Consider the following 288358-nt stretch of genomic DNA (forward strand, 5'->3'; position numbering starts at 1 on the left):
TATATATATATATATATATATATATATATTTCTTTCATGTAATTAGCAAGAGTCCATGAGCTAGTGACGTATGGGATATACATTCCTACCAGGAGGGGCAAAGTTTCCCAAACGTCAAAATGCCTACAAATACACCCCTCACCACACCCACAAATCAGTTTTACAAACTTTGCCTCCTATGGAGGTGGTGAAGTAAGTTTGTGCTAGATTCTACGTTGATATGCGCTCCGCAGCAGGTTGGAGCCCAGTTTTCCTCTCAGCGTGCAGTGAATGTCAGAGGGATGTGAGGAGAGTATTGCCTATTTTGAATGCAGTGATCTCCTTCTACGGGGTCTATTTCATAGGTTCTCTGTTATCGGTCGTAGAGATTCATCTCTTACCTCCCTTTTCAGATCGACGATATACTCTTATATATATACCATTACCTCTGCTGATTTTCGTTTCAGTACTGGTTTGGCTTTCTACAAACATGTAGATGAGTGTCCTGGGGTAAGTAAGTCTTATTTTCTGTGACACTCTAAGCTATGGTTGGGCACTTTTTTAATAAAGTTCTAAATATATGTATTCAAACATTTATTTGCCTTGACTCAGGATGTTCAACATTCCTTATTTTCAGACAGTCAGTTTCATATTTGGGATAATGCACTTGAATCAATTATTTTTCTTACCTTAAAAATTTGACTTTTTTCCCTGTGGGCTGTTAGGCTCGCGGGGGCTGAAAATGCTTCATTTTATTGCGTCATTCTTGGCGCGGACTTTTTTGGCGCAAAAAATCTTTTCTGTTTCCGGCGTCATACGTGTCGCCGGAAGTTGCGTCATTTTTGACGTTCTTTTGCGCCAAAAATGTTGGCGTTCCGGACGTGGCGTCATTTTTGGCGCCAAAAACATTTAGGCGCCAAATAATGTGGGCGTCTTATTTGGCGCTAAAAAAATATGGGCGTCGCTTTTGTCTCCACATTATTTAAGTCTCATTTTTCTTTGCTTCTGGTTGCTAGAAGCTTGTTCCTTGGCATTTTTTCCCATTCCTGAAACTGTCATTTAAGGAATTTGATCAATTTTGCTTTATATGTTGTTTTTTCTCTTACATATTGCAAGATGTCTCACGTTGCATCTGAGTCAGAAGATACTTCAGGAAAATCGCTGTCTGGTGCTGGAACTACCAAAGCTAAGTGTATCTGCTGTAAACTTTTGGTAGCTGTTCCTCCAGCTGTTGTTTGTATTAATTGTCATGACAAACTTGTTAATGCAGATAATATTTCCTTTAGTAATGTACCATTACCTGTTGCAGTTCCATCAACATCTAATGTTCAGAATGTTCCTGATAACATAAGAGATTTTGTTTCTGAATCCATCAAGAAGGCTATGTCTGTTATTCCTCCTTCTAGTAAACATAAAAAATCTTTTAAAACTTCTCTTTATACAGATGAATTTTTAAATGAACATCATCATTCTGATTCTAATGACTCTTCTGGTTCAGAGGATTCTGTCTCAGAGGTTGATGCTGATAAATCTTCATATTTATTTAAAATGGAATTTATTTGTTCTTTACTTAAAGAAGTACTAATTGCTTTAGAAATTGAGGATTCTGGTCCTCTTGATACTAAATCTAAACGTTTAGATAAGGTCTTTAAATCTCCTGTGGTTATTCCAGAAGTTTTTCCTGTTCCTGGTGCTATTTCTGAAGTAATTTCCAGAGAATGGAATAATTTGGGTAATTCATTTACTCCTTCTAAACGTTTTAAGCAATTATATCCTGTGCCGTCTGACAGATTAGAATTTTGGGACAAAATCCCTAAAGTTGATGGGGCTATTTCTACCCTTGCTAAACGTACTACTATTCCTACGTCAGATGGTACTTCCTTTAAGGATCCTTTAGATAGGAAAATTGAATCCTTTCTAAGAAAAGCTTATCTGTGTTCAGGTAATCTTCTTAGACTTGCTATATCATTGGCTGATGTTGCTGCAGCTTCAACTTTTTGGTTGGAAACTTTAGCGCAACAAGTAACAGATCATGATTCTCATAATATTATTATTCTTCTTCAACATGCTAATAATTTTATCTGTGATGCCATTTTTGATATTATCAGAGTTGATGTCAGGTTTATGTCTCTAGCTATTTTAGCTAGAAGAGCTTTATGGCTTAAAACTTGGAATGCTGATATGTCTTCTAAATCGACTATACTTTCCATTTCTTTCCAGGGTAACAAATTATTTGGTTCTCAGTTAGATTCTATTATCTCAACTGTTACTGGTGGGAAAGGAACTTTTTTACCACAGGATAAAAAATCTAAGGGTAAAAACAGGGCTAATAATCATTTTCATTCCTTTCGTTTCAACAAAGAACAAAAGCCTGATCCTTCATCCTCAGGAGCAGTTTCAGTTTGGAAACCATCTCCAGTCTGGAATAAATCCAAGCCTTCTAGAAAAGCAAAGCCAGCTTCTAAGTCCACATGAAGGTGCGGCCCTCATTCCAGCTCAGCTGGTAGGGGGCAGGTTACGTTTTTTCAAAGAAATTTGGATCAATTCTGTTCACAATCTTTGGATTCAGAACATTGTTTCAGAAGGGTACAGTATTGGTTTCAAGATAAGACCTCCTGCAAAGAGATTTTTTCTTTCCCGTGTCCCAGTAAATCCAGTGAAAGCTCAAGCATTTCTGAAATGTGTTTCAGATCTAGAGTTGGCTGGAGTAATTATGCCAGTTCCAGTTCTGGAACAGGGGCTGGGGTTTTATTCGAATCTCTTCATTGTACCAAAGAAGGAGAATTCCTTCAGACCAGTTCTGGATCTAAAAATATTGAATCGTTATGTAAGGATACCAACGTTCAAAATGGTAACTGTAAGGACTATCTTGCCTTTTGTTCAACAAGGGCATTATATGTCCACAATAGATTTACAGGATGCATATCTGCATATTCCGATTCATCCAGATCATTATCAGTTCCTGAGATTCTCTTTTCTGGACAAGCATTACCAGTTTGTGGCTCTGCCGTTTGGCCTAGCTACAGCTCCAAGAATTTTTACAAAGGTTCTCGGTGCCCTTCTGTCTGTAATCAGAGAACAGGGTATTGTGGTATTTCCTTATTTGGACGATATCTTGGTACTTGCTCAGTCTTTACATTTAGCAGAATCTCATACGAATCGACTTGTGTTGTTTCTTCAAGATCATGGTTGGAGGATCAATTCACTAAAAAGTTCATTGATTCCTCAGACAAGGGTAACCTTTCTGGGTTTCCAGATAGATTCAGTGTCCATGACTCTGTCTTTGACAGACAAGAGACGTCTAAAATTGATTTCAGCTTGTCGAAACCTTCAGTCACAATCATTCCCTTCGGTAGCCTTATGCATGGAAATTCTAGGTCTTATGACTGCTGCATCGGACGCGATTCCCTTTGCTCGTTTTCACATGCGACCTCTTCAGCTCTGTATGCTGAATCAATGGTGCAGGGATTACACAAAGATATCTCAATTAATATCTTTAAAACCGATTGTACGACACTCTCTAATGTGGTGGACAGATCACCATCGTTTAATTCAGGGGGCTTCTTTTGTTCTTCCGACCTGGACTGTAATTTCAACAGATGCAAGTCTTACAGGTTGGGGAGCTGTGTGGGGGTCTCTGACAGCACAAGGAGTTTGGGAATCTCAGGAGGTGAGATTACCGATCAATATTTTGGAACTCCGTGCAATTTTCAGAGCTCTTCAGTCTTGGCCTCTTCTGAAGAGAGAATCGTTCATTTGTTTTCAGACAGACAATGTCACAACTGTGGCATACATCAATCATCAAGGAGGGACTCACAGTCCTCTGGCTATGAAAGAAGTATCTCGAATTCTGGTTTGGGCGGAATCCAGCTCCTGTCTAATCTCTGCGGTTCATATCCCAGGTGTAGACAATTGGCAAGCGGATTATCTCAGTCGCCAAACGTTGCATCCGGGCGAATGGTCTCTTCACCCAGAGGTATTTCTTCAGATTGTTCAAATGTGGGAGCTTCCAGAAATAGATCTGATGGCGTCTCATCTAAACAAGAAACTTCCCAGGTATCTGTCCAGATCCCGGGATCCTCAGGCGGAAGCAGTGGATGCATTATCACTTCCTTGGAAGTATCATCCTGCCTATATCTTTCCGCCTCTAGTTCTTCTTCCAAGAGTAATCTCCAAGATTCTGAAGGAATGCTCGTTTGTTCTGCTGGTAGCTCCGGCATGGCCTCACAGGTTTTGGTATGCGGATCTTGTCCGGATGGCCTCTTGCCATCCGTGGACTCTTCCGCTAAGACCAGACCTTCTGTCGCAAGGTCCTTTTTTCCATCAGGATCTCAAATCCTTAAATTTAAAGGTATGGAGATTGAACGCTTGATTCTTGGTCAAAGAGGTTTCTCTGACTCTGTGATTAATACTATGTTACAGGCTCGTAAATCTGTATCTAGAGAGATATATTATAGAGTCTGGAAGACTTATATTTCTTGTTGTCTTTCTCATCATTTTTCTTGGCATTCTTTTAGAATTCCGATAATTTTACAGTTTCTTCAGGATGGTTTAGATAAAGGTTTATCCGCAAGTTCTTTGAAAGGACAAATCTCTGCTCTTTCTGTTCTTTTTCACAGAAAGATTGCTAATCTTCCTGATATTCATTGTTTTGTACAAGCTTTGGTTCGTATAAAACCTGTCATTAAGTCAATTTCTCCTCCTTGGAGTTTGAATTTGGTTCTGGGGGCTCTTCAAGCTCCTCCTTTTGAACCCATGCATTCATTGGACATTAAATTACTTTCTTGGAAAGTTTTGTTCCATTTGGCGATCTCTTCTGCCAGAAGAGTCTCTGAATTATCTGCTCTTTCTTGTGAGTCTCCTTTTCTGATTTTTCATCAGGATAAGGCAGTGTTGCGAACTTCTTTTGAATTTTTACCTAAGGTTGTGAATTCCAACAACATTAGTAGAGAAATTGTGGTTCCCTCATTATGTCCTAATCCTAAGAATTCTAAGGAGAAATCGTTGCATTCTTTGGATGTTGTTAGAGCTTTGAAATATTATGTTGAAGCTACTAAGTCTTTCCGAAAGTCTTCTAGTCTATTTGTTATCTTTTCCGGTTGTAGAAAAGGCCAGAAAGCTTCTGCCATTTCTTTGGCATCTTGGTTGAAATCTTTAATTCATCATGCCTATGTCGAGTCGGGTAAAACTCCGCCTCAAAGGATTACAGCTCATTCTACTAGGTCAGTTTCTACTTCCTGGGCGTTTAGGAATGAAGCTTCGGTTGATCAGATTTGCAAAGCAGCAACTTGGTCCTCTTTGCATACTTTTACTAAATTCTACCATTTTGATGTATTTTCTTCTTCTGAAGCAGTTTTTGGTAGAAAAGTACTTCAGGCAGCGGTTTCAGTTTGAATCTTCTGTTTATGTTTTTCATTAAACTTTATTTTGGGTGTGGATTATTTTCAGCAGGAATTGGCTGTCTTTATTTTATCCCTCCCTCTCTAGTGACTCTTGCGTCGAACGATCCACATCTTGGGTAGTCATTATCCCATACGTCACTAGCTCATGGACTCTTGCTAATTACATGAAAGAAAACATAATTTATGTAAGAACTTACCTGATAAATTAATTTCTTTCATATTAGCAAGAGTCCATGAGGCCCGCCCTTTTTTGTGGTGGTTATGATTTTTTTGTATAAAGCACAATTATTCCAATTCCTTATTTTATATGCTTTCGCACTTTTTTCTTATCACCCCACTTCTTGGCTATTCATTAAACTGATTTGTGGGTGTGGTGAGGGGTGTATTTGTAGGCATTTTGAGGTTTGGGAAACTTTGCCCCTCCTGGTAGGAATGTATATCCCATACGTCACTAGCTCATGGACTCTTGCTAATATGAAAGAAATGAATTTATCAGGTAAGTTCTTACATAAATTATGTTATATATATATATATATATATATATATTTATATATTTTTTTTAAAGGAATCATATATATTTTAAAAATAAAAATAACATTTTCTTCTATGTGAAGAACATTGGAATGTAAAATGGGTTAGCGGGTGAGCAAAAAGTGTTAGGTTTTCTTAAAATTCACTCCATTTAAGTCTATGGGTGAAAAGGTTTACGAAGTTGAAAAATCCAAAGTCCTGACATTAGCTCAAATAATTTAGTTTCAACATGTAATATGCATACATTAAAAGGTTACTTCCAGTGGTGTTGCGCAATAGCAAAATTGCTAAATGACGCACCACTTGTAAACTGGCCCCTAGCATGTGCCACGTGTCTTAACCATAGTGACTTGTCTTGGCTGCACAAATCTACACTTGGGGGCCGATTTATCAATCCCCGTATGGCCCTGTATTCACCTGATTCCACACAAGCCTTCAGACTTGCCGGAAACAGGAGTTAAGGAGCAGCGGTCTTAAAGGACCAGTCAACACTGTAGATTTGCATAATCAACAAATGCATGATAAGAAGACAATGCAATAGCACTTAGTCTGAACTTCAAATGAGTAGTAGATTTTTGTTAAATAAATTGCAAAGTTGTGTCTATTTCCACTCCCCCTGTATCATGTGACACTCATCAGCCAATCACAAATGCATATACGTATATGCTGTGAATTCTTGCACATGCTCAGTAGAAGTTAAGCATAAAAAGACTGTGCACTTTGTTAATGGAAGTAAATTGGAAAGTTGTTTAAAATTGCATGCTAAGTCTGAATCATGAAGTTTAATTTTGACTTGAGTGTCCCTTTAAGACTACTGCTCCTTAACTTATCCGCCACCTCTGAGACGGCGGATATGTGTTATGTCTCTTTAAGGTACATCTTCCTTTATTTGCATTTTATTTTGTACATACTCCCTGACTGAACAATTTAAAAATCTTAATTTATTGCAAGACTTTAGAAAGGTCTTGTAATTGCACAGTGTGTTATGTTTCTTTAAGGTAAATATTCATTTAGTTGCATTTTTGTTATTTGTTTCCTGATTTAACAAGTTAAAAAAAAATCCAAAAAAAAACCCATTGTGGTCCATTATTTGAAAAGCTTGGAAAACAATAATCTTGGTCAATATGCCAAATACCTTATTTGCATTTCAGCAGTTGCTATATGCTATTAAATTAAGAGAATTTATTTCACAGTCATAAATCTGCATGCTGCTGAGTTGATGTACTTTATTTGCCTATATCAGAAAAGATATATTGAAAAAAGAATAATAGATTCTTTATAAGTAATTATGCCAGAGCCATCACAAATCTTTATAAAGCAATTTACTTAATAGAGGATAGAAGTGGGAAGAATGAATTGTACTTGATAAAATGAGAGAGAATTCCATTTTTATTCTAATCCACAAAATGACATGAATAGAAAAATATTTTTAAACTAAGAAACAAATCTAGAGCCTAACTATTTGATTTATGACCTGCATTGTATATCCTGTAAAAGCAAGCTCTCCCTATTCACTAAAGTCTGGTAGGTCTCATCACGTGTTAAAAAGGTACATACAACCCACATTTTTTTCTTTGGTGATTTAGATAGAGTACAATTTTAAACAATGTTCCAATTCTATTATCTAAATTGCTTCATTCTCTTGGTATCCTTTTTTGAAGAAACAGCATCAGACATGGGTGAGCCAATAAAATGAGGCATATATGTGCAGCCGCCAGCTATCATGAACATCTTACATGTATACACATCTCGCCACTTTTTTATAAGTGAGATAAGAATTTGTAAAACATTAACCTTATTAAAATTGTGATGTCAAATATTTACAGTAAATATACACTATAACACTTTATGAAATATGAATATTGCATAAATATGTTTTTACATGTTCTCATCTACTTAACTGCAAAGGGCTCCAATGCACATATATATATATATATATATATATATATATATATATATATATATATATATATATGTATTTATATGTGTGTATATGTCTGTAAATACATATATACACATATTAATACATAAAAACATATATACAAACATACAGTATATACATATTTAGACATGTATATGCATGTATTTCTATAGTGAAGCCCTTTGCCTACCTTTTTTCCCCCAACACCTGATACCTCATATCTTTGAGCCCTTATACCTTTTTGCACAATATTTTTTTGAATAATTTTTATTAGATGGTGTTATGAGTGTAACTCGTCTTTGTAATGTAATTTAGATGTGTTTTTTGACACTTTTTTGTTTTGTGAAACAGTTAAAACCAGAGCTCTGAGGTCACACTATCAAACGAAAGTTAACTTCAGTTGTGCTCAAGCGATTGTGTTTACTTTTAACTTGTAATACGAGTGAAAAACCTGATGCATGCTAACACGTATTATAAACCCCTTTTTGCTCTGCAGAACTGATAGCGCTCGACAGCTGATCAGGCCCAAAATGTTTTATTTTCTAAAAGTAAAATATTTTTATATATATTCACACATATACTATTATTAGTGGTTTGAAATGTCATATTATGAGATAATATTTAGATTTAACCCTCAACATAACCCTATCTGTAACCTTAACACTATAAGGTCCATTTATGAAGCAGCATTTTGGGGCCGTCAGTGAGCAGGCGGCAGCATTGCAAAAGCATTACTTGTGAAATGCTTGTGCAATGATAATCATGTCCGCTCTACCCTTAATAAATGGAGCCCTATGTTTGAAACCCCATTCCTAGCCTGAACCCTTATCCTAACCTCAATTCCTAACTCTAATCCCAATCTCTAACATTAGCCCTATTCCTAGCCATAGCCCTAACTGTGTCTTTATCCCAACCCTAACCCCTTAATGCTAACCCAAACTCCAATCCCTATCACTAACTCTAACTCCAATTTCTATAGAATAGGAAAGGGACCTGGGAGCGCCAAAAAATATAGGCGGAGGAACTAAAATGGGCGGATAAATAGCGTATTGAGGCCCTCAATATGGTGGATAGTAGCAAATAATCCAATATCATTAAAATATGTGCAAAAATGGATACAAACCATTAAAGATATATAGGTACAATTTAATACAATTAAAACATATAAATATAATCATGGATCCATGGTACAATAAACATAAATGACATATAAAATTAGCGTATGATAAAAACAATATGTTAAAAACAATCTAATTAAATGATGCTGGTGTGGGCAAAAAAACTGTCAATGGGAACCGTGTTCCCTATATCAGGTGAGGATGTGCCTCTAAAAAATTAACCAAAAATTTGGGTAAAAAATATATATGTGTAAGGGGGTACCCCCTCAAAAAATGAACAGTACCAAAAAATGTGACTGTGATGGTCCAAAACAAAACCCCCCAAAAAAAAAAAATCAAAATATCAAAAGTTAAGAGTGGGAAAAAAGGTGTGTAGAAGGCTGTATAAAATTGTGTCCGTGTATAAAGTTCGTGAAAAAAACGGTGATAAACACTATCAGTGAAATAAAGTTCCAAACAGTATGTGTATTGTTAGGCAAAACTTCCTTCAGTCTCCTCAAAAGAAGGTTCCAAACAATATGATGATAGTAGGTGAGGGAGTGTCCGGTAAAACCTGGGTATAGTCCCTATATCCAACCTGTAAAAGAAACATACAATAGTGCAATAAAGCTAATGGATGTGTATGTATAATAGGAAAAAAGCTCACCAATTTGCCAACGCGTTTCGGCCCAAATCTGGGCCTTTTTCAAGACTATGGATGGTGTGTAGTGGTGGCTCTATTTAAGACTAGTGGTAGCCAATCAGTGTGTCAATGCTGATTATTTGGTGCCAAAAATTTTGCGCCAAGAATTTTTGCGCCAAAAATTTCACCCGGAAAAGGAAGTGCTTATGCTTATAAGCTTATGCTTATACATATTCTTATATATCGATGAGGTATACTTGAATGTATTACTACATGATGACTAAAAAATGCCCTTAGAGATTTTATGGATTAGAAATCGGTAATACCGAAAAATGTCCAGAGTGTATCCTGCGATAAAACCGGAAGTGGCTATGGCGTGCCTAATTCCATTTCCGGTTTCGCTCTTTGTTTTGTTTCCGGTAACATTGGTATCACTTCCGGTAGTACTATTAAGCGGTATTGGTCGCATGGCATTCATATATTGGGTGCCCTTACTAGAATTAAATATCCCAATGTTAATCACTTAGTTTACATATTGTGCTGGACATCTAGAGGTAAATGTGGTGGTCTAAAAAATTCATAGGATGGCTGGTAGTAGAAACTCTATGATACATTCACGGATTTAAATTTAAAATATAATAAATAGACATGGTAAAATATAATAGAGTATTAGGACATAATTTAAGACCACAGTGAATTATAGAACAAATAGAGTATCGAAAAAATGTTGAGAATGGTCAAGATGATCAAACATTCAAATTGACATCTTATCCAAGGAGATCGATTATATAAAAACAGATATACAAATCACATATATAAAACTTGTAAAACAAATATAGAACTTGTAAAACAAATATGTAAGACAAATAAAACTTGTAGAGCAAATATCGAGGGACATGTGAGGATAGTGTACTCCTGAGGTTTTATACCTAATATATTAAATAACGATGGCGATCAACTTATGTTGGCTTTAAAGCCTACTAGAAATAGAATGCATGGAATACATAAAAAACTTAAAATTTTAAAATTTTAAAATTTTTCATGGGATACATAAAAAACTTAAAATTCAAAACTTATAATTTTAAAAGTTATTAAAGGCATTATTAAAAACATTATGATTTAAGAATGGCTAGCAAATAAAATCCCGTCAAAAAATCCTGGGAGATTCGGAGTGTAGGGTAAAACAATAAAACAATAAAACAATAAATTGGAAGAGGGTTACAGCAGGGCCCTTTTGCCTAGGGGGTTTCTATTCATATTCCTATTAGAGTTATTGGAAGAATCAAAGATAACTTTAAATTTAGCTAGTATGAAAATACATGCAGGATGGTTAAGAGATCTCCCAAACAGACTGTCTCCCCAAAATTATTCATTTTAGGCTCAATAGGTGTGATAGGTCTTCTTTATTGTTTAGACCCCTAGGATATAGGCAGTCTATGTTAAAAATCCATCTTGATTCTGCTATTAGTAGCCTTTTCTCTTGGTCTCCACCCCTCCAATTTGGTGTAACTAGTTGGATACCAATATAGCTAAAGTCCTTTTGTCTGGCCTGATGTTTAGTTAGGAAATGCCTGTATAGTGCTGTTTCAGTGTTTTTGTGTTTAATCTTTAACAGGTGTTCCCTAATCCGATCCTTCAGGGTTCTGGATGTTTGTCCTATGTATTGGAACCCGCAACTGCACCATATCATATAAATCACTCCTTTGCTACTACATTTTATAAGGTCTTTAATTTTGTATTTGACCTTTGTATTGAATGAAGTAAACTCCTTTGTTTTCACTCCCCTTTGACAAGCCTTGCAGCTCACACATGGGTAGAAACCTTTGACTTCTCTACCATATACATCTCTTGTATTGGTCATCGTGTTTCTGGGTATGCTGGGAGAGAGTTTGTTTTTTAAGTTATTAGTTTTTCTGTATATAAATATTGGGCGGGGTGTTAGTTTGTCCCCGATGATATCATCATTTCTTAGTAGTGGCCAGTGTTTCTCTACGATCTTTTCAACAATGCGCCTGTTCTCGCTGTATTCCATGATAAAAGGTATATTCAATTGGTCTTCATCAGGATTATTGCAGACTTTTTTTGGTTTGTATGATAGAAGTTCCTTCCTGTCTTTCTGTCTTGCTTCTTCTATGTCTTTTTCAAGGGCTCCTTCTTCATATCCCCATTCCAAAAATCTGTTTTTCTGAATAATGGTTTGCTCTTCCCATTTTTTGGGGTCTGAGCAATTCTTTTTTAATCTCAACATTTGTCCCTTAGGTATGTTGGACTTCCATCTGTTGAGGTGGCAACTGTCTTTGTGAATGTAATTATTACAATCTACTTCTTTGAAGAATGTAGATGTTTCTAGTTTGCCATTCTTAATTTCGATCTTTAGATCTAGATACGTGATCTCATGCTTACTGAATTCATGGGTGAATCTAAGATTATGCGTATTGGTGTTCATTACTTTGATGGTATACTCTAAGTCATCTATAGAGCCTTTCCAGATCATTATTATGTCATCAATGTATCTGTTGTAGAGGACCAGGTCCGCGCTCGCTGGGCATGAATCCCAGAAGATACGTTCCCAGTGACCCATGTACAAGTTGGCGTAACTCGGCGCGAACCTGGTCCCCATAGCTGTCCCACATACTTGTCTATAGTATATCCCTCTGTTGTTGAAATAATTGTGGGTTAGGATATATTGTATCCCATCGATAATGAAGTCTCTTTGTAGTTCTGGTAGCTCCGGGTCTTGATTTAGAAAGAAATTGACAGCCTCTATACCACCTTCATGCGGTATGCAGGTATACAGGGAGGTAACATCGCATGTTACTAATATATAATTTTCTTCCCATTTTATACCTTCCAAGACATTTAATATTTGAGTGGAATCTCTCACATACGATGGTAACTGTACCACATATTTCTGTAATTGTTTATCCACGTATTCGGATAAGTTGCTAGACAAACCGCCAATGCCCGATATAATTGGTCGGCCTGGCGGTTTCGTTAGTGATTTGTGGACTTTAGGGAGATAGTAAAACACCGGTGTGATGGGGTGTTTGATGCTCATATATCGGAATTCTTTGTCATTCAAGATTCCTACCTCCCTAGCTCCTCTGAGAGTTTCATCCAATTCTTTCTTGTAGTCATCTATAGGGTTCCCTCTGAGTATTTCATATGTTTGTCTGTCTGACAGGATTCTGTCACACTCTTGGTCGTAGTCAGCCTTATTGAGGATAACGATACCCCCACCTTTGTCCGCAGGTTTGATGACAAGGTTGTGGTTGTTTTCAAGGGTTTTAATGGTGTTGAGTTGTTCCTTTGAAAGATTGTGCTTGTGTCTGTTCAATCAATTTTGTTTGAGATCTCTAATCTCATTACACACCACCGTGTCAAAGGTCTCAATGGCGTTACCTTTGCTTGTGACTGGAAAGAAAGAGGATTTGGGTTTCAGGTCAGTATGCCGGTAGATCTCTTCTTCACTCGTTGAGTTGATTGGATATGTCCTGCCTCGCATTTCTAATGGGGACTTCATAAAATGCCTCTTTAGTGCCAGTTTTCTGACAAATTCTTTAGCATTCACAAACGTGTTGAATTTGTTAAGGCCCTTAGATGGGGCAAAAGATAGCCCATAGTTCAATACTGAAGACTCTTTCTCTGTTAGTTCTTTCGAACTCAGATTGAATATTCCTTTGGTCGGGGGATTGGCAATATTAGTGGGAGGAGTCAAACTCTTATTTAATTTCCTTCCCCCTCTCTTGCCTCTGTGAATATTCTTTTTTCTATAGGAGTCTGTTCTTCTAGATAGGAGTTTTTCCTTTTTATAGATGTTCTCTCTAGTTCTTTGGTTGCTTGTTGCGTTTTCCCTAAAAAAGAATGCCCTGATGTGGATGCTCGGTGTTGTTCATTTCTATCATGAAGAGGAGTGTTCTGATTTGTGTGTCTTTCCCTTTGTTCGTTGGGAAGCTTTGTTCTTAGTGTTTCTTGATTCGTTTTAGGTTCTGATTGATTATAGTTGTTATTTGCATTGTGGTGTTGGGGGTGATCCCAATACCCTCTTCTATCATTCCGATCATAATATCTCTGTTGTCTATCTGGTCTCCAATTGTTATATTGCTCTTTCTCATAGTCATTGTAATACCATCTGTCTTGTCTCGGTTGATGGTTGTAATATGTGGGTTCATGTCTCCTATCTCTATAGTGCGGTGGAACTGTGTTATTGAACTCCCTATTGGCGAAATGTCCTTCTCTAGCCATCCTGTTATAGTGTTGTCTCCTATTGGATTGTGACCTATTTGGTGTGAATCCCCAATGTGGTTTACTGTCATTCTCTCACTGTCTGCCCTGTCTATATGGACGGTAGTTCTGATTTGGGGTCCCATAGTTATCTCTAAACTGAGGATTCTGGTTCCATCTATTGAATCTCGGTGTATGGTTGTAGTTCCAGTGTGGACGTTCTTCCCTAATATGGGTTCTGTGTTCTCTATTGTCTATTCTTGGTGTGAGTCCCAATTTTGGTCTCCTATTCTTGTTGTTAACTGTTGTCCATTCCCCCTCATGATTGGAATCTGAGTTATCATTTCCATCGTTCATAGTGTTGTCAATCTCTACTGATTGTTGGTTACTCTGAACTTCTTTGTTCTTAATGAGTTCGAGTTCCCTATTAAGTTTTTTAGATTTTTTATTGGTAATGTCCTCCCTTATTTTCATTACTTTTCTGGTAAGATTCTCTTTCCTCTCCAAAAAATCTTTGGATTCTATTATGAGTCCATCTGGGCCAAATGAGACTATCCTCAGTTTCCTTAATCTCTGTGTCAACTCTAAGTAGTAATTCTTCTCTATGATCTATAATGCTCTGCATTAGTTTCTTGGAGGATTCTATTAGTGCCTCGGACCATTTCCTTAGAAAATCTGGGTCCTCTGATTGAAATGCACAATCCTTCCTAATTACTAGTCCCTTGGGTATGATATTAAACTCTAGGCATTTCTTTAAGAAAAGAATCTCCGCTTTATACTTAACTTCTTGTATCAATAATTTTTCTAAGTTTTGACAATTTTTTTGCCCACACCAGCATCATTTAATTAGATTGTTTTTAACATATTGTTTTTATCATACGCTAATTTTATATGTCATTTATGTTTATTGTACCATGGATCCATGATTATATTTATATGTTTTAATTGTATTAAATTGTACCTATATATCTTTAATGGTTTGTATCCATTTTTGCACATATTTTTATGATATTGGATTATTTGCTACTATCCACCATATTGAGGGCCTCAATACGCTATTTATCCGCCCATTTTAGTTCCTCTGCCTATATTTTTTGGCGCTCCCAGGTCCCTTTCCTATTCTATAGAACTCAATCTTAAGGGTAGCTAGGTACCCTTTTAGTACCTAGGAGCTAGTAGGAACATTGTGTTAGCGCTGTTAGATACCTTAGCATCTAGATACCTTTCTTCCCTAGCTATCGAACAGCAGCTACACCTAGACATCTAGTACTTAAAGATCACTATCGAATTATCGTAGTAGATTTGCACTACAATATATATAACGAAGACCCACACCCACTTGGAAATGGATGTTACCAGATCCATTAGACAAGAAATTACTTTAGATATTAATTACTCTAACACAAATATAGAGGGTAACACCCAGGAACATTTGGACTATGCCAGTATTTTTAAAAACTTAGAAAAATTATTGATACAAGAAGTTAAGTTTAAAGCGGAGATTCTTTTCTTAAAGAAATGCCTAGAGTTTAATATCATACCCAAGGGACTAGTAATTAGGAAGGATTGTGTATTTCAGTCAGAGGACCCAGATTTTCTAAGGAAATGGTCCGAGGCACTAATAGAATCCTCCAAGAAACTAATGCAGATCATTATAGATCATAGGGAAGAATTACTACTTAGAGTTGACACAGAGATTAAGGAAACTGAGGATAGTCTCATTGGCCCAGATGGACTCATAATAGAATCCAAAGATTTTTTGGAGAGGAAAGAGAATCTTACCAGAAAAGTAATGAAAATAAGGGAGGACATTACCAATAAAAAATCTAAAAAACTTAATAGGGAACTCGAACTCATTAAGAACAAAGAAGTTCAGAGTAACCAACAATCAGTAGAGATTGACAACACTATGAACGATGGAAATGATAACTCAGATTCCAATCATGAGGGGGAATGGACAACAGTTAACAACAAGAATAGGAGACCAAAATTGGGACTCACACCAAGAATAGACAATAGAGAACACAGAACCCATATTAGGGAAGAACGTCCACACTGGAACTACAACCATACACCGACATTCAATAGATGGAACCAGAATCCTCAGTTTAGAGATAACTATGGGACCCCAAATCAGAACTACCGTCCATATAGACAGGGCAGACAGTGGGAGAATGACAGTAAACCACATTGGGGATTCACACCAAATAGGTCACAATCCAATAGGAGACAACACTATAACAGGATGGCTAGAGAAGGACATTTCGCCAATAGGGAGTTCAATAACACAGTTCCACCACACTATAGTGATAGGAGACATGAACCCACATATTACAACCATCAACCGAGACAAGACAGATGGTATTACAATGACTACGAGAAAGAGCAATATAACAATTGGAGACCAGATAGACAACAGAGATATTATGATCGGAATGATAGAAGAGGGTATTGGGATCACCCCCAACACCACAATGCAAATAACAACTATAATCAATCAGAACCTAAAACGAATCAAGAAACACTAAGAACAAAGCTTCCCAACGAACAAAGGGAAAGACACACAAATCAGAACACTCCTCTTCATGATAGAAATGAACAACACCGAGCATCCACATCAGGGCATTCTTTTTTAGGGAAACCGCAACAAGCAACCAAAGAACTAGAGAGAACATCTATAAAAAGGAAAAACTCCTATCTAGAAGAACAGACTCCTATAGAAAAAAGAATATTCACAGAGGCAAGAGAGGGGGAAGGAAATTAAATAAGAGTTCGACTCCTCCCACTATTATTGCCAATCCCCCGACCAAAGGAATATTCAATCTGAGTTCGAAAGAACTAACAGAGAAAGAGTCTTCAGTATTGAACTATGGGCTATATTTTGCCCCATCTAAGGGCCTTAACAAATTCAACACGTTTGTGAATGCTAAAGAATTTGTCAGAAAACTGACACTAAAGAGGCATTTTATGAAGTCCCCATTAGAAATGCAAGGCAGGACATATCCAATCAACTCAACGAGTGAAGAAGAGATCTACCGGCATACTGACCTGAAACCCAAATCCTCCTTCTTTCCAGTCACAAGCAAAGGTAACGCTATTGAGACCTTTGACACGGTGGTGTGTAATGAGATTAGAGATCTCAAACAAAATTGATTGAACAGACACAAGCACAATCTTTCAAAGGAACAACTCAACACCATTAAAACCCTTGAAAACAACCACAACCTTGTCATCAAACCTGCGGACAAAGGTAGGGGTATCGTTATCCTCAATAAGGCTGACTACGACCAAGAGTGTGACATAATCCTGTCAGACAGACAAACATATGAAATACTCAGAGGGAACCCTATAGATGACTACAAGAAAGAATTGGATGAAACTCTCAGAGGAGCTAGGGAGGTAGGAATCTTGAATGACAAAGAATTCCGATATATGAGCATCAAACACCCCATCACACCGGTGTTTTACTATCTCCCTAAAGTCCACAAATCACTAACGAAACCGCCAGGCCGACCAATTATATCGGGCATTGGCGGTTTGTCTAGCAACTTATCCGAATACGTGGATAAACAATTACAGAAATATGTGGTACAGTTACCATCGTATGTGAGAGATTCCACTCAAATATTAAATGTCTTGGAAGGTATAAAATGGGAAGAAAATTATATATTAGTAACATGCGATGTTACCTCCCTGTATACCTGCATACCGCATGAAGGTGGTATAGAGGCTGTCAATTTCTTTCTAAATCAAGACCCGGAGCTACCAGAACTACAAAGAGACTTCATTATCGATGGGATACAATATATCCTAACCCACAATTATTTCAACAACAGAGGGATATACTATAGACAAGTATGTGGGACAGCTATGGGGACCAGGTTTGCGCCGAGTTACGCCAACTTGTACATGGGTCACTGGGAACGTATCTTCTGGGATTCATGCCCAACGAGCGCAGACCTGGTCCTCTACAACAGATACATTGATGACATAATAATGATCTGGAAAGGCTCTATAGATGACTTAGAGTATACCATCAAAGTAATGAACACCAATACGCATAATCTTAGATTCACCCATGAATTCAGTAAGCATGAGATCACGTATCTAGATCTAAAGATCGAAATTAAGAATGGCAAACTAGAAACATCTACATTCTTCAAAGAAGTAGATTGTAATATTTACATTCACAAAGACAGTTGCTACCTCAACAGATGGAAGTCCAACATACCTAAGGGACAAATGTTGAGATTAAAAAAGAATTGCTCAGACCCCAAAAAATGGGAAGAGCAAACCATTATTCTGAAAAACAGATTTTTGGAACGGGGATATGAAGAAGGAGCCCTTGAAAAAGACATAGAAGAAGCAAGACAGAAAGACAGGAAGGAACTTCTATCATACAAACCAAAAAAAGTCTGCAATAATCCTGATGAAGACCAATTGAATATACCTTTTATCATGGAATACAGCGAGAACAGGCGCATTGTTGAAAAGATCGTAGAGAAACACTGGCCACTACTAAGAAATGATGATATCATCAGGGACAAACTAACACCCCGCCCAATATTTATATACAGAAAAACTAATAACTTAAAAAACAAACTCTCTCCCAGCATACCCAGAAACACGATGACCAATACAAGAGATGTATATGGTAGAGAAGTCAAAGGTTTCTACCCATGTGTGAGCTGCAAGGCTTGTCAAAGGGGAGTGAAAACAAAGGAGTTTACTTCATTCAATACAAAGGTCAAATACAAAATTAAAGACCTTATAAAATGTAGTAGCAAAGGAGTGATTTATATGATATGGTGCAGTTGCGGGTTCCAATACATAGGACAAACATCCAGAACCCTGAAGGATCGGATTAGGGAACACCTGTTAAAGATTAAACACAAAAACACTGAAACAGCACTATACAGGCATTTCCTAACTAAACATCAGGCCAGACAAAAGGACTTTAGCTATATTGGTATCCAACTAGTTACACCAAATTGGAGGGGTGGAGACCAAGAGAAAAGGCTACTAATAGCAGAATCAAGATGGATTTTTAACATAGACTGCCTATATCCTAGGGGTCTAAACAATAAAGAAGACCTATCACACCTATTGAGCCTAAAATGAATAATTTTGGGGAGACAGTCTGTTTGGGAGATCTCTTAACCATCCTGCATGTATTTTCATACTAGCTAAATTTAAAGTTATCTTTGATTCTTCCAATAACTCTAATAGGAATATGAATAGAAACCCCCTAGGCAAAAGGGCCCTGCTGTAACCCTCTTCCAATTTATTGTTTTATTGTTTTATTGTTTTACCCTACACTCTGAATCTCCCAGGATTTTTTGACGGGATTTTATTTGCTAGCCATTCTTAAATCATAATGTTTTTAATAATGCCTTTAATAACTTTTAAAATTATAAGTTTTGAATTTTAAGTTTTTTATGTATCCCATGAAAAATTTTAAAATTTTAAAATTTTAAGTTTTTTATGTATTCCATGCATTCTATTTCTAGTAGGCTTTAAAGCCAACATAAGTTGATCGCCATCGTTATTTAATATATTAGGTATAAAACCTCAGGAGTACACTATCCTCACATGTCCCTCGATATTTGCTCTACAAGTTTTATTTGTCTTACATATTTGTTTTACAAGTTCTATATTTGTTTTACAAGTTTTATATATGTGATTTGTATATCTGTTTTTATATAATCGATCTCCTTGGATAAGATGTCAATTTGAATGTTTGATCATCTTGACCATTCTCAACATTTTTTCGATACTCTATTTGTTCTATAATTCACTGTGGTCTTAAATTATGTCCCAATACTCTATTATATTTTACCATGTCTATTTATTATATTTTAAATTTAAATCCGTGAATGTATCATAGAGTTTCTACTACCAGCCATCCTATGAATTTTTTAGACCACCACATTTACCTCTAGATGTCCAGCACAATATGTAAACTAAGTGATTAACATTGGGATATTTAATTCTAGTAAGGGCACCCAATATATGAATGCCATGCGACCAATACCGCTTAATAGTACTACCGGAAGTGATACCAATGTTACCGGAAACAAAACAAAGAGCGAAACCGGAAATGGAATTAGGCACGCCATAGCCACTTCCGGTTTTATCGCAGGATACACTCTGGACATTTTTCGGTATTACCGATTTCTAATCCATAAAATCTCTAAGGGCATTTTTTAGTCATCATGTAGTAATACATTCAAGTATACCTCATCGATATATAAGAATATGTATAAGCATAAGCTTATAAGCATAAGCACTTCCTTTTCCGGGTGAAATTTTTGGCGCAAAAATTCTTGGCGCAAAATTTTTGGCGCCAAATAATCAGCATTGACACACTGATTGGCTACCACTAGTCTTAAATAGAGCCACCACTACACACCATCCATAGTCTTGAAAAAGGCCCAGATTTGGGCCGAAATGCGTTGGCAAATTGGTGAGCTTTTTTCCTATTATACATACACATCCATTAGCTTTATTGCACTATTGTATGTTTCTTTTACAGGTTGGATATAGGGACTATACCCAGGTTTTACCGGACACTCCCTCACCTACTATCATCATATTGTTTGGAACCTTCTTTTGAGGAGACTGAAGGAAGTTTTGCCTAACAATACACATACTGTTTTGGAACTTTATTTCACTGATAGTGTTTATCACCGTTTTTTTCACGAACTTTATACACGGACACAATTTTATACAACCTTCTACACACCTTTTTTCCCACTCTTAACACATTTTTTGGTACTGTTCATTTTTTGAGGGGGTACCCCCTTACACATATATATTTTTTACCCAAATTTTTGGTTAATTTTTTAGAGGCACATCCTCACCTGATATAGGGAACACGGTTCCCATTGACAGTTTTTTTGCCCACACCAGCATCATTTAATTAGATTGTTTTTAACATACGCTAATTTTATATGTCATTTATGTTTATTGTACCATGGATCCATGATTATATTTATATGTTTTAATTGTATTAAATTGTACCTATATATCTTTAATGGTTTGTATCCATTTTTGCACATATTTTAATGATATTGGATTATTTGCTACTATCCACCATATTGAGGGCCTCAATACGCTATTTATCCACCCATTTTAGTTCCTCCGCCTATATTTTTTGGCGCTCCCAGGTCCCTTTCCTATTCTATAGAACTCAATCTTAAGGGTAGCTAGGTACCCTTTTAGTACCTAGGAGCTAGTAGGAACATTGTGTTAGCGCTGTTAGATACCTTAGCATCTAACTCCAATTTCTAGTATTAAACCAAACCTAATTCCATATTCCTAGTGCTAATGAAGACCTTCTGAAAAAAAGAAGCTTTTTTTAAAAAAAAAAAAAGGTCCAACAAGCCCAAGACAACTTAAAAATGACAGTGGATGATTTCTTTTTCCTATCTTTAACATTGAGTGGACTAGTAAATATTTCCTTCTCGGCCAGTAGATTTTAACTCCTGACTAGCAAATCATAGAGATATTTTTCCACCACACACACTTCACTGTGATACTTTTTCTAAGTGCTAAGGGGTGAATAGTTATAAAATAGATGCAGCTCCATTGTTCAAATCTTTTTGAATTCTGCAATTTTCAAGTTAGGGTTTTTTTTTCCCACAAGATGTAAAATCTAATGAAGAGGTTTAATTAAGTACATACAGATAGAGAAGCACTCTCTCAGGAATGAAAAACAGCTCAAAAGCTTGTCCTTTGGCAATTTACCACCTGACAGCAGCCTCTTCTAGCCCAATTGTGCTTTTTATAGTGGAGACCTTTCCTAATGTATATCAGTCTGATCCCTCCTAACAAGGTCAGTTCTGCCACAAAATACCAATGAACCCCAGATGATCATTTCGAAATTCTTTGAGCTCATCGGTGAGGTGCAGCCATATTCCTGTAAGCACATTAAGCAAAACGTCTACGTCTGGTTTCCCCATAAACCTTAGGGAGACTTCCCTAGGGTCATATTACAAATACATATGGAAAAAGAAGCGCTTTCTCAGGTGATTTACCTCCCGAGAGCAGCCTATTTTAGCCGGTATTTTTAAGGTTCAGGTCACTTTAGAAAATAAGAAATAAATATAAATATGAAGGTCCTATAATGGTGAAACTTATTTTATGAGTGTTAAACTCTAATTATAAGCATCAGTCCTAGCAGCTTTAGTTTCTGAGTTATGCTGTATAAATATCCATGCAGATTTATTGAAATGAGCATGGCTGGTATTTTTTTCCAAGAAAGATGGCAACCATAGCCATCAATACATGAAGTCCACTGTTCCTAACCCACTGAAGAGAGAGAAGAGGCAAGTGCACCAAAACTCATGTAGCTGCTATTTTCTCAATGAGCTATGCGTTTTCTTCATAGGAATAGCTGAAGAGACAGTATTTAGGATTTTTTTTTATAAATAATTTTTTATTTAGAAGTTGGATTTGCATAAATAGTAGTACAACTACTAGAATGACAACTCATGAACACAAAACACAGGATCAAGTAAGTGTCAGTATCTAGTTCAGCATCCATTTTTAAGCAACAGAGTCCAATAAAAGCATCGTTGTGTTGGGAGGTCCTCTGGGATTGTAACTGATACTAATCCAAGTCCACATATTATATTTCTAAGTAAATGATAAATACCTGTAAGTGGAACATAATAGAATTCACTACAACACGTTTAGATATAATAGTCTGCTTAAACATTTTAGTGTAATAACATTTTTAAGTAAAACAAGTGATCTCTCACACAACTTAGAGAAACTTAGTACAACAGTTACAAGTATAAACATTTTGAGTGAGCTATACTCATCTCTACATAAAGGTTATTGAATTTAGATTTTTGTGTTCTGGCTTCCATAGAGGAAACTCTCTAGGTTTCTATGTAAACAGTTCCAGGCACGGTGAGTGGGCTTGGGGGGGGGAGGTAGAGGATGGGATGTAGGAAGGGGACCAGATAAGGGTGTATAAAGCTCACCAAAAATGTGAGGAAGAGGAGAACTTAGACTTTATTAACTTTGTCCAGTGTTTCGCTGTAGTGGAACCATGGTTCCCAAATATCCCAAAACAGATCCTCTTTGTTCAAAGTAAGATAACAACTTCTTTCCATCTTAGCAAAGTATTTTATTGTCTCATGTATCGCTGAAATCTTAGGAGGTGCAGACTGTTTCCAGGCTCTCGCTATGCAAAGTTTCATAGCCGCTAAAATTAAGATGACCAGTTTAGATTGAGATTTTGGAATTTTGGGAGGGAAAATGTGTAAAAGGGCTATTTCAGGTCTCTGTGGCAAAATAAGCCCCATGTCTTTAAATATTTGAAACACCTATCCCCAGCAAATGACAAGTGCTGAGCAGCTCCACCAAATGTGGAGGTCTGAGCCTCTCTCTCCACAGTTTCTCCAGCACAAGGGGGATTGGTTTGGGAACATTTGTGATAGTCTAGCCAGGGTGTAGTACCATCTTAGGAGAATTTTCACATAGGATTCGATAGAATTATCACAGTGCAGGGTTTTCTTTGTGAGTACAGTCGCTTGTTGAATGTCTTTATCTAAAATAGTAATGGTCATGTCATATTCCCATGCTCGAAGCTGCAAAATCCTGTCAGAATTACAGGATGTTTGAATCATAGCATAGTGCCATGAAAGGGCTTTGGGTAATTTAGTTTTGGATTGCCACATTTTTTCCCAGTTAGTATATGGGCGCCAATTTGATTTGGGAAATCCCCATGATAATAACCTTTTATCTAGTCTGGTACATTCAAATGGTAACCAAGGGGGGGGGGGATTCGGAACAGGAGGAGCAAAGTCTCCTGGTAGAGGTAAAGTGTCACATACATAGAGCTGGGAAACTGTCTGCACAATCCATGCATTCCAGTGGGTACCATGTGTATCCGGGAGGTTAGTAAGAAGACCCTGTATTAAATGCACTGGTGAAAGGTGGGGTGCTATGTCAGACAGGCTCCTAGATTTTACTAGCACTATTTTATTTTTGATCTTTGTTACTCCTAAGTGGTAGGTTGGAATCCAGGGAAGGTCTCTGAGGTCTAGCCCTATTGGTAAGTTTGCTTGTTCTATAGCCTTCCATCTTTGCGGTTCTCCTTTGTCTTACCATACAGAAATATGTGTCAAACTGGAGGCCTCATAATAGTGGGAGATGCTAGGCATACCAATCCCTACTTAAGATTAAGAGGTAGGCATCTGAAGTAGTACAAGATTTTGGGAAGAATTTTCATCTTCAACAAGGCTATACAGCCTAGCCATGAAATTTCATGGAATTTCCATTAATTTTAGAGGGAAGATATTTCTTGGTAGACATGATTGTAGTATTTGTCTTTTAATAATTTTAGGTCTGGGCCTAATTGTAGCCCTAAATGTCTGATTGTATCTGTAGACCACTGAAAATCATAGGTTGTTTGTAGAATATCTAATTCAAATTTAGGGATATGGATGGGCAAAGTTTCTGTTTTGGAGATATTTATTTTGTAATAGCTATACTTACTAAAGCTTTTTATAGTATCAAATACTGCTGGTAGAGAGCCTATCGGTTTAGCCAAGAATAGCGTTATATCGTCCACAAAGAGTGCAATCTTTTCACTCTCCTGACTTACTGAGACTCTGCAGATTTGTGGTGAATTACGAATGGCTTGCGCTAGGGGTTCAATAGCCAGGGTGAAGATTAAGGGCGATAGGGGACAGCCCTGTTGTGTACCATTTGTTATGGGGAACTCCATGGAGGTAAATCCTAGGCCTTTAACTATGGCCGATGGGTTGGAATATAATGCTTGAATAGCTCTGATAATTTCCTGTGGGAATCTAAATTGGTGTAGTACCAGCCATAAGTATTCCCATCTGACCCTGTCAAATGCTTTTTCCACATCTAAGGACAGGGCCAGTATGAAATGTTTTAGTCTAGAGGATTCTAAAAGAATATGAAGTACTCTCCAGGTGTTATCAGGGCCTTCCCTACCAAATGTAAACCCTACTTGGTCTGGGTGTATAAGACTGGGGAGGAGAAGGCGCAGGTGGTTAGCCCAGAGTTTGGCATATCATTTAGCATCCAGTGCTAAATTCAGTGAGATGAGTCTATAGCTACTACATTGGGCAGGGTCCATTCCTTGCTTCGGTATGGCAAGGATGGTGTCTTGTAAAAATTATTTTCTAAGCGATCCCTGATCTCGAGACTCTGCAAATAATTTTAAGATGGTCAAACTTAGATTCACTCGGAACATCTTGTAGAATTCTGCCGAGTAGCCATCTGGGTCTGGAGCTTTATTATTTTGCATATGTTTAATGGCTGTATTAAGTTCAGTTATTGTGGAGGGTGTTAATAACTCTTCTCTGGCTGAATTGGTAAGAGAGGGGAGTTTTAGTTTATCTAAGAATGAGATAATGCCTGGTGGCAGTGATTCGTCTGTGGCCAATTTAAGGTTGCACAGCTTAGAGTAATAAGTAGTGAACGCCTCACCAATATATCTAGGGGAAGTGACTATAGTGTCTCCTCTATCTTTTGCAAAAATTTTAGCGGCTGCTGTTCTACCCTGTAGTTTACGGGCCAGCAGGGTAGGAGCTTTGTTGCCCTGGTAATACATTAATTGTTTCAAATGTGTAAAATTATCTCTAACCCTTTCTAGTTTTTTTCGGCAATTTGATCTCTTAAAGCTTTAATTTCTGACGCCAATTGTGCTGTGGGAAAAGACTTATTGATGGATTCTTTTTCCCTTAATTAAGAGACCAAAAGGCCTAATAGGGCAATTTTTTGAGCTCTCATGGATGCTTGTTTCAGTATGCTTTTAGGGAGGCCCATAGGATCTGATATGAGATCTGAGGGTCTTCATTAATCGACAGGAATTCTGCAATAGACGTCTGAAGAGAGGCTTTAAATTCTTGGTTATGTAGCAGCTTTTTAGGCAGTTTCCAGGAAGGTCTATAGGATTTGGTCATGTCAGTAGTGAGAGTGAAAAGTAACACGTCATGGTCAGACCACAAACATACCCGTATGCGTGATGAACTAACTCTGTTGAGTGTCCATGAGTCAGTAAAAAAGTAGTACAATCTAGAGTATGTGTTGTGGGGCCTAGAAAAGAATGTGTAATCTTGTTCTCCTGGGTGTAGTGCTCACCATATATCGAATAAATTATAGTGCGCAATGTGGGATTAAAATTTAGTAGCTGTGTTTACTGTATATGAACCAATGTCTTTATTGAGCTGAATTCCTTTAATGGGTCCCAAACCATATTGAAATCACTGCCTAAGACCATTGTTCCAGTCTTGACCAGTTCAACTTTGGAGAGAAGAGTTTTCAAGAAGTGAGGCTGGGATTGGTTGCAGGCATATATGTTTACTAATGTAAACAGAGAGTCATTCAATTTACAGATTAGTATTAGCGATCTACCCTGGTTATCCTTCTCATCATAGACATGTTCAAAACGTATTAACCTATGAATTAAGACTGCTACACCCCTTGACTTCTCCACAAAAGAGGAATAATACTGTGTAGGGTATTCAGAGGATCTAAATGGGTCCGGGTGAGAATCTAGCCAATGAGTCTCTTGTAAAAAGATAATATGAGCTTTTAGGGATTTCATAAGATTGGTCAGCAGGCTACATTTAGTTGGCAAATTTAGGCCTTTTCTATTTAGGGTGGCAAATTTCAGGTTTTCACAGGTTTCACCCATAGTTGATAAAAGTACAAGGATAGAAGGAGAGATAGAAGTTAGGGTCTCCATGAAGATGGGAGGTGGGATAGGGATCGGGGAGGGAATTACTCACCACACCTGGAAGAACTGTGAATAATCAAAGCTGTTCACTTGACAGCCGCTGGAGGAAGGATATGATCTGGTTACCAGTTCTATAGGTATGACAATTAAAAAGACAGTTAGACAACTTAAATTGTACAATATTACTGGCATGTTGTACTAATTAGGTTAACAGCTGTTATTTCTAGATTTCTAAGTTCCTGTTTAACAGAAACAATTGACAGCTAGGCTATAACTAACCCTTAATACTATGGACCAAGAGTTATATGCATTAGAGGGTTTTCCAGGAAGGGTGGTATGCTATTCCACCCGTCGAAGAGGTACAACTGCAATGAAGAGTGACCTCCTCGGTCCCCATAAAAGGGGATAATACTATCAGTATTTCTGAGGGGGGGTTTATATTACTGTAAAAAGTAACAGAGGTGGTAAACTGGCACCTCAAGAGGGAGGGGGATAAGAACAAGTAAGGTCATTTATAACTTGTATAATAAATATAATTTATAACTTGTATAATAAGTATTTTTGTGTAAAATTGCATGGGTAGAAATATAAATGTGGGGAGGGAAAATGTGTACAACATGAACATCTTATGTGAAGTACATAGTCAACTCTTTATTTTTTTTTTTCTTTCCTTTACACCATCCTAGGTAAGGGTACAGGTTTATGTGTCTGTTTATTAAGGATAGCTCATCTGGACTATGTGACTGGTCTTAGCAATATGACCGGAATGTCTTAACTAGGCCAATGGAGCATTAGTAGTATGGAAGTTTAACAACATTAAACTAGTGAATAGGCTAAGTGGGGAGTGTCGTAGCCTGGGCAATAAAAGCTTGTTGGGCGATAGCATATCCAGGTCAATAGATATTTGTTGGTACTAAGGTTTAGCGTCACTAGACTAGTGAGTGAGCCAAATGGGGAGTGTTGTAACCTGCTCAATAAAACATTGTTGGCACTAAGATTAATAGAACTGGATTAAGAAATATATAACTTATCAGTGATATCAATATTATCTTAAATCATTAACCGATCATGGCCCGATAAATGTGTAACAGGAAATAAAATAATACAGTGGATATACCTAGGACATTAAGCAGTTAACTATGTAGTAGAATACAATTAAATACAATGAATATACTTAAGACATTATGTAGTCGATCGCTGCTGTAGAGGGCACCACTCGGGTGCTGTTGGGTGAAGTGCGGATGTAGGAGTTTCTCTTGATTATTGATCCAGAGAAAGTGACAAGTCCGAATTTTTAAGACGGTCCAGGCCTTCCTTTGGAGTCATTATGGTATGGGTGTAACCATCCTTAGAGACTATGAGTTTAGTGGGGTATCCCCAATGATATCGGATGTTTCCTTTCCGTAGGGTCTGGGTGATAGATCTAAATGTCCTTTTTTGGAGGATATATGTTGAGACATCTGAGAATATCAACACTTACTGAAATTTTGATGGTAGATTTGGATGGTTGGCCATTTAACAAAGAATTCTTTCTTTATGGGTGAAGAAATGTACTCTGGTCAGAACGTCTCTTGGTTTATCCTGGGAGACATTTTGTGGTCTGGGGACTCAATGAACTCCATCCAGGATGAGACCAGGAGGGTCCAGTGTAGGTAGAAGTTGCTGGCATAATTCCAGGATGAACTGCTCCAGATCAGCTGATCCAACTTCTTCTGGTAGTCCTCTGAATCTCAAATTATTGCATCTAGACTTGTCTTCCATATCAGCCAATTTTAATTCTAGGTCTGAAATCTGGACAGACAAGTTCTGAGAGTAGGATAGGAGATTAGCATGGTCAATGGCTATACACAGGTATATCAACATTTAAAATTTAATTTAACCTAAATCACTAACCCACACTCATGTCTGACCCTACACCTTACCGCCTAAAGTTCATTAAAACAAAACCGTCCCCAACCCATTAAAAAACCCTAACACTAACTCTACACCTCTGCTTCACTTATCCTAACACTAACCCTAAACTAACATTATTCTTACAGAAAACTGCCTTTGCATACTCACAATACAATGTACCACATCCTCAACCTTATTACATTCATCTCTAGGACATACTTCTGAATTCACCAATCCTCTACTACTTTGAAACTCTCTAATTGGTAAAAATTGCTGTACAGCCAGAGACGGAACTACCATTAGTGCTGCAGGTGCTAAAAGAGGACCCACTGCAGCCAGTTTATACATAGGTGTGTGCAGAATGTATATAACCCTAATGCAGGGGAGCCTTTTATTAGTGAAGTTTATCTATATCTATCTATCTATCTATCTATCTTTCCATCTAGCCTTCTATCCATCCTCAAAATCATTATACAGAGCAGTATTAATACTTTTACTAGCAAGCAAATAGAGGGGTGCCTCATGTGTGTATCAGTGTATCCCATGTCAAAACACACATATAACAAGTAATGGGTAGTCAATTTTTTCCCAAAGCACCCTGGGTAGAAGCAGACTGATTGATTAGGGCCTGTCAGCTCACCCTCTCCCGGTGTCAGAAACAGACAGCTATGTGTCCAAACTTTCACAGGTGTTGTACAAACTTGGTATTAGCAGATTCCCAAAAGCTTGTACCAGGAAGGTTTGCTAAACACTGTATACAAGAATGGAATGCCAAACTGCTTTAAGTTTAAAAAAGTATTTTAATTTAAAAACACATTAAAAACAATAGCAGCAGGCATGGGGGAATAATACAAGTTTCCCTTAGTTTATGCAACGCATTTCTCGTCTCTCATACTTAGCCATTTCAGTACTATTACTTTTGCTTACAAATGAATTACCTTTGGGAGGGCCCCCAAAAAACTCTATACCAGGGTCCTTTGTTGAGTAGGTCCGCTACTGTGTACAGCCATCCACGCAACATATTTCTGCCTATTAACCATCTCCCTACTACCTACACTCCTCCAAATTTCTACACTTTCAGTCATGCCGCCTTCCACAACCACCTTTTCTTTTTACTCAACAATCATCCTCATCTTCTTCCTGTCACACTACTCATCCCCAAATACAGACATCAAATTAGTCTTCCTAATACAAAAAACAACTCCTCTCATAAAACCAATGAACAAAAAAACTCACAAGCTTACTATTATCTAACAAATACAAACCATATCTCCTCAAAACATTTCCAGCTCCATACTTCACAAAACATCCAGCCAAACAACTCTTATACACACCCTCGTACAAAAACTCAATTATTTCACTAACAAATAAACTTCTAAATGTATCAAATTCCTTCCATCTTTCTTTCTCCATTACCCTCAAAACTTTATCATGCTTCAATTTCTCCATTTTAGAATTTCAGAAAAAAAACAAAAACAAGCGCAGAACTCCCCTCAATAACAACTCTGAAACAGGAAACACACAATTCACTTACAATAAAATAGGAACTCATACAGCTTTAATAACCAAAAACTTTGCATCCATATTCAAACTATGTAATGACCATAACTCAGTTTTCCTTTGAACTTTCTTACAAACTTACTTACACAACTTTCACATTATCCATATAGCATATCACTTTAAAACTCCTACCCCCACTCCCTGGCACATCCACACCTCTTAAAACCTTACCAGATCTTAACTTCAATAACAATGACTCAATCACACATATAAAAACAAAAGGAGACAGGGGAAAACCCTGCCTCACAACAGACTTAGGGGACGATTTATGTAGCTGCAAATGTAGCTGTTTCAGCACGAGCCATCAGGCTCACCGGAAACATAAGTTAAGAAGTAGCAGTCTTTAGACGGCTGCTCCTTAACTCATCTGCCACCTCTGAGGCGGATGACAGCAATCATCCTGATCAGATATGATCGGGATGATTGACACCCCCTGCTAGCTGCTGATTGGCCGCAAATATGTAGGGGGCAGCATTGCACAACATGTCACACAAAATGCTTGTACAATGATAAATGCTGACAGCGTATGCTGTCAGCATTTATCAATAAATCTCCATAAATCAGCCCCAAAATGTTAATTGCATCAGTCAAAAAAACATTCACAACAACCTTACACACAATTTCCTTATATATGCACTTAATCCACTCTAACATCTCACAGACATACCCATCCTACCTAATACTTCAAACATAAACTCACATGCCACACATGATCAGAAGCTTTTTCAAAATCTATGATAGCCACTGCCACGGACAACTCGTGATGGAGTCAGTAAATTAATCATCTGTAAATTGATGTGTGACCCATCAGGATTTTGCGCTGATATTGAACATTGTGGTTTGGTCTGATTACGACCCCTTTGATAAGTTCTACTATTGTCTCAATGTGTTTTATTTACAATACTAACACTGTTACATTTATGGGGATTTTATTCATCATTTTTTATATTAGACTATGTTGTAACATTTATTGTGAAAGTGTTATGTTACGCACTTTACTATGTATAGTAGTTTAATAAGTTGCCAGTATTAATTCCTATATTATATTATATTATATTATATCTGACTACTGTATATAAGTTGTTGATGTTAATGCTCTCGAGACATGGGTCCCATTATCATTAGTTTTTATGATATTTTCTACTATTTGATGTTATGTATCTATCCCAACCTAGGGGCCGTCCCTTCACACATCTCTATACCAGCTATTGGATGAGATATTTTGGGTTATTATAGCCCCGCCTGAGGGAGGTGTGAGTCGTTACTGCCCCTTGATTGGGTAGCGTAGGGTATTTAATGAGTAAAAGGTGTGAGATTATTACAGCCTGATGAAATTGCTTTTTATGAGCTGAGAAACGCGTTGCTGTGTGTTTTTAGACTTTTATTAAATTGTCTTGTATACCACATACTCTTACACTGTGACTTTTGTTACTACTCTACTGCTTGAGGCATCCTTGCTCTATCTCTTGGAGTTTGTGTACCCTTACTGATACTCTTAGCGGAACACTGCCAGCACAGGAATCGGATGATTGTGGATCCCTTGGACTGGCTGATCTTCCGTGATGACATCAATGACGTATCTCGGCTGTGTCTGGCACCCTGGTTGTGCCGCTTCTCTTGTGAGTTGATCTGCTTTAAAGGGGTGGGGGGGGACTCGGAATTAAGGTTGAAAAAATCCTATTGGCTGTTGCAATCAGTCAATAGGATTGAGCTTTCATCCTATTGGCTGATCCAATCAGCCAATAGAATGCAAGCTCAATCCTATTGGCTGATTGGATCAGCCACTAGGATGAAAGCTCAATCCTATTGGCAGATTGCAACAGCCAATAGGATTTTTTGTACCTTAATTCCGATTGGCTGATAGAATTCTATCAGCCAATCGCAATGTAAGGGACGCCATCTTGGATGACGTCATTTAGAAGGAACATTCATTGTTGAAGAAGACGTTGAAAGAAGAGGATGCTCCAAGCCGGATGTCTTGAAGATGGAGCCGCTCCGCGCTGGATGGATGAAGATAGAAGATGACGTCTGGATGAAGACTACTGCCCGGTTGGATGAAGACTTCTTCCACTTCGTTGAGGACTTCTGCCGGCTTCGCTGAGGTTGGATGTGGGGTCTTTAGAAACTTTAAGTGGATCTTAGGGCTTGTGCAAGGAAAAAGAGCTAAATTCCCTTTTAAGGGCAATGCCCATCCAAATGCCCTTTTCATGGCAATGGGGAGCTTAGGTTTTATAGATTAGGTTTTTATTTGGGGGGTTGGTTGTGTGGGTGGTAGGTTTTACTGTTGGGGGGTATTTGTATTTTTTTTACAGGTAAAAGAGCTGATTTCTTTGGGGCAATGCCCTGCAAAAGGCCCTTTTAAGGGCTATTGGTAGTTTATTGTAGGCTAGGGTTTTTATTTTATTTTGGGGGGCTTTTTATTTTCATAGGGCTCTTAGATTAGGTTTAATTAGTTTAAATATTTTATAATTTATTTTTTATTTTGTGTAACTTAGTGTTTATTTTTTTTGTAACTTAGTGTTTGTTATTTTGTGTAACTTAGTTTTTAGTTTTTTGTAACTTTGTAATTTTCTAATAGTAGATTTAAATTATTTGTGTAGGGTTAGGTTTTTAACTATATAATATAGTTAATTTAATTTGTAGTTTGATGTAATTTTAGTATAACAGTTAGGGTCGATTAATTATTAGTTTAATATAGTTTAATGTAGTTTTAGTATAATAGTTAGGGTAGGTTAATTAATAGTTTAATATAGTTTAATTCAAATCTAAAGGTAAGTTTAAAGGTATTATAAGATAGGAATGAGTTAATATTTAATATTAAGTTATAGCAGGTTGTTAGGTTTAGGGGTTAATAGGTTAGTTTAGTTTATGGCGATGTGGGGGGCTGGCGGTTTAGGGGTTGATAACTTTATTTAGTTACGGTGAGCTTAGGAGGGATAGGGGTTAATACATTTAGTTAGTTGCGGTGGTGTCGGGGAGTGGCGGAATAGGGGTTAATACGTTTATTAGAGTTGCGGTAGGGTCCGGGAGCAGCGGGATGGGGATTAATAACTTTATTTAGCTGCGGCGGGGTCCAGGAGCAGCGGGATAGGGGTTAAACAGTTTAGTATAGTGGCAGTATTTAGTGACAGTATATAAATAAAGTTGGGTATAAGCTGAATTGCCAAGAGATCGATGACTGTTTGTTAGCAACTGTCCGCTGCTCATCGCCCCGTACTTGGTGCGCGGCTTTTTGACAGCTTTTTATATAAATATGGAGAGCGTATTCAGTTCCGAGGCCGCAATGTTAGGCGATGTCAGGCGAGCGTATTGGTGCTGTTTAATGCAAGTAAGTTGACGGCTTGATAAGTAGGCCTCCAAGTCTTTACGTAACTTATTAAGCTCCACATTACCAACCCCCTCCCTTTACCCAACATTTATTACACAATTAAAGTCCTCAGCAACAATAATAGAACTCTTCCCACCCAAATATAAACATAACTTAGAAAATAAATCTACCCCCCGTTAGGTGAAGCATAAATACAATACAAATTAATTAATTCTAAAAGCAGCAATCAATGCTCTCCCCCCAAAAATATGTTCTACCTTTACTATCTGAAACCTATTCACCACAAATGACACACCCACCCCTCCATTTATATTTAAACAATTTTTCCACACAGAAGGACCTTTGTCTCATTTGGGCCTCTGAAAATGTTCAGACAAACTACATTCTTGTATAAAGAACATGTCCATATTAAGGGAAACCAGAGCATCTAGAATGTAAGCATGTCTCTCAGATCTTCTTATACTAGGTACAGTCAAAGATGCAAATCTTAGCAACATCTAGAAGAGAAAATAGAACAGAAGTTATTTCTTCTTCTTCCTCCTCCGCTTTTTGACTTCTCAAAAGACTTGGCAGAATTCTTACCCTTTATCTCAGGAGCGCTCTCCATGCGAGTCAAGTATAAAAACTTTTGTAAAACTGTCTTTTCCACAAACTCCTGATCTCCAACTGAAGATGCTGAATCAGAAATCAAAACATTATCTTCCTATTCTCCCTCCTCCAGAGAAGAATCTGAAGAATCAGAACTTGAAATGTCATCAGAAATATTAGAAGCTCCATCCTCATCATCTTCCTGTCCATTTCCTAGGATCATTACATTAATCCATTGGCTCTACCTCTGTAGATCCCACATCAGGAAACACCAAATATTCTGTCTTACACCCCAGACAGCCCAGATTCCGGAACAACTAACACTATACTGGAAGTATTTTCACTTTTCGAAACAGCTGGAACAACCCTAGCAACACCAGATGTAAGCTTCACATCCTCTAAAGACTGACAGAAATCCTCAGTATTTTAGACTCAGAGGGATTTCCCCTCCTACCAGCCAAGACATCTGCAAATGACATATTTTGAAGCTTGGGACACATCCTTGCTATATGATCCACAGCACAGCAAATGTCACATTTCCTTGCCTCTGTTCACTGAGCTTACTCATGACCCAAGACACTACAGTTCCCGCAGAACAGCAAATCAAAGCAAGCATCACAGGAAGGAACAGGAACCCTTTATTACTTCAAACAGTAAAGGTCTGGGGAGGATGATTGTGCAAACAAAAAAAATGGAAAAAATGGAGATGGAGCCTACGGTAGCCTGTTAGATATGTACAGCATTAAGATAAAATAAATAAAAATTATTTAATAATATCAATAAAATAAGCAAATTACTCCAAATAATTCCAAAATGTGAAACGATAAAAGGTCTTTAAATATATATTTTATTGCTAAAAACATGCTGACATAAAAAACAAGTTTTTATGTCAGCAAATTTTTAGGAATAAATTTGAAGAATTTGAAGAATCGAATCAGCCAAAAGTAATTCAAGGGACGCCATCTTTAATCACGTACCTTGAATTCACTATCCAGTGTACGGCGGCGATCGTACGAAGAGAATACTCCATGCTCCATGGCTCCGCGGTCTCCGGTCTTCAGTTCCAGGATCGCCGGTCTTCAGCTCCGCGGTCATCAGTCTTCAGCTCCGCTCCGTGCCGGATTGTTACTGGAAGAAGAAAGAAGAGGTTGCCGCTAGGAAGAAGACGTCACTGCATGGGACAGGACCTTCTCTGCCAGACTTCAGGAACGGTGAGTACCAACCTGGGGGTAAGACTTAGGTTTTTTTTATTTAGATTAGGGTGGGCATTTTGTAAAAGAGCTAAATGCCCTTTTAAGGGCAATGCCCAACAAATGCCCTTTTCAGGGCATAGGGTAGTTTAGGTTTTTTAAAGTTAGGTTTTTTATTTTGGGGGGTTTGGTGGGTTGGAGATTTTACTGTTAGGGGGACTTTGTGTATTTTTAATGTAAAAGAGCTGTTTATCTTGGGGCAATGCCCTGCAAAAAGCCATTTTAAGGGCTACTGGAAGTTTACTCTTAGAGTAGGGGGTGTTTTTATTTTGGGGGGCTTTTTTTATTTTCATAGGGATTAGGTATAATTTTAAAAAATTTTTCTGTAATTTTCTGTAGACACGGATAAACTCAACGTTACTCGCTGCGGGCGAAATTGTGTCCGCTGTCACTATGTACTAATAATCCACCCATAAATAGACACGTCTAGCCCACCGCGAGCAGTGGCGGATTATTGATAAATTTGACACCTCGCTCGCTGCAACTAAGATAATGTACTTAAATGTCAGTAGAATTGTATGACCAATTATTAACACGTGCCATGCAAGGTGTCAGAAACGTCATAGTAGTCATGGGAAAAGAATTTGGCTACTATAAAAGTGAAACTTTTCTAAACAACTGTATTATTGTTCCAAATTTTTTGAACAGTGACTACAGTGCGTTATTTTTGTAATATTTATTTACAAATTGGATATGGCTTCATCTGGATCTGATACCACTTCAAAATCCAAGAATCCTCACTTTTTGCATCAGCAAAACATAGTTTTGATTGATATGTTTATTGACTCATGATTATTTGTTTGGATGTCGTGTCAAACAGACTAATTTTTCAAGGAGGAAGATGATCTGGCAAAGGATAAACGATGCTGTTAGTGCCCAGGGTCCTGGAAAAAAGGATGTCAAACAGCTGAAGAAACGTTATAATGACATCAAACATTTCGCCAAAGCTAAATTGGCCAGAGAAATTTTTTTTGCACGTGCTACCGGGGGTGGACCAGCATATGTGGCCAACTTAAATGACTATGAGCAGAAGCTTTTTCAGCATCTAGGACCTGAGATCATCACCGGCATAACGGACGATTGTGACAGTGATTTGAGAGGTAAATGTATGACGTAATAATTGACGCAAAATGTTTGTTAAATAACAATAGTTCAGTGTCTCCAATATTATATGGATAACAAATAACCTTATCTGTATTTTTACTAAATAAATTATCTGCTTCCATACGTGAATCCGCACATAGGCCCCAAATATTTTTGAGTCTTATCAATTATTGCGCATTTAAAAAAAATAATGTATTTTTAGAATAATATATATATATTTATAACACATTCTTTTCATTCTCTTGGTATCTTTATTTGAAATGCAAGAATGTGAGTTTAGATGCCGCCCCATTTTTGGTGAACACACTGTGTTGTTCTTGCTGATTGGTTGGTAAATTCACCTACCAATAAACAAGTGCTTTCCATGGTTCTGAACCAAAAAAATAGCTTTGATGCCTTCTTTTTCAAATAAAGGAAGCAAGAGAATGAAGCAAAATTGATAATAGGAGTAATCTAGAACGTTGTTTAACCCCTTAATGACTACAGCACTTTTCCATTTTCTGTCCGTTTGGGACCAAGGCTGTTTTTACATTTCTGCAGTGTTTGTGTTTAGCTGTAATTTTCCTCTTACTCATTTACTGTACCCACACATATTATATACCGTTTTTCTCGCCATTAAATGGACTTTCTAAAGATACCATTATTTTCATAATATCTTATAATTTACTATAAAAAAATTATAAAATATGAGGAAAAAATGGAAAAAAAAAACTTTGACCCCCAAAATCTTTTACACATCTACAACCACCAAAAAACACCCATGCTAAATAGTTTCAAAATTTTGTCCTGAGTTTAGACATACCCAATGTTTACATGTTCTTTGCTTTTTTTGCAAGTTATAGGGCAATAAATACAAGTTGCACTTTGCTATTTACAAACCACTTTTTTTCAAAATTAGCGCTAGTTACATTGGAACACTGATATCTTTCAGGAATCCCTGAATATCCCTTGACATGTATATATTTTTTTTTTAGAAGACAACCCAAAGTATTGGTCTAGGCCCTTTTTGATATATTTCATGCCACCATTTCACCGCCAAATGCGATCAAATAAAAAACAAATTCACTTTTTCACAAACTTTAGGATTCTCTCTGCACTGGAGTTGTAAAAAAGGTTATTGCAGGATTCCTCGATATCGAGGCATCCTGCAATAACCGGAAAGCGGCTGGAAGTGATCAGGATCACTTCCAGCTGCTTTCCAGACTGACGATGTACAGGGTACGTCCTCGTCATTGAGGGTATTTTTTTAGAGGACGTACCCTGTACGTCGTCGGTCGTTAAGTGGTTAAAATTGCATGCTCTATCTGAATCACAAAAGAAAATATTTGGGTTCAGTGTCCCTTTAATTGCAAACTTAATTGATATTAAATGTATTTTTAGAAATACATTTAAAGGGAATGTTATTGCATTTGAATATATGTCAATAATTCCAATTTACTCAAATCTTATTGTCGTTTTTTTCTTTGTTTATAGCTGATTTGGAACGTCTGTTCCATAGTTTGACTGGACATTCATCTCCATTATTTGATGATATGTATCACTGATCTATATATATAATATAATTAAAATTTTTGTGTATGACTGTTTTATCTGCTCTCTCCTTCCATTCCATCTATGAAACCGTCTGTAAAACATGTTATAGTTATTTTCTAACAATTGTTAATGGTTTGATCTAGAAGAAGAAAACTCATCAAGGGAGATCACTATAAATCTCATGCCAATAAGAGAGGAAAATCCTAATTCAGATGAAAATACAGGACGTCATGATGGAAGTGAGACTCCAGATATTCAATGAATTTGGAGATACACAACCAGTTGAAATACATAGCCCTGAAAACCTGGAGGAACCAGTGGAAACACAGGCACCACCACCACTACCACAAGAAACAGGGGCTGTGAATATTGAAAATCCACCATCTGAAGGACCATTGGCCGATGTTGGCTTAACGGAAATGTTGTCCCTTGCCAAGCAATATAGAGAGGACAACAGGGACATGCAGAATGTTATTAACAATAATATTGAACGTTGGGCAATATTGAAATTGAAAAAGAAAAAACTGAAATTGAAAGGCAAAAATTAAATCTCCAAAGAGAAATGTTTCAGTGGCAGAGGAAGATGGACAAAGAAAAAACCCAGCAAATAAATAGAGCATTAAGCCTCACTGAAAGGACACTACAAACACTGTTGTCTATTTTAAGTGAAAGGGAGGGTACAACAGACCCCAAAAGACCAAGGCTACAATGAACATTTTATTTCTTATTTTTACCATCAATATCCACAAAGTTGTACTTTCTGTTTATTGTTTGCAGACATATATTATTTTTTTATTTTTTTTTAATAAATACAAAATAGTTTTTGCCAAAAAAATATCCTTTATTTACAGAAACTCTAAATTCTGATGTACTGTTGATTGTTCAAAAAAAATATTTGTCATTTTTTCTTTGTCATTCTTATGAAAATTATATTCCAAATTTTTAAAAAAAAACAAAAAAAATCACAGAATTAAATCAAATAAAATATTTTCGGTATAAAAAATCAACTTGCTCCAATAACATTCCCAAAGTTGCCCTAATTTTAGCGATTTTTAGTTTAACATTATCTTCAAGACAACTCTGAGTACTTTTGTCTTCAGTTTCAGTAGTTGATGTTGAAGATAAATCTGTAGAATAACTAAAGCAAAACAATTAGTATTTAAATTTACATATCCATAGTCAATGTAACATATGGTTATTACTTCACAATTATTACCTCCTGCTGTTGTATTATCAATTTCATTGACTATATTGGTTTCTACATTTATGTCCACTCCTTTAAAGCTTTCATCAGACCCTACTCCTAAAAATATGCAATACGTATTAGTTAAAAAAAACAATCTTGGTTTTAAGAGTAATGAGTATGAAACATACCTTTATCTACCATCATTGTTCTTAAAACATCTATTCTTGGTTGACTATCACTCAAGCCTTCAACTAATGGCACACTATCAGGATTTCGGAAATCATCGATTTCAACCCTATTTTCTAGGTCTTCCATGGTAATATCTTTGTGAAAGTAATAACAAAGATAAAGATAAAAAATTATTGAAGCCAAAAACTATTTAAAAAATATTAATTATATGTTAACTAACAATTTATTACCTGTCTGTGTGTTTTTATCAAAAACTTGATATGATTGGGAGATAATTCAATATCCAATAGTGTTAGTGGCATAGGTGGAGATAAAGCTTCACTCCTGGGTGTTTCCACCAACATTGACCGGAGGTAGCGTGGTGGCTGTTTACACTTTATTTTCTTACTTCTCATATCTGAAAACATATTAATATAAACAAAAATTGAAGTAAAAAATTAAAATATAAAAATATTTAAGAAATTTTTAACAAATTTGAAATTATGCATGCTACTACAATTTTATTAATAGTATTTTTTTATCAAGAAATTAAATTTCATTCTACTAACATACTTATGCATGTTTATTTTTCTTACAATTAAATTTAAAATCTACTAACATTGTTCGTGAAGTTCATTATTAAAGACTAATTACAATCAGCTAGATTACAAGTTGCTAACGAGCCTTTTTTTCCAGCGCACACTTTAAACAATGCTGGTATTACAAGTTTTCTGAATGGCTGCGTTAGACTCAGAAAAGTGAGCGTTGAGCAAATTTAGCGCCAATTCTCCCTGTAATACCAGCGTTGCTTACGGTAGCGGTAAGCTGGCTAAAACGTGCTCGTGCATGATTTCCCCATAGGAAACAATGGGGCTGAGCTGTCAAAAAAAAAAAAAAAACACCTGCAAAAACAGAATTTATGCTTACCTGATAAATTACTTTCTCCAACGGTGTGTCCGGTCCACGGCATCATCCTTACTTGTGGGATATTCTCTTCCCCAACAGGAAATGGCAAAGAGTCCCAGCAAAGCTGGTCACATGATCCCTCCTAGGCTCCGCCCACCCCAGTCATTCGACCGACGGACAGGAGGAAATATATATAGGAGAAACCATATGATACCGTGGTGACTGTAGTTAGAGAAAATAATTCATCAGACCTGATTAAAAAACCAGGGCGGGCCATGGACCGGACACACCGTTGGAGAAAGTAATTTATCAGGTAAGCATAAATTCTGTTTTCTCCAACATTGGTGTGTCCGGTCCACGGCGTCATCCTTACTTGTGGGAACCAATACCAAAGCTTTAGGACACGGATGAAGGGAGGGAGCAAATCAGGTCACCTAAATGGAAGGCACCACGGCTTGCAAAACCTTTCTCCCAAAAATAGCCTCCGAAGAAGCAAAAGTATCAAATTTGTAAAATTTGGCAAAAGTGTGCAGTGAAGACCAAGTCGCTGCCTTACATATCTGGTCAACAGAAGCCTCGTTCTTGAAGGCCCATGTGGAAGCCACAGCCCTAGTGGAGTGAGCTGTGATTCTTTCAGGAGGCTGCCGTCCGGCAGTCTCATAAGCCAATCGGATAATGCTTTTAAGCCAAAAGGAAAGAGAGGTAGAAGTCGCTTTTTGACCTCTCGTTTTACCAGAATAAACAACAAACAAGGAAGATGTTTGTCTGAAATCTTTAGTAGCCTCTAAATAGAATTTTAGAGCACGGACTACGTCCAAATTGTGTAACAAACGTTCCTTCTTTGAAACTGGATTCGGACACAAAGAAGGTACAACTATCTCCTGGTTAATATTTTTGTTGGAAACAACTTTCGGAAGAAAACCAGGCTTAGTACGCAAAACCACCTTATCTGCATGGAACACCAGATAGGGCGGAGAACACTGCAGAGCAGATAACTCTGAAACTCTTCTAGCAGAAGAAATTGCAACCAAAAACAAAACTTTCCAAGATAATAACTTAATATCTACGGAATGTAAGGGTTCAAATGGAACCCCTTGAAGAACTGAAAGAACTAGATTTAGACTCCAGGGAGGAGTCAAAGGTCTGTAAACAGGCTTGATCCTAACCAGAGCCTGAACAAATGCTTGAACATCTGGCACAGCTGCCAGTCTTTTGTGAAGTAAAACAGATAAAGCAGAGATCTGTCCCTTCAGAGAACTTGCAGATAATCCTTTCTCCAAAACTTCTTGTAGAAAGGATAGAATCTTAGGAATTTTTATCTTGTTCCATGGGAATCCTTCAGATTCACACCAACAGATATATTTTTTCCATATTTTATGGTAAATTTTTCTAGTTACAGGCTTTCTAGCCTGAATCAGAGTATCTATTACAGAATCTGAAAACCCACGCTTTGATAAAATCAAGCGTTCAATCTCCAAGCCGTCAGTTGGAGGGAAACCAGATTCGGATGTTCGAATGGACCCTGAACAAGAAGGTCCTGTCTCAAAGGTAGCTTCCATGGTGGAGCCGATGACATATTCACCAGGTCTGCATACCAAGTCCTGCGTGGCCACGCAGGAGCTATCAAGATCACCGAGGCCCTCTCTTGATTGATCCTGGCTACCAGCCTGGGGATGAGAGGAAACGGTGGGAATACATAAGCTAGGTTGAAGGTCCAAGGTGCTACTAGTGCATCTACTAGGGTCGCCTTGGGATCCCTGGATCTGGACCCGTAGCAAGGAACCTTGAAGTTCTGACGAGACGCCATCAGATCCATGTCTGGAATGCCCCATAATTGAGTTATTTGGGCAAAGATTTCCGGATGGAGTTCCCACTCCCCCGGATGGAATGTCTGACGACTCAGAAAATCCGCTTCCCAATTTTCCACTCCTGGGATGTGGATCGCAGACAAGTGGCAGGAGTGATCCTCCGCCCATTGAATTATCTTGGTCACTTCTTTCATCGCCAGGGAAGTCCTTGTTCCCCCCTGATGATTGATATATGCAACGGTCGTCATGTTGTCTGACTGAAACCTTATGAACTTGGCCTTTGCTAGTTGAGGCCAAGCTCTGAGAGCATTGAATATCGCTCTCAGTTCCAGAATGTTTATCGGGAGAAGAGACTCTTCCCGAGACCATAGACCCTGAGCTTTCAGGGATTCCCAGACCGCGCCCCAGCCCACTAGGCTGGCGTCGGTCGTGACAATGACCCACTCTGGTCTGCGGAAGCTCATTCCCTGTGACAGATTGTCCAGGGTCAGCCACCAACGGAGTGAATCTCTGGTCTTTTGATCTACTTGAATCGTTGGAGACAAGTCTGTATAATCCCCATTCCACTGTCTGAGCATGCACAGTTGTAATGGTCTTAGATGAATTCGTGCAAAAGGAACTATGTCCATTGTTGCAACCATCAATCCTATTACTTCCATGCACTGCGCTATGGAAGGATGAGGAACAGAATGAAGTACTTGACAAGAGCTTAGAAGTTTTGATTTTCTGACCTCTGTCAGAAAAATCCTCATTTCTAAGGAATCTATTATTGTTCCCAAGAAGGGAACTCTTGTTGACGGGGACAGAGAACTTTTTTCTTTGTTCACTTTCCATCCGTGAGATCTGAGAAAGGCTAGGACGATGTCCGTATGAGCCTTTGCTTTTGACAGGGACGACGCTTGAATCAGGATGTCGTCCAAGTAAGGTACTACTGCAATGCCCCTTGGTCTTAGAACCGCTAGAAGGGACCCTAGTACCTTTGTGAAAATCCTTGGAGCAGTGGCTAATCCAAATGGAAGTGCCATAAACTGGTAATGCTTGTCCAGAAAAGCGAACCTTAGGAACTGATGATGTTCCTTGTGGATAGGAATATGTAGGTACGCATCCTTTAAATCCACGGTAGTCATAAATTGATTTTCCTGGATAGTAGGTAGGATAGTTCGAATAGTTTCCATTTTGAACGATGGTACCCTGAGAAATTTGTTTAGGATCTTTAGATCCAAAATTGGTCTGAATGTTCCCTCTTTTTTGGGAACTATGAACAGATTGGAATAAAATCCCATTCCTTGTTCTCTTATTGGAACTGGATGTATCACTCCCATCTTTAACAGGTCTTCTACACAATGTAAGAATGCCTGTCTCTTTATTTGGTTTGAAGATAATTGAGACCTGTGGAACCTTCCCCTTGGGGGTAGTTCCTTGAATTCCAGGAGATAACCTTGAGAAACTATTTCTAGCGCCCAAGGATCCTGAACATCTCTTGCCCAAGCCTGAGCAAAGAGAGAAAGTCTGCCCCCCACTAGATACGGTCCCGGATCGGGGGCTATCCCTTCATGCTGTTTTGGTAGCAGTGGTAGGCTTCTTGGCCTGCTTACCCTTGTTCCAGCCTTGCATTGGTTTCCAGGCTGGTTTGGGTTGTGAAGTATTACCCTCTTGCTTAGAGGATACAGAATTAGAGACTGGTCCGTTTCTGCGAAAGGGACGAAAATTAGGCTTATTATTAGCCTTAAAAGACCTATCCTGTGGGAGGGCGTGGCCCTTTCCCCCAGTGATGTCTGAAATAATCTCTTTCAAATCAGGTCCAACTAATGTTTTACCTTTGAAAGGAATGTTAAGCAATTTTGTCTTGGAAGACACATCCGCTGACCAAGACTTTAGCCAAAGCACTCTGCGCGCCACGACAGCAAACCCTGAAATTTTCGCCGCTAATCTAGCTAATTGCAAAGCGGCATCTAAAACAAAAGAGTTAGCCAATTTAAGTGCTTGAACTCTGTCCATAACCTCCTCATACGAAGATTCTTTACTGAGCGATTTTTCTAGTTCCTCGAACCAGAAACACGCTGCCGTAGTGACAGGAACAATGCATGAAATTGGTTGTAGAAGGTAACCTTGCTGTACAAAAATCTTTTTAAGCAAACCCTCTAATTTCTTATCCATAGGATCTTAGAAAGCACAACGATCTTCGATAGGAATAGTAGTGCGTTTGTTTAGAGTAGAAACCGCCCCCTCGACCTTGGGGACTGTCTGCCATAAGTCCTTTCTGGGGTCAACTATAGGAAATAATTTCTTAAATATAGGGGGGGAACAAAAGGTATGCCGGGCCTTTCCCACTCTTTATTTACTATGTCCGCCACCCGCTTGGGTATAGGAAAAGCGTCGGGGGGCACCGGAACCTCTAGGAACTTGTCCATCTTACATAATTTCTCTGGAATGACCAAATTGTCACAATCATCCAGAGTAGATAACACCTCCTTAAGCAGTGCGCGGAGATGTTCTAATTTAAATTTAAATGTCACAACATCAGGTTCAGCTTGATGAGAAATTTTTCCTGAATCTGAAATTTCTCCATCAGACAAAACCTCCCTCATGGCCCCTTGAGATTGGTGTGAGGGTATGTCAGAACAGATATCATCAGCGTCCTCTTGCTCTTCAGTGTTTAAAACAGAGCAATCGCGCTTTCTCTCATAAGTAGGCATTTTGGATAAAAGATTTGCTATGGAGTTATCCATTACAGCCGTTAATTGTTGCATGGTAATAAGTATTGGCGCACTAGATGTACTAGGGGCCTCCTGTGTCGGCATAACTGGTGTAGACACAGTAGGGGATGATGTAGTATCATGTTTACTCCCCTCATTTGAGGAATCATCTTGGGCAATATCATTATCTGTTGCATTACTGTCCTTACTTTGTTTGGACACTATGGCACAATTATCACATAAATTTAAATGGGGAGACACATTGGCTTTCATACATATAGAACATAGCTTATCTGATGGTACAGACATGTTAAACAGGCTTAAACTTGTCAACAAAGCACAAAAAACGTTTTAAAATAAAACCGTTACTGTCACTTTAAATTTCAAACTGAAAACACTTTATTACTGAATATGTGAAAAAGTATGAAGGAATTGTTCAAAATTCACCAAAATTTTACCACAGTGTCTTAAAGCATTAAAAGTATTGCACACCAAATTTCAGAGCTTTAACCCTTAAATTAACGGAACCGTTACTGTCACTTTAAATTTCAAACTGAAAACACTTTATTACTGAATATGTGAAAAAGTATGAAGGAATTGTTCAAAATTCACCAAAATTGCACCACAGTGTCTTAAAGCATTAAAAGTATTGCACACCAAATTTCGGAGCTTTAACCCTTAAATTAACGGAACCGGAGCAGTTTTTACATTTAACCCCTATACAATCCCAGAATGAGGCTCTGTCTATAACTAGAAAGGCCCCCATCTGAAAAAGGTGTCCAACACAGTGCCTGCCGTTTTTCTAAACGTTCCCCAAGATTATAATACCAATAATTAGTTAGAATCTGCATAATATGCCTAGTAAAGCAATTGTTTTAGCCCAGAAAAATGTCTACCAGTTTTTAAGCCCTTTTTGAAGCCCTTTATTCTTTTATGTTTAACTAAGAAAATGGCTTACCGGTCCCCATGATATTAGATTAGATAAGTTACACATATAATGGTAGCATAAATCCTAGCTTAATATATAAGCGCCAGTGGAAATCCAAACTCCTAACTTTGTTCTCTACCCAAACTACTGAGGAGGAGTAGTTTCCCCCATCCACCAGGCATACAGGATTTTTAGTAAGCGCCAACCCTCTATCCACTCTATCACTTGTTAGAAATATGGCTAGTCATACCTTAAGCAGAAAAGACTGCTAACTGTTTCCCCCAACTGAAGTTACTTCATCTCAACAGTCCTGTGTGGAAACAGCAATCGATTTTAGTTACTGTCTGCTAAAAATCATCTTCCTCTTACAAACAGAAATCTTCATCCTTTTCTGTTTCAGAGTAAATAGTACATACCAGCACTATTTTAAAATAACAAACACTTGATAGAAGAATAAAACTACAAAAAACTCTTAACCATCTCCGTGGAGATGTTGCCTGTGCAACGGCAAAGAGAATGACTAGGGTGGGCGGAGCCTAGGAGGGATCATGTGACCAGCTTTGCTGGGACTCTTTGCCATTTCCTGTTGGGGAAGAGAATATCCCACAAGTAAGGATGACGCCGTGGACCGGACACACCAATGTTGGAGAAAAAGCAGCGTTCAGCTCCTAATGCAGCCCCATTGTTTCCTATGGGGAAATCATGCACGAGCACGTTTTAGCCAGCTTACCGCTACCGTAAGCAACGCTGGTATTACAGGGAGAATTGGCGCTAAATTTGCTCAAAAACACCCCTAACCATAGAATTCTATCAGCCAATCGGAATTAAGGTAGAAAAATCCTATTGGATCCAATCAGCCAATAGGATTGAACTGGCATTCTATTAGCTGTTCCAATCAGACAATAGAATGCCAGTTCAATCCTATTGGCTGATTGAATCTACCTTACCTACCTTAATTCTGATTGGCTGATAGAATTCTATCAGGGAATCGGAATTGAAGGGACACCATCTTGGATGACGTCATTTAAAGGAACCTTCATTCTGTGTTTAGCCATCAGAAGAAGAGGATGCTCCGCGTCAGATGTCTTGAAGATGGACCTGCTCCGCGCCGGATGGATGAAGATAGAAGATGCCAACTGGATGAAGACTTCTGCCCATCTGGAGGACCACTTCGCCCGGCTTGGATGAAGACTTCTCCCGGCTTCTGTGAGGACTTCGGCCCGGTTGGGTGAAGACGTCTCCCGGTAAGGTGATCTTCAGGGGGTTAGTGTTAGGTTTTTTTAAGGGGGGATTGGGTGGGTTTTAAAGTAGGGTTGGTTGTGTGGGTGGTGGGTTTTAATGTTGGGGGGGATTGTAACTTTTTTTCAAGTAAAAGAGCTGATTACTTTGGGGCAATGCCCTGCAAAAGGCCCTTTTAAGGACTATTTGTAATTTAGTGTTAGGTAGGGCTTTTTTATTTTGGGGGGGCTTTTTTATTTTGTTAGGGGTATTAGATTAGGAGTAATTAGTTTAAAAATCTTGTAATTTCTTTATTATTTTCTGTAATTTAGTGGGGGGGTTGTACTTTAGATAATTTTATTCAATTGTAATTAATTGTATTTAATTTAGGTAATTCATTTAATTGTAGTGTAGTGTTAGCTGTTATTGTAACTTAGGTTAGGTTTTATTTTACAGGTAAATTTGTCTTTATTTTAACTAGGTAGTTATTAAATAGTTAATAACTATTTAATAACTATTATACCTAGTTAAAATAAATACAACGTTGCCTGTAAAATAAAAATAAACCCTAAGCTAGATACAATGTAACAATTAAATATATTGTAGCTATCTTAGGGGTTATTTTATAGGTAAGTATTTAGTTTTAAATAGGAATAATTTAGTTAATTGTAGTAATTTTATTTACATTTATTTAAATTATATTTAAATTAGGGGGGGTTAGGGTTAGATTTAGGTTTAGGGGTTAATAACTTTATTATAGTGGTGGTGACGTTGGGGCGGCGGATTAGGGGTTAATAAATGTAGTTAGGTTATGGTGACATAGGGGGTGGCAGATTAGGGGTTAATAAATATAATGTAGGTGTCGACGATGTTGGGGGCAGCAGATTAGGGGTTCATACATATAATGTAGGTGGCGGCGGTGTCCGGAGCGGCAGATTAGGGGTTAATAATATAATGTAGGTGTCGGTGATGTCGGGGGCGGCAGATTAGGGGTTAATAAGTGTAAGATTAGGGGTGTTTAGACTCGGGGTTCATGTTAGGGTGTTAGGTGTAGACATAACTTTTATTTCCCCATAGGAATCAATGAATCAATGGGGCTGCGCTTGGAGCTAAACGCTACTTTTTTGCAGGTGTTTTTTTTCAGCCGGCTCTCCCCCATTGATTCCTATGGGGATATCATGCACGAGCATGTTTTACCAGCTCACCACTGACGTAAGCAGAACTGGTATTGAGGTGAGATGTGGAGCAAAATTTTGCTCTAAGCTCACTTTTTTGAGGTTAACGCCAGGTTTGTAAAAACCTGTAATACCAGCACTGTCTGTAAGTGAGTGGTGAGCATAAACTGCTCATTAGCACTGCACAGCCTCTAACGCAAAACTCGTAATCTAGGTGATTGTCTTTTTATGAGAAACATGATCATTTTTTTTCCTTTACATGTTCTTTTACATCATATTATATATATATTTTTTTTTTTAAAAGAGTCAAAGACAATTTAATAAAGGTAATGATTTATTTATTTATCAACTTAAGACATAAAATGTAATCATCAAAATTTTGATGAAACCATGTTCCTTGTTGCCATACCACGCCTATTAGTTTGTTCTATACATATTTCTTCGGCAAAATCATCAGCATCTATGGTATTTTCTTCCTCTAACGTGCAGCCTCTTTTAATTGCTATATTGTGCAGTATGCAGCAAACCAATATAATTCTTGCGACTTTCTCAGGTGCATACTCCATAGCGCTGCCAGAACGATCAAGACATCGAAACCGCATTTTCAAATGACTGAAAGTCCTCTCAATTATCCCCCTGGTAGATCGATGTGCTTCATTGAAACATACTTGATTTCTGGTGTGTGGGTTGTTATAGGGAGTCAACAGCCATTCTGTACATGAGTACCCTCCATCTCCTTATAGGACATAAAATAAATATAAATATTAATATAAAATTAATTATAAAGATTGAGAACTAATACAATACAAATTAAAAATATACAACACTTTACACTTTAATTACAGTTGACAAATTTGGCGCAATTTATGTACATTGAAATTAAAAACGACAAATTAGACACCAGTTATGCTTAGCTAGAAGCCATCCTTCAGGCATATCTCCATCCTCGAACTTCCGGTATAAGCCAGTCTGCCTTAAGATGTAAGAATCATGACATGAGCCTGGGTAGTTTGAATGGACACTGATTATCCTCATGTTGGGGTCACAGACCATCTGAACATTCAAGGAATGGAAATGCTTTCTATTCCTATAGATCTCATGAGCTTGAAGTGGTCTTACAGCACTTTGGGGGAGTAATCACAATGGCTGCAGTAAAAACTGCAGACAGGTGATTGGTTACAGCTGCACTATCCCAAAGATAGCTAAATGTGTGTAGTATCTATGTTAAATTATATTCCAGTTAATGTAAAAGATAAAATGGACTTTCAATAAAGTGATAAAAAGACAGAGGTTATAAAACAATCACCCAAAAATAGCATATAATTGATCATACAGAAATAAGAAAATTATATAGCATAACAATAAAAACACATTTCATAATAATAAAAGCACATAGCATACAAAAAACAAATAATCACCAATCTACTTTAGATCAGGACAGGAAACAAAAACAAAATAATATTCAATAACTTATTTCATGATATGTTAAAAATATAAAACATAGAGTCTCTGATGAAAGGAAAAAGGGAGCGTCTTTCCAAGTCTATAAATTTCCTGATAAGTCTTTGTTAATAGATTTGTACAGCTCCAAAGTTTGATAAAACTGCAAAATGTGGGCGAGAAAAAAAGGACAAAAAGAATCCTTTTAAACAGAGATAGCATTCAAACGGCAAGGTGCTTACTAGTACTTACACCGGTTGCCGATAATGGATCTCCCCAGGAAACCTGTACCGGACTGTCCTGGGGAGATCTATTATCGGCAACCGAATCGATTAAGCAAATGCCACCACAAGGTCAAGGGGATGGACCTAATCACCTATTGCCATACGCCTATGGAGCAGCCACTCCAGCATTAGCAGCAGGAGCCAAACAAAAAAGGAAGGATTCAAAACTGTGGTAGTGGGTCTCCAGACGGCAAGCTTCCAGCCCAAAACAAACTGACCTGTTTCTAGTCAAACACCCGAGAAGTCATCAAGTGCATGTTAAGGATTAGTGGGATCAATGCAGGTTAGTGTTAGGTTAGTTTTGAGGGACAGTCAGAAAAAAACCCTAGTTATATATTTTTTTCACACAGTCATTGTCTTGAAAATGTCCAAAACTGTAATCTGCAGAAGAGATTAGATAAGCGGAATTTAGCTTTCATTACGTTGTAGTAGCTAAATACCACTCACAGAACAAATTAAAAAGTGAGTGAGCACAAAAACAGTACTCATTTGCCTGACCAGTAGAAAAGCAAATGTGTTAAAATTTAACCATTAATAAAAAACAACAACAACAAAAGAAATCAGGAAAGACGTTGTAATCAAGGTGACTGGACAAAATTGTGTTTATTTGATGCAGTTGTATGTTTTATACCTGTGTCTCTCTATTTCAATATCTGATCTCAAGCATTTGTATATAGTTATAAAAACACCATTTTATTTTTTAGCAGATAAATATATTTGTACATATATTGTGCATATATTTTATTCTTAATTTTCATGCTAAATTGGAATATCTAAGAGATCTAACAGTTCATTTGTACTTCCCAGTGTTTTAAAAGGACAGTGCTTTGAGATTATAATATAAACTGCTTAGGTATGCTTAGTAAAACAACTTTGCAATATACTTTCATTGTTTATTTTGTCCTTTTTTCATGTTATTTATTTTTTGAAAATTTCCATTTTTATAATCCTCAGTATTATAAATGCACAATTCAGACCTTTAAGGCTAACTTTGCTACCTATGTGTCCCCATTTGCCTCAGTAGATAACAACTCAAAAACTATGCAATTTATACTAACATAATGACTATTGTCCGTATTGGCATCTCTGAATAAGGCAAGTGGTGGGTGGAGTTTGGCAATTAACCCCATTCCCGCTCTTAGGAAGGTTTATGCACTGGCCTTTATCACCTTTAGGACGGCATGGAACATCCTAGCCATTTGGCTGTTCTGACACAATGCCATAATTGAAATTACACTATTGCATGAACGATAGCGTGATTTCAATTTTTATTCATTTGTTCTTATGCAGACAAGTAAGTCCGGGCAGGAAGGGGTTAAAAAAAACATTGCAGCAAAACAGATGTTACTTTGTTTTTAAAATGTTTTAACTTGGCTGTTATGTTATTCTATATCAAGACAACAGAAGTATATTTTCAAATATAAATAGTGCGTATAATTAACATGATAGATAGAAAGATCTTTTATAGAATTTTTATTAATTTATTTTTTAACTAATAACAATACCAAGCTTTTAAAATAATCATCCTATTTTGGTTCTACTTTTATAACATTAATTAGTCCAGATATCCAACAGGTAGATTACGAGTTTTGCGTTACGACTTTTAACGCTGACAAAATGGCAATTCCAGTGTAATGGCCAGTAACGCATATTACGAGTCAGGGATGCCCTCTTTCCCCACATACATTATATTTATTAACTCCTAATCTGCCCCCCTACACTGCTGCCACTATATTAAATGTATTAATCCCTAAACCTAAGTCTAACACTAACCCTAACACCCCCTAACTTAAATATAATTTAACTAAATCAAAATAAATTATTCCTATTTAAAAATAAATACTTACCTATAAAATAAACCCTAAGATAGCTACAATATAACTAATAGTTACATTGTAGCTATCTTAGGATTTATTTTTATTTTACAGGCAACTTTGTATTTATTTTAACTAGCTACAATAGTTATTAACTATTTATTAACTATTTAATAACTATTAGTTAAAATAAATACAAAAGTACCTGTAAAATAAAAAATAAGTTACAATTACAGCTAACACTACACTATCATTAAATTAATTATCTACATTAACTACAATTAACTACAATTAAATAAAATTATCTAAAGTAAAAGAACAAAAAATACAGAAAATAATAAAATAATTACAAGTTTTTAAACTAATTACACCTAATCTAATCCCCCTAATAAAATAAAAAAGCCCCCCAAAATGAAAAAGCCCTACCCTATACTAAATTACGAATAGCCCTTAAAAGGGCCTTTTTTTGCGGGGCATTGCCCCAAAGTAATCAGCTCTTTTACCTGTAAAAAAAAGTACAATACCCCCCCAACATTAAAACCCACCACCCACACACCCAACCCTACTCTAAAACCCACCCAATCCCCCCTTAAAAAAAACCTAACACTAACCCCTTGAAAATCACCCTACATTGAGACGTCTTCACCCAACCGGGCCGAAGTCCTCCACGAAGCTGGGCGAAGTGGTCCTACAGACTGGCAGAAGTCTTCATCCAAGCTGGCCAGAAGAGGTTCTCCAGACTGGCAGAAGTCTTCATCCAGGCGGCATCTTCTATCTTCATCCATCCGGCGTGAAGCGGGTCCATCTTCAAGACATCCGACGCGGAGCATCCTCTTCCAACGACATCCGACGACTGAATGAAGATACCGTTAAATGACATCATCCAAGATGGCGTCCCTTGAATTCCAATTGGCTGATAGAATTCTATCAGCCAATCGGAATTAAGGTAGAAAAAAGTTCAATCCTATTGGCTGATCCAATCAGCCAATAGGATTGAGCTCGCATTCTAGTGGCTGTTCTATTGGCACCGGATGGATGAAGATAGAAGATGCCACCTGGATGAAGACTTCTGCCCGTCTGGAGGACCTCTTCTGGCCAGCTTGGATGAAGACTTCTGCCCATCTGGAGGAACACTTTGCCCGGATTCGTGGAGGACTTCAGCCCGGTTGGGTCAAGACATCTCAAGGTAGGGTGATCTTCAAGGGGTTAGTGTTAGGTTTTATTAAGGGGGTATTGGGTGGGTTTTAGAGTAGGGTTGGGTGTGTCGGTGGTGGGTTTTAATGTTGGGGGTATTGTACTTTTTTTTACAGGTAAAAGAGATGATTACTTTTGGGCAATGCCACGCAAAAAGCCCTTTTAAGGGCTATTCATAATTTAGTATAAGGTAGGGCTTTTTATTATTTTGGGGGTCTTTTTTATTTAAAAACTTGTAATTATTTTATTATTTTCTGTAATTTAGTGGGGGGGTTTTGTACTTTAGATAATTTTATTTAATTTTATTTAATTGTAGTTAATGTAGGTAATTAATTTAATGATAGTGTAGTGTTAGGTGTAATTGTAACTTAGGTTAGGTTTTATTTTACAGGTACTTTTGTATTTATTTTAACTAGGTAGTTATTAAATAGTTAATAACTATTTAATAACTATTGTAGCTAGTTAAAATAAATACAAAGTTGCCTGTAAAATAAAAATAAATCCTAAGATAGCTACAATGTAACTATTAGTTATATTGTAGCTATCTTAGGGTTTATTTTATAGGTAAGTAATTATTTTTAAATAAGAATAATTTATTTTAATTTAGTTAAATTATATTTAAGTTAGTGGGTGTTAGGGATAGACAGGTTTAGGGGTTAATAAATTTAATATAGTGGCGGCGGTGTAGGGGGCAGATTAGGGGTTAATAAGTATAATGTAGGTGGCGGTGGGCTCCGGGAGAGGTGGTTTAGGGGTTTAACACTTTATTTAGTTGCGGCGTTGTCCGGGAGCGGCGGTTTAGGAGTTAATAAGTATAATATAGCTGGCGGCGGTGTAGGGGGGGCAGATTATGGGTTTTAGACTCAGGGTACATGTTAGGGTGTTAGGTGTAGACATTACCATAGGAATCAATGGTATATTGGGCAGCAGCGAACATGAGCTTTCGCTGCTTTCCAACTCCCATTGATTCCTATGGTATCCGCGGCCTCCAGGGTGGCGGATTGAAAACCAGGTACCAGGTAGTTATTTGTTAACTAGCAAAAGTAGTCAGATAGTGCCGAACTTGCGTTCGGAACATCTGTAGTGATGTAAGCATCGATCGTATGTTACATCACAAAATTTTACTTTTGCCGGTTTGTAGGGTTTGATAACTAAGACGAATCTGGCTCGCTACAAATACGCTGCGGAATTACAGCATATTTGCGGTTGACAGCTTGATATATAGAGGCCATTGGGTCAGCATAACATGCAGAGGATATTCCAGAACATTCTTTATTGTCACTTGTATGTTGATAGATAGAGAACTCAATTATAAGGAAAGACTTCTAAACCTTTCACTCTAAGTAAACCAATAAAGCATCCCACACTTCAGTTAATTATTCTTAATTAGGGGGCAAGTATACTTGCATAAATGATTGTATTAGTCCACCCTAGTTCATTAACTTTAGAATTTGATTTTGGACAATCTTTATTCTGTAAAAAATATTTCCCATGAACTTGTCAACTTCACTAAACAAATAGCTTTTCTTGCCACATTATGCTTTCACAAATTAAACAACATTTGAAGTAATCTTCAGCAAGTCATTAGATGCAGCAGATAAAAAGCATATATTTATACCATTCACTTTCCTGGCCCTTGTATGAAGGATATGGTCACAGACATTGAGCACTGAGCAACAAGCACTCATTTATCTCAATGTGCCTCAGCACCCAGTCTGATGAGCTTGAGCAGTCCCCATTCTTTAGCCAGATAATAAGATCAGTGATTTTGTCCATCCTTTATAAAAAGAATATGCTTGGCCCTTTAAGTAGATGGTCTTATATAAGATGTCTATAGATCCACATAACGCAGGGAGGCCACTAGTCATCAGCCAGCATATCAAGTTAACAAAACATGTAGTGCAGGGGTGTCCAAACTTTGCTCTCCAGAGGTTTTGGAACTACATTTCCGATGATGCTCAGCCAGCATTTTATCTAGCTGAGCATCATGGGAAATGTAGTTCCAAAACCTCTGGAGAGCAAAGTTTGGACACCCCTGATGTAGTGCAATTTATGATGTATTTAGCTTGTCATAATGTACTCCCCTAGGTCAGGCAGTATGTAAGGTTCTCTTGAGTCAACAGTTAAGTACAACAAACAGCAGACACACATTTGTCTCATTCACTCTCTCCTGGCACTTTGTGAGGAGTGTATAGTTACATACATTGAGCTCTAGACAATAAACATTTGCATGTCTCTGTGTGCTGTAGCTCCCAGTCCAATAACCTTGAATAGCCCCCACCCTTCAGCCAGAATAGAGAGCTCAGTAACTTTATCAATCCTTTGTGAGTAATATATGTCTGGTGTTTTAAATAGATGGTCTGATATAGTGTGCCTATATTAACTCGTCACACAACCAAGGAACCATTAGTCTTCAGCTAGCATATCAAGATAACACAACATGTAGTGCAATTTATGATGTATTTAACTTGTCATACTGTACACACTTAGGTCATGCAGTGTATAAGGTATTATAAAGTGCAGCAAACAAAAGACACACATTTGTCTCAATCCCTCTCTCATGGAACTTTATGTGGAGGGTCTAGCTACATACATTGAGCTCTAAATGATAATTGTACGTCTCTGTGTGCTGTAGTTCCCAGTCCAATAACCTTGAACAACCCCCAATCTTTAGCCAAATTAGAGAACTCAGTAAGTTTTATCAATCGTTTGTAAGTTATATATGTCTGGCACGTTAAGTAGATGGTCTAATATAGTGTGCCTATATTAACTCATCACACAACCAAGGAACCACTAATCTTCAGCCAGAGCAACTGTCAAGCATCTAGTGCGGATTATAAAGTACTTACGGCTAGATTACGAGATTTACAAGTTATTGTCACCGCTCAGCTCCCTATAGCGCTGCTATTATAGGTTTGCAAAAACCCGGCGTTAGCAGGCAATATGTCAGCGTTGCGTTGCATACGTCAGCAAAATTGAGCTCCATACCGCACACAAATACCAGCGCTGCTTTGAGCTGGTTTTACGTGCTCGTGCAAGATTTCCCCATAGGCATCAATGGGGAGAGCCGGCTAAAAAAAAGCCTTACACCTGCAATAAAGGAGTGTAAAGCTCCATAACGCTGCCCCATTGATTCCTATGGGGAAAGAAAAGTTATGTTTACACCTAACACCGTAACATAAACCCTGAGTCTAAACACCCCTAATCTGCTGCCCCCAACATCGCTGACACCTACATTACACTTATTAACCTCTAATCTGCCACCCCCAACATCGCCGCCACCTATCTACACTTATTAACGCCTAATCTGCTGCCCCCAATGTCTCTGCTACCTACCTACATTTATTAACCCCTAATCTGCCGTCCCCAATGTTGCCGCCACCTACATTACACTTATTAACTCCTAATCTGATGCCCCCAATGTAGCCGCCACCTACCTACACTTAATAACCCCTAATCTGCCTCCCCCAACGTCGCCACCACTATACTAAAGTTATTAACATCTAAACCTAACCCTAAGTCTAACCCTAACTAACACCCACTAACTTTAATATAATTAAAATAAATCTAAATAAAACTTACTATCATTACCTAACTAATTCCTAATTAAAACTAAATACTTACCTGTAAAATAAACCCTAAGCTAGCTACAATATAACTAATAGTTACATTGTAGCTATCTTAGGTTTTATTTTTATTTCACAGCTAAGTTTGTATTTATTTTAACTAGGTAGACTAGTTAGTAAATAGTTATTAACTATTTACTAGCTACCTAGTTAAAATAAATACAAATTTACCTTTAAAATAAAACCTAACCTGTCTTACACTAACACCTAACCTTACACTACAATTAAATAAATTACATTAATTAAATACAATTAAATAAATTACAAAAAACACTAACACTAAATTACACAAAATAAAAAATAAATGATAAAATATTTAAACTAATAACACCTAATCTAATAGCCCTATCAAAATAAAAAATCCCCCCCCCCCAAAAAAAAAAACCTAGCCTAAACTAAACTGCCAATAGCCCTTAAAAGGTCCTTTTGCGGGGCATTGCCCCAAATAAATCAGCTCTTTTACCTGTAAAAAAATAATACAAACATCCCCACAACAGTAAAACCCACCACCCACACAACAACCCCCCCAAATAAAAAACCTAAGCTCACCATTACCCTGAAAAGGGCATTTGGATGGGCATTGCCCTTAAAAGGGCATTTAGATATTTTTTAGCCCAAACCTTAAGCTAAAAATAAAACCCACCCAATAAACCCTTAAACAAACCTAACACTAACCCCGAAGATCCACTTAAAGTTTTTGAAGACTGGACATCCATCCTCAATTCTATCACCCAATCGGAATTCAAGGGACTCCATCTTGGATGACGTCAATTAAAGGAGAATTCATTCTTGAAGATCCATCGACAGAAGAGGATGCTCTGCGCCGCATGTCTTGAAGATGGAGCCGCTCCGCGTCGGAAGGATGAAGATAGAAGATGCCGCTTGGATGATGATTTCTCCTGGCTTCGTTGAGGACTTCTTGCCACTTGGATGAAGACTTCTCCTGGCTTCGTTGAGGATGGATATCCGGTCTTCAAAAACTGTAACTGGATCTTCAGGGGTTAGTGTTTTTTTAAGGGTTTATTGGGTGGGTTTTATTTTTAGCTTAGGGTTTGGGCTGAAAAAGCCCAAACAGGTCAGGGTTCACAGACTTATGTAATCACCCTGGGCATAAGCAAATGCAGGTGAAAGGAATGCACATCCAGACTGGACCGGGTACACATCCCATGACTCATAAACAGGCCCAGCTCCTCTATTTACAGAGTCACAGGCAGTTAAACCCCGGCCTGCCATGTTGCAAGTCCTTAGCGGTTAACTGCCTGTGACTCTGTAAATAGAGTATTCGGGTGTATTAGAGTATTAGGGTGATTATATAAGTCTATGAACCCTGACCTGTTCTCCGTTTGTTTGATTATTAGTTTGCATTTGTGTGCAAGGCTGCAGTTGTGTGGCTGCATTAGGGACCCAGGTATGTGGAAGGGACCTTGGCCTGGTACCTGGGCTTGTCCCATTTGGCCAAATGCTGTAACTAACTCTTCCGGTTTTGCTTTTTAATCCTAGCTGAGAGCTTGTGAATGAGTACTGGACTTTATGTGTGTTGTATTGTCTGATTTTGTAATTCTCCCAAAGGACTTGCACCCTGGCAGGCCCGGGGTTAACTGCCTGTTACTCTGTAAATAGAGGAGCTTTATGTGAGTGCGATAGCAACCAAAGCTGGGCCTGTTTATGAGTCATGGGATGTGTACCCGGTCCAGTCTGAATGTGCATTCCTTTCTCCTGATTTTGCTTATGCCAAGGGTGATTACCTAAGTCTGTGAACCCTGTCCTGTTCCCAGTTTGTTTGATTATTAGCTTGCATTTGTGTGCATGGCTGTAGCTGTGTGGCTGTATTAGAGACCCAGGTATGTGGAAGAGACCTTGGTACCTGGGCTTGTCCCATTTGGCCAAATGTGGTAACTAACTCTTCCGGTTTTGCTTTTTAATCCTAGTTGAGAGCTTGTGAGTGAGTACTGGACTTTATGTGTGTTGTATTGTCTGATTTTGTAATTCTCCCTAAGGACTTGCACCCTGGCAGGCCCGGGGTTAACTGCCTGTGACACTGTAAATGGAGGAGCTTTATGTGAGTGCGATAGCCACCAAAGCTGGGCCTGTTAATGAGTCATGGGAGGTGTTCCCGGTCCAGTCTGGATGTGCATTCCTTTCTACTGATTTTGCTTATGCCCAGGGTCATTACATAAGTCTGTGAACCCTGACCTGTTCCCAGTTTGCTTGATTATTAGCTAGCATTTGTGTTCATGGCTGCAGTTTTTTTGCTGTATTAGGGACCCAGGTATGTGGAAGAGACCTTGACGTGGTGCCTGAGCTTGTCACATTTGGCTAAATGCGGTAACTAACTCTTCCGGTTTTGCCTTTTAATCCTAGCTGACGGCTTGTGAGTGAGTACTGGACTTTATGCGTGTTGTATTGTCTGATTTTGTAATTCACCATAAGGACTTGCACCTTGGCAGGACCTGGGTTAACTGTTTGTGACACTGTAAATAGAGGAGCTTTATGTGAGTGCGATAGCAACCAAAGCTTGGCCTGTTTATAAGTCATGGGAGGTGTACCCGGTCCAGTCTGGATGTGCATCCCTTTCTCCTAATTTTGCTTATGTCTAGGGTGATTATATAAGTCTGTGAACCCTGACCTGTTCCCAGTTTGTTTGATTATTATTTTGCATTTGTGTACATGGATGCAGTTGTGTGGCTGTATTAGGGACCCAGGTATGTGGAAGAGACCTTGGCGTGGTACCTGGGCTTGTCCCATTTGGCCAAATGCACTAACTAACTCTTCCGGTTTTGCCTTTTAATCCTAGCTGAGCGCTTGTGAGTGAGTACTGGATTTTATGTGTGTTGTATTGTCTGATTTTGTAATTCTCCCTAAGGACTTGCACCCTGGCAGGCCCGGGGTTAACTGCCTGTTACTCTGTAAATAGAGGAGCTTTATGTGAGTGCGATAGCAACCAAAGCTGAGCCTGTTTATGAGTCATGGGAGGTGTACCCGGTCCAGTCTGAATGTGCATTCCTTTCTTCCGATTTTGCTTATGCTAAGGGTGATTACCTAAGTCTGTGAACCCTGTCCTGTTCCCAGTTTGTTTGATTATTAGCTTGCATTTGTGTGCATGGCTACAGTTGTGTGGCTGTATTAGGGACCCAGGTATGTGGAAGAGACCTTGGCGTGGTACCTGGACTTGTCACATTTGGCTAAATGCGGTAACTAACTCTTCCGGTTTTGCCTTTTAATCCTAGCTGAGCGCTTGTGAGTGAGTACTGGACTTTATGGCTAAATGCGGTAACTAACTCTTCCGGTTTTGCCTTTTAATCCTAGCTGAGCGCTTGTGAGTGAGTACTGGACTTTATGTGTGTTGTATTGTCTGATTTTGTAATTCACCCTAAGGACTTGCACCCTGGCAGGCCCGGGGTTAACTGTCTGTGACACTGTAAATAGAGGAGCTTTATGTGAGTGTGATTGCAACCAAAGCTAGGCCTGTATATGAGTCATGGGATGTGTACCCGGTCCAGTCTGGATGTGCATCCCTTTCTCCTAATTTTGCTTATGAATACATACATATATAGTTATATGTTTATACAGGGAGTGCAGAATTATTAGGCAAGTTGTATTTTTGAGGATTAATTTTATTATTGAACAACAACGATGTTCTCAGTGAACCCAAAAAACTCATTAATATCAAAGCTGAATATTTTTGGAAGTAGTTTTTAGTTTGTTTTTAGTTTTAGCTATTTTAGGGGGATATCTGTGTGTGCATGTGACTATTACTGTGCATAATTATTAGGCAACTTAACAAAAAACAAATATATACCCATTTCAATTATTTATTTTTACCAGTGAAACCAATATAACATCTCAACATTCACAAATATACATTTCTGACATTCAAAAACAAAACAAAAACAAATCAGTGACCAATATAGCCACCTTTCTTTGCAAGGACACTCAAAAGCCTGCCATCCATGGATTCTGTCAGTGTTTTGATCTGTTCACCATCAACATTGCGTGCAGCAGCAACCACAGCCTCCCAGACACTGTTCAGAGAGGTGTACTGTTTTCCCTCCTTGTAAATCTCACATTTGATGATGGACCACAGGTTCTCAATGGGGTTCAGATCAGGTGAACAAGGAGGCCATGTCATTAGATTTTCTTCTTTTATACCCTTTCTTGCCAGCCACGCTCTGGAGTACTTGGACGCATGTGATGGAGCATTGTCCTGCATGAAAATCATGTTTTTCTTGAAGGATGCAGACTTCTTCCTGTACCACTGCTTGAAGAAGGTGTCTTCCAGAAACTGGCAGTAGGACTGGGAGTTGAGCTTGACTCCATCCTCAACCCGAAAAGGCCCCACAAGCTCATCTTTGATGATACCAGCCCAAACCAGTACTCCACCTCCACCTTGCTGGCATCTGAGTCGGACTGGAGCTCTCTGCCCTTTACCAATCCAGCCACGGGCCCATCCATTTGGCCCATCAAGACTCACTCTCATTTCATCAGTCCATAAAACCTTAGAAAAATCAGTCTTGAGATATTTCTTGGCCCAGTCTTGACGTTTCAGCTTGTGTGTCTTGTTCAGTGGTGGTCGTCTTTCAGCCTTTCTTACCTTGGCCATGTCTCTGAGTATTGCACACCTTGTGCTTTTGGGCACTCCAGTGATGTTGCAGCTCTGAAATATGGCCAAACTGGTGGCAAGTGGCATCTTGGCAGCTGCACGCTTGACTTTTCTCAGTTCATGGGCAGTTATTTTGCGCCTTGGTTTTTCCACACGCTTCTTGCGACCCTGTTGACTATTTTGAATGAAACGCTTGATTGTTAGATGATCACGCTTCAGAAGCTTTGCAATTTTAAGAGTGCTGCATCCCTCTGCAAGATATCTCACTATTTTTGACTTTTCTGAGCCTGTCAAGTCCTTCTTTTGAACCATTTTTCCAAAGGAAAGGAAGTTGCCTAATAATTATGCACACCTGATATAGGGTGTTGATGTCATTAGACCACACCCCTTCTCATTACAGAGATGCACATCACCTAATATAATTAATTGGTAGTAGGCTTTCGAGCCTATATAGCTTGGAGTAAGACAACATGCATAAAGAGGATGATGTGGTCAAAATACTCATTTGCCTAATAATTCTGCACTCCCTGTATGTGTATATACACATATTAACACACAAATATATATATATATATATATATATATATATATATATATATATATATTCACAGTAAAAACCCACTCCACTATTCACCTATATGTAAATATGCACTTTCAGGGCCATTTTTGTTGTTTAAACACCCCACATCCCAAGTATAGCAAAAAATATTATTATAATATAATAATAGTATATAATATATTATTGCTTAAGTGCTAACCAATGATGAGCTACATACACACACACACACACACCATATATATATATATATATATATATATATATATATATATATATATATATATATATATATATGCACACATAAACTGTACACATACAAAACATGTACACCTTTGACTCTTTCCCAGTTTTGCCCCTTGACACATTCCATATCCCTTTAATTCTGGTGCAAAACCATAAGATAAACAACATTCAAGATGCATTTCAAGGGGTTCATCTCAGACCAGGTAAGAAATGCATATAACAGCATCAGGATTTTTTTTAATGCTTTTAAGATATCCATTTTGCATGTATTTTTTTTTTACTTCACTCATATATACAGTACCTGATTCTTAAACATTAAATTGACTTTAATGTCCCTTTACATTTATTCCATAAAGTTTTGATTAAAAAAAAGGAACCCTTAATACCAATTTCCTGACTAAATTGGTATTTAGCAATAATGATTATTTTGCTGCCCCCCTTTTACTGTAATTTTTTATTTGTATATCATGCATGTATTAGTTTATGTGGTGCAGCATGCTACAAAATGATTGTTTAATGGAGTGTAAATGTTTATCTATATCTAGCCATAGCAAAGAAATTAAAACCATGTAAACACAGGGATTACAAGGGATTTTCAAGGGATTTACATCCCTGGAGTGTTTGAGAATTGCAAAATAATCCAAATTTATTTTACAAAATAATTTAAAATGCTGTAAAACATTTATTTTCTATGTAGATCTGTTGCTATATATTATAAAAGTGCTGATACATATTATACATATTTAAATGGACATTTTCTTGCAAAAATGAATTGTCTGATTCATTGCGGCATGTAATAACTACTTTAGGAAATGTAAACAACTCCTGCAAATATTTTGCAATGAATTAAATAATTTTTAAATACATATTATACATATATAAGGAACATTCTAATATGAAAATTGCTTGCTCTAATTCATGATATCCTCCCATTCATCAGTAAACCAGGAGGGAAAGTTGCACAAGTGACCAACAGATTCCTGATGAGGAGCTGCAATGCTAGAGGTTCCTGAGCTGTCTTTTACCTATGTGTTTAACCTACTAAAAGGGTTCAAGTTGACTAGGGTCAGTCATGCAAATTATAGCGTGTCATTTTAGCATCAGAATAGTCCTTTAATTTTTTTTGTGTACCCCTAAGCTTGGAAATACATAATTTACTGCTTGAGCACGGAATACCTCATGCCAAACATGTGCAGAGCCCTAAAAATTACAAAGAATTCTACTAACTTTATTTTTTTTTAACAAAATGGTTACTTAAAGGGATTTGAAACCCCAAAAATATATATTTTGTGATTCAGACAGAGAATACCATTAAAAAAAGTTATAAATGTACTTTATTATCAATTTTGCCTTGTTCCCATGCTATTCTGTGTTGAAGAGATACCTAGGTAGGCATCTGAAGCACTACATAGCAGGAAATAGTGCTGCCATAAAGTGTTTCAGAAATGGGCCTGTTCTTAAGCATATGTACCAGATTTTCAACAAAAGATACAAAAGGAAGAAAGAGAAATTATAAAAAGAAGCAAATTAGGAAGTGGTTTAAAATCACATGCTCAATCCAAATCATGAAAGAAAAAAAAATGTGTTTCATATCCCTTTAATGGGACATTAAATGTAATAGAATAACATAAACAAAAAATGAATCATTTAAAATAGACACAATTGCACTTACAAATGAGCAGTAGATTTTTTTCTGACAAACTTAAAAGTTTGCTTTCATGTCCCATGTATCATATGACAGCCATCAGCCAATCACAGACTCATATACATGTATACTGTGAATAGGGTTGCCACCTCGGCCATGTTTCACACTAACGAGTTACACATTCTGCAGGGTAAGTAGGGCGAAACATGTATTATGCTTTTAAACATCACATGATTAGTGCTGATGAACAGCACAATACATATTCCTCCCTGCGTACCCTGCAGCATGTGTAACTCATAAGTTTCCAGGAAAACATGGCTGAGGTGGCAACCCTAACTGTGAACCCTTGTATATTGCTTTTCCTGTGTGTGCCTAGGTATGCTTTTTTTTAAAAAAAAATAACTAAACAGATTAGAAAATGGAAGTAAATTTGAAAGTTGATTACAATTGTATCGTCTACCTGAATCATGGATGTCTAATCTTGACGTTCATGTCTCTTTCAATTTGCTGACAAAGGGTCCCATTAAATATACTGCAGATGGTCAAGGTTCCCAAGCAAGAAAAGAGGCAATTTCTGGTGCTGTAATTTGATATTGAGCAAGCAATTACTTGTTAAGCCCCACCCCGGTTGTCATTTAACCAATTGTGCAGGAGCAGGGCTTGTCAGTCATTCCAGAACAGTCCGGGTTTCTTTAAAGGAACAAGGAACCCAAATTTTTTCTTTTATGATTTAGATACAGCATACGTTTTCAACAACTTTCCAGTGTACTTCTTTTATCTAATTAGCTTCATTGTCTTGAATCCTTTGTTGAAAAAGCATATCTAAATATGCTCAGATGGGAGCTAGCTGCTGATTGGTGTCTGTACATATTTGCCTCTTGTTATTGATATAACGATGTGTTCAGCTAGCTCAGAGTAATGCACTATTGCTCTTTCAAGCAAAATTGATAATAGAGGTTAATTAGTTATTGTCTACAATTGTATTCTTTTTATAAATCATGGAAGAAAAAATGTGGGTTTCATGTCCCTTTAAGTTCTCTGACATTGCTGAGGGGTTATGGGGCAGAAATCTTAGGGTTTATTTTTATTTTACATGCAAGTTTGTATTTATTTTAACTAGGTAGAATATTTACTAAATAGTTATTAACTATTTACTAACTTCCTAGCTAAAATAAATACAAATTGACCTGTAAAATAAAACCTAACCTGAGTTACACTAAATTAAACCCTTAACCTAACCCTACAATTAAATACATTCCATAAATTAAATACAATTAACTAAATTCAAAACGATTAGCTAAATTACAAAAAAACAACAACACTTAATTACAGAAAATAAAAAACAAATTACAAGATCTTTAAACTAATTACACCTAATCTAATAGTCCTATCAAAATAAAAAAAACACACAAAATTAAAAAAAAGTCTAGCCTAACCTAAACTACCAATAGCCCTTTAAAGGGCCTTTTGCGGGGCATTGCCCCAAAGAAATCAGCTCATTTACCTGTAAAAAAAATACAAACAACCCCCCAACAGTAAAACCCACCACCCACACAACCAACCCCCCAAATAATACCCTAACTAAAAAACCTAAGCTGAAAAGGGCATTTTGATGGGCATTGCCCTTAAAAGGGCAGTTAGCTCTATTGCGGCCCAAAGCCCTAACCTAAAAATAAAACCCACCCAATACACCCTTAAAAAATCCTAACACTAACCCCCGAAGATCCATTTACCGGGAGAAGTCTTCATCCAAGCGGCAAAATGTCCTCAACGAAGCCGGCAGAAATCTTACATCTGATACTTCTTAACTTTGTGTCTGCAGCTTCACAAAATAAAGCCCATACTATTTGATACAACAAATAAACAGACATTAGAAAAAAATATAAAAAATAAAAGGCTTCAACAGGGAGCTGTGAACCTCCTTAAGCTGAAACTTAATATTTAAAAGTAAAAAATGGCACATAACAAAATTTTACAATCCGTAACTGGATGTTAAACTCAAACGCTTTCCATGCAATCATTTCTATATTTCAGCTTTATCGTAGATCACCAATTCAAATCTAATCCATAAGGAAGCCTCCAGGTGGCGTAAAAAGAACTACATTTTGTGTAAATTAAAGATAAATTTCATATGGGAAGGATAATTGAAACCTTTTGCTAAGAGATGGTGGGCCCGATCCGATATGCAGCGTCGCCTGCAAAAGCCGGCGATGCCAAATTTTGCGCGGGTTTGGTATCCTATATACGGCGTAACCTAGAAGTTACGCGCGTATATTTCTGCCTTCCCCCGTATTATTTTTACCCATAGACTGACATACAAAGCATGCGCAGTTTGGTATCCAATATACAGCGTAAGGACTTACGCGCGCAGAGTTCAGAAAATCTACTCCATTCTCATCTCGCCACAAATTGCAGGACCAGGAGCCCTTGCACTGACTAAAAAACCAACGTAACTCCCTGGAAGCCTTAAGAAACACATACATTTAAGCAGCATCACAAGGTTAAAGGGACAGTATACTATGATATTGCTTTTTTAAGGTTTATTTTTGTATTTGAAATAGTCAAATGGATTGAGCTTGTAGGTACTTTATCACATTGGGGACATATACTTGCTTATTTACTGTAAATTTTATTACCTTCATCTCTTTAGAACCCACTGGAGTGTCATTTATTCTAATGCTAACACAGCTTGGTACTGATGCCAAAATATATAAAAGGACAGTCAACTCCAAAGAAAACCTTCTTCTTTTAAATAGGGCATGTTATTTCTAACTACTTTCATATTTAATTAGAACACTTGCTTTGTTCTCCTTGGTATTTTTAGTTGAAAGCAAAACCTAGGATGGCTCATATAATCATTTATAACACCTTCTTGAAGGCTGCCTCTTTGCAATTGTGTTAAACCAATCACACACAATCACAACCAAACATTCAGCCTATCACACTGTAAAAGATAAATAAAATGTGTGAGGTGTAAATGTACAGGCTTACCCAAACAAAAATCCGACCTAACTAACTTTTATGAATTGCGCCTCTCTCATTGCTCTTACTAAATAACTGAACTCACTGTAGTGTGCTGTAGCTCCAAGAACCAACCAAACACACTAAAGAAAATGGCGGCTGCACATGGGTTTATGTATGAATTTTGAATCGTGTAATTACGTGGCGCATCTTTTAGAACTGGTGGTTATTTTTTACGATTCGTAGACTAATTTGCATCAAACTACTCTTTATTGAGACTTTACATGAACAAAATACTGGTGTAAGTGCTTGCGACGACTAAAATGTGTATTTGCGCACATTTTAGTTGATCGCTGGTTTTTCATACTTACGCCAGTTTAACATCTGATGGCGCAGTATATTGGATAGCTCGAGTTGCGAGGTGAAATTACAGGCGGCGCGGGTTCCCTCGCTTGCGCTGAAAACTATGCCGTATATTGGATTGCGCCCCGGTATCTCTAGAGAAAAGACTATAATGTTCACTATACTAAAAAAATTATATTTTACACATGGGGGTCGATTTATTAAGCAGCGAATGCTGCATCCATGCCCCATCGTTTCTGGTCCACCAGAAATGGAAGTTAAGAAGCAGCGGTTCCGGACTAAAATCATCCCGATCCGATCAGGATGATTGACGGCCCCTGCTTGCGGCCAATTGGCCACGAGTGATCAGGGGGCGGCATTGCACAAGCATTTTACCAGAAATGCTTGTGCAATGTTAAATGCCGACAGCGTATGCTGTCGACATTTAGCGAGGTCGAGCATACATGATTCACGACAGCGAATTATGTCCGCTCAACCTATAGTAAATCTACCCCTAAGAATGAAAAGGAAAAAAGATAGCATGCCACCTTTCATACTGTAATAAAATAAGTAAAAAAATAAATAATAACTTTCACTTAGATTTATAGCTGCACAGACTTGCCCCTTGAAAATAAAAGATCCAGCTATGATCTTTAAGCCATTTGGTAACTCTTTATTAAGGGCTTTTAGCTAAATGTCATGCATAACTCATAAATACTCTCAGATATAAAATGTGAAAAAAATATCACTGCCTACAAATACCACAGGTTATAAAAAAATAACAAATTCTAATAGCTAAGCATATACATCTACTGCTTTAAGCAGCAATTATCTCAATATAAATTGCTTAACTTGGGCATTACCCAGAATCTACCATTTTTAACCACTACGAGCAAATATGATTATACATCAAATCCAAGACAGAATGTCCTTTGCAAGATTAAGGATAAAGTAAAACTTTTAAAAGAAACATTAATGAGAGAATAAAATAATGTATACTACAAAATTGTTAATTATCGGCTAGATTACGAGTCTTGCGTTATGAGAAAAAAAGCAGCGTTAAGCCTCATAGCGCTGGTTTTTTACTACAGCTGCTATTACGAGTCTTGCAGATTTAGGGGCACCACACACTTTTTTGGCCTTACCGCAAATCAACTTACGCAATTTGCTTATAGTCTTTTTTCTATGGGACTTCCATAGCGCCGGTATTACGAGCTTGTCCTGGGAGGCCAAAAAGTGAGCGGTACACCCTATCCCGCCAAGATTCGTACCGCATTTTAAAGTCAGTAGTTATGAGTTTTACACTACAACGCTGTAGCATAAAACTCATAACTAAAGTGCTAAAAAGTACACTAACACCCATAAACTACCTATTGACCCCTAAACCGAGGCCCTCCCGCATGGCAAACACTAAAATTAAATTATTAACCCCTAATCTGCCGCTCCCAACATAGCCACCACTATATTAAACATATTAACCCCTAAACCGCCACACTCCTACCTCACAAACATTAGTTAAATATTATTAACACCTAATCTGCTGTACTTAACATCGCCGCCGCCTATCTACATTTATTAACCCCTAATCTGCCGCCCTCAGCATCGCTGCCACTATATTAAATTTATTAACCCCTAAATCTAAGTCTAACCCTAACACCCCTTAACTTAAATATAATTAAAATAAATCTAAATAAAACCTTCTATTAATAACTAAATAATTCCTATTTAAAACTAAATACTTACCTGTAAAATAAGTCCTAAGCTAGCTACAATATAACTAATAGTTACATTGTAGCTAGCTTAGGGTTTATTTTTATTTTACATGCAAGTTTGTATTTATTTTAACTAGGTAGAATATTTACTAAATAGTTATTAACTATTTACTAACTTCCTAGCTAAAATAAATACAAATTGACCTGTAAAATAAAACCTAACCTGAGTTACACTAAATTAAACCCTTAACCTAACCCTACAATTAAATACATTCCATAAATTAAATACAATTAACTAAATTCAAAACGATTAGCTAAATTACAAAAAAACAACAACACTTAATTACAGAAAATAAAAAACAAATTACAAGATCTTTAAACTAATTACACCTAATCTAATAGTCCTATCAAAATAAAAAAAACACACAAAATTAAAAAAAAGTCTAGCCTAACCTAAACTACCAATAGCCCTTTAAAGGGCCTTTTGCGGGGCATTGCCCCAAAGAAATCAGCTCATTTACCTGTAAAAAAAATACAAACAACCCCCCAACAGTAAAACCCACCACCCACACAACCAACCCCCCAAATAATACCCTAACTAAAAAACCTAAGCTGAAAAGGGCATTTGGATGGGCATTGCCCTTAAAAGGGCAGTTAGCTCTATTGCGGCCCAAAGCCCTAACCTAAAAATAAAACCCACCCAATACACCCTTAAAAAATCCTAACACTAACCCCCGAAGATCCATTTACCGGGAGAAGTCTTCATCCAAGCGGCAAAATGTCCTCAACGAAGCCGGCAGAAGGCTTCATTTGTATTTATTTTAGCTAGGTAGTTATTAAATAGTTAATAACTATTTAGTAACTATTCTACCTAGTTAAAATAAATACAAACTTACCTGTAAAATAAAAATAAACTCTAAGATAGATACAATGTAACTATTAGTTATATTGTATCTAGCTTTAGGGTTTATTTTATAGGTAAGTATTTAGTTTTAAATAGGAATTATTTAGTTATTAATAGTAGATTTTATTTAGATTTATTTTATTATATTTAAGTTAGGGGGTGTTAGGGTTAGGGTTAGACTTAGGTGTAGGGGTTAATAAATTTAATATAGTGGCGGCGACGTTGAGGACTGCAGATTAGGCGATGCGGGAGTTCGGAGTTTTAGGGGTTAATATGTTTATTATAGTGGCGGCGGCGTTGGGTGCGGCAGATTAGGGGTTAATAAGTGTAGGTAGGTTGCGGCGACATTGGGGGAGGGAGATTAGGGGTTAATAAATATAATGTAGGTGTCGGCGATGTTGGGGCAGCAGATTAGGGGTTAATAAGTATAATGTAGGTGGCGGCAGTGTCCGGAGCGGCAGATTAAGGGTTAATAAGTATAATGTAGGTGTCTGCGATGTCGGCAGCAGCAGATTAGGGGTTAATAAGTGTAAGATTAGGGGTGTTTAGACTCAGGGTTCATGTTAGGGTGTTAGGCATAAACATAAAATTTGTTTCCCCATAGGAATCAATGGGGCTGCGTTACTGAGCTTTACCCTGTTTTTTGCAGATGTTAGACTTTTTCTCAGCCGGCTCTTCCCATTGATGTCTATGGGGAAATCGTGCATGAGCACGTACAACCAGCTTACCGCTGACTTAAGCAGCGCTGATATTGGAGTGCGACATGGAGCACAATTTTGCTCTATGCTCACTTCTTGCCTTTTAACGCTGGGTTTGTAAAAACCTGTTATACCAGCGCTGTAGGTAAGTGAGCGGTGACAATAACATGCAAGTTAGTACCGCACAGCTCATAATGCAAAACCTCTAATCTGTCATTCAACCACTTCACAATAAACCTAATAAATGTATTAACCCCTAATCCGCCATTCACCCACATCGCAATCTACCTAATAAAACTATTAACCACTAATCCGCCATTCACCCACATCGCAATTATCCTAAATATACTATTACCCCTAATCCACCATTCACCTACATCACAATAAACCTAATTAATCTATTAACCCCTAAACCACCAAACCCCCACATCGCAATAAACATAATTTAATTACTAAGCCCCCTAACCTAACAACCCCTAAATTAAAGGGACACTGAACCCAATTTTTTTCTTTCTTGATTCAGATAGAGCATGCAATTGTAAGAAACTTTCTAATTTACTCCTATTATCATTTTTTTCTTTATTCTCTTGTATAAATGTAAATTTAGAAGCCAGATCATTTTTGTTCAAAAGCTGGGTTGTCCTTGCTGATTGGACAGCACCAATAAACAAGTGCTGTCCATGCTGAACCAAAAATTGGTTGGCTCTTTAATTTAGATGTCTTCTTTTTCAAATAAAAATAGCAAGAGAATGAAGAAAAAACGATAATAGTAGTAAATTAGAAAGTTGCTTACAATTGCATGCTGTATCTGAATCATGAAAGAAAAAAATGCGGTTTAGTATCCCTTTAACCCCAAATAGCATAATAGAATAAATACTAAATTACAATTAAAATACAAATCCTAACAGTACTTGAAAAAAACAACCTAAGATTAAATTAAAATCTAATCTAATTATAATCTAAAATTAAAAAAAAAATAAAAAGTCTAACATTACAGAAAATAATAAACCAAATTATCAAAATTTTTAAAAATTAAACCTAATCCCTATAAAAATTAAAAAGCCCCCCAAAATAAAAACACCCCCTAATCTAATATTAAAGTACCAATAGCCCTTAAAAGGACGCGGAGCGGAGATGACCACGAAACTGAAGACCGGCGACCGCGGAGCCATGGAGTGTGGAGGATCCTCGCCGTACACTGAATATTGAATGCAAGTTACGCATTTAAATATGGTGTCACTTGCATTCCAATTGGCTGATTTGAATATTCAAATTAAAATCAGCCAATAGCATGAGAGCTACTGAAATCCTATTGGCTGTTCAAATCAGTGATGTGGGTGAATGGCAGATTAGGGGTTAATAGTTTAATTAGGTTAATTGAGATGTGGGTGAATGGCAGATTAGGGGTTAATTGTTTTATTAGGTAGATTGGGATGTGGGTGAATGGCAGATTAGGGGTTAATACATTTATAAGGTTTATTGCAATGTGGGTTAATGGTGGATTAGGGGGTTAATAGTTTTATTAGTTATTGCGGTGGGCGTTGGCAGTTGACAGGTAGATATTGCGATAGGTGTTTGTTAATATTTTAAAGGAGTTACTGGAGTTATGGTGCTCACATTTTCAGCGTAAGGCTTGCTGCGCCTGCCTATGTGTGGCGAGGTGAAAATGGAGTAAAATTTCTTCATTTTCACTGTTTAAATCCTTGGGCTGAATATGTGATACCGATTTACAACGCGGTTCTATGTTAGCTTATGGGAGTAAAAATTGCGGGCGATGGATGAAATATGCGCACCGCATATGTGATAGGAAAACCACGTAAATACCGGCTTTTGCGGATGACGCTGCATATGTAATCTTGCCCCAGAAGAGTAACCTTACATTTTACTGCCTGAACTTCATTGGAAAATAAAAATCAGAGATATTTTTTTCAGTGAATATTTCTTAGAATTTTTAGTGAATAGTAAATGACCAGTAGCTGAAGATGAAATACTAAACAAAAGAGAAAAGACTGGTCAGACAAACCAAATAAACAAACAAATAATTAGGCAAACAATTAGGGGTATGCAGTATAGTAAAAAAAAACATACAGCCAAGATGACTAGTAGAACAAAGAGATGAGTAAGTGTAAAAAAATAGAAGTACAAAGGGCTTGCACGCTAACTCCGCTCAACTTTTGCTTGCATGTTACAAGATAAAAGTAAATCCTTTTCACTCATGCGCTAACCCAATAAGCACAAAGAAGCAGAAGTTACAATATTGTAACAGTGTTAACACAGTATCCTATTGACTTTAATGGAGAGAGAAAAATGGGAAAAAACTTGTTGGGTACAGTTTTCTTCCTTAGCCCTGGCTGATAGGGGTCCACAACACGATTCTCCAGAGCCCTGAGGACCAGCAAGAAAATCACACAGGCACAGAGTCTGTTTCTCACTAGTTCCATTTATTATCAGTAGTCACAGTAGTTTTATAGTAGCTTACACGTCACATGAGGCCACAGGAAATGGAGGAATGCAGTTAGAAGAAGTAACAGAAAATGTCCATATAAGTATATATGAGAAACATATTTGAGAAACATATGTAAAGGAATGCTGCTTTCTGTAATACAGAGAATCATATGAGTTTCAAACTCCCCTTATGTGTCAGTTTCAAGTTACCCACTAGCATAATATACCCATCATTCCCCTCTTTGATCACAACGCAATCACATAACCTGTAATGTTCCTACAACATGGAGATTGGAACATCACATGGAGTCCATTATACAAATAACAATGGAGTTATAAATAACATTGTAAAGTTCCTTCAATACAAGCTATCTGGGTCTACCTCTAATTAAATTTTGGAGTTGTACCTTTTCTGCATCTTGTATCATACCTGAAATTTTCTTTTGTAGAGTACAGGACATGTAACAGTTAAACAATGTGAGTAATTACAATCAATAGTATAGGGTAAAAAATAAATATAACCAACTTCGTGCCAGTGGAGGACCATCCTGTCAGGAAGTCATACCAGTGGTGGCTTAAATCTTCCTGTATTTTTGAAGAAACAGTAAGTAATTTGTTTTTAACTGTATTTCCCCATGATAGATGGCTTTAGCATGTTTTTGTAGGTGAGTGAAAATTTCTTTTTGACTTTGCATTAATTGAAGGATGGTAGAAACAGGTAATTGATAAGAAGAAATATGTAGGGCATGGGGTGCAAATAAGGTGTGTTTGTGAATAGTAAGTACAGGGTGCAGAAAGTAAATAGTACCATTCCATGTCAAAAAGTTAACATTAAACACACAGCCAGAGAATGGTAGCTGGCTGTCGACTACAGGAATGCCGACTACCACAGAGGTGGAGATACAAACAGTTTGGAGCTATCTCCAGCATAACAGAAAAATTCTCAGGATATATCTGCCACATGCAAGAATTAATCTTGGATGCTAATAAACAGGGTTCAAAGATCGGGGAGGCATGTCTACAAGCAAAACCATGATCAGTTCTATCACAATGCTCAAGTGATGTGGTGGTGTTTTCATCAGGGATTATATATTTACCAATATATGTTGGTTTGCACCACGTCCAATTGGAATGCAAGAGATTATAAACTGGGTGAGGTAAAGCAGAAAATTTGCAAGACTATGGGGATTAAAAACAACTCCAGTTTCTGCGGACACCACCAATATAATAAAAGGTATCTGGTGTCATGAAACTCAGTATCTGGATCTATGCTTAGTAGCCCCAAATCGAGTCTAACTGTGCTTTTAACAGCTTAGATTAAGTAGATGACATATTATCCTTAATATAAACTGATATTATGGCAAGACATAAAAGACTATGGGGTGAAAAACAACTCCAGTTTCAGCGGACACCACCAATATAATAAGAGGTATCAGGTGTCATGAAAACAAATTGTCTGGATCTATGCTTAGCAGCCCCAAAAACGAGTCTTTGTGTCTTTTACAGCTTAGATTAAATAAATTACATATTGACAATATCAGGAAAGAGCAGCTGCACACAAGTGGTTGTTATTATGATGGAGTGTGTAAAGCAAAAGCAAAGAGTCTTAAGTGCTTCCAAGTAACCAGTGCCATATTTCAGGTTAATATTACAAACACACTCAAAAGTCCAGAGATGAAAAGCTTGGAATATAAGAGGTATCAGGTGTCATGAAAACAAATTGTCTGGATCTATGCTTAGCAGCCCCAAAAACGAGTCTTTGTGTCTTTTACAGCTTAGATTAAATAAATTACATATTGACAATATCAGGAAAGAGCAGCTGCACACAAGTGGTTGTTATTATGATGGAGTGTGTAAAGCAAAAGCAAAGAGTCTTAAGTGCTTCCAAGTAACCAGTGCCATATTTCAGGTTAATATTACAAACACACTCAAAAGTCCAGAGATGAAAAGCTTGGAATATTAGAGTTATTGAATCAACTTTTTATACAACCGTCTGTGACAGCAAACATCCTTCTTGGTGCCGTTGTTAGGCAAAATGAATCAGCATCTTAGGTACACCAGTGAACGGCATAGTCAACGAGGACGCCACAGCAGTCTGTCAAACAAACATGTCCACCTCCACTCCGTACATCACTGCCGACGCGCGTTTCACCCCCCACGTGACCGCAGGATCAAAGGGGTTTCCTCAGGGCAAAGCGGTATTGTATGTAACTGTGTAATACTGGGTGTTGTGTATGGATTACAGAATTGTACAAAACCACCATGTACAATTGTATACCCACTCATATACTTTGTAATCTTAAATACAAGGTATGTATTCTAAGGCCATGTAATCACTGCAGTTTGATTTCCATCATGTTGTATGGTTGTTATGTTAGGTGTTAATAGATTGTTATGTTTAAGAAAAGATAGAAAAGATTGTATGTTATTGTATTTTGTTGCATCATCTGAATTTGAATGTTTATTCAGTTTTATTGTAAAATCATACGGCATTCCCACGAAATGGTGGGGGAGGTCTGACAAGAGGTAGCTTGTATAGTTGGTATAAAAAGTAACTTGCATGCTACATGGTTGTGTTTCATTGTGTGGGGTTAATGTTAATATATTTGAAATGTTATTGTAACATAGATCTTTAGATGTAGATTCCAAAATAAATACCTCACATCTTTTTTTGATATTACACCATTTTGTATCCTTACCTTCTAGGTTTAGGCTATAATTATGTGAAGCATCACCGTACCAAGCAAACAAATTATAACATTTTACAGATACACAGGGGGTCTTATGTAACGGTATGGATCTTTTTGGTCTTTCTAAAGGAATAGAGTTATTATTTGTGTTAAATAGTTCACAAACAGGTGTAAAATGTCCAGCGTCCTCAGGTGAGTAATAACATGCCATTATTAGCACTATTGGTACGTATACAAAGATCAATATCCCCATCAGGAAAAGGAAGATCTTGCAGGAATGTCTTGGATCCATGATTGAGATCGTCATCCAGGTCTTTGTGAGGAGTGATCGATACCTTATCACCCAATTCTCCTTTGTGAGGGGTGACCAATACCTTGTCACCCACTTTTCCCCTCTTTGGACAGAGTTTCACTTGTGAAGCATGTATCCAGATGTCCTTGTCGTCAGTTAATACTGCAGTCCTGGTCACAGCGATCACAGTAATGGGCTTGCTGAATGGGAAACCTCCTTTCTTTGCTTTATTCAGCTGGCGGATGCAGACAAGATCTCCAGGCTTGAAAGGATGGGTTGGTTCCTGTGAGGGAAGAGGTAAATGGGAAGAAACATCACCATAGATGCCATTCAAATAATCAATCAATTCCTTTACATATTGTTTCTTAATACAATCTAAATCACCATTTTTAATGATAAGCAGGCCTTTTACCCATGGAGTCAGGAATGGTCTACCCATTAGGACCTTAAATGGAGACAACCTGGTTGTCCGATTTGTGGTCATTCAGATTTCTGCTAAAATTGCAGGTAAATAGTTTTGCCATTTAACCCATGTACCTGCTGTTGCCTTTAAAAGCTTTTCCTTGATAGTGCAATTATTTTTTTCTACAATCCCTGAGCTTTGAGGGTGGTATGGAATCTGAAAGTTCCAATTAATCTGTAACCATTGTATTAACTCATGTGTGATTTTACTAATGAATGCTGGACCATTATCAGAATTAATCTGAAGCGGACAACCAAATCTGGGAATTATTTCAGTGGTTAAAATTTTCCTTCTGGGTAACAAAGGATTCTGGCAACTTGGTCAACTATTACAAGCAGATATAATTGTTTAGTGCCAGTTTTTGGAATATGTGTAAAATCAATTTTTTTTCGGTGTGTGAATGGGGCTGTAGGTGGGGGTAAGTGGTCATGCTGGGCTTTATTAGGAATAGCTGCATTTGTCTGTAAGCAATATACACATCTATTAATATATGCCTTGCAATGATCACCTATGCCTATAATGTAGAAGGATTGTTTCAGCAAGTTAGTTGTTGGTTTTATACCTAGGTGTCCAACACCATGGGCTTGTGCTATAAATAGTGGTGAGCTGTTTTCTGGTATGCCCACCTTCCCCTCTTTGGAAAATAACCCATTTTCATCTAAAGTTAACCCATTAGTTGTCCAGAAAGATATGTCACTAGGAGTGGCATGCCCCTGGAATTCAAGAAGCATATGGTCAGTAGGACATGAAGGTGGGGCTAAAACAGCATACATATGGGCTGGTGTTTTACAGTTACTCTGAGTGTATGCTGCCTCTCTAGTAATTCTGTCTTCTAGTGCATTACCAAGGGAAATAGGTTTCAGATTTGTGTGTGTGTGCACGTCAACGTATGATCGCTATGTCCTTTGGGAGTTGTATGGCCTCCAAAAGGTCAATGATCAGATCAGTATGGGAGATGGTTTTACCATCTGCTGAAACAAAACCATGTTGTTTCCATATCATACCAAAATCATGCACAACCCCAAAGGCATAGCTAGAGTCAGTGTAAATGTTAACAGATTTATCCTTAAACAATTTACATGCTTTTGTGAGTGCTATTGGTTCGGCAGCTTGTGCAGAAGGATAAGAAATGGGGCCTGCATCTAGCACAATGTCTGGTAGTTGCACAACGGCATAACCTGTCTTATAAATACCATCACTTGGTCGGGAACAAGAGCCATCAGCAAACACATTGTCAGCATGGTCAAAAGGTTTGTCCATAAGGTCAGGTCTTGGTGTGGTAATGTGGTGTATTACCTCTATACAGTCATGGTCTGTTGGAAAGTCTGGTGACCCTGTGAGTAAGGCACTAAGTATTGGGGCTGGCCCTGTGGATACACTTCTATATTTAATAGTCAGATTTGTATTATTCAGTAATATACATTCATAACCAGAAAGTCTTTGGGAAGTCATATGTTGGGTAGTGACATTTTTTACAAGATGTAAGACTTGATGACTAGTGTGTAGTACTATCGGGTGGCCTAGTGTGATTGTTTCAACCATCTCTACAGCCATGGCACAAGCCGCCAATACTCGGAGACACGCCGGTATCCCTTGTACCGGTATTGGAACTTCTTTGGAAAAGAAAGCTACAGGACGCATATTGCCTCCACCATGTCCTAATGCAGGGGCACTTATAATGCTAGTCTTTAGACCTATGTAGGATTTAGTCATGTCTGTGGTCCATTGTATACGTTCTGGGCTATCCCCTTTTGTGGCTTGCCTTAGAATGGAATCGTGATGGGAGTACTCAGGAATCCATTGTCTGCAATAGTTAATCATATTTAGAAAGGTGAGCATGTCCTTTCTAGTGGATGGCTTTGGGATCTGTTGAATCGCTAGGATTCATTTGGGACTGATGGACCGGTGGCCTTGGGAAAGCCCAAAACCAAGGTAATCCACTTTTGTCACTCCTACTTGTAGCTTATGTTTTGCTATTTTGTGACCTTCGGCAGTAAGGTGTTTTAGCAGGCTAATAGTATCTGCTGTATTTGCCTCCTGGTTAGGACTACACAACAGTAGGTCATCAATGTACTGAAGGTGGATGGAACATTGGCAGGGTGTCCATGACCGCAAGGTACATTGGAGCACCAGCGAATAGACCGCAGTTGAGTCCACATAGCCTTGAGGGAGGCGGGACCAGGTAAACTGATGCCCATCATAACAAAAAGCCATAAGTAGCTGTGTCTCAGGGTCCAATCGGACCGAAAAGAATGCATTAGCTAAATCAATGACTGTAAATATACGGGCGTCATGTGGAATGGCTGTGAGTAAGATGTAACATCTGGTACAATTGGGGCAATGGGGATGACAATTTCATTAATCACCCTTAGGTCTTGTACTAACCTATATTCATTGTCTTTCTTTGGGACCGGATTTATGGAAGTATTATAGGGAGAAACTACTGGATGGAGAATTCCTTGTTTAAGCAATTCCTCTATCATGGGCCTTATCCCCTCTTTCTTTTCTCTGGACAATGGATATTGTTTAATAAACACTGGAGTGGTGTTAGGTTTTAATCTGGCTTTATACGGGGTACACTGAACTAAACCAATGTCAAGTTTTGAAGATGCCCATACAGAGGATGGGACATCTGTCAATATGTCGTTATAAAAACACAGGTTAGTGAACCCTAGACTCACGTCTAACCCACCCCGTCTAGTGACAGCTACTTTTACTCCAAGGGGACCCATAAGATCACGACCCAAAAGGTTAAGGGGACACCCAGTTATAATACGAAATGGGTGCAAAAGGTGTTGGCCAGTACAGGGTACCCTAACTTCAAGTGGTGGTGTGATGCGAGTCTGAGTCAGCACTCCATTAATTCCTAGAGAAGGTTCAGATTTTCCAGTAGTGCCACCATACATATCCGAGCATAAGGCAGAGCATGTAGCTCTGGTGTATACTAGAATTGGTAGGGGTTCTCCCTCCACCTCCAGGATCAAGTATGGTTGCTCATGATAACTTGTTGACACCACTGGAAAAGTTGGAGTGCTACCTTCTGGGTACCCCATGGCCATTGTATGTTATGTTTGGGTGCCTCCACGGGTGCAGGGGAAAAGTAAGATTGTCAGTTATACTGTCGGGGATTGTAAGGTGGGCCAGAATTATTAGGGGTGTTCCCCGCAGTTAAAACAATGTGTTCTGTTTGTAATATAATTCCCCCTAGCTCTTCCTCTACCTCTCACATAAATTCTATTACTCCCTACATTATCCCTTTCGCTGACCTGGAATGGGTCACAATGTTGTAAACTATGCTTTTGATAAAAAGCAACATTTTTTCCTTCTAATTTCTTGATATCAAAACAACCTGCCCCTTCCTTTTCATGAATTCTTTTCAAGAAATCTGCTGGAGTCAACTCCGGCCATTCAGAGACAAGTTGCTTCACCAACAAGGAAAGCTGAGGTTGCATATTACTAATGCAAGTCTGGACCTTCAGAAAGCCCATTGCCTCTCCTGATTCCATTACAGCCAATTCCTTCCAGCATTTATAAATAAATTCTACTACTGTTTCCTTTTTATTCTGCTTGCATGCTAGTGCAATTGACATACTTTGTTTATTCTTCCATGCATTTCTACGCTTAATTCTCTCTACATTGTGTCAAGTCCCTCACATGTGTTTAGGGCATAGCTAATTGTTGGATCATGACTCAATTTACTAATAGTCTGTACATTGTCCCAGTCCCAACCTGATTCAGGGTCATAGTCTAGAAGTGCATCAATGATAATTCTTATGTCTGTCTGGGTCATATTTTGTCCCTGTAACATTCTTTTTAAATACATAATGCAAGCTGATGGATGTTGATGGGGGTTTGGGGCTCCCTTAGTAATTTCTCTTAATTCACCCGGGGACAAATGTTTTATAATGAATTGGTCTCGCACAGTGAGAAATGGCATACTAGCTTCTGGTTCAGCTGCCTCCTCCCCTTCTACCTTTTCATTCCTACTTCTATATTGTGGGGTCAATGTAGGGGGGCAGGAAGGTGTTACTGGTTCAACCTTAATCGAGGGTTTGGACATAATTGGGGGTTTGCTGACCTGGTATGGGGGAGTTACAGAAGATCCCAGCATGGTCCATCCCTGGGGTACCTGAGTAGAGGCAATAGCAATGGTCTCTAGATTTATATCACTAGGGGGAAGGCTAGGATATAGTTTGTTGTATGATGGCAAAGGTAGGTGAAGGGCGTTATGTGGGGCAGGGGGGGTGAATATGTTGTATCTCTTTGCTTCCTACCTTCACCATTCTTTTTATTCCCGTCCACATCAATATATTGCCAGTGTGGAGCGACTATCAGCCAATTTTCACCACCCTTTTTCATATAATTCATATCCAACCCTGGTTCACCCTTATACCATAGAAATGCTTCTTCATCACCTAGACACAACCCTTTTACCATATCCATGGGAAATTTATCATTATACCATTCTCTGGGGAATGGATTGGAGCTTCTCATGAATTCTGTCCATCCCGCTATATTATCAACCCAGGGGACAACATACACGTATCCCTCGGGTGATACCCTTCCCGCATAATCTTTACATGTCTCTCCCGGTCTAGGTAGTGGAAATTGTTTAGACTGGGATTTGCCCATTCTCAACTCCTAACTTATCCTTTAAAAATTTACAACAAAAAAAATGCAATACTTTACCTTTAAGAGCAATTAATTATTGTATCTTTTGCAAAAACCAAAGTAACTGGAATGGCTGTACTGAACCGAAGGGCTCTGACAATCCACAACCAGTGGTTGTGCTTGAATGCTTAAGTTTGCAAAAAGATAAAATATCCCTATTTTGTTTCTTTCAGTTGTCACTTGCGTTCACCTTTTCTGGTCAAAGGGATTTCCCTAGCCAGACAGATGGGGTGTATTACAACATTCAGAAACCTAACAGCAATACATATTAGCAGCAGTTTACTTTCTTAACACTTTATACAATAAGCAATATTTTACTTTCTTAACACTTTATACAATAAGCAACATTTTGCCATACAGCGTATTTTAAAAACAAGCAGTGTGGGAATCAGTAGTTTTACCCTCAGCCAGACGTTAACCTATGTAACCTGATTTCTACCAAATAAATCTATTATTCCCCTTTTAGTCTACCAAAGACTGAATAAATTAAAATCTACCAAAGATTCACATATATATATTTCCCAACTATTCCTATGTGGATCGGACTTTAGGGATCCCAGGGTAAGAGAAAAGGTCAGAATAAAAAGACTCTGTTCAACTTACCTTACAGGGGCTCCTGTCCCATCCCACCTTCTGACACCAGTTTATTGGGTACACTTTCCCTCCTTAGCCCTGGCTGATAGGGGTCCACAACATGATTCTTCAGAGCCCTGGGGACCAGCAAGAAAATCACAGGCACAGAGAGTGTTTCTCACTAGTTCTGTTTATTATCAGTATTCACAGTAGTTTTATAGTAGCTCACATGTCACAAGAGGCCACAGGAAATGGAGGAATGCAGTTAGAAGAAATAACAGAAAATGTCAATGTAAGTATATATGAGAAACATATATGAGAAACATATGTAAAGGAAGTTGTGAAATGCTGCTTGATGTAATACAGACACTCATATGAATTTCAAACTACCCTAATGTATCAGTTTCAAGTTACCCACTAGCATAATATACTCATCAAAACTAACACCCATAATTGCGCACTAACCTGAATCACCATAAGCCCCCCACTATGAACCCCTCTGCTCCAGCCCCACATAAAAAATATAGCTACAAAACTCTATAAAAAAGCTATCTAAAAATTGCCGTGAAACAGGCATTCGGCTGGGTATTTAGCTCTTTTCTTGCCCATAAAACCCCCCTGTAATCTAACAAAAAAAACTCACCCAAAAAAAACCTAACACTCAACCCCAAAGATAGTACTCACCATGGGGGTGTGGCATTTTAGGGAAAAATAGTGTAGTGGGTTAATTTGCGATAGGGGTGTGGTGATTTAGGGGTTAATAGAGTAGTGGGTTATTTTGCGATGAGGGAGTATGGCGGTTTAATAGTGTAGTGGGTTACTTTGCGATGAGGGTGTGGTGGTTTAGGGGTTAAAAGTATAGTGGGTTACTTTGTGATGAGGGTGTGTGGCAGTTTAAGGGTAAAAGAACAGTTAAGTGCAACTGTTTCCTCTGGCCAAACTATTTACGCACTTATAGAAAAAATATTTTGCATTTTACAGAGAAAAACATAATTTATGTAAGAACTTACCTGATAAATTCATTTCTTTCATATTGGCAAGAGTCCATGAGCTAGTGACGTTTGGGATATACATTCCTACCAGGAGGGGCAAAGTTTCCAAACTTCAAAATGCCTATAAATACACCCCCACCACACCCACAATTCAGTTTAATGAATAGCCAAGAAATGGGGTGATAAGAAAGGAGCGAAAGCATCAACAAGGAATTGGAATAATTGTGCTTTATACAAAAATAAAATCATAACCACCACAAAAAGGGTGGTCCTCATGGACTCTTGCCAATATGAAAGAAATTAATTTATCAGGTAAGTTCTTACATAAATTATGTTTTCTTTCATGTAATTGGCAAGAGTCCATGAACTAGTGATGAATGGGAAAGCAAATACCCAAGATTTGGAACTCCACGCAAGAGTCACTAGAGAGGGAGAGATAAAAATAAATACAGCCAATTCCGCTGAAAAAAGAATCCACAACCCAAATCAAAAAAATTTAATCTTTATAATGAAAAAAAACCCTGAAATTACAAGCAGAAGAATCAAACTGAAACAGCTACCTGAAGAACTTTTCTACCAAAAACTGCTTCTGAAGAAGAGAAAACATAAAAATGGTAGAATTTAGTAAAAGTATGCAAAGAAGACCAAGTTGCTGCTTTGCAAATCTGATCAACAGAAGCTTCATTCTTAAAAGCCCAGGAAGTAGAAACTGACCTAGTAGAATGAGCCGTAATCCTCGGAGGCAGGGATTTACCCGACTCCAAATAAGCATGATGAATCAAAAGCTTTAACCAAGACACCAAAGAAATGGCAGAAGCCTTCTGACCTTTCCTAGAACCAGAAAAGATAACAAATAGACTAGAAGTCTTTCTGAAATCCTTAGTAGCTTCAACATAATATTTCAAAGCTCTAACCACATCCAAAGAATGCAAAGATCTTTCCAAAGAATTCTTAGGATTAGGACATAACGAAGGAACAACAATTTCTCTACTAATGTTGTTGGAATTCACAACCTTAGGTAAAAATTTAAATGAAGTCCGCAAAACCGCCTTATCCTGATGAAAAATCAGAAAAGGAGACTCACAAGAAAGAGCAGATAATTCAGAAACTCTTCTAGCAGAAGAGTTGGCCAAAAGAAACAATACTTTCCAAGAAAGTAATTTAATGTCCAGAGAATGCATAGGCTCAAACGGAGGAGCCTGTAAAGCCCTCAAAACCAAATTAAGACTCCAAGGAGGAGAAATTGGCTTAATAACAGGCTTGATATGAATCAAAGCCTGTACAAAACAATGAATTCAATTTTTCTGTGAAACAGAACAGAAAGAGCAGAGATTTGTCCTTTCAAAGAACTTGCAGACAAACCCTTATCCAAACCATCCTGAAGAAACTGTAAAATTCTAGGAATTCTAAAAGAATGCCAAGAGAATTTATGAGAAGAACACCATGAAATGTAAGTCTTCCAAACTCGGTAATAAATCTTTCTAGACACAGATTTGCGAGCCTGCAACATAGTATTAATCACTGAGTCAGAGAAACCTCTATGACTAAGCACTAAACGTTCAATCTCCATAACTTCAAATTTAATGATTTGAGATCCTGATGGAAAAATGGACCTTGAGATAGAAGGTCTGGCCTTAACGGAAGTGGCCAAGGTTGGCAACTGAACATCCGAACAAGATCCGCATACCAAAACATGTGTGGCCATGCTGGAGCCACCAGCAGTACAAATGAATGCTCCATTATGATTTTGGAAATCACTCTTGGAAGAAGAACTAGAGTCGGAAAGATATAAGCAGGTTGATAATTCCAAGGAAGTGACAACGCATCCACTGCTTCCGCCTGAGGATCCCTGGACCTGGACAGATACCTGGGAAGTTTCCTGTTTAGATGAGAAGCCATCAGATCTATTTCTGGAAGCCCCCACATCTGAACAATCTGAAGAAACACATCTGGGTGAAGAGACCATTCTCCCGGATGTAAAGTCTGGCGACTGAGATAATCCGCTTCTCAATTGTCTATACCTGGGATATGGACCACAGAAATTAGACAAGAGCTGGATTCCACCCATGCAAGTATCCAAGATACTTCTGTCATAGCTTGAGGACTGTGAGTCCCACCTTGATTATTGACATACGCCACAGTTGTGACATTGTCTGTCTGAAAACAAATAAACGGCTCTCTCTTCAGAAGAGGCCAAAACTGAAGAGCTCTTAGAATCACACAGAGTTCCAAAATATTGATTGGTAATCCTGCCTCTTGAGATTTCCAAAACCCCTGCGCTGTCAGAGATCCCCAGACAGCTCCCCAACATGAAAGACTTGCATCTGTTGAAATCACAGTCCAGGTTGGATGAACAAAAGAGGCCCCCTGGACCAAACGGTGGTGATCTAAACACCAAGTCAGATATAGTCAAATATTGGGATTTAAGGATATTAATTGTGATATATTTGTATAATCCCTGCACCATTGGTTCAGCATACAAAGTTGAAGAGGTCTCATGTGAAATGGATTAAAGGGGATCATGTCCGATGCTGCAGTCATGAGACCTAAAACCTCCATGCACATAGCTACTGAAGGGAATGACTAAGACTGAAGGTTCTGATAAGCTGAAACCAATTTCAGACATCTTTTGTCTGTTAGAGACAAAGTCATGGATACTGAATCTATTTGGAATCCTAAAAAGGTTACCCTTGTCTGAGGAATCAAAGAACTTTTTGGTAAATTGATCCTCCAACCATGTCTTTGAAGAAACAACACTAGTTGATTAGTGTGAGATTCTGCAGAATGTAAAGACTGAGCAAGTACCAAGATATCGTCCAAATAAGGAAACAGCGCAATACCCCGCTCTCTAATTACAGAGAGTAGGGCACCGAGAACCTTTGAAAAAATTCTTGGAGCTGTTGCTAGGCCAAAAGGAAGAGCAACACATTGGTAATGCTTGTCTAGAAAAGAGAATCTCAGGAACTGATAATGATCTGGATGAATCGGAATATGAAGATAAGCATCCTGTAAGTATATTGTGGACATATAATGCCCTTGCTGAACAAAAGGCAGAATAGTCCTTATAGTCACCATTTTGAATGTTGGTATTCTTACATAATGATTCAAAATTTTTAGATCCAGAACTGGTCTGAAAGAATTCTCTTTCTTTGGAACAATGAACAGATTTGAATAAAACCCCAGACCCCGTTCCAGATATGGAACTGGCACAATTACCCCGGATAACTCCAGGTCTGAAACACACTTCAGGAAAGCCTGAGCCTTTACTGGGTTCACTGGAATGCGTGAGAGAAAGAAAATTCTCACAGGCGGTCTTACCTTGAAACCTATTCTGTACCCTTGAGAAACAATGTTCTGAATCCAATGATTTTGGATTGAATTGATCCAAACATCCTTGAAAAATCAAAGTCTGCCCCCTACCAGCTGTGCTGGAATGAGGGCCGCACCTTCATGCGGACTTGGGGGCTGGTTTTGATTTTCTAAAAGGCTTGGATTTATTCCAGACTGGAGAAGGCTTCCAATTGGAAACCGTTCCTTTAGGGGAAGGGTCAGGTTTCTGTTCCTTATTCTGACGAAAAGAACGAAAACGGTTAGCAGCCCTAAATTTACCCTTAGATTTTTTATCCTGAGGCAAAAAGGCTCCCTTCCCCCCCAGTGACAGTTGAAATTATAGAATCCAACTGAGAACCAAATAATTTATTACCTTGGAAAGATAGAGATAGCAATGTTGACTTAGAAGTAATATCCGCATTCCAAGATTTAAGCCATAAAGCTCTTCTAGCTAAAATAGCTAAAGACATATACCTGACATCAATTCTAATGATATAAAAAATGGCATCACAAATGAAATTATTAGCATGTTGAATTAGCTTAACAATGCTATACACATTAGGATCTGGTACTTGTTGCGCTAAAGTTTCCAACCAAAAAGTTGAAGCTGCAGCAACATCAGCCAAAGAAATAGCAGGCCAAAGAAGATGACCTGAACATAAATAAGCCTTCCTTAGATAAGATACAAGCTTCCTATCTAAAGGATCTTTAAAAGAAGTACTATCTGCCTAGGAATAGTAGTACGCTTAGCCAGAGTAGAGATAGCCCCATCAACTTTGAGGATCTTTTCCCAAAAATCAAATCTATCAGTCGGCAAAGGGTACAGTCTCTTAAACCTTGAAGGAGTAAATGAAGTACCCAGACTATTCCATTCCATAGAAATTACCTCTGAAATAGCATCAGGAACTGGAAAAACCTCTGGAATAACTACATGAGGTTTAAAAACTGAATTTAAACGTTTACTGGTTTTAATATCAAGAGGACTAGTCTCCTCCATATCTAATGCAATCAACACCTCTTTTAATAAAGAACAAATATACTCCATTTTAAATAAATATGAAGTTTTGTCAGTGTCAATATCTGAAGCAGAATCTTCTGAACCTGATAGATCCTCATCAGAGATAGATAAATCAGAATGCTGTCGGTCATTTAAAAATTCATCAAATTTATGAGAAGTTTTAAAAGACCTTTTACGTTTATTAGAAGGTGGTATAACAGACAGGGCCTTCTGAATAGAATTAGAAACACATTCTCTCACATTAAAAGGAATATCCTGAACATTAGATGTTGAAGGAACAACAACAGGTAATGGATTATTACTAATGGAAATATTGTCTGCGTTTGAAAGTTGATCATGACAACTAACACAAACTACAGCCGGAGGAACAGTTACCACAAGTTTACAACAAATGCACTTAGCTTTGGTAGAACCGACATCAGGCAGCAGCATTCCAGAAGTAGATTCTGATACAGGGTCAGATTGGGACATCTTGCAATATGTAATAGAAAAAAGAACATATAAAGCAAAATTACCAATTTCCTTATATGACAGTTTCAGGAATGGGAAAAAATGCAAACAGAATAAGCCTCTGGAAACCAGAAGCAAAAATAAATGAAGACTGAAATAATGTCAAAAGTCTGGCGCCAAGTATGATGCCCACAACTGACAAAATATTTTTTGGCGCCAAAAACATCTGCAACAAACATGAGCGTCTTAGATGGCGCAACTACGTGAAAATTTTTGGCGCCAAGTAAGACGCCGGAAATGACGAAAATACGTCAACAAACGTAATTCTCGTGCCAAAAAAGTCTTGCGCCAAAAATGACGCAATAAATTATAGCATTTCGTGCACCCGCGAGCCTAACATCCCGCAATTTGAAAAAAAAGTCAATTTTCGAAAAATTTCAGGTAAGAATTTTTTTTTTAATATGTGCATTTCCCAAAATGAAACTGACAGTCTGTAAAAAAGGAAATATACTGATAAACCTGAATAATGGCAAATATAAGTTCAAACATTATATTTAGAACTTTACATTTAAAGTGCCAAACCTAGCTAAGAGTGTCTTAAATAAAGGAAAACATACTAACCAAAAGACACTCATCTCCATAAAGTAGATAGCCAAACCAGTACTGAAACGAGAATCAGCAGAGGTAATGATATTATAAGAGTATTTCGTCGATCTGAAAAGGGAGGTAGGAGATGAATCTCTACGACCGATAACAGAGAACCTATGAAATAGATCCCCGTTAGGATGACCATTGCATTCAATAGGTAATACTCCCTTCACATCTCTCTGTCATTCACTGCACTCTGAGAGGAACCGGGCTTCAGCATGCTGAGAAGGCATATCAACGTAGAAATCTAGCACAAACTTACTTCACCACCTCCATAGGAGGCAAAGTTTGTAAAACTGAATTGTGGGTGTGGTGGGGGGTGTATTTATAGGCATTTTGAGGTTTGGGAAACTTTGCCCCTTCTGGTAGGAATGTATATCCCAAACGTCACTAGCTCATGGACTCTTGCCAATTACATGAAAGAAATATTTGTTATTCATTTTTTCAGTGTAGGTGTGGATGCCACCGGCAAAATTAGCTATTAGCTATTAAAGGGTCAGTCTAGTCAAAACTAAACTTTCTTGATTAAGATAGAGCATGCAATTTATTTTTATTATCAAATTTGCTTTGTTCTCTTGTTATTCTTTTTTGAAAGCTAAACCTAGGTAAGCTCAAACTGATTTCTAAACCATTTTTAAGCCACTTATTGACAGTTTTTAACAATTAGACTGTGATAGTTCATGTGTGTCATATCGATAACACTGTGCTCACTCCTGTGGAGTTATTAAGGAGTAGGCACTGATTTAGCTTTTGCACTCATCGGGTTATGCTCGTAATATGAATTGAAAGTAAACTTTTTGCTCTTGAGCTAAGCCAATGAACACGAACTTCTAATATCACTTGTGCGCTCACGTATTCCCAGAGTCAATGTAGCAAAAAATTGGAGCCCTTTGCAGTTAAAGAGATACAAAACCCAGTTTTTCTCTTTCATGATTCAGATAGAACATGCAATTTTAAGCAACTTTCTAAATTACTACTATTATTAGTTGTTCTTCATTTTCTTGGTATATTTATTTGAAAAGCAGGAATAAAAGCTTAGGAGCCGGCCCATTTTAGGTTTAGCAACTGGATAGTGCTTGCTGATTGGTGGCTACATGTATATTTTGTACTTTAAGTATGAATTTCTAAGTGATTTTTGCACATCTAGTGTACTTAAATTACAATGTACACTGTGCATATTTAATAATGTATTGCTGTGTAATCTACATAAAAATTTTGCATTTTAAATTAAATACGAATTTTGATGAAGAACTTTGGTACAATTTTTTAGGCACCTTAACAAATCACTGCCTGTTCCTGCTTCTCCAGCCCCTTTCAATGGATGTCCCACACTACCTCATCAACATTACTAAACTGGTTTTTTTTTATATCAGCCTCTGTGCATATTATTCTTTATAATAGTGTTGATTACATGCAGTTACATGTAAATTGGTATATACTGTCCCTTTAACGTGCATAGGATTGTAATGTGAAATCTTTTAATTATCTCCATAGTATAGAAAGATTAGGGAGATGATAGAGAATTTGTGACATTAAAGCCAAGTGTAGAATTATACACTAAATTATCAAAAGGATGGTTGTTAAAAGGTTACACTTTATTTAACATATATGCAAATGAGCAAAACAATAGTAAGATGCTAAGATGGATATTCAGAGATGGGGATGCGCACTTCCAAACTCTTTTAAATCAGTTAATCCAAAAGTAAGGCATCTTACTAATTAAAAACATTAAGGAACATGTGGACATAGAGGTAGTGTGATTAACCAATAGATCAGGGTAAAGCTAGAATCAAGGTATATTGCAGTTTCATACATCACACATTACAATCTTATTCACACAGATTGCAAACATACTAAGCACTCAAAGGTGACCTCCTGCCTGCGTACTGCTATGATTGAACAAAGTCAGCCAATTTCTAGCTTAATCCCTATATATAAATGCATGCATATTCTGTACAAACATCAGTGCACACTCATATAAGTTAATAGTGAAACATGTATACGGCTCATATGTTAATCAATAGTCTCCTAGGCAAGGAGTCTTATAAATGTCTATTGGTCTGAGCGTTATATTTCCTCTTACCATGTCTCACTATAGAGGGAAGCGATAATTAGAATTATCAATTTGGTCAAATAAAACATATTGGCTCTATGGCACAGACTAGTTAGATCAAATCTGCATAAAATACCAACGTTTTTAGCCTAAGTTATCGCTCCCTATATTGATAGAAAGTATCCACAGTGGTATCTAACAAACCGCTACTTTGAGTGCTACGTGCTGTCGGACCACACACAGTCCTCTAAAGTCACGACCACCGGTGCGTTTCTGTCACTCAAACATGAGATACCGCTGTGGATACTTTGTATCAATATAGGGAGCGAATACTTAGATCAAATCTGCATAAAATACCAATGTTTTTAGCCTAAGTATTCACTCCCTATATTGATACAAAGTATCCACAGCGGTATCTCACGTTTGAGTGACGGAAACGCGTCGGTGGGCATGGCCTTAGAGGACTGTGTGTGGTCCGACAGCACATAGCACTCAAAGTAGGAGACCATTGATTAACATATGAGCCGTATACATGTGTCACTATTAACTTATATGAGTGTGCACTGATGTTTGTACAGAATATGCATGAATTTATATATAGGGATTAAGCTAGAAATCGGCTGACTTTGTTCAATCAAAGCAGTACGCAGGCAGGAGGTCGCCTTTGAGTGCTTAGTATGTTTGCAATCTGTGTGAATAAGATTGTAATGTGTGATGTATGAAACTGCAATATACATTGATTCTAGCTTTACCCTGATCTATTGGTTAATCACACTACCTCTATGTCCACATGGTCCTTTATGTTTTTAATTAGTAAGATGCCTTACTTTTGGATTAACTGATTTAAAAGAGTTTGGAAGTGCGCATCCCCATCTCTGAATATCCATCTTAGCATCTTACTATTGTTTTGTCCATTTGCATATATGTTAAATAAAGTGTAATCTTTTAACAACCATGCTTTTGAATTATCTCCATAGTTAAACATATCTCTATACAAATAAATACATGTTTCGCTATGTATGTGTATGTATGTCAATGTAAAATCCCTGCGTCTCCTATCTTTGAGCCATTATACCATTTGAGTGCAATATATATTTTTTAAAATATTTTTTTATTAAACAGTGTTAATATGAGTGTAACTGTACTTTGTAATGTATTTTTGAAGTGTTTCGTTAAACTTTTTTGTTGCGGGAATCTGTTAATTACAGCTCATCGAGCATGGAAAGAATTGTTGCGTAAAAGGCGATTGCGCATGTGCAATCTAAAATTTTCAAGACGTGTAATATAAGGGCAATGAAAAATGCTTGTGAAAAGACCATATCGCACGTCGAAAAGACATACTGCATGACTTGTAATCTTGCCTTTAATAAATGCTAGATCGAATGATGCATTAAAAGAAAAAAATAGAATAACGTAGATTTATTTTTAAAGATTCATTAGCTGTTTAAAATTTGACAAAATAAGTGTAAAGTTTTAGTGTCTATAAAGCAATAGGAGCTGCCATGTTGTAACTTAGGTTACCGTCTCTGCTGTGGCCAATTAGTGACGGTTATAAATAGGTCACTAGAGTGTGCAGCCAATGGCTGTGTAGTATATTACAGTGTTCTGCACTTCCACTTCTAAGAGGAACTGAAATGCTCACAATTTCAGAATGGAATTTCAGGAAAAGAGGACAAAATAAATAATGAAAGTATATTGCAGAGTTTGTTTATTTTTTTTATACACAATTTATTATTTTATATTACCATCTCAAAGTTTTTAGTGTCCTTTAAGGTTGATTTGCATCAACAATCATAATAGCAAAAATGTTATTTGCAATAACAGTGGTCTAAATTAGGTAGTTTAGGTGTGAATATAATTTTCTTTATAAATATATATGTATATTTAACAAATAGACTGAGATTAGAAATATATATATATATATGTATCTGTTTAAATATCTGTTTAGTACATAACAATAACTAAGCTTAATCAGTGCTAAACCACTTTAATGTAAGATAACAAGTCAGGGCTACCCCAATCTTAAACAACAATTCATAATTAAATCCTACATTTGTGTATTAGTTTGTGACTGGTTAGCAAGGATACCTTTGTTCTGGGGGACAGGGAGACCATTGACAAAAAAATAAATAATAATTTCACAAAACAAATCTGCATTATTCATTGCAAAATTATTTTCAGATAGGAAGCACTATTAGCAAACTCATAGCACTCTTATTACAAGTGGTGAGTTAAGTGGTGCACTTGAGTGCAATCCAACATACCGCTGTACAATTTAGAGCTTTTAAAACTTGAGGTAAACCATTATTATTAATAGTATAACACAGAACTGCACACGGAAACTATGTTTAGAATGGCAAACAGATTTTTTTTTTTTTCGACTAGGTGAGATAAAGTCCATGAATAATGACTTTTTTGCAGAACAGTGGTAAAATCATGTAACCTGTTTTAACACTGTAGTTTCTTTCTTACAAAACAAGCAACAACTGACATTTCTAAGTGAAAATTGTAACTAGCTTGACCCAAATGACTAATGAGTCATTTGTGTAGGTTGACTATATAACTTTTTGCAGCATTCTATAAATTACATATATTCTTCTGGCTTTAAGGTTTTAAAACGATTTTGAAGGGGCCAATAGGTAATTACTTCAAGCAAGTAGATGCCAACCACATCCTGCATATAATAATAGATAGTTTTCTTCTCTGCAGCTGAAATGAAAATACCTAACTTCAAGCCAGGAACAAACTCTGCTCCAATTACTTAAAATGCAACCAGTATTGTTTGCAATCAATGAAATATGTGCATTTTATATTTATTCTGATCTCCAGTAGTTTTATTGAATGCTTTGTTAAGAAACCATTTAAAGTTTGTAATGCAATTTGATTGGTGTAAATTTCTGCTTGATTTCCCTATTTCAGAATAATTTATCAACACTAAAGATGTTAATATTAAATCCTATATAAAAATGTGTTATATAGAATGGAGTGCATACTGCATTTTTATGAATACTGCAGTTTGTGTGATACTGTAACATGTTAGTACATGTTGTTTAGAGTTTGCTTAGATCTTTGGTTTACAATATTTTTCAGCCTAGTGTTTTCTTCTGAAAATTGTTTGGTGGTTACTGCTCTCTTTAAATATAGTGACCTAGTAATAAAATATTTATTTTTTTATAACAATCAGAAGACTCTTCACTCCTCTAAAAAAAAAAGAGGTGGTATTATCTATTTTAAATGCTTTAAAAGTATTACTATTTTATAATTGTTTCCAATGGAGTGATTAAAGGGACATGGAGGCCAATATTAAACTTTCATAATTCACATTTCAACAAAAAAAGCATAAAAGAACCAATTCAATTCACATTAACTGTAGAATACGATTTAGCTGCAGCAGTTTGTAGTGAGTAAAAATGTGCATTCAGATCCTTCATTAGGATCCAAATGCGGAATAAGGCAGTCACTCGTGGTATTCAGCTCTTTTCAGACAGATATATTATTGTGAAAGTGCAACATACTAAGATCTGTGCTAATATAGATTGTAGTGTGTTGAATTTTCACAAGAATTAAAGGGACAGTCTAGTCCAAAAAAAACTTTCATGATTTAGATAGAGAATGCAATTTTAAACAATTTTCCAATTTACTTTTATCACCAATTTTGCTTGTTCTTTTGGTATTCTTAGTTGAAAACTAAACCTAGGAGGTTCATATGCTAATTTCTAAGCCCTTGTAGGCTGCCTCTTCTCTCAGGGCATTTTGACAGTTTTCACCACTAGAGGGTGTTAGTTCCTGTGTGTTATATAGATAACACTGTGCTCATGCACGTGGAGTTCAGGTGAGCCAGCTCTGATTGGCTAAAATGGATGTCTGTCAAAAGAACTTAAATAAGGGGGCAGTTTGCAGAGGCTTAGATACAAGGTAATCACAGAGGTAAAAAGTGTATTTATATAACTGTGTTGGTTATGCAAAACTAGGGAATGGGTAATAAAGGGATTATCTATCTTTTTAAACAATAAAAATTCTGGTGTAGACTGTCCCTTTAATCCAGCTCCATAAAGAGCCAAATGCAACAAGTGTCCACCTTTGTCCGCACATGTGTAGAACTGAGTGACAACAGGATACATACATCATTATGCCTTTACTTACTAAAATGTTTAATTCTTCAGTCAAAAATTGATACACTCTCAGATTTCGTTATTAAAGAGTGCTTCTAGCTATACAGCTTAGCTTGTCATATAGTTTTATCATAGAGTAGCCAGAGCTTCTACACTCCAACGCTTCCGAATCCTCTATAATTCACTTTTATAATATTGCTATAAACACAGTTACTAAACAGTGCTCAGCATGTGTCCTGGACCAATCTCAATATTCCTTTATGGAAAGTAGATTTATTTTAAGAAAGGATAGCAATAGAGGTAAGTGTGATAATAGAAGTAATTGGAAAGTTTGGTAAAATTGTATGATCTGTCTAAATAATAAAAAAGTCATTTTGATTTCTGTCACTTTAATTGCTAATATATTCTGTGCATTGATCATCATTTCAGTTCGGACAAATAGTTTGTTCACAAATTTTGAACCCTTTTGTTTTGTAAAACTTTTGTTAGACATTTCAATCATTTCATTTTCATTTTTTAACAAATATTGGTTTATTAACAAAATTTGTTAAACAAATTAAATGCTTTACATTAATAAAATTACTACTTACACTTTTTAAAACCCACTCTATTAAACCCTAAAACACAAAAACCCATCAAAAAACCGCTACACTAAAGTGCCACAACCCCCATCACAAAAAACCCTCTACACTATTTACCCCAAGGCCTAAACCACCACAACCCCATCACAAAAAAAACTACACTATTTTACCCCTACATTTTCACAACTCCCATCACAAAAGCTTCCTAAACTACCTAACTCTTAAACTGCCACAACCCCTATCACAATAAACCCCCTACACTATTAACCTCTAAACCACCACAATCCTCATCACAATATGCAGCTGACCTCTTCGATGGTCATGGGTTCCTCTTCCTGATGGCAGTCCTCTCCCTGGCAGCGCTCCTTGGCAGCAGTCCTCCCCCAGGCTATGGTCCTTTGTTACAGTCCTCTTTGGTGGTGTTTGGCTCCTCCTCTTCTTAGTTCCTCTTCATGCTGTCCTCGCTGCACAATGAGCCTTGAATGCCAGTTTCCCTTTTATAGGGATGTCCTGGCAGTTTCATTGCCTGATTTCACATTACATTTCAAATCAGCCAATAAAGAAAAATTGATTTTGAAAATCAGCCAATAGAATGAGTTTTTTTCCTATGGCATATAATTTGCTTTTTTTCCTTTTTAGCTGATTTAAAAAAAATAAGCTCTTTCAATTGGATGATTTGAAATTTAATTTGAATAGAATTGCCAGAAAAACCCTATAAAAGAGGGAACTGACATTTAAGGTTCAGTGTGCTGTGGAGACAGCATGAAGACTGCTGATGACAACAGCCACTGGACCACTGCTGAGGACCACTGCCATGGACCAACCACCACCAAGGAACCACTACCACCCTTGAGGAGCCACCACTGGATCAAGAAAATTAGAGGACCCCTGTTTATTATGAATGGGGAAAAGTAAAACTTGGCATACCTACTGGTCTAAATAACAAAAAAGATGCAGTGTTTGCAGACCCAATGTAAAGAAAAAAGTTCAAATTCATTCATAAACAACACAATACTAATGTTTTAACTTAGCAAGAGTTCAGAAATCAATATTTGGTGGAATAACCCTGATTTTCAATCACAGCTCTCCACCAGTCTATCACATTGTTGTTGGGTGACTTCATGCCACTCCTGGTGCAATAATTCATGCAACTCAACTTTGTTTGATAGCTTGTGGCCATCCATCTTTCTCTTGATACCATTCCAGAAGTTTTTAATGGAGTTCCGGTCTGGAGATCTGGTTGGCCATGACTGGGTCTTGACCTGGTGGTCCACCGTCCACACATTGATTATCCTAGCTGAGTGGCATGGAGCATTGTCCTGCTGATAAAAAAAAATCTGCATTGTTGGGCAAATTTTGTCAGAGCAGATATAAGCAAGTTTTCTTCCAGGATAACTTTGTATGTGGCTTGATTCAAAAATTGTTCTCAAACTCAGATCTACCCAATTCCAGCCTCGATGAAGTACTCCCAGATCATTACTGATCCTCTACCAAATTTCACAGTGGGTGAGAGACACTGTGGCTTCTAGGCCTCTCCAGGTCTCCCTCTAACCATTAGATGACCAAGTATTGGGCAAAGCTGAAAATTGGATTCATCAGAGAAGATGACCTGGAATTGGGCCGATTTATCTTTGTGAAAGACGCATGATTAAAGCAAAGTACAAAGTTATCCTGGAAGAAAACTTGTTTTCTTCTGTTCTGACAATGTTCCCCAACTCTGAGGTTTTGTTTTCCAGCTAGACAATGTTCCATGCCACACAATCAGGTCAATCAAGATGTGGATGGAGGACCACCAGATCAAGACCATGTTATGGCCAACCCAATCTCTAGACCTGGACCTTATTGAAAACCTCTGGAATGTGATCAAGAGGTAGATGGATGGTCACAAAGCATTAAAGCCAAGCAGCATTCATTTTTTCACCAGTAGTGGTATAAATTTACCCAATGAAAATGTGAAAAACTGGTAGCGAGCATGCAAAGTCATATACTGTGATTGAAAATCAGGGTTATTCCACCAAATATTGATTTTTGTACTCTTGCTAAGTTAAAGCACTAGTTCTGTGTTTTTAAAAAAAAAATGAATATGAACTTGTTTTGTTTGCATTATTCAAGGTCTGAAAACACTGCATATTTTGTGTTATTTTGACCAGTTGTCATTTTCTGCAAATAAATGCTCTGAATGACCATATTTTTATTTGGCATTTGGGAGAAATGTTGTAGGAAGTTTATAGAATAAAACAAAAAATGTTAATTTTACTAAAATTCATACCTATAAATAGTAAAACTGATCATTTTGCAGTGGTCTTTTCAACAGCTGTGTGCGCTGTGATATATATATATACAGTATATATATATATATATATATATATATATATATATATATATATATATATATATATATATATAATATATATATATATATATATGTATATATAATATATATATATATATATATATATATATATATATATATATAAATATATATATATATATATATATATATATAAAAATATATATATATATATATATATATATATATATATATATATAAATATAAATATAAATATATATATATATATATATATATATATATATAAAACAAATGAAGAAAGCGGACAATCCAGGGCAAGTTAAAAACGATATCTTTTATTCACCAATGATAAAAGGTTCCAGGAGGGTCCATATACAGGTTAGCAAGGCAACACAGGCAAACTGAAAGCTTACATGTTTCGGCTATACAGCCGTAATCATAGCTAATTCAGTATACCTGTTGTGCCCTTTTAAAAGCAAAACAAGAAAATAATTGGTCAATCAATACAACCAATGCCTGTGAAGCCTAGCCACCACCTTTAGGATTAACCCATAATGCAGAATCAGTCTCATTTAACAAATCTAAATAATAAGATTGGATATAGAGAGTCCAATAGAGATAGTATTAGTGTTAAAGTGTTATGTAACATAATACACTTAAATAAACATATAAAAATACATGATAAAGTATATCAAATATATATAAGCAAAATAGTTCAAACAATCAAATGCTCATCATGTTTATCATAAAACTTTCCACAGTATGTATTGCAAATACCCTAAGAAGGAGAGAAATATACACGGCAATTCAAAGGTACAAAATGTTTTGCAAATACCCTAAGAAGGAAGAGAAATACAAACACCAATTTAAACAGTGCAAAATGTTTAGCTAATACCCTAAGAAGGAGAGAAATATACACACTACTGCAAACAATGCAAAAAATAAGGCAAACAATTGCCGATACAAAAGTTTACAACGTCAACAAAAATAGACCACCTGTTTGCTGTCAAATTGAAATACATATATATCTCTCAAATGGCAGCAAACTTGCTGACACTCGATTCGATATCAAGAAATGTTACCCTATAATATGTGACAATACACACCATATTAAAAATGGCATGAATGAATATAGAATTACATACATATTACTACATACAACAAAGTTTATAAAAAAAATGTTGTGTCACAAATATAGAGAGATCATTCTTGATTGACAGCAATAAGACAAAGTGGTCATATCAATGTGGACTACGTGTACCAAACCAAGTTCCCAATTTAAACTAGGTTCTAGGACCAACAAAACTGACCACCCATCTAATAGGTATCCCAGAGATGTTAGGGTTATATTACATAGGGCAAATGTGCCCTTAAGGTTCCTTTTTTATTTACTTGTATATAGTTCAGATATATATTTCAAGTATATATATTGTTCTCCTCTCAAATGGACAGCTCAACACAGAGAAGTCAAAAATCAACCACTGGAACCCATATACAGGTTGGCAAAGGACGGGGCAAATTTTGCCCCCATAGCGGTCCCACATCTCTGGAGAAAAAACCTGCCTTCAAACCGGAAATAGTTATGGGTCAACAGGAATCTCGTGGCTCTAAGTACAAAGTTGATAAATGTACTCGTATAATCAGAATTTTCCTCCAGAAAAAATGCAATTGCACTTAAACCTTCCTCATGGGGTATAGAGGAATAGAGAGCCACGACATCCACTGTTAACCAAGAATAACTGTCATAATTCCACTGAGTACCCTCCAAGATACCTATAACATCCTTAGTATCCCTAGTATAACTGTGCAGGGACACAACAAAAGGGTGCAAAATAGCGTCCACCCACTCAGAGAGATGTTCAGAGAGTGACCCTATACCACTCACTATGGGCCGTCCCTGAACATTCACGAGGGATTTGTGGACTTTGGGGAGATGGTGGAAAATGGGCACCATAGGGCTACAGACTAGAAGATAGTCATAAGTAGCCCTGTCAAAATGCCCATCCTCCAAACCATCATCCAAGAAAGATCTCAATTCCCTTAAATACATCTTTGTAGGATCATGGTCAAGATGTGTATACTGGGCAGTATCCTCAAGTTGGCAATACAATGTTGGTCTTAGGTTTACATTTGTAAGTCAGTTGCGCTCTGTGAATTTTCTTGATATCACACTGACGGGAAATGCCAATGGACATATTTCCATTGATCTGTACAGAAAACCCATAACTAAAAATACTCTTCTACATGCGAGAAGTTGCCACCCGAGGCATGTCCCTTTTGCAGTTGCAAATTGGCAGCTAATCAGGGTGAAGAGGAATTGCTCTGATGAAATTGCATATACAGAACAGAGCAGGGCAATGAGGGACCGTCTATACCACAGAGGTTACCCTAGACATGTTATTGACAGGGCTCAATCGCAGGTGGATAGGATTGATAGGAGGCACCTGTTAGGAGAACCGGAGAGGGTTAGGACATCATCTGCACAGGTGTCGTCCAAAGTTACATTTGTAACGGATTATAGTGACGAATACCAGGATATTTGTAAAATAGTCAATAAGCATTTTTGCATGTTGGCTGCTGACGACAAATTACAGAGCAGTGTAGAGAAAGGTTTGCGCTGCTCTTACAGGCACAGTAAGACAATTGGCAATTGTGTTGCCCCTTCAGAAATTCCACCAGTGACTAGAGATCGCCCAAGTGCGTGGCTTACACATAGGGGGATGTACAGATGCGGCAGGTCCAGGTGCAGACCGTGTGAGTTTTGTATCTTTTCAGATACGTTCCGGTCATTAGTCACAGGAGAGGAGTTTAAGATCCAGTCCTGCCTCAACTGTACATCCTCCTATGTTATCTACCTCATTACATGTGTCGAGTGTTGCCTGCAATATGTAGGTCTTATGACAACTGAGGTTAATATCAGAATACGGAACCATTTGTCAACCATCAAATTGGGTGAGGCTACTACCCCCCTTGTTAAACATTTCAAGAATGTACATCACAAAAGAAATGACACCTTTAGATGGAAAGCCATTGAATATATCAAATCCCCCCTCAGTGGAGGTGACAGGGATAAAATTCTGGGCAAACGTGAAATGTTTTGGGTTTTTAAATTAAAAACTAGGGTACCCAAGGGGCTAAACTCAGAGTACAATTTAATTAACTATTGGAAATAATTTAACTAAGTTTCTCTATATGGGAAACTTAAATACATCTATATTTAATTGTGTATTTAGTTTCCAGTGGCTGATTTTTGACTTCTCTGTGTTGAGCTGTCCATTTGAGAGGAGAAAAATATATATACTTGAAATATATATCTGAACTATATACAAGTAAATAAAAAAGGCCCTATGTAATATAACCCTAACATCTCTGGGATACCTATTAGATGGGTGGTCAGTTTTGTTGGTCCTAGAACCTAGTTCCAATTGGGAACTTGGTTTGGTACACGTAGTCCACATTGATATGACCACTTTGTCTTATGGCTGTCAATCAAGAATGATCTCTCTATATTTGTGACACAACATTTTTTTTATAAACTTTGTTGTATGTAGTAAAATGTATGTAATTCTATATTCATTTGCGCCATTTTTAATATGGTGTGTATTGTCACATATTATAGGGAAACATTTCTTGATATCGAATCGAGTGTCAGCAAGTTTGCTGCCATTTGAGAGATATATATGTATATGTATTTCAATTTGACAGCAAACAGGTGGTCTATTTTTGTTGACGTTGTAAACTTTTGTATCGGCAAATGTTTGCCTTATTTTTTGCATTGTTTGCATTAGTGTGTATATTTCTCTCCTTCTTAGGGTATTTGCAAAACATTTTGTACCTTTGAATTGGCGTGTATATTTCTCTCCTTCTTAGGGTATTTGCAATACATACTGTGGAAAGTTTTATGATAAACATGATGAGCATTTGATTGTTTGAACTATTTTGCTTATATATATTTGATATACTTTATCATGTATTTTTATATGTTTATTTAAGTGTATTATGTTACATAACACTTTAACACTAATACTATCTCTATTGGACTCTCTATATCCAATCTTATTATTTAGATTTGTTAAATGAGACTGATTCTGCATTATGGGTTAATCCTAAAGGTGGTGGCTAGGCTTCACAGGCATTGGTTGTATTGATTGACCAATTATTTTCTTGTTTTGCTTTTAAAAGGGCACCACAGGTATACTGAATTAGCTATGATTACGGCTGTATAGCCGAAACATGTAAGCTTTCAGTTTGCCTGTGTTGCCTTGCTAACCTGTATATGGACCCTCCTGGAACCTTTTATCGTTGGTGAATAAAAGATATTGTTTTTAACTTGCCCTGGATTGTCTGCTTTCTTCATTTGTTCTACATTGCCTGAAAATCCAGGGGCAGAATGGGAGCTTCGTGACTTTCTCACACACTCACATTTAGAAGCAGTAACAGGTTGGACGCATATCACGGCTGTTTGTTGTCTGCGTCGGGGCTGCCTGGATACGCCCCCATCTCTCCCCTCTCTCCCTTCTCTCTCCCTCCCACTTCAACTGGTGAGTGGAGCACATGACGTGTGCATACAGCGGATACCTGAGCAAGTTTTCAGAGGTATGAGGAAGTTACCCTGCGGCTCGGACACACTACGGAGCTGTAATGAATGCATGGTTGTTGTTGCTGGAGCACCGGGTTGCTCGCATTTTACTTGCAATTCCCACCGAGTGGGTGCACTTTAATGCCTAAGCTGTATGCCTCAGGAACCGTTATATCTGATGCTATTTGATTGTTTGGGAGAGACTGCCATCACTGCTATCTGTGGATACAATTGGGTAGATTTGTTTGTTCATATCTACCATATATAAGTGAGAATTTTATATAATAGTTCCGTACCTTTTGGCTCAGTAAAAAACTCTCTTACATTGGACTATATATTTATATATATATATATATATATATATATATATATACTTTCCTTTATTGGACTAACTATATATTTATAAGTAGAAAAGCTTTAGACTTTCTCAAGTCTGAAGCAATACAGACCAATAATCTGTAAATTCTGTATATATCATTGAATTGGTCAGTTGAAAAATTAGTTCAATGAAAAATAAATCTAGGGAAATAGTCTTTTGCATGTCTGAATTTTGTTAGGACATAGATGTAAACCATCAAAGCAGAAAATAGGAAAAAATCCAAAATATTTTTTTGCATGGATGGATGAATGTCTGTTCTATTTACAACTTCTACATTCATTTGACATTTGTTCTACCATTTATATTTTTTTAACAAAATGTTACTTTTTTACATATTGTTTAAACATTTGGATATTGAACACAGCAGTCAATTAAAAATAGATTCAAATTAATAATCATTTGAAGCTCAGTTGTCATAGACTTGCATTAAAGTTTATTTGAATATTAATTTCACTATTTCAAATGGGTTGTTTTGTTTATTTTATTTTTTTAGATAGGATAAATTTGATTTAGCAAAATGCAACATGTATCAACTAACTATCTATCTATTGTTCTCTGTCTGTCTATCAGATCTCAAGACAAAATTAGGGGTTGATCACATTTGTGCTTTTGTTTTCAGTAGATAAAGATTTCTAATTGTTGTATCTTATTTTCAGTGTGTTTTTCAAGTGATCGCAATCCTAAAATTCTTCTGCCATTTTGTAATCCAAAAACCAAATATGCAGGTTTAATGACAAACAAATTGGAAACTTTCTAGATTTAGTGATAACAATACAGGTTGAAAGGCCTGTATGTCCACTTGTCACTTTAATAGAATGTAGTGATACTAATAGGTTATGTGCAAGATTACTCTGTTGTGCTCCAAAACCATAGCGATACAGGGCTTCATGCATGACGTAGCGTAAGCTGCTCCGGAGCCCTTGTGGGGCAGGTTCTCAAATGCAATCCTGCTTCCCGCAATGTAAGGTGCCAAAGAGAAATCACCCCGAACTGGCTCATTCAGGAGGATTAACAGGCCCTTCACTCGCGCGATTGGTGGCTTTACAGGCTCACTTGAGCATATAATAATACATATGGGCAGCGGAAAAACCATATGGCGTGAAGGTGAGCGGGTAACTTCTCAAGCTGAGAAACTTGTTTGCTCCCCTTATAATACATTGAGCCCACAGAAGCATTATCTGCATAATGGAAATGTGTGTTTGCTGGGATATCAGTTGTGATATTGTTTACTAGTGTAAAAGTACTTTTTTTTTAACTTTAATTGACCTAGCAGAAAAAAAATCTATATTTTGTTTGGTGAAGTTGCTTTCTAAAGTCATTCAACATGGCAGTGGGTAATGTCAATTTATTTTATCCATGCACAAAACCAATATTGAATTTGAAAAGTTTTTTAGGATACCTGGTAATATTTTTAAAAGTGTTGTTTGGAGCTAATTAAGTCCTTTTAGCTGTGGTATTCAATAAGTGAAAAAGGAGTAAGTGTGTCATTAGGTATAAAGAATATGGATTGCAGTCAGAAAAAAAAAAAGGACTGGCACAAATTAAATGCATCACTTTTTTTTTCTCTGAACCGATAATCTAAATAGTATTGCTGATAAATAATGAAAATTATTGATCAGTTCCATTATAGTTAAAGGGCACAAAAGTAAAAATTAAACGTTTTAATATATACCATTTAAAAAAACTTTTCAATTTTCTTCAGTTATCAAAATCAGCCCAAGCTTTCTTTATGCACACTTTTTGAGATATTAGCTCCTATTGAGCACTTGCAAGAGTATAACTGTTTTGTGATTGGCTGATGGATGTCACATTATACAGGGGGAGGGAAAATAGAATTAACTTGCCTGAAAAAAAACCTAATAATTTAAAATACCATCAGATATATGTAGAAATATGTATTTATGAATAAATAGAACATATTCTGCTATGTGAAGAACATTGGAATGGGAAATGCAATTGGGTTTACGCATAAGTAGGGTGTTAGGATTTTTTCCATTTTTTTTGCTCCATTGAAGACTATAGGGTCGATTTTATAAAGCAGGAGGACCTGAAGCAGAAGTTAAGAATCTTCTCCTTAACTCATCCACCATCTCTGAAGCGGCGGACATCAATCAGCTCGATCTGATCCAATCGGGTTGATTGACACCCCCTGCTAGCGGCCGATTGGCCACAAATGTGCAGGGGGCAGTATTGCACAAGCATTTCACACTAAATGTGTATGCAATGATAAATGTTGACACCGTATATTGTCCCCAATTATCGATGCCAACCCGCACAAAAAATAATTCGGCCCCTATGGGGGAATACGTTAACGCAATCCCGATAACCAAAGTTTGGCTTTTTGCGTGCATCAGGTTTGCACGCAAGCAAAAACTTCTTTACTTTCTAATACAATACAAGCGCTACCCAATGCGTGCAAAAAGCTTACTTTTAATGGATTAACGCACAAGCGGAATCGTTACATACTGCTCCACTTGTAATCTGGCACTAAATGAAAGGTATAGTACTTTTAAAATGTGTTATTCCATTAAACTCATTGTCAAAAACAAAGAATATATTAAATCTTTATGATGTTAGAATGGCTAGATGTAGAGGCTGTAATGCATTGTCACGTTTCCATGGCAACCACAGAACTTAAAAATGAAGAATCTACTAATGTTTAATACTCAGAGCAGACAGAAAGCTATCAAAATACTATAAGTTAAATTCTGAAGTTTTTATGGAAAAGGCAGCTGTAATCTGAACCAAATTGAATTGGATACTCTTCATAATTTAAAGATTAATTTCAAACTAATACACGTTTAATCCCCCAGCCACAAATCCATAATATTAAACCAATTTTATTTTCCCTTTTTACCTACACATGAATCCTTGTATAGATAATCCCTCAAGAAAAGCAGATATTTAATCAGTAATATTATTATGCACTTTTCATGTGAATTACTCTAGCAAGCTCTGCTGCTTATTTTTCCCTAGTATTATAAAAAATGTGTAACAAATCATTTGTAATACTATTTAATATGGGAAGTTTACTCAAAACTGGCATGGTTTACCAATCATTCTATTTTACCAGCACTGTGCAATATGTTTTATTATTAACATGATATATCTATGACTATTAAAATACATTTTTTTCATCATGTGAATTCACTTATGTTCCATTCCAGGTTTAGGTGGACAGGTTTCTTTAGCGCTCCATAAGAAATGCATTATTTCATTGTTCAAGAACTATTCTCTAAGTCACTGGCCCCCATTTATGGTTCTGTGCATGATTACCAAGCTATGTTCTTCCTCAATTGAAGATAGTGAGGTGGCATCCAATACCTCTATTTTATTACTGCATATCCCTGTTCTTGGGCAACCAGTTGCACAAGAGCAGGTCTTTCCAATAATTTAAGATTGCCATGGTTGAGGTCACAAATGGCTAAAAAAGCAAACCAATGCCTTTTAACATCTGCACAGGCTCAAAAGCTGCTTTCATAGCAAGACCAGTGACATGTTCTTTCTTTGTAAGCTCTTATGGCAAAGCAAACAAAACCCACTCAGAGTCTATGGGGTCAATATATTGTAAGCGAACATGATACGATGTAGCGTATCATGTCCGCCACACATTGATAAATGCCGACAGCATACGCTGTCTGCATTTATCATTGTACCAGCAGTTCTTGTGAACTGCTGGTGCAATGCTGCCTCCTGCCGCTAGGGGGTGTCAATCAACCGGATCATATTCGATCGGGTTGATTTCTGTCCGCCGCCTCAGAGCAGGTGGACAGGTTATGGAGCAGCGGTCTTTAGACCGCTGCTTCATAACTTCTGTTTCCGGCTAGCCTGAAGGCTCACCGGAAACATGGGGCATCAAACTCCATACAGAGCTTGATAAATTGACACCTATCGATGAATAGAATAATAGAGAAAATGACCTTTAACGGCACAGTGTACTGTAAAATGGCACAGTGTACTGTAAAATTGGTTTCCCCTTCTCTTCACTCACATTTTCCCTTCTCTTCACTCACATTTTCTTCATTTGAAGCACACATGATTCGGTTATTCTCTCCCCTCTCTATACGTGTTTCAGTCATATACCTCCCCGGGCTCCCCAACTCAATTTTTAGATCACTTTGCTGCCTGGCTTACTTATTTCCTTTCCTCATACACCCCTGCCCTCATTCTTGGCGACTTTAACATCCCTCTTGACAATCCCACTGCCTCCTCTGCAAAACAACTTCTTCAACTCACTTCCTCTTTTGGCCTGTCACAATGGACTGACTCTCCCACTCACAAAGATGGTCATTCCTTTGATCTGGCTTTCACCTATCAATGCACTCTTTCAAATTTTGCAAACTCCCCTTTTCCTCTCTCTGACCATCATCTCCTAACTTGCAACATCACTTCCCTACCTACAACTCCCCCTCCCTCTACCCCTCACATCAAACTTCACAGAAGCACTAAGTCCCTATATCTGCATCAGCTGGCTAGCACTCTCAAACCTCTCATCCATCACTTCCTTTTCATGCCCTGACCAATCTATCTGCCAGTATAATTCCACCCTTACATCGGTCATTGACACTCTGGCCCCTCCAACCTTAGCTCAGAAACCACACTCTCATCCTCAGCCCTGGCATACTCCTCTGACACGTTACCTACGCAGATGCTCCCGTACTGCTGAGCGACACTGGAGGAAATCTCGGAGTTCAGCTGACTTTCTTCACTACAAGTTCATTCTGAACTCCTACTATTCTGCCCTTAATCTTTATAAGCAACAATATTTTTCCAAACTCATCTCTACTCTTTCCTCTAACCCTAAACGTCTGTTCTCCATGTTCAACACTCTTCTCCGCCCACCCTCACCTCCTAACACAACCTCTCTCTCAGCTCAAGATTGCCAGCCACTTCAACAACAAAATTGACTCCATCAGAAGGGAAATCAGCTCTCAACATACTTCCAATCTCCAACCCCCTCAAAAGCTCACGATCACCCAAAACCCAAATATCCAAAAATGCAGCTCTTTTGCCCTTGTTAACGAGGATGAAGTTTCTGCCCTTATACTGTCCTCCCACCTCACTACCTGTCCCCTTGACCCCATCCCCTCACAGCTACTCCCCTCCCTCTCTTCTACCCTCACCCCCATACTCACACACATTTTCAACCTCTCCCTCAGCACTGGTATATTTCCCTCATCTCTAAAACATGCACTGGTCACACCTATCTCAATCCAACCTCCCCTTCCAACTACCGCCCTATTTCCCTTCTCCCTCTTGCCTCAAAGCTCCTCGAAAAGCTAGTTTATGCACGTCTATCCCATTTCCTTACACTAAACTCTCTTCTTGACCCACTGCAATCTAGATTTCGTTCCCATCACTCTACAGAGACAGCAATTGTCAAAGTTACCAATGACCTACTTACAGCAAAATCCAAAGGCCACTTCTCTCTGCTTATCCTCCTTGACCTGTCTGCAGCCTTTGACACTGTTGACCACCCACTTCTGCTCCAAACCCTCCAATCCTTCGGCATCTGTGACACAGCTCTCTCGTAGTTCTCTTCCTACCTGAATAACCGTAGATTTAGTGTAACCTTCTCTGGAGCATTATCTTCCCCGTTACCACTTTCTGTTGGGGTACCTCAAGGCTCTGTCCTTGATCCCCTTCTCTTTTCAATCTACACATCATCACTAGGTTTCTTAATAAAGTCCCATTGGTTTCAATACCATTTGTAGGCCGATGACACCCAAATCTACCTCTCTGCACCAGACCTACCTCCTTCCTTACTAACCCGTATCACTAATTGTCTTTCTCACATCTCATCTTGGATGTCCTCTCACTACCTTAAGCTAAATCTCTCCAAACTGAACTCCTTATTTTTCCCCCTTCTTCCAATGTCTCCACCCCCAAAATTTCTATAACTGTTTATAATTCCATCATCACCCCTACCCCGCATGCTTAATGTCTTGGAGTCACACTTGACTCAGATCTTTCCTTCACTCCTCACATTCAGTCCTTGGCTAAAGCCTGCCGCTTCCACCTTAAAAACATCGCTAAAATTAGACATTTCCTTACACAAGATACAACCAAGATTTTAATCCACTCTCTCATCCTTTCTCGCCTCGACTACTGCAACTCCATCCTCTCTGGTCTACCTAGCTGCCGCATAGCTCCTTTACAATCCATTATGAATGCCTCTGCCAGGCTCATCTTCCTTACTCGTCACTCTTCATCTGCTGCACCTCTCTGCCAATCCCTTCACTGGCTTCTTCTTGCCTCTAGGATTAAACATAAAATCCTCACTCTGACATATAAAGCTCTGAACTGCACTGCTCCCCCCTACATCTCAGAACTTGTCTCTAGATACTCTCCCTCCCATCCCCTTCGATCAGCTCAGGATCTCCTCCTCTCCTCCTATCTTGTTACTTCCTCACATTCCCGTTTACAGGACTTCTCCAGACTGGCCCCATCTTGTGGAATTCCCTGCCTCACTCCATAAGACTCTCCCCTAGTTTTAACAGCTTCAAGCACTCACTAAAAACTGTACTATTCAGGGATGCATACAACCAACACTAACCTTTCCTAACTCCATTGCTTTCCCCTTGAACCCCTTAGAATGTAAGCTTATGGGCCCAGCTGTTTACAGATCGCTTCATAAGAGCCGACTACAACAGTGAAACTCTCAGCAGGGCCCTCTACCCACCTGACCCCTACAAAAGCTATCCTGTACACCGACTATGTTTACAGCGCTGCGTAATCTGTTAGCGCTCTACAAATACCTGATAATAAAAAAAATAATAATGTGTTTAAAATGAGTTATACTAGTAGAGAAGGCAATGTTATATCTCCTTTTCACAAATATGCTGTATAATGTTCAACTGATTAAAGGGCCATAAAACCCACAATTTGTCTTTCATGATTCAGACAGAGCAGGCAATATTAAACAATTTACCAATTTACTTCTATTATCTAATTTGGTTAATTCTCTCTTTATTTTTTTTAAATAGCTAAACTCCACCAACCATTTGCCTAATTTGGAGGACCCAATCTTAGTTTGCAGCCATCAAGGCTAGCAATGATCATAATGTTAGTATAAAATACATTGCACTAGATTACAAGTGAGGCACAAACATTTTTTACGCTAGCGATATTGTGTTTCTGTGATCATTTTTCATTGCGCTGATATTATAAGTGGAGCAAAAACATGATTGATTTACATAAGAATACTTACCATTATCTCAGAGCTGTGGTTAACTGGTTTCCGAAAATAAAAAGTTGCACAAAACACTTCAAAAATATAGTACTAAATACTCAATCATTTAAAAAAAAATATTGCACAAAAAAGTTATAAGGGATCAAACATATGAGATCTCGGGTGTTAGAAAAAAAAGGTAGACAAAGGGATTTAATATAGAGATACATACAGCTACATGTCTAATGATGTATTTGTATGTATATAGATATGTTTAACTATGTATATACTGAAAATATTTCACATTCCAATGTTATGCACAAAGCAGAATATGTTCTAACTATTTATAAATAGATATTCTGATATATATATATATCTTTATATATCTATTCATATACATAATCCTATTGATATATAGGTATAATTTTATATTTGTGTAAAATAACATAAAATATATATAGAAATGTTTAGTTATAAATAAATAGCACATATTCTGTTACAAAAATCACACTGGAATATGAAATATTCATATTTTCATCTCGGGTTAGCGAGAATGAGAATACGTCATGGTGTTTGCGCAAGAGTGTTTTTTTTGGCTTTATTGACTTCTATGGGGGAATACGTGAATGCGCATTCGATATGTTTTTTTGCACTAGTTAGGTTACTACTAGTGCAAAAATATTGTTTTTTTCAACCTGTTATACCAGCGCAATCTGATTAGAGCAAAAGGCTTACCACTAGTGCAATTAGTACACTAGTACAAGCGGTAGTGCTCCGCTTGTAATCTAGCCAATTGTTTTGCAGCTCCATGCAGCAGGGTTAGCCTTGATAAGTCAGCAGGGTGCATTTAAAGTTCTGAAAAAATCATAATTTTTATAGCTAAATTGCAATATAAAAAAATGAAAATTTTATGAAAAGTTGTTTTGTTAAGCATGAATGATTTTTTATAAACATATCAAGATGTTTACTGTCCTTTTATCCAAAACATATACTGTTTATTAACTATTTGGACTTAACATACGTAAAAAATGTAACACTAAAAAAAAAGGAAACAGCCATGAAATACTGCTTGCAAAAAGATGTTAATAAAATAATGATATAAAACAAAAACACTCACCTCTTCTTTCTCAAATACTGTTATTTGTATGATAATCTGATAACAAACACAATATCCAAGCAAACTATGTAATGAATTTCAAAATAATGCACACTATTACACACCCATCCATCTTAAATCATTTAGACCTTATTCAAATTGCAGATTTTTATTTTATTTGTTCATAAAATAAAGGTTATATTTTTATAAAATAGTTGATCCTACCATAGTCTCTCTATATGTGGTATTTGAACAAACAGTTGTGTGGTTCTCAAGCTGACAAGGGACACCTTCCTCCATATTATCCTTAGAGGCCAGTCAAGATTTACATTTATCCTCACACGTTAATAAAATAAATAAAATATCAGAAAAATCCTAATAACAATTTCTAATTTTTGGAGGAATAAAAAAAAAATCCCACCTAAAATATATGCCACCAGATTAATCCATTTTGGGAATTAAAACTGAAAAAGCATTTGGTTTGATAACCTGTGACCAATTTGACCATTTTTTACTACTCTAGATTGATCTTTTTTTTTTCTCTTTAAACATCTCTACACTTTTATGGTTGCATTTTAATAGTTAGGGGATATTATATCCATATTTTACTCTAAACAGAGGAACCTGATAGAGAATGTCCCATTCCTTTATTTTTAAATTTAGCCATGCAGTAACTAATAATTTTACTGTGCTCCTATTAGGGGCCTGATGATCTAACACTCACTGGCATTGAGACAAATTACATTGAAAGTTTTAGGTTTTTTTTTTTTTTTTTTTTAAGATTATATGGTAATTTAGGTTTGTCTCCTTCACATCAAGTAATTGTTATATTATAGACATAAAAGAATATCTACAGATTCCTACAGACAGAGCACATAATCTCTTAGCAGCTACATTATTACATATAAAAGCATTATCACAAAGGACAAATAAAAGCATTATTGCATATAAATATATTAGCATTATTACATATTAAATCATTATTACATAGGACAAAGAGAAGCATTATTACATATAAAAGCATTATTATTATAATTATTATCATTTATTTGTATAGTGCTGCCAAATTCCATAGCGCTGGGTACAGTGATGGGGTATACAATGACAAGGATTTGTGATAAAATACAAAACATAACAAAACTAATCAAATCTAGTATAGGAGGAAGAGGGCCCTGCTCCGGAGAGCTCAGTCTACAGGTATAGGGTACAGAGACATAAGGTTGGGGTTAGCTTGTCACATCGGTTGTAGTTGCAGTAGTGAGTTAGGCAGTTCATGTATTAGTTTGGTTCGGATGCGGGATGGAGGAGAGATGGTAAGCCTCTCTGAATAGGTGAGTTTTCAAGGAGCGTCTGAAGCTATACAAGGTTGGAGACAGTCTTATGGAGCGGGGTAGAGAGTTCCAGAGGACAGGATCAGCACGTGCAAAGTCTTGGAGACAGAAGTGGGACATAGAAATAACAGGAGTGGAGAGACGTAGATCAGAGGTTGATCGAAGAGGACAGGATGGGGAATATTTTACGATGAGAGGGGAAATATTCTTGGGAGTTAGACTTTTGAGTGATTTGTAAGTTAGGGTTAATACTTTAAATTGCATTCTGGAGTGTATGGGGAGCAAGTGTAGAGACTGGCAGAGTGGACCACTTAATGTAGATCGGCGACTTAGGTGGACGAGTCTAGCAGAATCATTCATAATAGATTGGAGGGAGGAGAGGCAGTGTTTTGAAAGGCCATTTAGAAGTAGATTGCAATATTCAATGCGTGACAAAATGAGGGAATGAATAAATATTTTTGTAGTCTTTTGAGTAAGGAAGGGACGAATTTCTGGAAATGTTGCGTAGGTGTCAACGATAGGATTTGTTAAGCACTTGTATATGTGGGTTGAATGTGAGTTCTGAGTCAAGTGTAACCCCAAGACAGGGGACCTGGGGTAAGGTGTTGAGAATAGAGTCTACTCTCCAACCATCAGAGAAATGTCAGGTGTTGGATGTCTCGAAGAGGGGGGAATAAGAAGCAGCTCAGTTTTGGACAGATTGAGTTGGAGGTAGTGTGAAGACATCCAAGAGGAAATTGCAGAGAGGCAGTTGGAAATCTGGTTCAGTAAAGAGGGAGAGATATCAGGAGAGGAAAGATAGATTTGGTTATCATCAGCATATAAGCAGTACTGGAATCCAAAGGAGGCTATACGTTTTCCAAGGGAGGATGTATAGAGAGAGAAAAGCAAGGGGACCCAAGACAGAGCCTTGTGGTACTCCAAATGAGAGAGGCATAGGATCAGAAGATATGATGTTAAAGGAAACTGAAAACGAGCATTTTAAACGATATGAGGCAAACCAGGAGAGGGCTGTGTCTTGGATGCCAAATGAATGTAGTACTTTTTGGAGGAGAGGATGGTCATCTGTGTCAAAGGCAGCGGACAGGTCAAAAAGAAATAGTAGGGAGTAGTGGCCTTTTGCTTTAGCTGATAAAAGGTCATTTGTTACTTTAGTAAGAGCGGTTTCTGTTGAGTGTTTAGGGCAGAAACCAAATTGTAGTGTATCAAGTAAGGAGTTAGTTGTGAGAAATTGAGTTAGCCGATTATAGACCAGTCGTTCCAATAATTTTGAAGTAAAGGGAAGTAAGGAGATCGGTCGATAGTTAGAAGGGGTGGAAGGGTCAAGTGAGGGCTTTTTTAGGATTGGTATGATTGACGCATGCTTGAAGGTATCAGGAAATGTGCCAGCGGTGAGAGATTGGTTAAAGAGATGAGTTAGGGTAGGGGATAGTGAATCAGAGAGAGAAGGAAGAAGTAGTGAAGGAATAGGGTCAAGTTGGCAGGTTGTGAGATGAGCCAAGGATAGGAGTACAGAGACGTCTTCCTCTGTTACAGGAGGGAAGTAGCATAGAGTTTAGAGTTTTGTTAATAAAAGGGTTGGGTATGAATGCTGGGTTTGATGGGTATGAGGTGCAGATATATTTTCTAATGGTGTCCATTTTATTTTTGAAGTGATTAGCAATAATCTGAGCAGTGAGGTTGGTAGTGGGCAGGGGTGCAGTCGGACGTAGAAGGAAGTTTAAGGTTGAGAACAGCTTTCTGGGGTTGGAAGGCATGAGATAATAAAAGGGAGGAGAAATAGACTTGTTTGGCCAGGCTGAGCACAGAGTTGTAGGACTTAAGGATGAATTTATAATGACGGAAATCAGCACAGGTGACATTTCTTCTACTGCCATTCAGCATCCCGTGAACATCGCTGAAGATATCTGGTCTGTTTGGTGTGCCACGATTGCGGTCAAGTGATTGATGTACGTCGAAGAGTGGAGGATGCCGCTTTGTCAAGTGTTGACTTTAGTGCCGAATTATACTGTAAATCCATGAGGTTTGGGCAAGAGAGGGATGAAATGGAGAGCAGAGGATTCAGCTGAGTGGAAAAGTCTGTGAGATCCAAGTCATTTAAATTCCTGCAAGGTAGCAGTTTATTTATTTATTACATAGGACAAAGAAAAACAATCTTTTGTATTTAAAAGAAGCATGAAATGTGTTTGTTCTACATAAGAAAACAACTTACTTGCTTTAATATGCAATAAAAAAATAGTTTTGTACCTTATGTAAATATTCATGCTCTCCTAAACTTGAATATAAACAATATTACATATGTATAGTATGTACACATAATAACTTATGAGATGTTTAATAAACTGTGATGTGAATAGCATACTGTTTACTAGTTATGTAAATCTTTAACCTATGCAAGAAGCATTATTATACAGTTCAGAAGTACAAATTGTTATATGACAAATTAAATTGATTCATAACATATTCAATATTTTTTTTCCAACTATGAAATCAGCTTGCTTGGATTAATGAAATAGAAAATATATGTTTGAAAAATCTCTTGTTAATAAAAAAATAAACAAAAAAACAATAAAGTAGTTTCATATATAAATATATATACATATTTATATACAGGTGGCCCTCGTTTTACAATGGTTCAATTTACACCGTTTAAGAATAACAACCTTTTTTTCCAGTCATGTGACTGCTATTGAAAAGCATTGAGAAGCAGTGCATTTATTAAAATAGCCAATAGGTGGAGCTGTCCGCTTGTGTTGCAGCAAAGCCAAGCAAGCTGAAATTAATCAATTTAACCAGACCTGAGCTATCGAGCAGATTTCAAAGGAACAAGATCTTCCTGTCTATAAATCAGTCCAAATTGGAATACATATTAAGAACTGTTTGCAGAAAAATGCAAGTGAAGTCTGTGTTGTGTGATTATTGTATTAGGTTTATAATGCTGTTTAACAAATGTTTTGGTTCCTTTAACTTAGTTTAATTATATATTCTGTGTTGTGTGATTATTTTATTAGGTTTATAATGCTGTTTAGCATTTAAAGTCTTCATTTCAAAGCTTTAAAAATAATGTATTAGGTGTTACTTATGACAATTTTGAGAGGGGCCTGGAACCTATCTCCCTCACTTCCCATTGACTAACATTATAAACTGGGTTTCAATTTACAACAGTTTAAATTTACAACCATTGCTTCTGGAACCTAACCCCGGCGTAAACTGAGGGCTACCTGTATATATATACTGAAAATATCAATTCCACAATATTGGCTGCAGCTATGCATACAAGAGGCAGAAAAAAACTCCCTTCAAGTTGTGTGAGAAAAAGGTAGCCCAACCCATTTAAAAGTGTTTCTGCAGCTGATTTGAATATGATGAACTTTTATAATCTGCTTGCCTGAGTAACAATCAACTATGTTTGGATATTGTGTTTTTATTTATAGTATTAGCATACTATGGGGCCTATTTATTATGGTGCGAGCGGACATGATCCGATTGTATCGGGTTGTTTTCTGTCCGCCGCCTCAGAGCAGGTGGACAGGTTATGGAGCAGCGGTCTTTAGCCCGCTGCTTCATAACTTCTGTTTCCGGTGAGCTTGAAGGCTCGCCAGCAACACGGGACATCAAGCTCCATACGGAGCTTGATAAATATGCCCCTATATCTTAGAAGAACCCAAGAAAGACTGAGATCTTAACTTGGCGACCCCCAATATTTCCCTTACCTTGCAAACAATATGATTCCTCCTTATAGTCCACATTAGGAGAAGCTTTTACCTCAAAGCCATCACACTGGTCCAGATGAAGTAAATAACAATCTTATAACAAAACAAAACAAGCAAGAAATTAGTGAAAAGGACATTAAAGTAAAAATAATACTTGAATGATACTAGTTTACATATATTATCAAATTTGCTGTGTTCTCATGGTATCCCTTGTTGAAGGGTACACCTAGGTAGGTTCAAGAGTATTTGTATGGAAGCAATGTTTGTAATAATGTTATCCATTGTTGCAAACAATGCTGCCATAGAGAGCTGAAGACAGGTGCACTCTCTAACCTTCCTAGGTTTACTTTTAATCAAGAAAGGTTCTAGTATTTCTTACAAACTAGAAATAACAACTTTTTTCAGTTATTCAAAGTAACTCATCAAAACCCTAATGAGCTTAATATTTGTATACTTTGCTGAATAAGCATTGCAAAATCATGCAAACTTGTTCAGTTTTATTGTTGATGAATATAAACATCTAAAGGCTTTTTTTTATATTATATTTCATGCTATAGAAAATAATCATAAAATGCCTCAATTCACCAGAAATGATTTTTTATGGGTTTTAAATCCCTTTCAGCAAATTCTACTTGGCTCAAGGATATACAGAGTGATGCATGTCTGGCAGCCTACGGACTTGCTGACAACAATCAAAGCCATAAGTATTGTAATGAGCTCTTTTATACTAACCTGGAGGAACAGCTACTGGGTTATTACGGCTTCTGGAATACTAATGAGAAAGTCCTATTATTCAGAGAAGTGAGCATTCTTTATACATTTTAGCAATGTGGGTGGCATTGAAAAAAATAATAATACAGTTAAATTGGAGGCCAAAATAATAAAAATAGATAAGAGCAAATAATGATTTACTCTATTTTATTTATAAACGGCCAACAGTTTTTACTGTTTTGTATATTAGGTTACGACACTGCATATAAGTACAAATGAGGTGGGGAGATTAACGTGACACTAAAGGGACACTGTACTGTAAAATTGTTTTTCTCTTAAAGTGTTTTCAATAATTTGTTATACCAGCTGCAGAGTATTAAATGAATGAGAGATTGCTTATTTATGTTTATTTTTGCATATTGAATAGTTAATTGTTTTCTTTGAAACCACAACCCATTCAAATGTGTTGAGCTTACAGGTAATTTCAAAGGTGGTGGGTGGGTGTGTTCGCTATTGAATCCTCAAAAAGCATATGTGACTTGTAGTTATATATGTTAACCCTCCAATGAACCACAACAGGCCAGCAAAGTCTTTGCTAAACGTCGAAATAGGGTACTGCACTTTAGTGAGACTAAACGCTATAGGTGATAGGACCTCCTGCTACATTTGTGGTGCAATAGAGAGCTATGCTCCCTACCTAACTCACCCCTATTCAGCGTGTCTGCAGTGTGAGCCTCTTCGACGGGCGTCCAGCTCCTTGGCATTCTCGAGCGGTTACCGGGTGCTTCTCTGATGACGTCACTCGTGGATCGCCTGAAGCCTGTATGGGATACAGCGGAGGTACTAGCAGCATACCAATCCTGTCCTGGATTGAACTTGGATCTGCTGGGAGGGTAACAAAGGCAACGAAGAAAAGAGTCGATCCAGTTCCAGGGTAAAAACAAACTTTTATTCCAATTTAGGTAGATTTAAAACACAAAAAACCTTGCAAGGTTTGGAGTATGAATCAGTCCCATTGGGACAATATATGAATGTGGGTAGTTCTTTTAAAAACAAATCAAAATTATATCCAGTACAAAGCAGAGGCTCCATATTAGAAACCTTCCATCAGAGGGTAGAGAAAGATTTAGTAAAGTTGGCAAAGGATATGGGTAAACCAACCCAAAATTTAACAAACAAAGAGATAAAAGCACCCATGACTCTGCAAAATAACCACGATTTGGTAATCCGTGCAGCCGACAAAGGCGGATCAATCGTGGTTATGGATAGAAAGGGTTATGTAGCAGAGGCTTTACGCCAACCACAAAATCTGCACGACTATGAGGTTTTAAGGAGAGATCCCATGAATGATTTTGCTAGGGCACTTAGTCAGCTTTTGGATGATGGTGTGGACCAGGGCTTCATGGACAAACAGACTTGTGAATATTTGGATGTAGAACATCCTATGATGCCCTGGCTCCACCATCTTCCAAAGGTGCATAAGTCTCTTGAACAGGTAAAGGGTAGACCCATAGTGAGTGGGATTAGCTCATTATTGGAGCACCTATCACAGTGGGTAGACTCCATCCTTCAGCCACTGGTCACGTCCCTTCCTGCATATTTCAGAGACACTACATATGTGATTAACATTTTGCAAGATATAAGATGGGAGAAGAGTAGTGCATGGCTCACGGTTGATGCCGTAGCGCTCTATTCATCCATACCCCATGACAAGGGAATATCAGAAGTTGCTTTTTTTCTGTACATGTGTACTGATTACTTAAGAGAGTTTCAGGATTATGTAGTAAGAGCTGTATCTTTCTTACTTACGCATAACTACTTCAAATTCGAGGGGGTGTGCTATCTCCAAAGGTGCGGCACCGCCATGGGTGCCAAATTTGCACCTTCATATGCCAACCTATATCTAGGTCATTGGGAGTGGTGTTGCATCTTTGGAGAGGGCAACCCCTTCAGAAACAATATAAAAGTATACCGTAGATTCATAGATGATCTGCTGTTCATCTGGAAGGGAGATTGCAAGTTGATTCCTGAGTTTATCAGTTATCTAAACGACAAGGATGTGGGTTTGCGTTTCACATTTGAAACTAATCCAACTACTATCAATTTTTTGGATTTGACCCTTGTTGGAAGTATAGGGGACAAAATTGAGACGGGTGTGTACCGCAAGCCCATCTCAGGTAACAACTTGCTACATGGTAAAAGCAGCCATCCCAGACAGATAAGGTATGCAATTGCCAAAGGACAGTTCACAAGAATCAAGAGGAATTGCTCAAATGAAAATGAGTATAAGGTGGAAGCTGAAGATCTGAGCAAGAGACTTAGAGAGAGAAAGTATCCAGTACGGGATATTATAAAAGCTAGAAATGCGGTCAGCTCTATCCCGAGAGAAAGTCTACAAAAAAGAAATTTGAAGGTGTTTACTTTGTAACACAATTCAGTGCCCAGTACCACTCAGTCAGCAATATAGTAAAGAAGCACTTTACAATGTTAAAAGCAGACGACAGGTTGGAGAATTTGGTAGATAAGGGTGTTAGGTGTTCCCATAAGAAAAGCACCACACTAGGCAATATTCTATCACCAACACAACTACATAAGCCTACAAATAGTACAAGCTCTTGGCTTACACATCTTGGCACATATAAATGTGGTAGCAGACATTGTAAATCATGTGAGTATGTGAAGATTACACAGAATTTCATGTCGTATGCTAATGGAAAATAATTTAAGATAAAATCATGTGTTAATTGTAAATCCAATTACGTGATTTATCGCATCTCATGTACACAGTGCCACCTACAATATGTAGGGTTAACTTCAAGAGACATGCGCAGTAGGATCAGGGAACACCTTTCCACAATAAAGGTGGGTAAATCAACCACCCCCTTAGTACAGCATTTTTCTATCAAGCATGAGGGTATACTGAACACTTTTGAATGGTGTGTAATAGAGAAAGTGGTATTGCCAACAAGAGGAGGAGACTTGGATCAACTCCTGGCAAAACGGGAAATCTATTGGATTTTCCAGTTGGAGACGAGAGTACCCAGGTGATTGAACTCAAAATATGATATGATTAAGTTGTGGGAGTAAAGATAACATCTATTATATCAGGGTTTCTAAATTTCACAAAATTCTTCAATGAACACTTTCTACTAAATACAATACACCCATTTTTTCATGCATAGTCTAAACGAGTGCCTATTTTCAATTTGATATCATCAAGACAGTTTAATATGTATTGAGGGTCTATTGGGAATAACATTTAGGGGAGTGTATTTATGTTGTGTGTTTTTTCTTTCTCCTTTTGTGACCAAACAATACAGGTCCAGTGATATCAGTAAGATTGACAGGGAATTACAAATGGATCAATGCTAAATACTGCAAACTAAGACCAATACATTCGAGGTATGAAAATGTGCCCCTTAATAATAGACTGATGTCATTAATCAATAACAAAACTGAGCTAGAGAAAAAATAATGTTCTTACCCATATTGATGTTTATAGCATTGCGTCTCACAAAAGGTTTAATTACTATTATTTTTGGTCAAATGACATAAAGGGTATTAAGTTGTTTCAAAATTCAATAAGAGAGTCAAATGTATAATTTTCTAAATTGTATATTACACATGATGGTATTGATCTATTTGTTGGTGTTTTAAACTACTTCTGTAGCTGTTAAGGTGTTAAAGGGTTAATTGTTGCAGCAGACAATTGATTGTTTAATAGATTTTAAAAGTTAGCCAATAGAAATATGTCCTGTGCCTTTATAATGTGAGAAAGGCAATAGCACATTAGGCTATGATTACGGCTCACTAAGCCGAAACGCGTAAGCCAGTGCTCTGCCTGCTGCAACACACATTGCAAAGGTGCTTCCCATTTTTGTGTTTTAAATCTACCTAAATTGGAATAAAAGTTCATTTTTACCCTGGAACTGGATCGACTCTTTTCTTCGTTGCGAGCTTACAGGTAAATCAGAGTTCTTTATGTTATCACTTTCTTTAACTAACAAAAAAGTAATATATACTAAAATATAGACAAAAGCAAGTTAAAGTGAATGTAAATGTTCATGAATTAGTGCCCGGTTTTTAAAAATACTATTAAAAACAGGGGCACTTTCCTTCATGAAAGTATACATTGCAGCATATTTTTACATATTTTATTTTTTCTTGAGCAAAGCCGGATCGCCGATCCCCCAACTGCCTCTCCTGCTGTACTTAGCAAAGCAATGACAAAACTGGCTTCCTCCAATCATGAGATAGATGCTCTGAGGGGAAGCCATGATTGGAGGAAGCCGGTTTCATAATTGGTGATGTAAGTACAGAGGTACTGTGGGCGGGGGATCGGCGATCTGGCTTTGCTCAAGAGAAAGGTAAGTATTTTAAAAAAAATACACTTCAATGTAACTTTCATGAATGAAAGTCCCCCTGTTTTTAATAGTATTTTTAAAAACTGGGCACTAATTAATGAAAGTGTACATTCACTTTCAACTGCAGTGAAAACATGTTAGTTTAATTTGGAATTGATGCAAACAGAGCCTTTATATTAGCCCCAGGGGTTCTCCAGTTACCTTCTCTCTCCCATGTGAAATGTTGTATCCCAGAGAGCTTTATTGATTTCTGGCAGTTTTTCCATTTTAATTTAAATAATAGACATGCAAAGTGCAATTTTAATTTTTAAAAGAAATATATATATATATATATATATATATATATATATATATGCAAAGTATGAGTCTAATTTGTTAAAGTTACACAGAAACTAAATACACTGCTGTATACAAAATAAAAAAACAAAATAGAAAATGCAAAGTTTAAATTTAATACAATTTAATCTGAAGGGTAAATTGATATAACATAGAAACCACAAAGTGTAAATGCATCAGAACTGTCATGTCATGCAGTGCTATATTGTACTAGGCTTGTCTCTCCTTCACTTACAGAAATGCAGGGAGCGCCCCTTGGAGAAGCAAAGCAAAATCATCCTTTTGAATATTTCACTAGGGATCTCGCAGTGCTGGAGGATCATTTTAGAATATCTCACCTGAGCAGAGAGGTTTTGAATATCAGGAGGACCTTAGGCACTGAAGATCTCTCTCATGTATCTTTATGAAGGAAAGACAAGCCCAGTGCAATATAGCACTGCACTGCATGACATGAGAGTTTTGTTAAAGGGACAGTCAAGTCCAAAAAAACTTTCATGATTCAAATACGGCATGTAATTTAAAAAAAACTTTCCAATTTACTTTTATCACCAATTTTGCTTTGTTCTTTTGTTATTCTTAGTTGAATGCTAAACCTAGGAGGTTTATATGCTAATTTCTTAGACCTTGAAGGCTGACTCTAATCTTAAAGCAGTAATACATTCTTATGAATCAGCATGTCACAAAACACTAATAATTTTGATAATCATCACTATAAAGAGGATTAAACACAGAAGAGCCAACAAGGTAGCTATCCTCAAAGCCTTAGTCCTCTGTACCTCATTTTAAATTTAATTGCGTGTAGGTTCCGTTGTGTCTACAATGCCTTCCCGGTCCTCGAATAGGACCTATTTGCTAACGTTCAGTGGTAGACACAGATTGTTTTTTTAACATCTAGACTTATTATTATTTTGTCAGACAAAATTTAGATATTGGTTCACAAAGACAAGTTCAAGGCAATAGAGCACATACCGTATTCCATTTATGACATGTTTCACATACAAACTACCTAGAGAAATCACTGTTCATTGCTGATATATACATAATGACTTTAAGTATAAGTTGATGCTTTTATAGAACCCAAAGAGCAAATTTAAGACTCTTTGGGCAGGGCAGAGACTGCATAACTCTGCCAAAAAGTAGATACCAGTAGTATCTGATATGTGCTATTCCAGGTGGTATTTCATGTTTACATACTATCAGGGATTAGAGGGTTGAATTAGTATACTACTTGAGCTGAGTCTGTATCCTATGTGGGCTTATGGGGTCAGGGATGTATGCCTCTTTGCTTTATAAAGAAAGTAGGGGATATCTCCAGCTAATCATATCGTAGTCAATAGTGGGGCCTTCTATACCAAGTTACAATCGCAGCTAGCAGAGAGCTAGCTCTATATGGGTGAATGCATAGATACCTCATCCTAGTTGCGTGTGTAGTCAGATTAAATACACATTCCATATTATAAGCGCTGAAAACGTATAAGGCTGTGCGGTCAGAGTAACCACCAGCGTATTTATGTAAGATAGTAGACCAAGCGCTCCGTGACAAACAAAACCGCTCATAGGCATAATCCCAGTAAACTCACTACACTCTGGAACTCCTCCCTGACCCCAATATTGTTAACAATAGTATATATCTTAAAAGGTGGTATCAAGTAAGTAGTGCAAATATTAGTACAGATCTAAGTCACACAAGCAAGAGATACTGGTTGCAAGTCACGTAATAACAGATGAAAGAAAGGGGAAGAAAGGTAATACTTAGTTAGGCAACATCGCCAACAGAGCAACTAGGGGACAAGGGCTGGATAAAGTGGAGACCAGCAGGACATCCAATGAAGTGCTCATCCCACACCAATCGGGCAGCGTGATAATGTCCCGCAGATGGACCCCCAGCGCAATGCGAGTCCCCAATCAAGGTGGTGATCAGTAGACTGGAGAGGGTGACCTGGTGCCGCAAAGTGACATTGTTCCAGTGGGGTCACACGCAGATCTAGTTGCGCCAAACTGGGGTAGGTGATTGTTAGTTCTTGTAGAGCGCTCAGTTTTATGGACACCTTACCCTGCAGTCCCATTAAGGGTAGCACTCGGGCTGGAAGTTTAGCCGCTTCTCTGAAGGGGACCACCGGCCAATCGCTATGATCTAGGTGAGAATCAGCCATCCAGTTCGCCGCTGCTTGCAAAGCAACAGGATATCTCTCCAGCCGGTCAGCCCCACATGGCGTTGCCTCGGCCGGTCCGATCAGCTCCAAACTCGGGTCAGCGCCCCCAGGTACAAGCATGTTCTTCTCTGGCACCACTTTCGACCGATGGATGTGCTCATATCCCCCAACCGGGGACTCTAACAATTGTGCAGTTTGCTCTGCTTTATCCAGATGTACTCGGTTGCCGGACACTGTGGAAGATGTCGGGCCCACTGCCCCTGTATATGTGAGTCCAGTCTGTCAAATCTATCACAAATCTGCTGCTCATAATCCTTCAAGAGGGAATATAAAGCACTGCATAGGTTCCCACTTACTGAAATAGCCATGGTGAACTGAATAACCCCCGTTCACAGGGAGGGGGAGTAAGCTGATGAGTATTGTAGGCCGCATACTGTTCAATCTACCGTCTTCCACAGGTCTTGAAAGTCCCAAACGACAAAATTTTCATATGTGCCTGCTTTGCCTGTGGTTAGACAGTCAAATACAATTTCACAAGTGGAGATTTCTGCCAGGATCATAAATTATTTACCCAAAGCTACTTACTGTGCTTCCAGTCGGCATGGCGGTTAGCTCCGCCCCCCCATCTTAAAGCATTTTGACAGTTATGCACCACTAGAGGGCGTTAATCCATGTGTTTCAAATAGATAACATTGAGCTCATGCACGTGAATTTACCGAGAAGTGAGCACTGATTGGCTAAAATGCAAGTCTGTCAAAAGAACTGAAATAAGTCTGCAGAGGCTTAGATACAATGTAATTACAGAGGTAAAACAAGTATAATTATAACTGTGTTGGTGATGCAATCTGGGAAATGGATTATTAAGGGATAATCTATCTTTTAAAACAACAAAAATTCTGGTGTTGACTGTCCCTTTAAACTTATATGTAACTTTAACAAATTAGGAACATACTTTGTATATTTCTGTTTATATATACAAATTACATTGCACCTTGAATTTGCTGCATTGCAAACTAAAACTGACACTATCAGAAAATAGGAGGGACAGGGTAGTCCCTTGGGCTGAACAGGGGAGTTCCTATGGTGTCTGAACCCCTCTCAGAAGTCTTGTGAAATATTCTAAGCATTTTAAATAAGCTGGTGTCACTGATTTGTCTGGTCAGCTGTATGCAGGGGAGGTTTGCTCAAAATTCACAGTACACTTATTTTAACTAACAGAAAAGTAATATATACTAAAATATAGCCAAAAGCAAGTTTAATTGTATTGAAAACATTTCAGTTTAATTTGGAATTTATGCAAATAGAGCCTTTGTGGCCGATTTACCTTTGTTCAGGCGGACATTGATAAATGCTGACAGCATACGCTGTGGGCATTTATCATTACACAAGCAGTTCTAGTGAAATGCTTGTGCAATGCAACTCCCTGCAGATTTGCGGCCCATCAGCTTCTAGCAGGGGTGTCAATCAACCCGATTGTATCCGATCGGGTGGATTGCTGTATGCCGCCTCAGAGGTGGTGGACGAGTAAAGAAACAGCGGTCTTAAGACCGCTGCTTCTTAACTCCTGTTTCCGGTGATCCTGAAGGCTTGCGCGGAAACATCTGCATACGGCTGAATACAGGGCTTGATAAATCAGAAATGCAGGGAACGCCCCTTGGAGAAGTAAAGCAAAATCTGCCCTTTGAAAATTTCCCAAGGGATCTTGCAGTGCTGGAGGATAATTTTAGCAGAGAGGGTTTGAATATCAAGGCCATAGGGCTTTGATTATTGTCAGCAAGTCCGTAGGCTGCCAGACATGCATCACTCCGTAAATCCTTGAGCCAAGTAGAATTTGCTGAAAGGGATTTAAAACCCATAAAAAATCATTTCTGGTGAATTGAGACATTTTATGATTATTTTCTATAGCATGAAATATAATATAAAAAAAAGCCTTTAGATGTTTATATTCATCAACAATAAACTGAACAAGTTTGCATGATTTTGCAATGCTTATTCAGCAAAGTATACAAATATTAAGCTCATTAGGGTTTTGATGAGTTACTTTGAATAGCTGAAAAAAGTTGTTATTTCTAGTTTGTAAGAAATACTAGAACCTTTCTTGATTAAAAGTAAACCTAGGAAGGTTAGAGAGTGCACCTGTCTTCAGCTCTCTATGGCAGCATTGTTTGCAACAATGGATAACATTATTACAAACATTGCTTCCATACAAATACTCTTGAACCTACCTAGGTGTACTCTTCAACAAGGGATACCATGAGAACACATCAAATGTGATAATATATGTAAACTAGTATCATTCAAGTATTATTTTTACTTTAATGTCCTTTTCACTAATTTCTTGCTTGTTTTGTTTTGTTATAAGATTGTTATTTACTTAATCTGGACCAGTGTGATGGCTTTGAGGTAAAAGCTTCTCCTAATGTGGACAATAAGGAGGAATCATATTGTTTGCAAGGTAAAGGAAAATATTGGGGGTCACCAAGTTATAATCTCAGTCTTTCTTGGGTTCTTCTAAGATATAGGGGCATATTTATCAAGCTGTGTCAGCATTTATCAATGTCCGCCCGAACAATGGTAAATCGGCCACAAAGGCTCTATTAGCATAAATTCCAAATTAAACTGAAATGTTTTCAATACAATAAAATTTGCTTGTGTCTATATTTTAGTATATATTACTTTTCTGTTAGTTAAAATAAGTGTAATGTGAATTTTGAGCAAACTTCACTTGCATACAGCTGTCGTCATTTATCATTACACAAGCAGTTCTAGTGAAATGCTTGTGCAATGCCACCCCCTGCAGATTTGAGGCCCATCGGCTGCTAGCAGGGGGTGTCAATCAACCTGATCGTACTCAATCAGGTTGATTTTTGGCGATGTGTGTCTGCCTGCTCAGAGCAGGCGGACAGGGTTATGGAGCAGTGGTCTTTATTAAACACGGGCCCTCAAGCTCCATCCGGAACTTGATAAATGGGCCTAATATTAAAGACCTCCTGATTTTTTTTAAAAAAAAATTGTATTTTGTTCCATATTCCCTAGAGAGGTTTAAAAAGCAAAAGCTACAAATCAAACATCTGGTTTAGACAACGTGGAGCATTTTGAAAACCTACAGATTTTGCTTTTTTTGGTCTCTGTAGGGAGTGTAGGACATTGTACAATTTATACACAAATGCAAAAAGTGTTTAACATCTCTTTAAGTATAACATAACTTGGTTGACACTGCTACATGTTACACAATGACTCCACAGATCAAAGCTCATTTACATCTGGCCTATAATTGTTCTAGCAAGATAATTAAATTCATTTTTATGTATTTACAGAACGAATATTGGTGAGATGCTACTGAACTATTTTCACACCTTATAATTACAGGTAACAAGGTGATGCGTTAGCAACCTGCGTTATCATAGTCTGAAAACTACATTTCCTGTTTCTATTAGGTAGTAGTGTTAAAGCGCCACTAAATACAGTTGAGTTGCATAATCAGCAAATGCATAATAAATAGAGAATGGGGCCTATCTATCAAGCTCCGAACTGAGCTTGACGGCTCCCAAATATAAGACTTTACAATTAGGCAACACTATTATGCCTAGTCATGGACTGGCAACTAGATACGGAACATTTTTATGACAAATTATTAGAGGAATCGGTCACGAAATCTTTAGCCTTGGCCACACTTCCATATTGCCCTTTAGGAGATCTCCCGCAACATATAAAATACAATTTCTTATATAGATATCCCCTTAGGATTTGGGCCCAAACTCATAGGATGTTGGGACGAACACACCCCTCCCCAAAATTCATTACTATTATAGGGAATCCCAGCTTCCCAGCGGGAAATGACAATGCCCCTTTTATGATATGGAAGGAGAAGGGACTTATTAGAGTGGGAGATGCTCCGGATCCATTATTGCATACTGTGAAGGCGTTCCAAGAGCTGAAAACTAAATATGACCTATCTCATAAGCATTGTTATGCCTATCTTCAACTCAGACATTATATAACGTCATTAATAGAGTTGGATAAAGACTTCTGGAACCAACCTCCCTTTGCAATCCCACAAACAGCGTTCAGCTTGGGTAGATTTTCAATTTCAGAATTTTACAAGATATTACTTAAACATCAATCAACTAAGGCCCATACTAACATCTTAGAGAAAATACAGCTAGACACAACCACTGACATTGCTACTGCAGATATTAAAAATAGCATTTTGAAGGTTAAATCAGCCACACTGAATTAGATTAGACACTAACACAGATTAGACTACTACATAGGTACTACATCACACCTAACAGATGGAAAAAAATGGAACCTACAACACCCAAATCAGTGTGTAAAATGTAAATACCCTAATCCTTCCCTGACTCAGTACTTTTTAGAATGTCCAGTGATTCGACGCTTTTGGGGACTCCTACAGTACTGGCTCAAAACAGTTATGTCAATTGACATTGCCTTTACCATTGATAAGATTTACTTGTTCATGTGGGATAATGTAAGCTCTAAATTACACTCCCTACTAACTCTCTGCACACTTATAGCAAGAAAATGCATTCTAACTCTATGGTGTTCTAGGAACCCCCCCACCTTGACACAATTTAAAAAAGCCCTATATAAACAAATATTCATAGAACAACAGAATACTATGATGGACATTAGGGGTAGACTCCCAACATTTCTGAAAAAATGGAAAACCCTTCTTTAAAATTTAACTCCGGGGAAACAAAGACAAATCCTCAGACCTTTCATGCACCATGAGATAATGATAGAGGCAATATTAAGGGGAGAATGGGGGGCACTAAGTAATTCTATTTCATACCAAGATACATTAGGAAATGTGAATGAGATAAAGACTGAATCTTTTTTTGAGGGTTTTTTTTATTTTATTTTTCAGCCCTCCTCCTCTCCTACTTATAAGTTGGAACTAGGTTAGTTAAGTAAAGTGTGATACTGACAACAAGGAAAAACTTTCTGCGCTAAACAACCCTCAGAAATATAGCTCAAATATGAATAAATAGCAGCAATGGAAAACACCTGTAAAAGATCTTAAAACGCAGGCAGTTAAAATAAAGGCAGGTGAGAAAGAGGACTAATAACAAATGTTAACAGCAGTTGTAACAGCGTCCATATGGAAATGTGAGTTCAAATGTAGAATAACGGAGACGTATCACACACAGCACAGTCTCTCACGAATAGTCCAGCCATACAGAGCGGCCAAAAACGGCTGTAAAATTTACCCGGGTCAAACAAGTAGTGGTAGATGCGGTGGATCCGTGCTCACTGTTGGGCTCCACATTCCTTGATACCACACAAGGGAGTTGGGTGATGACGTCACTTTGTGTCGGCTACGGAATCCGAGATGCGGCTCTTCTGAAGCTGTGATACTGGTTCTTTTTGTTTTGTTGTTATTGGCTTTATATATAATAGAAAAAGGAAAGCCACATGACATTAGACAGACAGGTAAATTTGTTACACATCAATCCAAAACTGTCAATATCTCATAAGTCTGATCAAAAGTATCATGTATACCATAAATGTAAAATGTAATACAATGTAATCTGTCATATTTTTAATATAAGCCTGTACTGTCTCAAATGTGCCTTTGTCATGTCTACTACCCCTTTAAGAGACACTCCTCACTCCTTATTCCTATCCCTACTTAAGGAGGGGCCTATTCCCTCACAAACTGCTTGATCAGTGCAAGAGTCTCCTTTTGTAGTTGTGCTCTTCCTGAGCTAAATCTCAAGCTTAACTATTGGGTAAAGGTATTCCCTCACATAGAGAATTGTCACTTACCCACTTGTACTTATTCCGGTACAAAACTCACCTCTAACTACTTAACTAAGCCATTCTGAGTACACCGTCCTAACTTCTCTACTGCTGACTCCCGAGAAGATCCTCTGCTACCTTCTGCCGCCACAGCACGCCGAATCAGCTGTCCGCTGATGTCATCATCTTCAGGCAATCTACTGAGAGAGTCGCACAAGACGCTGCTCCCAAACAAAGGCTACTCTGGATTCCGGATTACCGGATCTTCAACTCCAAACTACGGAAATACCTCCAACCCCCAACAGACTGGATCACGGACCTAAGCACAAGTAAGACAGTAACAAACTAACCGCAACTACTTTTTCTCTGCTGCCTGTTTATTGACTGTTACGGACTAACTGCAAGTACCTTTACTCCGGTGCCTGTTTCTATGTAAAACTGTCTGCTTATGTGTTGCATGCTAAATTCATCATAACTGCTCACAACTGACTGCTTCATGTGACTGTTGTTTTTGATTAACCATCTCCCACAACTGACTCTGTTGAAACTCAATTAATTAATAACTAATCCTTATGTTTCAGTATACCATCTAAAAACAAGCAGCCAAACCAGGGAACATATAAATTTGAGTACTAAGTATTGCTTCTGTTCCCTGTTAAACACCTTGTTTGTCAGTGGGATTCCTGTTGATCTAAAATCTACTAACTGTTATTCCTGGATAATAACACTCCCATTAACCATATTGTGAGTTGTTTCATAGGAAAACCATATTTCCTAGACAAAATAAGCCTATTATAGAAATAGGGATATTGCAGAGTGATCAAAACCTTTAAAAAAGGTTATTAGGGCAAGATGGATCCCACAGAAATGGAAAACCAAATAACTACCCTTAACCAGAAAGTGGATATTCTTGCACAGGGGCTAAATGAGGTGCAAATTGAAAATAACACCCTAAAACGCCTTCTGAATGACTTTTTTGCACAAAAGGCTGCTGAGCATCCAGAACCACACATTAACCCTCCACAACCATTTTCAGGGGTTAGGTCAAAATTTTGTGAGTTTAAAAATTCCTGCCTATTGATGTATAGCATGAAACAAAAAACATATTGTACAGAACGTATTCAAGTCCGTACTACGATCTCCTACCTAAGTGGGGGGCCCAGATCCTGGGCGGATAGATTTTTCGAATCGGGTGATCCAATCATGGATTCCTTACACAGCTTTTTCTCTGCTATGTCAACCCTCTATGAAGATACTAACAAGCAGCATACCGCTGAACATAACCTAGATCCCTAAAACAGGGCAAAAGAGCGGTAGAGGATTACGTTGCAGAGTTCCAGTTGTGGGCAACAGATTCTCAATGGAACTCAGTAAGCCTTAAAAATCAGTTCCGTCTAGGATTGTCAGAGCATCTTAAGGATGAGCTTTCTAGGATAGAATTACCCGAAACCCTAGAAGCTCTTATTAAGACATGCATATCCATGGACCGTCCGTACAGAGAAAGAAGACAAGAAAGACAAAGTCCTGAAACATATACTAAGAAACACTTTGCTCCACAATACGACAAACCTAACACCCCGACAGTTGCCATGGAAATTGGGACCCTCAAAGGACCACTGTCTCAAGAAGAAAAATCAAGACTTTGCCTTGCAAACCTGTGCATGTACTGTGCTAACAAGGACCATACCGTATCTACCTGCCCCTTGCTAAGCCATCAGAAGAAGGGTAAGATATGCCACATTAGCCCACATATTGTTCCAACCACAAAAACTTACTTATCAATTTTTTTGTATTTACAGTGGGATCCGCGCCTCCTCCAGAACAAGGCTATGATTGACTTGGGGGCGTTTGGGATGTTCATAGACCAGAAAGTTGTAACTACTAATAAAATACCCTGTGTGCTTAAAAAAATACCTGTTATGTTATGTTATTGACAAATCTAATTTCTTAAAAGGTCCCATAACTCACCACACAATACCCCTTCAGCACCACTAAAGGTGGTCATAAAGAATACATCACCTTCAATGTTATTCCTGGCTCCATACATCCTTTAATACTTGGTTACCCATGGTTACACAAACACAATCCTAAAATAGATTGGTCCTCTAATAAACTCACATTTGACTCACCATATTGTGCTACAAACCCTTACACCAGAATACAACATATCAAACCTGTATTACCTAGAGCATATGCTGAATTTTCTGATGTATTTAACCTAAAAGATGCAGAAAATTTGCCACCACACAGACCATATGACTGCCCTATAGATACTAAACCTGGTGCAATCATACCTTTTGGCAGAATATTTCATCTATCGCAAAAAGAGCTGAAGTATTTAAGGGATTACTTAAATGAAAACCTAAGAAAGGGTTTTATTTCACCTTCCACCTCCTCTGCAGCAGCAGGCCTATTTTTTGGCACCAACAAAGACGGCACCCTCAGACCCATTATTGACTATAGGGCACTAAACTCTATAACCATAAAAACAGATACCTACTTCCTCTCATCCCCGAACTCCTTGAAAGGTTAAGAGACGCCAGGATTTTTACTAAACTTGACCTAAAGGGTGCTTATAACCTCATTAGGATGAGGAGTGGAGATGAGTGGAAGACAGCCTTCAGGACCCGTTATGGGCTCTTTCAGTATAATGTAATGCTGTTTGGTTTAACAAACGCACCAGCAACATTTCAATTTTTTATTAACGACATTTTTAAGGATCTCATGGATGTGTGTGTGGTAATTTATTTAGATGACATTTTAATTTATTCATGAAATATCAATGAGCATATAAAACATGTAAGGTGGGTTTTAGCTAGACTGAGGGAACATCGCCTCTATGCCAAAATGGAGAAGTGGTGTTTCCATGTAAAGACGATAAAATTCTTAGGCTATATAATCTCACCAGCTGGTATAACTATGGATCCTGAAAAAGTTACTTCCATACTGAATTGGACCACACCCACCACAGTAAAATCGCTACAAAGGTTTCTGGGCTTTTCAAACTTTTATAGAAGGTTTATAAAAAATGTTTCCACTATAGTACAGCCCTTAACCAAGCTAAATGGTAAACAAAGATTCATATGGAACAATGAATCCCAGAAAGCATTCAAATCATTAAAAAAATGTTTCTCTACTGCTCCCATTCTACAACTACCCAATCCTGATTCACAATATACATTAGAGGTTGATGCTTCTAATACAGGAATTGGAGCTGTTCTTTCACAACAGAGCCTAGAGAACCCTACGTTACACCCAATAGCGTATTACTCTAAGTCGCTCACAGCAGCTGAACATAATTATTCAGTTGGGGATAAGGAGCTGTTAGCAATAAAATGTGCTCTGGAAAACTGGAGGCATCTGCTGGAAGGTACCACAAAACCATTTTACATATTCACGGACCATAACAATCTGCAATACTTGAGGGACAACAAGACGCTCTCATCCAGACAGGTATGATGGGCCCTGTTTTTGGACCGTTTTGAATTTCTTATCACTTACAGACCAGGTTCAAAGAATATTAAAGCAGATGCTCTCTCACGTTCACTTGAACCACTTCCAGACGACCATGAGAAAGTGCATATCATCCCACCCCATAAAATTGTGGCAGCAACTACGTCCCTACAAGCTGATATTCTAAAAGCTTTACAGTCCGACAATGAAGTTCCCTCTGTCTGCACAAAGGACACCATTTCTGGGATCTATTATTATAACAACTTGACATATGTTCCTCCATCCCTAAGGAAAGAACTGTTACAACACTTCCACGACACACCACTTAGTGGTCACCCTGGAATGACAAAAACAAAAGAACTCATAAGTAGAGTTTTCTGGTGGCCTCAACTAGGTCAGGATGTCCTCAACTTTGTTAAAAATTGTCACGTTTGTTCTAGAAATAAAAAATCACATCACAAACCTTTTGGTCTCATGTGCCCTCTACCTATACCAGAAGTCCCATGGAGTATGATCGCGATGGACTTCATGGTAGATCTACCACCCTCTAACAACTACACTACTATCTTAATTGTGGTTGATCACCTTACTAAACTAGCCCACTTCATACCACTGAAATCCTTACCAAATGCTGTGACAACAGCTAGAGCATTCTTTTCACACATTGTCAAAATCCATGGACTACCCATAGTGTCAGATTGTGGAATGAAATTGACGTCAAAGTTTTGGAGAGAACTATGCAGGCTACTCAGGATTTCACTGCGATATTCAACCGCTTTCCATCCCCAATCCAGCGGTTTAACTGAACGAACAAACCAAACACTCGAACAATACTTGAGATGCTATATATTTCATCTGCAAGATGATTGGGTAAATTGGCTACCTTTTGCTGAATTTGCGTACAACAATTCCATGAATTCCTCCACCAAAACTTCCCCGTTCTACGCAACCTATGGCTACCATCCTAAGTCATTACCAGTAAAGGACTTGATACCTACTAATCCAGCTATATCCGAATACACACATAACATAAAGACCTCCCTAGCGATACTAAAAAAACATTTGGAAGAAGCAAAGGATTCACAAAAGAAATATTTTGATACAAAACGGTCTGCTCCTCCAGTATACACAGTTGGCGACCATGTGTGGCTTTCCACCAGAAACCTTAGATTAACAGTACCCTGCAAAAAATTGGCGAATCAATTCATTGGCCCCTATACAAATAAGAAAATCATCAATCCAAACGCAGTCATACTTCTTCTATTACTTCTATTACTTCTTCTATTGCCACAACCGACCAAACAGAGTATGAAGTTGAGAAAATACTAGATTTGCGACGTAGATGGAGAAGAGTAGAATATTTGGTCCATTGGAAAGGGTATGGCCCAGAGGAGGATTCATGGGTTCCATCCTATGATTTACATGCTCCTCATTTACTCACCAATTTCCATAACATGTACCCCACCAAACCAAGTGGAATGAAGGGGAAGGGGGCGTCCAGAGTGGGGGGATCTGTCATGTCTTCTACCCCTTTAAGAGACACTCCTCACTCCTTATTCCAATCCCTACTTAAGGAGGGGCCTATTCCCTCACAAACTGCTTGATCAGTGCAAGAGTCTGGGAAATTCATACGTCTCCTTTTGTAGTTGCGCTCTTCCTGAGCTAAATCTCAAGCTTAACTATTGGGTAAAGGTATTCCCTCACATAGAGAATCGTCACTTACCCACTTGTACTTATTCCGGTACAAAACTCACCTCTAACTACTTAACTAAGCCATTCTGAGTACACCGTCCTAACTTCTCTACTGCTGACTCCCGAGAAGATCCTACCTACTGCCGCCACAGCACGCCGAATCAGCTGTCCGCTAATGTCATCATCTTTAGACAGTGTACTGAGAGAGTCACACAAGACGCTGCTCGCAAACAAAGGCTACTCTGGATTCCGGATTACCGGATCTTCAACTCCAAACTACGGAAATACCTCCAACCCCCAGCAGACTGGATCACGGACCTAAGCACAAGTAAGACAGTAACAAACTAACCGCAACTACTTTTTTTCTGCTGCCTGTTTATTGACTGTTACGGACTAACCGCAAGTACCTTTACTCCGGTGCCTGTTTCTATGTAAAACTGTCTTGTGTGTTGCATGCTAAATTCATCATAACTGCTCACAACTTACTCCTTCATGTGACTGTTGTTTTTGATTAACCATCTCCCACAACTGACTCTGTTGAAACTCAGTTAATTAATAACTAATCCTTATGTTTCAGTATACCATCTAAAAACAAGCAGCCAAACCAGGGAACATATAAATTTGAGTACTAAGTATTGCTTCTGTTCCCTGTTAAACACCTTGTTTGTCAGTGGGATTCCTGTTGATCTAAAATCTACTAACTGTTATTCCTGGATAATAACACTCCCATTAACCATATTGTGAGTTGTTTCATAGGAAAACCTACACTCATCATATTTCCGAGACAAAATAAGCCTATTATAGAAATAGGGATATTGCAGCCTTTTACAATAAAATATATATTTTTTTTAAAAAATACTGTTTTTATGATGCACTTGCTGCTGTTTGGCACTTTTTTATGGTGGGGAGTGGATCCTGCTGACGTGGAAATACAGTCTACTGGGTGGCTGAGAGGTCCCAGATTGCTACTACTGCACCTGGAGGTGCGCTACATACTGTAAGTGTAAACATTAAGTATCATATCTGCCTGTTAAAACTGTACTAGGCTATGGTAACTCTGTTCTCTCACTCACAGGAATGAATGCTCCATTTATTCACCTTCTGACCGAGTGCTAGATTCGCTGGCACACAGTGAGCTGGACCACTGCTATAGTTCCAGTCTGCCCCATTAGCACCATTGGGTGCTTCACCTTTGTGAGTATCTATCGTATTCCCACATTGATTATTCTATGTACAGACGTTACTAGGCCATATTGGTGCCTCTGTGTTCTCTTTCCTACTACCAGGGATTTACCATCCATTTGACAGAGTGCTGCCTACCCACTGGATTACAAGGACTTTTTTTGTCTCTGTTTTGTTGTATTGTGTTTTACCATATTTAGATACCACATATTTTTAGAGTTGTTTAACTTATCTGGTTTTGATAGTACAATTGCATTAGGAGTAAGGAAACGCCCCCTATGGGAATTTTGTTGCATCTTTCCGATTTATGACCTTGAAATACTACTGTATACATGGGCTGGGTTTCTTAACGGACTGAAATGACTTAGGAAGTTATTCTAAAAAAGAAAAACCCAAGCTGCATATGATATTTCACATGGGGACGTTCCATTTTTATGGATTGGAGCAGAGGTAATTTTTCCTTTATTGTACATTTTATTTTGCAGTTGCTACGGAAAAACCATATTTAAACACTGCAGTATTTCTACAATATATTTTTTTTAAATAGCCCCTATGTTTTTCCAATTCAGTGTCACACCTTTCTCCAAGGAGGGATGTGATAACCACAACAAAACTAGATAACTTTATTGATATTGATTACTTGTACAACATTTAGCATTTTCCTGTCACTAAATCTCAACCTGTCTGCAGAAATATATATTTTTTTAATAGCTGCCTGCAAACCACAGCTGGCTAAAGATACAATCTGCCAATTCTGAAGCTGTTTCATATGGGAAATGAACATGCTGACATGTAGTTGATTGTTAGCGCATGAGTAAGATCAAAGGCCTTTGTTAAACCATTAGAGATGCTGTGTCCTCTACAGGATTTCCGCAATACTTTAATATGGAAGCCTTCTGGGTAAAAGCCACTATTCATATTTTTCACTGAAGAGGTTTCAAGACTGGATTTAGCCATCTCCCTCTGTGAATACAATCTGCTTGCATGTTCCCTTTTATAAAACAGTGATATCCCTTGGCTATTACCTTTCTAACTTTATTTAAAGCTAGGGGGTCCCTGGAGCTTGGATTACTTGTATTTTCCTTTTGGAGTTTCAGCAATTCCATGGATCTTGTTTTTCTCCAGTTTCTTTATAGAAGCTTAGAAAATCTCCTGACAAAGCAAATCTATACAGACACTATCATGATGAGACCAAAGAAAGAAGCAATGCATATGTAGGTTTTCTACTGAATATAAAACACTTTGTAATTTCAGTTTAGAGACAGAAAATCTTTGCTCTCAGAAAGTTAAACAATAGAAGGCTTTGTAATTTGCTGCAGAGTTTTCTTACAGTGAAATATAATTATGCCAGATAAATACAATTTTGATAACACTCTTATAATCTTACCTTCAAGCATGGTTTGTCTGCACCTGAATTTAAACCTATTGTGTACCATAATTTGGTTTTAATATGTATCTCCATAGTGATGTTGGTTATCTGTGATTACTTGTCTCCCACAGAGTGTAAACAGTACAGCTTAATTTACTGGCCTAGATTTCAATCTTTCCAGTGAAAACAAGCTGATAACCTTATGAAACTCATGAAAAAGCATAAATATTTTAACATAACACTATTAAGGAATCTTTTTAGTTGCTATCCTAAATGGCAGTGATAATTATTGGAGCGTCAGGATTTCTTTTTCCAGATGCTTAAAAAGGATAACAATTGATCCGGAAATGCATTTTCACGCTCTTTGGGTTATTGGTCTCTGAAGAATTTACTAATTTATAAATGCGAAATGAGATATCAATGCTAAATGAAACTCTTTTATTTAATCCTATAGAAGACACAGTGGGCCAGATTATGAGTGGCGAGCTATCGTTAGCGAGAGGAGCATAAACGCGATCGCAAGATTGGGGTGTTCTTTTCCCTCAAATCCATATTACAAGTGGTGTGCTGTTTAAATGGCCGCCGCTTTGTTTGCTCAAACTTGCTGTAATTTATGTTCCCCATATTTTCTATGGGCGGCACTGAGCAATAATGTCCACTCCTATTAAGTTGAAAGTAAATGCGAACAATTGTAAAGAGTTTGGCCAGAGGAAACAGTTGCACTACTCTATTAACCCCTAAACTGCCACACACCCACATCGCAAACTACTCCACTGTTCTATTACCCCTAAACCCCCACATTGCAAAATACCCAACTACACTATTAACCTCTAAAACACCACACCCCCATATCTCAACATACCCACTAGCATTAAGGCTCCTAACCTAACATCCCCTAAGTTACCCCAAAAAATCAGATCCTTACCATAAAAAAAACTGACCTTACCTTTAAAAAAATAACCTTAAAGGGACAGTATACACTCATTTTCATATAACTGCATTTAACCCCTTAACGACTGAGGACGTGCAGGGTACGTCCTCAGAAAAAAGGCAGTTAATGCCTGAGAACGTACCCTGCATGTCCTCAGTGTGGAAAGCAGCTGGAAGCGATCCTGCTCGCTTCCAGCTGCTTTCCGGTTATTGCAGTGATGCCTCGATATGGAGGCATCCTGCAATAACCTTTGTAAGCCATCCGGTTCAGAGAGAGCCACTCTGTGGCCCTCTCTGCACCGGAGATCGGTGGCTTACTGCGTTGGTGGGTGGGAGCCGGACCGGGAGGCGGGTGGCGGCCATCGATGGCCCTGGTTATGTGAATGGGGGGCGGGATCGTGGGCGGGGGTGGCTGGGGGCGCGCACGGGCGCGCGCGGTGCAAGGGAGGGTGGGGGCGGGCGCGTGCACGGGGAGGGAGCGGGTGGGAACCTCTACACTACAGAAAATTTTGAAAATTAAAAATGTTGAAAGTAAAAAACAAAACAAAAAACAAACGATCAGCAAGGTGGTGGGGGTTGTCTGTGTGGGGGTGGGGGAAGCTACACTACAGAAAAGAAAAACAAAACAAAAAAGCACTTTTTATTGCACTTTTTATTGCAAACTGGGTACTGGCAGACAGCTGTCAGTACCCAAGATGGCCCCCAATAAGGCAGAGGGGAGGGTTAGAGAGCGGTTTTGGGGGGGATCAGGGAGGTTGGGGGCTAAGGGGGGGATCCTACACAGTAGCATATGTATATTTTTTTTAAAAAAAACCCTTTTATTTTAGTACTGGCAGACTTTCTGCCAGTACTTAAGATGGCGGGGACAATTGTGGGGGAGGGAAGGGAGCTGTTTGGGATGGATCAGGGGGTGGGATGTGTCAGATGGGAGGCTGATCTCTACACTAAAGCTAAAATTAACCCTGCAAGCTCCCTACAAACTCCCTAATTAACCCCTTCACTGCTAGCCATAATACATGTGTGAGGCGCAGCAGGATTTAGCGGCCTTCTAATTACCAGAAAGCAACGCCAAAGTCATATATGTCTGCTATTTCTGAACAAAGGGGATCCCAGACAAGCATTTACAACCATTTGTGCCATAATTGCACAAGCTGTTTGTAAATTATTTCAGTGAGAAACCTAAAATTGTGAAAAATTTTAAGTTTTTTTTAATTTGATCGCATTTGGCGGTGAAATGGTGGCATGAAATATACCAAAATGTGCCTAGATCAATACTTGGGGTTGTCTACTACACTACACTAAAGCTAAAATTAACCCTACAAGCTCCCTAAAAGCTCCCTAATTAACCCCTTAACTGCTGGGCATAATACAATTGTGGTGCGCAGTGGCATTTAGCGGCCTTCTAATTACCAAAAAGCAACGCCAAAGCCATATATGTCTGCTATTTCTGAACAAAGGGGATGCCAGAGAAGAATTTACAACCATTTATGCCATAATTGCACAAGTTGTTTGTAAATAATTTCAGTGAGAAACCGAAAGTTTGTGAAAAAATTTGTGAAAAAGTGAACGATTTTTTGGATTTGATCGCATTTGGCGGTGAAATGGTGGTATGAAATATACCAAAATTGGCCTAGATCAATACTTTGGGATGTCTACTAAAAAAAAATATATACATGTCAAGGGATATTCAGGGATTCCTGAAAGATATTAGTGTTCTAATGTAACTAGCGCTAATTTTGGAAAAAAATGGTTTGGAAATAGCAAAGTGCTACTTGTATTTATGGCCCTATAACTTGCAAAAAAAGCAAAGAACATGTAAACATTGGGTATTTCTAAACTCAGGACAAAATTTAGAAACTATTTAGCATGGGTGTTTTTTGGTGGTTTTAGATATGTAACAGATTTTGGGGGTCAAAGTTAGAAAAAGTGTGTTTTTTTCCATTTTTCCTCATATTTTATCATTTGTTTTATAGTAAATTATAAGATATGATGAAAATAATGGTATCTTTAGAAAGTCCATTTAATGGCGAGAAAAACGGTATATAATATGTGTGGCTACAGTAAATGAGTAAGAAGAAAATTACAGCTAAACACAAACACTGCAAAAATGTAAAAATAGCCTTGGTCCCAAACGGACAGAAAATGGAAAAGTGCTGTGGTCATTAAGGGGTTAATAGACACTACTATAAAGAATAAGATGCACAGATACTGATATATGAAAAGACCCTTTACACAAACAGGAGTAAGCTGGAGAAGGTAGCTGACGGTATTCACATAAAACTTTGGGGCTTGGTTAGGAGTCTGAAAATCAGAGCAATGTTATTTAAAAATAAGCAAAACTATACATTTATTTTTAAAAAAAACTTTATGGGCTATATAAATAGATCATCTACAAAACATTTATGCAAAGAAAAAATGAGTGTATAATGTCCCTTTAACTGAAAAATAAAAAAACCTTACCTTACCTGAAAAATAAAATAATCTAACATTGCAGAAAAAAGGTACCATTACAGAAAAAAAAAATCCATTACAGAAAAAAAATACCAAAAATAAAAACCTCACTTAACCCCCCCCCAAAAGATATAAAAGATATATAGATACTAAAATTAATCTATAGCAATAGCCTTTAAAGGGGCTTTTTGTAGGGCATTACCCTAAAGTGACAGCTCTTTTTCAAAGAAAAAAACAACACACCATTCTACAAGTAACCTCCCACACCCCCAAAAAGAGGCTGTCTAAAAAAAATTTACTCTAAAAATTGCCCTTAAAGGGCATTTGGCTGGAGGAGTTAAATAATGAGATGCAAGGTTTGAAATTCACTTTGACATATTCAAAAGAAAAAAATGTTTTCTAGATACAAGTATCAGTATATATGACAGTAAACAAATATCAGATCTTTTTGTAAAGAACACTGATTATACAAGCTTTTATACAGACAGAGTGTAAAAATCTGTGTTCAAAATATAGCATCATTTAGCCAGCTCAAAAACACTCATCTGCCCCAGGAGATCAATAGTCATTTGTCAAGCAGCAGACACGGGTTAATGGGTGTTAAGTATAAGTCCCTCTTCTCCACATGCAGCTTTACACCCCAAAAAGCAGCTGAGCCTCTTACCAAATGACCAGTGACTTTCCGCCTTTCCTAGTCGACGTGGAACGCTGTTGTGGTATCCGGTTACTGCTATGCTGTTCTATGAAGACTGGGACTCAAAAAACGCTATCTAGCATCTGTCATCATTCCCTCTGCTATGCTGTGCTTTCATCTCACTATCGGATCCCCATGTGTCACGCACACTTCTCTGTCATGTGACCGGTCACCGGAGGTGCTCCAATCAGCCTTAGCTGAGCCACTTAATGGATTACGGAAAGTGCCAAGTGAATAGGGATAATTCCAAATGTAATATTTCAAAAAGATACTGGCACTTCTTCTTGATTAAATGTTCAAAATAGCAGTCATAATGTTATAATTGGCATAAATCATGCCTGACATGTTTTGGCAATTTTGCCTTAATCATAGGAGTGACGCCATTAAAACACTTAATAGATTATATAACCACTACTGATTGACTATTGGTTCTTACTTAGTCACATGATTCAAAGTCTTAAATTGAACATCTTAAGGAGGACTTGTTGGATACAGGGGAATAAATCTATTAAAATAGTAAAAACGATGGTTTAAGGAAAATTACAATCATGCTATTAAAGCACATATAAATAGTGTACTTAACTAAATCATCCTGAAACAATAAAAATATATATGCAGATATAAAACTGGTTAAAACATGACATCAAGACATGAAAAAATATTAAAGTGACTATATTAAATTCATAATCATTAATGATACAAATCCTTCATGCAACATTCCACCTTTAAGCGATTTTGACTGGATGAACTATGATACAGCTAAATATAAGGTGTAAGAAGACACATTACCTAGGCAGTCGCAATAACAATAATTTAATAATCCCCAATATAATTATAGTTTAAACCATTTCTGCATATTTTGATATAAGGAATTGTACCATATAAACTAGAATTGCTGCTAAATTAGCCATCACTTCAGATAATAGGCATCGTAAGGGGCAATAAAAGCAGACTGCTACTCCCAGAAGTTAATGAGGTCAAAAGCTAAGTTAAACCCTCTAGCGATATGAGTATCCATCATAAAAATCCAGAACGCCTATCTTTTGAATAGAAGTCTGCTAGCATTGCCCCCTCTCTTGGGTTGCTTAACCTTTTTTTGAATGATCATCCATCTAAGGGTTATATTGACATTTCGATGGACTTCTATAAAGTGTGTGGCCAATTCTGAACATTTGTGTGACCTTTGTATGTCTGACAGATGTTCTCTCACTCTTTCCCTGACTTCTCTTGAAGTGCATCCTATGTATTGCCTATTGTTACATGAGCACCATATCAGATAGACAACATTTTTAGATCTACAGTTGACACAGTCTTTTAATGTGTATTGTTTGCCTGTCTCTGTTGATTCAAATGCAGTGGCAACATTTCCAAAACTGCATGGAATACATTGACTATACCCAGATTTGTGCATCGATTTGATTACTAGTCAAGAACTTTTGGGTTTTTCTATTTTATCTCACTAGGTGACAGCTCATTACCAATAGTTGCCCCTCTGCAATATGAAAAGTTGCATCTTTTCACTGTGTTTTGTAGGCCATCGTCTGCTGATAGTATTAGCATTGGAAAGTGTTTCCTAATGATGTTACAAATCTGGTAATAGTCTTCAGAAAATTGTGTGGTGAAAGCATCAGTATTTTCTTGAAAGTTGTCTCCCCTTTTATTGGTACAAGCTCTATCTTTGAGTAGTGTATCTCTGCAAATACCATCAACCTCACATTTAGCTTTCATGACAATTCTTGTGTCATATCCTCTCTTTAATAGACATTTAAGTAAATCATTACTTTGTATCTCATAATCAGTGGTTTTAATGCAGTTACGTTTCAGTCTTATAAATTGTCCCTTAGCTATTGAGTAAGGCACTTGTTTAGGATGATTACTCCTTCCGTGGAGGCTGGTATTACCAGAAATCAGTTTTCTGTAGACAGTGGTCTCTACTCTGTTGGTATCATGATTAAACAGAAGAGTAATATCCAGATAATTAATTCTCATTTTATTGAATTCATAGGTGAAGCTGAGGCCAAGGGAATTACTATTGACATATGAAACTAAGTCAGCAATATCATTGCTGTCTCCATCCCATACAAACAACAGATCATCAATGAATCTGTGGTAAGTATGTAGGTTGTTTGAAAATAGATGTCTTTCATTATAAATGTATAGGGACTCCCACCATCCCATTGTGAGATTTGCAAAAGAGGGGGCAAATTTTGCCCCCATCGCTGTGCCATGTTTTTGTAGGAAAAAGTAATCTTTGAATTTTAAGTAATTATGTGACAACAAAAAGTTTGTAACTTCAACTAGGTATTTGATGAATTGTTTGGTAAAGTCAGTGTAATTAGTTAAAAAATATTCAATGGCTCTCAATCCCACCTGATGAGGAATACTTGAATAGAGTGAGACCACGTCTATATAACCCTAAGATGGATGATCATTGAAAAGTTTAAGCAACCCAAGAGAGGGGGCAATGCTAGCAGACTGCTATTCAAAAGAGAGGCGTTCTGGATTTTTACGATGGATACTTGTATCCCTAGAGGGTTTAACTCAGCTTTTGACCTCATTGACTTCTCGGAGTAGCGGTCTGCTTTTATTGCCCCTTACAATGCCTATTATCTGTAGTGATGGCTACTTTAGCAGCAAGTCTAATTTATATGGTACAATTCCTTATATCAAAATATGCAGAAATGGTTTAATCTATCATATTGGGGATTATTAATTTATTGTAGTGAATTTATATATTATTGTTATTGTGACTGCCTATGTAATGTGTTCTCTTACACCTGATAATTTAGCTGTATCAAAGTTCATTTAGTCAAAAATGCTTAAAGGTGGAATGTTGCATGAAGGATTTGTATCATTAATGATTATGAATTTAATATAGTCACTTTAATATTTTCTCATGTCTTGATTTCATGTTTTAACCAGTTTTATATCTGCATATATATTTTTATTGTTTCAGGATGATTTAGTTATGTGCACTATTTATATGTGCTTTAATAGCATGATTGTAATTTTCCTTAACCCCTTAAGGACCAAGGCCATTTTTCAATTTCTTTCCCTTAAGGACCAGGGTTATTTTTACATTTCTGTGGTGTTTGTGTTTAGCTGTAATTTTCCTCTTACTCATTTACTGTATCCCCACATATTATATACTGTTTTTCTCGCCACTAAATGGACTATCTAAAGATACCACTATTTTTATAATATCTTATAATTTACTATTAAAAATATTATAAAATATGAGGAAAAAATGGAAAAAAACACACTTTTTCTAACTTTGACCCCCAAAATCTGTTACACATCTACAACCACCAAAAAACAACTATGCTAAATAGTTTCTAAATTTTGTCCTGAGTTTAGAAATACCCAATGTTAACATGTTCTTTGCTTTTTTTGCAAGTTATAGGGCAATAGGGCAATAAATACAAGTAGCACTTTTTTTCAAAATGAGCGCTAGTTACACTGGAACCCTGATATCTGTCAGGAATACCTGAATATCCCTTGACATGTATATATATATTTTTAGAAGACATCCCAAAGTATTGATCTAGGCCCATTTTGGTATATTTCATGCCACCATTTCACCGCCAAATGCGATCAAATAAAAAAAAAAGTTCACTTTTTCACAAATTTTTTCACAAACTTTAGGTTTCTCACAGAAATTATTTACAAACAACTTGTGCAATTATGTCATAAATGGTTGTAAATGCTTCTCTGGGATCCCCTTTGTTCAGAAATAGCAGACTTATATGGCTTTGGCATTGCTTTTTGGTAATTAGAAAGCTGCTAAATGCCACTGCGCATCACACGTGTATTATGCCCAGCAGTGAAGGGGTTAATTAGGGAGGGTCTAGGGTTAATTTTAGCTTTAGTGTAGTGTAGTAGACAATCCCAAGTATTGATCTAGGCCCATCTTGGTATATTTCATGCTATCATTTCACCGCTAAATGCGATCAAATAAAAAAAAACATAAAATATTTCACAATTTTAGGTTTCTCACTGAAATTATTTACAAACAACTTATGCAAGTATGGCATAAATGATTGTAAATGCTTCTCTGGGATCCCCTTTGTTTAGAAATAGCAGACATATATGGCTTTGGCATTGCTTTTTGGTAATTATAAGGCCGCTAAATGCCTCTGTGCACCACACATGTATTATGCCCAGCAGTGCAGGGGTTAATTAGGTAGCTTGTAGAGGCTTGCAAGGTTAATTTTAGCTTTAGCATAGAGATCAGCCTCCCACCTGACACATCACACCCCAGGATTCCCCCCAAACAGCTCTCTTCCCTCCCCATCCCACAATTGTCCCCGCCATCTTAAGTACTGGCAGAAAGTCTGCCAGTACTAAAATAAAAGGTATATTTAAAAAAAAAATAATTGTATAACATATTTACATATGCTGCTGTGTAGGATCCCCCCTTAGCCCCCAACCTCCCTGATCCCTCACAAACAGCTCTCTAACCCTCCCCCTCTACCTTACTGGGAGCCATCTTGGGTACGGGCAGCTGTCTGCCAGTACCCAGTTTAGAAAAAAATGCCTTTTTTTATATTTTTTTATTTTTTTTTCTGTAGTGTAGCTTCCCCCCCATAGACAAACCACCACCCCCTCCCAGATCCCTTACAATTAACATTGTCTGCTGTTCCCACCCACCCTGTCTCTCAATTTTTTTCTGTAGAATAGCGGTTCCCACCCGCTCCCTCCCCGTGCACACGCCCGCCCGCCGCTCCCCGTGCACGCTCGCATGCCCGTGCGTGCTCCTGACAACCCTGCCTCCGATCCTGCCCCCCTCTCGCTTCAATCTTCCATCGATGGCTGCCCACCTGCCTCCCACGTCGGCTCCCACCCACCAACGATTGCGGCCATCGATGCCGGTGCAGAGAGGGCCACAGAGTAGCTCTCTCTGCATCGGATGGAGGAAAAATGTTATTGCAGGATGCCTCGATATCAAGGCATCACTGCAATAACTGTAAAGTGGCTGGAGCGATCAGGATCGCTTCCAGCCACTTTAATCCCCAAAGTCGTACAGGGTACATCGCTGGTCTTTAAAGACTAGGTTGTGTGTGACGTACCCTGTACGACTTGTGTTGTTAAGGGGTTAAACCATCGTTTTTACTATTTCAATAGATTTATTCCCCTGTATCCAACAAGTCCTCCTTAAGATGTTCAATTTTAGACTTTGAATCATGTGACTCAGTAAGAACCAATAGTCAATCGGTAGTGGTTAAATAATCTTTTAAGTGTTTTAATAGAATCACGCTTATGATTAAGAAGTGCCGAAACATGTCAGGCGTGATTTATGCCAATTTTAACATGATGTAATAAAGTTTGCACTTTTAATCAAGAAGAAGTGCCAGTATCTTTTTGAAATATTATATTTAAATTTGTGCCAACAACTCAATTGATTATAATTAAAAGAATAGCTAAGGATGACAGACAGATAGAAATCAGACCAAAAGAAACAAGTAATACGTTTTTTAATAGGGGGTACCCTAATGATCTTATTAAAGGAAAATGTGAAGAGGTTTATAAGGGAAATTAGGTGACTAGAAAGAAAGAAGTAATAAAGGAGAAAAGTTTGATCTTTGATCTAAAGTACATGTAGTAATAAAATCTTTGGTGTTATTAAAAAGCATTGGTATTTATTGGCAATTTCTAATCCAGATATTGAGGAGTTTAAACATTCCCTATTTCATGCTACAAAAAAATTGCAAATTTACATGATAATTTGGTTAAGGCAGATGTGGGTACAGATAGGGCAGCAAGTGTAAACTATTTAACAACTCCAAACACACAGGTTTTATTCCTGTTTAAGTTGTTCTCACTGTAACTCACTGTAAATGATTAAGGGTAAATGTCTAGCTCAGACAGATGGTAGAAAAAAAATTCCCATTAAGGGTTATTATACATGTAGAACTGAAAATTTTGTATATCTGTTGTTGTGCCCATGTGGTTTTTGTTACATTGGTGAGTCAACACGCTCTGCAAGAGAACGTATTATAGAACATAAATCTTCAATACAACAAAGAGACTTCAATCAACCAGTTTCACAGCGTGTTGTAGAGGCAGGACATAGATTAACCCAATTATAGTTTGAAGTGATTGATCATGTCCTATTAATGAGTAGGGGTGGCAATAGGGAATTATGTTGATAGAAGAAAGAGGTAAAATAGATTTAGAGATTAAGTACCCTATGTCCTGTAAGTCTGAATAAAGATTATGATTTACATCTATTTTTATAATAACATAATTTATGTAAGAACTTACCTGATAAATTAATTTCTTTCATATTGGCATGAGTCCATGAGCTAGTGACGTATGGGATATACAATCCTGCCAGGAAGGGCAAAGCTTCCCAAACCTCAAAAAGCTTATAAATATACCCCTCACCACACCCACAATTCAGTTTAATGAATAGCCAAGTAGTGGAGTGATAGAAAAAGGAGTAAAAAGCATAAAAAAAGAACTGGAAATATAATTGTGCTTTATACAAAAAAAACATAACCACCATAAAAAGGGTGGGTCTCATGGACTCTTGCCAATATTAAAGAAATGAATTTATCAGGTAAGTTCTTACATAAATTATGTTTTCTTTTATATAATTGGCAAGAGTCCATGAGCTAGTGACATATGGGATAGTAATACCCAAGATGTGGTACTCCACAGAAGAGTCATTAGAGAGAGAGGGATAAAAATAAAAACAGCCATTTTCCGCTAAAAAAATTAAATCCACATCCAAAAAAATAAGTTTCTCATAATTGAAAAGAAAAAACTTAAAACATAAGCAGAGGAATCAAACTGAAACAGCTGACTGAAAAACTTTTCTACCAAAACTGCTTCTGAAGAGGCAAATACATAAAAACTGTAGAATTTAGTAAATGTATGCAAAGAAGACCAAGTTGCTGCTTTGCAAATCTGATCAACTGAAGCTTCATTCTTAAAAGCCCAGGATATGGAAACTGATAGTAGAATGAGCTGTGATTCTCTGAGGCGGGGCCTGACCTGACTTCAAATAAGCCTGATGAATCAAAAGTATAACCAGGATGCCAAGGAAATGGCAGAAGCTTTCTGACCTTTCCTAGGACCAGAAAAGACAACAAATAGACTAGAAGTCTTCCTGAAATATTTAGTAGCTTCAACATAATATTTCAAAGCTCTTACAACATCCAGAGAAAGTAAGGATCTCTCCAAAGAATTCTTACGATTAGGACACAAAGAGGGAACAACTATTTCCCTATTAATGTTGTTAGAATTCACAACTTTAGGTAAAAAAATAAATGTAGTCCGCAAAACTGCCTTATCCTGATGGAAAATCGAAAAGGAGATTCACAAGAAAGAGCAAATAACTCAGAAACTCTTCTAGCAGAAGAGATAGCCAAAAGGAACAACACTTTCCAAGAAATTAGTTTAATATCCAAAGAATGCATAGGCTCAAAAGGAGGAGCCTATAAAGCCTTCAAAACCAAATTAAGACTCCAAGGAAGAGAGATTGATTTAATGACAGGCTTGATATGGACTAAAGCCTGCACAAAACAGTGAATATCAGGAAGCTTAGCAATCTTTCTGTGAAATAAAACAGAAAGAGCAGAGATGTGTCCCTTCAAGGAACTTGCAGACAAACCTTTATCTAAACTATGCTGAAGAAACTGTATAATTCTAGGAATTCTAAAAGAAGGCCAGGAGAATTTATGAGAAGAACACCATGAAATATAAATCTTCCAAACTCAATAATAAATCTTCCTAGAAACAGATTTATGAGCCTGTAACATAGTATCAATCAGTGAGTCAGAGAAACCTCTATGACTAAGCACCAAGCGTTCAATTTCCATACCTTCAAATTTAACGATTTGAGATCCTGATGGAAAAACTGTCCTTGAGACAGAAGGTCAGGGCTTAAAGGAAGTGGCCAAGGTTGGCAACTGGACATCGGCACAAGATCTGCATACCAGAACCTGTGAGGCCATGCTGGTGCTACCAGAAACACAAACAATTATTCCATGATGATCTTAGAGATCACTCTTGGAAGAATAACTAGAGGTGGCAAGATATAAGCAGGTTGGTAAAATCAAGGAACTGCTACCACATCCACCGACTCTGCCTGAGGATCCCTGGCTCTCGATAAGTACCTGGGAAGTTTCTTGTTTGGATGGGAAGCTATCAGATCTATTTCTGGAAGACACCAAATCTGAACAATCTGAAAAAACACATCTGGATGGAGAGACCACTCCCCCGGATGTAAAGTCTGACGGCTAAGATAATCCGCTTCCCAATTGTCTACACCTGGGATATGTACTGCAGAAATTAGACAAGAGCTGGATTCCGCCCAAGAAAGTATCTGAGATACTTCTTTCATAGCTACGGGACTGTGAGTCCCACCCTGATGATTGATATATGCCACAGTTGTGATATTGTCTGTCTGAAAACAAATGAATGGTTCTCTCTTCAACAGAGGCCAAACCTGAAGAGCCCTGAATATAGCACGGAGTTCTAAAATATTGATTGATATCCTTGCCTCTTGAGATTTCCAAACCCCTTGTGCTGTCAGAGATCCCCAGACAGCTCCCCAACCTTAAAGACTTGAATCTGTTGTGATTACAGTCCAGGTTGGACGAACAAAAGAGGCCCCTTGAACTATACAATGGTGATCTAACCACTAAGTCAGAGAGAGTCGAACATTGGGATTTAAGGATATTAATTGTGATATCCTTGTATAATCCCTGCACCATTGCATCAACATGCAAAGCTGAAGAGGTCTCATATGAAAATAAGCAAAGGGGGTCGCGTCCGATGCTGCAGTCATGAGACCTAGAACTTCCATGCACATAGCCACTGAAGGGAATGATTGAGACTAAAGGTTTCAACAAGCTTAAACCAATTTTATTTGTCTCTTGTCTGTTAGAGACAGAGTCATGGACACTGAATCTATCTGGAAACCTAAAAAGGTGACCCTTGTCTGAGGAACCAATGATCTTTTTGGTAAATTGATCCTACAACCATGTCTTTGAAGAAACAACACTAGTTGATTTGTGTGAGATTCGGCAGAATGTAAAGACTGAGCTAGTACCAAGATATCGTCCAAATAAGGAAACACCGCAATACCCTGTTCTCTGATTACAGAGAGTAGGGCACAGAGAACCTTTTAAATAATTATTGGAGCTGTCGCTGGGCCAAATGGAAGAGCGACAAATTGGTAATGCTTGTCTAGAAAAGAGAATCTCAGAAACCGATAGTGGTCTGGATGAATCGGAATATGAAAATATGCATCCTTTAAGTCTATCGTGGACATATAATGACCCTGCTGAACAAAAGGCAGAATAGTCCTTATAATCACCATTTTGAAAGTTGGCACTCTTACAAAATGATTGAAAATTTTCAGTTACAGAACTGGCCTGAATGAATTTTCTTTCTTTGGGACAATGAATAGATTTGAATAAAACCCCAGACCCTGTTCCTGAAACGGAACTAGTAAGATTACCCCTAAACGCTCTAGATCTGAAACACACTTCAGAAAAGCCTGAGCCTTCACTGGATTTGCTGGAACGTGTGAGAGAAAAAAATCTTCTCACAGGAGGTCTTACTCTGAATCCTATTCGATACCCTTGAGAGACAATACTCTGAATCCATTGATTTTGGACAGAATCTGCCCAAATGTTCTGGTAAAATTTTAATCTGCCCCCCACCAGCTGAGCTGGAATGAGGGCCGCACCTTCATGCAGACTTGTGGGCTGGCTTTGGTTTCTTAAAAGGCTTGGATTTATTCCAACTTGAAGAAAGTTTCCAATTGGAACCAGATTCTTTGGGGGAAGGATTGGCTTTCTGTTCCTTATTCTGTCAAAATATCCTGAGGTAAAAAAAACTCCCTTCCCCCCAGTGGCAGTTGAAATAATTAAATCCAACTGAGAACCAAATAAATTCTTACTTTGGAAAGAAAGAGATAGTGATCTAGACTTAGATACCATGTCAGCATTCCAATATTTGAGCCACAAAGCTCTTCTAGCTAAAATAGCTAAAGACATAGATTTACCAATTTTGATGATGTCAAAAATAGCATCACAGATAAAATGATTAGCATGTTGAAGCAAGCGAACAATGCTAGACAAATCAGGATCTGTTTCCTGTTGCTCTAAGCTTTCCAACCAAAAAGTTGATGTGGTTGCAACCTCAGTCATGGATATAGCAGGCCTAAAAATGTAGCCAGAAAATAAATAAGCTTTCCTTAGATAAGATTCAAGTTTCCTATCTAAAGGGTCCTTAAAATAAGTACTATCTTCCATAGGAATAGTAATATGTTTGGCAAGAGTAGAAATAGCCCCATAAACTTAGGGGATTTTTTCCCAAAACTTTAATCTAACTGCTGGCAAAGGATACAACTTTTTAAACCTAGAAGAAGAAATAAAAGAAGTACCATTCCTATTCCACTCCTTTGAAATCATATCAGAAATAGCATCAGGAACTGGAAAACCTTTGGAGTAACCACAGGAGGTTTTAAACAGAATTTTAACGTTTACTAGTTTTAGTAACAAGATGACTAGTTTACTCAATATACAAAGTAATCAACACCTCTATTAACAAGGAAAAAATATACTCCATCTTAAAGAGATAAGTAGATTTGTCAGTGTCAATATATGAATTAGGATCTTCTGAATCAGATAGATCCTCATCAGAGGCAGATAATTCAGTATGTTGTCGATCATTTGAAATTTCATCAACTTATGAGAAGTTTTAAAAGACCTTTTACGTTTATTAGAAGGCGGAATAGCAGACAAAGTCTTCTGAATCGCATCAGCAATAACATTTTTATAATCACAGGGATATCATGTACATTAGATGTTGAAGGAACAACAGGCATTGAACTAGTACTGATGGATACATTCTCTGCATGTAAAAGCTTATCATAAAATAAGTTGGCGCCAAGTATGACGCACAATGCAAAATAAAATATTTTGGCTCTAACAATATCCAGAAATGACGCAACTCACGTCATAGCAGACGCAACTTTGTGCAAGGAAACCTGGCGTCAAATATGACGCTGGAAATGATGATGATGAATTTGTGTAACCGAGCATACCTTCGCGCCCAAGAAATTCTCGCACCAAGAATGACACAATAAATATCAGCATTTTGCGACCCTGCAAGCCTAATTTTACCCGTGAAAATTAATGAAAAAGCAGTCAATTTGGAAGAAAAGACTATACCCCAGGTAAGAAAAAATAACTTCCTAAATATGTTTCCCAATTTTTAAACTGATAGTCTGCAAAAGGAAATATACATAAACCTGACTCATGGCAAATATAACTATAATACATATATTTAAAGCTTTATAAGTGCCAAACCATAGCTGAGAGTGTCTTAAGTAATGAAAACATACTTACCGAAAGACACCCATCCACATATAGCAGATAGCCAAACCAGTACTGAAACAGTATCAGTAGAGGTAATAGAATATGAGAGTATATCATCGATCTGAAAAGGGAGGTAGGAGATGAATATCTACGACCGATAACAGAGAACCTTTGAAAAGATTTCCCGCAAGGAAAACCATAGAATCAATAGGTGATACTCCCTTCACATCCCTCTGACAAACACTGTACACTGAGAGGAATCGGGCTTCAAAATGCTGAGAAATGCATATCACAGAAGAAAATAAAGCACAAACTTACTTCACCACCTCCATAGGAGGCAAAGTTTGTAAAAATGAATTGTGGGTGTGGTGAGGGGTGTATTTAAAGGCATTTTGAGGTTTGGGAAACTTTGCCCCTCCTGGTAGGATTGTATATCCCATACATCACTAGCTCATGGACTCTTGCCAATTACATGAAAGAAATATATTTTTTATTTTTTTAATATGAGATTGAATATTAGTTTGAAGTAATTTGAATGATCACTCTGTAATATCCCAGAAGGGGATACAAAAAGGCGCGCTGTCAGGTTTGAAAACGATAGGGGCGGGAAAAGATTGAAGGAGTAACAGAAAAACAAAACAGAAAAACAAAAGATACAAAGAGACTAAAAGCAATGTATTTTTCACAACAATATAATGGTTATCAAAGATAAAATACCGTGTCCCAAAAGTGTTGATCACAATGTTTTAGTCCATAAAATAAATTGCCGCCGGACGTTTTCTGGCGGGGCAGCTCCTCTTGGTCCCAGAGAGCGGGGGTATCACTGTAGTTGGAAAAAAAGGAAAAAAGAGAGGGCGCTAATAGTGTAATATTGTTTGTTTCAAAGCGGTATTAGACACAGATATTGCGCTTACCAAAAAAAGTTGCACTGAACTCTGACCAGTGCGGTATCGCCTGCTGGCACTTTATTCAGCGGCCAGTACACTGTATATAGGCATATATTCTTCAGATGTCCTTTATCTTTTCGAGGATTCAGCTCAAGGATGTGTGAACCTTAGAAAATAGAGAGGGGACTCCACATAGCGTAATATGTCTTTTCAAAGGGATGGAGAAAACATGTAGTATGCTTACCAAAAGAAATTGCACTGTGCTGTGACCAGTGCAGTCTCGCCTGCTAGCACCTTAACAGCGGCTAGTATACTGTATGTTGGTGTATCCTCTCTGTTCTTTAGAGTATGCAGCTCTCTGTATAGTGTCTTCAGCTGTAGCCGTGCAGGTTAACTTGGTAAAGGAATGTCTGTTAGATTGTTACAGCTGGATATATAGTAGTTGTAACTGTTTGTAAGTTGTTGTAACTGTTTAAAACTTAACGGCACTAAATAAAAAATGGTGAACAACTTCCATATAAGATTTAAAAAGGCTTTAATGACGCGTTTCTCAACCAGCTACGGGTCGTTTCATCAGATATAAAGCAGATAAAATACACTTCAAATTGTAACATTATATACACATTTGACTAATTAAAAACGGAAGTTGTCACTAGAAACTAACCAATAGGTACATCTAAAAGAACTACAGCTGAGATATCGACATCATGTCCCCAGCTGTTACAATTGTAACATTATTAAACGTTATTAAACAATCGAAATTTTGGCAGAAAAAACAGTTACAAAAATGTATTCATGTCAATGTCAAAAAAGGTATATATACACAAAATCCTCGATATATATTATTATTATTATTGTTTCAACCATTTAAGAATATATTAAACTGTGTGATCACATTTGTAGAGTGCAATATTTTTGGATTTCTAATGAACAATAGATATTGTAATATCTTGTTGAGCATGTGTGTTGTGTGTTAGCATGTATATACATAATAGACTGTGTGTTTTTGTTTTATAGCGTGAAATGATTTATATCCCTAATAAGCAAAGGGTGTTAGAAAGTCTTGTATATCATTTGTATATTAATGTATTTGTGTTTCTAAAGTTAGACATATCTATTATATATTAGCGATCTTTCTATATATGTTTTCAAAATATTTGAATATTTCAACATATTTTGTATTAACAATGTTCACTCCGATTTAGAGAGATATGGAAATGTTAGATCCTAATTCAAAATATATATGTTAAGTGGGCAAAACCTTTTTGGAAGAAAAATGACAGTTCGCTATTGTAATATGTTACAGGGGATTTTCTGAATTTTGCCTGTATTGGGTGCAATCTGTGTGGCGCTGTAAACATTAAATCTTTTTCCATATGAATTGGAGAATCAATTATTCCTGTTGTCTTGAATATATATTTTTATTATATTTATATATATTTCATTTTATTATCGATACAAGTATATCAGCATTTTTTAAAACTTAACTACAGATGTTGTAGAGTCCCATAGTAATATCATTGATATGTTGTTTATTATCAATCCAGAAGTGTACAATTTTGTATGCATGTGTGTAATCCTTCCCAAATCGTCTTTTTGTTTTTGTTTTTTTGTGTGTGTTCCTTTTAATTTTTTATATATTTTATATATATTATTTTTTATTTTTTATTCTTTATTACAATCACAGTACGAAAAAATTACAGCAATAAACAAACTTCGAACAACACACACATATACAAACACGTTCAGATCATACACAGTTAACAACACTTATATTTCTTATACATTTCATGGCTCACATATCCAGACATGCAACATCATTAGTACACAAATCTAATTTTTGTTGCAGCTACAAACAAAATCTTTAAGTTCTAGATAACACATAAACTGATGCCGCTGCAACAAACAAATTTTCTCATAAGTTTTAGACAAGATTTGAATAAAGAATAAAAAATAAAAAATAATATATATAAAATATATAAAAAATAAAAAGGAACACACACAAAAAAACAAAAACAAAAAGACGATTTGGGAAGGATTACACACATGCATACAAAATTATACACTTCTGGATTGATAATAAACAACATATCAATGATATTACTATGGGACTCTACAACATCTGTAGTTAAGTTTTAAAAAATGCTGATATACTTGTATCGATAATAAAATGAAATATATATAAATATAATAAAAATATATATTCAAGACAACAGGAATAATTGATTCTCCAATTCATATGGAAAAAGATTTAATGTTTACAGCGCCACACAGATTGCACCCAATACAGGCAAAATTCACAAAATCCCCTGTAACATATCACAATAGTGAACTCTGTCATTTTTCTTCCAAAAAGGTTTTGCCCACTTAACATATATATTTTGAATTAGGATCTAACATTTCCATATCTCTCTAAATCGGAGTGAACATTGTTAATACAAAATATGTTGAAATATTAAAATATATTGAAAACATATATAGAAAGATCGCTAATATATAATAGATATGTCTAACTTTAGAAACACAAATACATTAATATACAAATGATATACAAGACTTTCTAACACCCTTTTCTTATTAGGGATATAAATCATTTCACGCTATAAAACAAAAACACACAGTCTATTATGTATATACATGCTAACACACAACACACATGCTCAACAAGATATTACAATATCTATTGTTCATTAGAAATCCAAAAACATTGCACTCTACAAATGTGATCACACAGTTTAATATATTCTTAAATGGTTGAAACAATAATAATAATAATATATATCGAGGATTTTGTGTATATATACCTTTTTTGACATTGACATGAATACATTTTTGTAACTATTTTTTCTGCCAAAATTTCGATTGTTTAATAACGTTTAATAATGTTACAATTGCAACAGCTGGGGACATGGTGTCGATATCTCAGCTGTAGTTCTTTTAGATGTACCTATTGGTTAGTTTCTAGTGACAACTTCCGTTTTTAATTAGTCAAATGGGGAATATAATGTTACAATTTGAAGTGTATTTTATCTGCTTTATATCTGATGAAACGACCCGTAGCTGGTTGAGAAACGCGTCATTAAAGCCTTTTTAAATCTTATATGGAAGTTGTTCACCATTTTTTATTTAGTGCCGTTAAGTTTTAAACAGTTACAACAACTTACAAACAGTTACAACTACTATATATCCAGCTGTAACAATCTAACAGACATTCCTTTACCAAGTTAACCTGCACGGCTACAGCTGAAGACACTATACAGAGAGCTGCATACTCTAAAGAACAGAGAGGATACACCAACATACAGTATACTAGCCGCTGTTAAGGTGCTAGCAGGCGAGACTGCACTGGTCACAGCACAGTGCAATTTCTTTTGGTAAGCATACTACATGTTTTCTCCATTCCTTTGAAAAGACATATTACGCTATGTGGAGTCCCCTCTCTATTTTCTAAGGTTCACACATCCTTGAGCTGAATCCTCGAAAAGATAAAGGACATCTGAAGAATATATGCCTATATACAGTGTACTGGCCGCTGAATAAAGTGCCAGCAGGCGATACCGCACTGGTCAGAGTTCAGTGCAACTTTTTTTGGTAAGCGCAATATCTGTGTCTAATACCGCTTTGAAACAAACAATATTACACTATTGGCGCCCTCTCTTTTTTCCTTTTTTTCCAACTAATTTGAATGATGTATTTTATAGTCTTCTTGTTGGATACAGTATGTTATATGTCTTTGTTTATTTTGTTCTGTTTGTATTTTTTGACCAACAGAGGGCAATTAAAGAAAAGAATAAGCAATATAATGTGGATTTTTGACTGCTGGATGGCAGTAGAGAGGAATTAAATGTATTAGACAGAATGCCCACATATGGCGTAAGGCTTTATAAGTTGTTGTGTAATATTGTATCCTTAGCAAGATAAAGGGCTTATTTTAGCCTGAAATGTTGCTGCTTTATGGAATTGTCACTGTACTAAAGTAGAAATGTATTCACTATAACAGGAGTGCTGTTGCTTTATTCAATTGTCTTGGATGGGGGAAAGCAGAAATTCCAATACTACTCCACATAAGTATGATATAAGGACACTGTTTAAAAGGAAGTTGCTGGGCTCATATTGGATGTATTACCCTTAGAAGGGTATCTCTTTTTCTGCACAAAAAACAAAATAATCAAAAAACTCTAATCTTAAAAAAAAAAAAATCCTAAAACTAAACCCCAAAGATGGCACTAACCAAAGTTAAATCCAGACAGGCACTCCATCTCCATCTCAGCGGCACTCCATCTTTATCCCAGCAGTGGACCTCTATCTTCATCCCGGCAGTGGTCTTCCATTTTCATCCATCTTCTTGTCTTCGGTCATCGACATCCTCTTCAGGCAGTCACCCGCTGCACACTAAATTTTGAATGTGAGTACCCCTTTTATATAGGGGTACCCTTGCATTCATATTGGATGATTTTCAAATTGCAATCAACCAATAGAAAAATCTTTCATTCTATTGGCTGATTTGAATTTGAATTTGAAAATAGAAAGCCATGCACTGTCTTGCAAGTACACAGAAAGAATAAAAGCACAAATGTTCTATTATCTATAGATTATACAACAGAAGTGAATACACACCTGTGCAAAATCACCTTAAAGGGACACTAAACCCCAAAATTGTATTTCATGATTCAAGTAGAGAATACAATTTAAACAACATTCCAATTTACTTCTATTATCTAATTTGCTTCAATCTTTAGATATCCTTTGTTGAAGAAATAACAATGCACATGGGTGAGACAATCACATGAGGCATCTATGTACAGCAACCAATCAGCAGCTACTGAGCCTATCTAGATATGCTTTTCAGCAAAGTATATCAAGAGAATGAAGCAAATTAGATAATAGAAGTAAATTAGAAAGTTGTTTAAAAGTACATGCTTTTTCTAAATCATGAAAGAAAAAATGTGGGTTTAATGTCCCTTTAATGTCAAATTATTAAAAATCTTATCACCTGGGGGCGTGTCCAAGCTACAGCCACGATGAGCCGCAAAATGGGAGAGCTCCTCATATAATGTGTTGATTCCTGGATTATTTCTTCCCTAATGAGCCACTTTCTTTCCTAACTTCGGATATGAATCAAGCAGTAGCCAAGGAGCACACAGATATGTTTACTACCCTGTTTCCATAAGTGAAAATTTATCTTTGCCTGCCTGAGACCGACAGTGGCGGCCTAATACTCCCATCGCACTATCCACACATCAGTGGGCCTGTTACCGGGTAAAGCTGACTAATCCTACTAAACTCTTCAACCCTGTTTGTCACTCTACACCTAGAGATGGCGGATGATATATATCTGCAGATTAAGCTTTTATTTAAGGATATTGAGCGCCAGATTCTACATAACTTCGACGATCTGAGCCACACCCTGGGGACGACAGGCAGTAAGCAAAATCAAGATATACGCATGATTGCCGAGACCGGTGATATTAATACACAGCCTAACGAACCCAATGCAGACTCACTACACCCTCTTCCTGAACCTACAGATGAGAGCGAGAGCAGGTATAAGCAGAAACTGGAGGTACAGAGAGGGGTCATACTTACGAGAGAGCCCATGTTATACTCCCCTGTGGTTGCATCTTCCATCCCTGACCCTGCTGACAGTTTCCCTGGGTACAGTTTAGATACATATTTGCCAGCGATCAATATGCGCACTAGAAAGCTGTATGGGGGAGACTGTTATGGTGCCATTACCTGCAGGCAGGATTGCGCTGTAGTGATTCCACAGATCGTAGCCCAAGGAGAGGCAGCCGGCACCTGGGAACATGGCACCGCCAAAGAAATAGGGCAGTAAGTCAAATAAGATTTGCGCACAACGCTGAGGCATCAAACTTACCTGCAACATCACGCTGTCAGGGCTGAACAGGAGGTAGTCGCTACATGTGGGCCGCATGTTCCTTTACACATGGACATTATTCGACCAAGCCTGCCTAACTTTCAGCACTCCAGTGTATTTCTTTTGACCCGCATGCCTGCCTTAGATTGCTTACTTAGGAGAGGTATTGGCTAAGTGTGATGCCATTACTATACTTCACGGGGTACCTGGTTACCTATCAGTTAAGAATGACTCTCTGTTACAAATTTCTATAGTTTTTCTCATAGCTGTGATATTTGTCTCCCACCGCATATCTGTATGTCAACATATTACATATGTTAAATGGCTTAATACCTAGCTACTTTCTGTTTTGTACCTCTACATTCCGGTGTTGGGCTTTAAGATAGCTAGAGATATATAGGAAACTATTATCTAAAAGCCAACTATTTATTGTTAAATACATCAGAGCTGAGATACCTGTTCCTTACTGCGTGTTTCTATATTAATATATTACATATCTTAAATGGCCTACTAACTAGCCAATCTCTGTGTGATATATTCTGTTGTTAGGCATTATTTATGATAATTTTAACATATACATGTAACCTTTCTTCCTGTTGTTTTCAGGTTAAATGCTTAAATTCTGTTTTAGAGGTTGCCATCTTTCTTAAAGTTCTACATATAGGTCTATTTTGACTCCTACAGATTAATTCCAGCACAGTCCACGCTGATTGACCTGGTCACTCCATTTGGAGGTTTCCCTCACATTACCCTCCTTGCTAACATCTCTTTACCATTCTATAATGCTAAATCAGCAGGTCCCTATACTATTGCTAATATAATAACTTCCCTCATAATTGAATAGATTTCAGTGAGTAAAGTTTTGCCCCCTGCACTTCTATATAATGCTAATGGTTTGTTCACGTATGTCCTTAAATGTTTTTACTTATTAAATGGGAATATACAGCAAGTGCCAATGGAGACACAAAAGTACATACTGGTGTTAGCTTGGGTATAATTGTGCTACCTTTTACTATGTTTGTGTATAACCTGTTGAAATTCCTATGAGAACTCCATATTATTGTTACTACAAGATCTATATAATCCCTGTTAAGTTGGTTTTGCAGAACATACCACTGTTTTATATTATTAAGTATATTCCTCTTCACACTGATATAGCTAAATCTCCCTTCTCTCTGCATTATGGCGCATGATAAATTTATGTTGGGAGACCTCTAAAGTTATATTCCAAAGATAGGCATATCAGTCTTTTGAATTAGTCCTTTCTATGAGCTCTAATTTGTTTTCTGTGGGCCTTTCCGGGATAATAGATCTAGCATGATTCCACTATATCATTCAAAGACCCATAAGGGTTTGTGCTGTGCTAGAGAACAGCTCTAAGAGACGATACTCCTGTGACTAAGGTGTTAAATAATGTCAGGGATATAATATGATCAAGATGTTAATCAATATGTTGGATTGTTGACTCACTATGATAATATTTTATTCTAATATCTGCTCCCATCTTGAGGCTAAGTGTCTAGCTCTCAGGTAATCTCTTATATTGAATACCCAGCTGCAACCTGTACTCTACAGATTAAATATAAATATAATTGGGCATAACCTAGCATAAGAGTATTAGATAGCAATCAGTGCAGACGGTTCCTGTGACCTCATAATGATGTACCACTTCCTCTGGGGGTCTACTGCAGCAGCAATGGGGTACTTATGAGCATTTCTGTACTTTTAGTTAATCAATTTTAAAACTTGAATATGGGAAATCATTAGCTTAACTGTTTAGTCTTGTTTGATCATCAGTTAACTATTTCACCGCTCATGCATTCAGTCCCTGGCTGTTTAGCTCCATATTCTATGGCTTAAGTATCAAATTACTCACTAGCCTTTCCTGGTTTCAAGAGCGACCACTCTAAATCCTAATCCTCCTCAAATTATAAGATTGGTAAGGCCCAAGGGAACTACTGCCGGATTTAGGAGGACTAAATTACAGATTATATTTGAAGAAGAGGTGCAAGGAGCCATCTGGCTGTTCCTCATTAGCTATACCCTTATACTTAAATGGATACTTATTTCTAACTGGCCACGCCCCCTCCCTCTCCCCTATTCGTATTTCGAGCGGCTTTTGCCCGCTGCTTCCCCCCCCCCATAACCACTACTAAGGCCCAAAAGTGGCCTCACAAATGCCAATTTCCCTTCTCATTCGTCATTAGAATCCTCAGGTCCAAAAGTGACCTCACCTCTGAGTAACGTAGGGAACCTTAACTAATTTATAAAAAAAAAGAGGTTTCATTCTTAAACACTTGTATCTCTCACTCATCACCATTTATTACACGAATCAATATTGTAACATTAACCTGTGAAATGTAATATTTGCCCTTTAAGTTCCAACATGATCATATATGTTCTTTTAGTTCCATCCTCAAAAATGTTTCCCTCATTAGCCTTGTAAGTACCTCAGTGAGTAACTAAAGGGACTCATGACTAGTTTAAAGAGAGACTCAAACTTCTCATTCTTGTTATTGTTTGGACTATTACTCTCTTGCCCAATGGCTACTTATTTGTAACGGGCATATAATGCTTATATGTGTAGTTGGTCTATGTACATTGTTTTGAATGGTGATGTAATATCATATCTGTACATCGATGTCTGTTAAGTTGTTTTTTTTTTCTTGTTATCGTCACTAATAACCTCAATAAAAAAAAAAAAATTAAATTTTTTTTTTTATCACCTTACAGTAAATGCATTACTTCTAAGTTTTACAGTAGGTATCATCCAAAAGTCAGTACACCTTTCATTACTGAGATTCACATCTTTAATCTGTTCAATACTTTATATGCCCATCTTTCATTTTGATGACAGACTCAATCCTCCTCAGCATGGAGGAATCCAATTTTACTCAAATATCTGGAGAGATGTTCTGCCAGTTTTCAAAGACATTTTTTTCAGCTGCTTTTTGCAGGAGGGGTTGTGTTGCTCTACCGTTCCTTTTAAAATACCCTACAGTTGTTCTATTGGATTCAAGTCAGGATACATACTTGGCCAGGCCATAATGTTTCTTCTTTAGAATTACTTTAATGATTTTGGAGATTCTTCAGACTAGGAGGCATCTTGTCAGCCAGTATTTTGGTTTATACACAGGAATTCATGGTTCCATCTATAAATCTCATCTCCCTAACTAATTTTTTACTCATACAATCCCATATCATCATACTACCACCTCCGTGCTTCACTGTTGGGAATATGCATTCACTGTAATATAAACAAATTTATATTGGTTTCATTTGACCAAAAAAATGTGCTCCAAATGTTCATTAGGCTTCTTTTAATGCTGTTTAGCAAAGTTTAATCTTGCAGTTTTGTGCCGCAGAGCAAGCAAGGGTTTTTTCTTGGATGGTGTCCATAGATGTTGACATTATTCAATGTCCTTTACACTGTCTGAGCCATCACAAAAACTCCAATTTCCATTGATAATCTATGAGCCAAGTCGGAAGCATTTGTTTTTTGAGCTAGATTGTGCAAGTAGCGCACTGTCCGTGTTTTTCGTTATTTTAGGAGGATGGCCACTGCGGCTCTGATTAGTGGTATTATGGCTAGTTATATACCTCCTGATTAGTGCTGAAACTGTGTTGCAGCTGATTTTTAGTTTGTCACTGATCTTCCTTTATCCTTTTTCATCTTTGTGAAGTCTCACAGTCAGATTTAAATTCCTCTAGTAATTCTTTTCCATGTGGAGCCATAATGCAGATAGACACAGCCCATACGTCCAAAATTTAAAATGTTCTGGTGTTCACAGGTCATTTTATAACCATGTTCATGCAACTAGGCTAATTAGAAATTACAGGTGTACTCATTTTTTTTCAATGATTTAACTAGTGTGTCAGGGATCAGAGGTGTATTCACAGAACATATGTATATGTATTTTTTAGATTGGCTGGCAACTGTCACATGATGCAGTGGGAAGGAAAATAAAACTAACTTTGAAATTTATCAGAAAAAAAAATCTACTACTTCTGTGAAATTCAAATGAAGTGGTTTTGCATTCTCTTTTTATCAGGCATCTTTTGATAATGATATTCTGCTGTATTTAGTGGTCCTTTAATTTCAACAGAATACAATTTTTACAACATTGTGTCTACTCTAAAAAATGAAGTCAAAGGGGCGTAAAACCCCTTATAGTTAAATCAATTTTTGTAGTCTTAAATTAAATTGACATACAGACTTTGTGTTAAAGAATTCTTAATACATTAACACATTTTGCAATTGCCACACACCTCCCATACCACTTGACATAGAAAAAAATTTACAAAGATTTGCAGTAGCTTTTTAAAAACCTGTTATCTTATCCCCTCTGCTGATTTTAATTAGGAACAGATACAAATGATCAAACAACGGGCTTGTGAAGTCTGGAGTATGATCTTCAAGTTCTCATGGAAATTGAAAACTCCAAAAATAAACAGATATAAATTAGAAGAAAAAAAATAATAAAATATTGCAATATTTTCTTAAGATACATAAGTAAATACTTTATATTAAATTATGAAAGTGTTCATGTCCCTGTAACTAGTCTACAACAATATTAAATGTCAAACGTTTATCATATTGCAGGTAGACAATGTCCCTAAGCTGAAAACCTGTCCCCCTGTGTTGGGATGGGAGATACAGCAAATTGCAGAAGCAATAGTTTGTGTATCTACACCTCCTGCTCTTATGCAACTAATAGTGTGAGAGCAGGGTTTGTCAATCATCCCAGTTAAATGAGTAAGGTATGTTTTAATCTGTCACCTTTGAGGTTAGCAAGCAATGGCTTAAAGACGATTGATTTTTTTATTTAAATTTTTATTGAGGTTTTAAAGTTACAAAAATGACAATTGGGTTATACATTGCAAAATTCACTTAAATAATAACTCACTGCATACAGATATACCAAAATGCCACTTTTAGTACAGTTTTTAAAATGCAAATTTATAAACTAACCTCTTTTTTATTTTAAACCCTCCTAAAATAGACAAACAGGCCACTTTTGGGCCTATAACACAGAAAGATATTATTTACCAGGAGGAATATATAAGAAGGCCTCTCTTGGACCTTCATGGTAAAATATTACTCTACATGTAAATGTTTATGTAGATATTCAATTACCTTACTATAAACCCATTTTTGTACCTTCATAACATAGTGCTTCAGAAAATATAACTTTTAAGTGAAAACTCATAGCTGAATACTATAGTACATGATTTCTAGTCACATATCTGCATTATTGGACAGTCTCTAGCTATACATATAGTTAAATGACTAACTATACTGTAGTGAACTGCTAGCAGGAAGAAGTTATAGTTATAAGATATAACAAATTAACTAGTAAGTTAATGCTTAAAATACATAGCACACGTACACAACATCTAAAAGCTAGCTGAGATGAATGAGATGCTACTTTTAAAGATGTAAATTCTAAGCGCTAGCGTGGAAGCACCTTGTAGCCATCTGATATATAGATCATATATAAGTTAGTTTATGCTCTACTAAGCAAATGCATCTGTTAATTAATAGCTAGTGAATATGTAGTTTCATACGTTCTTGACACATAGGCAGAAATTAAAATGCTTAGGGGGACCACACTGAAATAAATTTAGGATCTGCTATTACCCCTCATTATGAAGTCTCCAGTTAGATAATAAGATTTAATAATGTCTGTAAGACTTCCAGCAAAAAACTAAGAAAATTTAAGCATGGGCTCTCAACTCTATGAGGCTTACTTACCTCCTTTACATAAAGATAATTTATTGTACTTGGAGGAAACATGCAGATCAACATATACCATCAGAGGCCCCTAAACCACGCATATAAACCCTCTATGCAGCTAGCAGTGGATATGTAATAAACAAACTGAAAATTGTCAAAATAGCCTAGGTAGAAAAGAAGGCTACTAGGGTTATAGATTTGCATAGCAATCATCAGCTAAGACCTATGACAAATAATAGTAAGTAGTGAATATATGAAAAAGAAGCCCAATGATTCAGACATAAATGCCTTCATATGAACCTTCAGTATACTTCAATAATAGTAGTGCTCCTCTCAGTAGGAGATTAATTACCATGTCATGTTATATATAAAGAACATGAAAGAAAAAAAAAACAGTTTATTACCAACCACAGTACACTACCCTATTCCAGCTTTCCCAACTGCACAAGAACACAAGCAGTCTTTAATTTGCAGAGTCATCATCTTCAGTACCCTTCTCTCACAAGAGCGCTGCAGACCCGAGTCTGCAATTTTAGTTCTGAAAATCGGACTCAGAGAAAAATATAGTTTGCTATCTGTAAGAGGTGTCTATGGTGACAAAACTTCCTCGTAGAATTGGGAGAGCCTATCCGTCCAACTCTCCATAGTAGGCTGACAATGTAGAGCCTTCAATAGCTTTGACCTTTAACCCATTAAGGTTAGTAGACCGTGGAGCTGTGCCCAACCTCCAGTCTCTAGTCTCTGCATGACTGATGTTGCTGCCTAAGAAGGGTATCCCACTCTAGAGGACCGACCGCATTCCCCCAAGCAGGGTCACCACATGTAGCAAAGGATCCTTCACTTGGTAAGTTATAGTAAGAGTCCAAAGGCAACAGGCTAGCAAGAGAATACAAGTTCATCTTTCTATCTTTCTTGCCCTAGAAGGTGCAGCTCACTTTCGTCCAATCTCCAAGTCATCAACCTGTGTTAGTGTAGGCTTAGCTAGAGAGGAGAGATGATCAAATCTAGAAAGCAAAATAAGTTCAAAATCCTTCAAACAGGCTTGTATAATTGTGCAGACGTCCTCCATAACTGCAGCCATTCTATAGCTGAGCACCCAGACTACCGGGGGGAGTGTGACGTTATAATCTCCTTTTGTAGCAGTCCAGAATAGATTATGAATGTCACAAATCTGGTATCAGCTTCTTTATTATACATTGAAGTGTAGAGTAATACAGTTTGCTATGTTGGCATTACCCAGTTACCTGGGGGGGGCTACCGGGGGGATTGTGTGCAGCAGCCCCAGGCCTACATTGTAGCACTCACATAAAATTAACTTGCAGGGCCTTAACCTTGATATATTTTCCTCAAGTTTCAATTTGACTGCCAGATTTGTGTAGAATCCTGTCACGTAGCTGTCCCAAAGAACAAAGGAAAGATCACAATCAAAGAATCATCTTCTGCCATATGTTGTTGTTCTGCATATTAAACTGGAACTGGAACATGAACCAGAGTAGACCAGCTGTATTTTCCTTCAAAACATAGTGATAAAACACATAATAAGATCAGGAGCTTCATGAAGCAGACTCCGCTCACCCAAAGACCATTGATTTTTAAGTTGCAGTTGCAGCCTGACATGAGCAAGCCTGCACCACAAGGTTTCCCAAGCGTCATGTACAGTTTAAAAATATTGAACCATATGATTGCATCAGCTCCATTCTATATAAGATATTTACAAAACATTTGGTTACATCTGTCAGATCAATGCCTTTGCTATCAATATAATTGTTTGTAAACATCTTGTGGAAGTGGCAAAGTTTATAATAGAAATACATTGGAAAGTGGTTTATAATTGAATACTCTCAATATCTGAATCATGTAGGAAAAAACTTGGGTGTCATGTCCTTTTAAGGGTCTTGTTCTGATATATTTTAGGAAATGGTCTAACACAAGAATGAGCAAGAGGACCCACTTATCTGTTCAGTAGAAAACTATAATGATGGAAGATGATGGCCTAGAAATACTCTTCAAGCACATGATTTAGAAGATGACGACTTATAAAAGCCCAAACCCTGAGATATATATATATATATATATATATATATATATATGTATATATACACAGTATATATATATATATATATATATATATATATATATATATATATATATATATATATCTTTCGTTGGGTTATAGCACTCTTGACTGTGTAACCGGGGTGCTGCAGCAAAAAACAACACAAGCTCCAAGAAAAGCAAGCACTCACCGGAATGTTTGAAATAGGATTCTTTTTTAATCCGTGGTAGTGAAATTTCGGAGTTTCACCTCCGTCTTCAGACTTTACAAAATAAGTGTTACAAATATCAACCTTATATATAAGTAATAAAACAATTACTCACCGAGCACCGTACAAAATTCCTCGGCAGTTACCAGGCGCATTGCAGGGCCATAGTAACCCTCCGCTTAAAGTAAACAACCATATTACATGTTTAATTGTGCAAATATGAACTCATCTAAAACCCTTTTACATATAAATTTAAAAACAGCCTAATAGTCTACAACTAATCTGAGAAATAGGGCAATAAGTAAGTCTATAATGCTAAACTAGCAATAAATCAAAGCAGTCTGATTCTATCTGGTAATGATGCATTGACCGAACCTGTCTTTAATGCTATTACCTAGATCAGACTAACATTAGACAATTATTTAGTTACTTAATTACTTAAACTATTGTACTAGGAGCACAGTAGAGAGGGACATAGGATAACAGATAATACCACATTATATATTATCTATCAAATTAGCTAGCATTTACCGTATTTGCTAGTAATCAATAGAAGGCAGGAACACAAAGAAAAGGAAGAGCTGTCACATTACGTTAAATATACAGTATGCTCTTTACATGAAACTATACCATTCAATTTTGGTGTTCAAACCCTTAGGGCTTAGCATCTCTAGTTCAAACGTCCATCTAGCCTCTCTTTGCATGAGTATTTTATTTCGATCTCCTCCGCTTTGTAAGGGTGAATGTGGTTTATATGTGGTCAATTATGGTGTACCGCAAATCTGCTACATTGTGTCCACTCTGCAGAAAATGTCTGGCAACGGGTTGGTCGGTTTCATTGTTCTTAATGGCTGTGCGTATCACACTCCTGTGATTTGCCATTCTAGTTCTCAGGTCGTCGCTCGTTTTACTGACATAAAACAAACTGCATGGACAGTACATTATATAAAATATGTAATTCGTGATGAATGTCATACTGTGTTTATGAAAGTATCTCTTTTTTTGTTTGGGGTGATGGAAGAAGCATCCTGCTTGTAACCCATTACAGGTGGTACATCCGCTACATTTGTAGCAGCCTGGTTTAACTTCTCCGAGTCATATTTTTGAACTGTAGAAGTGTACAGGATCAGCTTTCTGTAGAATAACTTTTAGTGAGCTGCCCCATTTAAAACCCATCCTAGGGGCATCCATCCCTTTGAACGGTAGTGTGTCGTCTGAGCAGAGTATTTGCCAGCTGTTCTTCAGTATCATCAAAAACTAATAGTGATCATAGTAATTTTTCTTTGTTCTGTTCATTCTTCTTCTACTTATAGTTTATACTCTCTTTGATTGTAGAAATATGTTCTCTAAGTAATTTTTTGTGATATCCCCTTTGTATTAATCGGTTCCTCATTTCTTCGGTTTGCTCGTCTGCTCGCTACGTGTTTGTGTTATTTCGTCTTACCCAGAAGAATTGCTATTTTGGGAGGGCTTTTTTAAGTGCCGGGGGGTGACAACTTGAAGCATCCAACAACTAATTCATGTCTGTTGGCTTTCTATATAGGGTTGTGCCTAATTTATTTCCTTCTTTATATATTTTTAGGTCCAGCAATTCTATTTCTTTTCGGCTAGAACTCATTTTAAACTTCAGGGTAGTGTGTTCAGCATTCAATTCATTGAACCATCTCTGTAGGTTTTCCTTGTTGCCTCTCCAGATCATCAGCAGATCATCTATATATCTTTTAAAATAAATGATCTCTGGTCTTTTGAAACAGTCTGTCCTATTATTCTCAAATTCTGACATAAATAGGTTAGCATATGATGGGGACACACTGGACCTCATCACTGTACCCATAAGCTGTAAATAGAACTGTCGTTCAAATTGAAAGAATTACTTTCGGTTTGAATGACAGTTCTATTTACAGCTTATGGGTACAGCGATGGGGTCCAGTGTGGCCCCATCATACGCTAACCTAACCCGGTGAAAAACATGCGTACAATGATGTTAGCATTAGATTTTTTTTTAAATCTGCTAAATGCAGAAATTTAGCTGACTTGGCCATATTGACAGCTGACGTGGAGAAAACCTTTGACCACATAAGTTGGGACCATCTATTTTTTATTTTAGATTAATTTGGTTTGACAGGCTATCTTAATAATTGTATACACCTAATCTACAGTTCTCCAATATCCTCTATAATTATTAATTCCATCTCCCAGGACGTCGCTCTACAAAGGGGCACCAGACAAGGTTGTCCGCTTTCGCCATTGCTTTTTAATATTTCTTTATAGCCGATGGCGATTCTTCTTTGCCAAAATCTGGAGGGGTTCTATTAGGTGGGCAAAAGTTAGTTCTATCACTCTATGCAGACAACCTATTATTATTTTTTAAGTAACTTAAAGATTAATTTGCCTCGGCTATTAAATGATATTCATTTGTTCGGTGCAATTTCAGGGTATAGGATCAATCTGTCGAAATCAGAACTCCTATGGATACATAAAACAGGTGACAATACTGTCAATCACCCTTTCATTGAGACACTCCAGATCACTCATCTAGGTATAAGATTAAGTGCCAATCCTTATGGTTGGTAGAGGTTAAATTTTCCTAAATGTTTTAATGATTGTAAAAAGAAATTAGACCACTGCTTCAACCTACCTATATCTCTTGCAGCTCATGCCATGCTGATTAAAACTATACTGTTCCCTAAATTGCTATACTTAATACAAAATATTCCAGTATTTTTGCATAAATCTGACATTCAAATGTTTAATAGATCCTGCTCCTGGTTTATCTGGAAAGGTACCGAAGCTAGGTACCTTTCCAGATAATGAACAACTTATGAACAACATGCTTGCGGCAGGATTGGCCTTACCAGATATCAAATATTACAATCTAGCTGCTCTCACTAAAATAGCCATAGATTGGATTACTGTAAAGGATCAGGTCACTTTTTTGACCTGTGACTCCAATATTATTGAGCCTTTTCAGCTGAATGCATTATTGCACTGTCCATTAACATCTCTCCCATCTAATGTTTATAATTTATTAACCTTTAAAAATATTATTGTAGCATGGCAGAAATATTGATTAAAATCCAGTTGTTCTCCATATATTTCAAAATTTCTCCCAATTATGGGGAATCACAATTTTCTGCACTGGTAGATCTATATTCCCTGCGCTGATGAGGTATAAGCTCTTATATCTGATGGAAGCTTCCTCTATGGTTCCTACAGAGGTATTGGGTGAAAGAGTTTGACAAAAGAGCGCTAAAATAGCTAATACCCAATGGAGATAAGAAAATAATTGTCTGTAACAAATAAGTTTCTTATTAAAACAGTAAATTTTATTAGTTGTATAAACTCTTAGTAGTAGTGACGTGTTTTTAACTGTCTTTTGCATACTATATTATATACACACAATGTGTTAAAAGAGTTTTGATGTAAAAAGGGTTATGATGTTACACAAATATGTGTGTGATGTAAAACATATAACATAAAAAAAAAATACAGTAGGTTGGCCAACCTATATGCGCTAATAACAAATACAGTTACAATATAAAATTGGATTTGGGCTTAAGGATAAAAAGATCAACAGCAATCATAAAGAAAGTGTCCTTTCCCAAATAAAAAGTCATAAATTGTTCATATAACATTTATCTGAAGAGCAAAAAATGAAATATATCTGAGGCGATAGCTGTTGTCTTAAGTTATGTCAAGATAGGGAGCCTGCATTAACAGCGAAAAGTTAGTATGATATACCTATCTGACGTTTTTACCCCTTTGGTGGGTCTGTGGTAGTGGAAAACATCCTGGGATCCTATGAGTAATCTTGCGGGTTTGCGGGTTTCAAATCCACCCTTAGCCCGATGTTATCCTTCCGTAAGTTGTAGCCATTTGAGGGATCTGTGCTTAAGGTGGAAATCCACCCTTAGCCTCGATGTTGTCCTTCCGTAAGTTGCATCTCAATTTCACCCTTGTAATCCTTGTAGTTCTGAAGCACAATTGCCCCAACTGGGTGTATGACTATACTAGCATCCTTAGATAGTGATTCAACAGATGCTCTCTCCTCAAAGTTTAGGTTATTCCAAAATCTGGAGTCACCAATGTGTGTTTTTACCCCTTCTTGTACCATCCTCATATAGGTATGTATGCTTGGGTTTGTAGTCACCTTCAGATAGCTTTAAAATAATAGATAAAGCCTGGGTTTTGATGGCTTGGCAAGAGTCCCACATAAGACACATTTTTGCAGTTTACTTAACACCAGAGATTTTATCCAGATGGTATAAGTTAGATATTTTATGCTCAAGATGAAGTGCTAACCACGCAGACATTTTCCATTGTTTTTGGCGTTGCCCCAAAATTACAGTTTTGGGCAAAAATGTCATATTGGATCAATTCAGTTTTAGCTTTAGAGTTCTTTATTCATCCATATGAAGTGTTTTTTCCAGCCAAATTTCAAGGTTTATATAAAATTTTTAGTTTAATAAACACAATTGTGTTTATAGCCCATAACTTAATCTTAAGATCGTGGAAAGCACACTCAGGTCCTAAGTTTTCAGAACTTAAACAAGCCTTGATTACACAATGTACGGTATAGCAATACAATTTCCAAAATTCCACTGATACGCAATTAGCGGTATTTTTTTTAAAAATGGACAGACTTCATACTTACCCTGCCTGAGACAGCACAAATTCAATTAGTTAAACCAATGGTCAAGTCGGCCTATTTACAACTGAATGTACATGCTGGGCATTTACCCAATTCATGGCTGTGCCATCAGATTGATTGAGAGAGGGGGCGTCCTCCCTTCCGTTCCTATCTTCCCCCTTTTTTTCTTCTCCTTTTTGTATTTTCTCCCTTTTTTATTATTATTGGTGTTCTTGTGATGTTCTCTTCTGTTCTTCCTCCTTGAATTACTGTTAGGATCTATTATCCTCTGTCTTGTTAATAATAGATTACATATTGTTAAGGAACAATTGGTACCCTTTGACAAGGGAAAGGTTATAATGTAATTACCATAATAATTTATAGCATATAATTTAAAACTTCAACTTTGGAGACAGATGGGCTATATACACGGTCTGTTCTTGGCCCTCTTATAATTTGTGTAATTTGGTTCTGTTTGGGTCCTGCGTGACGCCATATTATCTTGTTTCTTTGTCTTCACTGTTGACTTTAAATAAAGAAGAAAAAAAATTAGGGGATTTCTTTCAAGAACAAAAAGGTGATGAGAGGTTCTAACCTTTTAAGACATCAAGCACATTTGATCCCATGACTACAAACCCAAGCATACATACCTATATGAGGATGGTACAAGAAGGGGGTAAAAACACATGGTGACTCCAGATTTTGGAATAACCTAAACTTTGAGGAGAGAGCATCTGTTGAATCACTATCTAAGGATGCTAGTATAGTCATACACCCAGCTGGGGCAATTGTGCTTCAGAACTACAAGGATTACAAGGGTTAATTTGAGATGCAACTTATGGAAGGACAACATCGAGGCTAAGGATGGATTTGAAACCTGCAAACGGATGCAAACACCTAACACCTATCAGGCAATCCCACATTGGAGCATAAAACTTACATTGATGGTGTGATACAGGATGCCTGGCAGAGAGAGTGGATTGATAACACCATAAAAGAATGGCTGCTAGTGAGATATCCTGTCAGGCCCATACTATACACACTTCCGAAGATCCATAAGAATGTTGCATCACCACCAGGACGTCCAATAGTATTGTCAAGGGATTCATTGCTACAACCGATTGCAACCTTTGTGGACTCTCTACTTTAGCCTCTAATGGTCAACATGAAATCCTACTTACGTGATTCATGGAAACTTATCAAAGTTCTCACCAAAAAGGTGGAGGTTGAGACTGATGATATACTGGTTAGTATGGATGTCAATAGTCTCTATACTGTTATTGCACAGTACAAGTAACATCAAGATGCCTGAGAAGGGACCCGAATGTGGGTCCAACATTGGAATTTTATCATTGAATTGATTTCTATCTGTCTGAAGTCTAATTACTTCAAATGTGAAACATATATTTTTCTCCAGTTGACAGGGACAGCCATGGGCTCCAACATGGCTCCATCATTCGCCAATCTATACATGGAATTTATTGAGGAAGAGGTATTACATGTGTACAAAAATCATCAGATTATATTCTATCATAGCTATATCGATGATATTTTCCTCAAATGGTGTGGTGATGAAAGTAAGTTGACTGATTATAGTGACAGATTCAATTAATCAAATTGTCCCATCAAATTGAAAGTCTCTTCTAGTAAAGCACAGATGGACTTTTTAGACATTAGGATATTCAAAAATTACCATTTGGGAACTAATTTTTTTTAAGAAATTGACTGATCGCAACTCAGTACTCAGTGCTAAGGGGTAAATTTATCAATGTGCGGGCGGACATCAATAAATGCCAGTTTCTGTTATTCCATGGTTATATTAATCATTTTATGAGCACACAACATTATAGTACTAGGTATAAATCTTCAACTTTATTTTTATCTTGCTATAATCATATGCTGTTTGTACCTAACAGTTAATGACCACTCATATCTAAAATACACATAGGAGGCAATTTATCAAGCTGAGGCAGACAGGGGCGCACATATGTTCCCCTGTCCACCACAGCTCGCCTCTGGCAGGCTGAATTCCCCTGGCAGAACATCTGAATATAAATGCATTTGGATTTACATTTCCTGGATATAAAATAAACTACTTTTTGGACTTTTATTTTTTAGCTATTAAATATAAGAAAACTGAGACTCATACTTTCTTACATGACTTTAACAGTCATTTAAATAAAAGTAGTAATAATTATTACATATGTTATAATGATAAAATATTGTATAGCCAGTATTTGAACAGTAGTTATCTGGGTTCTGGGTGGTGCCTAGGTATCCTCAGTTCTATGTGGCAGCAGTGTGTATAATATATGCAATCTGTAGGCAGAGCGTGCAGATTTTGCACATTATGTGACAAAAACTTTAGTCACTCTATGATAAAACTCTATGGTAAACTAAACTAGTGAGCAGCTGTATAAATAGACGCATTGTTAAATGGTGAACAATGTATGAACACAAACTGAGAGTGTTTACTTGTTTTAGTTTTTGTTACCCTTGTAAAGAAGACCAACAAGTGTGTGCAACCAGCTCTGTCAGATGCATCTAAAGCTCATGTACACTGCTGTTTTCTGTTATAGGCACCTAACAATAATATTCCCAGTAATACTATTATATTGTACTTACTAGCAAACTCTATATAGAAGCCCTTTATTGCAGAACAATAAAGAAAATCATTATCAAGGTTTCCATTTATTTTTTTTATTTTTTTTCATGATTCATGTTCTGTTTTGCTGCCTTGGTTTTGCATTCTTTCTGAATTACTTCACAACCATATCTTTGTAATAGTCTTGAAAGAGGGTTGGATTAAAGGGACACTGTACCCACATTTTTTCTTTTGTAATTCAGATAGAGCATGCAATTTTAAGCAACTTTCTAATTTACTCCTATTATCAATTTTTCTTCGTTCTCTTGCTATCATTATTTGAAAAAGAAGGCATCTAAGCTTTTTTTTGGTTTCAGTACTTGCATTTTTCTTGCATTTCAAATAAAGATACCAAGAGAATGAAGAAAATTTCATAATAGGAGTAAATTAGAAAGTTGCTTAAAATTTCATGCTCAATCTGAATCACAAAAGAATTTTTTTGGGTACAGTAACCCTTTAATATCATAATGCAGTTTTTCTATTTCTATTGAGTAATAGCAGGTTCATGGGGGCATACTGTAGGAGTATGATATACTGTATAAGTTCAAAAACTCTGAGCCATGCAAATTTAAGTGAAGACAATATCAAATAGTAATTAATTTAAAGGGACATACAATTCAAACTTAAAATACACATGAATGCCTTTCAGTATTGAAAAGAAGCAATTTTCCAATAAACTTGTGCTAGAAAAGATGCTTTTAATAAATTGTATGTCTGTTTCAGTAACAGCTTCTTCTATGAGAGAAGCATATGTACATAAATAAAAAATAGAGCATGAGTGCTAGTATTGTGTTGTCAAGTTCTTAGAATCAAACAGTAATCCAGACAATCAGTTAAGCAGAAAGACTTAACAGTTAAGCAAGCAAGTACAGTCAGAGTCAATAGCCATACAATGGGGTCCAAAGCTGTTCATGGAGAAAACTCACCAATATGGAGAAGAAACCATTTAAGTGGGTACACGCTCTGTGTTTGCTTCACTGCTGCAAAGGTCACCGAAAAGCATACCAGGCATTAGGCGGTCAATCATACAGAGTCTACCCATTCAGTCCTTTTTTCCTCCTTCGGCGTTACTTCATTCTCCACATCTGCCCCTGAAAGAAGATTGTGACCACGTGACTGATGTGTGTACTAACAGCTTGCTCGCCGTTCTGTCCCTGGAAAAGTGACGTCACTGAATGCTCTACTGGCTGTAGAGTAATCAAATCAAGAAAAAACAAATGATCCAAGCATCCAAGCGTTATAGAATAAAAACAAAGCTTTATTGTTGCTGTATTAAAAGCATGAAAGACAGAGGCATCCGGTAAGAAACACACGCGTTTCGGCCATGTCGGCCATAATCATAGACATATGCCTTGGGCATCCTATTTCAAACGCTGTTCTGTTTAGAGAGCTTAAAGTGATATGTGTTTGTCAGCAGTTTTCTCAAATAAGTCATTGCTGACACAATACAGGGAGTGCAGAATTATTAGGCAAATTAGTATTTTGACCACATCATCCTCTTTATGCATGTTGTCTTACTCCAAGCTGTATAGGCTGGAAAGCCTACTACCAATTAAGCATATTAGGTGATGTGCATCTCTGTAATGAGAAGGGGTGTGGTCTAATGAGATCAACACCCTATATCAGGTGTGCATAATTATTAGGCAACTTCCTTTCCTTTGGCAAAATGGGTCAAAAGAAGGACTTGACAGGCTCAGAAAAGTCAAAAATAGTGAGATATCTTGCAGAGGGATGCAGCACTCTTAAAATTGCAAAGCTTCTGAAGCGTGATCATCGAACAATCAAGCGTTTCATTCAAAATAGTCAACAGGGTCGCAAGAAGCGTGTGGACAAACCAAGGCGCAAAATAACTGCCCATGAACTGAGAAAAGTCAAGCGTGCAGCTGCCAAGATGCCACTTGCCACCAGTTTGGCCATATTTCAGAGCTGCAACATCACTGGAGTGCCCAAAAGCACAAGGTGTGCAATACTCAGAGACATGGCCAAGGTAAGAAAGGCTGAAAGACGACCACCACTGAACAAGACACACAAGCTGAAACGTCAAGACTGGGCCAAGAAATATCTCAAGACTGATTTTTCTAAGATTTTATGGACTGATGAAATGAGAGTGAGTCTTGATGGGCCAGATGGATGGGCCCGTGGCTGGATTGGTAAAGGGCAGAGAGCTCCAGTCCGACTCAGACGCCAGCAAGGTGGAGGTTGAGTACTGGTTTGGGCTGGTATCATCAAAGATGAACTTGTGGGGCCTTTTCGGGTTGAGGATGGAGTCAAGCTCAACTCCCAGTCCTACTGCCAGTTTCTGGAAGACACCTTCTTCAAGCAGTGGTACAGGAAGAAGTCTGCATCCTTCAAGAAAAACATGATTTTCATGCAGGACAATGCTCCATCACACGCGTCCAAGTACTCCACAGAGTGGCTGGCAAGAAAGGGTATAAAAGAAGAAAATCTAATGACATGGCCTCCTTGTTCACCTGATCTGAACCCCATTGAGAACCTGTGGTCCATCATCAAATGTGAGATTTACAAGGAGGGAAAACAGTACACCTCTCTGAACAGTGTCTGGGAGGCTGTGGTTGCTGCTGCACGCAATGTTGATGGTGAACAGATCAAAACACTGACAGAATCCATGGATGGCAGGCTTTTGAGTGTCCTTGCAAAGAAAGGTGGCTATATTGGTCACTGATTTGTTTTTGTTTTGTTTTTGAATGTCAGAAATGTATATTTGTGAATGTTGAGATGTTATATTGGTTTCACTGGTAAAAATAAATAATTGAAATGGGTATATATTTGTTTTTTGTTAAGTTGCCTAATAATTATGCACAGTAATAGTCACCTGCACACACAGATATCCCCCTAAAATAGCTATAACTAAAAACAAACTAAAAACTACTTCCAAAACTATTCATCTTTGATATTAATGAGTTTTTTGGGTTCATTGAGAAGATGGTTGTTCAATAATAAAATTAATCCTCAAAAATACAACTTGCCTAATAATTCTGCACTCCCTGTATATGCTTTTTTGAGCAGCCATGTTTGAATGCATGGACATAGATTTATGTACACATGCTCTGTGTACAGTAAAAGCTATCACAGAGCATTTAGCTAATATATATTGCCAAAATGCTTCCACTCAAAACTGAAATGCATTAAATTTGAGTTTTATGTACCATTACAGGATTAATTTGACATTGTCCTATAAAATGTCCTATAAAATGTAGACATGTGCATTTAGTTTAGATGAATACAAATAAATTCTAATTTATGCTGATTCAGTGAATCTGCCAGTACACAAACAGTTAAATACATTTTTGAATCAAAAAGAAGAGGAACAATCAACTGAATTCAAACAGATTCATTCGTTTGCCATCCAAAAATGTGCAGTAAGGAGGGGGGGAGAAATATTGTTTTGTTAATCAGATTCTTTGTTTGTAATGATGTACAGAGGGTCCGAGTATTAGGGCCAGGAACTTTATGTTTACTTTCTTTTGGTCATACAGACTTGTTCAATCAAAACTAGGGGAAGCTTGGCCATTTTCAATAACTTGGCTAGAGCTATTGGAACATGAAGTGCCTCTGTGAGACAGTCATTGACTCAAATTCAATCAGCAAATTGTATGTTCTGTTAGCATTGAAATATAGGTTCTTTTTAGACCTGCATTATTTTTAGACATGTGAATTTGGCAGTATTGCTCCTCTTCTTCACAGAGCCCTGTCCATGCTAACAGGTGGCTTAGCATGGTGGCTCCAAGGGCCTGCACTAAGGGAGAAAGTCCTTAAAAGGGATAGGAAAGACAAAATTAAACTTGCATGATTCAGATAGAGCATGTCATTTTAAGGCGCTTTTAAATTAACTTCAAATGTGCTTTGTTCTCTTGATACCCTTTGTTGAAAAAAGAATATGCACATATCCTACAGCACTAGGAGCTAGCTGCTGATTGGAGCCTGCACACATATGCCTCTTGTGATTAGCTAACTAGATGTGTTCAGCTAGCTGCTAGTAGTTAAATACTGTTCCTTCAGCAAAAGATAACAAGTGAATAAAGCAACTTTGATAATAGAAGTAAATTGGAACGTTTTTTAAAATTGTATGTTCTATCCGAATCATAAAAGAAAATGTTGGTGTTTCCTGTTTCTTTAATGCAAACCCTTGGATACGCCGTGCTTAGCCTCCTGTTAGCCCACTGGGGATATGTGAATAAGATGAGCAGGATAATGGGGCTTTCCAGCGAGCTTGGGTAAGTATTTAAGTCGCTATAGGTGAACTCATTGGGGCCTATTTATGATGGTGCGAGTGAATATGATCCGTTATTGCGGATCATGTCCGCTGCACATCGATAAATGCTGACAGCATACGCTATTGGTATTTATCATTGCACCAGCAGTTCTGGTGAACTGCTGGTGCAATGCCGCCCCCTGCAGATTCGTGGACAATTGGCCACTAGCAGGGGGTTTCAATCAACCTGATCATATTCGATCGGGTTGATTTCTGTCCGGCGCCTCAGAGCATGCGGACAGGTTATGGAGCAGCGGTCTTTAGACCACTGCTGCATAACTTCTGTTTCTGGCGAGCCTGAAGGCTCATCCGAAACATGTGGCATTAAGCTCCATACGGAGCTTGATATATATATACCCCTTTGTAATAATAGAATTACATTGTAACTTATTTCCGTGTGCATTCTTTATCTGAATCATGAAGGTTTAATTTTGACTTTACTGTCCCTTTAATGGGAAACCAGTGTTAAAGTACAGTGTCCCTTTAACCCTAATTAAATACTTAACACCACCCCATATTTTACAGCCACACTTTTTCAGTATGATAACTCTGATTAAACTAAAAAGTGTCACTTTAACTATACATCTCTTTCTAGAAATGACATGGAATAGATTGGTAAAGCATACATTTAAATAGCACAAAGTTAGCGGTGCATAATTTCTGTAAGACTGTAAAACACTATTTTCAGGAACAAAATAATGAGAGGTACCTTCAAGTATTTAGATATTTTGCTTTGTAAGTACAGCAGTCCAAAAAATTAAATGTGACATAAAGTATACGTGAGCTCATTAGCGTATTTATACTTTTCCCCATTTCTTTCCATGCTTGAAATGCTTGTTCTGTATGCCTTACATATTAAGTGAAAATTACAATTTATACATCTAGAGTACTGAAAAAAATGCCAAGTATATAGGAAAGTTAAGATTTATTTAACCTTTCTATCACCAAGGTATTTTGAGGTTACCTAAAAAATGGGATATTTATTTGTGTTCTTTAGTAGTTATATCAAATTTAAAATTGTTTCTCGGTTTTAATTCTCATAGGAATAGAAATTATTTTCAGGTAGAGTGATTTAATTTACTATTTTATGAAGCAATATCAAATATTTGAGCATCGTGCAATGCAAATATGCATTAACAATTGACAGGAGAGACATTATTCTAGTATTATTGCATACTTCATATAACTATGGCTGTAAAAAGTTATTTGATGAAAAATAAGAGTGTAGAGTTACTGTGCTATCTCTCTAATACTTAAGATTTAAAAAAATAACTTTATATGAAAAAGCTGCAGAGGAGCGGGCTTCCAAGGTGACCGTGGAGAAGAAAAGCTTTGTGAACAGTTCTCTAATCTTCGCCAGTAACCGCTACCACAAAGCCCTAATCTGTGCTTTCTTCGCTTGCATATCTTAAATTACACCCGGATACCAAGCTGCAAGGAGTGGCATGATTGGCTGAAGCTGTGCTTGCTGTACCTACCTGGTATCCCGTGACAGTCTCACCAACAGTACCCACTGGGTATCCTGTGCCTGCTGAGAAACCTGTATCTACCATACCAGTGATAGTCTTCTTCAAACCAACTGTGCCTGCTGTACCTAATAGGTATTCTGAACCTTTTACTACTCTCATGAAACACCAGTGTAATATGGACTTTGTTTCTGGACTATACTAAGGAATTGTCTCCTTATTGCAAGCAACTACTTGAGAAAGGAAGATCTGGGGCTCTCTTGTATCCAGCCTGTTTAAAGCTGCAAATGTCAGCTTTAAACAGGCTGGATTCCTTGGAAATAGAAGAAAACACAGCAATGCCTGATCAGAGAGCAGGCATAGAGGTGGCACAGATGGGGTCTCATGAAGGATTCTATACAGAGTGGCTTTCAATAGTTTCTTGACTCTCACATAATCTTTGTTTTTCTTGGTACTGAATGTACCCCCCTATAAAATAAAAAAGTATTTTAAAAGCCCTTAAAGATTTAAAACACGGATATAGCGGAACTGGTAGAGACACATTTAAAACCTAAGAAGCACCTGGGGCGGAGCTGCGCCGTGCTGGAACATGGCAGCAGAGTGAGAGAGCTCCGTTGCTGTCAGCCCATCAGAGTGTTTAGGCGAACAAATCTGGGGACAGAAAAGCTGCAAATTGAGAGCAGAGACACTGTGGGACATACCCGGCTACTATTGTGGCAGCAGAATCAGAGAAATCACAGCCTACTAGCAATCAGGAGTGAAGAGGTACGGGACAGCGGGCGCCATCTTACCACAGCGCGCCTTAGTAAGATCGTGACAAGACCCGACGGAGATCCTATGGCTGCCTCTCGGGACTGCTTACCGCTACCTCAGACCCACAGCTGATTTTGAAAGGAGAGGTGCATGAAGGAGGAAGATCTAAGGGGCAGTCAAGTTACAGCGAGAGCGGTGTTGCGAGGCCTACTCACCGTATATGCAAAGGTACCCGGGGACATTGCAAAGGGGGAAACCCCTAATTATATATCAGATATATATAACTGAGACAGTGAGGAGCCCAGTGGGGTATCGGGACTAATACCAAAAATAACCAGATCCACAAATTAACGCAGCTATACTTACAAAAAACAAAAACAAACGATCTCCCACGTGAGTGCTGCCTATACTGTATAATACCCATATCTAATTGCCAATCATACTAGAGGCTAAATCAAAGGCCCTAAAGGCTTAACATATAAGCTTCCATACCTATACTATTACCACCCTCAGGAATAGACCCCATTATAACGGGCAAGGATAGCATTAAAAGACCAGGCCTCTCCATTACCCACGTGGCGCACCTCAAGCTACGATAACACTCACATAGAGGGAGCGGCAACAGCATACAGATACAGGCCATTCTCCTATATGTATTGAAGATCAGGTAAAACTAAGCCTGCTCAAAGAGGCCCTATAATAGACTTGACTCACGGGACATTGCACATCTTATTTCTTTGGTATTAAGCTGTCTCGAGTATAAGGAACAGGAGGATTGGGAGACTGTAAATAAAAATAAGACACAGCCTATGTTTCCTGCTGTTCAACTTGGCCAGTGAACTGAGACTAGATTATTGATAACACAGATCAAAGAAGTAGCCCCCAGTTTATAGAGAAACGTAATTCAGCTTTGCAAGGTCACATATTGAATCACAGCATCATGGCTTCCAGAAAAAATAATAACAAACCAGAAAAACAAAATAAACCTCCTGCCCTGACCCCTTCGGTCTCCACCTTCTTTCAAGCACAAGAAGGCCACATCATAGAATCACAACAAACACAGGAGACTAATTCAACTAGTATCTCCTCAGAGTGTTCTGAAAATCAGAGAGAATCGCTGCTTTCTATTCAATCACAGATTGCAAGCTTACCCTCCAAAACAGATATTGAGTCACTCAAGACTTTTATTAAAGAAGAAATAAGAAATCTTAAGAAATATTTGAACGAGATGGGGGCTAGGCTTGAATACCTAGAAGATGGCCAAGATAATCTAAACAACTTAGTCAGCTCAAACATACAGCATCTGTCGATACAGGACTCCATTATACAGTCCTTGCAAGATAAGCTAGAGGATTTAGACAACAGGGGGAGGAGGAACAATTTAAGAATCAGAGGTATTCCAGAAGAGATCCCCCAAGAACATCTAAAATCGTATGTTAAAGAACTGTTTCAGTTTTTACTACCCAGGTCTAATCCACTCGCCTCAGAAGATATTGAAAGGATCCATAGGGCCTTGAGGCCTCCTCAAAAGCCCCCGGCACCACCCAGAGATGTCATCCTTCGACTGCTTAAGTTCACCTCAAGAGAAGAAATATGGCAGGCGGCCAGAACTAGGCAGACTATATCTTTCCACAACCATTCCTTGCAGATTTTTCAGGACTTATGCCCTCAAACCATCCAGCGGCGGAAAGAGGTCCGCTTCATTACTACAAAACTTCAGGAGAACAATATCAGATACAGGTGGGGCTATCCATTCAGCCTTATTATCCATCACGATGGATCCCAAATAATTTACAAAAGCTACAACGACCTGGACACTCTATCCAAGAAGCTTAACATTACATTTGAGGTTCCATCGGAAAAAGTTCTGGACATTCCATTGCCACAGGAAGACAGACGGGGAGACCGTCCTAAAGAACAACGACCTACTTGGTCGAAAGTCCCAGCAAAAAGACTTAAAACTGGCCCAAACCCCCATAAAGAGGGGATATGAGTAAACCCCTTTTGGACTATGAATGCAAATGTGACATGTCTACTCTAACCCACTTTGTCTAAGGCATTATTTGTTTTGTCTAGAAATACTTGATTGTTCATTTAGGTGTCATAGATTAATGATGCTCCACCTGAGCTCCCCTGGTGATGGGTAAGTTATAATTTTATCCAGATTTACCACTGTTTGAAAATTTAAGCAAACTTTATATCCTGTTTTGATATTCTACCTTACTACTTACATTATACATTCCCACATAGGTTATGCTTTCTAAATCCCCAGTTTTGTATAAAAGTTGAAAATTAGACTTGCTAAACTCTGATGGTAAGCTGACACCATTCGTCCCCCTAGCAAATGGTGTATCAGTTGTCAAACAATTACACTTTAGGAAAAGGTTTTTTTCAGAATTGAAATTGTGTGTTTTCAAAATTACAGTTCTAAATTCTACAGGAATGGTTAAAAGTAATCCTCAAATTATATTTGTACTTGCAGGTTGTTGTTTTTCTTGTCTCGCAGATATTGAAACTCCAAAGAATGGCTTACTCTTTTCTCATGTCAGTTGGTTTAAAATCATATTATCCAGCGGAAGAGGCGGAGCTAGGAGCACGAGCGGCTCACGGAGCTGGAGTGAGCTGCACGGATCAAACAGTCTCTGAGGAAGACCCCGCAGATAAGGCTTGAGACAGGGACACGAGCAAGTACCCTGAACCTGCTACACCTAGGCTAAAGGAGAAGCGGATCTATTGGTAAAGTTGTACGACCGGAAGGATAACAACAGGACAGCTGTTTCCTTGTTTGCTGCCATACGCTACAGGATCACCTAGAGTGTTTAGACGCCAGTACTAGCGTCCACCGCCACAGAGCACCAACAAGGGGAGAAGAGCATCAGAACTTGGGGGGAGAGTAGCAATTAGTGTCGCCGGAAAACGGTAAGCGCATACAACCTTTATGTCTTCTATTATTATTATACTGCGCTGTAAAAATCAACTGCGGCTGTGATAGAGGAAAGGAGTGTGTTTAAGGTGGAACAAGGGGTTTTATACCCTAGCTGCAGGAGAAGAGAAGGGTGAAAATAACATTCACAATACTTCGAATAGAACGAAGTCTGGTCCCTAAGGGGTTAAAAGGCCAGTGGAAGGTAGCACTCCATAATACACACTTGAAAGAGGATACAAAGGAAAATTAAAAGGGAAACTAACATTACAATACTATTGCACCTCCCCCCACATAGACACACTGCTATAACTTAAAGAATTCACTTATGCTGAACTTAAGAAAACATTTTAAGCTGGGAGCAGATGAACTACATTAAACCATTTCCATATAGTGCATCTATGACTGCAGCAACTTATTACTGAGCTTAAAAAAGGTCAATACCAGCAAGACCTAAATTTAATGGAAAAATACTTAAACCCTGCCAAAATGGCTCCAAAAGCAAAAGGGGTGGAAAAAAAACAACAAGCCAAGGGGAATGTTAGTACCCTAAGTAATCTAAGCAATGTTTCTATGCACACAAATGAGGATAATATGTTTTAGCATATGCAAGGCAATAGTAATACGAATGCTTTGTCTGAACAGCTTAATAACCTTATCCAAAAAATAGACAATGTACAAAAAAGCCTAGATAAAGTGGTTCAAGAGATGCAACAAACAACAATTAGACTATCAGCTATAGAACAACGAATATCAGATACTGAGGACACTCAAAATATATTGCAAAATAGAGTAAAAGTTGTTGAACAAGAAAATGTGAAATTAAGAGATAAACTTGACGAAATTGAAAACCACTCAAGGAGGAACAATTTAAGGGTAGTGGGGTTGCCTGAGTCAGTTACATCTGCACAACTGATAGAATTTGCTGAAAAAACCTTACCACGAATTCTGGGCATAGAGAACAACGCTCAATTATTCCAAGTTGAAAGGGCACACCGCATGGGGGCTCACAACCCTAATCCCCAAAATCAATATAAAGCACGAGTGGTCATAATTAAATATCTCTCTTTCCAGGCAAAACTTAAGATTCTGAGAGCATTTAGAAGTACACAGAATGCATTATTTGAAGGAAAAAGAATCTTAATATTCCAAGATTATTCTGGAGATCTATCAAGGCGCAGGAAACAATTCTCAGATGTATGCCAGAGACTGGTAAAGGAAAAAAGATCATTTGCACTATTATACCCAGCAAAATTGAAAATACAGCAAGGAGAGGTGTCGCATTATTTTTTTTCTCCAGAGGAGGCAATACGGTTCATTGATCAAGGGGTACATAATACAGAAGGATGAACTGTCAAGTATTTAACCCCCTATCAATTAAGAACATAAGATGGACTTGCTATCTCTCCTAACAACATTATTATCATATTCCTGACAGGAATAAATAGTCTGATTTACTATATTAATATGGAAGATTTATTTAGAGATTTTGACTTATGTGATTATAGAATGATAATTTTAATAATTGTAACTATGAGAGTATATAAGGCTGTAAAACATGCCATTCACAATAAATAATAGGATGCATAGGCTTAGTAGACACGTAGGAAAAGAGCATTTTCAGAGGAGGGAACACAATGTTGTTATAACCCACTTTAGAAAGTTGATTGTAGACTTAAAAATATACGTAAGGGAAGAATTAAGCAACTACATTAGGATTAAGACACAAGTTACACAAATTAACTTAAAGGGCACTAAGGATTAAAGTAAGGTTTTTTAGAAGTATGAAATATTATCGGAAGGTACTTACATATATAAGACAAAACATTAGACACTGTTTGAGATCCTTACTATTAGGTAGAATGGTGGAAGATCCACAGAGTGATAGAAAGTACACTAAGTTATAAGTCACATAAGTGTTTGGGGTTTTTAGTGTTATGATTATTGAAGAACTTCAAAAATATAAGAAAACTAACTCACATAGATTCACAATGTTTTTATATGTTCCTGAAAAAGGTCTTAAACACTATAAGAAGGACGCAAAAATGTACAATATAGAATGTCTACAAAGAATTGAATGTGAAGAAATGTATTATAAAATAATAGAGATGTATAGATGCACAAAGCAAAAATTTATAAGTATTAGGTATAATCTAGACACTATAAGAAGGGTGAAACATTTTAGAGGAAAATTGTTGATATATAGCATAAGTTGTTGTACCTTACGTTGTTATGTTGGAGTGAATATAGTCTTAGGGATCACCATGAGATTTAGTGGGCTAAATATTGTAGTATATCCTCTAATATCAAGAGGAGCAGGGGGAATAGGAATTAAAGCAAAAAGAGGGTTTAGATCTATCTTACTAGAACTATTTAAGGCCCACATAAAGAAAACCCGAAATAGGCACCCTCCTCAGATAGAGATAGAATGGTAAAAATCATCACTTGGAATGTGGGGGGAATTAACTCCCCCATTAAGAGGAAAGCGATACTAAGTCACCTTAAAAAACTAAAAGCAGACATTGCAGGTATACAAGAAACCCATTTAACAGATAAAGAGCATCTCAAATTAAAAACAGATTGGGTTAAGGAAATAATATTTTCATCATATAATAGCTCATCTTGTAGGGTAGCCATTCTATTCCATAGAAGACTGCAATATCATATTGAGAATGTATATAAAGATAAACTGGGTAGATACATTGTTATTAATTTAACAATTAATGAACAAAAACTCACAATATGTAATATTTACGGCCCGAATAAGCAGGAAAATAAATTCTGGAATAAGATACAGAGGTTAATACAGAATAAAGCTAAATATGAGATAGTGATGATGGGGGATTATAACATCACCCCAAACCCCATAATCGATAGAAGAACAGATAAAACGGTAAAAAAGGATAAAACAAGGTTTAACTATGAAAAAAAGACTATTCAGAGACTGTGCCAGAGCTTGGGATTGGTCGACCTATGGCGGGCCAAAAACCCAGATGAATATGAATACACACATGTGGCACGATCAAATAAAGCAATGTCAAGGATTGACTATTTTCTTATATCCCATAGAATCAAGGCCCATATAGAAGATATCAAAATATTACAATTTGGAATATCTGACCATACACCGGTAATATTAATATTAAAAAACGGGAAAAATTACGGTAATGTTAATAACTTTAGATACCCAAAATATCTGTATCAGTCAGAACAGTGGACAAAATTTTTAGAGGAAAAATGGAGCGACTTTGAAATAAATAATACACAGCATGCAATAAATACACAACTCTTCTGGGAGACCTCTAAAGTGGTTATGAAGGCAGAAATGATAAAGCAACTGAAGTTTATTAAAAATAAAAAACGAAAAGAGGAGGACAGGATTAACAATCAGGTTGCACAGGCTTTTCTACAATATAGAATTAATCCAACAAACCAGAATAAAGATCTATATTTTAACATAAAAAAAGAAAGAGATATAATGAATTTGGAGAAAGCTCAGGAAGAACTAAAAAAGAGAGCAGCAAGATATTATAGATGGGGTAACAGATCAGGAAAGATGCTGGCAAATTTATTAAGGGAGCCAAAACTACAAAATTATATTACGGCAATTAAGGATAAAGATCAAATTTATCAAGATACAGGGAAAATCATTAATTGCTTTAAGAACTATTATCAAAATCTTTATAAATCGCAGGGAGATAACCAATTAAAACGACTAGAACTATGGAACCAGATTAATTTACCCCAAATTAGTGAAGACCAAAAGATGATATTAAATGAAAAAATAACAAAAAAAGAAATTGAGAAAGCTATAAACAATCTATCTTTATCTAAAGCATCTGGCCCAGACGGCTTACCAGCCGAATACTACAAGGTATTAATAGCCAAAATCTTAAATCTGCTTCATCAACTTTATGAAGCAATATTTGAGGGACAAGAGAGTCTTTCACCAAATTTCAAAACAGTCAATATGATAGTTATTCCTAAACCGGGGAAAAATCAATTAGAGACCAAATCATACCGCCCAATATCACTAACAAATGTAGATTATAAGATTATGACGAAAATTCTTGCTGATAGACTTAAGATAGTCTTGCCGTCTATCATATCGGAGGAGCAGGTGGGTTTCATGACTGGGAGAACATCAGTCAAACATGTAAGAAATATCTTACATGTTATCCAGACATACTGGCAGAGAGAGGGGCAGGCAGAACTGTCGGAGGCCTTCTTATTGTCATTAGATGCTGAGAAGGCCTTCGACAGAGTTGAGTGGGACCACTTGTTTAATACCATGGAAAAGGGTAATATTGAGGGAAAATTTGCTGAATTCATCAAAGCTATCTATACGCCAACAGATGCTTATATTTGTATTAACGGTAACACATCATCATCGATCCAATTATATAGAGGTACACGACAGGGATGCCCCCTCTCCCCACATCTTTTCAACATAGCCCTCGAACCTCTCATTCGCCTATTAAAAAAGACATCACCTGGTATACAGATAGGGAAAACCCACCTGCAGATTGCTTTGTTCGCAGATGACCTGTTGCTATATGTATCAAACCCTAAAATATATATAGATCAGATTCTAGAGAAAATCAATCTATTTGGATATAATTCAGAGTATAAAATAAATATACAAAAGTCACAGATATTATGGCTCCGTAAAGGGGGGAAGGAAAAAAAATACATGTTTGATGAAGTCATAGATTCTATGACATATTTAGGAATTAAAATATCTAATGACCCCAATAGAATATATACACTTAATTTTTCAATAGTGATTAGAAATATACTAAAAGATCTTAAACTATGGACTAACCTCAATCTAAACTTAATGGGTAGAATTCATATTATTAAAATGTCCATTATTCCAAAGCTATTATACCCTATACATATGCTCCCATTAAGAATTCCATCTAAAGACCTTAAACTACTAGATAAAGCTATTAGAGACTTTCTATGGAAAGGGAATAAATCAAGAATAAGTATGGCAAAGCTACAAATGCCAACAAAAAAACTGGGTTGGGGTCTCCCAAGTATTAAGTATTATAATTGGGCGGCTTTAGCAAGATACAACCTAGAATGGCTAACGGGAGTAGAGAAATACACCAATATGGAAATTGAACAAGTAATGATTAAACCTATGCAACTGCTTACTTGGTGCATGCAGATACAGATGAAATCCCTAGGGAAATTAAAAACCATATTATATTCCGAGATTCACTGGCAACATGGAAATTGATAAGTAGAACCCTAGGTGTAAATTATAAGTATACCCGGTATCTACCCATTAGCGGCAATCTTAAATTTCAAAGGGGAAATGCTCATCCATTTAGGACTTGGGGCCAACAGGGAATTAAGAAAATTGGGGATATACTATATAGTCAACACAACAAGATCTATTCGAGCCAAGAGCTCTATGATAAATATAAAGTTAAAAGCGATAATTACTTCTATTATCATCAGATAAAATCATATATAAAAAAAGTACAGAGAAATTCAAAAAATAACTGCTGTGAAAATCAAATAACCGATCTTTGTAAGAATTATGAGAAAGGGAACTATAAAATGACCCTCATCTATAATAAATTAATAAATATGTCATCCGAGAGGAACTGTAGTAAAATAAAGGAAAATAACTGGGAGATATGTATAGACAATTTAAAGGAACAACTAAAATATAGTATAAAACTAGCTAAACAAACGACTAAGGCTAGTGAGCTAAGAGAATGCCAGTATAGAATAATACATAAAGACTATATAACAGTGACACAAAGATAAATGGTCCAAGGGAGAATTGCCATCATGCCCAAAATGTTCATTTCCATTTCCAGACTTGACACACTATTTTTGGAACTGCCCAAAGATTATCCAATATTGGAATCAGATAGGATTTTGGATTTCAAAAACAATTGGTATTGACTATAAAATAGATAAACAAACAGTAATTCTTTTATATAACCCTCTCATCGAGAAGAGAGAAATTAAATTATACATAGCTATGGTGATACTATTAGCAAGGAATCTAATCACGAAATTATGGATAGAGAAAAAATCCCCGGGGATTGCCACACTTAAGAACAAAATATGGCAGCAATTAGTAATAGAAAAATATGACGCATTGGGAGATACAAAGAACAGGAAGATGGCATTCCTAAATAAATGGGACTATTATATAAAAACCCACAATAGGGAAATGCAAAATCAAATATATAAAGGACTAGTATAATAAAAAAATAAAAAAAAAATAATAATATGATACTTCCCTCTGAGAGAATAGGATGAAGGTGTAAAATATAAGTAGTGAACTTACTGGACCCCCTACCAATAAATTAGAATCGAGAGTAACCCCTGCTCCATAGGTATTTAATTTGCCCAGTATCTATAGGCTCGTTATATTTCCTAGATAGCGTAACTAACAAGCCTGAAGGAAAATGACTTTATAGAAATATGATAGAACTATACAGACCTAGCAATATTGTGAAAAATATCATTCTATTTATGTTGTAATGTATTTTTTTCTTTCTTTTTTAAATGTATTGTTTGTTAATAATTTAATAAAGGATTTATAAAAAAATAAAAAATAAAAATAAAATCATATTATCCGGTAAGGAAGATACTGGTGTAAGGTATGTCACGCCCTGGGCCTCCTGTAACCTACATTCTGCACTCTCCACCCCTCCACAATCACAATGACAGACGACTCAAAGCAGGTTAAGATAGTCTCCCATAACGTAAAGGGATTGAATTCCCCTCAGAAAAGATCCATGGCGTTCAGGGAATATAGACGACTCCACTGCGACATAGTACTAATACAAGAGACTCATTTTAAAAGAGTAAAGGAACCTATTCTATCTCTCCGTAAATTTGAGCAGGTGTATTTAGCGTCGAACTCCACTAAACATAAAGGGGTGGGTATCATTGTTAAAAAAAATGTTCCTTTTTGCCCCTTGAAGGTACTCAAAGATAGGGATGGGAGGTTCATCATACTGATAGGTAAGCTTTACAATAAAGTTATCACGATTGCTAACATATACGCCCCTAACACTGCCACACCACAATTTTTTCATACCCTTAGAAATTCTGTCTTAGATAACTCCAAGGGAAGTCTAATTTTGGGTGGTGACTTCAATTTAGCTATGGAACCTGACATAGACTGCTTCAGGGGGGTTTCCTCAGTTCCTCAGAAAATATTGAGATCGATTAAATCTCACCTGGCCGACCTAGCAGTACACGATGCATGGAGACTGTCTCACCCCTCTACAAAGGATTACACATTTTACTCCCACCCCCATAGAGTCTATACGAGGATAGACTACATTTTTATAGATGTAACCAGCTTGGCACTAGTTAAACATACAGATATTTCCCCTATAGCATGGTCAGACCATGCCATGATCAGTTGTTCCCTTAAATGGCCTACCTCACAAAGACCCGATAGATCTTGGAAACTTGACAAGACTCTCTTGAAAGACCCAATTATTCACACACAGATCCTTAACTCCTTAATAAACTATTTTAATGTGAACTGCACACCAGACATAGATACTCACTGTCTATGGGAAGCACACAAGTGTGTAATTAGGGGGGAACTCATTGCATTAAAAGCAGCTAGGAATAGACAAAGAACACTTCATCTGAGCTCCTTACTAGAAGAATTGGGAAAACTACAAGACATTCATAAAAAATTCCCGGGTAACCTATCCCTCCTTACTAGCATACAACATAAAAGAGACCAACTTAATCTGCTCCTTGGTCAAGAAACCAAACGAGCAGCACTATTTCTTAAAAAAACATTTTATGAGGGCTATAACAAACAAGGCAAATTACTAGCTAGGTTATTGAGACAACGTACTAATAAACGTCATATTATGACAGTAAAAGATCAGGGAGGGGGGACTTGGTCGACATCGAGAGACATTGCGGACCTATTTAAACAGTACTACGAAAGGTTATATAATCTAGAGGGTGACGGCCTTTCTGCCACCGAACAGGACATAACCACTTACCTGTCCCGATTACACCTTCCCTCTATTACGTTAGAACAACAGACAGAGCTCGACTTGCCCATTACCCTCAAATAAGTTAAGGAAGCCATAACAACTTTCCCAGCAGGAAAGGCTCCGGGTCCGGATGGGTTTGGAAACCTTTATTACACCACATACAGAGATACTCTAGCCCCTCATCTGTTGTCCTATTTTCAGGATATAGATGGTAATAAGCCCTTCCCCCCCTTGGCTTTACAAGCTCACATCACAGTCATCCCGAAACCGGGCAAATCGACAGACCTAATACCCAACTACCGACCAATATCGCTATTAAACTGTGATGTTAAAATTTACGCGAAGATCCTGGCAATTAGATTAAATCGGATTCTTCCTTCCATAATTCACCAAGACCAGGTTGGTTTTATACCAAATAGAGAAGCCAAGGACAACACAGTCCGTAATATGCATTTAATATGGCACGCAAAAGCCGGGGGCCTTCCCGCGGTGTGGCTTTCCACAGATGCGGAGAAGGCCTTCGACCGCGTAAGTTGGCTATTCCTCAAGATGACTCTACGGTCATTTGGAATAGGAGATGTCATGTTACAACGAATTTTTGCCCTATACTCGAAACCTAGTGCTAGGATAACATTAAATGGCATTCTTTCACAACCCCTCCAGATAACCAATGGCACACGCCAGGGATGCCCCCTTTCCCCCTTATTGTTTGTTTGTTTGCTGGAAGCCCTAGCTACAAGTATTAGACTTAATAGAGATATCACAGGGGTAGTTATTGGAGGACGGGAATATAAACTCTCTTTATTTGCCGACGATATCCTGTTTTCCCTCATTAACCCAGACTTATCCCTGCCTCCTCTGATGGAGGAGCTAAATGTATTCAATAAACTTACCAACTTCTTAATCAACTATACTAAATCGGAGATCCTTGGAATCTCCCTCCCAGAACAAATGAAAATCAGACTCTCGCAAAATTGCCCGTTTAGATGGTGTCTGGGTTCTATAAAATACCTAGGTATTCAGCTAGCGGAAGACATGGAGAGGATTTATAAATTAAACTATATCCCGATCCGGGAAGCCCTAATTAGAGACCTTTCCTCGTGGAACTCTAGGCGACTAACTTGGATAGGGAGGATTAATACTATTAAAATGAATGCCTTTCCAAGACTACTATACATCATGCAGACCCTCCCCATACCACTTCCACCCAGATATATTACTCGGATACAGCAACTTTTTCACTCCTTTATCTGGAGGGGAAAGCAACCGAGAATTAACAAAAAGACAATGTTGCTTTCCAGGGACCAGGGAGGGATGGGAGTTCCAGATATAGAACTTTATAGAACTGCTATATTTTTGCAGCGCATACTCGACTGGAGGGTTCATAAAACAGAGAAAAGATGGGTAGAGATAGAACAAAATTTAAACCCAGGAACACCACTTTCGGCCATATGCTGGCATCCCAACCATCATGCTATGGTTAAGAACATTATTAATCCTATAACCAAAGAGACACTGAGACAGTGGAGCATAGCAAATAAACTAAACCCATTTCTCTCATCTTGTCCTTCCCCATTGACTTCACTGATACATAACAATGAGTTCTCACTCACTGACCTAGTGGGAGTACAAGGACTGGATGAGGACGCTAGAGACATAGAAGTGCGTCAGGTGACGGAACATGACCAACTATTGTCCCAAAACCAGCTACAAGAGCAAGGATTTACAATGTTCCAGGGTTGGTTTCATTACAGGCGAACACGCCATTACATACTGACTCATACAAATAGCAATAACATGTTGAGAGCCCTCACGAACCTAGAGAAATTATTCACAGCACAACACCCAAAGAGACACACTCTGTCCAGGATTTATGCAATTTTGACACAGCCCCCACCAGGTAATCTTCCCTCATCAATTGAGTCCTGGGAGAGGGAATTGGGAATTATAATCCTCCCCCACGTGGCAGTTGATATTTTTAGAAACACCAAGTCCTCTTCCTCCTCAGCTTACTTAGTAGAACTTAACTACAAAATACTTCATAACTGGTACCTTACCCCTAGACGCCTACATAGGTTATATCCCTCACTACCAGATAGATGTTGGAGGTGCGGACACACAGGCAGCGGCATGGGGCACATGTGGTGGTGGTGTAATGCAATTAACCAGCTGTGGAGGCTTTGTATTGGGGAAATGGAGAAAGTCCTGAACTGCGTTCTACCCTTAGATCCCCTAATTTTTCTACTCAATAAATTTAGGAAATTGACATCCAAAGCACATCACATATTGTTCCAAATAATGAGAAACGGTGTGAAATCCATTATAGCTAAACAGTGGAAAGCACAATCACCCCCAGATCTCCAGAGGTGGAGAGGCAGAGTTTCGGAGTTAATAGAATTAGAGGAATTCGGCTCCTATAAAAACAACACGAGGGACCCCTATATAGAAGCCCAAGCTCTTTGGGACCACTATTTATCAGAGATAAAGAATTGAGGCCCGGGGCGGACATGCAGCAGTAGAGTTGGCCTTTGGTGAATCATTTCTGGAAAAGAGCTAGATATACTTTATAGATTTTAAGTGAGTTTTCACGCTACCGTTTATAATTGGTTTAATGTTATTCAAGTACCTACAATAATAAGCAATTCCTGAAAAGTTCTGAAGACACAATTTAGTTTACTCCACTACCATAAGCCTTGAGAATAACTTGTGAATTGGCTGAATGCCATTTATTTTATTTATTGCGATACAACATATTGGATTCTGTTATTTTTCTTATTCACTATGTACTTCCCTTGCCTGAACCAGTGTTTTGTGTTTGTAACTTATATGACATATTCTCAATAAAAAAGAATTTGACTAAAACCTAAGAAGCATCTGAAATTGAAGCGGGTTGGGTTCAAAAAGTTATAGCTGCCACTTATGCTCCTAAGAGGTTAAACCTTAATGGAATTAAATTTGTTTTGGTAGGGGTTTATGGTCCATTATAGTAGAAGGTACAATTTTGGCTGAAATTGCAAAAGAAACTCTTAAAATATTCTGCTCTCCCTTTGATACTATGCAGTGATTATAATATTGACCCTCAAGTACCTCTGGATGGAACCCGACAAGTACTTCTAAGGGGATTCAGGCAATTTCAAACTCATGGAGTGGCACCAGGCTTTTAAACAAGTTTAAATGTGCTCTCTATTTGACAGAAATATGGAACCCTGTGGAGAGAGATTTCCCATGTATCTCCCACTCCAAATGTTCCTTGTCTTGTATTGATTTTTTATTATTATAGGAGGACAAGCTGCTAATCAGAATCACGCACTTACACTGTAGCAATATTGTAAATAGTGTAAATAGTTACAAAATGGGAAGTCCCGTAGTTGGTTGAACTCATGCTACAGTGTTAGTTGAAAGAGAACCATAAAAGACAACTGCAAGTGGCTATGCACTATCTAGTAATGTAGTAACATATTCAGTGTGTCAATAATGCTGCTAGCCTAAGTAAAACATCAGTAGGACTGTCTACGCAACAATGAATTGACATGGAAAAACGGTATTAACAAAGTTTTACCTTCATGACTTCTGTGTACCGCTGTGGGTTCTCTATTGAAGACATCAATCCAACAGGTGTGGAGCCACTCCCATAGCTCCGTGGAGAAAAGCAATGAAGCAATAATGAAAAACTGAAGGTTTACCTGTTCCGTTGATGCAATCAGATTAAACCGCAAGCATGATGCAAGTAAAAGGTATATTTTATTGTAATCCTTGTAAAAACAAACAGGGTATGAAATGGCATTAGGGATCCTGAATTACAAACTGTCTGACGCGTTTCCTGCTAGTAGGTACTTCGTCATGTGCTCTCTATTTGGCAGACGCATGGAACCCTGTGGACAGAGATTTCGCATGCATCTCCCACTCCAAATGTTCCTTGTCTTGTATTGATTTTTTCCTACTCTCAGCCTTACTTAGACCAAGAGTTAGTACAGTCAAAATAGAAGTGGTTATTTTATCAGATGACAGTCCTGTTCAACTCTTCCTTCAAACACAAAATAATAACTACAAGAGTAAGTGATGAGTCTTCCCATATTACCTCTGTAGAGGTACCAATTTGCTTAAATACTTAACCAGGGAATGGAAAGCATACAAGATGCTAAACATTTAACACCTAGATAATCCACCTTTGTTTTGGAAAGCTGTAAAGGCTGTTTTACGTGGAGCCGGGGGGAAGCACAAGAGTCACTCACAAATATTCTGTCTCTGGCTGGGAACCGCTCACTCCCGATCATGTAGCTCAAGTCCCCATCTGCGTGCCACACCACATTAAGCTGGGGTAGAAGGCCATAGCTTCCTCTGTATATGACTTCTGCAAATTCTCTCTGGACTTCCAAAGCATTCAAGCTCTGCTCACAAGGATCGGTCGGATCTTCCATGGCACGCACCGGGAGCTGAGATGGCCTCGTTGAAGTTTGAGATGGGGTAGGAGCAGAGTCAGCCCAAGACAGTGACTCAGCAGTAGTAGTATGGTGCTGCTGCTCCAAATGTATCTCTGTCTGCATGGGGCATTGCGGGGGCTCTCTTTCCGGCCCGTCTCTCGGCTGATGTTCCCCTGAGTAGGCTCTGATACTCTGAAGTATCTCTGCTTCAAATTTAGTAAATAAGGCCTGCAATTTTAAGGATATGGTGTCCATAATGTGGTTAGAATGTTCCATGTTAGCCATGCGTAGGTCAAAATAAATTGATCACACAGAAATGAAAGCAGGTGAAAAGAATACAGCTATTATTGCTGTTCCTCCTGTTATTACAGGAAAATGGAGAGGGCACGATGAAGGCTTAGGCTGTTAGTTAGCCTCCGCTACGCACATCATCTATTAAGGTCTTACAGGCAAAATCTTGTCATAAAAAGTATATCAAATTGCTCCACAATTGTTAAACTTCCCAGAATAAAGTTGTTGTAGTTAGAAAACAGATCCAAGAAGCGGAAAATAGCAGATTCCCCAGCTCCTGTCATTAGCCTTGAAGAAAAGCAGCCATCTTAGCCGCTGTTCAGACACGCCCCCAGGTTCTATTGTTTTGGGCGTGAGACTAGTACATATCTAGCTGCTATCACACAGCTCACTAGGGGTTAGATTACAAGTGACATGCTAACTGTTGTGGGTGAGCAATAAGGGGTATTTTACAGTTATTTGCATGCGTCTGAAATAGCTAACTGTTGTGGGTGAGCAATAAGGGGTATTTTTCGGCTCTTTGCACCTGTCTGAAATAGCTAACTGTTGTGGGTGAGCAAAAAGGGGTGTTTTGTGGCTCTTTGCACGCGTCTAAAATAGCCAACTGTTATAGGTTAGCAATAAGGTGTATTTTGCAGCTCTTTGCACGCATCTGAAATAGCTAACTGTTGTGGGTGAGCAATAAGGGGTATTTTGCGGCTCTTTGCACCCGTCTGAAATAGCTAACTGTTGTCAGAGAGCAATAAGGGGTATTTTGCGGCTCTTTGCATGCATCTTAAATAGCATGGGCAGTAGGAGTTGAAAGTAAATGCTTAGGAGCCTTCAGGCTCGCCGAAAACAGGAGTTAAGAAGTTGCACCTTAACTCTTCCACCACCTCTGAGGCAGCAAACAGCAATCCATCTGATCACTTACAATCGGATTGATTGACACCCCCTGCTTGCAGCCGATTGGCCGCAAATCTGCAGGGGGCGGCATTGCACGAGCAGTTCACCAGAACCACCAGAATGCTTGTGCAATAATAAATACCGACAGCATATGATGTTGGCATTTATTGATGCGCGGCGGACATGATCACTACAGCGGATGTCCGTCAGCACTTTCATAAATTGGCCCCTTAGGCTTGAGCGCAATCTAATTTATGGCACAACTTCAGAGCTCTGGTTAATAGTTACGTGAGGCAAAAAAGTGGCACAAAACACATTGAAAATGCATTTAAAAGTACAGTTACACTCATAATAACACTGTCAGATGAAAAAATATTTTTTAAAAAACTCATTAAAAAAGTTATAAGGGCTCAAAGATATGAGGTCTCAGGTGTTTTGAGAAAAAAAAAAGAAATGCAAAGGGCTTTAACATAGAGATACATAAATACACGTCTAAATATGTATATATGTTTATATGTGTGTGTGTGTGTATATATATATATATATATATATATATATATATATATATATATATATATATATATATATATATTTATATATATATATATATATATATGTATGTATTTAAAGACTATTCAAGATATACCCCTTAAGAAGACTGGATGGTCTTCCAAACAAAGAGTTGTCCCTTAGCTTTTCCCTACAAAGAGGTACAAAGCAGGGCAGCCCACTTTCGGCTCTTTTATTCAACCTGGCTACTGTGCCATTAGCGTAAAAAGACTGCTTGTACCTGGAGCAGAAAAATGACATTTGTCAGTGCATGCCGATGACATGATCCTGTTAATTTCAAACCTGCTAACAAATTTGTCTATTCTAATTTCGGTTATTGCTAAGTTTGGTGCCATCTCAGGTTATACAATAAATAAAAACAAATCAGAGTTGATGTGGCTTAGTCCCAGAACTCAGGTTACACTAAAGGGATTCAACTTTTAAAATGGTTCAGAAAAAAATCAAATATTTAGGTATTAATCTATCAGTTAAACCAAACCTATGGTATGACTAATTATAAGCCTTTAATTAGTAAGATTAAATAACAATTACATAATTGGAAACATCTACAAATCTCTTTGTCAGGGAGGGTAAATCTAATTAAAATGATTATATCCCCCAAATTATTACATGTTTTTCAGATTCTTCTAGTTCTCTTGGGGCAAAACAGATGTGCATTTATTCAATTCTAATATTCATATTTTTTTCTGGGCGGGAAAGAAACATTGTGGACATGATTATGATGAGTGGATCGCTGACTGTTATGCATGAGCGATAAGGAATGTGTTACAGGTGTTTGCGCTCGTCTGGTTTACTGCACATATTACAAGTTGAAATATATATATAAATAAATGTACAGTAAATAGACAATGTAACAGAAATATGCCTTTACATGTTTTCATCTACTTAACTGCAAAGGGCTTCAATGCACTTCATTTTATGTCTATATATGTATACATATGTATTTATGTATTTAAATACAGACATAATTACGCATATTAACACATAAATACATATGTACACATATATAGACATACATAGAGGTGCATTGGAGCCTTTTGCCGTTAAGTAGATTAAAAGATGTAAAAACAAATTTAGTCACTATTCATTTATAATAAACTGTTACACTGTGTATTTACTGTACATATGTCACATTCCAATACTCTGCACATAGCAAAATATGTTCTAAGTATTTATAAATAGATGTCCCTATTCATATCTGTGTATATCTATATAAAAACACACACACATATATATATATATATATATATATATATATATATATATAGATATATATATATATATATATAGATATAATGTACTAAAATACTATCAGTTATGTGTAGAAATATGTATTTATGAATACATAGAACATATTCTTCTATGTGAAGAACATTTGAATGTGAAATATTGATATTTTCATGTTGGATTAACACAATTGAGAATATGAATTCAGGTTAGCTCCCCAGTAGAGTGTTAGGTTTATTCCTACTTTTTTCTCCATTGACTTCTATGGGGGAATAGGTTATTGCACGTGATATTCTAATTGTGCTAGAAGTAAGCTTTTAGCCGTGTCAGGTTAGCATGAGAGCGCAAACTTTACACTTTTAACTCATAATACAAGCGCAACCCGACGCGCAGCCCCTGCTAGGGTCAGTGTGAAAAACCATGTCTGATAGGGTGAGCTTTAGATAATCAGCATCATTCATGTGAATTTAAAATGAGTATTAGATTTTTCTCTAACAAATGTCAAAGTTAGTTACATTTTCCTTCCTCCTGCATCATGTGATAACGATCAGCCTATCACAAAATGTAGATACGTATATTCTGTGAGTTATTGCACATGCTCAGTAAAAGCTGGTGCCTCTGTTTGCACATAAAAAGACTGTGCAGAATTAGATAATGGAAGGGAATTGAAAAGTTGTTTAAAATTGTGTTCTCTATCTCAATCATGAAAGTTTAATTTTGACTTTGGTGTCCCTTTAACAAACGATACCAACATATTTTAATTTTGGGAAAATAAACTTTAAAATGTATGATAACATTATTCAAAGTCATTTCACAAATCAGATTCTGTTGCTTTAGATAAAATTAATAATTAGAGAAACATAGACTCTGCTAAGAAATCATTATAAATCCTCTGTTGCATTTTGAGTTGCCCATTTATAATTGAAAGTGACTGAAATAAATGTATTAAAGATGGCCTGTCAAGAGAAAAAAACATTAACAGCTCATTGCTTATTCACTACATGTTTGACCCCATGGGTGAGCTTGTGTCATTCTTGCTTAACATGCTATAAGTGTGGATTCCAATCTATAGAGAATTTGATTAACTTGACTAAAGCATAATATGACCACTGAACAACTACATAAATCACCTGCTCAGTATTTGTGCTTTTCTCCTTCTAGAAGAATGAAGCCTGACTGTTCTTTTTTACCCAGGCAGCTCCTCTTGGTGTCTAAGTCCAAAGCCTAGCTTTTTGTCAGTCTGCTCACAGAGTCTCGATAAAGTCTATAATCCACTAGTGGAGGAATAGGGAGGGAATCCAATTTTCCAGCCGCACAATATTTCTCTACATGTCTCATTCTTTTTACTTTAACAACCTATTACCCATTTGCTGTCAAAAGATTGCACTGGTCTTTGCTCGTTGAACCAGCTTTTCAGTGGAGAAAAGTGAGAGATATTCTCAAAAAAGAAAAAAAAAAAAAAAAAAGAACTGCGTTCACACACTGCACTTTGTCAATGTCAGTAGAAATGTTGAAAATCCATCAGTTTTACATATGGAGATGAGCCAAGGAGCCCATCTCTTGCTGAAGTTATTATTTTTAATGTATTCAATTAATTTTGCTGAAACTAGTTTATGTTTTACACGGGGTACTATAACTTACTGCAGAGGTTGGATAATTTTGGAAGAAATATTGTATAAAGGTATCACAGAAAGGCTCATCAATTTTGTCCAAAATGACACCGGTTAAACAATAAAGGGATAGTGATTTTACGTTTTTTGGAGACAACATTTTAAAATGTTTTGTAGATAAAACGTTTTTTATTTTTGAAAAACATATTTTGTCTTTTAATGCAGAAAGCAGAAGCCCCTTGTATTTGATAATGTAATTAATTAGTTTCATCATAATCATTATTGTATTGCTCACTGTGTGGTTGGTACTGCTGGTGGAGAAGAAATGCAAATATAATCAACTAAGTAAATTAATATTTCTTTGTTGATAACAATATATTAGTTAATTATAGTTAATTATTATTTGGTGTACAGTATTTTTATGGTATTTAAAGTTACTTTTATCTTCAGGTGGGGTTTATTACCAACTAACCTCATCTTAAAATAAATAAATAAATAAATACATAAATAAATAATAAATTACACTGGTAACTATATAAAATAGGTACTAGTATATTCCATATATTAGAGACATCCTCTGTTCTCCCTAATCCCTCTTTGGCACTGAGATTTAATTTACTCCAATTGTATTATATTATCTTTGATTAACAAATCCAACAGTGCTACTAAAAACCATAAAAAATGCATTTATCAAGGTGAATGTGAACAATGTTCCCATACAGGGAACCTGTTCATATGGTAGAAAAAGACAGAGAATGATGGCCCTACTTGTGTTGTGTTCTTCTATTATTAAGGGATACCCCTGTACATATAGTCGGGGTTTATGTGTTAATAGATAAATAGAACTGGGTGCTGTACATAAATAGGAACAAGAACTGGAGCAAATTTCTAATGCAAGGCAGAAGAAAAGTATGTACATAAATAGCACTCCACAACATGTGAAATACTGAACAAAAGGTTCCCACGGGACATAGGAAATCCCCCAGTATTAGGGGTAAAACATAGCTTTTACTGAAAATAATTAAAATAAAATAGGTGTGTGTATTAAAAGCACAAGAAAGTAGCGAAGGTACTTCTAAACTGGAGTAATACTTAGGAGTACAGATGTGGGGTTGGCGGCATACAGTTGGGGGTTACCCCACTGTATGATAAAACTCCATCGCGAGAGTAAAAACTCCTAATGTAATATAGAGGAATAAGCCAAAATATAAAATATGTATGACTATATTGGATTGTGGCACACAAATAGTAGGTAGGGTGGATCACTAATGAGTCAAATAGGTAAGGTACTAAATAAGCAGCTACTCAATGGTTCAAATAGATAAAGGAGAAAATATATTCTACCTATCAGAGGTATAATTTATTGGGATGAATATTCCTTATTATTACAGTAGTATTACCTTACAGTAGATAGTGTAGATGAATTATAAAAAAATCATCAACCGTGTGGCAGTGTAGCACTAGGTTGCAGGGGGGTGTATAGGTATACTGGTGGGCGAATTGATAATTGCCACAAAAGTTCAAAATGATAGGCCAGTGCCGAATATTAATAAACGTTGCTAGTTCATAAAATTCATATATCAATTATATTGTTCAAAAATCAACTTTATGCACTTTAGTTACTTAAAGTAGAATGCTATAGTAGGTGGTTATCCAACTGTAGTTAATAATAGGTATGTCCCACTAAAGTTCAAAATAATGGGTCAGAGTCGAATATTAATCAACATTACTTGTAAATATATCAATTATATTATTCAATAATCCACTTTATGTACTTTTGTTACTTTAAAGGGACATTAAACACTTTGAGATGGTAATATAATATGATAAATTGTATATAATAAAACAACTCTGCATTATACTTTCATTATTTATTTTGTCCTCTTTGCCTGTAATTCCATTCTGAAATTGTGAGCTTTTCAGTTTCTGTTAGAAATGGAAGTGCAGAACACTGTTAAATCCAGCACAAACATTGGCTGCACACTCTAGTGACCTATGTATAACTGGCCCTAATTGGCCACAGTAGAGAAGGTAACACAAGTTACAACATGGCAGCTCCCAGTGTTTTATAGACACTAAAACTTTACACTTATTTTTGCACTTTTTAAACAACTAATGAAACGTTAAAAAATACATCTACATTTTAGTCATGGATTAATATTTTCTTTGAATGCATCATTCTATCTAGCATGTATTTAGTGTTTATTGTCCCTTTAAGTAGATTACTATAGTAGGTGGTTATTATACTCTAGGCTTTATCTAACTTGCTATAGTTAATAATTAGTAGAAGGGTGAACTGATTCCTCCGAAGAATAAACAGGTATTCACTCATTAATGTAAAATATTGTCAGCAGAGTTGTAATAAAGTTCTAGTACATAATATGAGTGGATATAAATTATGGGAATGTTATTAATTGATAGCGATGAGGTAGCTCCAAATGAACAAATATAAACTTTAATCAAAGGTATCAGAGAAGGATATCTAAGTTGTGTGGTGATACAATAATATTACGTGCTTGTGAATATCTCTCTACTAGATACTCATTTTATCAGGCTTGTAAACCCTAGGTGCTACTGTTTAGATCAGAACAAACTCCTATGCTGATTAATGGTATAACAAAGTGACAGTTAAGTTAAATAAATATTGGACACTGAATAATTTGCCTTTAGATCAAATTAAATGCTAATATAATAGTCAGGTTCTAAGTTGTATACCTGGATACAGATAACTATTATGCTTATTTATTGCACGACCTCTCCCTCAGGACTAATAATGTATTTATGACAATGGTATATATTTGCCCTGTATGTCGAGAGGAGATTAATTACGTCCGTGCTTCCACTATTGTCAGAAGCTGCTATCACCTTGCCCCAGTTAGCGCTAATGGAAATAATACTGCTAGCTAGCAATAATGATGATGTATATCTTACACTCGTCTCACAGCTAGACAAGTGTACTGTTTGTGGCCACAATTGTCTCCCGGTTAAGAAATCCACATTGTATTGCCCAACACACTTAAATTTAAGGTGAAATAATTTTTTATAATAGTAAATATCATGGTTAGGTTAGGAGATAACTATGCCAGGAGTAGCCATTTTAATTATCTATAGGCAACTTCGCTTTAAAGTATAAAGGTACACATTCACACTTTCTGCAGTTAAAAATAGAGACAACACGTCCCCAAACACCCTGACATGTTTCGCCTTTCGGCTTTGTCAAAGGTGGGACGGCCGCCATAATACTGGTTATTTATTGGCTAAGGATACTCGTTACGTTAGAGTTTGCAGTTACCTGATAGGTCCCTGCTATCTAAATTTCAATTGGTTCTTGTGGGAGGTGTGTAAGGCCAAGCAAGTGCTGATGTTACTGTTTGTTTACATGGTTGCCTAGCAATCCATCGTACATCAATTGTGTGATACGATGTTAGAGAAAAATACTTCTGTGATTATACTTCTCTTATTTTAAATGCTAGTGTCCGATGTTCTTTATAAACTCAGCAATTGATTAGAAAATTGTCTCCTATTTGACATATTTCATACTTAAAATTGGTATCGCTCTGATGTTAATCTTGAGCGAAAACTGGACATATTTTCTACTTAAAATTGGTCTAGATCTGATATTGATCTTAGGTGAAAGCGCAGAGAAAAGTATCATCATAGCTTCCTAGATACGTGTCTAACTAGTCTCACCATGTTCAACACAAACGCCCAAAATAAAATATGAATAAAAGTGAATATGCATATGAATAATAGTAAATATACATAAAGTGAGAATAAAACATAAGGTATAGTTGTTGGCTCATGTGATACATTAATAGTGTAAGATAATTAGGAAATACAGCTTTTCCTATACCCATTATAGTGAAATGGAACCTATACCATAATTTAAAAGAAAAATTATATGTATATCTATGAAAATGAAAATAAAGGAATCGATTATCCAGTAACCTGGATAGTGCCAGGAACACAATATCCAAAGGTGAAAAACGTGTTTAAATGAAGGGTACATATAATAATAATGGACCTGAACAGTGAAATGTGAAAATGACACATGAGTTGAGGTGAGAAAAAGGGAGTGGAGAGGAGGGAGGGTGTGAAGGGGTTTGTGACAGTGGATTGGGATCTGACAAAACCCAGTGAATATAATAAATATAGAACCAAATTGATTTGGACCTTTTAGCCTAAGGTTACTAATTGCAATAAATGTTGCTCCTATCACGTAGAAGTACTGGGAAATAGTGTATCAATGGTATCTAAATGGACCCCCATTAGGATTTAGTATATTATTATAGAAAGCAGTAATAATTATTCTGTTCATTGAGTCCATTAGGCTGAACACTATTAAGCAGATATATCCATCTGCATTCTGCTCGTAATAGAGCCTGTTCCAGTTTTCCTCCTCTAATGCCCAATGAGACTTTCTCAATCCCCTGACATTTGAGATCTCTGGGTCGGGACTGGTGGTATAGTAAAAAGTGCGATGCAACAGAGGATATCATTTGCCATCCTCTATGTCTTTTGAGGCATTCTTGATATTTCTTATGCGTTCTTGGAGTCTAACACGTAACGTCCTACTGGTCATTCCCACATAGATCTTAGAACAGCTGCAATGTAATGTATATATTACACTCTCAGTAGAGCAGCTGATATAGCTTCTCATTTTATGTATATGACCAAAGCGATCGTGAATCATATTGGATTTTTTGATATGATTACATGTGAAACAAGTGCCACATGGAAAGGATCCAGGTACAACTGCCGTTTTGGTTTTCCCCATCTGGTAGTGGCTGCTACACACCAGATCTTTGATATTTTGAGTCCTCCGGTATCCTATTTGTACTTTGTCACCGATAATTGGTTTTAAATCTTCATCCATCATTAATAAGTGCCAATGTTTACTCATAATTTCACTTATTAGATGGATTTGTGGATTGAAAGTTAGTATTAGTCTGGTATGTTCATCTTTTCTCTTGATGTTTTTTTGTAACAGATCTGTACAGTTTGTGTATAAAGCACATGATTTGGCTTTTTTGATGCTTCTTCTACTGTACCCTCTTTTCTATCAACCTACTTTCCAGTTCTTTGGCTTGGGTTTTGAATAATTGCATTGTACTGCAATTCCTCCTTATTTGGAGAAATTTGCCTACTGGAAGGGATTTAGTAGTGCCCGGTGCATGCACACTGCTTTTATGCAATAAACTGTTGGTGGCGGTTTCTTTCATGTATAGGTTAGTTTGTATTTTACCATTTTCATCTTTAAAAATGGTTAAATCCAGGAAATTGATATCACATTGGCTCATCATGTATGTTAGATTGATATTTAAGTTATTATTATTGAGTTCTTGAAGGAATAACTCCAAGTCGTCTTTGCTATCTTCCCATAGAAATAGAATATCATCTATGTATCGGATCCATAGTGGTATTCGATCTGTCTCTACATTGTGGGTGTCAGAGAATACAATCTGTTTTTCCCACCACCCTAAAAACAAGGTGGCATACGTGGGGGCCAAGCTGTGCCCATTGCAGTTCCCTGGACCTGAAGATAGAACTGATTAGCGAAGGTGAAGAAGTTAAATTTCAAGATAAATTCCAAAAGTTGCAAAATGAACTTATCATGATTAGGATTCTCCTGCGATCCTTCCTCTAAGAAGAATTGTACCGATCTGAGACCATTATTGTGCCCAATGGAGGTATAAAGTGATTCAACATCTGCCGTTACCAGCCAGGTATCTCTTCCAACTGTGATATTATCTAATCTTTGTAATACCTCCATTTTATCTTTTACAAATTACAGTAGAGATTCTACGAATTCCCTCAGTCTGTGATCCACGTATTGACTTGCATGCTCAGATAAACTTTCATTGCCAGACACAATAGGTCTACCTGGTGGGATATTAATGTTTTTGTGGATCTTCGCAATTTTTGGTTCTTTGGTCAAGAGAAATTTGATTTCATTAAAATTTAAAAGCTATGTTTTACCCCTAATACTGGGGGATTTCCTATGTCCCGTGGGAACCCTTTGTTCAGTTTTTCACGTGTTGTGGAGTGCTATTTATGTACATACTTTTCTTCTGCCTTGCATTAGAAATTTGCTCCAACCTGTTCATAAGGGTTTATGGGCTCCAGTGCCAAACACATGTCGGAACAAAAGCTGGTACAGCCCCACCTGAGAGCAGGGATTGTCAATCACCCCAGTCAAATGAGCAGTGGAGGCTGATGAAGTTCATTTTTTTTTATTGTTTTAATACAGGAACCAGACATTTATTAAGTATTTTTTGTCAATTTGTTTTGGAATTTAGCTAAAACATAGTTGACATCATATTAAAGGGATATAAAACCCAATTTTTATCTTTCATGATTCAAATTGAGCATGCAATTTAAACAACGTTTTATTTGTCTTTGTTCTCTTGGTATCTTTTGTTGAAAATAAGGGACGTATGCTTAGGAGCTGGCCCATTTCTGGAACACAATATGGCAATGATTTTGTAAGAATGTTATTCAGATGGCTTTTGAGAATATGAGTTAGGGTTAGCGTAGATGGCAGCACTATTTCCTGCTATGTATTGTTCCAGGTGCCTTCCTAGGTATCTCTTCATCATAGAATATCATGGGAACAAAACAAATTTGGTAATATAAGTAAACTGGAAACTTTTTATTTATGGTATGCCCTGTCTGAATCACAAATTCAATTTTTTGGGTTTCATACCCCTTTAAAGATTCCCTTTGTGATATTTAGGGCTAGATTATGAGTGGCACACTATCGTTAGCACCAGGAGCATAAACGTGATCAGGAGGTTGCAGAGTTTTTATGCTGGAATCCATAGTGGTATTTAAATTACTGCAAATTTGTTTGCACAAACTTGCAGTAGTTAATGTTCCCTATACTTTCTATGGGTGGCGTTGAGTGGCAATGTGCACTCGTATTACAAATTGAAAGTAAATACGATCGCTCAAACTCAATTGCATTTAACTCTCAAACTTTGTACGGAACTTGAAAGTTAAAGAGTTTAGCTGGAGGAAAAAGTTGCACTAAACTATACTATTAACCCCTAAACCAACACACTCAAACATCATAAGCTAACCTGCTACACCAATAACCCCTAAACCCCCACAACCCCACATCGGAAAGTTCCCCGCTACAGTATTAAACCCTAAACTGGCAACCCCCACATTACAAATTACCTCACTACACTATTAACCCCTAAACTGCAACAACTCCATCACAAAGTACCCTGATACACTATTAACCCCTAAACTGCCACACCCAACATTGCAAAGTACCCCATCACACTATTAACCCCTAAACCACCACAACTCCATAGCAAAGTACCAACTAAGTTCTTAGCAGCTATCCCCCCTTCACCCCTAAACTAAAAACACAAAAGTTACAAAAAAAACAAAAAGGGGAAGAGGGATCCCCAATTTTGAAGTATATCACTGTAACAGATCTCACAATTATGTAAAAAATGCCATACTTACAAGTTACTATGTGCTGGATGTGCTAAAGAAGCATAGAGGTATGACTTTTTTGGTCTATTTTTTGTATTTAAACTCAGTCAAGGCATTATTATACACACCTGATAAAACGGTTGTATAACTGAGAAATGTGTTGTGGATATTTTAAATTGTTTTATTAAAGAAATAATCTTGTGCCTTTGACTGAGATATATTGTTGGGGGGCAGCAGTTCTCCTTTCCTTTTCTCTACAGTATCGTGCCATGTTTAATGTGAGAACTTGGCTTGTAATAAATGCACATCAGTTGGAGTCTTGCTAGCGTTATCGTTTGATCGGAGTGAGAGTCAGCTAGTTCAGCCTGCTTCTTTAGCACATTTAGAGCATCTTCACTTGTGTGTACGGCGTTTTTTAAATATTTGTGAGATCTGTTACAGTGATATACTTCACCATTGGGGTGCCCTCTTCTCGTTTCTGCCTTTTCAGGCTACATACTTTCCTCATTTGAAGAGGAAGCACCCGGATATGTCTACTTTTTTATGTACTTTGGACTGTGATTATATATATATATATATATATATATATATATATATATATATATATATATATATATATATATATATATATATTTGTTTTTAGACTGTGTATTTCTTTCTATTTTTTTCTTATTGTTTGACACATCCAGTGTGGGAGTGATTACTCCTATTAGTATTACCAAAAAATTAAAATAAAAACAAGACTACATAAAAATAAAAAACTAACATTACAGAAAAAAATACAAAATTAAGATTACATAAAATAAAAAAAACTAACATTACAGAAAATAAAACACCTACCAGTACAGAAAAAAAAACATTACCAAAAATAAAAAAACACAGTGATGCCTATTCTAAAACTAAAGCCCCCTTATAAAAAAGCACTTAAAAGTTAAAAAAACACCTTATACTAACACCAAAAGTTACTATAGCAATACCCTTAGAGCTTTTTGTAGGACATTGCCCTAAAGGGAGGACTTATCCACTCTACAAGGCTAAAACCAAATCCATGGAGGAGTACATCCAAGAGAACCTAGCTAAAGGGTTCATTCACCCTTCCTCCTCTCCTGCTGGGGCTGGCTTCTTTTTTGTCAGTAAGAAGGATGGTGGGCTCAGACCCTGCATTGACTACAGGGCCTTGAACAACATAAACATCAAGAATCGTTATCCCATACCATTGATCACCGAACTGTATGACTCACTCCAGGATGCTTGCTTTTTCACCAAATTGAACTTACGTCGGGCATACAATCTGATTCGCATCTTTCCAGGCCACGAATGGAAGACCGCCTTTAACACAAGATCTGGGCATGACGAATACCTTGTAATGCCCTTTGGGCCATGTAACGCCCCTGCAGTCTTCCAGGCATTTGTCAACAATGTCTTCAGTGACCTCCTCAACCGCACTGTTATTGTTTATCTGGATTATATCCTTGTTTTCTCTTCCACTTTAGAGGAGCATCATAGGCACGTAAGACAGGTGCTTCTTCGCCTCAGAGAGAATTCCTTGGTAGCCAAGCTAGAATAGTGTGAGTTTGATCAAGAGCAAATCCAATTCCTTGGTTATGTCATCTCGAAGGAGGGTTTTGCCATAGATCCTGCTAAACTCACCACAGTACTAGAATGGCCTCAACCTACCTCTTTAAATGAATTGCAGAGGTTCTTCGGATTCTCCAATTATTACTGCAAGTTTATAAAAAACTTTTCTCAAACAGTAGCTCCTCTCACTGAATTGACAAAACAGAACAAAGACTGTAAACATTGGCCTCCTGAGGCCATAAACGCCTTCTCTTGTCTGAAAAAGGTTTTTGTTCAGCTCCTGTGCCTTCACCATCCTGATCCTGACCTACAGTTCACTCTAGAGGTTGATGCCTCCGAGATAGGGGCTGGAGCTAAACGCTTTACTCCTGCTGAGAGGAACTAAGATGTGGGTAATCGTGAACTCTTAGCCATTAAGATGACCTTGACTGAATGACATCACTGGTTAGAGGGCACCGCAAATCCTATTCAGATTTGCACCGACCACAAGAATTTAACTTACCTAGAGACTGCTCATTGACAGGCCAGGTGGGCCTTATTCTTTCCCCGTTTTAACTTTGTGGTCTCTTATCTTCCTGGGACCAAGAACAAGAAGGCGGATGCCCTTTCCCGTCAGTTCCCTCACTCAAATTATTCCTCAGAAGCTCCTATCGAACACATCATACCCCCTCCTGTGTGGTTGCTCAACTCAATACCACCCTTCTGCAAAGACTGCAACATGCTCAGTCTAGTAAACCTCCTGGTGCCCCCATGGCCTCCGATATCCTCTTTGTACCTCTGAACCTACGCATTCCTGTGCTAGCCTGGACTCATGATAGCAAACTCTCAGGACATCCTGGTTCAACTAAGACTTTCAAGCGTCTTTCCCAACATGTTTGGTGGCCTACTATAAAGTCTAATGCTCAGGATTATGTGAAAGTCTGCACAATTTGTGCAGCCAACAAGACTCCCCGATCCTTGCTTCCTGGCTTGTTCCAACCATTGTCCATTCCCAAACGACCCTGGACACACATAACAATGGACTTCATTGTGGACCTTCCTTCTTCCAACCACCATACAGTTATGTGGGTTGTGGTGGACCGCTTTTCCAGACTGGCTCACTTCGTACCCTTAACCAAACTACTTTCTGCTCAGGAATTGTTGTCCCTTTTTCTCTTGCATGTGGTGGGACTTCATGGCATTCCTGTGAATATTGTTTCTGACAGAGGTCCACAGTTCATCTCTGCCTTCTGGAGAGTCTTTTGTAAGTTGATTGGAACCACTGTTTCCTTGTCGTCTGGCTACCACCATCATAGTGGACTAACTGAGAGAGCAAACCAGGATCTTGAAGCCTACCTTAGAGCCTTTGTCAACGCTCACCATACCAACTGGTCTGAATTGCTACCCCTAGCTGAGCTGTCAAGAAACATTCATTGGCACTCTTCTCTTCGACATTCTCCATTTCAAGCCGCAGCAGGGTATCAATCTTGTGTCTTCCCTCTTTCAGCTCAGTCCACTGGTGTCCCTGCCACAGACCGACATGTCACTGAACTCACCACACATTGGCAAAGTATTCACTCTCTGCTGTGTTCAGCTGTCTCTAGATATAAGAAGCTTGCTGATTGTCATAGGGCTTCTGTACGTGCCATCCCAGTGGGTGAACATGTTTGGATCTCTACTCGACACATTCGTCTACGTCAACCCTGTCACAAATTGGGGCCTAGGTTTATCGGCCCTTACAAGGTCCTGAAAAGACTGTCTCCTGTTGCCTACAAAGTGGCCTTGCCAAAACCATACGCATACATCCAGTCTTCCAAATCTCACTACTTAAACCTTACATCAAGAATAGATATACCCGGCTCTGAGCTCCTCCTCCTCCGCTCTTGGTTGGTGGTGACCCCAAATATGAAGTAGCTAAGATTCTGGACTCCAGATACAGGCGCAGACAACTGCAGTATCTGATACATTGGAAGGGTTACTCCATGGCAGATCGTTCCTGGGTTCCTGCCTGTGATGTGCATGTTCCATCTCTGGTCTCCAGATTCCATGCTGCTCATCCTTTGAGGCCGACTCTGGTTCCCGGAGGGAACCCTTGAGAGGGGGCTATGTCACGCTGTGCCACTCTAGCAATTGCTAGGGGCGTGGCGTCTCCTTCCCTGCTTGTAGTCAGGGACAGTGTCGGCTCCAGATGCGTGTGGCGCTGATGTATGCTCTGTATGCCGGGCGGACCTCAGCGGCGCAAATCTGCTCTTATTTAAATATTTGTAGAACGATCTGTCACTGCCCAATTATAGGTTTTACTTTGTGTGCTCCTAGGTGAGACAGATCATTCATTCTTGTGCCTCATATCGTTACTGAACCTGCCTGCCTGACTACTCTACCTGCCTTAACCCTTAAGTTGCTGGATTGATCACTGTTGCTGAACATGCCTGTCTGACTACTCTACCTGCCTTCACCCTTAAACTGCTGGATTAATTGCTGTTGCTGAACCTGCCTGTCTGACTACTCTACCTGCCTTAACCCTTACGTTGCTGGATTGATCACTGTTGCTGAACATGCCTGTCTGACTACTCTACCTGCCTTAACCTTTAATCTGCTGGACTGTTCTACTGTTGCCAAACCCTGCCTACCTGACCATTCTAGTGGTGTGCCCTTGGACTGCTTTACTGTTGCCAAACCCTGCCTGCCTGACCATTGTAGTGGTGTGTCCTTGGATTGCTTTACTGTTGCCAAACCCTGCCTTCTTGACTATTCTAGTGGTGTGCCCTTGGATTGCTTTACTGTTGCCAAACCCTGCCTGTCTGAGCATTCTAGTGGTTTATCCTTGGACTTCTTTGCTGTTGCCAGACCCTGCCTGCCTGACCAGTCTAGTAGTTCATCCTTGGACTGCTCTGATTTTGCTGCTGGGGACTGTCCTGCCTGTGGTGAGTGCTGCCTTCCTCATCTCATTAACTTTCTCTGCTCTGGGATATTCCCTATCATTCCGGCTCAACACCGGGATAGCGAGACTACTGGCCGAGTTTGGTCTGATAGAGGAGTATCCCACGAGCGTTAGAAAAGCAACTTAGCTCTTTCTCTACAAAATATATATATATATATATATAATCTAAAAAAAATCCTAAACTTAAAAAAAAATATACTAAAAAAAAGATTGCCCTGAAAAAGGCACTTGGTTGGGCATTGCCCTTAGAAGGGCATTTGGTAGGGCAGTGCCCTAAAGTGAACATAGTTCTTTTGCTGCAGAAAAACAACCCCTAACCTAAAAAAAAGATTGCCCTGAAAAGGGCATTTAGTTGGACATCGCCCTGATAAGGGTATTGGTCAAAAAAAAATACAAAACCTAATCTAAAAAAAAATGTATCCTAAAAAAATGCCCTGAAAAGGGCATCAGTTATTACAGATCTTTTGCTCATTAAGTAAAAAAAAAACACCTAAAAAACTGCTATCGCTAAACCCCAAAATTGATACTGACCCAACTTGAATCTGCCTCCGGTGGTGCTCCTCTTCTCCGTTATCCATGGCCGCGCTCCGCTGGGCCAGTCTTCTTCCATCCAGTGCTTCTTCTTCTTTTCTTCTTCTTTTCCACCCAATCCATCTTTATGTGGTTAGCGCCACACACTAATGCTTGAATGCAAGCTTAGGGTGTAAAAGTACTGAAATAACTGATGCCCTTTTCTGGGCATATTATTTTAGGATAGCAGCAGTAGAGTTAAATCAATTTAGGGCACTGGCCTACAGAATGCCTTTATCAGGGGGGGGCTTTAGTTTTAGAATAGGCATAACTGTGTTTTTTTTATTTTTGTTAATGTTTTCTTTATTTTCTGTAAGGGTAGGGTTTTTTCTGTGATGTTCATTTTTATTTTTTTATGTAATGTTAGGTGTTTTATTTTTATGTAATGGTAGTTTTTTTTTGGTAACTTAGGGGATGTTAGGTTAGTGGTGTTAGGGGGGTTAGCTGTTAGGAGGCTAGTGGGTACTTTGCGATGGTAGTTTTGGCGGTTTAGGTGTTAATAGTGTAGCGGGGTACTTTGTGATGTAGGGATGTGGAGGTTTAGGGATTAATAATGTAGCTGGGTATTTTGTGATGTGGTGGTGTGGTGGTTTAGGGGTTAATAGTGTAGTGGCAGTACTTCACAATGGACTATGTTGAGGTTTAGGGGGGTTTAGTAGGGGGCTTATTAAGATGCGGGTTAGTGCGCGAGTATGGGTGTTAGGTTTTTTCTGCTTTTGCTCTCCTTTGAATTTTATGAGGGAGTACGTTAACACTGTCTAGCCAAAGTTGAGCACAGTAATCGTGCGAGTGGGATCGTTAAAAAGCGGTCCACTCGTAATCTAGCCCTTAAAGGGATAAGAAAGTCAAAATTAAACTTGCATGATTCCGATAGAGCATGTCGTTTTAAGACACTTTTAAATTCACTTCTATTTTCAAATGTGCTTTGTTCTCTTGATAACCCTTGTTGAAAAAGAATACGCACATATCCTACACTAGTGGGAGCTGCTGCTAGTTGGTGCCTGCACACATTTGTCTTTTGTGATTGACTGACTAGATGTGTTCATCTTGCTGTCAGTAGTGCAATGCTGTTCCTTCAGCAAAGAATAACAAGAGAACAACGCAAATTTGATAATGGAAGTAAATTGGAATGTTGTTTAAAATTGTATGTTCTATCCAAATCATGAAAGAACATTTTGGGGTTTCCTGTCCCTTTAATCAGAAATATATTACTGAATTAAATAAAACTCTCAAGAAGTTAAAGTGACATTAAATTATTGAGTATTAATTTAAATATAATGTAAGACTACAATTAAATATGTACAGACATAATTTTATTTTATTTTAAAAACACATGTAATTATTTTTAATTTTATTTTGTAAAGCTTACATATTCTTGAGTCCCCCTTGAGAGTCTTTTTTTCCCTTGAGGCCGCTCATCCAATTATAAGGGTTGCCGCATGGCTCATAGAAATAACTGTGTGTATACTTCCTATACTAAGGAAACACAGCACACATGCACGGAGGTACCGGAAGGGAAATAATAATGATGTCGTTGTAAATAGTGAATCAGAACTCATGAGTTCTGATTCACTTTTTACATGGATCTGTGCCAGCAAGCACATTGACTAGAGACAATCGAGAGGCAATGAGTGTGCACTTGTTACAATGAACAGAGCGAGTGGGACAACCCTATATGTCAATAAACTAAACAAAATGTAGGGGGCAGAGTGACTACCAAATGCAGCTATGGTAAAACCTATAAATATTTTAAATTGTACTAGATTATTATTGCACATAAATTAATCAGGCTGACTCTGGACTCCTCTCATTTACCATCACTTTAACTAGGGACACACACACACAGTGAACACAGAAATTCTACTATATGTGTTAGACGGTTACAAAATAATTGCTATTATCAAACATTAGCTTATGTTTCTAGAGAGCCATTTAAAAAGGAAAACTTCACTTTCTCTTGTATAAAAAAAACATTGCAAGTAAAAAAAATATACAGAGAAATACAGCAAGCATAGTAGATTGTTAAGACAATAAGGGCCTTGTGTATTAAACACAGTGCAAACAAGGTTCTCAACTTGAGAACCTGTCCGCAAAGCTTTGCAGTGCAGGGCAACGGACAATGTAAGTCCACTGCCGTATTTAACATTACACACTCAAGTGAGTGTGTAATGTTGCCCCCTCCCCTCGCATGATTGGCCTGTCAATGAGACAGAGTGAGCTTGTTCATGATGATTTCTCTCCGCCAGAGGTCTGATGTCTGCTGTTTTTTACATTGCGGTAAACAGGCTTAAATGTGCGATCCTGCACTGCAAGGGATCCAAAACAGCTTATGCTGCTCAGTACAAAGAACCCTAAATATTTTCACCACATGCAACATATTTAGAATAGGCTGTAACTACCTCTTGTGCAGAATAAGCAAATGTAATGATCCTCACTTTTATATTTTAGAAAATGTTGCTTAAATGTTTGTTTAACTTCTTGTCTGCCATTGACTGCTGCAACACTTTACATAGCAGCACAGTGCCGTCTACTCTGATTTCTAAAGGGTTATTATGTATTCACGTACACATGCAGACTTGAAAGGAAATCAGTACTTGTTTTTTTACTAGATCAGATAAAATCGTATCCTATTTACTTTTTGAGAAGTTAACCCCTTAGTGACCAGAGCACTTTTCCATTTTCTGTCCGTTTGGGACCAAGGCTATTTTTACATTTTTGCGGTGTTTGTGTTTAGCTGTAATTTTCATCTTACTCATTTACTGTACCCACACATATTATATACCGTTTTTCTCGCCATTAAATGGACTTTCTAAAGATACCATTATTTTCATCATATCTTATAATTTACTATAAAAAAATGATAAAATATGAGGAAAAATGGAAAAAAACACACTTTTTCTAACTTTGACCCCCAAAATCTGTTACATATCTAAAACCACCAAAAAACACCCATGCTAAATAGCTTCTAAATTTTGTCCTGAGTTTAGAAATACCCAATGTTTACATGTTCTTTGCTTTTTTTTGCAAGTTATAGGGCCATAAATACAAGTAGCACTTTGCTATTTCCAAACCATTTTTTTCCAAAATTAGCGCTAGTTACATTGGAACACTGATATCTTTCAGGAATCTCTGAATATCCATTGACATGTATATATTTTTTTTTAGTAGACATCCCAAAGTATTGATCTAGGCCAATTTTGGTATATTTCATACCACCATTTCACCGCCAAATGCGATCAAATACAAAAAATTGTTCACTTTTTCACAAATTTTTTCACAAACTTTAGGTTTCTCACTGAAATCATTTACAAACAGCTTGTGCAATTACGGCATAAATGGTTGTAAATTCTTCTCTGGGATCCCCTTTGTTCAGAAATAGCACACATATATGGCTTTGGCGTTGCTTTTTGGTAATTAGAAGGCCGCTAAATGCCACTGCGCACCACAAGTGTATCATGCCCAGCAGTTAAGGGGTTAATTAGGGAGCTTTTAGGGAGCTTGTAGGGTTAATTTTAGCTTTAGTGTAGTGTAGTAGACAACCCCAAGTATTGATCTAGGCACATTTTGGTATATTTCATGCCACCATTTCACCGCCAAATGCGATCAAATTAAAAAAAACTTAAAATTTTTCACAATTTTAGGTTTCTCACTGAAATCATTTACAAACAGCTTGTGCAATTATGGCACAAATGGTTGTAAATGCTTGTCTGGGATCCCCTTTGTTCAGAAATAGCAGACATATATGACTTTGGCGTTGCTTTCTGGTAATTAGAAGGCCACTAAATCCTGTTGCGCCTCACACGTGTATTATGGCTAGCAGTGAAAGGGTTAATTAGGGAGTTTGTAGTGAGCTTGCAGGGTTAATTTTAGCTTTAGTGTAGAGATCAGCCTCCCATCTGACACATCCCACCCCCTGATCCCTCCCAAACAGCTCCCGTCCCTCCCCCACCCCACAATTGTCCCCGCCATCTTAAGTACTGGCAGAAAGTCTGCCAGTACTAAAATAAAAGGGTTTTTAAAAAAAAATGAATTTTTTTTTAGCATATTTACATATGCTACTGTGTAGGATCCCCCCCTTAGCCCCCAACCTCCCTGATCCCCCCTAAAACCGCTCTCTAACCCTCCCCTCTGCCTTATTGGGGGCCATCTTGGGTACTGGCAGCTGTCTGCCAGTACCCAGTTTACAATAAAAAGTGCTTTTTTTTTTGTTTTTTTTGTTTTTTCTGTAGTGTAGCTTCCACCCCCCACAGACAAACCCCCACCACCTTGCTGATTGTTTTAATTTTCATTTATTATATATTTTTTATTTCCCCATTTTCTGCAATGTAGCGGTTCCCACCCGTTCCCTCCCCGTGCACGCGCCCGCCCCCACCCTCCCGTGCACGCGCGCGCACCCGTGCGCGCCCCCAGCCACCCCCGCCCACGATCCCGCCCCCCTTCACATCCACAGGGCCATCGATGGCCGCCACCCGCCTCCCGGTCCGGCTCCCACCCACCAACACATGGAGCAACCGATCTCCGGTGCAGAGAGGGCCACAGAGTGGCTCTCTCTGCACCGGATGACTTAAAACGGTTATTGCAGGATGCCTCCATATCGAGGCATCACTGCAATAACCGGAAAGCAGCTAGAAGCGAGCAGGATCGCTTCCAGCTGCTTTCCACACTGAGGACGTGCAGGGTACGTTCTCAGGCATTAACTGCCTTTTTTCTGAGGACGTACCCTGCACGTCCTCAGTCGTTAAGGGGTTAAATTACAAACAAAACACAAAAATAGCAATGGCTATAATTGTTTATAAAACTTTAAATCTTGTGTAACTTGAATACATTATTAGAAAAATGGAGGGTGAAAATAACACTTAACTACTTGTGTCTCCAAAAGGAATCTCCATTTTACTGTGCACAGATCTGAATGTAATTAGCCAGCTTCTACTATTGCATGCTGGTAGATGTAGTGCTCTACTGTTTTTTATTTTATTGTCTGGGTCTATGAACTTCAGCTGCCCATCTTAAAGAAACAGTAAAGTTAAAATAAAAATGAAATTGATTGGATAGAGCACACCATTTAAACAACTTTCCAGTTTAGTTCTATTAGCAATTTAATGCAAGTTCTCTTTGTATACTAACGGCTAGATTTAGAGTTTTGTCGGTAACAACCCGCGTAGCTAACGCATGCTTTTTTCCCCTGCACCTTTTAAATACTGCTGGTATTTAGAGTTCACAGAATGGCTGCGTTTTCAGTGCGTTAGGCTCCAAAAAGGGAGCGTAGAGCATAATTTACCGCCACTTCAACTCTAAATACCAGAGTTGCTTACGGACGTAGCCAGCTTAAAAAACGTGCTCATGCACGATTCCCCCATAGGAAACAATGGGGCTGTTTGAGCTGAAAAAAAACCTAACAACTGCAAAAAAGCAGCGTTAAGCTCCTAACACAGCCCCATTGTTTCCTATGGGGAAACACTTCCTACGTCTGCACCTAACACCATAACATGTACCCCGAGTCTAAACACCCCTAGCCTTACACTTATTAACCCCTAATCTGCCGCCCCCGCTATCGCTGACCCCTGCATATTATTATTAACCCCTAATCTGCCGCTCCGTACACCGCCGCAACCTACGTTATCCCTATGTACACCTAATCTGCTGCCCCTAACACCGCCGACCCCTATATTATATTTATTAACCCCTAATCTGCCGCCCCCAACGTCGCCTCCACCTACCTACAATAATTAACCCCTAATCTGCCGACCGGACTTCACCGCTACTCTAATAAATGTATTAACCCCTAACGCTAAGTCTAACTCTAACACTAACACCCCCCTAAATTAAATATAATTTAAATCTAACGAAATAAATTAACTCTTATTAAATAAATTATTTGTATTTAAAGCTAAATACTTACCTGTAAAATAAACCCTAATGTAGCTACAATATAAATTATAATTATATTGTAGCTATTTTAGGATTAATATTTATTTTACAGGCAACTTTGTATTTATTTTAACCAGGTACAATAGCTATTAAATAGTTAAAATAATTACAAAATTACCTGTAAAATAAATCCTAACCTAAGTTACAATTAAACCTAACACTACACTATCAATAAATTAATTAAATAAAATACCTACAATTATCTACAATTAAACCTAACACTACACTATCAATAAATTAATTAAATAAAATACCTACAATTATCTACAATTAAACCTAACACTACACTATCAATACATTAATTAAATACAATACCTACAAATAAATACAATGAAATAAACTAACTAAAGTACAAAAAATAAAAAAGAACTAAGTTACAAAAAATAAAAAAATATTTACAAACATTAGAAAAATATTACAACAATGTTAAACTAATTACACCTACTCTAAGCCCCCTAATAAAATAACAAAGACCCCCAAAATAAAACAATGCCCTACCCTATTCTAAAATTAAAATAAAAAAGCTCTTTTACCTTACCAGCCCTGAAAAGGGCCCTTTGCGGGGCATGCCCCAAAGAATTCAGCTCGCATTCTATTGGCTGATTGGAACAGCCAATAGAATGCGAGCTCAATCTGATTGGCTGATTGGATATGCCAATCGGATTGAACTTGAATCTGATTGGCTGATGGAATCAGCCAATCAGAATTTTCCTACCTTAATTCCGATTGGCTGATAGAATCCTATCAGCCAATCGGAATTCGAGGGACGCCATCTTGAATGACGTCCCTTAATGGAACCGTCATTCATCGGGAAGTCGTCGGTGAAGATGGATGTTCCGCGTCGGCGGGATGAACTACATGGATGCGGATTAAAGAAGATTGAAGATGCCGCTTGATAGAAGACTTCAGTCAGATCATGGACCTCTTCAGCTCCCGCTTGGATGAAGACTTCAGCCGGATCATGGACATCTTCAGCCCCCCGCTTGGGCTTGGATCAAGACATCGGAGGCTATTCTGGATCGATCGATGAACCCGGCGTGGTGAAGACAAGGTAGGTAGATCTTCAGGGGCTTAGCGTTAGGTTTATTTAAGGGGGGTTTGGGTTAGATTAGGGGTATGTGGGTGGTGGGTTGTAATGTTGGGGGGGGAATTGTATGTTTTTTTTTACAGGCAAAAGAGCTGAATTCTTTGGGGCATGCCCCGCAAAGGGCCCTTTTCAGGGCTGCTAAGGTAAAATAGCTTTTCTATTTTATTTTTAGAATAGGGTAGGGCATTTTTTTATTTTGGGGGTCTTTGTTATTTTATTAGGGGGCTTAGAGTAGGTGTAATTAGTTTAACATTGTTGCAATATTTTTCTAATGTTTGTAAATATTTTTTTATTTTTTGTACTTTAGTTAGTTTATTTCATTGTATTTATTTGTAGGTATTGTATTTAATTAATGTATTGATAGTGTAGTGTTAGGTTTAATTGTAGATAATTGTAGGTATTCTATTTAATTAATTTATTGATAGTGTAGTGTTAGGTTTAATTGTAGATAATTGTAGGTATTTTATTTAATTAATTTATTGATAGTGTAGTGTTAGGTTTAATTGTAACTTAGGTTAGGATTTATTTTACAGGTAATTTTGTAATTATTTTAACTAGGTAACTATTAAATAGTTATTAACTAATTAATAGCTATTGTACCTGGTTAAAATAAATACAAAGTTGCCTGTAAAATAAAAATTAATCCTAAAATAGCTACAATATAATTATAATGTATATTGTAGCTATATTAGGATTTATTTTACAGGTAAGTATTTAGCTTTAAATAGGAATAATTTATTTAATAAGAGTTAATTTATTTCATTAGATTTAAATTATATTTAACTTAGGGGGGTGTTAGTGTTAGGGTTAGCCTTAGCTTTAGGGGTTAATACATTTATTAGAGTAGCGGTGAAGTCCGGTCGGCAGATTAGGGGTTAATTATTGTAGGTAGGTGGAGGCGACGTTGGGGGCGGCAGATTAGGGGTTAATAAATATAATATAGGGGTCGGCGGTGTTAGGGGCAGCAGATTAGGAGTACATAGGGATAACGTAGGTGGCGGCGGTGTGCGGTCGGCAGATTAGGGGTTAAAATTTTTTAATAGAGTGGCGGCCTCAGTTTAGGGGTACATAGGTAGTTTATGGGTGTTAGTGTACTTTAGAGCACAGTAGTTAAGAGCTATATAAACTGGCGTTAGCCCAGAAAGCTCTTAACTACTGACTTTTTTCTGTGGCTGGAGTTTTGTCGTTAGATTTCTAACACTCACTTCAGCCACGACTCTAAATACTGGCGTTAGAAAGATCCCATTGAAAAGATAGGATACGCAAATGGCGTAGGGGGATCTGCGGTATGAAAAAGTCGCGGCTGCAAAGTGAGCGTTAGACCCTTTCCTGACTGACTCTAAATACCAGCAGTATTCCAAAACCAGCGTTAGGAGCCTCTAACGCTGGTTTTGACGGCTAACGCCAAACTCTAAATCCAGCCATTTGTTAGTAAGAGTAATTCTAGGTGAGTTTATGAGCATGCACATGACTTTAGTTGTTAGTAAGAGTAATTCTAGGTGAGTTCATGAGCGTGCACATGTCTTTAGCTGTCTTTAGCCACATTGCAGTTGTGTTTGAAACAATATTTACAGCACTATTATACATAGTTACAATTACTGCTGCTTTAGAATACTAAAGGCATGTGCACACTCCTATCCCTTTAAGCACTATGGGGCCGATTTATCAAGTTTCGGGCGAACATGATCCGCTGTAGAGTAACATGTCCGCCTGACATCAATAAATACCAACAGCATACTCTGTCTTCATTTATCATTGCACATTTTGTGTGAAATGCTTGAGCAATGCCGCCCCTTCAAATTCACGGCCAATCGTCCGCTAGCAGGGGGTGTCAATTATCCTGATCGTATCCGATCGGGATGATTGCTATCCGCCACCTCAGAGACCACTGCTTCTTAACTTTTGTTTCCGGCGAGCCTGAAGACTCGCGCAGAAACTACTGCATTTGCAGCATGATAATTCAGCCTCTTTATGTCTTAACAGTGTCTGCAACAATGTATAAAATTGTTATAAACATTTTTACAAATATTGTTGACATATAGGGCTCCATTACAAATGCAGTGTCACCCGCTAAATCCTTCGCCACCGGATTTTACGAGATTTTGGTATTACATATACCGCGCGCGTATATTTCACCCTTCGGCCATAATTTTTATCCCCATAGACTAACATAAAACAGCCGCGCAATTTGGTATCCAATATACAGCGTAAGGACTTACACACGCAGAATTCAGACAATCTACTCCATTCTCATCTAGCCACATATTGCAGGAGCAGCAACCCTTGCACTGACTAAAAAAGCAACGTAACTCCCTGGAAGCCTTAACAAACACATACATTTAAGCAGCATCTCAAGGTTAAAGGGACAGTATACTATGATATTGTTTTTTAAGGTTTATTTATGTATTTGAAATAGCCGATTTTGTTGTTTGAAGCCACAACATAATCAAATGGATTGAGCTTGTAGGTAGAATCAGATCTCATCACTTTATCACATTGTGGACATATACTTGCTTATTTACTTTAATTTTGTTCTCAAAACAATCAACAATACTTGGAGGAGAGCACAATGGGAAATCATAATTGTATTACCTTCATCTCTTTAGAACCCACAGGAGTATAATTTATTCTACTGTTAACACAGCTTGGCATTGATGCCAAAATATATAAAGGGGCAGTCAAGTCCAAAGAAAACCTTCTTGTTTCAAAAAGGCATGTTATTTAAAACTACTTTCAGATTTAATCCTAACACTTTCTTTGTTCTCTTGGTATTTTTAGTTGAATGCTAAACCTAGGATGGCTCATATGATAATTTTTAAGACCTTCTTGAAGGCCACATCTTTGCAATTGTGTCAAACTAATCACAGACACCACAACCTCTCACCTGCAGCCTTAAAACACCTGATAATGCACACCCTATCAGTAACATCACTATTATATATACCCATGTGTCAATTTATATTGGATGTGAAATATATTGATTTTTTTAGTGAATATTACTATATTTACCCTTAATAAACAACTATTGTGGATGTGAGTTATAGTACAAGAATATGTCATAAACATGATAATATTACCTGTTTTTATTGCCATTTCAACACAGGTCATATTATATGTTTTAACAATATTAGTGTACTAAAACACACCTCACATGGGTGTGGATGACAATTATATGGTAAATAACAGAGGACAAGATTTATGGTGAACTATAAGAATATTTATTTCTTTTTGGCTTCTTGGATGAGGGAGCTGAGGTGACTGTAGTGGATTTCCTAGTTCTCCTGGTTTGAGAAGATTATGCTGTTTCTGCTGGTGTGCTGGCCACAGATAATAGGCTGGAGGCAGTGTCCTGCTGGTGTGTAAAGTGCTGAAGCAACACACCCAAGAGTTGATTTTGTTCTCTCAATCTATTGTCCATTTGCATCGGCATATCAAACAGAATTTGCATCATCTGTGACTGGTTATGAACACTTGCACTTAACGATGCTGCCATGCCCCTCTGTAGCTCTATGCTAAGATGTTGTATCCTCTCTTGGCTCCTGATGAACCTTTCATGGTTCCTGAAGAACCTCTCTTGGCCTCTTTGTATGCTCTCGGTGCTTGTTATGAGCCTCCTCTGGAGTACAATGTATTCCTCACCCAGGGGAGAATACAATGCATACACAGGCTCTTGAGCAGCAGGGCTTGTAGGTGCTTGTGGGGCAGGGTCACCTGCATCTGCTGTTGCTGGAGGTGCAGGGTCAGCTTCATCTGCTGGTTCATGTGGGGCGGGGCCAGCTTCAACTTCTGGTTCATGTGGGGCAGGGTCTCCTGCATCTGATGGTACTTGAGGTGCAGCTGTAGATTCTGCTATATTTCCATCTGCCGATGTTGGAGCTCGTCCAATTGCTGATGATGGTGGAGCTCGTCCAATTGCTGATGATGTTGGAGCTCTCATGGTTATTTGATAGTCCCAATGACCAGTGTGTGACCACTCAGCCTGTCCAATTGGCACTTCCTGTGTCATTGTCTGTGGGTAAAATCCCTGACTGCCATGAGATTGTGTTGTGTGTGGGGGGGGGGGGTAAATACATGGACCTTTTGTGACTGTCTTGGCTCCCCCTCAAAGCCAAAGGGAGGATATTCCTCTGGCCAGGAATCTTGCCAGGGGTCATATGGCAATGGTAATGGCATCACTCCCAGATCCTCAACTGAAGCCATCCAACCATGCTCATGCCTGGGAGCATACTGTTCTTGTGGTTGCCTGAAGACTGGTGGTGGTGGTGGCATGGATGTTTGTATCCTCGTGACAGGAGGTTCTGTGAAGGAGTCAAAGGATGAGAGGGATTAGTACAGTCAGATACAGGTATATGTGGGCATACAATATACATTGATACATGCTAGGGCCTATACTGATTCTCATGTCAAACTGTTATTCTGAGACATGCTAGTATTGCACTATTCCACCTCATATCATGAATTGCATTGTGTTAAGTAGCAGTAATGTCAAATATAATTGGAGATGTTTTTGTTAGTAGGCCAAATACCATGCTCCTCATTGTGTACATGAATGAGTGATATTAAAGGATGTTATATCTCAAATACATATAATACTGATGTGTGAGATGTTACTCACCAGCATAATGTGCTGTGGTTGCAGCCCCTGAGTCACGAGCCCCTTGAAGTCCACGAACAGCTGTGATACTCAGGGACCTGCGTATCATCTCCTGCCAGGTGTTATACTCAATATCCAGGGATGGACCACCGCCTGTTCCCCTCTGGTGCATAGCTTCCTGCCCTATCTTTTCTTTGACCCACCTCTTGCAGTCATTCCACCGCTTTTTCAGGCCCTCAACAGTCCTCTTCTGCGGGACCACACTGTTGACGGCATCCTCTACCGCCAACCATGCTGTTTTTCTGCTTTTTGGCAATGCCTTTGCCCTTCTCCTGCCCGAAGAGGGTACTGTAATTGTCCACGATGGCCTGGACAAGGGCAACATTTTCATCAAATGAGAAGTTTGGACATCTCAGCCTCTCATCCTCCAATAACACTTGACTTCCTCCCTTTGATGTCCCTGATGTCAAATGTACAAAATCACAGCAACACCACTGTAGTGTTTCCAATCTTTTTCTTTATTCCATGACACAAGTATAGCAAACAGCAATGGAACAGAACAACGTTTCGGGTTATGTACCCTTATTCATGTTCATGTTTGATGTCCCTGGTGTGGGTTCCTCCCTATCTTCTCCCTCCTCCCCCCTTCTGTCCCCATGTGCACCCTCTGCCCCTCTCCTATATGTGCCTGCTCTCTGGGGCTCTCGGGCATCTCCCCTTCCATCATCCCTACTAGCTCTCCCTCTCCCCACTCCACTTATTCCCGACGAGGGGCCCACTGCTCCTCCTGTCATCTCCAATACTCTTCTCCCTGCCACTCCTCTCCCCTCCTCCCCTCCTTCCTACCTCTCCCTGCCATCCTCACACTAACTCACACTACACACACTCACTCCCGTTCAATCACACACAATCACAACCAAACACTCAGCCTATCACACTGTAAAAATCAAATAAAATGTGTGAGGTATTAGAAAAAAAAGTGTGGTGTATTTTGTATATGTATGTATGCAAAATATGTGTGCAATATGTAAAAATATGTGTAAGTGTAAAAGCTTAATCAAACAACAATGCGACCTAACTAACTCCTCTGTTTGCGCCTCTCTCTCTACTCTCACTAATCCTCCACTCCAGTGTAGTGTGTTGTAGCTCAACGAACAATCCAAACACACTGAAGAAAATGGCGGCTGCGCATTGGGTTTATATATGAATTTTGAATAGCATAATTACATGTCGCATTTTTATTTTAAATCTATCCATTTTTACTAGTGTTAGCCTAATAAAACTACTCTTTATTTACACTTTCCATGGACAAAATACTGGTGCAAGTTACTTGCGACGACTAAAATGTGTATTTGCGCACATTTCAGAAGATCGCCAGTTTGTCCTATTTACGCAAGTTTAGTATCTAACGGCGCAGTATATGTAATACCCCAATGTGCAAGGTGAAATTTCGGGTGGCGCGGGTTCCCACGCTTGCGCCAAAACCGAGCCATATATGTAATCGCGCCCAAGACAGGAGCTCACTTATGAACCTATCTAGGTATGCTTTGATGAAAAGCAACTGAGTTTAAATAGATATATAGTTTGTTAAATAGATAGATAGATAGATAGATTATAGACAGACAGACAGCTAGAAAGATAGAGATAGATAGAGATAGATAGATGATAGATAATCCAAATATATGAGAATAATAGTCATTACTGTTGTCTTACCTTTAAATAGGAAATAAGTTTGATAATTGTGTATTCAAAGGTGTTGCATTATTCTAATATACTATGAAAAAGAGAGACAATTCTCACTAAGCCTAAAAGAGTTAATGTAACTAAATTCTCTTATATAACAAACAGTGTTGCCTTTAAAGGTGACAAACGTGAACCTTATCCAAACTTCAGTTAAGTTCAAAATGGATCCTATGCCTCAGAATCAATTATGTTATGAACACTTAGGGCTAGATTACAAGTGGAGCGCTATTTATTTCTCCTTTACATAATAAATAGTATTACTGAAAAAAGATAAAAATGTGGTGTTCTAAAGAGGTAAACATTTTATCTTCAGAGGTATTAACAGCAGAAGCATTTTGGGATTGTGATTACTGACAATACTGAAATCACCTACCAATGTTATTGACTCTAAAATTTTTGAATCATTTACAGAAGTTTTGGAATATACACCTATTGGCTTTTGCAACCAACAACTTATCAAGCAAGAGCCTACCACTAAACCAAAGTAAATGGCACAATTGATTTGGTAAGACTCTTAGCTTGAGTAGCTAGCATTGGACTTGCATAAAGTTACAAAATGCGTAGCTAGCACCGAACTTGCCTAAAGTCACAAAATGCGTAGCTAGCACTGGACTTGCCTAAAGTCACAAAATATGTGGCTAGCACTGAACTTGCCTAAAGTCACAAAATATGTGGCTAGCACCGAACTTGCCTAATGTCACAAAATGTGTGGCTAATGCTGGACTTGCCTAAAGTCACAAAATGTGTGGCTAGCACTGGACTTGCCTAAAGTCACAAAATGCGTATCTAGCTCCTGACTTGCCTAAAGTCATAAAATGCATGGTGGAGACTCTCTTTGCAGTGGATGAACAACAAAACATAACTTCTGTGTCAAAATACGAACTGTACATTCAGGTGTAAATTGGTCCAAGAGGAAAAAGACATGGGCGTAACAAGTAACTTATGTTTAGGAGCAACTGAAATGCAATTTTGACACTATGTAAGGTTAAGATTTTTCAATGACATTAGTTAGTCTATGCCTGTGAGTTTACTTTTTTGGATTATCTAGCAAGTGGTTTTAGTTTTAAAACATGTAAAAAAATAATAATGAAGTATTCATACAAAAACTGTGTATATTCCTGTGTTCCAATAAATTCTGAGAAGTTTTCGTCTTTTGATGTATAATTTGCTGCAATGGTTTGGGTAGAAAAGAAATAATTTTCTCTTTTATCCCAACAGATAGCAATGAAAAGAGTTTCAAGACTTTCATTTAAAGCACTGTTAAAAGCCAATTATTGTGAACAGTGATTGCAGTGTGGCATTTCTTAATTAAATAAATTGTCCCTTTCATCTTTTTTGTAAATGCAGCTGTCAGATGTTTTTAAAAAAAAATGAAGACATTTTGTTTTCGATTCTTTTCTTGACTCTAAAATGAAGTACATTGTCTCAAGTATTATTGAAGGCTTTTTTTTGCAATTAACTTAATTTATTAAATAAATGTACTGTATGAAATCAATTTTTTTTATAGTTGCATGTGTTGACAAAATATCTACTTTTCAAAAATGGTATGGTGCTATGTTTGTTAATATAACTGTGCTGTATTGCAGCCATTGGTTAGATTTTGTTTTTGTATTCTGTGTATTGTCTTATAATTGACGGTTTACCTAAGGTTGGCAATCCTAAAATTTCACTTTAATTGGTTCAGTACTTTTAGAGTTATTAGGACAATTAGGATCTCTAAAAAAAACACTACAAGTGGAGTTTTTGTATCTATCTTATATGAAAGTTTACAGAGAGTCAGATCTCAGGATAGAATATACTTAGCTCTATTTGTTTAAAATATGTGTAGATGTAGAAATATTAAAGGGATACTCAACCTAATTTTTTCTTCTTCTATGATTTGGGTAGAGCGTGCAATTTTAACCCCTTCGTGACCAGAGCACTTTTCCATTTGTTGACCGTCTGGGACCAAGGCTATTTTTGCATTTCCGCAGTGTTTGTGTTTAGCTGTAATTTTTCTCTTACTCATTTACTGTACTCACACATATTATATACTGTTTTTCTCGCAATTAAATGGACTTTCTAAAGATACCATTATTTTCATCATATCTTATAATTTACTATAACAAAATTATAAAATATGAGGAAAAAATGGAAAAAAAACACCCAAAATCTGTTACACATCTACAACCATCAAAAAAACTCCTATGCTAAATAGTTTCTAAATTTTGTCCTGAGTTTTGAAATACCCAATGTTTACATGTTCTTTGCTTTTTTTGTAAGTTATAGGGCAATAAATCCAAGTAGCACTTTGCTATTTCCAAACCATTTTTTTTTTTTCAAAATTAGCGATAGTTACATTGGAACACTGATATCTGTCAGGAATCCCTGAATAACCCTTAACATGTATATATATATATATATATTTTAGGCCCATTTTGGTATATTGCATGCCACCATTTCAACACCGAATGCGACAAATTAAAAAAAATCGTTCACTTTTTCACAAACTTTTTCACAAACTATAGGTTTCTCACTGAAATTATTTACAAACAGCTTGTGCAATTATGGCATAAATGGTTGTAAATGCTTCTCTTGGATCCCCTTTGTTCAGAAAAAGCAGACATATATGGCTTTGGTATTGCTTTATGGTAATTAGAAGGCCACTAAATGCTGCTGTGCACCACACGTCTATTATGCCCAGCAGTGAAGGGGTTAATTAGGGAGCTTGTAGGGAGCGTATAGGGTTAATTTTAGCTTTAGTGTAGTGTTGTAGACACCCCAAGTATTGATCTAGGCCCATTTTGGTATATTCCACCATTTTGGTATATGCCACCATTTCACTGCCAAATGTGATTAAATAAAAAAATCGTTACATTTTTCACAATTTTAGGTTTCTCACTGAAATTATTTACAATCAGCTTGTGCAATTATGGCACAAATGGTTGTAAATGCTTCTCTGGGATCCCCTTTGTTCAGAAATAGCAGACATATATGGCTTTGGCATTGCTTTTTGGCAATTAGAAGGCCTCTAAATGCCGCTGTGCACCACACTTGTATTATGCCCAGCAGTGAAGGGGTTGATTAGGTATCTTGTAGGGAGCTTGCAGGGTTAATTTTAGCTTTAGTGTAGAGATCAGCCTCCCACCTGACACATCCCACCACCTGATCCCTCCCAAACAGCTCTCTTCCCTCCCCCACCCCACAATTGTCCCCGCCATTTTGAGTACTGGCAGAAACTCTGCCAGTACTAAAATAAAAGGATTTTTTTTTAATTAAAATAAATAAATAATAATAATAATAATTATGTAGCTCTGATGGACCCCCCTAAGCTCCCAACCTCCCTGATCTCCCCCAAACAGCTCTCTAACCCTCCCCCACTGCCTGTTTGCCGCCATCTTGGGTACTGGCAGCTGTCTGCCAGTACCCATTTTGCCACCAAAACATACGTTTTTTTTTTTTTTTTTTAATAATTATAATTTTTCCGTAGTATAGCAGCCCCCCTCAAAACACCCTCCCTCTCCCCCTCCCAGATCCTCCACTTTATATTTTCCCCCCCTCCCTCTCCCTCCTTCTTATTCTTTTTCATTGGTGGCAGCACGGGCGCCCCACACAGGCCTCCCCCACACGCTCCCGGCACCCAGTGTGCACATTACACAAACAGGAACCGGATACCAGGTAGCGATGGGCCGCCCACCCGCCAATGCTCCCACCCACCAACGAATATCCGATCGGCACCAGTGACTCTGCATCGGTTTGTAAAAAAATGGTATTGCAGGATGCCTCAATATCGAGGCATCACTGCAATACCATAAAAGCGTCTGGAAGCGATCAGGATCGCTTCTACCGCTTGAAAGACCAGAGGACATGCCAGGAACGTCCTTGGTCGTTAAGGATGTTTTTTGTAGGACGTCCCTAGCACGTCCTTGGTCGTTAAGGGGTTAAGCAACTTTCTTATTTACTCCTATTATCAATTTTTCTTTGTTCTTTTGGTATCTTTATTTTAAAAAAGCAGAAATGAAAGCTTAGGTGCTGGCCAATTTTTAAAATTGTATTCTCTGTCTAAATCATGAAAGAAAAAAATTGGGTTTTATGTCCCTTTAAAAAGACACATATATATATATATATTATATATATATATATACATATATATATATATATATATATTTTTTTTTTTTTTTTTTTTTTTTTTGATCAATCAACATACAGGCCCTTCAACCTGTGCTAAAATCAGTAAAAACACAATATTGTCATTTTGTTTGTCTTTAAGCACGTTTATTTTATTTTTTAATTAAGATATTGAAAAATTAATGGGCAAATAATGATTTTGTGTTGTTTTCAAGATAAAGTCATTTAGAGCTTTAGGGGTATTAATAGCAGAAGTGTGTTGTCAGTGGCATATTTAGGTTTTATGCTGCCCTAGGCACCCCAAAATTCTGTTTCTTCCTAATCCCACAAAGTTTTAAGGCCTTTTTTAGCCATAATATTTTTTTGTTCATGGAGTAACGTGAACTTAAAAAAAAAAAAAAATGCATTTCCAAAGTAAATTTTCACCATGGCTTGAAAAACACTTTCAGTGCATGCATACATACACAGGCACACACACACACACACACATATATATATAAACACAGACACATACATACACAAAGTTATATACATACAGTATACATGGTCACACACCCACACATATCTATCTATTGCTTATATATATATATATATATATATATATATATATACACACACATATATATATATATATATATATATATATATATATATATATACACAAAAATGGTAATAGGTCCAGCACTAGTATGCACATAAGCAATTCATAGCCTGTATGTAGAGTGCACATTCGTCTGAGGGTCCTGCTGCTCTTCAAGTATATATCCAAAAGAACAAAAGATGGTGCCAGCACTGTTTCTTTAGGTTAAGATAATCTTTATTGTGGCAACATAGAAGAACAACAACATTTTGGGACTCACTGACCCTTAGTCATGAACCAAAATTGGCCCGACTCCTATGCTTACATTCTTGCTTTTTCAAATAAAGATACCAAGACAATGAAGAAAAAATAATAATACAAGTAAAATGACAATATTATTATTAGAAATAAAAATGTTTATTTTGGAATGCAGTGCTTAATTGATGATATATATGCTATAAGTTTAAACCCTTAACAACAGCTGATGTACCCTGTACTTCAGTTGTCATTTTCACACTAAGGGGTTAAAAATAGTGTGGATCTTTCTGACAGTGGTGAGAATGCTCTATTAACAAATGCCTCCTAAAGTGAAGCATGTAGTAATTGCATGTCTCGCTGCTGCCAGCAAAATCCTTACTATTGCAGGGTTGAGAACCCTTTAAGGACATGCGATGTATAGGGTACGCCTGTGTCGTTAATAAGTTAATGTCCCTAACAGGTTAGTGGTAAACGTTAGTTCTGAAACTTTAGCTGATATCAGTACATGAAACAACAAGCATTAAACAATACTTTCAAAACTCTCAACCGTCCCAGATCTTGTAGGTAAGTGATAGGTTAAGAGGTGTGCCCTTATTCATATCTCTAGTCCCCTGCCACGCCCATGACATACACAGGCTGTGACCAGTTCTGCTCACATTATAACCCCGCCCCCCACAATAAAACTAGTGACCCCTCCCCTCTCATCTCATCCCCACCCAGGAAAAGCAGACAGCCTAATGCTCACAAGTCCCCTCTCCTCTCATTTCCAGGAAGCCCAGAAACTTAGCATGTTTTAAAAACCAATAAAGCATAACACTATTAAAATATCTAATTTTCCTTGTATGTAAATGTATTTTTAAATAATAGAAGCCAAATTCAATCATAAAATAACTAAAACTTGTATTTCATCTCTATATCTACATTTCGTATTCATCTGTATATCTACATAGCTTTAAACTTTTATATTTTACTTGTTTCTTTCAAAACTGATTTTTGTTACTGTCACAGCTGAATTAAAATTCCTGTTGAGCTAAGTATCAAACCATAAAATTTGACTTTGGTTGGAAAACATTGCTATGTAAAGCGCTGCAGTCCTTTTAGCCAGACAAGGGCTTAAAAAGGGTAAAAAAAACAGAGAAAAGGCAGTTAATCTAGGATATGACATAATTCTTAAATCATAGTTTCTTTGCAAAGATTTTTATAAAATTTTGCATCCATAATTTATTTGATCATACACATTTAATTTGCTAGTATGCATGCAAGACACTGACTTCTGACAAGTGTATGTTGTCATTGATCATTGATTTGCAAAGAAACAGCCACAGTAAGAATTGTTTCATGCGTATTTGCATTCTGCAGATAACAACTCATTTGTCAGGGCACACTGTGTTGGACTGTATGTGAAATCATATATTTTGAAAAAGATTATCAACTCTTTACAGCCGGCATATTAAAGCTACTTTCAAAAAAGATTTTGTGGCCATATTCATAAATCTGGCAGACAATATCTGTCTCCTGCAAGTTGTGCAAAGATATAAGGAATCTTATTTATTTATTTCTGCAGTGCTACAGAGGTAGCCCACATCCTCATGATAACTTTCAAAGTCATCTTATTTTAGGACTAATGTACCAAGAGAAAGACATGCTATATCTAGCTCCTGACATCCCATTCTTTTTCAAATCAATGGTCAACTTTACATAGCTGGTGTGATTCATTTTAAGCTAACTGATAGGCATTAAAACAGGTGCCAACATTTTAACACGATCCAGCAGTTTATAAAACTGTTTTATTTAAATTTTGTTTTAGCCAACATATACAAAAAAATGTTTATTTTCTTGTCCCATTGAAGTAAAAATGATCACTTGTACTGTTCACATTAAAAGGATGTGAACTGCTTGTGCAATGCCACCCCCTGCAGATTCGCGGCCAATCGGCCACTAGCCGGGGGTTTGAATCAACCCGATCGTATCTGATCGGGTTGATTGCTGTCCGCCGCTTTAAAAGCAGTGGACGAGTTAAGGAGCAGCGGTCTTAAGGTCGCTGCTTCTTAACTGCAGTTTCCGGCGAGCCTGAAGACTCGCGTGGAAACAGGGGCATCAGGGTCCATTCGGCCCTTAATAAATTGGCCCTCTAGCTTGTCATTTTGGCTTTTGTTAAACATTTTTAAGACACTAGATGGCTGCATTATTTCCTGTCATGTAGTGTATTCCAGACAACTACCTAGGTATCTCTTTAACACAGATTATTATGGGAATGAAGCAAATTTGATAATAGAAATAAATTGGAAAGCTTTTTTAAAATTTTCTGAATCAAAAAAGAAAATTTTAGGGTTCATATCCATTTAAGAGCTCCATGTACTAAACAGAAAAGGCTGCTTTGGAGCCCTTGCAGTGCAGGCTCACTCATACAACTACTTCTTCTTAAAGGGATGCTCAACCCAAATTTAATCATTCATAATTTAGATAGAGCATGCAATTTTAAGCAACTTTCGAATTTACTCCTATTATCAAATTGTCTTCGGTCTCTTGGTATCTTTATTTGAAAAAGCAGAAATCTAAAGCTTATGATCCAGCCCATCTTTGGTTCAGCACCTGGGTAGCCACCAATCAACAAGCACTACCCAGGTTCTGAACCAAAGATGGGCTGGCTCGTAAGCTTACATTCCTGCTTTTTCAAATAAAGATAGCAAGAGAATGAAGAACAATTGATAATAGGAGTAAAGTAGAAAGTTGCTTAAAATTGCATGCTCTATCTGAATCATGAACGAAAAAAATTGAGTTTAGTATCCCTTTAACCTATCCAACACTTATGCAGAGATAAATCACCCTGAACATGTTTGTTTGAGGTAACTGACAAGTCTTGTGAGACCAAGGGGTGGCACTGCATGAGGGAATTCTTGTGCAATGAAACTCTGGGCAGCGGACTATGGGGCCAAATTATCATTGTCTGGCGGACATGATATGCTGTAGCGCATCATGTCTGACAGACATCGCTGAATGCCGACAGCAAACGCTTAAGACCACTGCTTCATAACTGCTGCTGTTTCCAGCGAGCCTGAAGGCTTATGCGGAAACATGGGCATCAGGGGCCCTTGATAAATCGGTCCCATAGTGTCTGCTGCCCACTTTTCCCTCTGTCATTTACTACATGGGAGCCTAAGACCATTAAAATCTTTCTGTTTGTTGTCACAAGTTTTGGATTCCTCTGCTAGGTGTAAAGGGTTAGGATGTCTTTTACAATAGTATTACTAAGTATGAAACATTTTTCAAATGTAAAATACACATATATTTAATAAAATCATATCCATATTAAATAATTATGTTGACTCTCTCTATAAATATGAAAATAAAATATGTAAAATCTTGGAAATTATGTATTAAAGTAATAAATAATTAAAAATTATATGAATAAGATATTTATTAAAGGACCAGTAAACCTAGGAAATAATGTTATATAATTCTGCACCTAGTGCAGAATTATATAACATTAGCTTAGCTCCAGATTTCTAAAGTGAAGGGTTAAATATATATCACGCAAAGAAAACAGAATGCCGCTCCTGGCTCTACTGAGCGGGTCTGTTTTCTTCTGCTAAGCGCATCACAGGCACGCTGTCTATTCGCAGCGCACCCGATCGCGCTATTAAAATCAATGAAGCTCGCTCCCGCTCTGGTCTGGTAGCGGGAGCGAGCTACATTGATTTTAATAGCGTGATCGGGCAGGCTGTGATTAGACAACGTGCCCAGATGCGCTTAGGAGAAGAAAACAGACCTGCTTAGTACAGGGAGTGCAGAATTATTAGGCAAGTTGTATTTTTGAGGATTAATTTTATTATTGAACAACAACCATGTTCTCAATGAACCCAAAAAACTCATTAATATCAAAGCTGAATAGTTTTGGAAGTAGTTTTTAGTTTGTTTTTAGTTATAGCTATTTTAGGGGGATATCTGTGTATGCAGGTGACTATTACTGTGCATAATTATTAGGCAACTTAACAAAAAACAAATATATACCCATTTCAATAATTTATTTTTACCAGTGAAACCAATATAACATCTCAACATTCACAAATATACATTTCTGACATTCAAAAACAAAACAAAAACAAATCAGTGACCAATATAGCCACCTTTCTTTGCAAGGACAATCAAAAGCCTGCCATCCATGGATTCTGTCAGTATTTTGATCTGTTCACCATCAACATTGCGTGCAGCAGCAACCACAGCCTCCCAGACACTGTTCAGAGAGGTGTACTGTTTTCCCTCCTTGTAAATCTCACATTTGATGATGGACCACAGGTTCTCAATGGGGTTCAGATCAGGTGAACAAGGAGGCCATGTCATTAGATTTTCTTCTTTTATACCCTTTCTTGCCAGCCACGCTGTGGAGTACTTGGACGCGTGTGATGGAGCATTGTCCTGCATGAAAATCATGTTTTTCTTGAAGGATGCAGACTTCTTCCTGTACCACTGCTTGAAGAAGGTGTCTTCCAGAAACTGGCAGTAGGACTGGGAGTTGAGCTTGACTCCATCCTCAACCCGAAAAGGCCCCACAAGCTCATCTTTGATGATACCAGCCCAAACCAGTACTCCACCTCCACCTTGCTGGCGTCTGAGTCGGACTGGAGCTTTCTGCCCTTTACTAATCCAGCCACGGGCCCATCCATCTGGCCCATCAAGACTCACTCTCATTTCATCAGTCCATAAAACCTTAGAAAAATCAGTCTTGAGATATTTCTTGGCCCAGTCTTGACGTTTCAGCTTGTGTGTCTTGTTCAGTGGTGGTCGTCTTTCAGCCTTTCTTACCTTGGCCATGTCTCTGAGTATTGCACACCTTGTGCTTTTGGGCACTCCAGTGATGTTGCAGCTCTGAAATATGGCCAAACTGGTGGCAAGTGGCACCTTGGCAGCTGCACGCTTGACTTTTCTCAGTTCATGGGCAGTTATTTTGCGCCTTGGTTTTTCCACATGCTTCTTGCGACCCTGTTGACTATTTTGAATGAAACGCTTGATTGTTCGATGATCACGCTTCAGAAGCTTTGCAATTTTAAGAGTGCTGCATCCCTCTGCAAGATATCTCACTATTTTTGACTTTTCTGAGCCTGTCAAGTCCTTCTTTTAACCCATTTTGCCAAAGGAAAGGAAGTTGCCTAATAATTATGCACACCTGATATAGGGTGTTGATGTCATTAGACCACACCCCTTCTCATTACAGAGATGCACATCACCTAATATGCTTAATTGGTAGTAGGCTTTCGAGCCTATACAGCTTGGAGTAAGACAACATGCATAAAGAGGATGATGTGGTCAAAATACTCATTTGCCTAATAATTCTGCACTCCCTGTAGAGCCAAGAGCTGTGTTCTGTTTTCTTTGCGTGATATCTTTTTAACTATTCACTTTTGAAATCTGGATCTAAGCTGATGTTATATAATTCTTCACTATGTGCAGAATTATATAACATTATTTCCTAGGTTTACTGGCCCTTTAAAACCACAAAAATAGGAGTAAACATAGGAGACTGATAAATGTAAATTAAATTGTTTTTTTTTGCGTATTTTTAGATAAATTTGCATGCCTATCATGGCTATGAGTCAATCATAGGTGAAGGTAGCACTAGCAAAACATTTATTTTTCAGCCTAATTACAGTTTCTTAGCAACATACTCTGAGAAGCTAATTTTCTTCTAAAGACTAATAAGCTACTAGATATTAAAGTAAACACCTTATTTTAATATAAAATATTTAGTTATGCAGAGTAAAATAACTTTGCACTACACTTTCATCATATATTTTGCCAACTTTGCATCTAGGTCTCAAAATTATTGCTAGCCCTTCTTCTACATATCTTTAATAGATAATAACTGGAATGCAACGCACTTGTTACTGATATTATGAAAAAATCTAATCTTGTCAACTGCAGACTCAAGCCTGGAATGGCTCCTGGGGGGTAGCTGGAGTTTTGCTAATTAAAAAAAAAAAACATTTGCAATTTAGATGTCAATTTGTCTTAAATCAGTGTAATCGGAGACCTTTGCAGTCAAGTAGATGAAAACATGTAGAATCATATTTATGCAATAGTTATGTTCAATAATTTAATAAAGTGTTAAACTGTGTATTTACTGTAAATATTTCACATTCCAATGTTCTGCACATAGGGAAATATGTTCTAAGTATTTTTAAATAAATATTTCTGTATATATCTATACCTATATTTTTATAAGTATATAAATATATTGTACCAAAATACCATCAGATATATGTAGAAATATGTATTAGAACATATTTTGCTATGTGAAGAACAATGGAATGTGAAATATTCATATTTTCATGTTGGGTTAGCGCACTTGAGATGATGCGATCGGTATTGCACACGAGTAGGTTTTTTTCCACTTTTTTTGCTCCATTGACTTCTGTGGGGGAATATGTTAACATGGTTGTGATATTCGGCTTTTCTTTTTTTTTTTAATAAAATTTTTATTGAGACATATGCAAAAATAGTACAATAATAAGACCACTGAACAGAAGTGGTAAACATAAACCATATATATAAAAACAATACGAAAGAGGTACATTCAGATCAATTCCAGGTTAAGAATCTATGTCTATCAATCATCTTGGGGTAGCAACAATGGTCTATATGGTAAGTCAAAAAGGTCTCATTTTCTTATTATAAGGGAAGATTGTATGAAGTGTGGTCGCATTGAGTAGTTATGTCGGTAATATATATGAGTGCGTTTAAATATTAGTAATAGATCCGTATAGTCATCATATAAGTGTGAATGCTGCTGTGGTATATGATCCGGGAAGGGGGGGAAGAAAAAAGGGAGGGGGGTATGAGGAGGAAGGTATGGGGAGCCATATAGGTTGATGGGGGGATATGGGGGAGTTATGCCGGCTAAAGTGTCTAAGTGGGTATGCTAGTAAGGCGGGTTGTTTCCAAGTTCGGGAATTTCGAAAGCCAAGGGGACCAGATTTCGTAGAAGGAGTCAACTTTGCCTAGGACTCTGTATGAGTATTGTTCTATTTGCCCAATATACTGGACTATGGATAATACTTGAGATAGGGGTGGGGGTTTCTCTTTCTTCCAACATCTAGCTATTGCCAACTTTGTGGCCATGAAGATGTAGATCGCGAGGGTTTCATTTGGGGGATTAAGGTTTAACATCTTCATATGTAGTAAGGATATCTCTGGGGTGAACTGTATGGTAATTCCGAGGGTACGGAGAAGAGTATAAACTTTTTCCCAGAGTGGTTGAATAATTGGGCAGGACCACCAGATATGTTGTACAATACCTGTGAGTCCGCATTTCCTCCAGCACTCAGAAGTGTGTGTATTGTAAATCCTGTGAAATGTGGCTGGGACCAGGTGCCAGCGGATTAGAATTTTAAAATGGAACTCCCAAAGGGTAGCACAGTGTAGTAGCTTTTTTTGTTACCATGATCCTAGAGTTCCAGATATCGACGCCAGGGGTGAAACCCAAATCTTTCTCCCAGGCTGCATGCTGTGGAATTCCATGGGAGGTTTGTGCGTTAATGAGTAGGTTGTAGTGTAGGGAGAGGAGGCGTGAGATGTTAGAAGCTCATTGCCATAAAGATTCCCATGGCGATAATTGCCTAAGTGCTTTCTTTGGATATCCCCATGTGCGTAATATTGTGCTCAGATGATATGTCTCAAAGTTAAGACTCAGCGGGATATGAAATTTAGTGCATAAATTGGGGTGAGAAAGCCATGTGTCATTGTCATAAAAGTCTGTCACTAATAGGATCTGTCTATTGCACCATGCTTCAGGGTGGGAATCTGGTAAACAGAAAAGTGCACCCGAAATGGTAAGTGCAGGTGATGGATGAGGAGATATAGCTGGGTTATGTCTAATTTGCTCCCAGAATTGGAAGGCATGTTTGAATATTAAATGCATTTCATTCAAAGATTGTCTATGATGGATAGGAATCCAAAGAAGATCTGAGAGGGAAACTGTGGGGGGTAATAGCACTGACTCTGCAATGTACCATCCCGTGAGTCGTTCTGTGTTATTCCAACCCAGTAAATGTGAGAGTCTGGCAGAATTACAATAGGTGATGAGGTTTGGTAAGGCCAGACCACCCTGTTCAACTCAAGAGTTCGTCTAGATGTTGTGGGTCTCTTATCTTTCCATACATAAGTAGTTACCAGGCTCTGTAGCCTATTTAGGGTAGACCTCGGAACATTGTATGGTATGGATCAAAAAAGAAAAGATATTTTAGGGAGAAATGATATCTTAATCGCAGTAATGCGACCAGTCCAAGAGATTTCTCGGAATTCCCAAGTATCTAAGAGTTTCCCAAACTCTGGGAGTCTATCTGTGTATTTTGAGCCACTGTTGTAGAAGGGTCAGGGCTAAGGTAGATCCCTAGTATCTTAAGGGAAGATGTGTTCCAATGAAACTGTTATTTTCTTTGCAGGAGTGTGAGGTCACTGGGTGATATATGAATAGGCAGAGCTTCTGTCTTTGTAATGTTAAATTTATAGTAGCTTAGTTTGCCAAATTCTTTAATGATCCTGAAGACTGAGGGTAGGGACTCTTTAGGCAAAGTTAGCATAAGGGTGATATCATCTGCATACAGCGAAATTGTATGCACGTGTGCTCCAGCGAGGAGCCCTGTAGTTCGAGAGTCCCTTCTGATACTTTGGGCTAAGGGCTCAATGGCCAAGGCAAACAGGAGAGGCAACAGTGGGCATCCTTGTCTGGTGCCATTGGTTATGGGGAATGGGAGAGACTGGAATCTGGCCATTCGGACTCTGGCCGAGGGGTGTGAATAGAGAGCCTTAACAGCCAGGATAAAAGAATCAGGGATTCGAAGAGTCCCCATTACTTTCCACAAATATTCCCATCTGACCCTGTCAAACGCCTTTTCAGCATCCAGAGACAGGGCCAGAAGGGGGATCCCTCTCTTAAACGCAAAATTTAGAAGAGCTAGTATACGCCTTTTTACATCAGGACCTTCCCTATGAGGGATAAAACCTACCTGGTCGTTTGCTATTAGGGAGGGAATGATTTTAGAGAGCTTATTGGCTAGGAGTTTGGCATAGATTTTGGTGTCAATGTTAAGTAGTGAGATTGGACGATAGCTTGTGCAGTGATCTGGGGGTTTGCCTGGTTTTAGAATTGTGACTATCATGGCTTCTAAAAATTCTGAATTGAAAGAGCCGCTAATCATCGTCTCTTGACATAGTCTACAGAGAATGGGGGCTAGTAGATGGCAAAACGTTTTGTAAAATCTGTCTGTGAAGCCGTTTGGGCCTGCGGATTTCCCTAGTTTCATAGATTGAATGACTTTACATGTTTCTTCTATGGTTACCGGAGATGTCAAAATGTGTGCGTCTTCTGGATTTAACCTGGGGAGAGAAAGGCCCTCGAGAAAGGAAGAGATGTCCTCTGTGGAATGGGGAGGAGATTCAAGGGTATATTATATAGGGTGTGGTAATATTGTCTGAAGGTATTCCCTATATCTGTGGGCGAGTACACAAGTTTTCAGTTCGAAGTATGAATGTACATGATGCGGGATTGAGCAGTTTGATGTTTAAGCTTTGTTACTAGAAGTGTAGAGGCTTTATTACTATGATGGTAATATATTCTCTTAAATTTCTCTAGAATGTTTTGAGTTTTTTTAATTTCTAAGGCCTGAATTTGTTTAATGGTGTCTACTATTTTATCATTTACTGAGGAAGAGTACGCTAGGGTAAGTGTAGCTTTCAGTTCTCTTAATTGAATAGCTAGATCTGATAAAGTTGTTCCACTTTTCAAGCGTGCTGCTGATTCAGCCTGTATAAGTTGTCCTCTCATGACAGCTTTAAATGTGGCCCAAAGGTTTTGGACTGTAGTTTGATTATCATCGTTTAGGTTAATAAAGTCGACAATCTTAGTTTGGAGTTCTATCTTTAGAATGGGGTCCGTAATGGTGCAATCTTGTAAACGCCAGAGCGGAGGTGAGGTGGATGTGAGGCAGGGACCTAATTGTAAGTGTACGGCATCATGGTCAGACCAAGAAACTGGAGTAATTTTAATGTAGGATTTATTGTCCAGAAGTTTAGCATAGGTAAAGAAATAGTCTATGCGTGAGTGCGACTTATGCGGGGCAGAGTAGAATGTAAAATCCTTCTCCTGTGGGTGGAATGATCTGTATGTGTCATATAAATCATGGTGAGCCATGAGAGTCTGAAATGCTTTTGAAAGCGAATTTATGTTTCTGTCATGATGGCAGGTTTTTAGTCCTATTCTGTCAAGGTTGGTATCCCAGATTAGGTTATAGTCCCCTCCCATAATCAGTTTCCCTTGTTTCACCGCTGAGATCAATCTGAGGAGCAACCGAAGAAATTTTATTTGTTTAGAATTAGGTGCATATAGATTAATTAGTGTAACTAATTGTTTGTTTACATACTATGATAATAAATCTGGCATGTGGGTCGCATTCAACATAAATGGCATTGTAAAGAACATTTTTACCAATAAAAACAGCAACACCTCTAGATTTGGAGGAATATGAGGCTTCAATCACTATGGGGAGGGAATCGACGTATAGCATGCGTGACTTCAGAATTAGAGATCCAGTGTGCCTCCTGAATAAAGGCTATATCTATATTGTTTTTATGCAAGTAAGTGGTAAGAAGACTACACTTTGTGGGAGAATTAAGTCCCTATGTATTCAGTGTAAGAAGCCCAAACTAGCCATAATTGTGGAAAGGTGGTTAGGAAAGAAAAAAAAAATAAAAGAAAAAAATAGGGGGGGAGGACAAGCGGGATAGCTTTCCCGATCACTAGTCTGCCAAAAGACTGATCAAGGAAAAGTATTTGGAATAAATGATGTAGCGAGATTTGCTTATAACTACGCTGTAAACAAATAGGGAGAGTTTGGGTGGTCAGCGGTCCAGAGCCGCTTTGGTTAAGAAGGGAAAGAAGGGCAGTAGTTGTGTAATAGGAGTCCCCAAAACTGTAATGAAATGTATAGGAGGGGGAAAAAGGGGAAGGGAGGGGGAAGCTAAGAAGTGGGTGTTAAATCTTTAACAGGTAAGATATTTTTGTAAATGTCTGAGCGGTCTAGCAGGAGGAGTGGTTATGATGGTATGTTTGAGTTTAGATTTATGCAGGGTAAGGTGGGCTGAGTTGTGTGAGTGAGAGATCTAGAGGGAGGGAGAGGTGCCAACGGCAGAGGTACCCCCCAGTTTATAGGCAATAGGGTGGGCATGGGCAGAAATTTATTTTTCTAAAGGTGTGGAGGAGGTTGAGGTTGTGTGATGTGGCTCCTAGTATATATTGGAGGGGAGGTATGTAGGAGTAAAGGCGTGCATTATGGGGGGTACTTGTTGTTTTCTAACCAATTTTATGTTAGTTGTGGTGCATGTTAGAAATTGAATTGTCATGTCAATTGTTCATGTAATCAATTGAATAATCCAATATTTAGAGAAATACAGTAAGTAATTGTGAAATAACGCGTACCATATTTGGTCTGAGTTAAGTAAAGAGACAAAATAGATAAACAACGTATAATATAATATAACATAATATGTATAGGTAAAAGGATATTATCTGGAGTGTTCAATATTCTCAGAGAGTAACATCTTTATAAGGTGTAAGCAATTCTGGTGAGAAGTCTTGATCTTCCCTCTGCCACCCGAAAAGGGTGGAAGGAGAAATATGTGACCCCCCACAAACAAACTTAGTAAACAATGATAACAAGAAAGTACAAAAGGTGAGTATGATGATATAAAACCAAGTGGAATGAAATGAGAAGCCAAGAGCCAAAAGAGGGTAAGGTATGTACGCTATGTAAGTTCTAGGACTACCTGGTTGAAGGTCTTCTCGTGGAGTGGTCTTTATCACCAAGATCTATAGCGACAGAGCAGATTGAGGGTAAGGTATGTACCCGTATGTGTGCTCCACTGTATCCTGGCTTTGGGAGGACAAAGTGGAGGAGTAGTGAGTCTAAATGTAGATTGTGCCTTTGGGTATTAAGACTATAATCTAGCTGCAGAGAAATACAGTAAGTAATTGTGAAATAACAGGTACCATATTTGGTCTGAGTTAAGTAAAGAGACAAAATAGATAAACAACGTATAATATAATATAACATAATATGTATAGGTAAAAGTATATTATCTGGAGTGTTCAATATTCTCAGAGAGTAACATCTTTATAAGGTGTAAGCAATTCTTGTGAGAAGTCTTGATCTTCCCTCTGCCACCCGAAAGGGCGGAAGGAGAAATATGTGACCCCCCACAAACAAACTTAGTAAACAATGATAACAAGAAAGTACAAAAGGTGAGTATGATGATATAAAACCAAGTGGAATGAAATGAGAAGCCAAGAGCCAAAAGAGGGTAAGGTATGTACCCCATGTAAGTTCTAGGACTACCTGGTTGAAGGTCTTCTCGTGGAGTGGTCTTCATCACCAAGATCTATAGCTACAGAGCAGATTGAGGGTAAGGTATGTACCTGTATGTGTGCTCCTCTGTATCCTGACTTTGGGAGGACAAAGTGGAGGACTAGTGAGTCTAAATGTAGATTGTGCCTTTGGGTATTAAGACTATAATCTAGCTGCAGAGAAATAAAGTAAGTAATTGTGAAATAACAGGTACCATATTTGGTCTGAGTTAAGTAAAGAGACAAAATAGATAAACAACGTATAATATAATATAACATAATATGTATAGGTAAAACTATATTATTTGAAGTGTTCAATATCCACAAAGAGTAACATCTTTATAAGGTGTAAGCAATTCTTGTGAGAAGTCTTGATCTTCCCTCCGCCGCCCGAAAAGGGCGGAAAAAGAAAGATGTGACCCCCAACAAACAAACTTAGTAAACAATGATAACAAGAAAGTACAAAAGGTGAGTATGATGATATAAAACCAAGTGGAATGAAATGAGAATCTAAGAGCTAAAAGAGGGTAAGGTATGTACCCGTATGTAAGCTCTAGGACTACCTGGTTGAAGGTCTTCTCGTGGAGTGGTCTTCATCACCAAGATCTATAGCGACAGAGCAGATTGAGGGTAAGGTATGTACCCGTATGTGTGCTCCGCTGTATCCTAACTTTGGGAGGACAAAGTGGAGGAGTAGTGAGTCTAAATGTAGATTGTGCCTTTGGGTATTAAGACTATAATCTAGTTCAATCTTCTTCCTGGTGAGGTGTTTCCTCGTTTGGAGGATGCCAGTCTGGCGCTGTGGTATTAAGTCCTTTGGGGTTATTTTTGCATCTGACATTAGGATCTGCAGGAGTCACAAGTTTCAGGTTATGCAGCAATTTAAGACCTTGTTCCAGAGATGAGATAGCATATGATTGGTCCTCGTGCTTGAAAAATATCTTCACAGGGAACCCCCATCTGTATTTAATGTTATGGTGTCTTAGGGTATGTGTCACCTGTTGGAATGTTCTTCTTTTAGCCAAGGTGTGTGGGGATAGATCTGGAAAAATTTGTAAGTTGTGGTAAGGTTTATTGAGATGTTTATTGTTAAAGGATGCTTTGAGAATCTTCTCTTTTGTTGCGTAGTAATAAAGTCTTAGGATGACATCTCTTGGGGCTTCAGATGGTGAATTATGTGGGCGTAAAGCCCTATGAGCTCTATCCATTAGGAGATCTGAGTCTGTAGTAGTGCCCAGAAGGTCTTTAAAGAGGCCATTCAGGTAATTGTTAAGGTCAGCTGGACTTATTTCTTCCGTGATGCCTCTAATCCGGAGATTATTTCGGTGGGATCTATCCTCTAGATCTGCTAGTTTCATCTCTAGGTCAGAGATTTGTTCAGCAAAATTCTGAGAATATGAGAGTAGATTAGAGTGATCTAAAGCCAGATCTTCATGTTTCCTTTCTAACGTTTCAGTTTGTTCAACAAGTGAGGAGATATCACGTTTAAGCTCACTAACTGATTGGCGGAGGTATAGTGAGTGTCCATTTTATCTGATAAAGTTTTAATAGTGTCTAAAGTGGATTGTGAGAGAGCAGCTCTATCTTTACAAGGATTATCCCCTTTCAGATTTCTATGCATGGAGACTGTAGAACCTCTAGAGTCCTCCTCTGAGAGGTCCGGATCAGACATAGTTTTACTGTTGAAGTGGTCTGTTAGTGTCCTTTTGGGGATCTCCTGATGTTTCAGCTTCTTCTTTCTGGAGTACGCCATGTTCAGCAATATGCTTTCTTGTAGGACCCAGGAGCAGGGGCTATTTTTGTACTGATACTGAAAACTGGGGGGGGGGGGGTCAACCGACACCTCTCCTATTAGGGGCTTAGCCCATCATTGTATACTGCAGTATGCAAAAGGAAATATGCAAGTTGAATAGGGCCTTAAATCAATTATGCCTCCAGGGTAGTAACCTCTTCTCTTAAGAGGTATTGTAATACTAGATGAGGCTGGATATGGACTCTCTGATGGACCAGTTGCCTAAAGGTGGTCCCTCTCCGAGCTAGGAGGAAGGGAAGTGGGTATGACCTGCAGCTTGTGAGGGCTGCGGGAAAGGGAGGAGAGGGGCCCTTGTATAATGAATAGCAAGTATGAAGCTTAGGTCCTCAAATGAGGATGTATTGTGCAGATGAGCCTATTTTGTAGATCAGTTAATGTTCCCAATATTGAACTCCTAATACTAGGAGGGTGGGTAGTGAAAGAGTTTGCTCCTGTGAGGATAGTCTAAAAGGTAAAATATTGAGGCCTGTGAAAGTTGTAATTCCTTGGGGGGGGGGGGGGGGCTGGATGAGATATTATCCCTATAATCTCTCCTATATTCTTTTCTTTTAGGGGGGATATTCAGGATAGGTGTGGGTCGTGTATAGCCATGCAAGTAATTGAAATAAATAGCGTTCTAAGTGTGTTACACCATCTCACAGGTTTCCCCTTTATATGCCTGGTGATTGTTATGCAGGACACTGCTGTTATGTTAGAGTTCTTTGAACTAAAGGGCTGTAATGTGGCTCAATAGTGCTTACCCTGATGTTGTCAGAAGCAAACAGGTTCTCTGCCGCAAAGAGGGTTGTTGCGGTCTCAGGATGCAATGCAGATGCAATGCGGCCAGGAAGATGGCGTCAGTTCGCGCCAAAAGTACACTGCTCCCTCTGAAGGGCTGGGGACTCTCAACAGATGCTGTGGACTCACCGGGTGAGAGCTCTTGCGCTGTCTGTTTCCCTTCCGAGTGTCTGGTCTGAGATAGGTGAATTGGGGGGGTGTCCTTCAGACGTGTGAGTGTCGGCTGGGGCTGTGGGGGAGTCTCCCTGTGTGTAGGTGTCAGAGGAACCGGCATGGGCTGCGCATAGGGCACCACTGTCCCAAAACTCCTCTGGATGGTCTACGGGTGGTGCCGGGCAAGCTCCCGGGTGACACTGCAGATGATGATAGCTCTCTGTTTGTTGGTAATCAGGGTTTAGGCAGGATTTCACTGGATAATGAGGCACCGCGGCTGGGCCGCTATATTAAGTGCAGCAAGAAGCAGTAGAGTTCTCTCGTATCTAATATTGCTCAATATGGGGTGTGAGGAGTATAGGAAATAATAGAGTGAAATGTACTATCAGCGCTAGATTAACTATCTACAGTTCCTCAAAGAGAGGGACCTTAGCTTAACCCTAAATGAAAATCAATATGGAAAAATAGTTTCAAGGAGCGCCAAAATAGGCAGAGATATGTAAAAGTAAATGTGACAATATTTAATTTACAATGAAAATTATACAATGATAAAAATCATGGATCCATGATGTACACAATAACACTGAGGTAAAAAACAGTATTAACGATAGGAATAAAATGGAGCAAGCTGTAATCACGCTACAAGCTAAAAGGCAGTCCAAATATTAATGGCAATGGACATACATATATTAAAATATTAATATATCAATATATCTATCAAATGAGCCTTTAAGGACACAAGGCGACAAATGAGAATGTCGCCTTGTGTCCTTAAAGGCTCATTTGATATATTGATATATTAATATTTTAATATATGTATGTCCATTGCCATTAATATTTGGACTGCCTTTTAGCTTGTAGCGTGATTACAGCTTGCTCCATTTTATTCCTATCCTTAATACTGTTTTTTACCTCAGTGTTATTGTGTACATCATGGATCCATGATTTTTATCATTGTATAATTTTCATTGTAAATTAAATATTGTCACATTTACTTTTACATATCTCTGCCTATTTTGGCGCTCCTTGAAACTATTTTTCCATATTGATTCAGTATAGGAAATAATGTTAGGGGCAATTAATTTCGGGGGAAAGGGGATAAGAATGAGTTAAGGAGTTTTTATAGAGAGAGCTCCTGTTGTATGCAACCGCTCAGTATGGTTGCTTGCTCCGCCCCCTATTATTCAGCTTTTTGAGCGCATCAGGTTAGCATTTGAGTAAAAATTTTTTACTTTCAACTTGTATTTCGAGCTCTGCCCAATGTGCGTCAAAATCTTATTTCTATTGAAGTTAGCGTAGGATCGTGAGTGATAAATAGCACTCCACTTGTAATATGGCCCATTGTGTTTCAAGAAGAAACACTCTAATTTTTTTTCATAGGGTCTTTTCTATTATAAACAAACAAGGAGTACCAGCGAACGTCAAAAAATGCTCCTTAATTATCATAGAAACACCACATATAAGAACAGAAAAGGCATGGGCATGCCTAGCAGGCTTGTCTTACGCGTTTCGGCTACTTTAGCCAAAATCATAGACATAACTAGGTGATCTCATCGCCAACCTACTACTTGTAACGTTGCTATTGGTTAAAACCGGCATGCCCTTTATCAAGACAGACCACACACAGAAGGAAAACCTCTACAAGCTCATAAGATTACAAAGTCTAAATATGGATACATTAGATAAGGCACTCTGAAGGTATTATGTACATGAAGACTATAGACAAATATTATGAACTTGTAAATTATGCAAAATCTACTGGTTCTTATTAGTAAAGATACTTAATACTGTCTCAAATCAGCTTAAGAGTCCCTGTCAAGTGATTAACATTTTTTCTGCTTATATAAACCTTTTATCCTGCTTATTTAAATTAGTACCCATAATCAATTTAGCTCAACGAAGCACTCTGCTCAGCTATGTGCCCATTAAAAAGCACATAGGTAAGTGTAGTCTCGGTGGTGGGAAAAAGGAAAATAATGATGTAATGGAAATATTTCATCTCCAAAAATTAATAATTTAATTTAATTGGGCTACTCTATTTCCCCTTTATGTGGTGCTTGTATCTATTCAATTAGTTGTCATTTTAAGGATGAGGTGACCTGCTTATGTACATGTATAAAATGTCTTGCCAGATCTGAAACTTCAGCATTATTGTTTATGTCATTAAGATGATCCCCCATCCTAGAATGGGCATCTCTAGAGGTACAACCAACATATTGGCCCTCACAAAATGTACATTCAATCAGGTAGACAACAAATGTAGTCCTACAGTACAAGGATTCAGATAAAAAACCCTATTAGTACTTTTAGACTGGAACTGTTTTGTGATGTTGCTGTGTTGACAGGCTATGTATTAACTGTAATGGCATGTATATCGTCCCTTTATGTTCAACCAACTGCTGTTACTTTTACCCTTACTCCTCAGCATACTAGGGGCCACAATATTACCTATACTGCAGCCCTTTCTTGGCACAAAATTACAGCCCCCTGAGACATAGTCCTTAAGAATATCTACAGCAGTTAAAATTGGAAAATGCTTCCTTATAATATTGCATACTTCATCAAAAAGCGGGCTGTAAGTTGTGACAAAAGCGTGCTTAGTATTGTACCCTGTTTACTTAAGGGTTTCTCATTGGACACCATGAGTTGCCTGTCTAGTTTGTCTACCTCATGAAAGGCTCTGTTAATTGTTTTGTGGGAATAGCCCCTGGAATATAAGGATTTTTTTAGAATGTCACTCTCTTTATGGAAATCTGCCATGTTCGTGCAATTTCGCTTTAACCTCATAAATTGTCCTTTCGCTACCCCAATACCAATGTGATTTTCTATCATTATTTTTTTTTCATACATGTTATTCGCTTTATATACAATATGCCCTATTTAATTTTTATTCTTCAATGCAAAATGGAACCTAAAAAATGTAGACAGAGCATATGATTTAGGAAAACAGTTTCCAATTTATTTCTATTATCAAATGTCCTTCATTCCCATGATATACTTTGTTGAAGATATACCTAGGTATGTGTCTGAAGTACTACATGGCAGTAAATAGTGCTGGCATCTAATGCTCCTACTAACGTTTAACATTTCTTGCAGAACTGTTACCATATAGTGCTCTAGACATGTTAACACTGCTGAGCTTACGCCCGTGCTTTTCAACAAGAGATACCAAGAGAACAAAGAAAATTTGAATCATGAAAGAAAAAAATGGTTTTCATGTCCTTTAATCATTAATGGACTTATCTATAGACTTCCTTAAATCAACAAATGCATTTTGAACATTAAAAGTATCCCATTATCTTTAAAATGTAAATATTTCAATTTGTGCTTTGTCATTTTTTTTATCCATACAGGGAGTGCAGAATTATTAGGCAAATGAGTATTTTGACCACATCATCCTCTTTATGCATGTTTTCTTACTCCAAGCTGTATAGGCTCGAAAGCCTACTACCAATTAAGCATATTAGGTGATGTGGATCTCTGTAATGAGAAGGGGTGTGGTCTAATGACATCAACACCCTATATCAGGTGTGCATAATTATTAGGCAACTTCCTTTCCTTTGGCAAAATGGGTCAAAAGAAGGACTTGACAGGCTCAGAAAAGTCAAAAATAGTGAGATATCTTGCAGAGGGATGCAGCACTCTTAAAATTGCAAAGCTTCTGAAGCGTGATCATCGAACAATCAAGTGTTTCACTCAAAATAGTCAACAGGGTCGCAAGAAGTGTGTGGAAAAGCCAAGGCGCAAAATAACTGCCCATGAACTGAGAAAAGTCAAGCATGCAGCTGCCAAGATGACACTTGCCACCAGTTTGGCCATATTTCAGAGCTGCAACATCACTGGAGTGCCCAAAAGCACAAGGTGTGCAATACTCAGAGACATGGCCAAGGTAAGAAAGGCTGAAAGACGACCACCACTGAACAAGACACACAAGCTGAAACGTCAAGACTGGGCCAAGAAATATCTCAAGACTGATTTTTCTAAGGTTTTATGGACTGATGAAATGAGAGTGAGTCTTGATGGGCCAGATGGATGGGCCCGTGGCTGGATTGGTAAAGGGCAGAGAGCTCCAGTCCGACTCAGACGCCAGCAAGGTGGAGGTGGAGTACTGGTTTGGGCTGGTATCATCAAAGATGAGCTTGTGGGGCCTTTTCGGGTTGAGGATGGAGTCAAGCTCAACTCCCAGTCCTACTGCCAGTTTCTGGAAGACACCTTCTTCAAGCAGTGGTACAGGAAGAAGTCTGCATCCTTCAAGAAAAACATGATTTTCATGCAGGACAATGCTCCATCACACGCGTCCAAGTACTCCACAGCGTGGCTGGCAAGAAAGGGTATAAAAGAAGAAAATCTAATGACATGGCCTCCTTGTTCACCTGATCTGAACCCCATTGAGAACCTGTGGTCCATCATCAAATGTGAGATTTACAAGGAGGGAAAACAGTACACCTCTCTGAACAGTGTCTGTGAGGCTGTGGTTGCTGCTGCACGCAATGTTGATGGTGAAGAGATCAAAACACTGACAGAATGCATGGATGGCAGGCTTTTGAGTGTCCTTGCAAAGAAAGGTGGCTATATTGGTCACTGATTTGTTTTTGTTTTGTTTTTGAATGTCAGAAATGTATATTTGTGAATGTTGAGATGTTATATTGGTTTCACTGGTAAAAATAAATAATTGAAATGGGTATATATTTGTTTTTTGTTAAGTTGCCTAATAATTATGCACAGTAATAGTCACCTGCACACACAGATATCCCCCTAAAATAGCTATAACTAAAAACAAACTAAAAATTACTTCTAAAACTATTCAGCTTTGATATTAATGAGTTTTTTGGGTTCATTGAGAACATGGTTGTTGTTCAATAATAAAATTAATCCTCAAAAATACAACTTGCCTAATAATTCTGCACTCCCTGTAATGTATCATGTAATTAACTCAGATGTTCTCGTATTGTTACTGTTAAAGTAATTGTAAAGTTTAATGAATTAAATCCCAGTATCTAAAAATAATCTTAAAAAAGCACTTTAATTCATTAAACTTTACAAAGACGCTTCTTTTTTTAAATACTTAATATTTTGTTATGATAAATATACTTCCACTGCCCGCATCTCCTTCTGTATTGAGCATATCTATGATAAATCCGGCTTCCTCCAATCATTGTGTTCCCCCTTTGGCATCAAGCTTGTAGGGCACACAGCGATTAGAGGAAGCCGGATTCAATTAGATGTGGAAGTCAGTCTCAATTTATAGTATTTTGCTTAAGCAGGATAAGGATATAGCAACAATAAGCAAATTTGCATTTTAATAAGAAAAGAAGAGTTAGCATTATCGTAGGGCAAAAAGATATTCTTTTTTTTGGGGGGGATATTTAGTTTTTTCAGAGACTAGTCCCATAGTTCCACCAAAAATGTAAAAAGGAGAAAAAGGAGGTGAAAAACCCCTTTTTATTTATTTATTTATTTATTTATTTATTTATCATTGCATAGCCCAGCTCTTGGCAGTTGCTGTATTATTTCAAATGGCCTTTTGGTTGTTGTTTTTTTACAAGATCCGTGCTTCAGTCAGTAATCTCCAGGGGGGTTGAGGTGGGCACTAGCCCCCTCAGCATAATCGCCTTGCCCCATATGCCCCCCCAGCAATGGCTTCCAACAACTGCTCCAGCCAGTACAGCCAATGGCACATGCAGCTTCACCTGCAGGGCGCCCAATCCCGCCCATGAGACATCCCAATCCCGCCTATGACACCTATGGCCCAACTGAAATGTGTTGAGTCTCATATTTCCATTGAGGCCCTGCCCACAAATAACCGGTGGGCATTTAAAAGTGCCCCCCCAAGAATACATTTCTGGCGGCATCACTGGCTACAGTTCCCTGCATGTGCTGCTTCAATAATAGAGGGATAGAGCACTGAACAACTCAGCACACCTTGTTGCAAGAATAAAGTGCGAGTTCAGGATCATGTGGCTTTGGATCAGGCTGGTAGTGATGGAATATATAAGCCACTGATATCTATGTGTTTGTAAAACATTGAGGTGGAAGCAAATAAGGTAAATCATGCAGATGATAAGCACCAGCTGTAAAACACCTTTTGAAGATCTGCTTCAGTAATGAATCATTATCTCCTCTCTCTATAACACTGTAACACTGGCATGCACAGACTTACATTACCTAAGATTATATTTTATTATATGTTCCAAAGGATTCTGATACATCAAAACTACTTGGCATTATTATCAAGTATACCAGAGGTGGGACCCTTTAGATCCATTTGTTTAAGCTTCTTCAGTTTGGACAAAAAATATTCTTTAATACTCAAAACTCCAGATGACAAAATAAGATGATATTTTTTATTGCTTAGTTAATGTTTCAAATGACAAAGTAGAGGCAAAGGAGCGATATGTAACCAATTTAATGTATTCTAGCAGGTAAAATGAATAATGAAAACGTGTTAAAAAGGAAACAATTTTACAGTCGCGTCAAAGAGACAATCCTGCAATGTTAGGAGACATCATATTTTGTATCATTAAATGTACTTCTCTAGATATCATTTGTTGAAATCATACCTAGGTAGGCTCAGGAGCAGTAATGTACTTTTGGAAGATAGCTGATGATTAGTGGCTACACACATGTCTCTTGTCATTAGCTCAACAAATGTGTTCACTAATTCCCAGTAGTGAGTTGTTGCACTGGAGTTTTGAGTTTTACCACTCAATTATATGCAAGCAATAGTGCCACAATAAAGGCCTTCATTACAATCTATCAGAAGCAGTTTTTTTTTATCTCTTCTGCATAGAAACTTGTAGTTGCCATTTTGTTTTCAGCTCACACCACAATGGAAACGGTCTTTAAAAAACAATAGCTGTCAATATTTTTTTAAAAAAAAATTACTTGTCAAAGTTAAAACTATGAAACCCGTGACTAAAGGGATAGTAAAGTAATTTAAGATGTAATCAATAATGTATCCTATAGTCAAACCTATAATCAGTAACTCTTCCAATACCTTGTGCTGTCATTTTTCTTGTGTTTCGCCACTGGCTGTCTTAAAAATATGGCATCTTTCCAATACCAACACTGAGGCTTATTTCAATTATCCAATCACGGTGGACAACCTGAGTGATCATCTTGCATAATCTCCTTTGAGCGTGCACAGACCCGCACATGCACCGCAATGTCAGAATCAACTGCGCATGCACAATTTATCAAAGATAGGAGTGCACATATGTAACATGGCATCAAGAATTGTGCAGGCGTCAGGGAGCACCCATAATATGCACATAAAAAGTGGATTGTGGTAGTGATAAACTCCCAATCGGACAGCCCCTAAATGTGGGCTGTCTTGTAATATGTCAGAATGCAAAAAAAGTTATTTATAATGTGATACAGGCTGCATTGTCAAAAAAAATTAAGTTGAAAATGTTTATTATATTAAGAAATGATAATGTTAAATGTTCCTTTTTTGTATTGAAATTATATTTTTAAAACAATATTATAATTTCTTAATATAATAAACATTTTCAACTTACTTTTTGTATCAACAGCTTTCCACTGAGAGGTGTGAGGAAATCCTTCTATACAATCCAGCTACATCTTGATTACATACCCTAGGATTTGTGCCCCAGAAAGATCCTCATCGTAGCATTCTTTTCGTTTGGTTTTGAGGATTGTTTGTAGACAAATACCATCCTACAAGTAACTTTGATTTATCCCGCAGTTCATATGTGCTGATGTATATTACTTAGTTATATTTGCAACTAGGAGTAGTATCCTTTTTTAACTTAGTACATGTAATTTTGTAAAAGCTTTATTAGTAGCACATTTTTATACTAATCCTCTTGTAGCACAGATTTATCTTTTATTTTGTTTGTTTTTTAAATATAAAAGTAAAATTAATTTTCTAATCCTTTAAGTGATCTCCTTTAAAAACACAATTTTAAACGACGATCACAACAGTGCAAGTGTGACTTGCAATCAAATATTAAAAATGAAATATAAAAGTGTGACAATTGTAGATGTTGGCTTCCTGACTATAGAAGTATGTCCATCATTCTAAAAAGCTATGGGATTCATAAGGATGCTGAGTGTTGATGATGTATTGTTATGACAATAGGTTAATGTCACACATGCAAATTAGTATTTTTTGTTACAAAGTGAATAAAGGGGTTAAATGAATAGAACTATCCTCTAACCTTCAGAGGTACGAGTAGGCTATTGTATGTGTCAGTTTTGAGAAATCTCCAAGTTTCGTTTTCGAAAAGAGGTACTTACATACGAAAAGTTCTTGTCAGTAGGTTTTTGGTTGAAAACTTGTTCAATGCAGCTGTGTTTTAATAAACAATATAATATAGCATTGTGATCAATTTGAAAAACTTGGAGTCCCAATACAGTCAAAAAACAAAAGGCTTTTTGGGAGCAAATCACTGATAAATTGTAATTGATGCCATTATCTCTAAAAGAGACATTGAACATCTCTTGTTTTTGTGCAAAAGTTGTGTTTTGTTCCACGCTATATAGAGAGGCCAAAAAGTAAATGATTTAACCTAGGTATTTAAAATTCTGCAATGTGCCTAACCAACTAATAATTTGCAGATTTTGCATATAACAGGATTGGCTTTTTGCCCTTCCTAGGGAGCGTGAGACAAGCACAGTTTTGAGGTCATTAGGTCAGTGCAGGATACAATTTCTTTACAAGGGTATTTACAAAAAATAGAAGAATGGGCAGGTAACTGGGACATTAGATATAATACTGGAAAATGCAAGGTGTTTAATGTTTAGAGCATTTTTTTAATTGCATTTTATGTACCTTTCAGCTATTTCAATTATTTTAGATTCTTAAACATAGAATTTGACAATAGATAAGAACCAAAAGGGTCATCAAGTCTACCCATATTACATGTTACTGTTTTCTTAGGATACCCTCATTCATGCCCCAGGCATTTTCTAATTATTTTACAGTCCCTGTGTTTACCACCTCTATTAGAAGTTTATTCTAATAATCCACCACACTTTCTATATAAAAATGCTTCCTCACATTTCCCCTGAATTTGCTACCCTGTAGCTTAGAGGGACAGTGTACACTATATAACTGTATGGCACTACTATAAAGAAGAATATGCACAGATACTGATCTTAATCCAGTATAAAAGCTTTTAAAAATTTACTTAGAAGCTCCCAGTTTAGCACTTTTTTTTTTTTTTTCAAAAATAATTTTTATTGTAAGATAAACTTGTGAATAACAACAACATGTTATACAGTTTTTTGCATATACATAGGTTTTTCTGAAATCACAGTGAGAATGTCATCATAAGCAAACACAGGTCATATCATATACCCGCAAGGGTTTATCAGTTTACATAAACATAGAAAAAAGGACATTACAGTTTAACCGATCTTATTTATGATGATTGGCAGGACATAATAATCATAGGTATTAACTCACCATTATGGTAATTACAGCAAGTCAGTCTAATGAAAATCATTATCCTGCTTCTCTCAGTGATCCGACAGATCAATTCCAGCGTGCACCTCCAGGCGGGGCAAATTGCCCCATAAGAAGTAGGGACAGCAGAGAATAGGGGCCGGGGTAGGGGAAATAGGTTGCACAGTGTAGGGAAGGGGGGGGGGGGTTAGGGGAATGGAAGAAGAAGGAGTGAAACCATAGGTCAGTGATTGCAGATGGAAGAGAATAGGCGGGGGAGTTTGTTACAAGAGTCAAGGTCTATCCGCCTATCTATAGTTTTCTTGGTAATAGAACCAAGGTTCCCAGATCTGCCAGTAGAGATCTTCTTTATCTATATTGAAGTAGAAACTCTGTTCCATCTTGGCATATGTCTGTATTATGGGAATAATAACTGTTATGTCCGGGGGTTGTGTCTGTTTCCAAGCTCTCGCTATCGCCAATTTAGTGGCAGCGAGAACAAAGATTAACAGTTTAGACAGGGGAGCCTGAATGTGTCTCGGGAATACATGTAGCAAAGCCATATCAGGGGTAAGTGATCTATTCAGCCCAAGGGCAGAGCAGAGGGAGGACACCTGCGTCCACAGATGTTTTAATTTAGGACATTCCCACCATATATGAATATCGGACCCTCTTGATTCGCAGTCTCTCCAACAGAGAGGGGAGGTTGTAGGAAACATCTGTGAGAGTCTAGAGGGGGTATAATACCATTTTAGAAACAGTTTCATATATGATTCTAGAGTGTTCGCACAGTGCACTGTCTTCTTGGTTAGAGTCATAGCCCTGTGCAGATCTTTGTCAGTGATTGGTCTGGACAAGTCTCCCTCCCATGCTCTAAGTTGCCAAGGTCTGTCTTTGTTTGTGGATGAAAGTAGTAAGCTATAGTGGAATGAGATAAGCTTAGGGGTCCTAACAGGTAGTTGCCACAATTTTTCCCACGCGGTCAGGGGTCTATTAGGGCCTTTAGGGAATCCCCAAGAGACCAGGAAGGCGTATAGTCTAGAGTACTCAAATTTAAGCCATATAGGAGGGTTTGGAATGACAGATCCTATATTGTTCGGGCCTACCAGAGTGTCTGAGGAATATAGCTGGGAGATCATTTTCAGATCCCAAACACCCCAGCATTGTACGTGTGTGTCCGGCAGGGCTGCAAGCAAGGCGGGCAAAGACTGGATAGGAGATGGATGTGGGGCAACCTCTGGTAGGTTCCTGAGGTTGTGCCAAATTTTCAAGTTGTCTCTGATAATGACATTCTTTACTCCCAACGTATCTAGTCGGTAGGTAGGAATCCATGGTAAATCAGCCAAACTCAGACCTGTAGGGAGATCGTAGGCCTCTATGGTCTTCCATCCTTGCGGCTCACCCTTATCTGCCCAGGCTAAGATATGAGAGAGCCTAGCGGCTTCATAGTATCCGCGAATACTAGGCATAGCTACGCCTCCCTGTTCATACTTTTTCTGAAGGATCTTTGCTGCTATACGAGGCTTAGATTTATCCCAAATATACTTTTGACCAAGAGATTGGAGCTTATCTATAAGGGCACGAGGAACATTGAGAGGTATGCAGCGAAAGTAATAGAGGATTTTAGGTAGGATCGTCATCTTAAAAGATGCTATGCGGCCCAGCCAAGAGATCTCCTTAAAATTCCATGAGGTGGTGAGCTCGGTAACTTCTTTAATAATGTCTGAGTAGTTTATAGAAAGTACTATTTTCCGATCTGCACCAAGTTGAATCCCCAGGTGTCTGATGGTCAGTTTAGCACTTTTGATGAGGTAGTCTGGGACACCAAGTGAAAGGGGCTTGGAAAGCAGGAAGAACAGACACTCTCTCCTTCCCAGCATACGAATAGACAGAATACACAGATTAAACACTTGTAATGGTTGGTTATTTATCTTGTGCATGTAAACTGGCACATTTACCCATTTTAAAGCGTGCAATAATTTAGTGCTCCACTTGTAACCTAGCCCTTAATCCTTATATTAAAGAAGTCATAATTATATAAATATATTGTTTCGAATTATAAAGAAAACCATGGTGAATAAAATATTACATTTAACTTGTAATAAATAGAAATATAGAATTTGACGGTAGATAAGAACCAAAAAGGCCCATCAAGTCTACCCATATTACACGTTACCATATTTTTAGGATAGCCTAATGCATATCCCACGCAGGTATTTTTTCATTATTTTAAGTCCCTTGATTGTTGTCAAAATACAAAAGCCCCTATTTTACAAATTGCTAAGGGACTTTAGTTTTAAACTGTGCAATTGCAGAACTAAAATCTAATTGACAAGAACGATGCTTGTGAATATTTTGTTTTCTAATGAAATAATTCTTGCACTTAATGCTATCCTTATTTAGAGGAGATTATTATTATTATTATACTTAATTTATGAAGCGCCAACATATTCCGCAGCGCTGTCCATGGATACAATTAATTTAAATAAAACAATACAAGACTTGTAAGAGACAGGACAGAATTTACAAACACATACAGGAGGAATTGAAGGCCCTATTCCCGTGAGAATTTACAATATAGAAGGGTAGGAGGTTGAGAAACAGGAGTTGAGAACTGCAAGATTGAGAAAGATGTTAATACAGAGTTAGATGAGGGAAATGTTAGGTAAGTGAAATTAATTTATTATTGAGTTGGGTGGTAGACTTCCCTGAACAGAAAAGTCTTCAGGGAACATTTAAAGGAAGACAGATTAGGGCAAAGCCTGACAGCACGAGGGAGAGTGTTCCAGAGGGTAGGTGCTGCACGACAGAAATCCTGCAGTCTAGCATGAGAGATCCTTCTTTATTTTTAGATCCTTTGAAGAGCTAATGTTAATGCAAAAAATAATAATAATGCACCATTGATTTAACTCAAGTAGTGTTAGCACACAATAGTGCTAATATTTTTGCACTCCACTTGTAATCTAGGCCTTTCTATAGAAAATTTGCACTCTGTGGTATTTATAACAATGGGTCAAAATGCATTTCACATTTTAACAGCCAGCACATTGCCAGCCCATTTTAGCAGCCCATTTTAGGCTCAGCACCATGGATAGTGCTTGCTTATTGGAGGCTTACATTTACCCACCAATAAGCAAGCATAACCCAGGTTCTCAACCAAAAATGGCCGGCTCCTATGCATCATATTCCTGCTTTTTAAATAAAGATAGCAAGGAAATAAAGAAAAATTGATAATAGGAGTAAATTAGAAAGTTGCTTAAAATTGCATGCTCTATCTGAATCATGAAATTTTTTTTTTTGGGGTTTAGTGTCCTTTTAATTCACCCCACCACACAGTCAAACACATACATATGAATTCTGTATTGACCTAGCACCTGGGAAAATAGAAGTTGTTCTAGGTAGCCAATTTTATATAATCGTCTTTCATGTCTGCAAATCTTATAGTGGTTTCTAGCATAAAAATGTAATTCCAACCTCTACATGATTCACAAATGTTTTCTTTTTAGCACAATGATGATGAAATATGTATTGTACAAGCTTGCATATCTAAGGTTTTTAACCCCTTAACGACAGATAACATGTAAGTCAGCTGTTATTTTTCATTGAAGGAATTACTCTTGGAGGCATTGGGCTATAGTGCGGTCTCGCCAGCGTCCAAGAGTGCAGCATGTTCTAATAGCACATCTCACCAAAACCCGTGCTATTACAGGGACAAAAAATCTTTAAGGACACTTGAGATGCAGGGTACATCCGTGTCATTAAGGGGTTAAGGAGAGATAAGATGGAAATGCTAAAAAAAATCCAACTAAAAAAAGCCAAATTATGAGTAGAGTGGTAGTTTGCACTCCGGCTAGCATGTTGACTCTGCTCAACTTCGGATTTTTGTGCACGTTGGAAGAGTGTGCATTACAAGTTGAAAGTAAAATGTTTTTGCTTGTGAGCTATCCCAAAAAGCACAAAAAAATCAAAGTAAGAATATCGCAACCACATCAACCTATTCCCCCGAGAACTTCAATGAAACACAAAAAGTGGGAAAAAAAACTTTAACACCTAACAAGCGCTAACCTGATGTGAAATATTCATATTTCACATTCCAATGTTCTTCACATAGAAGAATATGTTCTATTTATTCATAAATATACACATATATATATATATATATTTATGATATTTTGATAAAATATATATTTATACCTATATATACAACACACAGAGAAAGTCCAGCACTCATTTACAAGCTCTCAGCTAAGATTAAAAGCAAAAACGGAAGGGTTAGTTACCGCATCTGGCCAAATGAGACAAGCCCAGGTACCTCATCAAGGTCCCTTCCAAACCTGGATCTCTAAAACAGCCACACAATGCAAGCTCTCAATCCAAATAAAATTTAGTGTGTAGTAATACACACAAAATTAAGGCTATGACGCTCAAAGCAGAGCTAAATAAGTGCAGTAACCGGCTTTCTAATATAAAGGATAGTACATTTATTATAACAAGGTTTAAAATTAATAATAATATGTAAAAAACCTATGTATACAGTATATATATATATATAGGTATAAACCTACACATAGAAATAAAAATAAAATTAGTAGTGTATAGCTTTAAGGCTCCTATACATAGAAGTCTAAGACAATACCCAGAAAAAACAACAGATGATAAAAACAACAGATGATAAAACACAGTAAGATTGTAATTATACCCTATTGCACATATTAACTGGCATATCATTAATATATGGGAGGAAAAAAAAATATTTCAGGAACAACGGCAGGCTTCGGATAATGAAGAACAATGGTTGCAGGATGAATACAGGAACTCTGATTGCGGAATAACTACAGGAGGAAAACTTGATCCCGGAAACCTGTAGTTAGACAGGGGGAGCCTTGTCACCAAGTATAAAAGTACACAAATGTAAGGTGCTATTAAGTATTTACACTGGATAGGTACTTTGTGTCTTCATAGATGTTCCATATGGTTATCGCTTGTTGCAAATTAAAAGCCGAGAGTCCATCAGCGTGTATGCAGTCATTCAGGAGGGTGCGCCACAATGTAACGAGTCAGACTGGTTGTATTAGTATCAGGTGCAGTCTTTACTAGAATTAATCGTTATGGCTACAGAAGCCCAAACAGGATAAAAACAGAGCAACGCGTTTCGGCAGCGGTGTCTTTCTCAAGCTCTGTAATTCACAATCTTCTGTTGCGCTATATACCCTGAGGCAGATATAGTTTCCTCCCATATAATTTACATATTTAATTAAAGGATTATATCTAACAGGTAATATAGCGATCTAGTAAAAAATTCTTTAAGAACAATATGCATCTATATAAACATTTATGAAAGCATTTAAAAAACATTAATATACTTATCATTGTTCTTAAAGATATAAACGTACTTATGATATGCTGATGCTTTTATATATATATATATATATATATATATATATATACACACTAAATGCAGATGGTAAAAATTCTTATAATGTCAAAACAAATATATTATTAGAGGTATAGAAACTTTTGGGGAGTTATCTTAACTGGATTCATAACAATTTTTTTTTATAAAGAATCTGCACAAAAAATGTTTTAAAGACTAAAAAATGATAAAAACTTACAAGAATCTTTTGCGTAAATTCAAGATCGAAAAATAGAGAGTTATGTGTAAAAAAGCTGCACACAGCATCTCATAGGCAAAAAAAATGTATAGTTAATTTCAAATATGTAACAAGGAGAAATACTGTAATCTAATTTTAACTGTAATTATAATTATAAGGCCATTGGGAAAAAACGGTATATCGACTGAGAAAAGTGGTAACGATTCCAGAGATGGATCTTTTAAGAGTCTTCTAATATGACCTTAAATATATATAGGATGATGTAAATAGATAAAGAAGGATATAAGTGGAATTGGGTTATAAGTGTAAGTTTAATACCTAGTTAGATGGAATGTATATTAGTCTTTATATATATGTATGTCTAGTGTGAATACACATGTCATTCAGTTAATAAGTACTAAATTGATCTTACAGATAACATCCTATTTCCATTTCTTGATTGATACCTCTAGGGGATAGAGTTTTTAAATAGTATATCCATTTGGTTTCTAGTTTTAATAGATTTTTGTGAATGTCAGCCCCCCTCCAATTTATTCTCACTTTATCAATACCTACAGTATATACGTTAAACAATTTTCATTTGCATTATTACACTCTATAAAGTGTTTTGGTATAGAAAGATCCTTGTTTCTTTCTTTATCATGGTTTTCTATTGACCATATGTGTTCTCTGATCCTATCACGTAAGGGTCTTTCTGATTCTCCTATGCATTGTTTTCCACATGTACACTCTAGAAGGTACACTGTGTTTCTGTCTGTGCATCTTATAGTATTATGTATCTTATAGTTTCCTTCACTTGTTCCCAGTTTGTTGGATTGAGAGCTTGCATTTTTGCTTTTAATCTTAGCTGAGAGCTGGACGTTCTCTGTGTGTTGTATTAATTTGTTTTGTAATTTTCCCTATGGGTCTTGTACCCAGGCCTGTCTGGGGTTAACTGCCTGTGACTTTGGGGACAGCACAGCTTCCTTTGAGTGCCAGTGAGCACCCAGGGCTGAGCATGTTGCAGGGTCATGGGATGTGTACCCAGTCCAGTCTGAGAGTGCAGTCCCCTTCTATGTTTTGTATATACACATATATATATAGGAATATCTATTTAAAAATACTTAGAACATATTCCCTTATGTGAAGAACATTGGACTGTGAAATATTTACATTAAATGCACATTTAAATACATTATTAAATATGAATAGTGCATAAAAATGTTTTTACATGTTTTCATCTACTTGTGACTGCAAAGGGCTCCAATGTACTTAAATATATATATGTCTGCATATGTATTTATGTGTTTATATGTGTATATATGTCTGCATATGTATTTATGTGTTTATATGTGTATATATGTCTGCATATGTATTTATGTGTTTATATGTGTATATATGTCTGCATATGTATTTATGTGTTTATATGTGTATATATGTCTGCATATGTATTTATGTGTTTATATGTGTATATATGTCTGCATATGTATTTATGTGTTTATATGTGTATATATGTCTGCATATGTATTTATGTGTTTATATGTGTATATATGTCTGCATATGTATTTATGTGTTTATATGTGTATATATGTCTGCATATGTATTTATGTGTTTATATGTGTATATATGTCTGCATATGTATTTATGTGTTTATATGTGTATATATGTCTGCATATGTATTTATGTGTTTATATGTGTATATATGTCTGCATATGTATTTATGTGTTTGTATGTGTATATATGTCTCTCAGTACATATTTACACATACAAATACATATGTACACACATTTTAAAGCCCTTTGCCTGCCTTTTTTCTAATTCATGTGACATCTTTGAGCCTTTATAACTTCTTTTTTCAATTTTTTAAATAATTTATAGTAGATGGTGTTATTATGAGTGTAACTCTACTTTTAAATGTAATTTGAATGTGTTTGGTGCAACTTTTTATTCAAGAGTAACAGTTAACCAGAGCTATGAAGTCGCGCTATCCTGATGCGCATTACATTTAATTGCGCTCGTGTAAGCACGTTTACTTTCAACTTGTAATACGTGCGCTACTTCCGACACGCACAGAGAGCCGAGATAAACCCATTATCGCTTACACGCAACAACACGCCGCTCGTAATCTAACCCTAAATATTCCACATGCTAAAAATTTTTTACAATCACATGCATTAAAATGTATTCCGTCTAGTATATGTGTTCTGAACACAGTCTCTGAAATAATCTGCAGATACAGATGCTATGAAAACATTAAAATTGAATAAGAAAAGTAACAATTTAGTTTTAGTTAATTAATATTATTTTTTTATATATTGCAAGTGATGTCTTTATTGGGGTTGAGTGAAATATCGATTGATTATTAATTGTTGGAAAGAAAATCAGACGGCTAGACAGGGAGGTACTTACATGGTCTATTCTCACCTTCATTTAACTCTCATCAAGGGCTGCTGTCAGCTAAACTTCATGGTGAGAAGGGCTAAACAATACACGTGCACTAAATCTAGAGGCTAAAAAGCAAAAAAGGGACAAAAAGCACATTGTAATTATAAGACTTTTCTGTACTCTTGCAAAAAATGTAAATATTGGTAGAGTGTAATTTTTTTTTTATTATTATATTAACATATTAGGCCCCATGTATTAAAGAGCATATGGGCAAGGTTTCCAACTTGGGGACCTGTCCACTCACCTTTGTGGTAATTGGACCGTGAACACTGTAAGTGCAATGTCTGGAAGTACTACTGGCGCAAATAAGACTCCTCTGCTGAAGAATTAAGTGATGAATAAATTAAATATCACCAGCCACTGGGATCAATGTATAAAAACCATATTTTATTTAAGCAAGTTAAAAGTTCATACAAACTCTATGGGAGTGTGGGAGCAACAGAGCTGTGACATCATCTGACACGTTTCACTGTATATTGCTGGATGTACAGTTGCTCAAGGGTTTACATGTGCAACTCATCCCTGTGCTCCTGTACAACCAATCTGTGCTTGTCAATCACCCAGAAAGAACATTTTATGGTGTTTTATGTCTATTGCCTCATAGTAAAAAGGGTAAGAAGCATTGGAAAGCATTATAGCATGTACAAGCCTGCCCTGCATCTGCTGTTTTGTACATTGAACCCATAATTTGTTACAATTGTTTTTCAATGGTCAAAGTGTCAATATACCTTTGTTTGTTATACACTTTACTGCTTTAAATAGTAGAGTTATTATTATTATGATTATTATTATTGGTTATATGTAGAGCGCCAACAGATTCCGCAGTTTTACTGCTTTAAATTTTAGAGTTATTATTATTATTATTATTATCATCGGTTATATGTAGAGCGCCAACAGATTCCGCAGTTTTACTGCTTTACAATTTAGAGTTTAACTGCTTTACACTTTAGAGTTTTACTGCTTTACAATTTAGAGTTTAACTGCTTTACACTTTAGAGTTGTACTGCTTTACAATTTAGAGTTTAACTGCTTTACACTTTAGAGTTGTACTGCTTTACAATTTAGAGTTTAACTGCTTTACACTTTAGAGTTGTACTGCTTTACAATTTAGAGTTTAACTGCTTTACACTTTAGAGTTGTACTGCTTTACAATTTAGAGTTTAACTGCTTTACACTTTAGAGTTGTACTGCTTTACAATTTAGAGTTTAACTGCTTTACACTTTAGAGTTGTACTGCTTTACAATTTAGAGTTTAACTGCTTTACACTTTAGAGTTGTACTGCTTTACAATTTAGAGTTTAACTTCTTTACACTTTAGAGTTGTACTGCTTTACAATTTAGAGTTTAACTGCTTTACACTTTAGACCTAATCAGATCTTACATGTCCGGCTTACAATTTTTATAAAGATATCCCACTCACAAGTGGAGAAAATGCTTTAGAGTGTCTAACAGCCCTGTACAAATTACGCATCGAGATGCATGAAATTCATTATCCATTATTATTTACTATTCAAAATCACTCATAACAGCAGAAATAATGCTTGTGTGTTAAGTAGATTATGCAGGAAACAATACAGGAATGATTTGGAGAGAATTATTCTCTGGAATAGTCTTCAAAACACCACAAAAATGTATGGCAGCCACAAAAAGCTGAACCTAAAAACATGACAAACGTTTTCCTTCTGTGTGATGGAGTCAAAACAGTGACACCGCCAATATGTACCAGAGAGATAAGAGCACAGTCTTAGGTCTACACATAGCTTGCACTGTCCTAGGTACATAAATCTGCAACAGCCTCCTCTGCATTATCACTTCCTGTGTTATTATATGGAGCCTTTAAAGGACCGGTAAATACAGTAAAGATTTGCATAATGTACAAATGCATGATATAAAGACAATGCAATAGCACTGAACCTTAAATGAGTAAATACTCCTCCTGTATCACGTGGCAGCCAATCACAAATGCATATACGTATATATTGTGTGAATTCTTGCACATGCTCACTAGGAGCTGGTGATTTAAAAAGTGTAAATCTAAAAATACTGTGCACATTTTGTTAATGAAAGTAAATTGGAAAGTTGTTTAAAATTTCATGCTCTGGGGCCCATTTATCAAGCTCCGGATGGAGCTTGAGGGCCCGTGTTTCTGGTGAGCCTGGCAGTTATGAAGCAGCGGTCTAAAGATCTGCTCTGAGCAGGCGAACAGACAGCGCTGCAATTCAACCCGATCGAGTATGATCGGGTTGATTGACACCCCCGGGGCAGCTCACAAGAGCTGCTGGTGCAATGCTGAATACGGAGAGCGTATTGCTCTCCGCATTCAGTGAGGTCTGGCGGACCTGATCCGCACTGTCGGATCAGGTCCGCCAGACCTTTGATAAACATCCCCCTCTATCTGAATCATGAAAGTTTTATTTTAACTAGAGTGTCCCTTTAACTAAAGCTCACTCATGTTTACATTCTTTAGTGAATAGGCTGCACAGAATATCATAGAAATCCATATACTTAAGAGACCATCATTCCAGTATAGTTTTTAATCTAGGAAACATAGGAGCAATTTGCATGTTTTATTGTTAAATCATAATGTATTAATACCAATGAGAAATTAATACGGCTCCATTTTTTAAGCAGCAGAAGCTACTTTTTCCGCTTGCCACAAGTTAAAATGCAGTGGTAATTAGAATGCCTCTTCATAAGCTCTCCGCCACCTCATAGATGGAAGAGTGCACACATCGGGACCACGCTCCCTCTGTGTGATTGGCTGTCTCTGCTCGTGACTGATTTGTCACATGCAAGTAGGGGGTTGATACTACATAGGAAAACACTTATGCAATGTTAAATGTGGGCAGCGTATGTACAGAGTTCGCTACCCACTTGCCTCAATCTTGGGCAAACAGGTTCTCAAGTAGGGAGCCCTGTACATTCATGATTTGATAAATGTAGCCCACAGAGTCAACAGTTCACATAACGTTTCTTAGCTTATTTGGTTCATAGTGGGTAGGAGATTATTGTTATCTCTACAATTCGACAAACAAACAACAGTATGGATACTATAATATAGTACTAAATCAGTGGCCAGTTAAAGGAACACTGTACTGTAGAATTGTTTTCCCCCCTTAATGTTTTTTAATCACTTGTTATAACAGTTGCAGAGTATTAAATGCAATTGAAACTGATCATTTGGGTTTATTTGTATATTTCAAATAGCTGTTTTTGTGCATTGAATCCTTCTCAATAATTATTCCTTTTAAACAGGCTGAGTCTGAATGCCGAGCAGACCTCCTCATCTTCTCCCCCCCCCTCTCTCTCTCCCTCTTTAAGGACAGATGTAGGTGAGCTCCTACACTGATCAATTAACCACTATGAAAGATTTTGCAGTGTTAATGCTCTGGATCCTGCAAGAATCAGCAAAGCTTCTTTGGGAACAATGAGAAAAAACAAATTTCAGAGGGAAAACAAAAAAGCAAACAGGTAAAATAACCACGTTTTTTTAAATTACACATTGCAAATATTTTACTGTAGTTTATACTTTGTTTGACGTTCCTTTAACATTCTAGCTTATGTGGTTACTTGTCAGTGAAAGAAGATAGAACATAGCACATGAAAACAATCTTGTGAGATTGTCTATTATTCAATTTTCTTTCTGCATTTCTCCTAGAATGTTTGTCCACATAGATTTTGGCTAAGCTTTGTAACCTTGAAGCTAATAAGATATTGATTCTTTTTCAGAAGCTGTTTTTGAGGAAAATTGTAAGATTTTTCAGATCTAATAATACACTAATTCCTTACTTTAATAGTTTGTATTAGCGCAAATTCCAGCACAGCAACAGCTAGTAGAACATCGATTGACAAAATAAACATTATACAACAAAATAAATAAATAAACACAAGCTATACTATAGTGTAAAGCATTTTACAATTTATTTAGTAGTGTGATACATTTAAAAATAACTAGTTGGTTATATTTATATTCCTATAAAATTCCTTCTCGTAGGTTGGTAAAACAGTTTTTATTGAGAATATAAAAACTTAAATGTTATACATACACACAAATACAAACGCACACACACTAGGCAAGATTACAAGTGGAGCGGTATTTAGCATTTTCGCAATAGTGAAAACTCCCCTAGGATTTTAATGTTTGCGCTAGTCGGGTTGCCCTGGTATTACAAGTTGAAAGAAAACTGCTTTTTTTCTCCAGCAGTAACCTGACTTGCGCAAAAAGTCAAAATTCAAAAATCGCAACAGCGTTCACGCATTCCTCCATAGAAGTCAATGGAGAAAAAAAAAGTTTAAAAAACACCCATTATCTCACACAAACATCATCACATATTCTCAATAGCACTAACCCGACATGAAAGCACGAATATTTCCCATTCCAATGTCCTATGCTCTATTTATTCGTTTCGCTGAACTTGTAATATTAGCGCAATTAAAAAGCATACTATCATGAAAGCCCACACTGTTTAGTACATGAAAGTGAACATTACTTTGACACTAATATCTTTAAAATATATACATTTTTTTAGCATGTTTATTGTGATCCTGGAAAAATATCCCAAGTAACGTTTGTAGTGGTATTGTTTCTTACTATGAGAATATCTTAAAATGATTCAGGTAGGAGTTTCTCTTTAGATAACTTTGAAAAATGTATGGAGTGACTTCCTAGCCAATAACACTTTCGTGGCTGAGCAACTGATACAAATATACAATCCTCAACGATATTCAGTAGTCTACACAGAGTGACCAATCAGAAAGTATACCTGGGAATACACAGGTCCTTGTTATATTTTTCTTTTTAAGTTTTGAACTAGTTATTGCACTTTAAAATAAAATAATTTTGTAAGCAGGAAGGAAAAAGAAACATACTGTAAACTTACATCCAAAATAAGCATCTTACTAAAACTACAACAATTTGCTGTTTTGTTAACAAATGTGCTAAAATATGACAATATTTTTTCCATTTTTTTCTTTATTATTATATACTTTTTGTTTAAATTTGAGTTCTATTATTGAACTACAATATTGTCTTTTCTTTTAATAAGATAGACACAAAACAAGATATTGGTGGAAGCAATTTCTTAAACAAATGTTCTGTTTCTGCATTTTGATACATTTGGAAAACACATATACACACTGCTGATCATTTTCAATCATCTTCTAAATCCACCTGGTTATTTTTGTTACCTTTTAAATTCCCTTTTTACTACCCTCTTATGTAATCCACCTCTACTGTACATATCAACCTTCCGTTTCCTTTTCATCTTTTATACAGTTACGCCATTTTCCCTATTATTTGCAAGAGGAGCAAATCTAAAGAAAGGCATGGTGAGAAAAAAGGGTAAATGCATTAGATGGGAAATTAGAACCAGTAGGCATAAAAAGAACTCATTAAGAACCTGACATGCTTCACAAATCCACTAGAAATACTCTGAAATCTTGCTTTCACAGATAAGTATTTGGAAACCATCCATAGAGATAAAACGGTTACATACAAAGAAAATATTTTCTACAGAAAACAATAAAATCATACAGAATTTAGCTGAAAGTCTAAGTTTTAAAAGAACCAGTAAGGTCAAAACTAGACTTTCATGATTCAGATAGAGCATGCAATTGTAACCCCTTCACGACCATGACGTACCCTGTATATTGACGGTCGTTAAGGGGTTTTCGGCCCATAATAGCATGGGTCTTGCCACAAGCAGCAAGACTGCACTATTATGACCTCCCTCCCTCCTGCAGGTCTCCTGAAATAGTGAGGTCTCTCTGTGCTATCAAAAAACAAGCCCCATTGAAAGTCCAGCAATGTTCAAGGTATGTCGCTGATCATTAAAGGTATACTAAACCCATTTAGAGAAACTTTCTAATTTACTCCTATTATCAATTTTTCTTCGTTCTCTTGGTATCTTTATTTTAAAAAGCAGTAACGTAAGCTTAGCAGCAAGCCAATTTTTGGTTTAGCACCCTAGGTACTACATTTAGCCACCAATCAGCAAGTGCTACCCAGGTGCTGAACCAAAAATGGGCTGCTAAGCTTAGATTTCTGCTTTTCAAATAAAGATACCTTACCAAGATATCACCAGCTAGGCATTGTTGCTCCTGAGCCTACCTAGGTATGATTTTCAACAAAGGAAACCAAGAGAATGAATAAAATTCCATGTTTCTTTAAAGGGACATTTTTTCTTTGTTACATATAAAAGAGAATATTTTAAAATGTATTTCAGTTTTTTTTTTGGAAAACTTTATATTCCTTTCTTTAATTAACCAAAGTTTTCTTGTCACATTATTCGAATTAGCCAATAGAAGAAGAGCTGCTTAAATCCTATTGGCTGATTTGAATAGCCAATAGGATTTTAGTAGCCCTCATTCCTTTTGGCTGATTCAAAATTTTTAGCCAATAGGAATGCAAGGGACGCCATCTTGAATTGCGTCCCTTGCATTGAAGATTCAGTGTACGGCGGCGACCGTATGAAGAGGATGCTCCGCGCCGGATGTCTTCAGGATGGACCCGCTCCACGCCGGCTGGATGAAGATCAAAGAGGCTGCCTGGATGAAGACTTCTTTGCACATGGATGATGACTTCACTGGCTGGATGAAGATAGAAGAGGCCGCCTGGATGAAGACTTCTTGCCTCATGGATGATGACTTTGCCGGCTGGATGAAGATCCTTCAAGCGGGACTTCAACAACCGTAAGTGGATCGTCGGGGGTTAGTGTTAGGTTTTTTTAAGGGTTTTTTGGGTGGGTTTTTTTAGTTTAGGGTCTGGGCAGTAAAAGAGCTAAATTCCCTTTTAAGGGCAATGTCCATACAAATGCCCTTTTCAGGGCAATGGGTATCTTAGGTTATTTTAGATAGTTTTTTTAATTTGGGGGGGTTGGTTGGGTGGTGGGTTTTACTGTTGGTGGTGTTTGTATTTTTATACAGGTAAAAGAGCTGATATCTTTGGGGCAATGTCCTATAAAATAGCCTTTTAAGGGCCATTTGGTAGTTTATTGTAGGCTGGGGGGTTTATTTGGGGGGGCTTTTTTATTTTAATAGGACTAGTAGATTAGGTGTAATTCTTTTTTATTTTTTTGTAATTTTTAGTGTGTTAGCAATTTTTTATTGGTAGTTTAATTTTATTTAATTACTATTTAGTTTAATTGTAGTTTAATAATTATAATAGTTTAATTGTTAGTTTAAAATATATATTTTTTTTAATTTGACAGGTAAATTTTAATTTAATTTAAGATAGGGAAATTGTAATTTTAATATAAAGTTAGGGGGTTACTAGTTTAAATTAGCTTATTTTGTTGTGGGGGACTTTTGGTTTAGGGGTTAATAAGTTTATTATAGTGGCGACAATGGGGGGGAGCGACGGAATAGGGGTTAATATATTGTTTTTAGTGGCAGCGATGTCAGAAACGGCAGATTAGGGGTTAATAAAATAATTTTACTGTTTGCTATGCGGGTGGGCCTCAGTTTAGGGGTTAATAGTTAGTTTATGGGTTTTTAGTGTACTTTGTAACACTTTAGTTATGAGTTTTATGTTACAGCTTTGTAGCGTAACACTCATAACTACTGACTTTAGACAGCGTTACGGATCTTGTCGTTTTAGACTGTAATGCTCACTTTTTAGCCATACTGCAAAACTCGTAATACCGGCACTATGGGAATCCCATAAAAAACATAATTTTTACGTGTGCGGGACTGACTTTGCGTTACAGGCAAAAAGGTGTGCGGTTCAGCTATACCGACAACACTTGTAATAGCTGCAGTGCTGTTTTAAGGCTGAAAATGCCATCTTTTCAGCATTACAAGCAGCAAAAATTTAAAAAAAAAAAAACAACTTAAAATATATTAAAAGTTTAATAAACATCAAATTGCAGTGAGAGGACATTTAAAGGGACATTGTACTCAATTTATATAATTGAGCAGCATTTACACATGACGACAAATATATTTTATTTCACTGAAATTAAAGTTTAAACTGACTCTGCAGGATTAGTTTGTAGGATTGCACTTAATCTAAAATCAAGAAGAATGGTGCAGAATATTCATTTCTATAAGAAGAGGAAAATAAGTGGCCACAACTTATTTATTTCTTTTACCAGTTCTCACATTGTAAATCCTGAAACCACTAATTGACAAGGTTTTAAAGACAAACCAAAGTTGCAGAACTCACTGTACAGACTGCAATTTTAAAAACCCACTGTACAGACCACAATTTAAAAAACCACTGGCACAGAAAGCATTTTCCAAACCTCACACTGTACAGAACAGGGGTTCTCTTTTGTAAGAAGATTGCGCTTTTAAGCAAACAAAACTGAATAACAAATACTTAAAGGGAAATGAAACCCAATATTTTTTTTTCATAAGAACATCTGATTTTAAACAACTTTCCAATTTACTTCTATTATCTAATTTGCTTCATTCTCTTGGTATACTTTGTTGGAGTAGCAATACACTCCTGGGAGCTAGCTGAACAAATTGAGTGAGACAATAATACAAAGCATATATGTGCAGCCACCAATCAGCAGCTCCTAAGCCTAAGAGGCATATTTATCAAATGTCTGTCGGACCTGATCCGACAGTGCAGATCAGGTTTGACAGACATCCCTGAATGCAGAGAGCAATACGCTCTACATATTCAGCATTGCACCAGCAGTTCTTGTGAGCTGCTGGTGCAACACCACCCCTGCAGATTCGCGGCCAATCAGCCGCCAGCAGGGGGGTGTTAATCAACAGAGCAGGCGGACAGGATTATGGAGCAGCGGTCTTTAGACCCCTGCTTCATAACTGCTGCTTCTGGCGACTCGCCAGAAACATGGGCCCTCAAGCTCCATTCGGAGCTTGATAAATGGGCCTCTAAGTATCCTTTTCAACAAAGATAACCAAGAGAATAAAACAAATTAGATACAAGAAGTAAATTGGAAAGTTGTTTAAAGTCCCATCATCATCTATCTGATTCATGAAAAAAAAGAAGGGATCTCATGTCCCTTTAACTCCTGAATATGATGATGCAATTTTCAAGAGAAACCCTGTTCCTAAGAATGAGAATAATGCACTTTACACACCCAAGAAATGTATTAAAAAAAAACAAAAATATTGCTAAACGTCATTTCTTAGTGTTTCAGTCGTGATTTGCATTTGTCTGTGTTTTTACATATCTTGTTACCTGTACGGGATATCATTAATCTTCTCATTAAATACATACACATACAGGGAGTGCATAATTATTAGGCAAATTAGTATTTTGACCACATCATCCTCTTTATGCATGTTGTCTTACTCCAAGCTGTATAGGCTCGAAAGCCTACTGCCAATTAAGCATATTAGGTGATGTGCATCTCTGTAATGAGAAGGGGTGTGGTCTAATGACATCAACACCCTATATCATGTGTGCATAATTATTAGGCAACTTCCTTTCCTTTGGCAAAATGGGTCAAAAGAAGGACTTGACAGGCTCAGAAAAGTCAAAAATAGTGAGATATCTTGCAGAGGGATGCAGCACTCTTAAAATTGCAAAGCTTCTGAAGCGTGATCATCGAACAATCAATCATTTCATTCAAAATAGTCAACAGGGTCGCAAGAAGCGTGTGGAAAAACCAAGGAGCAAAATAACTGCCTATGAACTGAGAAAAGTCAAGCGTGCAGCTGCCAAGATGCCACTTGCACCAGTTTGGCCATATTTCAGAGCTGCAACATCACTGGAGTGCCCAAAAGCACAAGGTGTGCAATACTCAGAGACATGACCAAGGTAAGAAAGGCTGAAAGACGACCACCACTGAACAAGACACACAAGCTGAAACGTCAAGACTGGGCCAAGAAATATCTCAAGACTGATTTTTCTAAGGTTTTATGGACTGATGAAATGAGAGTGAGTCTTGATGGGCCAGATGGATGGGCCCGTGGCTGGATTGGTAAAGGGCAGAGAGCTCCAGTCCGACTCAGACGCCAGCAAGGTGGAGGTGGAGTACTGGTTTGGGCTGGTATCATCAAAGATGAGCTTGTGGGGCCTTTTCGGTTTGAGGATGGAGTCAAGCTCAACTCCCAGTCCTACTGCCAGTTTCTGGAAGACACCTTCTTCAAGCAGTGGTACAGGAAGAAGTCTGCATCCTTCAAGAAAAACATGATTTTCATGCAGGACAATGCTCCATCACACGCGTCCAAGTACTCCACAGCGTGGCTGGCAAGAAAGGGTATAAAAGAAGAAAATCTAATGACATGGCCTCCTTGTTCACCTGATCTGAACCCCATTGAGAACCTCTGGTCCATCATCAAATGTGAGATTTACAAGGAGGGAAAACAGTAAACCTCTCTGAACAGTGTCTGGGAGGCTGTGGTTGCTGCTGTACGCAATGTTGATGGTGAACAGATCAAAACACTGACAGAATCCATGGATGGCAGGCTTTTGAGTGTCCTTGCAAAGAAAGGTGGCTATATTGGTCACTGATTTGTTTTTGTTTTGTTTTTGAATGTCAGAAATGTATATTTGTGAATGTTGAGATGTTATATTGGTTTCACTGGTAAAAATAAATAATTGAAATGGGTATATATTTGTTTTTTGTTAAGTTGCCTAATAATTATGCACAGTAATAGTCATCTGCACACACAGATATCCCCCTAAAATAGCTATAACTAAAAACAAACTAAAAACTACTTCCAAAACTATTCAGCTTTGATATTAATGAGTTTTTTGGGTTCATTGAGAACATGGTTGTTGTTCAATAATAAAATTAATCCTCAAAAATACAACTTGCCTAATAATTATGCACTCCCTGTATGTTAATGTCTGTAATGGCCACTACTGATGGTCTATACCACATTGCTAAATGTAGGTTTAAACTAAACCACATATTTATTTATGTATATATAATGGGATCTGTTGCCATCTCAGAATGTATTGCACATGCACAAAATAATATAATTATTCCAAATCATCTTGGGATAAATGCAAACTTGTAGTAAAGTCCAGTTTTTCACTTTATCAACACCCTTTGTGTGTTGAAATTGATTTGTCCATTTTGATGCCTAAATAAAGTGTAAATGTGCATCAAACCAAATTATAATTTCAACTGTTAGAAGATAACCAATAATTTGGTTCAAAATATCTCTGAAGGCTTTGCTCTTATCATATGATATCAGATATCAGATGTCTTATCCAATTAAGAAGTAAATAAGAAAACACAAAATGGTTCCACCGAGATTTGAACTCGGATCACTGAACCAAATGCATGTGGTCGGAAGGATTGTGATCACCAAATCCATTGCATGAACAATTTTCCCACTATCTGCTCGATTTCAATCTGAACTTTTCCAAAACACAGAAATCTTATTATCACTTGGATTGTGATAACTCAGAACTTGAAAAACTTAGACCTCAAACTGAAAATGATTTTAACAAAATATTAGTTAAATGATTATTTGTTTTGCAGTGCATTGCTTACATCCATTAAAAGCTACTATAATCTGCAACACAAGGTAACTGGTGCAAAGTGCTGTTGTACCTATTGTAAATTGTGTGTTGTTTATTATCTCAGGGAAATAGATTTAATAACAATACATTACTTAGACCAGTGCTTTCCAAACTGTGTGTCGGGACACACTAGTGTGTCGGCAGCAGTGTGTAGGTGTGTCCCTGCTTCAGCATAATTTTTTTTAAATGTAAAAATTTTTAAAAAATTGTTTTTGGGTTTCCGCCTGCCTGCTACGCATATCACATGGTTGACATGTGATTGATACCTAGGGGGTCACAGATCATCTTAACCTATTGGCGCAGCTCAGTGGGAACTGAAACTATTCCCATTGGTGGCTTTGGCGGCACATTGGCTCCTGACTGCACGTGTTGTCTCCTTAATTGGCTCGTGTCTGCATGTGTAGTCAGTGAGTGGGACAGCAGTGCGTTTGCAGCGTGGGCAGTAGTCAATCGCACTCACCGAGCTCTGAGGGCGGCAGCTTAAATGCTGAGCTGAAGTCAGAAGTCAGTGGGGGTTTTTTTGCAACTAGCTCCAAGTAGTGCATTGCTGTTCCTGCTCTTGATATATGGATAGGAATGGGAAGCTTAAAAATGTGAGTGTCTAATATTCCACCAAATATTCATAAACTGTGTTCATCCCATCAACCTCATACATCCCATTAAAATAGTAAGTAGCTATTGGTGTTATTAAACTGTTTTTTTAATTCTTGCACTTACTTACATACTGTTACTTAAATACATTTCATTAATATATCATTGTATGTGTCCGTATCTCTTAAAACAAGTTAGTTTAACCTCTTGTTTGCTAGTACAACTGAATTACTGTGTCGCGAAATGATGTAGGTCTAAAAAGTGTGTCACCGACATGAAAAGTTTGGAAAGCTCTGACTTACGGCTAGATTTAGAGTTTTGTCGGTAAGGATCCGCGTAGCTAACGCCGTTTTTTTTTCTGGCCGCACCATAAAAATAACTCTGGTATTGAGAGTCCACATAAAGGCTGCGTTAGGCTCCAAAAAAGGAGCGTAGAGCATATTTAACGCAGCTTCAACTCTCGATACCAGAGTTGCTTATGCAAGCGGCCAGCCTCAAAAACATGCTCGTGCACGATTCCCCCATAGGAAACAATGGGGCTGTTTGAGCTGAAAAAAAAACCTAACACCTGCAAAAAAGCCGCGTTCAGCTCCTAACGCAGCCCCATTGTTTGCTATGCGTAAACACTTCCTACGTCTGCACCTAACACCCTAACATGTACCCCGAGTCTGAACACCCCTAACCTTACACTTATTAACCCCTATTCTGCCGCCCCTGCTATCGCTGACCCCTGCATATTATTATTAACCCCTAATCTACCGCTCCGGACACCGTCGCTACTTACATTATCCCTATGTACCCCTAATCTGCTGCCCTAACATCGCCGACCCCTATATTATATTTATTAACCCCTAATCTGCCCCCCACAACGTTGCCTCCACCTGCCTACACTTATTAACCCCTAATCTGCCGAGTGGACCTGAGCGCTACTATAATAAAGTTATGAACCCCTAATCCGCCTCACTAACCCTATAATAAATAGTATTAACCCCTAATCTGCCCTCCCTAACATCGCCGACACCTAACTTCAATTATTAACCCCTAATCTGCCGACCGGAGCTCACCGCTATTCTAATAAATGTATTAACCCCTAAAGCTAAGTCTAACCCTAACACTAACACCCCCCTAAATTAAATATAATTTACATCTAACAAAATTAATTAACTCTTATTAAATAAATTATTCCTATTTAAAGCTAAATACTTACCTGTAAAATAAATCCTAATATAGCTACAATATAAATTATAATTACATTGTAGCTATTTTAGGATTAATATTTATTTTACAGGCAACTTTGTAATTATTTTAACCAGGTACAATAGCTATTAAATAGTTAAGAACTATTTAATAGTTACCTAGTTAAAATAATTACAAAATTACCTGTCAAATAAATCCTAACCTAAGTTACAATTAAACCTAACACTATACTATCATTAAATTAATTAAATAAAATACCTACAATTACCTACAATTAAACCTAACACTACACTATCAATTAATTAAATAAAATACCTACAATTACCTACAATTAAACCTAACACTACACTATCAATACATTAATTAAATACAATATCTACAAATAACTACAATGAAATAAACTAACTAAAGTACAAAAAATAAAAAAGAACTAAGTTACAAAAAATAAAAAAATATCTACAAACATAAGAAAAATATTACAACAATTTTAAACTAATTACACCTACTCTAAGCCCCCTAATAAAACAACAAAGCCCCCCAAAATAAAAAATGCCCTACCCTATTCTAAATTGCTAAAGTTAAAAGCTCTTTTACCTTACCAGCCCTGAACAGGGCCCTTTGCGGGGCATGCCCCAAGAAGTTCAGCTCTTTTGCCTGTAAAAAAAAAAATACAATACCCCCCCAACATTACAACCCACCACCCACATACCCGTAATCTAACCCAAACCCCCCTTAAATAAACCTAACACTAAGCCCCTGAAGATCTTCCTACCTTATCTTCACCATACCAGGTTCACCGACCGGTCCTTAAGAGTTCCTCCGATGTCCTGATCCAAGCCCAAGCGGGGGGCTGAAGATGTCCATGATCCGGTAGAAGTCTTCATCCAAGTGGGGCAGAAGAGGTCTTCCATCTGATTGAAGTCTTCATCCAGGCGGCATCTTCTATCGACATCCATCTGGAACGGAGCGGCAGCATCTTGAAGACCTCCGACGCGGAACATCTATCCTGTCCGACGACTGAACGACGAATGACGGTTCCTTTAAATGACATCATCCAAGATGGCGTCCCTCGAATTCCGATTGGCTGATAGGATTCTATCAGCCAATCAGAATTAAGGTAGGAATATTCTGATTGGCTGATGGAATCAGCCAATCAGAATCAAGTTCAATCCGATGGGCTGATCTAATCAGCCAATCAGATTGAGCTCGCATTCTATTGGCTGTTCCGATCAGCCAATAGAATGCGAGCTAAATCTGATTGGCTGATTCCATCAGCCAATCAGAATATTCCTACCTTAATTCCGATTGGCTGATAGAATCCTATCAGCCAATCGGAATTCGAGGGACGCCATCTTGGATGACGTCATTTAAAGGAACCGTCATTCGTCGTTCAGTCGTCGGCCAGGATGGATGTTCCGCGTCCTTGGTCTTCAGGATGCTGCCGCTCTGTTCCAGATGGATGTCGATAGAAGATGTCGCCTGTATGAAGACTTCAATCGGATGGAAGACCTCTTCTGCCCCGCTTGGATGAAGACTTCTACCGGATCATGGACATCTTCAGCCCCCCGCTTGGGCTTGGATCAGGACATCGGAGGATCTCTTCAGGACCGATCGGTGAACCTGGTATGGTGAAGACAAGGTAGGAAGATCTTCAGGGGCTTAGTGTTAGGTTTATTTAAGGGGGGTTTGGGTTAGATTAGGGGTATGTGGGTGGTGGGTTGTAATGTTGGGGGGGGTATTGTATGTTTTTTTTACAGGCAAAAGAGCTGAACTTCTTGGGGCATGCCCCGCAAAGGGCCCTGTTCAGGGCTGGTAAGGTAAAAGAGCTTTTAACTTTAGTAATTTAGAATAGGGTTGGGCATTTTTTATTTTTGGGGGCTTTGTTGTTTTATTAGGGGGCTTAGAGTAGGTGTAATTAGTTTTAAATTGTTGTAATATTTTTCTTATGTTTGTAGATATTTTTTTATTTTTTGTAACTTAGTTCTTTTTTATTTTTTGTACTTTAGTTAGTTTATTTCATTGTAGTTATTTGTAGGTTTTGTATTTAATTAATGTATTGATAGTGTAGTGTTAGGTTTAATTGTAGGTAATTGTAGGTATTTTATTTAATTAATTTAATGATAGTATAGTGTTAGGTTTAATTGTAACTTAGGTTAGGATTTATTTTACAGGTAATTTTGTAATTATTTTAACTAGGTAACTATTAAATAGTTCTTAACTATTTAATAGCTATTGTACCTGGTTAAAATAATTACAAAGTTGCCTGTAAAATAAATATTAATCCTAAAATAGCTACAATGTAATTATAATTTATATTGTAGCTATATTAGGATTTATTTTACAGGTAAGTATTTAGCTTTAAATAGGAATAATTTATTTAATAAGAGTTAATTAATTTCGTTAGATGTAAATTATATTTAACTTAGGGGGGTGTTAGTGTTAGGGTTAGACTTAGCTTTAGGGGTTAATACATTTATTAGAATAGCGGTGAGCTCCGGTCAGCAGATTAGGGGTTAATAATTGAAGTTAGGTGTCGGCGATGTTAGGGAGGGCAGATTAGGGGTTAATACTATTTATTATAGGGTTAGTGAGGCGGATTAGGGGTTAATAACTTTATTATAATAGCGGTGCGGTCCGGTCGGCAGATTAGGGGTTAATAAGTGTACTCAGGTGGAGGCGACGTTGTGGGGGGCAGATTAGGGGTTAATAAATATAATATAGGGGTCGGCGGTGTTAGGGGCAGCAGATTAGGGGTACATAAGGATAACGTAGGTGGCGGCGCTTTGCGGTCGGCAGATTAGGGGTTAATAAGTGTAGGTAGCTGGCGGCGACGTTGTGGGGGGCAGGTTAGGGGTTACTAAATATAATATAGGGGTCGGCGGTGTTAGGGGCAGCAGATTAGGGGTACATAAGGATAACGTAGTTGGCGGTCGGCAGATTAGGGGTTAAAAAAATTTAATCAAGTGTCTGCGATGTGGGGGGACCTCGGTTTAGGGGTACATAGGTAGTTTATGGGTGTTACTGTACTTTAGAGCACAGTAGTTAAGAGCTTTATGAACCGGCGTTAGCCCAGAAAGCTCTTAACTACTGACTTTTTTCCTGCGGCTGGAGTTTTGTCGTTAGAGTTCTAACGCTCACTTCAGCCACAACTCTAAATACCAGAGTTAGAAAAATCCCATTGAAAAGATAGGATACGCAATTTACGTAAGGGGATCTGCGGTATGGAAAAGTCGCGGCTGAAAAGTGAGCGTTAGACCCATTTTTTGAGTGACTCCAAATACCAGAGTTAGCCTAAAACCAGCGCTAGGAGCCTCTAACGCTTGTTTTCACGGCTAACGCCAAACTCCAAATCTAGGCCTTAGACTTTTATTAAGGAAGAGTTTCCAGTCTCCACGGCTTTGATGGCTCCTTAAAAATAAAGGCAGTACAATAAGGAGAAAGTGTGTGCCAAGGGCTCCTTGTATGGGTGGTTATTCAAGAGAGAAGGTAACTGAAGTTACATGAGAACTGCTTACAATGCCTATGGGCTCCATGTACGAAGCAGCGAGAGCTTGCTTCCCGCAAAGTAAGCAACAGCAACTGCTGCGTCTTACACTCTTCACCACCTTTGAGGTGGCAAAGAGAAATCACTGAGAGCTTGCTCACTCTTGGTGATTGACAGTACCTTCACTCACGCGATTGGTCGAGCAAATGAAGGGGCGGGCATTACACACTCATTGGAGTGTGTAATGATACATAAGGGCCAGAGGACGAACAAATCCGACGAAGCCGGGCAGACAGCTTTGCAAGTTGAAATGTTACAATAAAATATTTGTGTCACTGCAATGAGATGCAGTAAAAATATTTGGTACAAATTTCTTAAAATTTCTTAAAGTGAAAGTCAACCATAGTGTTTTTGAAACGCTAGGGTTGACTGTTGAAACAAATAAAGAGCACTTTCATTCATGAAGTATAAGATACTTTATGCAGAAAGTGTCTTTATTCATTTCAACTGTTTGCCATTTTTAGCTGCTACGACAGCCCATGGCCAAAAAATTTTTTGCTAAGAGGTGACGTTTTCACCTCTTAGCTAATAGCCATGTGGTAAATCCAGTTTGGCGCCCATGGGAGTCAGATTTACTGCATGGCTATTTGCTAAGAATCAAAATATTTTATTGCTGTGGGCTACTGTAGCAGCTAAGAGCGGCGAACGGTTGAAACAAATAAAGGCACTTTCTGTATAAAGAATCTTATACTTCATGAATTAAAGTGCCCTTTATTTGTATCAACAGTCAAGCCTAGCATTTCACAACCACTATGGTTGACTTTCACTTTAAGAAATTTTGAGAAAATTGTACCAAATATTTTTACTGCATCTCATTACAGTGACACAAATATTTTATTGCAACATTTCAGGTAAATATATTGATGTGTTTTGCAATTTGTATATATTCAACCACTCTTCATGTAAAGTTGGTTCTATTTATAGGTCAAAATAATGTGAACAAAACAACAAAGTCACATCACAAAATAAAAATAAAAAATCCTGTATCTGATCTAGAAGGATAATCAAAGTCACCAGGGCAGCTCCTCTTCTTAAGGTGCGGTAAAACCAACATGTTCAACCATCTACAAGGTAAAAACAAAAGGGTGCCTCATGGTGTAAACTATCGCCTAGATTACGAATTCTGCATTAGCCTTAAAAAGCAGCGTTAAGGCGTCCTAACGCTGCTTTTTAACGCCCGCTGGTATTACGAGTACGGCAGGTACAGGTGTATGCCTCACTTTTCTTCCGCGACTTTTGGCTTCTGCAAATCCCCTTACGTCAATTGCATATCCTATCTTTTTAATGGGATTTGCCTAACTCCGGTATTATGAGTCTTGGAAGATGCGAGCGGTACAGCCTCTACCTCCAAGACTCCGACCACATTTAAAAGTCAGTAGTTAAGAGTTTTATGGTCTAACGCTGGAACATAAAGCTCTTGACTACAGTGCTACAAAGTACACTAACACCCATAAACTACCTATTAACCCCTAAACTGAGGCCCCCCCCCACATCGCAAACACTATAATAAAATTATTTAACCCCTAATCTGCCGACCGGACACCGCCGCCACCTACATTATAGCTATGAACCCCTAATCTGCTGTCCCTAACATCGCCAACACCTATATTATATTTATTAACCCCTAATCTGCCCCCCCCCAATGTAGCCGCCACCTACCTACAATTATTAACCCCTAATCTGCTGACCAGACATCGCCGCCACTATAATAAATGTATTAACCCCTAAACTGCCGCAATCCCACCTCGCAAAAACACTATAATAAATTTTATTAACCCCTAATCTGCCCCCCCAACATCGCCGCCACCTACCTACAATTATTAACCCCTAATCTGCTGCCCCCAACGTCGCCGCTACTATAATAAAGTTATTAACCCCTAAACTTAAGTCTAACCCTAACACCCCCCTAAGTTAAATATAATTTAAATAAAATGAAATAAATTTACTATAATTAAATAAATTATTCCTATTTAAAAATAAATGCTTACCTATAAAATAAACCATAAGATAGCTACAATATAACTAATAGTTACATTGTAGCTATTTTAGGATTTATATTTATTTTACAGGCAAGTTTGTATTTATTTTAACTAGGTACAATAGCTATTAAATAGTTAATAACTATTTAATAGCTACCTAGCTAAAATAATTACAAAATTACCTGTAAAATAAATCCTAACCTAAGTTACAAACACACCTAACACTACACTATCAATAAATTAATTAAATAAACTACAATTATCTAAACTAAAATACAATTAAATAAACTAAACTATATTACAAAAAAACAAACACTAAATTACAAAAAATAAAAAAATTGTACAATAATTTTAATCTAATTACACCTAATCTAAGCCCCCTAATACAATAAAAAAGCCCCCCAAAATAATTAAATTCCCTACCCTATACTAAATTACAAAAGTAATCAGTTCTTTTACCAGCCCTTAAAAGGGCTTTTTGCGGGGCATTGCCCCAAAGTAATCAGCTCTTTTACCTGTAAAATAAAATACAAGACACCCCCAACAATACAACCCACCACCCACACACCCTTACTCTAAAACCCACCCAATCCCCCCTTTAAAAAACCTTACACTACCCCATTGAAGATCACCCTTCCTTGAGCCGTGTTCACCCAGCTGGGCACCGATGGGCCAGAAGAGGACATCCGGAGCAGCAGAAGTCTTCATCCGAGCGGGGCAGAAGAGGTCCTCCATCCAGCAGAAGTCTTCATCCAAGCGGCATCTTCTATCTTCATCCATCCGGCGCGGAGCGGGTCCATCTTCAAGACATCCGACGCATAGCATCCTCTTCTTCCCGACGACTAACGACGAATGAAGGTTCCTTTAAATGACGTCATCCAAGATGGTGCCCCTCGAATTCCGATTGGCTGATAGGATTCTATCAGCCAGTCGGAATTAAGGTAGGAAAAATCCGATTGGCTGATTTAATCAGCCAATCGGATTGAAGTTCTATCCGATTGGCTGATTGGATCAGACAATAGAATGTTAGGTTAATTCTAATATTGATAGTGTAGTGTTAGGTGTATTTGTAACTTAGGTTAGGATTTATTTTACGGGTAATTTTGTAATTATTTTAACTAGATAGCTATTAAATAGTTATTAACTATTTAATAACTATTGTACCTAGTTAAAATAAATACAAACTTGCCTGTAAAATAAATATAAATCCTAAAATAGCTACATTGTAACTATTAGTTATATTGTAGCTATCTTATGGTTTATTTTATAGGTAAGTATTTATTTTTAAATAGGAATAATTTATTTAATTATAGTAAATTTATTTCGTTTTATTTAAATTATATTTAAGTTAGGGGGGGTGTTAGGGTTAGACTTAGGTTTAGGGGTTAATAACTTTATTATAGTAGCGGTGACTTTGGGGTGGCAGATTAGGGGTTAATAATTGTAGGTAGGTGGCGGCGACATTGGGGGGGCAGATTAGTGGTTAATAAATATAATATAGGTGTCGGCGAAGTTAGGGACAGCAGATTAGGGGTTCATAGCTATAATGTAGGTGGCGGCGGTGTCCGGAGCGGCAGATTAGGGGTTAATAATATAATGTAGGTGTCAGCGATAGCGGGGGCGGCAGATTAGGGGTTAATAAGTGTAAGGTTAGGGGTGTTTAGACTCAGAGTTCATGTTAGGGTGTTAGATGCAGACATAAAATTAATTTCCCCATAGGAAACAATGAGGCTACGTTAGGAGCTGAACGCTGCTTTTTTGCAGGTGTTAGTTTTTTTTTCAGCCAGCTCAGTTCTATTGTATCCTATAGGGAAATCGTGCACAAGCACGTTTTTCCAGCTTATCGCTACCGCAAGCAACGCTGGTATTGAGGGTAGAAGTGGAGCTAAATTTGTCTCAACGCTCACTTTTCTGAGCCTAACGCAGCCATTCAGAAAACTCGTAATACCAGTGTTGGCTCCGCAAGTTTTTACCGACAAAACTCGTAATCTAGGCGTATGTAATTTATGAAACAAATAAAAAATCCCAAATGGGTACATTCACAAGTGAGATGGTACTATAAAGATGAATAGTGCAAATAGGCAGGCTGGATGTCACAGCCACCAGCTAGCTGTTGCTTCTGGTAACAACCTCCAGGGGAATTCCTCCTTAGACACGAGAGTCTCCAAAATCCATCCACAGGCAGAAATTCACTTTCCACAAACAGTACACTGCAAATGTGTCACAATCTCATAGCTGTTTAGCTATGTTTCTTATTTGTTTCATAATTCACATAGTCTACACCATGAGGCGCAATTTTGTTTTTACCTTCAAAATAAAATGTACTAAATTGCAAGTGGAGTGGTATTTAACACTTCCACTCAAGCATAAACTTCGCTAGAAGTAAGCTTTTTGAATTCGTCTTGTAGCACGCATATTGCAAGTTAAAAGTAAAAAGCTTTCAAGCGAGTAATACCCGACACACACTAACCAAAAGACCAAAAGACTGTGACTGTGTAAACTTATTATTCCTATAGACTTTAATAGAGAGCGTAGAAGAAAAAACGTGCTTGTGTGCTAACCCGACAAGAATCAATATTTCACATTCCAATGTTCTTAACATTTAGAAATGTTTTTATTTTTATTGTAAAAAAAAATAAAAAAATAAAAATATATATGTATATATATATATATATATATATATATATATATATATATATATATATATATATATACATATATCTGTATATATACCTATTTATTCCTATAGCTTTATAGGTATAGATATCTATTTTATGTTAACAATATCAGATATTTATAGAAATATGTATTTAATAATACAAATTTAAAACATTTTCTGTTCTAAATAATTCATAGAATATTTATATAATTTTTACAGTATGTAAATATGTTTTAGTAATTATTATTAATATTTTTAATATTTTATAAATTCTTCATGTTTGCTAACCCTCTGAGGTGGCGAAGAGAACTCGCACCAAACTCGCTCACTCATCAGAGTGTGTAATGATGCATACAGGTAAGGAGATTAACAGATCTGCAGCTCATATGCAGCAAAGGTGTGTGGACATCTTTTAAAGTTTAGAATCTTGTCCGCACACCGCTTAATTCATGAGACCCTATATCTGAATGGCTGTAGCAGCATGAGGTTAATACTTCAGAATAGAGCATTTCTATGTAATTGACAAAAACATGTAATGATAAGCTGTGCTTGGTTTTATTTATTTTTCTAGACTTTATGTATCATTCTCATAGTTTTGAAATTGCACATCTTGCTAGAACCCATTATGGACCAAATTATGAGTGGAGCGCAATATATCGCTTATGCAAGCATGATATTTGCGCTTCACTCAGTAATACCAGTGCACACAAATAACCTTGCGTTCCCAATGCATGGAAATGTTGCACTCAACGAGAAGGGATGGTCGAATGTGTAAATTTCTGAATTTGAATGTTAGAAAGAATGTTATTACCAAAATTCGAATTACAAGCCTGAATGTTGATATGAACAAATATTCTTAAAAATTCTATGATCGAATGCTATTTACAGTTTTTGAATGTCACTTTCGAATTCAAATGTTTATAATTAGATAGAATGTCCACATTCGAAATTTCAAACTTAACATTCGATTTAACAAATACTATTCAGAAGTTCAATAGTTCATGTGGTATGGAATTTAGTAAATTGATACATAATTGATACAAATATATCAATTTGAATGTTTCTATTTTGATCAAATATTGCATAATTTGAACAGGGCCGCCATCAGGGGGGGACAGAGGTGACTCCTTTCAGGTGCCCAATGTGCCAGGGGGGCCCCATGAGGCAAGAACAACAGTGGGTACTACAGCAGAATGCTAATTAAGCATGGGAAATGTTATTACAAGGAGTAAAGTATTAGCATTTGAGAGGATTTCTGAGTGTGCACTAAACCACTATGCACAGTGTGAGACAGACTTGGCACTTTGTTTGTACAGTATGTGTCTGAGTCAGACAGCAGATCACTTTCATTTGCAGAGGAGGTAGGACATACTTAATAAATGTTTTTTATTTCTTTGTGCAATTTTGGATTGTAACTTCAGTGTGGTAGTAGTTGTATGGTGGGGCCAGGGGTCCACAAAAACACATTTTTTTAGCAGCAGTGTATTTATGATTATTTGACAATGAAAATCTATATTTAAAGCTATATTTAATCTATATTTAAAGCCATATATATATCATTCCAGTTTACTGCCCTTTTATGCAAGGACTTTCCAGATGCAAGGAGGCATTTTATCTATGATTTTGACATCTGCATAAAATGCTATACTCTCAGAGATTACTCAGTGGTTTAAAATGAGACAGGTTAACTTAAAACTGTTTAGTTTACACTACAGCTGACTTAATTTTGAAATACATACAAACAAGCTTAAATCCTGCATTTAACCAGATCTAATGGTATGATTACCACAACTTATGGTTCCACCAAGACCATATAGAGTACAGCATTTTCAAAATCCATAAGTACAGCTGACATATGGGAACATTTGTACACTATATTTGTAGAGGAAACAAAAACAAACATATGTCAACCTTTTAAAAGTACTTTTCTTAATCTAGCCATCTACCCAGATCATTAATGTACAATTTTGAATTCACAGAATTATTTTTGTATGCACATTTACAAATATGATTCTTTAAAAAATTATCTCTAATTTCTGCAATTTTTTTATCATGCATGTCACACACTGTTGATTTAGGGGATGCAATGTGCAGAAATGTTACCTCCTGTGAGTGTTTCTGTGGGTGTCTGTGTTTATGTCTTTGTGCTTTTGTTTGTGTCTCTATGAGTGTGTATGTATTTTTTTTCTGTGGGTCTCTTTGTGAGGGTGGGTGTGTATGTCTTTGTGCATTTTCTGTGGATGTCTGTGAGGGTGTGTGCATATGTTTTTTTGCTTTTTCTATGGGTGTCTCTGTGAGGGTATGTATAAGTGTATGTCTTTGTGTATTTTCCCTGGATGTCTCTGTGAGGGTGGGTGTGTATGTCTCTGTGTTTTCTGTGGGTGTCTCTGTGAGGGTGGGTGTATGTCTGTGCTTTTTCCGTTGGTGTCTCTGTGAGAGTGTGTGTATGTCATTGTGTGTTTTCTGTGGATGTCTCAGTGAGGGTGTGTGTGTGTATGTATTTGTGTGTTTTATGTGGTTGTCTCTCTGTGTGTGTATGTCTTTGTGTGTTTTCTGTAGGTGTCTCTCTCTGTGTGTGTATGTCTTTGTGTGTTTTCTGAGGCTGTCTCTGTCTGTGTTTCCTTGGGTGTATGTGCAAGTTTGCGTGTGTGTGTGTCCAATGTTTGTTCCTTTTTAGGACATTTTGACCTTACTACTGATTATTCACATCTTTCTACAGACTTTGAAACTAATGAGACCTTTCTGGAAGTCACCAATCCACAATTTAACCTTTAAATTATTGTTTAGGCAGTTCAGGGCCCTTCCTTTCAGCCACTGCATGCTGTTGTCATCATTTAGTTGTCATCTTCCTTGACAAAAAGATAATCAGAACTCCATATTTGGTTTTGTAAATCTCCTTTTTGAACAAAACTGTAGTCTACCTCATTACTTGTCAGGTCAATGTAAACAAGTGCTGAGTGTCTGTTTGGGTGTCTGTGTCTGAGTGTGTTTCTTTCCGTGTCTGCTAGAGTGTCTATATGTGAATCCTTATGTGTGAGTGTGTGTGTGTGTTTCAGTGTATGAGTGTGTCTGTGTGTTTCTGTGTTTGAGTGTTACTACCTTTACAACATTTCCAAGTTTGACTACACTTAAGAATAAAGTGCATATACGTTTTAGTCACTTGGTAAAAAATTGCACATGTCAAAGAGGGGGGTGGGCCCTGATCAATGGTTAAGTCAGGGGCCCCAAAAAAGCATTAGAAATACTATTACAAATATATAAATTCAAATTTTTTCGAATTCAAATATTGCATAATTTGAATATTACATTTAAAGAAAGCAATAGAAATACTATTAAACAATAGTAGTTTCTGTAATTCACCCTTTGGACCTGCACCTAGGCAGGCCCGGGGTTAACTGCCTGTGACTCTGTAAATGGTGTAGCTTTATGTGAGTGCGATAGCAACCAAAGCTGAGCCTGTTTATGGGTCATGGGATGTGTACCCGGTCCAGATGTGCTGTCATCTCTCCTTACTTTGCTTGCGCCCATTGGTGATTACATAAGTCTGTGAACCCTGACTTGTTCCCAGTTTGTTTATTAGCCTGCATTTGTGTGTGTGGCTGCAGTTGTGTGGCTGTATTAGGGACTCAGGTACTAGGAAGAGACCTTGACATGGTAGCTGAGCTTGTGCCATTTGGCCAAATGCGGTAACTAACTTTTCCAGTTTTGCTTTTATTCTTAGCTGAGAGCTTGTGAGCGAGTGCTGGACTTTTTTTTATGTGTGTGTAACATTGTCTGTTTCTGTAATTCAAAGTTTAGAATCTTGTCCGCACACCGCTTAATTCATGAGACCCTA

This window comes from Bombina bombina, chromosome 7 (genome assembly GCF_027579735.1).
Source record: "Bombina bombina isolate aBomBom1 chromosome 7, aBomBom1.pri, whole genome shotgun sequence".
NCBI classification, from domain to species: domain Eukaryota; kingdom Metazoa; phylum Chordata; class Amphibia; order Anura; family Bombinatoridae; genus Bombina; species Bombina bombina.